This window comes from Aptenodytes patagonicus, chromosome 3 (assembly GCF_965638725.1).
Source record: "Aptenodytes patagonicus chromosome 3, bAptPat1.pri.cur, whole genome shotgun sequence".
In the NCBI taxonomy this organism is placed as follows: Eukaryota; Metazoa; Chordata; class Aves; order Sphenisciformes; family Spheniscidae; genus Aptenodytes; species Aptenodytes patagonicus.
In genome coordinates, this window is record NC_134951.1 from 76671585 (window position 1) to 76915377 (window position 243793).

A 243793-nucleotide genomic window follows, 5' to 3' on the forward strand; every position below is an offset into this window, starting at 1 on the left:
TAGACTGATTTCTTTCTCTGGTGAGATAATTAGTATTCACACAGGGAAATACATGGATGATCTAACATCAGAAAATTATTTAAATTGCTACCACATAGGAAGTTATTAATTAAACCGGAGAAGATAGGGAATACCTATGAGAATTGTAAGCTGCAAGAAACATGCTAAAGAGGATGGCTTGGAAGGGAGTATCAAGCTGGAAGGAAACAAGGCAGGCAGTTCCTCAGCAATTGGTCTTTTGGTCTCATCTTACGTAATGTTCTTGTTAGTATTTGGAGCATGCTGGTGAAGTTTGCCGACCCTGTGAAGTTGGGAGGCATTACAGAGATGTAATAGGGTTAGACAATTGCATCGGAAGAAATGGATGACCTTGCAGACTGGAGTAATAGAAATTGTACGAGTGAATGTCATTCCACATAGAAAGCTTATTCATTTCAGGACAGCAAAAACTTCTGCTTTAAGGGATGGATATCAACTAGAAATGATGGGAGGGGAGAAAGACCTGGTTGTTTCCAAGTGTGGGATAGTCACTGTCCTCTCTGACGATTAGGAAAAGCATTTCTGTAACACTGCCACAGTCAGCCATCTTTGCAGTAGGACAGAGTTTTTCCTGCCAGGCCTTTTCCATACACTCAGAGAAGCAGCACATCAGGAGGCTGGCATTTAAAACACTGTGACAGGGCACTGTGGCGAATGGAGCACTCGTACCTTTGCAAACCCATTCTCTCAGGTTCCTGAAAACGCAAGCAGACATAGCACCCCAGTGCCGCTACTACACTGACGACACTCAGCTTTTAGAGCTTTCTCAGTGACCATGTTAGAGACTATTTAAAAAGAAAGAAATCATATTCTTGGGAACAAGATGTCAGTGAGAAAGAAGTGCCAATAAGCCATTCTGTGTTAGATCAGCTGAATGTGAGCCTGCAAAGAAATAATATCCAAACATTTTATACATCTGGTCAGTATGCTCCCCTTGGAACTAATTCTTCTTGGGCTCCTAGTTTTTTCATTTGTCCTGCTTAAATTCAGCTTAAACACACAAAATGTCAAAGAAAGGCAAACTGCAAGACAAGACTTTATAAATTATTAAAGATAAGGGATGTCACAGCAGAAATTCTGGCTCTGTACTTCATAAGGCTGTCACATTAAACTTCATGAAGGGCCAGTCTGAAATTGGGGAACATATTTATTCTGAAACGGACTTCCAAAAAACAAAAAAAATGTGCTGCTTCCAAGCCAAATGGAAGGTACATCTCTTGAACTTGGTCTTCTGTAGCATAATCACATGGTAATGCAAGTTTTAGTTCAAATAAATCTAAAATACTCACCTAAAATGCAAGAGAACTTTTTTCTTCACTTCAAACCAGAGCAGGACCCATCCTTCCAAAATAAGAAGCTTCCTAAGCACATCTGTATCTCAAGGGAAAAGGTGAAAAAACAGACACTCAATAGGGATGATCACATTGCTTAATACATTATTAAAATGTATTTAAAATTTGACCACCATTATTAAAAGGGTGGTCAAAGTGAAAACTATAGAATAAAAAACCTTCAGAAGACCACCAGAGACCGTATTGCCACCTAGCAGAATATGTAAAAATGGATAAGATTGACTAAAATATCTTTTAAAGATTAGCGAAGAAAAGCTCTTGGTTTCCTAACAGAAGGAAAAACCTGAATTATTAGTGAAGCTGGGATACTGACTGCTGTTGAAATTGAAAGTAGGCCTGCAAACTCAGACATTTGGCCCTGAGCGTGGCTACACTCCAAGTTTGGGAGAAGACAAGAAGACAGAAGCTTTGGCAAACAGACAAATACACCTTTCATTGGAAATACTTCTACCACAGCAGAGGATTCCCCAGTTTTGTCTACCCCAGGGACACCCTACGATGAATGCCCCATGAATTACTGCATGTTTCAAAACACTCCACAGCTGCTAAGGGACAGAGTCTGGTGAACTGATCAATCAATGAAAAGATTAATCTCGTTTGTAACAAGCATTCTTGGGGGGGGGGGGGGGGGGGGGAGGGGGGAAGAGCTAGAGAATGACCACAGAGAATTACCAAACTGTTTATCTGTTAGACACTTTTCCCAAAACTTCTGTTCAAATTTTGCACTTTAGCAGATCTGAGCAGATAGCAGGCTGTTCAGGCATGGCTAGAGCTGAGCTCTGCTCCTTCATCTGCTGCAAGGTGGCTTTGTGGGCAGTGGGACATCACATCTCTGGGCATCAGAAGAGTGCAGATCTCCAGACAACAGACTGCTGGAGCGGCAAAGCAGCCTACCATTCACTGCCTGCTTTGTCATTGGGATAGCCCTGGGTGGCGAGACTAGTATCATCCCTACTGCCAAGGAAGGGCTCAGGGCTTGTGGGTCAGGCTGTTGCTGGGGTCTGTGGCAGCAGTAAACTCTCCCCTTCCCACATCCCTTCCTCATTAAGCCTTGGAAGGAACAGTAGGGCTAGATCTCCCAGCGCCTCCCACAGCCACCTTCCGTCTCAGCCCTGCTCCTCTCTGAGCCCCTGCCTCCCCATTCTCTTCCTACAGCAGCAGTGGCCTGGTCCCTGTCCCACATCCTTGTGGTAGCAAAATTCAATTTTGCCTCCTCTATCTAAAAGTCCAAATGAGTGCTGAACTCTGCAGGGCCTACAGGGTTTGGCATTAAGGACTAGTATGAGTATAGTTTAATGACCTTTTGCATTTCAAAGGGAAGGGCATGACTTTCTGAACATAGGCAACGATAGGGTGAGACTGAGTCTTAGTGAAAGACTACCGAGAACCTAAAGCATTCCTTAAAGGACTGAAAAGGTTGAGGGTAATTGGTAAGACTTCAGCTTTCAATGAGGAACTTCCTCCTCCTTGGGCTTGGTGGCAGTGCTTAGTTCCAGAAGCAGAAAGCCTCTAGAGCCCAAGACAGCACTGCTGAGGCTTTCAAGGGTACAGAAGCAGCATGGGGATTGGTACGAAGTTGCACTCATACAGGACTTAAGTTATTTAGTGGTGGTCCCATGACAGATTATGTATATCTAGGGTCTGAACCACTTCTGATCTGAGCATGACTGTATTACTATTTCGAATGCCTTGTGCCAATTTAAACAGAGAGAAAGAAAACATAGTCAAGCTCTAAGGTCACTTCACTGCTAAGGTGTGTCATCCTCCCCACACCCCACTTGTGGTACCACCTTCCACTTCTTGGTTATTCACTTACACGGTGCACCCCATAACTTGCAAGCTTAGGGAAAAAACAGCATCTAGAAAACTTAAGGTTTCTGCAAACCCAAAAAATTTTGCAAGGCATTTGCACTATTGCTGCGATTATGAGAGTTGCTGGTCATTACATGTGGTCATTAGGAGAAAAACAGTCAGTGAAAAACTGCAGTAAGGGAAAAACACAAGAATTGAACATCGACAAAATGAACAAGGAATAGTGTACAGTTTCTGTCTCTAACCCTCTGCAAGGTAAACATGTTGAATAGATACATTTGTCAGATACGCTTTACTAAGTTGTCATTAAACAGAGCAACTAATGTCAGGGTTGGGTCTCGGAACCAACAATTTCAGCTTCGCGGGCTGGCATACAGTTGTACAAGGTAGTACAAGTTGTACAACTACCAGTTGTACAAGGTAGTGCAGAATAAAACTGAACTGTGCCAGCTCACAGTCAAACTTCTGATCAGAATGAGGTTAAAAACTAGAACTAAAGACAAATTAAATTTGTGCTTAAATTTCATGGAGCATGTTGAAAACTAAAACATACTGAAACAGCTTCTTTTCACCTAGAAGTGAGAAAGTTGTATTCTTTTCATATACAGACACAAGTGATCATAAACACACATGCAGAACAAAACACCACAGTCAACATGAGTAAACGGTGATTTTTAGGAAGCTAGGCTTCTCAGATGCATCTGAAAATCACAATTAGCATCTACCTTCCTGTCTACACAGCATCATGACTTTGAAAAATCTGACCCCACGCCTCATTTGGGACTTAAGTACTTTGAAAGTTTTACCCCTCAGCAGCACATATCAAATTCAGACTTTCCTTCTAATCCTTTTGTTGCAAGTTTCACAGAAATCCTGGTATCACTGCATTTATGATCACATTTGGCTTGACCTGAGCTTTAGAGTTTCCCTGTAGCTTGGCAGCAGAGCTCAAGCAGCAGAACAAGGACTGCAAAGTTGATACACATGAACAGACATTTTTAGGAAAGGGATAAGAATACTTTACAATTCAATAGCACACTCACCTGGATCTGGGGTTTTGATTATACTGAGATGCCAAGTGATACGAAACACAGTTTGTTTCTGTTCTTTCCCCTCAGAGACCTGCAGTGTATGAGTGAGATTATAGCAAAAGGCTTGGCATGTGAATCATTTATTTGAAGGATATCATTAGCAACTTGCTGTGTTCTCAGTTGACTGCCTGTTCCTATCCACCTCAGTATTTGTTAAGGATTGTATATTGGTTTCATTTTAGAATATTCTCTTATGTGGTTGTCTGTAGGAAACGAATTTGCATGCATATTAGCCAGATTCTTCAGCATTAATATACATTAGTTCCAACTTCTTTTCCAAGGTGGAGTGTGACAACAGTCTTTTCTTCTCCTCCACACTCTTCCTGGGGGGCTAGACAATTCCTTAGTTTTACTGGATGTAATCGTGCTTTATGGTAGTTCTAATGCACAAGAAAGACCTTATACTATGCACAGCAGGTAAGAGGGCTTTTCTTGCAGGAGTCCTCAGCATTGTTATTGTTGTTGTAACATAGTAGTAATATCCAAACTTTTTGGGTGAGTTCAAACATAAACCAGTTATTTTTAAAAAGAGGTTTCCACCGCCGCCACCCCACCCCCCCCCCCCCGACTGCTGTTCTTGAACAGATGCAGAGTCCTAACACATTCGCATTTTGGTTGCTGATACATAGATAAGTCCCTTAGCACACAACTATATTTCATAGAAAATGGGTAGCAACTCTTTAAACAGATTGCAATTCTTCTGCCCTGCTTATCACCTTTTTTTCTTGTTTTAAACAGAAACCATAAAATCTAAGATAAAAGCAGTGTACAAGGGTAGCAAGACCTCGCATATTTGCACACGGTTTATTTCTGGGTGTCTCACTACAGTGAGAACTGCAACAAAAATATCACCGTAAACCCTAAAAAAAGTATATGCCTAGAGCACATTAGCACCCAGCTCTCTCAAGGCAATGTACTTTTCAGAATCAGAAAAAGATCATGAAGAAGGAAACTGTAAGTCCTGAATATACAGCTGCTCTAAAGTTACACCAGCCATTTAGGCTTGTATAACTGACACTGCTATCCAGCCCATACTTGGAGAGTTTACTACCAGCATACCTTAGTAGTAGTAAATGGCAGGTGAGGTGGCAACTGGGTTTAGCTAAGTGGGTTTGAAATTCTGCTGTGAATATCACCCCATCAGGAGGTGTAGTAGCACAAGCAGCACGTGCCTAGGAGTATTGCAAAAGTTTCTCTGCTGCTGGAGAAAGTCAAACTTGTATATAGGTACTTATATAGCCATTTGAATACTTGCAATATATCTACATAAAGCTCTAACTTTATTGCATACTAAGAGTTATCTGAATGTATGACCAATCGCTCAGTTGGCCTTGTACCAATACAGATGCATATAGTCTTAGAAAGAATATGGTTTCTGCACACAGATCACAAAGAACTTCATAAATAGTGAAGGAGTTTAGCAAGTGTGTGATAAATGTGGTATCATCATAGTGCTGTTCATCTAGTATTGCCTCTATCAGTTACAATGTACACATTTCCAAAACTGCACAGATATTGCATGATTATGTTTAACATCATATTATTTGAGCATATTTTTCTTCTATTTATAAAGAAAGGTGGGAGGAGAATAGGGTACTTTAGAGGAAGAGAAATACAAATTTTCTGGAAACGTTTACAAAATTTTTTGTATCTCGATATCTTCTCTGTAAAGTGGCGAGATGAACAAAGGACACTCTTCACATAACATCCTTCATGACTGCAAAAAGAGTTGTTTAGCTTTAAACAAGTCTCTCCAAAAACAATAAATGGATTTCAGTTTATCCAATTGTAACAACACTAGCTTTTAGGAACATGCTATTTTCCTGAATTATTATTGTATTGGACTGGACAAAGGGAAACCAGACAGATGTGTCATGCAGTAAAGAAGGAAATAACACTCTAGGGGCTGCAATTCAAGAGGCCTGGCTTTGTTTTCAGACTTCCGAAGAAAGAAGCAAGACATGCTTGTGCGGAAATGCACCGTTGCAGACACATTCTCCATCAGCTTGATTCCAGGAGGCACATTCCCTCTGGGAGAAGGGGGCATTCAGTATCAGCTCTATCCTACAAAAACGTTTCTGCTATCAGTAGACACTATGGAGGGCAATTAAACATCTGTTTCAGTTGCACAGAGGACTAGATAGAAGTTGAAGCTCTTCCAATGGCCTTTGCTTTTTGGACTGAAGGACCAAGCCTGAAAATTTCTGGCATATACAGGGAAACAGAAACATCGTATATTTAATACGGCTCTGCAAACAAGCTGTGGATCATTCATCACTGCTTCAGTTTAAAATGTCATATAGGACTACCAAAGCCATACATGTATTAATTCCATCTGTGATGGGCTTAAAAAAAAAATAAAGTGGAGATACTGCAAAATGAAGACCAGTGAGTCTATATGTACCAACTGAAGTGAAATTAGGGAGGAATTAGATTTGTTCTAAAAAACTGTTGGGGGGAACTCTTAAAGCAAAAAACCCAATCCTTCTTGACCCCCCTTCTCCCTAGATATGATTTGAGCCAGTTCAGTAGCACAGTTGTTAGTATTGACTGTTGGGCTGATTATATTGCTTATTACCAGTAGATAGTAAATCTCAAAACACTCATCTGTACCCTGTACCTTGCACAGAGAGCCCTTCCTTTGGGAAAATTTGGTGGAGGAAAATGTTGTCTCTCAATGTCAATAGCAAAACCACCATTATCTTCATCTGGGTCAAGATTTCACCAGCTGTCTACCTCTTGACCTTAACTAGCCAAGACAAGGTCAACTCACAACTTCAACTAGCTTTTGGAGAAATAAATTAATCATATAATATTTTGTATAAAATAACAGTTAAAGACACAATGCGTAAGAGAAGGGGGAACAGAAATCCAACTCAGACACCTTGCATGGAAGAGACACTCATCCTCTCTGCACTGGTGAATAGGGAGTCTGAAGTTGTGCTGAACCTTAGCTCCAAATGTGAAAGTTTTTTGACATTGTGTGGCAGTGTTGAAGGTATTTCCAACTTTGACAGCATCTTTCTCAACGAGTGTAAGTGCCAAAAGCCCCACCAGGCTGAAGCGTGACCACTTGGAACAAATCCTAGTAGGAACCTCTGGGAATCCTAAGTGGTCTTCCGACTTGGTGCAAAAGAAATGAACAGCAAGTTCAGCAGAAAACTGCACAAGGTGTCTGCCCATGTGCATGCGTACGCACACAGATGTAGTCTATTACTTTAGACTACAGTTCGCCTTATTCATGACATACCTGTTTAAAAGTGATTGCTACATTATTATCACATTTCTTGATGATAGGTTTAATTTATCAGATATGTAAACAATCTGCAAAACAAGTCAACCTGGGGACTCACGGTCTTAGTGCTAATCCCAGGAAGCTCCCAGATTGCTTTCAACTAGGAAAAATGTTGTTAGTATGGGAACACAGGATCTAGAAGGCTCAAATATGAGAGGAGATGAACACTGCCTCTCATTAATTGATTAGAAGCAAGTGCTTGCCAGCTGAAAGAAGTCTGACTCTGTACATACTGAGCCATCCAGGAAAAAAAAAAAAAAACAAAACCAACTTGAGCCATAAAAGCACCTTTGTAGAGTTCCACATTAAAATGTTAATTCCTCTCCATTTTTCACTTTTTTTTAATTGAGAACACATGGGTATATATTTCCATTTTTAATTAATTTGAAATAAATACTTGAAAAGAAGCTTTTTTAAAAATGAGAATATTAAATAATAATTTAATAAGCACAACAAATAACATAATAGGGTGCTTGCACTACCTATTGTCCAGAAGTGAAACTCAAGGAGATTGTTATTATTTTTATAAATATGGCACATATAACTAGGGTACTGTATATTGCACCAATAAAGGAAGTTAAACCAGGAACAATTATAGAATCATAGAATAGTTTGGGTTGGAAGGGACCTCTAAAGGTCATCTAGTCCAACCCCCCTGCAATAAGCAGAGACATCTTCAACTAGGTTAGGTTGCTCAAAGCCCCGGCCAACCTGACCTTGAAGGTTTCCAGGGATGGGGCATCCACCACCTCTCTGGGCAACCTGTGCCAGTGCTTCACCACCCTCAGCGTAAAAATTTTCTCCCTTATATCGAGTCTAAATCTACCCCCCTTTAGTTTAAAGCCATTCCCCCTTGTCCTGTCACAACAGGCCCTGCTAAAAAGTTTGCCCCCATCTTTTTTAGAAGCCCCCTTTAAGTACTGAGAGGCTGCGAGAAGGTCTCCCCAAAGCCTTCTCTTCTCCAGGCTGAACAACCCCAACTCTCTCAGCCTTTCTTCATAGGAGAGGTGTTCCAGCCCCCTGATCATTTTCGTGGCCCTCCTCTGGACTTGCTCCAACAGGTCCGTGTCTTTCTTATGCTGAGGGCTCCAGAGCTGGACGCAGCACTCCAGGTGGGGTCTCACCAGAGCAGAGTAGAGGGGCAGAATCACCTCCCTCGACCTGCTGGCCACGCTGCTTTGGATGCAGCCCAGGATACGATTGGCCTTCTGGGCTGCGAGCGCACATTGCTGGCTCACGTCCAGCTTTTCACCCACCAGCACCCCCAAGTCCTTCTCAGCAGGGCTGCTCTCAATCCCTTCATCCCCCAGCCTGTATTGATGCTGGGGGTTGCCCCGACCCAGGTGCAGGACCTTGCACTTGGCCTTGTTAAACCTCATGAGGTTCACACGGGCCCACTTCTCCAGCTTGTCCAGGTCCCTCTGGATGGCATCCCGTCCCCCTGGCATGTCGACCGCACCACTCAGCTTGATGTCATCTGCAAACTTGCTGAGGGTGCACTCGATCCCACTGTCTATGTCATTGATGAAGATATTAAACAGTACCGGTCCCAATATGGACCCCTGCGGGACCCCACTCGTCACCAGTCTCCATCTGGACATTGAGCCATTGACCACTACCCTCTGGATGCGACCATCCAACCAATTCCTCACCCACCGGACAGTCCACCCATCAAATCCATACCTCTCCAGTTTAGAGAGAAGGATGTTGGGGGGGACCATGTCAAAGGCCTTACAGAGGTCCAGAGAGGCGACATCCGTTACGCATTGTGTCTTTAACTGTTATTTTATACAAAATATTATATGATTAATTTATTTCTCCAAGAGCTAGTTGAAGTTGTGAGTTGACCTTGTCTTGGCTATCCTCAGCCTGTGTCCACTGATGTAGTTATGTAACAGTTGTTATTTAATAGGGACTCTAAGCTGGTCAAAGCATGAATGCAAGCGCTATGACTTACAACAAGGTGAAGTTTTCCAAGAATAATTTTCCTAATAAGCAAAGGGTCTGGGAGCAAACGGATGCTCTGTACAACTTAATTACATTGCCTGGAAGAGAATGGTTTTGGGGCTGTTTTTACAGGCCAGGCTGAAGCTGCACCGTGGCCTGTCTCATAGGCTACGCTGTGACGCCACATCAGTTTGCCAGGCAGTACTGCTGCGCTGCGATGGAGCACAACAGCAACGCACTGCTGGAGCAATCAGCCCCACTCTCAGTGCAGCAATGTTATATATTAACTCTGGGGCAAGCAATCTCCTCATGGAGGCAAACATGGGAAACAAACTCATGTGCTAGGCTGCTTCAATATGTAACTGCAGGCAGAAGGAGCAAAGATGTTGTTTTAGTTACCAATTTAAAAGACATCTGACAAAAAAAAGTACCTGGCTGATGGGGAAATGTTTCCTTTACACTTAGGCTGGAAGTGTTCCCATTAGACTTCACATCCAGAAGACTGGCTGTCTCTTGTTTCATTACAGTGATCAAGAAGGAGCCTGAAACTCTAAAAGCGTGTTTTTTCCCTCCCCCTTCATTACTCTCAGATTGCACATCTCCAGTATGCATATTAAATACAATGTGCTTTTAGATGCTGATGTAAAAGTTATTTTGTGGGTGGGTGTTCTGTGAACTTAATTAGTTGTATACTGTATTTAGACTCAGACCAGCCAAATCTTGTTCACCTTTCTCAAGTGAGACCCTCTGAATTTGACAGGAATTAACTTGTGAAAAGTGACTAAATAAGCCAGATTTTATTAATATCAAATATATCAAGCAGTGCGTGGAAAATTAAAGGTCTTTATTACAAACCTTTTTCTGTCTTCTCAACTGTCTTGCACTTGTGACACCAATTATTTAGTTAAAATTGAAATTTTGAAATATAACTTACAATTTTATTGTCAGTTCATAAAGTCTACTCTTTTTTCAGGTCTGACTCATTCTTCCCACTTAGTAATAATCTTGCAAGAGTGACTTGGAGTTGCAACCGAAATACAGTTTAATTTACATGTAAATTAAATTAAGTATAATTATGTTTCATAATTACCACTTGCAACTGAAAATGCTTCTTTCAGAAACTCAATAGAAATAATATCTCAGCAATTTCTTCTTTATAATTAAGAGACTTGGTTAAAAAATAATCCTACTAGCTAGACATGCCTTGCAGACAGTATTTGCTTATGAAATGATATCATCTGCTGCACAGTAGTTTAACTCACACAATTTTACACTTGCCTTTCTGCTTTTGAGGTTTCTCGCCAGTTAATTTGCCTCGATTTTGAGTTGGCTGTATACAGGAGACTACAGACACTGTGTCTTGGGGTTTGGGTTTTTTTCAACGCATTGGCAGTGCAGTCTGGCATACCAGCCCCTACCCAACAGAACTACTTGGAAACGATCATTTATTCCATAGCTCGGATTACTGAAACGAAGAAGAAAAAGCATTTTCTGCTAATGACTCCTCACTTCTATTACCACTTCAGGCCACAGCAAGTGATAATCCCCGGGGCTGGCAGGTGCTGGAGGCCATCAGATTTTCACCACTGGAGAAGGAAGACTTCCTTCATCTTTCAGGTGTTCACGGTCCTTCCTAAAAGATGTATTAGTGCCACATCAAAGGAGAAGCAGGAATCACTTTGAGCACTGCAGTCCCTGCTGGGAAGAGGCTGAAAACGTTTTCACCTTTCTGCATAACCAGGTGTAAGTGACAAGACAGTTTGATATATTCTGCCTCCTCCCTTTCCAACCTCCAAGCTTATTTGCTGCATTTTAACTTTAACGACACTCAAAGTGATGATTTTACCACTCAATAACTTGAGGACTATAGGGAGGGGAGACAAAAGTGTAATTGTAGAAGCAAACTATCAGGTGCTAACATTGCAGTGTCATTCAATAGGAAAATGTGTTTATATGGGAAGCTTATGTGGCAGAGAATCAAGGTGGCAGTATGACTCCCTCAGGTGGATTTTGTTTTTTCCTCCAGAGTGCCTCCAAGATGATATAAAATGTCTTTGACCTCTTTTCGCAAGAGGCAGCCTCTAGCCATATATTTAACTTTCCAGTCCACATTTTGAGAAGTTGTTTCTGTTTATACAAGGTTTGCGATGTCTCCCATGATTTTCCACCACAGCCTCTGAACACTTGCAGTCCCTTTGCTTTGTAAGGGAGAGAGGTTTTTCCTAGTAATCCTAGTAGATACATGCTCAAACCTTAAGCTACTATCTCAGAAAGGCCATTCACTTGGAGAGCAGAACCTTCTTCCAGAATCAGTTTAGCATTTTATGAAGAGAAAAGTGGTGCAGTCATACGTCAGGAAAGCTCAGACATGATGCGTTTAAAGAAGCCAGGCATATTAACATGGGTGGACATTTTATATTCAGCAGTTAATAACTCTTTGCGTGTTGATAAGGCTGACACAACAAGATGCAGCTTGTAAGGAAGTTTATTGTGGATTATACATTGGGAGCAGTGGACAACACTGGTTTTGCACAGATCAAGAGTAAAGATGGTATAGCATTACGCCACGCCTTAGCAAACAGCATGGCTTAGCTAGCAAATGAAAGAAGTAAAGGTCTCCTCACCTACCTGCATAGATTAATCTTACCAGAGGATTGCTGAAGTCCTAACCCTTCAACTACACCCCGATTTTATGCACCCAACTTAAAGCCATTTATGAGCTGGACATGTAGCCAATGAAAAAAGAAAGCCTGCTCCACAAGACAATCTGTCACATCCAAATGGAGGCAACCTCAGTGCATGGGAGGAATCAAGCACTGGAAGTACTTTCCTCCGTGCATCAACTACAGATGTCCAAAACAACTTGCCTAGACTAGTTTCAGAGAACAAAGTTCAGGCAAAATAAATCCTATTTCACCATATGTAGTGCATCTTATAAGTGAGCAGGCAAATTTAACTTCACTAAAAGTCATATTCAAGTGGCTGAAAATACCATCGCAGTTTCTCATTGGTCTCTCAACAGCTGCAAGCCGTTAAGGCATATAACAAAATTAAACAATCTCACTGAAAAATAAACTATTACTTCCAAGAGCATTTATGCTGGTATTAGAATTAAAGCCCAGAAGAAATGTTAAGCTATGATTCTACCACCACTGAAAGAGATCAGAAAGCCCTTGTAAATCAACATCCGATCAGGGAGAAGGAAATGAGAATAAGACAGCGATTGCAAAGTTTTCTATGAATGCCTACACACTGTATTATATAATACAGTGTATGTACATGGAAGTGCTGGTCATATTATGTCAAGACTTATTTACAGGGAACAATCATATTCCCTTTTCTCAGATGACAGCAGTAGCTGGAGGGGCTGAGGCATATTTGCTTTGGTTTGGCACTGCTCTCAGAAGGGTGCCCGCAGTGGGTGTCCTCTGCATGACACCCTGCCTGCTATTCTGGTCACGGCACAACAGGGCATTAAAAGCTGGTTCAAATACTCGATGTTAGCAATTCTATTTTAGTGTAAGAGGAGAGCTCGCTGGATCAAATTGAACTAAAATGCCTCAACCTTATCGCAACTAAATTGTTTTTTGACCTTCCCGAGATTAAGCATTTCAACAGAATCTGAACAAAAAAGTTGGTTTTGGCAAATGAACCTTTTTGGACTTGTTTTGTGATGCATTCTGACCACTTTTAGCACACAGACAGGGCACAAAGCTCGCTGCTAATGGGCCAGTAGGATCAAAGCATTAGATGTAAAACCTGTCATCGCTAGGAAGATAACAGCATGTCTTCCTTTACTCATCTTGTTACTAGGCATTTTTCTCATCTTTCACAGGAAGACAAGGATATATGTGTGGTACACAAGAATGTGCCCACAAGTCAGCTGGACTCATAGCATTAGGAAAGCAGATATACAATGAGGGGTTTTTAATTTCTTTTAATTACATTTAAAACTCGGATGCAACTCTTCTGGTGTTTTAATCAGCCTTAAAGATGTAACTGCACAGGACTGTTCTGGTTCAAATAGATGGCAATATTTTAGGATGCCCACATGCAGAGAGCTGCTACCAGCAGATAATATTGCCTGTGTTTCTTAGTAACTGATAAAATTGTTAATTTATAAGCAGGAAGCTTCACTGAGTAGCCTTAGCTTTATGTTAAGATCCCCTTAAAGATATGCTCCAAGACATGCCATATACAACCAGATGAAGCAAAGCTCAGGTTAGACCACTACTCTCCCTAATTGCCTGTTTTAGAACGACAAAATCAAATAACTTCAAAGCAAATGATGCAGTTAGGGATTAAAATAATTTCTTGTGTATTTTTAAATTCTCACACTTATCTTTTCCTTTTTACTGAAGGCCTGTTTGGTGCTTAGCAACTATGAGCTATCTGAACTGTTCATTGCAGTCACTGCCATCCAATGAGAGAGACTTATAGAAAAACATCAAAAGGTTATGGAACAAGCTCATGAGGAACTCATTTATTATATGAGGTCATAAAAATGATCCAGAATTAGCCAATTCATCCCATGTAGTGCTACTGATTCAGAACACAACATAAATTCCCTTTTATTCATGTGCAGGTATATTTTATATATACATAAGATATATGTGTATATATATATGGGGTTTCTTTTCAGTGTTCAGTGAGTGCACAAAGGACCTAAGTGAGTACATAACTATTGCTGATCTCTAGAATATGTTTCAAGGTAAAAAAGCAAGGAATCCCTGACCCGATCACTCAGAGCTGAAAAATTGAAACTGCTTCTTCCCCACAGCAGAAAAATTACTTGCAAAAAGTCAGTACTTTATGTAAAATTAAAGAAAAACTTGTTAAAAACAAGGTATAGCTAAAAGAATTGCATCCATACACTCAAAGCTGTGTAAAGCCACCATATTGAAAGCACGGGGCCAATAAATACCATCTACTGAGAAATCCTTGAGAAAGGGAGCAAAAGGAGTTCAACATTGCTACATGGTACATTAACAGAGGCAGCCCTCAGAAAGCTGAAGAGGTGTGTCCAAATGAGCTGAATAAAAAGGATCATGAACTGCAGATTAAAACCTACATACACAGTGAAGCAGACAAAAATACTTAGAGGCACAACTGATAAAAGGTATCAGTAATAAATCTACTTTTAAGTACACAAGGAGCAGAAAACTTGTCAAAGAATACAGAGTCAATTGATCATAATATAAGAGCAGAAACCTATGAAGAGAAGACATTCTTTCTTGCACTGCTGTTCGTTCTGGGAGAAGTTGGGAAGATTCCCATGTCAAAACAACAAAAAAAAAAAGGTGGGGGTCTTTTGGGGGATTTTTTTTTTTTTTTTTTTAAATGAGCGACTCAGAGGAGCTGTCTGAAATTGAGGTGACTGCAGAATAAGTTATGGAACAAACTGACAAAATGAACTTAAATTGCCAAGACCAGGAGGTATTCACTCAGGAGCTCTAAAGGAGCTCAAGAATGAAATAACTGAATTATCAAGGATAGCGTGCAGCCTCTCATTGCATCAGTACCTGAGGAACATGACAAATGTGACGCCAATTTTTAACAAATAGTTTCAAGGGAACCCCAGGCCTCTTGACCTGGTGTTTGTAGTGGGCAAGTAAGTGGCAGCTTCAACTAAAAAACCCCAGAATTAATAGACATCTGAATGATCAATTTCAGGAGTCAACATGGCTTTAAAGACAAGTTATGCCTCGCAAAACTATCTTTTGAAGGGAGCAAGAAACTCTATGGATAAGAGTGATAAAGCTGATAATATCTACTTAGATCTCCAAAAGGATATCTTATTAAAGTGGTAGAAACAAGCAACTACAGCATAAAAGAGGAATGTGTTAGCATAGACAAATAATCAGTTGAAAGGAGTAGAAACAGAGGTTGGAAGTAAATGGTCATTTCTTGCAGACTACTGGTTCTACCTAGACTCATGCTGGTTCTTATCCTGGTGAAGGACCTGAGAGAGGCTGAACAATGCAGTGAGAAAATTTTCTTATTTTGTAAATATTAAGTTATTAAGGATGAGGGCCAACAGAAAAACAGCAGGACCAGAGAGCTGAATGGACAATAAAGGAGCAGGAGAAATTCAGTGCAGGTGGTAATAAAGGATGCACAGAAGAAAAAGCACAATCCCAGCTTCACATATAAATGATGGCCCTTACCACTGAGCTGACCATTACCACTCAGAAGTTGTATCTTGAGACTATAACAGAAATAGGAACATAGTATATAACTATATAAATGTAATAGGAAGCTCCATGCAAACACCAGCTCAATACTCCGCAATGCTTAAAAACTTAAAGTTTAGGCACTATTAGGTGATAAACAGAGAACAAAATGAGACCATCGTTATGCCATGGTTCATTTGGATCATGAATATTATGTGCAGTCTCTGCATCTCTTGTGGGAGTCTGGAACAGATTCAGAGGTGGAAAGCAACAAAGAGTAAGGATACAGGATTGGACTGCTCAGTTGCAAAAAGAGATGACCAAAAGGCGATATGGTAGAGGTCTACAAAATCGTGAAGCTCATGAATAGGTTAAAAAGGGGTCACTTGTTTGCCCTCTTTGCCAGTAAAATAAATGAGGCATTAAAGAAAGCCATTAAAGAAAGCCACTTGGAGCCAGGTTCAGAGCAAAAAAAAAAAGGATAAGGTTCATCATACAACATTCCCTAAGACAATAATAGCTGTAGCTGGCAGAATATTTGAGGCTCCCCATGTTTGCACTGTTTTCACTTTTCCACATGCCTCCATTTGTGGCCACTATAGTATCTAGGATAGTAAGCCGGATGAATCCTTAGTCTGACCTGTAGTCTCTTTTCTATTGTCATATTAAGCTGAAGATGCATAGCACCTCATTTCTAGATTAATTCAGATACATCCGAACTACAGATCCAGAACAGCAGCTTATCTGGATTTCAGGATAAATATGGACACTGTTTACCACAACCGACAGCTTTTCAGGAAGGAGGTATCATGGATCTGAATACTATCTCTACAAAAGCAGGCATGTAACAGAAGAAGAGATTTTAAAAGGAGAGGGATCTCTTGAAATCAAAGAGATAATTGTTTCACTGTGCTTTCCTCTTGGCAATTAACTATCAGATTTTCAGTAGCTAAATATCAGTAGAGCTTCTGTCATTTCACTGCAGCTCCCCAGGAACACCCAGCAAAGAGTCTCAGAAAGGGAATACTGGTGCTGTCTGTCCTCATTAATTAAGTAATGCTTGAGATTGTTCCTGGGAATGGGGATGTGATGGTCTATATTGTTAAGTTGTTAGCATGGTCCTATCAAATAGCATCATACCAAAAACTCACAGGCATACTTCTAAACCTAAGATGTTCCAGGGACTCTTGCCAGGTCAGTTTGCATATGGACAACCTACTTTGAGGTCAAGGGAGAACATGAGACTTTTCCACCAAAAAAAAAAAAAAAAAAAAGAGTGGGGGGTGGGAGGAGGGGAAGGAAGACAGGAAGGAGAAGGTGAAGAACTTCTTTATTCTTTCATTGCCATAAATCTGTCCTCAAATTTCATGCTACTGTTGCATTTCCCATCCCACATGTTTTTCTCTAGCCTTCCTGCCTTAGTATCCTGGCAAGCCCTGTTGCTCAAACCCTTTGGTCTTTCCCCTCAACTGGTCTAAGGGCAGCAGCCCTTCACTCACGTATTGCTCTGCTTGAAACCCTGAAATCCCCCTCTTTTCCCCATTGCCACATCATCTGCAGCCTCCCCAGTGTAGGAAAAGCTATGGTATATGAAACAAGGCCAATTTTGTTTCATTGGTGTTCCCTGTACAAAGGCTAGAAAAGCTGGCAAATTTCAGGAATGTTCACGTCTACAAATACTGGAAGTACTAGGAAGCCATGTTTCTAGGATCAATATCTATTTCATGAACCATGTTTTCAATTTCCTACTGTCCCTTTCATTTGAGGTAGTATGTATAGCAGAACTCTACGGTGACCTATAGATGGTATGTAGCCTACTCACTTTTCCAGCTGAGTATATTCCTGGCTTGCCTTTTTCTGTCAACTTCCAAAGTGGCAAAAGACTTAACTGAGACTGTGTGCTGCATAACACGTGCTATGTCCCTGAAGCTTGTGTGGCCAGGGAAAGGCTGGGTGTACAGCTGTCACCCGCTCCAGGAGACAGTATGTGGCTGTGAATGGTATGTCACTGGTACGTAGTAAAGAGACAAAAGATCAGCAGTCTCAACAGTCTGAAGTGCATTTCCTTTTGTTACAGATGAGCATTACATGACCTATTGATATAAAGGAGCTGTCTAGTATCCCTAGCACCCCCCACAATCCTCTAGAAATACCATTCATGAAATGTATGATTCCTCCAAAGCCAGTGAGAAGCTGTGGATGAGGGAAGGTGTGTTTGTCTGATTTACACTCTCCAGTGGTTTTGGCGACAGCTTCGATCCTACTGAAATCCTGACTGTGATGGAGACCGAAGTCTTTATGCTATTAATATTTCTGTTGCTTACTTGGCAATGAAACAATAATATACGAACTTTCATAAATGGATCAAAGGGCAGCAAGATGGGTTCAGTCCAAGCTAATCAAGTAAACTTCAGGAATAACATCACACACCACCAACACCACATTAAATAGCTGAAGTAAAAAAATACATTTAGTCTCTAGATATAAACTGTGGCAAATATCATCCCAATAAAACTTAATTATTGCTCCTTAAAAAAAAGAAGCCAGCCTAGATTCTGTGTGAGGACCCTACAATTTTCTCTCATCTCATTAAAGGGCTCTAGAAATCTTTTCCTCATTTCAGCCATATTTATCTCAGTGCCTATTCAAGCCTCTTGGACATTTACTCAATAGTAGTCCAGTTGAGCCTTCTTTCCAGCTCTCCTGTTCTCTGCTCTTGGGAAACTCCACCCAATTACTATAGCTCAGTTTATGAGCGTATGAGGCCATTAAGAGTGTTGAGCTTTTTGTAGTTCTTATGCGATGTAGTCTGGCATTTACTCGCACATGATGAAAGGCCCTTTTACGCACCATTTGAATACAAATATTCTAGCCAACTCATGCAAAAATCCATACTTTTTGAGGTAGCTCAGAAATAGTACCAGTTACTGGTTCACTCCTAAATTGTAACACTATAGGCACTTGTAGAAGTTACACTAGCCTGAGTAAAAGTGATTTACCCCTTCCCACATATGTCAATATATAAAAATAATATAATCCCACATGTAGGCAAGACCTCACTCCAGTCGCTCCTTCCACTACCATGAGCAACCTGCTCTGAGCAAATCTGTTCCCTCCCTTATTCCCTGCAGCACAGAAGAGCACCTAGACTTGGAGGAGGCTGGGGGTCCATATCTAAAACAGCGTTCAGGGACTTATGGCAAGATAGGCCATGATCAAAGCCTCTTCCTAACCTTGTGGGCAGAGAATCCAAGGGAATTCTCTTGCTGCCAGAGGTACTGCTTTGCATATATACAAGTATACACCTTGGATTATGGTTGTTTTTTTTTTTTTTTCCCCCTGCTTGAGAGCTGAAGAATCTACTTCAGCCCAACCTCTTCCCACCCCAGAGACAGCCTGGCTAATCTCAGGGCAGTCTTCACACTCTATCCTGCATGTACTGCTCTTGAACAGAAAGGGGACCTCTTTGTAGATGCAGCTCTTAGTCTGTCAGTTTAAGGGAAAAAAAAAAAGAAAACCAAAAGATTATGCTTTACCTTCTCAACAATCAAATAAATAATATAACCCAACTGACAGAAAAATTAAGTAGAAATGCTGAAATGGAACCGACTCAAATAGAATTGACCACGTTACGTCAGATTTCAAAATCTGTTAGCTCTGCTGTAAGCGTAAGAACCTATATATTTACCTTCTGATGTTTTATTTTTTGCAAAGTAAACAACAGTTGGGCAATTTAATTTCAAGGGAAGTGACATTTGTTGTTAAGGTTTTTTTTACATAGATTCCTGCAACAAACTGAAATTTAAAGTCAACATTTTCTTCTTGGCAAAACAGCCCTGGATAAAGATTAATAAAATCTGAGATAAGAATAAAATTGAGATCTATATGGAAAAGATAATACCATTCCTTCTCAAAGAGCTTAAATATTCCCAAATCAGAAGTAGTCTGTACGTAAACAGAGATTTAGGTAGGAGGGCCAAGTATATACTCTGTTCTGGGAAAGGGTTGTAAATCTCTCTTAACCAGAGACTTGATGCCAGAAAAAGACATTGTCAGTGGTGGAACTGAGGAAGGATAGAAAAAATTGCTTTGAGTACAAGTGAAGACTAGGTCTTCTCTAAAAATACTCCCAAAGAAAAACAACTCACATCCACATCAGCTGGATGAGTCTTGAAATGATTGAGCATCCCTTTTATTTTGGGAGGAAAGTGTTTTGTTTTGTGGTTTTGATTTTTTTTTTTAAATAAAATATGTTGAGAGGTTCTGGCACGACGTCATTCTACCATATTAACTTTACTGTAAAGTTAATGTGAAGAGACTATAAAACCACAGAACTATGTGGAACATTAAGGCAGGTCAGGGAAACCATAATTTTGGAAAAAGCAGCCCCTTCAGTAAATATAATAGATTAAACATAATCAGGAAAAAAGCCATTGACTTGGCATCCTCTGTGATGAATGAGGTTCAGCTAGATCCAAACCCTTTTCTTCCATCTGTGGAGGAAGTGTCTTGGGGTAGCATGACTTAGCCCTCTAAATAATATCATAAATAAAGAGCTTCCTCATTAAACCATAATTTTTGCAGCAGTGCACCACTTTGCTTCTTGTACATGTCAAAATTTCTGTCCTTGTTACCTCTTCCCAGCACTTGCCAAGTGTTTAAAAACTAGAAACCTACTCCTGGCCTATCCGCTCCCCATGGCTCGCAGGAGTACAGCACCAATGGGGTAATTGCTGCACTACCCACCTGAATCACAAGGGTTTTCATGGGGAGCCTGAGGGTTTCCAGCTCATACTCATGGGCACAGAGAAAAGCCTGAGAAATGTTTGGGAGGAAGTTTAAGAATTAACCCCATTGCAGTGCCTTCTTAGAAAGGTGATAAAATGGGGTGTGATAATTATTCACCATTTCAGAGAAAACAACCTCCACCCCCTGTCCCAAAACTGCAATCATATCCAAGTTGCTTAGCTGTATTAGAAAGCCTGGGCTTTATCTTCCAAAAGCTTTCTGGGCACAGCAGCACACATTTAGGTGCCTTTTCATTAAAGCAGCAAAGGTCTATTCGCATATCTGCCCCACTGAGATTTTCTTTTTGCCAGAGAACAATTACGTCCCGTATCTCTGAACTGTCATCCAGCCTTACAAAAACAGTGTCCCACATGTGTCCCACGGAGTTTTCTAAGGGAATAACTCAGCGTGGGGAGGTCAAGCCATCACTTCAGTAGAGGATCAATTCACTAGAATAATTCTTTTCAGACAAAGCACAGAGCTCATATTCATGTCAGCAGAGATCATTGTCAGTATTACAACAGCTCCTCCTAGGATTTGCAGTCCCACTGTGCGGGATGAGGTACAGAACAAGCAACCCAGGAACATCACAGCATAAATAGGGTCCCTGTAAGGTGCAAGAAGCAGAGGACTGAAAATAAACAGTGCATTTTCATTTCTGCCATCTGGGAACTAACTCTAAGTTGCATGTATTAATGAAGTATGTGATTTTGAAATGTCATATTATTGGGGCTATACTCACTAAAACAGAAAGCAAGAAGATATTAATGAGAGAGGTCACCTGCCTACACAAACAGGAATTCTGCCTGGTTTGGCCCAGTGCTATTAATGAAATCAAGACAGGAAAGACTGGAATGGCATATGGCTGACAGATGCAAGCATGTAATTTGATGGTACAGTGGAAAGAATTACTCAGTACATCATTATCAATTTAGTATTTTCCAATTTCTTAGGAGAAAAAGACCTCACTTCTGGTTCAGCCATTTAGAAGTTAACCTTTCCATGAAGGCAATATGTGTGTGTTGCTTTTCAAATGTAAGCTTTATGCATAAGTTACAGCACTATACAACAAGATGGTTAGAAAGGACTTTATGAAGTCACATAGCGTGTGCCCAGGTCCAGCTTCAGTCTTGTCATCTCTGCTTGATGTTTGTCCAACCTGTTCTTAAAGACCTCCACAGCTTCCAAGTCTAAGACAATATCTCATTATCTTTACTTTTAGATTGTTGTTTTGTTTCGTCTTTTTTTTTTTTTCCCCTAGCACCTGATCTCTACCTCTGTTGTTGCAATTAAAGCTCACTGAGCAAAACGCTCAATGAATTCAGAGGTTTTTGCTCTATTTTTGAAGTGCTGAGATCAGATTATTCCTTCATGCTTTGTAAAAACAAAAAAACCCCATAACACCCTTTCATACGAAGAATCCAACTTGATATGTCCTTCTATTTTGAAGCTGAAACATCGATAGCCACATCCAGAGCACAGCTTATCTGGAGATAATTTTTCACCCAGCCCAGTTTCCTAAAAAGCCATGTTTCCCTACTTAATTCACAAGAATTTCATGTGAAATAATGTCAGAAGATGTCTTTCCTTTTAGGGCGTTATGCTGTCCAGCCAGAACTCCAAGTTCACAGATAAATACTTAATGCTCTAGCTAAGTTAACTGCAGGCCAATAGACCATTCAAACTGTTTTTCATTATTAAAAGTTGTAGGCAGTGACCCTGCAAGTCTTCTCTTTCTTGCTCCATCTTGTTTTACAGGATGCATCTCTTGGAGGAAAGCCCAGAAAGATTATGGGATGGTGGTATACAACTAAACAGGTCCACCTCACTTTTTGGCCAATGTATTTCAGTCCAATCCAGTCTCCTCTTTCACATCACTGAAGTTGGTACTTGACTTTCACTTGGCATTGCAAAGTGAGCAGCAGCTTGAATTTTGAGTCATCTGGCAGGGATACTCTCTCCAAAACAGTAAGTTCAAAGCTTCATCCTCTCCACCTTTCCTGCCTATTTTTCCATCCTTTTAAACACAGGTGGTTGTGGAAGAATGAAAAAGAAATTCTTCTGTTCAGAAGTGAATATACTGCAGACATTTTGTTTTCAGAAGAGCATGAACTGTACCCTACATTAACAGCTTAGATATCTATCTCAATAACAGGTATAGGTCTTCTTGCCTAGTAAATCACATACACCTTGGAATATTAAATTACAACAACCTGAAAGCATAGGGAAATGGGATTTGATACCTGGAGCTAAGGTCCAGTCTTAGTTTGCTTAAATTTAAATTACCTTAATCAATTATTTTCCAAAGACAGATTTATCACATTTAGCTGGTTTAGCTGCAAGTATTTGCTTCACTGGTAGTTAATATACGCATTTAACAATTAGAAGAGCACGCTACCAGATGTTAATTACTTGGTTTGTTCTCTGCTCCAAAATGTAGCTCAATCAGATACTTAACTGTGTTTAGACCAAGTAGTTGGTGCATCCATCCAGAAGCTTACCTATAAGCAGCTAAGAGGTGATTCTGCAAGATCTGTACTTTCTGTAATTGGAAATACCTAAAGGCAGAGCTGCAGCTCACATATGCTACACATCCTGCGGGAACTGTCTGAGTCCCTACACGTTTTTCTAGAGTGAAATGAAATTCAAACAAAAGCAAAGGGACACGTCTCCTAAGAATTCTCTTTATTCTTAGCTGAGCCTGTTCTCATGCAAGCAACCCCCACATAGGCGCACATGCACTAGCTCAGACATCCATACCTCTGAGGTAATTCGCCCATCCCATGCCTTTACTGCATCCCACACCTGCTTTTTAATCTGATTTCAGAAACATGGCTTCTGTACAGTGATCTCCCATGCAGGTGCACAATACCATATTACTGTATGCAAAGCCCAGTGATGAGAGATTGTTTCACTAGCAATGCACCCAGCCCTTTTCAACTAGGTTATACAACTGTGTGACCTGTAGTGAACTTTCCCTGTACGATTCACAGGCTTAATTTCCACCCACCCTCTCTCCCTCTCCCCATTAGCAAGCTGCCCCAGAGGGAAAAAAGTAGAGAGGGAGAAATGGCGACGTTTCTGCCTCACTGAATTCCGCACATGCCCCAGTTCAAAAGCATTAATGGAGAAGGAGAGAGTCTGGAAAGCGCTCTCACAAAGCTGCCTTTGTGCACTGGTTTAGATTGCAGAGGGATGGGTCAGGTATTGCTCTTGTTAGCTGTTACACGTCCCGTGCTGAAGCACAACGTTTCCTGATCGCTGCTCACATTTTGGCAGCTACAGAAAGAGGCTATGACTGGAGCTAATGTCTGAATCTGAGGAACAGCCTTGAAGGAATTTGCTTGTTTTGCCTTCCATACAGCAAATCAGATTAACTCTAGCTTAAGCCTGACGATTTACATTAACTTGTCATTTGTCTACATACCATGAAAAAAATGTTCCTCAAGTTAGAAAAGGGCCATGTTTGGGGTCACTAATTTCAAAGTCTGGAAATGAATCAGCAATTTTGAAACTACACAGACAGACCAACAAAGCACTGCAGCAAAACATGGCCCAGGACAGCTCTTCTGCTTGCCTCTCCTGTAAAAAACACCATAAGCCAAGGCTCTCGTCTAAAAACGATCCTTGGGTATTTCAGTAGGAAAGATGTGATTCAGGATCACATGCCCTTAGGCTGAGGTTTGTAAAAAATCTGATGATACAAGGCTGTGCCAAACAGAACAGCTGTGAACAAGCCTTCCCTGGGAAGGGAAGGGGCTGAATCACAAAACAACAGAAACGGGAGTGAAGCCCTGTGCCTTTATCCTAAATTTACAGAATACCTCTATGAGAGATCTGGGATATTATTCAGGAAAGCTCTTCATGAGCCATCTCCTTGGATGAGAAAGCCCTCTACTTTGCCTGGTTCCAAATAATGACATCTTTGAAATCCCAATCAGAGATGTTGACAGAAGGAGACAAATCCCATGCCAGGCCTGTAAAAGGGCTACCAGGGCTTAAACAAATGTCTCTGCCAGCACAGCTTTGATGAAAATAGTCTCTGGAGACCCACGAGGCTCGCTATGCCCCTGGCTTTTATATACCATAGACCTGGGCCTCCACACTTCACACAGGGAGCCACATCCTTCAGTTTTGTGGTGTCCCAGGGCCTCGCCAGAAAGGACTCCCTGGCTAGGAGACAACAGTCCTCCTAGCAGTATGTGACACTTCGATTCCAGCCAGCTATGGTGTGCTATCCAGGGACATTGGTGGAGAACAGCAAAATCAAGTTCAAAAGCACTGGCCCTGTTCAACCTCCTAATCAAGACTGCTCAGGCAGGCAGGTGTTGGTCAGTACAGAGACAACCCTTGCAGCTGAAGAACTGGATTCTCATTTGTATTCTCTTACATCCGAAAGCTTTGTCTTGAGCTCTTACATGATCATTTTTACACTTATTGTATCATACCCTCTTTAAATGTGGGGAGGGGGGAGAAGGCAGGATGATTTAAGGACTGCCTTTTAAATTGCAAGTTGGCTTTGGCCATGAACCATTCACATTAAACCAGAGATACCCGATACACATCCAAACAAAGCCTTGCCGATAACTTGTCCCAACTCTTTATTGCCCAGCAAATAACAGTCCAGAAATCAGTACTTTTTCATAGAAGTAATGCAGCCATTGTCCTGCATGCAGATATTCCCCCCGAGCTATAGCTCCATAAGCTGGCAGCTATGATGAAAGGCCGAATAACTAGTTGGGCTGGGTGCTACCAATGAAACTCTTATAAAGCTGAAAGAATCAAGTCCAAAACCCAAGCATAACAAGAAGAGTGGCATACACTCAGCTGTCTCCAAATTCATAACACTCCAGGTGATATCAAATGGTTGCTAGACAATAAGGTCATGCCTTTTTTTTTTAATCTGTTCCAAAACATAGACTGAAAGCTTTAAGCATTATTACCTTGCAATTCTCATCTAAACGAATACAGAAGAATCATTATCTATAATAGTACTTCACTGTAAAAATGTGTGTTTTCCGCCCACCCCTCCAGATTGTGGCCTCTTCATTTATGCACAGGAAGACTGTGTTTCTTTCAACAAAAATTATTGAACCTACCAAAATTAGGTAGAAAAACAAACCCAGAACTGGACATTGACTGAATAGGATTTTAAAAGGATTTTTTTGTAGCTCTTTGTTCATTGAAAGAGAAGAGAGAGATGCTGAGAATTTAAATATGTAATTGCCTAAAGGCATATGAAGGAAGCCATACAAGTGACATTTTTCCAAATGATTTTAGCAGGTCTTCAACCTTGCAGCTCTTATTGAGCATATGCTCAGCACGTTGTACAGCAGTGCTCCTCATATAATTTATTAATAGGGATCTCTCTAGCATTCAGTTCCTACTCCTTAATGCCTTGGACATAGTTTTCTTAATTCAGCTAGTAGTTAAACAAAACTTTACAGAGAAGCTAATGTAAGAAAATATTACTTTGGGTGCAGAAACCCATAAATAAAAATGGAAGTCTATTACACAGTTGTATTTTTCTTCCCTTTTGTGTATTGCAGCTCAGCCCATATTACTAGTTTCCCTTATTGTCCACCCCTGCTCTAATCAATGATGGAGCAAATATTGATTAGCGCAGGCAAACCTAGGACAGACAACAAGCAAGCAACAGATTTTTTTGCAAGCAGACTGAGAATATAGCCTGTGCTCCTCCTGCAGTTTTAAAGGTCTTTTTTTGTCCTTTTGATTTAATAAATTTCATAGCTGATGAACAATTTGGCTGCAGAATCTAAGAAAACCAAAAGCTTGAAGCATAACATTAATCAACTCAACCATTATAGCAGTCCTTATTTACTTTGGTCTTTTTTTTTTTTTAACACAAAAAACCTACAACATATCTTGCAAACTAGAGAAAACTGTGACCACTAAGATAGCAATACAATAGATTATAAACAGACTACAAATAGACTGTTATTTTTAGAGCTCTGTGTTTCTTAATTGCCTATAAACTTACCCAGTTGTGAGCACTTTGTGAAGACTCTGACAAAAGAATGCACTCTCCAAATTTCCACAGGGCATAGAGACTCTACATTACATCTTGTGGGTGGGATGCTGATATTAACTGGCAGAATCAGAAACAGACCAAGACAGATATTTTTAAATGAGAGAGGAGAGGAAAAAGGAGCCCTATTAGCTCTCCCCCAGCTCTGTTCTACCTGGCTCAGCTGTGGCTCACAGCTGTGAGGAGCTGAGGGTGCCCATCAGACCTCAACCCTGGCCGAATTTCTAATCACCTCTGGTGAGACCTGGATCTCTATGGATTTGTATGTACCAAAAAGCATTGAGGCCAGATGGGAATGTCCTAGCGAAAATTCCTAGAAACCAGCTTTTGCCCTCACCAGGCATAGACCCCACTGATGATTTATGCAGCATGCAGCCTCAGTCAAATCGTAAAACCCTTTTCACCTTAGGAACAGTTGTTCTGAGACAAAAAGTCTCTGTCTGTTTGCATCTGTGTGCCTACTCATCATTAACAGACAGATTGAAGTGACTGATGTCACAATTTTAATAACACAAGCCAGAAACACCAGCAAAGCATTGACAAGGGGAATTTGTTTGTAGAGGTTTTACAAGACCCTTAGGAGAAAAAAACAACCTTAACGAAGACAGATGCAATTATCGAGAAGATTACTGGGTGTTATGCGCTGTTTCTATCAGTCCATGGCACCAGTGAGGTAAATACTTCAGACTGGACCAGCAGTCTTCTGAGAGGAGCTGCTTCTTCCTGGGGAGCGAATAGCCAACACTGAGTGCCCTGTGGCCTTCCCTTGCTGGTCTCCTCTGGGCAAACTTCCCTGTCCCCCGCTGTACCTGTCACAGCCCTTGTCATTTCTCTCCAGTCTTGCTGCCCGCAACACTCCACACGTGTTTCTACCCCAGCTTCTCAAGTGCTTCTGCCATTTTCCTGCTGGTGAGTCTCCTCATGTTTCCCTGTTCTCTAAAGTTCCTCAGCTTTACCTCAACTACCCTCTTCACAATGTTTTTGTGACCTGAGGACCATGTATTTTAAAAAAGATTTTTCTTCTACTAGAACTGAAGTACCCCCTTGGTTTGCATGGCTCAGGTTGCTTTGCACACATTTGGTCTTGTAGTGCCCATCTAGCCTCTCCATCAGTGCTCATGGGCTCCGAGATGGAGTCCATACAGCCCATACAGCAGTATCCTTGAAAGCATCCACTTCCCAGCAGAGGAGAAGTCACTGACAAAAAGCATGGCTATTCGCTTTAAAGTATTCATTTATTTACTCCTTTTTTGCAACAGAGGTACTCGGACAGTGTGCAAACAACCAACTTTCTCAGGAATTTGAACAGTTCTCTAAGGCCAGATGTGTCTCAAATATTTTCTTTGGTTTGATAGGTGAGGCGGCGAGCCAATGCCTAGTTTTTGGCCAAGGACATTTCACTAGAAAATGAACAGCAATGCAGAATTTTTTCAAAGATGTAGCAAGCTTTGCACAGCTGTAAAAAGAAGTTTTATCACTATGAGTAACAGTGCCATCTGCTGACTCCCGCTATAACCATATTGGGAGGGTTCCATAATAGATAATTAAGCAATAAATTTTTCCAAAATCCAGTATCTTTTCACAGAAAACAGCTGCTGTTAGGGGTTTTTTAAGTCATCTTATAGGGTTCTGGGGTAAAAATAATTTTCACTATGACTTCTGAAGTCAAGAAATCCTCAGCTGTTTTCCTATGGACCTGAGAGACAGCGGAGTCTTTTATTAAATATTGCTCTGATGTCTGTAGGATATTTGAATTACTTTACATTATTACACAAAGCATCAGAAAGCTTTGCACAGCTCTCCCCAACTTGCCACCTCTCTAAGTGATTTTCTGGGCCTGGTGAACTGAGCGCCTACCTTTGCAGATGGAAGCAGGACCCTTGAGGTTTGCGAACAAACTCAAAGCAGCAGTGTCTGCGCTCAGCTATTTGGAAGAGAAGCTGTCGCTTTTCAGAAAATTAAAAAAAAAAATCCTAGTTGTTATGTACACTGAGCCTGCCAGTCTCAGGAGGCTAAAATGCAATTATTGGTCCCCAGGGATCCAACACAATGGGGACTGATGCTGATAAGATACATTTTAGGTGTCAGTCTCCAAAGTCCTGATCACAGCCTTCTTCACGTTCAGGCACATTAGCTGTTTTTATTATGATTTTTAAGCTAGTGATCAGTTATTTTTCAATCCAAATGTGCTTGATGGAGCATTCATTTCTAAATAAAGAAGATTACTTCCATACTTGTATCATCCTTGTTCTTGCCAGGGGAAAGGTTTTTGTCTACCGTTCCCTTTGCCACAACTAGTTTCATGCAAAAGATTTTAAAGATGAACCCCTAAGAAAAACAGAAGGTAAAAAAGAAAAAGATCCTGGTGTCGGGAAGGAGTATAGCTGCAAGACCTGCTGAGTCAACCCAAATCCTCATGCAAACAATGCTTTATCACATACTTCTTAGCAGTCCGGAAGAATTTGCCTTTCAGCCTGCTATTGCTAGGCTGATGTGGGCTGGCTGCAAACAGAAGAGGCGATTTGCTGCTTCTTCAGATGTTCCTTTCCTGCCACCCCAGATGGCTGAGTAGCATCTATAGCATACACACTATAAAGACTTTTGCTATGGGCCTGGCATCACTATATAATACTATCACCGATTCTAAAACATTATCATATCATCATTCCAAGTTTGCTAGACCCAAACTGGCAGAAAATGCAAGCAAGGCAGATTTACTTGTCTAATCTTTATTCTGTGTTAATATGACAAAGCTTGGATGGGCTAAGCATATGTAAATTAAACAACTGAGACAAAAAGTGCAGCAAATAAAGAGCAGAAACTGCATACAAAGTCTACCTTAAAGATTAGGGATAAGTTTTGGGCTTGTACAGTGTTGGCCTATGTGTGATACAGCCAAGTTCTGAGATAACGAGGACCATGGCGGTGGCTAGGGGTGAATGTGGGAAGGTAAACAGCAAGCAAATTTCTGAGAGCTGTGGCTGCCAAGGAGGGATTTCATTGAAGGCTTTGGCAAAGGTTTTTGGAGCCCTGACTGAGATGCTGTTAGGGAGTTTAATTGAAATAATTAAATAAGAGAAGACTGAAATTAATAATCCCATTGAAGAGAAGCCTTTGACTATGTAGCCATGCACACTAGCTTGCAAATACACTGGAAAAGGTTTATGCAGTAACCTTTTCTTCTCAGTCTGCTCCACTCGAGTCAATGAGCGTTCTGCAATTTCTTCCAGCAGGTGTAGGGCAAAACTGACACTGGGCCAGCGTTCTGTTGTTGCTTCCATCTGGTAATGTGAAAGGAGGCTGTCTGCTTTTCCTTCCAGACTGGAAAAGGGAACCTGGGGGGTAGACTGAACTGTCATAATCAGTTTGATGGTAAATGAGGCAATAACTCTATCTCTGGCTTCACTTTCTCCCTTTTCAGTACTATTTGCTGTGCACAGAATTCATATCTATTTATCAGTTTTTCTCCTCATCTGGCTTGCTCTTTTAAACAAGAAAGGAGGGAGGGTTTTGATGCTTAAAGAGGCCCAGTTGAATAGATCCTACTTGAACACCCACTGCCAATCCACCCAAGGGTTACTTCATGTGTCTTTCAGGCTGTGCTCCAGTAACTACACCCCAGCATGAAATGTGCTATTTTCTTTTCAGTGTGAAATTTCTGACTCCTGGTCAGCTTGTTACCCTCTGAAATCGCCAGCAGAATTCGTCCCTGGGCAGCTGCTACTCATGCAATTCATATGCGTTCCTGTATTTCTGCCTCAGCCCATCTTACTGTTCTGTATCTCAGGTCATTGTGAAGGGGGTCTTCAGTTCATCACATTTTTCAAATTAATTTGGATTTCTAATCCAAATGTGTTCTCCAGCACATTCACAGTCCTTCCCAGCCTGGTGCAACCTGCAAATTTAACAGACTTATGATGATGTCGCCTGTGACAAGCATGCTGCTCAAGATGTCTTCTGTGATGGCACTTCAAAGATCCAGGCTGGACTGCCAGCCCATGAAATCACTTAGAGGGTTGGGAAAAAACATAGCTATAATTCTGGAGTTTGTACCCAGGCTTACTGGGTAATGAGGTCTGTTCAGCAGGAAGTAGTGAGTAGGATCCAGTTCTGCCCACACAACCATATGATAGATACTGGTCATGCTGGGAACTGTGGCAGGGCGCCTCAGCTAGTCCATGAGATATCCAGGAGAATGGTTCTGGAGGTCCTCCCAGGAATGCAGAAAACACCACATACCCAGACTTTAATAAAATCCAGCCCAGACTTATTCACGAGACATATATACATCATTCTGCTCTGTATTATTCAGCAGTGACCCTGGGACCATGTAGGAGTGTGTGTGGGCCAGGTGTGTGGAACATGTAAGGTTCAGTGTGTGCCCCAGAGGTTGGCCAGGTACCCACAGAGGTGTCCAAGGACTGTGCATGGTGCACATGGTGCATGGAGGCACCTGTCTCCTGCCCTACCTTAAGGAGAAGGGATGGGGCATTGTCCCTGGCAGAGGAACTTGTAGTGTCTGTTCCACAGGGGTGCAGTGCTCCACAACCATGCCTCCAGATTCACAGAGTACAGGTGATTGTTTTGGATTCTCTCTAATGGATTTTCTGAGTCATTACAAAAATTAGGAGCTCCTCTTCTCCTCTCTCTTTTTACCTTCCTTCCTTTCTTGTCTCCCTCTTTTCCTCTCTCTTACCACTTCTCTCTTTATCTTGACAATTTTGGCTTTGATTTAGCTCCAGGTTAAGATACTTTGGTGTAGCTCCATGAACAGTCTAGAAAGATATTTCCACTCATCTTAAAATAGACAACTGCATTTGGTCAGCTGTGTAGTTCTTCAGACTCCATTGCCTGAATTTACCAACTTTCCATTGATTGTACTTGGAATTTAGAGACCCAGTTTACATGTAGACATCTACATTGAGGTATTTTAATCTGAAAATTAATCCTACCCCTTCTGTCATGACTCTCTGCTGTAGCTCTCTGCCAGGTCACTGTGCAAAGTGACAGCTTTGAAGTTCATCAATATCTTATCCAGGTAAAATAAATCCATCTTATCCGGATTAGTCTGTTGGTGTCCAGCTGTCCAGACAATCTTGCCCAGGTGTGGTCTTTAATTATACCTTTGTTTTTCTTTTCCCACCATCATCACAACTACCATCCAAACAATTCTTTCCAGGGGATACCGATACCAACAGGGACTCATGTTCCACAGTTTGTTTTTAATTGCCTTCCCAGCTTTATTCCAGTTTTTATCAGGAGAGTCTATCTCAACGTCTTCATTTCTGTGACGGAGCAATTGATGCCTCTCATTCATAATTATCATTTTTTATATGTTTTAATAGGATGAAAGACAGAGTTAAATGCTTGCTAATTGAACTGCCCTCTTTTAATTCCTCACAGAAAACTCCTTCCTGCTAGAGGACTTTTATACCAAGCAGCTTCAACGCTATCTTAAACATGACAGAGCCATCCTCAGAAACTCCTGAACCAAAAGCATTTGAATACTTTACTCTTCAAAACCTCCATTCTATGGTAACATTTATAGTGGTCCACCTACCTGCTCACTGGGGTAAGATGTGTTCATGTCTCTTTCCTTACCAATATTCACTTCTGTTAATCCACCCTGTTTAAGGTTGGCTTGCAGGACATCATTGCATACCAATTTACATTAACAAGAAACTGGTGAGCAGTCACAATGGTTTTAGGTACTGGTAATAATTTTTACTCATTGAAAGAGTTCCTTTTTCTTGAATGAATTATAGCTGGGATTTTATCATGATCATTATCACTTGAAAACTAATAATCCTTTTTTAACCAGAAATAGAACTCCCTGTGGACCTCCTGTTAATCTGATGACAGGACTGCTACCAGCTGCTTTGCATGAGTGAAATCAGTGTAGTCGTGGTACAATGAGTTCTACTACTGCAATACAAAACAGGCTCTTGTGCAGATACCTATCTGCAATATGAGTGGCAATATTCAGTACTGTCTGTACACAGTGGGAATTTTTCTGTGGAACCCGTATAGCAGAATAACTTCTCTGATTTCTATGCCAACCCGTTTCTCCATTTAGAGGCAAAAAAGTGCTCAGAGAACAGGTCAGTCCTAATATCTATTGCCTAACAAAATATTTATATGATGGCTTTTGATCTTCAAAGTAGACAAAGACTATTAAACATACAACACATCCTCAAACTGGAAAGTCACACCTGGACCCAGAGGCAGATGTTGGAATCTCCTTTCACAGCTGTGGTCACCCTACGTGCAGTATATAGAAAAGCTAAGGCCTGGGGGTCTGAAGAGGTTCAGATGTGGGGTTCCAGTCCCATCACACATTAATACTTTGATGCTGGATTATAGTTTTGCCCATCATGGAGATAAAGGAATTTGGAGCTAGATCTACAGTCTTTATTTATGATCTTTATTTTGATGACTGACTCTGCAATTTAGGTTTATCAGCCTGGGAGGACCACAGATTCTGTTAAGCCCCTGTACTATTAACTGGAGTTGTCTATTTTTTTAACAGAATATTGCAGTGGAGAGAATACCAAAGACAAGGCACCAGTCAGTATGCTGCAGAGGTGCTAATGTTCTGGCACAAGTTTTTGTTTTATTTCTGGCTGTTCACTGAATTCATCATTTTGCACTTCAGATTACACAACACAGAAAGAATCAGCAAACTGACATTCTTCTCCTTTAATACTTGTGTGTGATTTTAATCCCCAGATTTCTATTTATAAAACTGAACACAATTTAATCAAAAAGAAGAGATTGCATCTACAAAGATTAATAAGTTGTGAAAAGCTATTTCAGCTACTTTGACTAAGAAACTACTCAAGCTAGGAACTACTCAACACTTAAGTCTGAATCCAGTGTACTTACTGCATGCACAAAACCCATTCAAGACTATAAAAACTAACTGTTTATTCTGGAGATTTTTAAAAAAACATAAAGTGAGTCACAAATGTCTGCAACCCTCTGTTGGCTCATTACAACCCACGAGTTCAGGATTTTTTGTTTGTTGGTTCTTGTTTCTTCATGGCATCTTCTGTAGCAGAGCTTGGCTGCACTGCAGGCAGCACTCAGTGCTTTGCAACACCTCCCCCAGGTACAGGGGAACCATGTCCCCACATCCCTGGTGGCTCCATCCATTTACCATGGTAGCAACCATCCATGGAGCTGGTACTGCTCCCTTATAAGTCAAACCTCCCAACTGGGAACTGTGGGGCGAGGTAGGAGACCATGGCGGGAAGACATGGAGGCAATGCCCGTAGCCACCAGACTGTCCCTGTTCTTTCAGTGCTCTTCCTGCACTGAAAGTCAGCAGCATTGGCCATGTTGGGATGTTGTCCAGCAGCTTAGGTCCAGTGCTGTGTGCAGAAGGGCTCACCCTCAGAGCAGGGCCGCATCTGAAGTCGTCTGCAGTGAGGAGGTGGCGGGCACCGTGGTCTGCACCCGCCTGCTCCTTGCTGCAGATGACTTCAGATGCAGCCCCGCTCTGAGGCAGCTTGGGCCTCTATTTTTGTCCCTTTTCATTTGCTAGCGAAGTCATGAACACAAGATTATTTCTTCAGATGTCAGCAATACCCAGTGATTATTCCCCTGCTCACTTATAACTGTTTAGTAGCTGAATCACTTCCCAGCCAGCAATTGTGAGCTCAGAGATGGAGGCATCTGTTCACACAAACTGAGGTGTGGGAACAAATTAACTCTAGGTTTGGAAAGGGGTGAGGGGGAAGGAGGAGACTCATTTTAAATACAAGTATCTCAAGCCCTAAGGCAGGCAAGACAGTCCAGGAAAATGCCCTACACTGCCCTGCAGTGCTATTTCAAACGGACTTCTCAAAATCACACAGAAGCAGTTTTTGAACTTACTAATAAAAAAATCACGAACAGCACTAAAGCTGCAGGGTTGCACCTTATTATTGTCTGTTGCCAGTCCAGTTCAGATCTTCATTTTGTAGCTTGGCCTAAGTAGTTCACCAGATTCTGTCGCTATGCATGGCAATATGACTTGATATTTGTTCTGGTGCAGAAAAGCTCTCACCAGTGTGAGATGATTAAGGACTCATCAGCCTGGAATTGCTGCATTCTGCTGGCTGGGGTGCCCCTAAGCCTTTGAGCCACTAAACAGAGAGCCCTGTTGTTTTTTTCCGTTTCTTTTGCTCTCCTATATGGCTGTTCGCTGTATGCTGTATTTCCTAAATGCAACAGACTGCCTCTCAGCATCCGAGCTGGCTTCCCACCCCTCCTTCTCTGATGGAAGCCTATTCAAGAACAGTCCTCACAAGCTTTCCCCAAAGCTGTTATGTAGTCTGATAAAAGCTTCATGGACAAACACACAATCAGCCACTTAAAAGCATCTTTTCCAGGGGAATACTCTGCATTCCTGATGGCAATTTTCCCGAGGTTAATTAGAACATGTCCAATTTTCATTGTATTTCCATCATCACAGCTTCCCTGCAAGCTGCTATAAGACAGCACAGACCTTTACAGCTCTTACCTCTTACAGTGACAGCTTTAGACCTGGCAAAGGATGATCAGAGAGGAGAAAGGAGGAGGGAAGGGGAGAAAGGAGGAGGGAAGGGGAGAAAGCAGAACGGTCAAGCCCGAGGCAGAAGCAACAGTGAGAGTTTGTAACCTTGCAGAATTGACCCCGGAGCCTAACCCCTGCAGCCTTTCACACAAAATCCTTCCCCTGTAGACTAATGCACACTCCCCTGTGCACCCTGCAGCCAGTGTTAGATACCAAAAAAACCCAAACCCCCAAACAAACAAACCCCCTGAGGTCTGGCATAACTTCAGAATAAAAGAATGGGGCCTCAAAATCAGATTTTGTAACCTATTTCTTGCAACATGCCTGATCTGGACAGCTTCAGGCTCTTTTTTAAAGAATTGCCACATATATTTCTTCAGTGTGTAATTGCCCCCACCAGTGGATACGTGTCAGCATTCCACAATATCTGTGTGCATTAGCGTCAGGAGCTCTGAGGGACGCTTAATGATTTCTTGCCTCCAAATCCACAGGAACAATAAACACAGACATTCTGCAGTGTGGTTTGGGCTTAGGTTTGTACACGTGGTGCTTTGGGTCTGCGTTTGGTTAGGTTTGCTGGCCCCTGGACACCAAGAGTCAGAGCAAACTGCGGTGCTCTCCAGCACACGCACGCTGTGATGCAATTAACAGTTACCACCTTCTTCCTTCGAGGTTAAGAAGTAGAAGCAGCAAATTAAATGTTGCTCCACTGCCGCCATTTCTAAAACCACAGGAAGATTTGCACACACAGCTGACTCTGAACGAATTTTCAGAGCAGTTCCTGAAAAAGGGGAAGAGCCGAGGACTCTGCTTGTTTGTCCTGATAAGGGCTCGGGAAACAGAAGAGTTAAGCAAAGGCACAGGCCATACTGCTGCTCTTCGTGGGGAAGAGAATAGGGCCTGGGGCCACCTGGATCCAAAGGAAACACGTAACAGCGGTGCTGAGAACCTTCTAACAGAGAAACCGCTGCAGGGGCCTCGTTTTCAGCCCATGCTTCAAAGCAAGACAGCACAGCTGTAGGATTTAACTTTGGAGCGACAACCCTGTGAAGGACAGGCATTTGGCATCCATTAGGATTGGAGATGAAAAGTTACTGTGACTTACTATCTTCCTTCTTAATTAATTGGCTTATGAGTAAAATGAGTGAATGCAAAAGAAAACTAGGCCCGTCTTCCCTTGCCAGTAGGCTGTACCTTCAGTAGCAGTACAAACACCTCTCTCCCTGGCTGACAAATTTTGAAAGCATAGGGAAACTAATTTTTGTGAGCTCCTTGTTTCCAGCAAATTTGGCAGAAATTGGCCAGACAATGAGAATGGGCAGAATCACCGGCCAACCTGCAGGCATCCAGGCCTCATCTCCACAGAAAACTAGGCTAAAAAGCTCTTCTGCCCAATGCAGGTATTCGGGCAAGCTCCAAAACTGAGTCAGAGCATCTGCAAGATCACACCTGAGCGTCAGCCCTATCCTCCACCTTGGTTCAGTACTGCAGACAGACAATTTCAGACACCCAGATGTAGGGTGACTCAGGAGTTCTGTGAACTAGATGGGCTTGAAACGACATCCGACAGAAGAGGACTTTGCAAACAGGCAGCTCTGAATTCCCATCAGCTGTTGTGAGTCTGCTCAAAGGTGAGGCACCGGGGCAAAGTCAAGGGAGAAAGAGAGAACTCTTTTTTCTTTTCTTCAGGCTTTTCCTCACAGTCAAAAATGTAGGTATTTCATAGAGGATTGGTATTATTATAAGCAAAAATTATTATTTTACTGGCACCTAGATATTTAGGTGTTTATTCATCTTCCACTCTTGATAAAGTTAATTAACAGATCTCAGGATAAATGGTTTAGTTATTTACTGGAAAGCTGGCTATTTATGTGATAATCACCCTCACTATTCGTATTCAGTTGATTAAGCTCTAGAATAAGCTGAGGCCCTGCGTGAATTGATAACAGCAGTTTCTCATGCTGGGCGAGGTACTCGTCAGCCCAAAATGTCAGCTGCTCTCCAACATGCCAGCAATCACCAGATGAAAAAAAGTAAAAGGGTTCAGAGAATGAGAAAGTCAATGCCTTGGTAGACCTCAAAAATCTTTTTCATCAGGAAAAGAAAAACTATTGTCTCCTCTTGTTATCTTTGGAAAGGTTAGCAGTTAATGAAGGCGAGCGAATTTGCGCTGATAAGCCGAGCTGGAACAGTACAGCACTACCACAGTCAAAAGAGCAACAAAATCTTTATCGGTTCTCAGGAAGCCTGTTGTTTGTGAGATTGTTTAAAGAAAAAAAGATCAGAAAAGCGAATGGGAGAGTTTGGGAGTTAATGCCAAGACAGAATATAAGACAACTTCTCGGCGCTTGCCTGCTCTGCAAAAATGCTGCAGTTTCCTCTGTCCAGATATAGCACAACTGTTTCAGCTGCATGTAAACCACCACCACCACCAACGGCAAAAGGAACACAGAAGAAAGCCATTCTGAAATGTTCTGACATTTTGAGTGTGCAGTTGGAGTTGCAGGAGATGTTCACTGGGCATTTTTAACTGTTTCTGGAGGAGCCGTGTAAAGAGCATTCTTCATCCAGCATCTTAGCTGTGCAGAGTTGGGGTGCAAAGTTTAACACTGAGATATCCCATGATGAAGAAAAGTCTCAGATGATAAATTGGCGATTAAATTTGTATTGATGAAATTCATATTGGAACACATGTACATTACATATTGGTCTTCAGAGAACAATAAAGATTAAGGGATTGAAGTCAAATTTGTCAAAGTGGTTTATTTCTGCGTTTAACAACATTGTACATTTCAATACACTGAGCAAAAATATAAGCATATACCAGGAAGACTCCTCAGTTAAGAATTTATTTTAGTTGTTTCTCACTCTCTTCCCTTAGTCCTTTCAGGGAAACAAAGACCCTCTGGGCACTATACAACTAAAGAGAGCAGTCACCATGCCAGCGAACTTTGCAAGAACAAGTATTTCCATCGGTATGGAACTGGGAAAGCCTAGGTTCCCATAGATTGGTGTCATATAACTCCTGATTGCTCTGGCCATAATAATTCTCGCTTTCTGTATCTTCCTAGTATTCCCATCATGGACCGTAAATATTTCCCAGGGCCCTGTATATCTTCCCACTCCTTTCATGCTTGGAGGTAGTTGTTTGCATCTGCCCATAAGACATTCCTCTCTGCTAACTTGGCATCAGATATCACTAGCTCTCAAAACTGCCCAAGCAGCTAAGAGGAAACAATACTCTCCTATTCTCACTAAGTCCAAAACACAAGCTGGATAGTAGCTACCGCAAGTCCACCTTATCATGGAATCACCAGAGAGCACAAAGCATCTCTTAAATGAGTTTGAGATCACCTTTCATTGTTTGTAAACAAAGTAAATTATGCAAATTAGTCAAGTGTATTTTATCAAAGGAAATGGTTAAGCAGTTGAACAAAGAATTGCAAATAAAGAACATTTTAAATGTAGATACTTATCCTTCCTTGGTTTTGAGACTCAAATTTCTCCCCTCTTCTCCCTTGTTTCTCTTAAAATATATTTCCATTGCATTCCTCAGAAACAGTTTGTTATGTGAATTGTGAAACATCTCATTTGACTCATTGCTTTTAATTCACTCTGAGTTCTGCACAGAAAATAGACAAGATGAGTTAATATTATAGACAGACTTTTGTTCTCTGGATTCCCTCTTCTCCACATCACTAACTTTAGGGACCCTGCACTCACAGACACCCCCGGCAATATCCTCAGTCCTATCTGCAGTGCTTCCAGTTCCCCAGCTCCACTTCTACCTCTGCTGCAGATTTCTATCTCCTGCACCCAGCACCCCTGCAATCCCTCCGTGCCATTCCTGCGTCCGCCTCCATCCCGCTGCCATGCGTAGCCTGATCCCATCCCACTGCCTCACATGTGTTTGGCCTCTCAACTGGACAAAAACCAGAAAATAATTGGACAAAAAGCAGCAAATAACTGAAGCAACTGGGAGCGGTGTACATAGTGACTGGCCAGTGAGCAGCTGCCTCAAGGCTGCAAGGCAATGGCTAAAGCCTGCCTCTCCCTCAACGCAGGCTCTAGTAGGGTCTCTTTCTCTGCGTGATTTTGGCAAAAACTGTAGGAACTTAGTATCCCTGAGATATTTTCCCTCAATTCCTTGGACAAATTTGATGGAGGTGACACAGCTGATGGAAAAGAAGGGGAAGGGCAACGGGAAGGAAGGAGAAGATTTGACAAAAAGAGACAGGCAGACCTGTCACATCATCTTTGTTTTGTTAGGAAAATAGACTACCGCTCCCAGCCAACTCCGAAAACACTATGTCTTCAGATGCTGGGCTGTGTTTGGTTTGTCTTCTCCTTCCCAATGGTCTTACTGAAAGTGAATAACCAGAGGAGGGGCAATCAGCCACACTGAAGGATGGGAAGAGAAGCCTCTCTGAAGCAGAATGTACGTATGCTCCACCATTCACCCAACATCCATCCTTGCAATATTTGAACGAGATGCAACAACAACCGGACCTTAAAATATCGTTCACACATACAAATTATCACAGCCTGATTCCATTCACTACACAAGTGTTTTATAATTTGAAAACAAGCTCTTTGGTGGCATGACAAATACAAGATGTCAGATTCTGGTTGCACAGATATTCATTGTTCTGTTGTCATTAATACTCCTAATCTATGCCAGTGGAAACGATGCCCTTGCATTAACAACACATGAACCAGACAACTGAGAGGATTACTTCCAGCAAGGCATCCGCTCCCTGTCCCCCTCCAGACTGCCTGTTCTCGTGGAAAGAAGTGCTCACAGAAATGTCCTTAAAGTGTGCATGGAGGAGCTCTAACTCCGATGCAATCTGAGGCAGAGTAGAGAGAGTGCTTGGAAACATGAACTATCCCAGCATTTAACCACATTGCTCTGGTTTTATCATTATGGGGAGGGATAGGTAAAGATGAAGGGAGCCAGCTAAGTTCTTCATAGGCACGAGGGAAGGGAAGGCCCTCATTCCCCTGCCCAATTACTGCTCTGAGGGCAATGGGCACCGCGGTATGTGCAAAGCAGTTCTGTGCAGCTTTCCTCTCCTGTTAAGGCTGGTTTTCTGTGCTTGTCCTCCGAACTTCTTCCTGTCACCCCTGGTCTGGTTCTCGCTGAGATGAATCACACACTCTTTGCATACTGCACATCCCCAGGCGAAATATCTCACGGAAATGCAACCACAGTTTAGTCACAGTTTGAATTAGATCCACTCAGTCACACACTATAGGGGGGTTTTGTTGATTTGTTTGTTGCATATATACTGGCTGTTAATTTTTATTGCTTGTAAACTTTCTGTCTATAAAATCTGTGTGAAAGCTGGACTACCATGTTAAAGGAAAGTTACCAGATGGGGAAAATATGGTTGATTAAAGTGGCTGTTTCCATGTTTGCTCAGTGTTGTGACACATCTTCACATTGGGTAAGGTGATTGGCAGAGAAACAACAGCAGTGAGCACTGATGAGTGTATGCGTCATGTATAAATGCCTGGAGCTGAGTAGGGCTTGGGTTTTGCAAACTTCACAGAGCTCCTGAGTCTGATTTATTGTAGGTTTTGCCACAAAAATGAAGAAATTAAAAAAAAAATCAAAATAAGTGTCACACCTCCTGCTTTAGACTAGTGAATGCAAAATGAAGGAAAAGCAGGGAGACTGTCTCAGGCAGAGAATTAAGGTTATTTTAATACTACAAGTACTCTACAGTAGGTACAATCCTATTTATTCCTGTGTATTAGCTTCTCTTTTTCCATTCCAGAAAGGAGGGATTGTTTTCCTGTTAACCCTGGAGGTTTAGGCTGAGTTTCCAGATCAATCACAGATGTTGAGTATGATCTGAAACTCATGTCATCTCCTGTTCCTTCAGCACCCCATATATAAAATGCAGATAACACTTCTCCCACCTTAGCCTTGAAGCTTGCATGTTTTGAGTGCAGTTTATTCTCTGTGTGTGTGTGTGTAGATATATACTGACATATAGACAGAAATATACAGACTGGTCCCAGTCACCTCAGGGTCTGATTTTGCTGGCCTCCGGCTAGTATTATAAAGTGAGAATAAATGGCTTTTAGTAAGGAGCAAGCATGGTGGACAATTTGTTAACCCACCCACTGGTCTACAAATGGACACCAATTAAACCTGTAAGCACTGGTTCCCATGATGTCCTACACGTAGCAAACAGAGATGCAATGGACAGATTTCAAGAAAATTTGCACCTCAGGATATTTAAACATTTAAAAAGGGCTTGTTTCATTAGAGAGGGACAGCAGTGTTAGTCATCCCGAACTGCTGGGGTAAAAAGCCCAAACACATCCCTGCCTAAACTGTTCCCTGGGTGCAGAAGCCACTGTGCTGGTTATCCAGACATTGTTGGACATCTTGGCCCTGTGACACAGAAGGACGCTGGCAGCTGGTCCCATCCTCACTGCATTGCTTATGGCAGACATTGCTTCAGTCCTTGTGGATGCTGTACCAGACGCTGCTTGTCTCATCTCACACCCATCCTGAAAAAGCCTGTTTTTCAGGCTGTCAGCCTGTACCCAGTCATCTTCTCCCTTCATCAATAGCCTCTCACCGTTTAACTCTGCTCTCAATCCCTTTATTCACAGCAGCTAACCTAGAGCTGTCTTTTCTTCAGCCCAAAATATACCTTGATGCCAAGGCAGAAGTCTCTGAGGTCCTCTTTCTTTGTATTTGCTGCCGGCCTGAGGCAAGGTTTCTTTTTGTGTGGTCCCTTCACCAGGCATAGCTTGCTTTCTCCATTCAGCTTTCTTCCGCGAAGGCCCAACTTTCATGGAAGGCCCTAACTTGTCCAAGGATTCAGCTTTTTCTGCGCTAATTATAGAATCATTAAGGTTGGAAAAGACCTCTAACATCATCGAGTCCAACCATCAACCCAACACCACCATGCCCACTAAACCATGTCCCTAAGTGCCTCATCTACACGTCTTTTAAATACTTCCAGGGATGGGGACACCCACCTCGCTACAACCTCCTTTCAGGTAGTTGTAGAGAGCAATGAGGTCTCCCCTCAGCCTCCTTTTCTCCAGGCTAAACAACCCCAGTTCCCTCAGCCGCTCCTCAGAAGACTTGTTCTCCAGACCCCTCACCAGCCTCGTTGCCCTTCCCTGGACACGCTCCAGCACCTCAACGTCCTTCTTGTAGTGAGGGGCCCAAAACTGAACACAGTATTCGAGGTGCGGCCTCACCAGTGCTGAGTACAGGGGCACGATCACTTCCCTACTCCTGCTGGCCACACCATTTCTGATACAGATGTCATGACAGAAGTCCCAGGGATGTTTCCCCTTCCTGGCTGGCACATCGCTGCATGGGACAGAGCAGGGATGCAGCACTTGGGAAGCAGAGCTGATGGGTCAGAGCAGGGAATTAAGGAAGTGTTTAGACAAGAGTTTCTTCTGAGCCAAACGGACCCTAGGTTTGTATAGAGGAGGGGTAAGGTCACCATGAAGCCTCATCATTTTCATTTCATTTCACCATGAAATCCACTCCTGCAGCACTGAAGTCTGCTCCATCTGTGAGCTGCTGGTTACAGCTTCTCTAGGAGCACCTGCGCATTGCTGAATTCACTGAAGGGAATTAGTTAGGTCATTAATCATTTAGGTGGTTAATTTGTAAGGGGAATTAGGTGCCTGTATAACCCTGTGGGGTCTCACTGAAAACAAAGGGCCTTACTCCCAGGTCTCTGCATTTGCATCCAGTTATTGCAACTGCAGCTAGCAAAGCCCTATGGGGAAAAAATCTGCTGAAATGAAAGAAGAAGAAAAGTGTTTGTAGCTCTTTCAGGGAGCACCTGCAGAGCAAGAAGCTGCTCTCCAATTGCTTCAAAAGCCATGCCGGACGTGTATGCACTGTGCAAAAAAAGGTCTTCAGTTGGGCAGAATGGGGGAACAAGGTAAATCTAGGTGCTGATGAGATGCATTTCAGAAGACTTCCCAAAGGTGGTAATGAAGTGAAGCTTGGCTGAAAGGCTGCAGAGGGGCCAGACTGACTTTTGAATTTCCCAAACAAAAATCAAAGTCAAACAAGGACAAGCAACCCAGAGTCTATCATAATGTTAAGCTGACATGATTATTTGGAGACCTCACTGTATAATATGAGAGACTTCTGCTGTTCAGGGAAGATGGTTATCCTGGTGGCTGGGCAAAAGTCCCCTCCTCCCAGACCCCAGAGGTGGCAGAAACACTAAACAGCTGGAGGCCAAAAGCAGGCGCTGAGGCTGGTGCTAGTGCAAGGGATGCTTCTGATGAACACAACTTTCTTTCCATTTCTGTCACCAATGTTTTTGTTCCCCAAACCCTGCTTGATACCCAAAGAGATACACTGCCTGGTGAAAGGCTTTGCAGTGCATAATAATTTAGAGAACCAACCAACAAAGTGCAAACCTTGGTGATGAATTTTATTTTAAATATTCTTATAAATGGAAGAATAATCAGACTTGCTCTGGCCTGATAATTTATGAGCTAGCTGACAGATGATAGCTTATGATCTTCCCTTAGAGGGCATGAACTGCTTTCTGACAACATAATCAGTCCTTCAGACATTTTTTAACTTGTGTAAGCTAAGCTTTTTTTCTCAGGCTTATTAGCAAAGGATGCCTGTCTACTCCAGGCACGTTCTGAAAGGAAAACCATGGTATGGGATAATTTCTGTGCAAGAATATGAAATGCAATTTAACTTGGTGGCATGATGTCAGGCAAAATAATTCATTTCAAGGGAGCCTTTGCCATCACAGCAATTGAATATTCAAATGTAGCTGCTGGCCAAGAATTCAATCACCAAGGTGTCCCCTTTTTGGGCTTACCTTTTGGGGCCTGATATGCAGAGGACAGATACCTTTCCCTTGATAATTCTCCCTCAGTCACTCCGAAAATCTTAGCTAAAGCTTTTGTTTTCAGCATCACGCTAATGGTGCTTCTTCTGTTGGTGGCCAGTTAGCAAGAAGAAAAAGAAAAGAAGAGGGGTGAGGAAGCAATTTTTTTGACTGTTAAATAATCATTTACTGCTGAACTTTGAACTGCAGAAAATTTGGAGATATGGAAAATGTATGTCCAAAATGAAATGTATGTCCAAAAAAGCAAAACATGGGCATAAATTATTACAGTATTTGGTTCTAGATGTGCAGACATGACACAACAGTCATAAAAACAACACCAAAAAAATGCTCATTCTGCACTGTCATACTTGTTCCTTCCCTGGTACCCATGAAAGGCAGCTTTCTAAGCTGACGCTTCTGGTCTGTAGCTCTGTGGTCAGCCCAGCGCTGGCACTCTGGACATACGACTTTCCTGCAGGGGTCACTTTGTGGCATTTGGGAGTGCCAAGCTGCTACATGGTGCACACCACTGGACAATCCAGGCACTGCGACTCTGGATGCCACGTATCTGGAGGTCAGTGCAGCATTTGGAGATGGACAATCAGCCTGATTTTGCTCCCACATACAAATAGCATAACTGATGGGGATAAGTTATTTCACCTTTTTCCCCAAGCTCAGAGGACAATCTGGTCTGTTGCCAGGTCCATTTGGGCTACGCAGATAAAGATTTTGCAAAACATCCTTGACCTTGCCACAGTATTTTCCCAATCTTTACTGAATTTCAGTGAAAAGAGACACATTCTGCTGGGGCATGACCGGGAGAAAGAGAATAATGCTGCTCTGATGCTAGCAGTGGGTAAAACACTGAAGCAGATTTAAAATTTCAAATTAAATTTGAGTTTTACAGCACCACAGGAATTGATTAAATGTATGCTTTCTTTTGATACAGTACTCCGTTTGCTCACTCTGCTGATGACGGAGGTACCGGGGACTGGACTCCAGTCGGCTGCTGCACAGCGAATAATGCTCCTTGCATCTCCAGGACCTGCCCTGCCTTCAGTCAGACCGCCTGTGGCACGGCCTCTCCTCATTAGCACTGTCCTCATGGGGAAAGAGTGCTTCAAACCTCAGCCGAAAGGTGTTTGACTGAGCACCTGTGACAAGCAAAGCTTCCAGCTTTCACTCAGAAGAGGGAAAGCCTGCAGAGCACCCATGCAGACCCAACAGCATCTGCGAGCCCCCCCCTGCTTCTTGCCACATCTCATTTGTGGACAAGGGGACAACCTAGCCTCTCAGCCCACCCATTTAGCTTTCCTGCAGCACAGCTGAATGCCAATTGCCTTGTGGCAACTCGCTCACTGCAGCCTTGAGCCAACCCCCTGCTGAAATCCCAGGGAGACCTGCTGCTGATCCCATGGCTCCCCATGGCTGGGATTGAAACAGCCTTATCCTCCTAAAAATACACTCCCTTCTAGCCTGAGAATACCCTATTTGAGGTTTGTTTTTTTTCTGATCTCATTTATTTCCCATCACTGTGCCTGTGATTACTCTCCCTCAAACCCTCTCTCTCCCTCTTACAAGCATGCCTTGCCTAATTCCTCCCGAGATGTTACCAGCTGGGATGATGAGCAGCTGAGCTCCCTGTATTACTGCTGACGCAGGTGGGCTGACAAATGAAAGAGCGAGTGCGAGCCACGCCGGGTCAGCTTTTACAGGGAACAGGAGAGGGAGGCTGACGGGCTGGCAAACAGCAAGAGCCAGTGGCTCTTGATCGCCCTTCCCTTTGTGGCTCTGGGTGCGGAGCAATGCAGGGGAAAGACCCATATGCTTCACTGCCCTCAGCTTGCCAAAAGCCCCTGACTACCTGGCTGATCTGAGCCCTGCCCAGCGCACTGTTACACAGCCAGCTGGCAACTTTGCAAAGGGATTCAGTGCTTTTTATTAGGTTGTTTGTTGTTTGTTTTTTTTTTTTTCCCCTTGCATGCACCCCTAGGATAAAGAAATGTGCATGGCGTGACTGCCCAAGGCCTGCTCTAGCAGAAAACGCTGCGAGGCGGTGGGAGGTGAAGCACCATTTGAAGAACAATGAAGCATGCCCTTAGTTTCTCTCCCTAGAAGAGGGACTGGATCCCTTTTCACAACGTGGTCCCTGTGACCACAGGGGCTTTGGGGTCAGGAGCTAATCGGCGAGCAGCCAGGGGCATAGTTTGATTCTGCTCGTTCAAAAGCCTCACCGCAAACTGGTGTCTGTATTGCTGGCACAATATAGGATGCACCAGTGAATACAGCAAATCTAGGATTAGCGGTGTTCATCTTTGTGCAGCACACAGAGAGAGCGGCATAGTTCAGGAGGAGGAGGAGGAGGATCGGGGAGCCCAGGCTCTCAGGTTCATGCACCTTTTTCACTGCCATAGTAGCTCCTGGCAGCGGAGCTTTGTTACCAGCTCAGCCACCTTTCCCTGTGTGTTCCTCTGCTAGTGATGCTTCTAGTGAGAAGGTGTTTCTTCTTTTGTATTTGACCGATTAAAAGAGAATTACTCTGTTTATGCTCTGCTTCACTAATGAATCTGGATTTATGTGTGAAAGAAGGCAAAAGAGTTTGGGATAAAATCTACTCTAAAATGCAAAGATCTTGAATGACCATTCCTGCAATGGACACATTACACAATATAACAAGTAAATAAAGCCTTAAATGGCCCTTTGTCCTATAAAATTCTCACTTAACTCCTGGGGAGCAAGGCTGATGCTGCTGGTCATTTTACCCAGGCAGACAGACCCTTTCTGTATCTCATCGCAGGGACACAAAAACCTCAGGCAGAGAGCCATTAGTGTCTGCTGCTTGCTTAACTGTGGTTGGCTCATACTGTTTTCCATTCACCTGCATAAAATAAATCCCACAAGGACAAAAGTGAAAATAAGCGTTACTACATACATTCTGCGTTATGTTGTTAAAGTGCAACAGAAACAAAAATGTGTCACCCAATGCTCTGTATGGAAACCAGTGGGCAGGTGGTGGCCCTTGGGGTGTGATCGAGTGGGTTTGTTTCACCACTAGATGACACTCGTGTCTCTTGAAAAGGATCCTGCCGCCCCTGCCGCTGGCTGCAGGTAGCCAAAATGTTGAAATCTGAGATTAACCAGGCGTCTCCTCTCCAGGTGGGAGCTCCCTGAGCGCCTCTCAGACAGTCACTGCCTGCTTAATGCAAGTGGTTGCGCATTAGGAAGCTTCACTTTTTATGTTGCAAAAGTAAGGTGAGGAAAAAGGATGAGCTGACTTTTCAAACGTTGGTTTCCCTTCCAACAGAAGGAAGGTAATGTGTGCTCAGCAAGAGGGTTTCTCCTACTGACTTGTGCAACATGGCCATGGATTAATGAGCGAAGGCATTGATTTGGTTGTCAAAAGTACAGTGTGCCCAGGGCCCAGGTCCTGCAAGACACCAGACTCACTATGAAACCATGATCATGCTGTGCCTCCCACCTAACACCGCTTTCACAAGGCCACGATGCTTATGTGGTATTACTGCTAATACCCAAATTACCCTCTGCAAAACTAGGACAACTCCTTGCCACCCAGGGCTCTCAGGAGACGGAAACCGTTCCTGTATGCAAGTGCTCAAATACCGCAGGGTAACATGCTGTAGCCACCACTGCAATAGAAAACTTTTTGAGTGATACTCTCCGTTCTGTTTCAGTGTTTGACTATAAGTATTTGATACTGCAAATTTTGGAAAGAGGAGTCAGTAAAAAAAAAGCCTGAGATTAAAACGCTGGTGTGGCTTTAGGTTAACACAGCCATCATGTAGCAGAGCACTACAAAGGACACAGGCAAGTGTAGAACATGGTGTTTAAGGACAGTTGTAATTATATTTCTGAAAACTCTCCATGAAGAAATGTCCACATACTTCTAACTGTGGATCTACGTGCTTATTGATGCCCAGACAAATACTGAAGGGGTGAAGACCCCAATTCTCCCAGAAATAAGAGAATACAACAATATTCAAACATAGCCTGAGATGGCAGCCCTAACCCCGTCCTCCGATTGACTTGAACAGGCTGGTAGGGCCATGCAGAATCCCACGGGATTGGTTTTCCACAGATCTGCTTGCAAGATGAGAGATTTATGATTTTTACAGCTTAGCAAGTGATTATAGAGATAATGGGGGCAATCTGTCAGCAAGCTAACCTTTGCAGAAACTTCCTAATATGAAGATCTTCCTCTCACATTGTGCATCTTAACATGAATAATGATAGTCTCATGAATTTTGCTATTTCAGGTATTCCCCGGCTTATGGTCTTTGTTTCCCCTTTTTCTACAAAAATGGAAAGCTGCTTCCCAAACACGTTTCCTCGCTTGCAGTGCTGGCCAGGCAATTAACAACTTCACCCACAATCAATACGCGGAGTTTTCCTGAGTATATAATGCAGTAGGTAAGGAGATGAAGATAGATTTTTCCCGTGTAAGCCTTCCACAATAAACCCAAGTATTTACTTCTCTCGCAGTAAATCTACTCGCCTCCTTTTAATCATGATGTTGAAATAAATTCAAGATATTTTACTTGTCTGTCCAAAAACTAATGAGGAGAAGATTTGCAGGCAAGCAGGGTATTCTTGATAGTGAATTATTGGATGGAGACTCAAGAGACTCAAGCTAGCCCCTAAATCTACCAGCCTGAAAAGTCTAGTTAAGACTTTTGCAGTGCTGGACAAATCTGAAAATGAGACTCCAGGCCACCGGTCCCTTAAACCTTACCTTGTTCCTGTGGCAGTACAAAGTAAAAGCTGTATGTCTGATTAGAACTATTACCATACAAAGGGGAAACCAGTCCATATTAGGGAGCCAATTTGCAGACACAGCTTGTTTACTTTTGGACAAACAATACTGCCTGTGAGAGCCCCGTCTCAAGCACAGCTCCTGCTGACTTCAGTGGGAATCTGGTATGAGTCAAAAGTGGAGGCTCAGTAGTGCTCTACAGAGAAGCATAATCATAATTATAGCAAGGATTACAATTGGAGACTTTCAAAGTCAATCAGACTGCTTCTGTTAATATCAAGAGCTGTCTGGTGGCTAAATTGCCTAGACTAATTCTTTTTTAACACCTCAGCCATAAGACTCATCATTAGACAAATGCCATATCCTAATATATACTGCAGCTTAAACACAATGAGAGCTTCAATCTGTTTTTTAATCTGTGATATTCTCTTATTGCCCACATACTGGGGGGAAAAAAAAAGTTTTTTGTAGGCAGAAAACTGCACGGACTGTTCCCCATCAGAAGGTTCTCGCAGTCATCTTGTCCCTGAGAAGTGATGGGCTCCTGCAGACCTTTGGTGCATGCTGACATTTGAAAAATAAGTAATAAACAAAACTTAAAACAAATGTAAATGGTTTGCTGTAGCTCTCAATGCTGCAACTCAAAAATTTGCTGAAAGAAAACAGCATACTAATATGTATCAGATTCATAAATGGAAGGAAAAGGTCAATCAGCTGTTCAAAAACCTAAGCAGCCCCTGGTATGATTCAACTTTCTTGTACAGTTAGCTACTCAGTCCGTGCAAGAGTACTTGGAGGGGAGAAAACAGACGCTCATTTATCCCCATCCCCCGTTTTCCTCTTGTACAACACGCAGAGTGTGGATTTGGTGTTCCAGCTGAAGAACCTGCCCAGGGCCAAGCAGATGCACACCCAGTGGAGATGGCACCTTGTACTGTGTCTTCATTCAAGGCGATGGCCTTCAGGTCATGCTCCTCATTGGCGCAGGTAGGGTCAGTGCCTCTGAATAGTACCCTGAAGTTGCCTGGAATATTTTTATGCTTGTTCATTCCCTGGATCTGTTTTAAAAGGCAAGCCTTGTACTCGGAGATGGCAGCCCGTATTTTCAGAGCTAGACTCCACCAGCAGTTAATTCAAACCGGCCTGATTTTCAGTGCCCCGATTTGAAGCAAGTTCCTCAGCTCCTCACAAAATCAAGTCATTTTTAGTTAGAGACCTACCTTTTGGTAACTGATCGGGAATATTATCTACTGCCTTTAAACTGTAATGCGTTACAAAATTAGAGGGACAATTTATGGGACAGCAGATACTTCCCTCTGCAAGTTACTGACTGCCCAGTACGTTATATCCTTATAATGAGTCAATAAAACAAGTCACAGCTACAGCACAATGAATGTCAAGAGGCACAATGGACAGTAGGTATTTTTAATGATTTACTCTATCAGCCTCCTGAACAAGCACTTGCACTTTTTGGAAGTTCACTGCACTACACTGTGCAAGGTAAGTGACTATCGGTATTTCAGCTGCACCTCTTGTACTGCAGTGAGATCAATACTGTGCACCGTTGTCAACCTTGCCGGAGGAGAAAGGTCAGCTGATCAGTCATCTGGCCGAGCACCGGCAACAAGAAGTAGGAAAGTCTTCTAGGATCAAAGGCTTGAGGCAACTAAAGCTAGACACAGGCAGCGTCTGCATTCACGGGGGTTTGCAGCAGTGAGGATTCACCCGCTGGTTGGCTGAGCTGTGTTTGAGATTTATCGTGGCGCAGTTACACATGCGGTCTTTGAACGGGCAGAGGGATTGAAAGCCACACAAAATCCTTCCAGTTCACACAGATTCATTCTCCTTCGAAAGTAGAATAGGGCAAGACAGGGCACAGCTTTGAAGGGCCTAGCTGAAAGCACTACACTTTTGTTATTTTGCAGACCAGTGCCTTTCAGTTATTACTTCTAACTTTGTGTATTTATAGCGCTACTCAAAACCGAGTACATGTTTTGCTCTGGGGTAAATAAAAGACTAAGCAGATAGCTATCCTTGCCTGCCGTCTCTCAGAAATAAGCCCAGGTCAGCTAGAAATTCAGCATTTCTCTTTCGCAGCCGCGAATCGCTCAGAGAGCGGGGTTCGGTGGAGCCCGGCCAGGGCACGGCTCAGAGCGGAGCTCCCCTCGGCTCCCCCTGTCCGTCCGTAACACCACCCCCCCCCCCCCCCCCCCAGTTTGCAGCGCGGCGGCTGGGCAGGCGTGGAAGCGGCCTGTGGGTGAAGGAGGGGGGGCAGCACCGCAAGCGCCCCCCGCGCTGCCCGCGTTCCCGGGGGGCCCGCGGGGCCGGGGCCGGGGCCGGGGGGGCGGCTGCCCGCTCGGGCAGGCGGCAGGCATGGAAACACCTCCCTCTAGCGAGCAGATCCGGCAGGCCCCGCCGGGCCTTCCCGGGTGGTCGAGCCATTTGACGCTCAGCGCTTCCCCTCCGCTGCCCCGCTCGGCGTTTGGCCTGGCTTTAGGCGCGGCCGGGGCAGGGGCTGTGCCCGACGCCGCCTGCCCCTGCCAGAAGCCGGAGCGCCCGGCGCTCGGCCCGAGCCTCAGCGAGCCGAGCTCCGCAGGGAAAAGCAGCCCTTACGGGCGAGGGGTCTTAATAAACAACACGTTCGGGAGACGAGACTAGCGCATCTGGCCCGGGCTCTTGGGCAGCCTTAGGCTTGTGCTGGGGTCTAAGCTAGGGGTGGAAAGACACTTCGTTTGGCAACGGCTCTGAAAAAAAATAGATCTTCAGTTCGTCAAAGAAGCACCGAGAGTGCACGCAGGTGTTTGCCTGGTTTGTATTTTTATGAGACCAGAAACACCTGATAGGGGTAGAAGGTGTTAGACTCCTCAGAATGACTGTAAAGCTGTCGTATTTTGTTTTAATAAGTAACACATTTTAGATTTTTACATGAGAAAACAGCAGCATTAGGACTACACAAAAAATCACAAGCCATTTAGTAAGCTAAATACTCTCGTAATTACCTTATTCACGGTGTATATTACCTGTTGGCATTGACACAATTTACATCTAATTTTAGAAATTCCTCCAGGCAACAATCATCATTATGAATTTTTAAAAGTGGCTGAATGACTAAGCCTCCAGATTTAGCTGGCCAGAGTTACGCATTGCCCCTATACCACCTGTACTGTCTTTGATAAAAAAAAAAGTGTGGCACAACCTTTCTGTAGGTTTCTATTTAAAATCATTTCCGCTTTATCTGTATTACTTCCCCATCTAGCCACACTGCTACTAGGGTACAACATGAAAGCAGCAATGAAACCAGTGGAACCTGTAAAAAAGCATGGAACAAGGAAACTTCGGGCCCTGGAGTATCTGAAAGCAAAGTACTTAACTGGACTGTCAAGGGTGATACCTCACAAAGTCCTACCCTGTGCATTCTACTGGCAAAGTCCTGCCCTTTAGCAAAACTCCAGCTGAATTCCACTGAGCAGGGACTTCATCTTACAAAATGTCTCGCACCTGATTTGCAATTGTTCTGCACTGCAGGTCCACACTGTTGTACCAGTGCTGACTGTGTGTTAAATTATATAGATGATATACTCGGCACACATGTGCTGATAGACATGTGGGAGAAAATAATAGACCTCTAGCTCTTGCTAAGGTCAGTGAGAAGACTGGAAATAGAACGACACCTCATCTTGACTCGCTTTTCTGGGCATCCAGTTTGTAAATAGTATGACGGGGAAATGCATTCTTCTCATCTTAGCCATGTTTCCAGATTTTCAATTTTTTAGTTTTGTGGTGAATAAATCAGTCTTTAAGAGAAAGCAGATATGGATAGAGACGGACAAACACCCTAAACAGCACTTGAATATCTCAGTCTATGCATAAATGGTATTTCAGAGCATCAATTATCAAAACAGTTTCCATCTGCAACATCGCAGCTGGAATGTGTTAAGCCAGTAATATATATGGGAGAAAAAAAGAAAACACTCAAAAAACCTAAGGTGCCAATGAAGTCTTTGAAACTGTTAACACTGAATAGGTGGAAGCCACTTAAGCAAGTCTGAGAAATGTGCTTTCAGGAACTAAGCTTTTGCACTGGAACAATAGAAAAGCAGTCCCTTGCTTTTCCTAATGCTTTTGATGATGATGGGGAAGTGCTGTGAAACTCATTCTATCGAGAGTAAGGACAAGGTGAGAGGAAGCAGCTTCTGATTCCTTCATTAGCTGAACCTCACATCCCCTAATGCCCCATTTCTGTGGTGTAAGAGAGAAAAGTAGAAGCATTGCTTTAGGCACTTGTGACTCATTTCTGGTCTCTTACCTTTCTCTAGTTCCCAAGAATCATATTATTACAGGATATGTAAAACCCTGTGACATACAAGTTTTCATCCCCTTGTCTACCCAGGTGGCTGGGAGTGGAGCAGCTTTAGTCTTTCCTGCATTTCTAGATCTCTGGTTCTAGCCTCTGCCAACAGCTGTCTCCAGAGCCAACTCGACGTTTCTCTGTAGTGGGGGAAAAAAAAAAAAAAAGAATTTTGTGTCCTTAAAGCTGAAGGGACGGAGTTACATTGTGGTCTCTGGCATGGGCAGAGTAGAGAAGAGGAAGGATGGATTTTTCACTGCCCCTTTGTGTCCCTTTAGGCACTTTCTGCTTTCTCTATGTCTGAAGTAGTTCTGGTTGCTCCTAGCCGTGCCACAGCTGATTGCTTTGATTGCCTGTGTACCCTGTCTGTAGCTGATGTCTTCTGTTTTTTGCCACCTGTAAAATGGCCATCCATGGAATGGAAATTAAATCTAGGACACTCCAGGCAACAAAGCAGTGGTCTCTTTAGCAAGACGCTTCATTTATCTGATGTATTAGCAAGTTAAACCTGACCAACACCCCTGAACGTGCAGCTGCTGAATCCTGCCTTCTCACATATTCCAGCTTTGCAACAGGCTGGCTCAGACCTGCAGTCAGGCTCTCTCTTGCTGTGCTCTATACCTGGTCTTGTGAGCATTTCACGGTGGCCCCAACTCAAGGGTAGCTGGGAAAGATGTATGTGTTGTCCTGCTGAGCGGGGCACACACCCACGGATCCACTTCAGCTCTCTCAGGTTGAGGGTACAAAAGCCCAGCTATCGCTTTCCATGGATTGTGCTGCACCCACTGGACTACCACGTGCAAGGCAAACACCTCTCGTGTGTCCCCGAAAGAGTGAGCATTTTGGTGCTTGCCCTTAGGGAGAAGTCCAGGTGTTGGGCAGAGGAGCCCTGGTTTCAAAGAGGAGTGTGCATCCAGACCTGACCTGAAGTGACATGTCCTGGCTACGCTTGGGTCTGTACATTATCTCATACTCAGATTAGCCTGCCAGTCCCTGAACCGCTATCCCTGACCACATTCTTATTGCCACAGAAATCAAAGGTTCTGAGTCCTACCTGACAACCTGCCCATCTCTTTTTAGTATTTTAGCTAGTAACATCTTCAATGCACCTTTCTTTTGTGCTATTGTCTCACTTCGTACAATGCAGACTGTTTCCTCTCCTTCCCTGACTTTCTACTTCTTTCCTGTCTTTGTCCTCCTTTGAGGACAACAGCATCTTGTTTTTCTGCAAATAACGAGAATATTTAAATCATTGAAACATTACCTGGACTGTGAATCTATTAGGGCTGATTCAAGAAATGAATGAGAGGAAAAAAGGGCTCTGCAAGTGAGATTTCTTTCATTCTGCAAACTGCTGTGTGATTATGCAAAGCTGTTCTCTTATGTTTTCTGCCAGACAAAATATGTAGACACTTTTTTTGCCTTTTGGAGGGGAAATGCTGTGCATGTGCATAAATGCTGTGTCTCTTCCTTGAATTAAAATGAGACCTTACATAGCTGGTAAATTGCACATTGCCGGGGTGAGCAGACTGGCAGCTCAGAACTGAGCCTGATTTCACAGCACATTGCTTGTCTCAGCAGCGAGGCATCCTGGAACGGGTTTGGTCTGGTTTTTGGTCTGTAACTCATTGTGTAAATGCCAGCCAAATTAAAGCAAAGCAGATGGGACAAGTCATTTGAAGATTAATGAAGCTACTTGCGTTAAAAAGGAACTTTAGATACGTATTTTAATGAAAAAGATCCTTTCTAGTTCATAATAGCTGGTCAAAAGAAAAGGATCAAGCACTGAAAACTGCTAAAGCTTAGCAGAACACACCTGCAAAGAATTATTAGAAGTGATTAACTCTGTAAAGTTAAATTAACTTTACTCCCCATTAAACTGAATTATCAAGTCAAAGACTTAATTTCTTTCTCAGGTACCTGCATTGCTTTGTGAATACTACCTTTCTTCTTAAAATGTAGAAGTAAAGCAAGCAAAATCTATGGAATTCTTTAGGGATTATTCACAATGCAGTCTAACATGTTGAGAAGTTTTCATTCGCCTGTGGCATTTGCAGTTTCCATCAAAACTTTTCAAAACTTGTGCTGAACAGTGACATTTTCTTTTGTATAGCTGGCTATACTTCATATGAAAGAGAAATGAATATCAGGAATCAGTACAGTAAACAAATTCTTTCTGTTTTACCACTACAAAAATGCAGCTCAACCGTAAAGATGCTCTTAAAGATGTCCCCCTGCTCTAAAGAATGTCTAAATCTTTAATCAAAATTCCAGCCAATCACAAAGTGTAATTGTAAAATATTTCCAGTATTGCCCTAAGCTCATCAGGTCTCTCAAACTGCATAGCCGGTCCCCAGGAGGAAAGCCAGGCTTGTCTCTCACGTGCCACTGTGCTGATTCCTGAAACTGCTTCTTCTTATGCAAGTCCTCAGCAATGACCAGATACTACGAGACTGTCCTACTGCATTTTAAACACAGAGATTGGAATTAGCTCTGTATTTGGCTGATGAGTTGGAGGTACTTAAGGTATGGGAGAATCACACAAACACAAAAAGAAAATCTTACCAGAATATTGGAGACCGGCTCTGTCAGAAGCACACAATCTTCTGCCAGAGACAAATCAGGATTTCTGAGCTGTTGGAGTAACCCATCCTCTTCATCTAGTATAGAGATGGCTATTGCCCTACTCTTCTTCAGGAGTAAGACTTGGCATTTCAGGGGAGAAGTATGCAACTCTCTAAGTCACAAGACAACTAAACTGCAACATTTAGAGATCGACATAGTTATCTATCTGTGCTGTTCTTCATATACAAAGTCCTTCCATGAACAAAAATTAGAGGCTGTGTAAGTTACAAACTGTGCAAACTTTCTCAGGGATGATTTTCTATAAGAAATATTAGAAGGCAACTGTTCAACCCCTGCTCCCACTCCCTGAAATCCAAACCCTCTCTTCTGTGACTTGAAGCAACCAGATACCTGGTAAAGTACGCTTTGATGCAGCCATTCCTCTATTGCACCTCCAAAACGACTGTCATCTTAAAAGATCGAGCAATCATATCTTGATGCAGAAAAGCTCTCCCTATCTATTCTGTTCTGTAAAGGGCTTGACCCCGTGTTTCAGTCCTTTGCTGAAGTTCTTTACTGAATAAGAGAGCACAGAACTTAAAGCTTGTCCTTACGCTCCTACTGAATCTGGCCCTGAATGGCCAAGCTGACTATAAGCAGGAACGATGACTATCCAAATTCCAGAGCTTTTATTTCAGGAAACCTTAAGAAAATATGCATGCTTGATGCAATATGGCATATTTCTGAAACGTACAATCTGTAAAAACAGAATTTGAGCAATTTCTTGCACTGAATACAGGCAGTAAATTCCTTTGATATAAAGGCTGGTTAAATTTCATAAAATTATAGTGCTTAAAAGCTGTCTTACTCCTAAAGAGCAAAAGAATAAAAGTGCTTTATCCATGTGAACACACAATTTGACTGCTGGGCAACTTGGTCTACAAACTGGAGGCAACAATCCTATCAATTAAAACACAACGTATAGCTTTACTTGTTTGTTTTTCTTACAGTAAAGTGCTAAACATGATGGCTCCTTAAATTACTGCAAATGGCTGTTCTGAAATACAGTTACATTTTGTTTTAGTTTTTGTACATCTTTCCCCACTGACTTAGCCTGTAATATAGTGCAGCATGTAAAAAGCTGTTGTGTTGATGTAAAACTGATGCATATGAAATTTCATCAGTCGTCTGTTCCTGGGTCCAGTGTATGTAAATTCTTTGGCACAATCCAAACAAGGCCTTTTCTCTCCCAGGCTCCATTATGAAGTAAGTGGATATTTTGTTCTTCTGGAATATGCACAGGGATTTAATAAGACTGCTGCTGTGCTTCTCTTAAAACATTACGTACTCCAAAGTACATGCAATTAAACAGCGTGACAGTAATTCACTCCCTCATATCTGCGTTGTTGAAATGATAAATGAGCCAATAGAGACCTTCACAAACCACACAGCAGTTTTGACGATGCCACATTACTCTTTAAAATGAAGAAATTATGAAACTTAGAATTGTGTCTAACATCAGAACTAGATTTGATAATGTGGATCTGAGTGCACTGTGTCTGAGTTTAAGTCAGTTTATGGCTGATTACATGCGGGGATGGGTTGTGATCATGCAGGTTATTAGCTGAATTTTTGACATTTAGATGTCGATTATGCTGGCTTTTGGAATTGGATTGATTTTTACAACAGAATGTCATTATAACGCTTGCAATGACATCAAGAACAGAACTTCAGCTTGATCTTCCTCTACAGAAGCTCATTAGAGATTCACATAGAAGACAACCAACACGTGCTATTGCCATGGAAACAAGATGGAATATTATGAAGCAGTATAGCCCATATTCCAAAATAGAGAGGACAAAGTCAGAGCAATTATAGCACAAGACTGACAGGCTTTTTATTTGCAGCCTGTATGGGTCAAAGCAAAACTTAGCTCCTGCTCTTTGAAATGAAAATCACCAGTGCGGTTTTAGGACTCTGGTTTCAATTCCTCCTTTTCAAACAGGAAAACTCAAGCCAGTTAGTTTAGTTTACGTTGTATGGGAGGAAGGAGGCCGAATGGAGGCAGAGGCATCACAGCAGGTGTGTAGGTGTGATGATGTACAAAGAACAGACATCACAGAACTGATAGAGGAGTGAGTCGAGTTCAAGCCAGGCAGCGAGGTACTGATAAAACAGAGGTGAGCAAAACCAGCAGAAGCTGAACATCTGGTATGTCATTAAGATGCAGAAGAAAGGCTAGTTTCAAACTCCATGGCTAGCCAGTATCAGCGGCCAGAATGCAAAGGATAAAATTTGTTGTGATTTGCATGAAATAGATGAGTCCCATGGTTTCTCATGTTGCCTAGATAATGAAATGCTTTTGGACATCCTGGGCATATTGTATGTACACACTATGTAGGCAGTCCAACTTCCCAAGCTTCTGCTTGTGACTACATACGCAGGAAGTTCCTAAAGCCATTTAAAACAGCTCTGTCTGGCCTAGAGAGAGTTTTCACCATTGTAAGAGTTTTGACCGTTGTCTCTGACTACAGAGTGCTAGCTAGTGAGTGTGAATGCACGTATTTTTTTGTGTGTGATGACAATACCCAAAAATATAGGAATTCTATGCTAATGGAAGCCAGAGCTTAGAGGAAATATTTTACCCTTCATGTAGAAAGCCTGTGATTGCCACTTCATTCACACACTGGTTCTACCTTTAAGAAACATTTTTAAATTCCAGCCAAAGGTCTAGGAACCCAAGGGTCTATTGTAATCACTTTGAGCAAAGCCACTGTGGGCAAAACATGGCTTAGGAAAGATAAATAAATAGAGTAATAGGGTTTTAAGGAGTATTCAATGAGCCTTGGAAGGTTGTGCCATGAGTTTGCCACTACAGAGAGTTACTGTGAGATTCAAAAACACCTAAGAGAATGATGAAAGGGAAAAATACTACAGTACACAGAAAGCGTGTGAGTGCCTAGTGAACCAGGCTTTGGGAAGCCTTCCAATGCCTGCATACGAAATGTGCGGTGTGCCACTATTTAATTATTATAAACTCCACAAATTGTCATCCACTTAAGGAGCTCATGTTTCTGCCAAGTTAAATGACTTCAAAACTGATAGGTTACATTCAGTGTTTCAACTCTGGTTCGTTCTTGACTGGTTCTGTTTTGATTGAAAAAAGAGGACAAAAGACACCATGATTTGGGGAGAAGAATCTGAACGGAATATGAATTTTTGTTGCAAAATTTTATTCCAGTAAAACATACAAACTTTAATAGTAGTGAGTACCTTTGTGAGAAGCAAAATACCAAACACTTTGTTAAAAAGAAGAATACTAGATCAATTTTTTTCACTAGCACCAGGCAAAGAGATAAAATGTGATATAGTTGACAAAAATACTGGAAAATAATAAACATTCTTTCTCATCTTTGCATGTAAGCTTTCTTTCCCAAACTGTTAAATACAATTCATTAGTGCTAGCAATTACTTTTTTTTCCCTAAACCTTTTCCGTGCTTTTTTTTGTGTGCATTTGGGCTTTTCCTCTCTTGCTCTGCTTGCAGGACTGCTTCATGAGCTGCCAGCTCTTCTTGTTTTCTGCGCTCAGCCTCTAGCAGCTTACTTCTGTATGCTTCCCGAACGCTGTGAACTCTGCCTCGTGTTTCATCTAAGGATGCCTAGCCAAAAACAAACAGCAATACCCCCCCTCAACACATGAATCTTGATTTCATCACAAGCAACTGTATCCTTCCTGCTATGTTTCACTTTGTGACTCTGTAAGCACAGGGAGAGCATCTCTCCTTTTCTTTTTATGTGTATTTTTATTGATTTGTCACAGTGACACAGCTATATGTCAGTCTTTTCACCATGAAGAAGAAGAGAAAGTTCATGAAAATCCTCTTTAAATTGCTGGCATACTAAGCTAATTGTGTGAAAGGAGGATAGGGCAACAGACTAGTTACCCATCTGGGCCTAGTCCCTCTTCAGTTACTGGCTTGCTTTGTTGTCTTAAACAAGTCCCTCAAAACTTAGTTTTCAGAAATGCTGAAATGGCTTAGGAGCTCTAGTCTTTTAAGAGACTAAAGGAGCCTAAATCACATTGACCTTCATGAGACTTAGGGCAAGTGGGACTTGGACACTTCTGAAAACTTCTTCCTTTACATTTCCATCCTGGAAAATGGGGATACCTGGATACCTTTATATAGTTCTCTGTGGTCTACAGATGAAAAAACTGTAAAAGTGCTAATCAGCACAGTATGCATATTCACAAGTAACTCTCATTTAACCTAGTGGCCTTCTATGATGGAGTGACGACATCAGTGGACAAGGGAAGAGCTACAGATGTCGCCTATCTGGACCTCTGTAAGGCCTTTGACAAGGACCCCCACAACATCCTTCTCTCTAAACTGGAGAGGTATGGATTTGATGGGTGGACTGTCCGGTGGGTGAGGAATTGGTTGGATGGTCGCATCCAGAGGGTAGTGGTCAACGGCTCAATGTCCAGATGGAGACTGGTGACGAGTGGCGTCCCACAGGGGTCCGTATTGGGACCGGTACTGTTTAATATCTTCATCAATGACATAGTGGGATCGAGTGCACCCTCAGCAAGTTTGCAGATGACACCAAGCTGAGTGGTGCGGTCGACATGCCAGGGGGACGGGATGCCATCCAGAGGGACCTGGACAAGCTGGAGAAGTGGGCCCGTGTGAACCTCATGAGGTTTAACAAGGCCAAGTGCAAGGTCCTGCACCTGGGTCAGGGCAACCCCCAGCATCAATACAGGCTGGGGGATGAAGGGATGGAGAGCAGCCCTGCTGAGAAGGGCTTGGGGGTGCTGGTGGATGAAAAGCTGGACATGAGCCAGCAATGTGCGCTCGCAGCCCAGAAGGCCAATCGCATCCTGGGCTGCATCCAAAGCAGCGTGGCCAGCAGGTCGAGGGAGGTGATTCTGCCCCTCTACTCTGCTCTGGTGAGACCCCACCTGGAGTACTGCGTCCAGCTCTGGAGCCCTCAGCATAAGAAAGACACGGACCTGTTGGAGCAAGTCCAGAGGAGGGCCACGAAAATGATCAGGGGGATGGAACACCTCTCCTATGAAGAAAGGCTGAGAGAGTTGGGGTTGTTCAGCCTAGAGAAGAGAAGGCTTCGGGGAGACCTTATTGCAGCCTCTCAGTACTTAAAGGGGGCTTCTAAAAAAGATGGGGGCAAACTTTTTAGCAGGGCCTGTTGCAACAGGACAAGGGGGAATGGCTTTAAACTAAAGGGGGGTAGATTTAGACTAGATATAAGGGAGAAAATTTTTATGCTGAGGGTGGTGAAGCACTGGAAGAGGTTGCCCAGAGACGTGGTGGATGCCCCATCCCTGGAAACATTCAAGGTTAGGTTGGCCGGGGCTCTGAGCAACCTGATCTAGTTGAAGATGTCCCTGCCCACGGCAGGGGGGTTGGACTAGATGACCTTTAGAGGTCCCTTCAAACCCAAACTATTCTATGATTCTATGATTCTATGATTTTAAATTCATACTGTGAAACATCTTTAATGGACATAATTTCTAGAAAGAGCCAAGGAACTACTCTTAATAAAAATTTGCCCTTCTAATATATGATATATGATCCAAAATCATAGCAACATCTGAAAACCTGGACATGCATTCTTATTAGGCTCAGACAGTCACTGGTAGAGAACTATGGCCTTGCAGACTTGTAGTTAAGTAATATAAATCAGGCTGTCTGGGAACTTGTTAAGGAGATGTTTTCAATTGATTTCTGTAAATAGGTTGGTGTGATGTAAAATCAGCTGAATAGTCACCAGCTGATTGCTAGTGGTTATTGTATCACCACTGTGTAACAAAACATTTTGTTCCTATTGACACTCAAGGGTTAAGCCAATTTTGTTAAGATATTTGTACCAATTTCATATGCAATGAATTGGCTGAGTTAATCCTAACAACGGATCCTACACTAATGCTACCAAATTTATAATTTATAGACATAGTTTTTTAAGGATTAATAATTCCAATTTTTTGTTTGCTGGCATCATGCATATTCCAGGAAAACTGTTCTCTAACTTTGCTTAAAGAATGGTGCTTAGGAGCACCTCGTTCTCCTGTGTAAGTTATCTTGTTCTTTATTACTTTCCAAAAAGCCCTATACAATTGTATAACCAAAAAAACCCAGCCAAACCAGAGATGCTTTATCTAATATGCATCTGGTCATGTATGTCAAATCCTCAATTTATTCTCACTTACAACTATCCTTTTATCATGATATTCTTAAAATAGTGTTTTTGCAAAGAGCTCTATCAAGAAAGTACTAAGAATATCATATTAAGGATGTTGTGTAGTACTATTTTTTTTCCCTAGGACCTTCAGTTTTAGCCTTTGCCCAAGCGAAATTTCAAGCTTGTTCACTGTTTCTAATTATTGGTACTGAATACAAAAGTCTTGAGAATGGTTGATCAAGATGTTCATACTAGTGGTGGATATCACAGTAATAGTTACTGGAAAGTAATCTTGAAAACCTACCTGTAGATTCTCATACATTTCAAGTATATTTTGCTTCAATAAAGCTCTGGCATTTTTTTCTTTTTCTCTTTGTTCCAAAGCCAGCTCTCGAAGTTCCCTAAAATGGTTGATTTTTTCCACTTTACGTATCTCTTGTTGTTGAATGATAGACTTATTTCTTAGCGCAGGCTCAGGCATTGTTTTTCTGAAGGAAATACAAAGATACTTCTCTCATTTCAAATACAGTTTTTGGTGGTGTATATTTTTCTTAACATATATATGCGTATATTTGGCTTATATACTGCAATGTCACCATTGTATGGTTAGATATGGTTAAGGAGTCACTTTTCCTCTGCTTATATATAACACCGATGAGAAAGTACATTCCTGAGGCCAGGTCTTCTAATACTTGAGTGTCTATTTTAAAAATATTTGTAAAATCATGCTCATCTTTGAGCATATGAAAAACTCCTACATGTGACACTTATTTTTAATTTGCAAGAAATATCATATTTCCAGAAGTTTTTGATACTATAATTCAGCATTGAGACAAATGTAATTTTTTTTTTTGCCGTTGGCATAATGGCAGCTAAGTGGATAATATATTTTTATAATTTGACTTAAATGACTAGTGTAAAAGTCAAGGAGTTGAAGACAAATGAAATGCTTACAAGACTTGAGCCTGTGGAAGATATTTTGCCATATTTTCTACTGTTTTAATGTATTTGCTTCAATATAACACCAGTTTCCCTTTTAATTTAAAATTAAATTTGGGGATTTTTTCAGCATGTTCTAAGGTCTTTTGAAAATCAATGAGCTGCATAAATGCCACATTGCATACAAATGGACTTAAGCATTAACTGGGTTCTAGCTGCAGCACAGCAAACATGCAGGTGCATGTATATTAGCTAGATAGATTCATATCAACACATGTAATAAAGAATATAGTTCTTTTGAATAAAGAATATAATTAATATAACTATTTCAGCTATTAACTATTATTATTATTAACTGAACTGCATTTGTTAAATACATCATTTGAATCTAGCATCACATCCTGACAAACTTCATATGCGCTTCTTTCAAGATGACCACTGAAATAAACATATTTGCCTGCAGGTGCATTTTCTTCAAATTTGATGTCACGTTCTCATTACATGCAGTGCAGTGATTCAGCTCCTTTGACATGTATTATGTTAAGGAAAGGACATAAATTACGAATGGATGTAGGAAGGCACAGATTTTAAAACACATCCATGCCAGGAAAATCAAAACTGAAAACCGTATCTTGATGCCGTCTACACTTCTGCGTTCACTACTGAGTGATTTTGTGTACACAACATAAAGGACAGATAGAACATGGGCCAGGATTTTCACAGCAACTTTAACAAGTGTGTGACAGAATTGTAGCTTACTTCAATGACATGTGAAGGATAAAGTCTAAATTCACATCTATTATACTGCATCCAATTACAGATAGGATACAAGTGCATAAAAATGTATTGCATTTACTAATTTCTATATATAAAATCCTTAGCCAGCCTTTCATTTTGGTGTTTCACTGGGACTTAATTGTTCTTGCTGCAGTTTACCTCATGTAAGGACTAAGGTCTATAGGCTCCCATTTTTTTTGCTGCGTTTGTAAGCTTGAGTCAATAGCTGCTTGTGATGCTTTCTTTCCTGTGGTAAGAGAATCTACAACAGAACAGATTAAACTGGTTATTCGGTTATGCTAGGAGGCTCCATCTAAATTCTTACATAGTTTTTTCTTCTTTTGGCTCAGCAAAATACATTATTAAATGAGAATATGGGTTGGAGAGGATATAATGTTTCTGCCTTTTTATTTCCAACACTCATGATAGAATCAAAGATGCTGCAAAAAACCCACATATGCTGGAGTGAAATTAATATATGTACTTTAGCTAAATCCACAGTACTCAAGAAGGTTTGTAAATCTAAGCAAGAACATTCAATTTAAAGTGCCTAAAAAATATAAGAACAACTTCTAATCAGCAAGGAATCACACTATTTTATTTTAAAAACAAGTCAATAAAAATCTGTTCAGTCCTGGCTGTAGTTTAAGAAAATTGTATTCCCTTTTGGGCAGAGATTTAGTTTGGGAAATACCAGTCTAAAGAAGAAAAGTCCCATGACAACTTAAAATTGTAATTCTGAAGTCTTAGAATTTTTTTAAACCACATGGATAGTAACCATGTTATGCTTTAATGTAGCATTCTCGCAATACAATGACATATCTGATACTAAGCATGCCACTGCTGAGCTGCGTTGTGATTATGCCAACACTTCCTTCTTTCAGTTCATCTGGATGTGCTGAAAACGCCTGTGAAATTTGATGAGATTTAACGATGACTGCAGTAGGTTTTTTTCCGTAAAAACTCTCTTATTACCCTACATATAGTAGTAATCAATTGAAGCATTTAAAATATTAGTGGAATTTTCTCACCAAAAATACGAAAGAGGTTTCCGAGCATTAAAAAAAATTTACTGTCTATACATAGACAAATATACCAGCCTTCTCTGTTGGTCTAGAAGGGTGACATGGACTTTGGAAGTGCCTTAGGCACTGCCCATCAGAAAAGTCTTCTCCAGAACATAAAAATTCTCATTAAGATACTGAACATTACAGAAATGTTCAAGCACGTTATTGCTTATTACTGCACTCTATGGAACTGAACCACAACAACTTAAAGTCATTGGGGTGTCACCTCTTTACTTCATGAGATTTTGTATTAGACTGCAAATGCTTAGTTTAGAACAAAGCTCTTGGTAGACAACCATTAATTTTGAAGTCATTATCCAGTAACTTAGAAGAAATAATATTTTTTCAAGTTCCTTTGGAATGCAAGAAGTAACTAATGATGTGTTTGTCTAAGGCATAAAGTGAGGACTACTTCTGTTTTAAGTTCTGAAACATTCCCGGGAGGACTACTTACCTGACTGGCAAAATACTAATCTTATCAAGTTATGTACTGGTCACAGGTTCTCGTTCCATGCACATGAGCCATGACCAGATATTGCCACAATCAGACTGGGTATTACACTTTCCTTTTTGTGATGGCCTGATCTCAGCATTATTCTCAGAAGAAAAGAAACAACAAACAGCCTTGCAGCCTTGCACCCAGTTCAAATTTGCATCAGAGTCCAGTAATTGCCAGGGAATACAAATGAAGAATCCATTGAAGTTGTGACCGCTAAATAAAATTAGACAACACTTATGGAAGCTGCCAGGAAGCTGATGCTACTCAGTATGCACTTTTTGACACCTCACTTCCAGAGCACTGTCCATGAACAGTTTCCATGAACATTAACAAAAAGAAAATGCACGTTAGAAGTATTAGTGTCTTACTGACATGCTATTTGAGCTGCTAAACAATTTTTTAATATTTCTACACTAATGACCTCTGATGTCCAACTTGGAATTGAGGGAGCAGCTATTTTCCACTGAACTTCCAAAAGTTTCAGGTTAATTTAGAGTTGGAATTCTAGTACAGAAGGACTGCCTAAAGTTTGCTTAAGGGTAACCTGGCAGCCTCCAAGAGCTGTGAGGCTGTACCTGTGTCTGAAAATAGAGCAATGCAACAATTAAAACAAAGAGGGGATAGAGAAGATAGAGACTAAGCATGCCACTGTGCATTTGGACACCTTTATCGGGGCTGTTCTATCCATTTACTACCAGTATTTAATGCAGAAGTCTTTTCTAAGGAGCTGAACATGATGAACCGAAGACATGCTTGACAGAAAGTTATACCCTTACCTCTTTCTCCTGAACTGGGTGTTAAACTGGCAGTCTCAGTCCCAGCTATGGGCTCCTCTGAATCTCTCACAGCATACTTATTAATAAACCGCATGCGTTCCTGAAAAGCCTAGAGATCAAAGTTTTAATCCAGATAAGAAAACTTCTACTGCATACTTTAAATCCCAAAGCATTTTCAAAAGTACAAATCTATAAGTGGTCAATAGGACAGTAAGTCTTCAAATCCAGTGCATGTGAGATATGATGCTACTTCGTATTACTGGTGAGTATATTTCACTGGTTTGATCTATGAAAACATCACCTCTAACAACAGGAATACTGTTAGTGAGTCAGTGGGGAGAAAAAAAGATAAACATAAGAGCACCACATTTCATGTCAGTCATATTCAAGCCATCTCTCCAATAGGTTTTCTGAAATAATAACCTGTCAACATTAAACATCAAATTTTTCTAGTAATATTTTGGAACATTTATTTGTTTAGTTTTAATGTGTGTAGAGGAGAAATAAATTAGCATTAGTACTTAAAGTTCATCTTTAATTTCTATCAAGTATGTCTTGAGTATATGAATAAGATTCCCTAAGTAAACCTTTGTGAGATGGTAGTTCAGTAAAATGAAAAGTAGGCAGTACACTTTGAATGGTTTCACTCCACTCAATGCATCCTGGCTATATTTAGTACATATCCCAAATGAGAAAACGATGCTGTCAATAACAAACCTAACACCAGAGTGCAGTATGCAACTCTGCCTGGGGCTGGAATCAGAAAAGATAGTAGGGTTCCCATTGAATCAGTCCTGAGACATTGAATACTTACACTAAAGATCACCATGCAAAGAAATACTGGAAAATGACTGATCTCTGGGCAGTTTAAAATAATCTTTGGATTTAAAAAAAAAAAACCCAAAAACCCAAAAAAACCCTGAAAAGCAAGGTTCCCTCATAGCTGAATGTATGGTCAGAATACATTCAGCGACTGCACCTCCTTAGGGAAATAGCACTTCCTCCTAGGAGCTCCTATAGCCTGGTGATTTAGACTTCCTCCTGAGAAATGGGAGCTATGGGTGCAAACCCTTTCAGACTCGATTACCTTTGATGCCAAAACCAGGCATCACCACTTCTGCCTGTCTTTTCAGAAGGTGACTTTGGCTCACTGGGCTTTCTCTTAGGGACTCAGATTGCCAGAATGGACGGAGAAGCCAAAAGTCAGCCTGGAGTCAGGCACCTAATTCCCAGAGTCAGAGGGCATGTGATCCCTGGAACAGGCAGACCTTGGGGCAGGGTGATCAGGGAGAAAGGAGAAGGGAAGCTACTTAGTCTGGATAGCAGACCCCCAATTCAGACCTTCTTTTTTTTAGCGTATTACATGCAGTTGCTGCAATTTTCTTAACAAAAATTGTTTTAGAAAAATGTCACAGACCTAAGGGGTTTTTAAAATGAAACCCTTTACTTGTAATTCAGTTGATTTTCTGATCAGAAAAGGCAACGGCGATAGAACCAGCATTCTGAAGAGACCCTTTACACATCAAAGGGGATTCATTTCCAGCTAATCTTTAGGAGGCTGTACTTGCATTTTCAGTCTCAGCACAGCCAATCAAAGCTGCAGAGTAATGCATCTCTCCTTAGCTCAGAATTTAATAAAGTAGTGTCAGAAAAAATTTGAGCTTTGGGTACACTGAAGAGAACTGAGAAAATCTGAAAGTGTAACTGGGAAGACCCATGTCTGAGGTTCATTTCTGAAAGGTAGTATAAAAAAGCCAAAATTCTTCTGAGCTGGGGTTTCTGGCCAAGTATCCCTCAATGGTCAATGGTGGTGGTGGTGTATAGGGGGATGACTGTCAGGTAAGTTTAAAGACTGCATTTTGTTCTTTTATTTTCCTTTTTTTGGTAATGATGCTTCCAATTCTGAATCAGCAGTGCAACTTTTTGCTTTGCTAGAAAGAACTTGTATTATTTTTCCATCTTAACCATACGTCATGTCAAAAGAGCCCAGGTGCAGCTGACATCTGAATTAGTATTGCTTCTCCAAAACAGTGAATTCATACAGAGCAGCATGTACAGGCTCATGGGTAACCTGCAACCCAGAATGAATTTGGAAATCCTTGCTGCAGGGGGCAATTTGAGGGATGATATGGCCAGGTGCCAGTTCTTCAAGAGAAATCTTTTTGGCATGTTTATAACAGCGTATTTCTCACTTGAATCTGTTCATGCTAAACATTAAACTTGTTCCAAGTGGCAGCTTTGCAGTTGTGTAGAGGTAGAGGGCTTTCTAAGGAGAAACTTTTCTCTGTTTTGTAAAGTAGAATCTGAAAGTCTCAGTGATCTACAAAAGTCTGAAGTAGATAATCTGGATTCCTGCCCAGAATTCATGTACATAATCACTTGATTCTTTAAGCTGTGTAAAATTTCCTGTCTTCCACAGAGCGGTGAAGAGAACAGCCATATGAAGTCAGGTCTCTGTTGTGGCAACTGCTCTACCATGACAGCAGCTCCTGGAACTTGTGAAGAAACATTACTGCAAAGATTGCACTCTGATATTACCTTGATAGCTCTTCCTGGCTCTGCAGACTCCCATGCTTGTTTCATGGCTTTGATCTCATCTGCTCGCTGGGTGTCTTTCTTCACCTCCAGAATGTCTGCCTCTCTCTGTTCACTAACTAGACGTAAAATCCAGTACGGTTTGTTTGAAGCAGCTTGCTGGAAGTGAATTATCATAAACATGTATTCATTGGTATGCATCTACTACCACTATTTAGGATGAAGTTATGTTTCTATATCCTGGTAATTTTCCCGACTGATATACATTATACATTGATAGACTTTGACATGCATTACTACACAAACAGTGGCTGCCAAAGGAAAGGAAAATTACTTTGCAATGTCTAGAAGCTCTTTGAGGTACTTTGTTTACATGCTTCCCCCCACTCCCATACAGCATGCTCCACACTCCCAGTTCTTCTGAACAGTCTATCCGAACAAGGGTATTTTGCAGGGATTTTTCATGCAATTGTCTTACCTCCCTGCCAACCTTTTTTCCTTTCCTTTCCTTTCCTTTCCTTTCCTTTCCTTTCCTTTCCTTTCCTTTCCTTTCCTTTCCTTTCCTTTCCTTTCCTTTCCTTTCCTTTCCTTTCCTTTCCTTTCCTTTCCTTTCCTTCCCTTCCCTTCCCTTCCCTTCCCTTCCCTTCCCTTCCCTTCCCTTCCCTTCCCTTCCCTTCCCTTCCCTTCCCTTCCCTTCCCTTCCCTTCCCTTCCCTTCCCTTCCCTTCCCTTCCCTTCCCTTCCCTTCCCTTCCCTCCCTCCCTCCCTCCCTCCCTTCCTTCCTTCCTTCCTTCCTTCCTTCCTTCCTTCCTTCCTTCCTTCCACAAGCTTTTTTACTAGAAGTCTTATTATATTTAACTAGGCATTTTGTGTAGAAATACATCTTGCTGTGTCTTATGAGGCATCAGGTTCTTTCCAATCACTTCGCAAACTCTCTAAACCACCTTAATGCATGGCTTCTCCAGAACCGTAGGGTACAAGTAGTGCCTGAAATGTAGGAGACTGTTCTGCCATCTGACCGATGAATGAGGTATTGTGCTGCACATATTTCTGAAAACTGTACCATCTGCAGAAGCTGTAAGCCCAAGATTTAGAAGTAGAGATAGGAGTTCAGCTTGTATTTGAGACTAAAGGTGGGCATCTTCTTTATCTGCAAGCAGTCCCATCTCGAAACTTGCATCTGTTTTAGTGGCAGGCTGAAGAGCTCCCAAGAACCATCATCCCAGCACCCTTAGAGTACCCCATCATTGGAGCTGAAGGCAGAAATCTGACACAGCCTGAAGCTGTGTTGCATTTCTGTGGCCAACAATCTCAACTGCAGCCACTCAGACTGCTCAGAAAGAAGGGTTAAGGCACTATTCCGGAACTCTGTATAATTAGGTGTGGATATGAATCATAGGGAAGTTTGCTGTACAGCAGGTTTAGTCAACAAAACAATTCAGTAGAGATTTCTTCATGAAAAACTCTATGGCGATGCCCTCCCCTTGAACTACCTGCCATGAAGCAGCGAAATTCCCAGCAAAAGCAATACTATTAAACGAGGAGCTGTCAGTTTCTTCTTTGCCTTCCATTAATCTGTTTGCAATCCATAAAGTCAATTCCTTTTAAGGCATACAGGCTGGCAGTAGCCTTTCGGACAACCACAGAAAGCTCCGATTATCCCATCACAGATGAGAAGAATTTGCAAGTAGGCAAGTAGGTACCAATTTTTCTGCCATTGTATGTCCACACCTAATGACAATTGTGACATATGAGACAGGAACTGACTATAGAGAAAGACCTATTTCATCTCCCTGGGAACCCATGAAAACCACTACAATGAGGGACTAATGGGACATGAACATGGCAAATTAATGGAATTTAATAAAACTCCAGCAGAGACAGAACTAGACCAACAAAAGGAACAACCAGTAGTTGCTTTATACATAAACAAAGAAATGAGCACATTACATCTCTAAATGCAGGATGCATGTCTTTTACATGTGTAATTCAACCTCTCTCAGGTGTAAAGCTAAAAAAGTGGCAAAGCAGGGCATAAAGAAATGCAAGGGATACACTGGAAGTGTTAGTAATACTGATCTGAAAATATCTTTACACTCAGTACAATGATGACACATTCAACAAATCCAGTTTTTGGCTTTGTTCTCACCTGAGATTCAGGTCGAGATGCAAGAGATACAAGTGATCCTCTTTCTTTATTGGACTTCTCTTTTTCTGTCTTCTCAGGTGCTTTATCTTTTGATTTTCTGGTTGGTTTAGGAATACTTGCAGACTTTTGTCCTTCAGAATAATTGAGCACTAGGGGAAAGCTGTGCTCCTCGTGCTTTTCCCCATGTACTATTCAGATGTAGTTATGATGCATGATGAATTGGAGGATACCATTGTCATCCATAAATATATTTCCCCATGTAATATCCAGGGTGGAATAACAGCACAAAACAGCCATACAGAAAGACAAAGAAAAGTCAGTTAATTAGTTGACACTTTCAAGTACTACACGAACATTTATTGTTGGACCAAGAAAGAATGTGGGGACAAAACAACTTCTAAAAACATACTTAGAAGGTGGACATATTGTGACAGCCTAATCTGTCCTAAAGAGCACTTTACCCAGGGCTTAACTGTGAGTTTGCCATGGTCCCTGCACATCAGTCACTGCACTGTTGCCTTGTGTATGGGTCAGCCCAAAGATTTCAATGTACAGAATCACAGTCTGACTCTTACTTCCCTTATATAGTCTCATATAATCTCTGTCAGTGTTATGCACCAGGCAGGTGCAAAGCTCAAAGTAGGTAAAGTCAATGTTCTCACTATCATCTCATATCCTTGTAAGCCTGAAAGCGTGAAGAGCAGAAAGGAAGATATGCCCCACCAAAAATGCAAGGAAGTTAAGGCAAAGAAACGTATTTGAGATTTGATGCATATTTAAGAAATTCAAAATTATCATTCTCAGAACTATCTGAGAACATTTTGGATTAATTATTTTATCAGTACACGTGTATGCTATATGTATGCTATACGTTTGAATTAAAGATACTGAGAATTGACATTTGTAACACTTATTCTGCACTGTCTTAGCTGGTGGGAGCTGTTAGCAAGACTTTTTGCATGTCATATTCTTGTTAAAATACAGAACTAAATAAATAAAGTCTGTAATAGTATGTAGTATATAAGGAACATGCCAATTGAAACAACCTGGAATGGACCCAAAACACTATGAGAAAGATTAAAGATCTTAGTCTGAAATCTCCATTTCCTTCCACCTTCACACTGCTTGAAACATTAAACAAATGCTGAAAACCTGGATTTAGTCAGTTCAATAAAACAGGGGATTTCTCTTAGAAAAAAGAGGAAATGAGTGACTGTTTTACAATCTGACAATAATAACAAGGTACCTTTCACTTAATGCTATGCTTTTCTAATCTCTTTCCACTGAGGACAAGTCACTGTGCTGCATGATTTGATTCAAAGTCCACTGAATATATTCCACTGGCTTTAATGAGCTTTGGATCAGATCTGCAATGTCATGGCTGAGGTTATATGGATATATAAAATTGTAAATATTAAATATATAGAAACATATTTATAATACACATACAACTACACATACCAATATGTATTATATGATATATATGTGTATTACATCATACATTATACATGTGTTTATGTATAAATTGTATTATTCTTACCTCCTCATGCTACTTAAATAATGTACAATGGCACCGAAGTGCTAAGCTTAAATTGATTCAATGCTACCAAAGCATACGTTAAAGAATGAAAAAAATTAAAGCGGTCTCCACAGAGATACTAAAACAACTCCAGAGGAAATGCAAATATGAAATAAATAGTGATGACATTATTTGAAGCTATAATATCATTACATAAGTGGCTTTCCATTTAATTTCACATTATCATAACATATTAGCACCATAAATCAGGTTGGTGTACATGCATTATTCAGTGAGTTATTAATTTTTAAAGATAAATTATTTATTGCTTATACAAACACCCAAGAGACATTCAGTGTCATTAGATAAATGATATCAGACAAAGACTTTCTATGTCATGGGATACCACAAGCTTTGTCTGGCTTCTATAAATATTTTACAACTCTGAATTTTAACATTTTGATGCTTTGGACTTATTGCATATACTGAGAAGTTAGTAAATAACAAACAAGCATATGAAATGACAGGGCTAAAACGAGGCATCCTGCCTTAGCTCCAGATATGAAGGCTTAGGGCAGGATTCAGTTGAGCTCTCTTAGCTAACAGTACGCTGCACTGTCCAGGTTCCCCCAGCCCTCCTCCCTCCCTCAGCAGAGCAGGCAGTTTCCCCAGTTTTGGGATCATCCTCCAGATATTCCTGGAGGGGGCACTGGCTGCAGTTGGCACTATAGCATGCAGCCCACTCTGACTCTAAGGGAGACGTGAGTAGTTCCTCGGAGCTTTTCCAAGGCCAAAGCCAGGCAAATGCTTTGTATGGGATGTGATAAAAAGAAAGGCAGGGAGATGGTACAGAAAGTAAACGGCCATTCCAGCTCACAGCTTATGCATCAATCATCACAAACTCTTGGTGGTGGTTATTGTATATGTATGGCACCAAGAAGAGCTTGGGCATCACACCAATTGACAGTGATGACAAACAGCTGATAGCAACTCTTAAATTTAGCTTCTCTACCACTTTTCAATTATTTACTCAGAGATTCATTTAGTCTAACGCCAAAAGGGACCATAGTGATCATCCAGTCTGATGTCCTGTCTATGACAAGCTAAATAATGACACCAAATGATTCCAATCTGAAACTTATAACTTCAGATTGAGATACAACAATTCTCTTTTTTAGGCAAGATAGACAGCTACTCCTGATTTATGAAATTCAAATTACAGAGAATGTATCTTATTCATAGGTAAAATACAGAGGAGTCTTTTGAAGTTTTCTTCGAGAACATATCATGCTCCCACTACCTGAAATAGGCTCTGAGCATTTAGTGGGATTACCCAGTAGTTGGCAGAAATGACTGTTACTTGGCCCATGAGAGACTTTCCGATTTGGTTAGGAAATGACCAAGAAGTTCAGCTGTTGCTTTTCATGTCTGTGACTCGACCCTCAGAAGGATTCTCGACAGATAGCAACATCAAAAATCTTTCCAAAGTTGGGCTCATCCAGATACTGAAGTTGCAGTAAAAATACACCAGGATAGAAACAAACCACCAATATGGTTGCAGTTGTAGGGTGGGGTGAGAGCATGGCTTAGAGGTCTACAGGTCTTTAAACTCTAGTGCCATCATGTATCCTCAGTGACCTACTTTTTCACTGAACACCAGGCAAGTGATTAATCACTACAGACAGGCAAGGTGGGAAAGAGATAGAGAACTGAACATCCTGTTAAACATCTCATGAAATCCTGCCCTTGGCATGAGCCAGCAAGTTCTCCTGGGGGAAGATAAAACCTGTAGGAGAAACTTTCCCAGCTCTGGAGAAAAAAATGAATATTCCAAAGCATATTGCCTCTCCTGCCTTTTCAAACCTACCTTTACTACCTGGGTTGGGCGACCTATCTTCCCCTGCTCTCCCAGTTGGATAGACAGCCTTTTCTCATCACCAGCTAATACTTTTGAGTTAACTTAAGGCAATGTATAAAATACATGCTGAGGTCAGCATTCAGCACAGACTGATGATTCAACTCTGGATTGTGACAGTTGCACAGTAAAACTTCTGATCTTACTACAAGAAAAGTAAAACCAAGGAACCCAAAAAGGCAATAGCTGAAAATCATATATACAAAACAAATCTTAAAATATTTTTTTTCACACAGTCAAGCAACTTAAAATGGTATTAGCAGTTGCGAGATTGCCTGCTAATTTTTCCCCTTTTACACAAGAATTGTGATCCGGACCTTACTTTTTTTTACTATTTTTCCATTGAAGTCTTGCCCCATTAACAGTTCCCAATGGAAGGAAGAAAAGGAAAGGGGGCGGGGGGAAAAGAGAGAGAAAAGAATGAAGACTGCATAAATAGAATCTTAGAACCATAGAATCATTGAGGTTGGAAAAGACCTCTAAGATCATCCAGTCCAACCATCGACCCAACACCACCATGCCCACTAAACCATGTCCCTAAGCACCACATCTACACGCCTTTTAAATACCTCCAGGGATGGGGACTCAACCACTTCCCTGGGCAGCCTGTTCCAATGTTTCACCACTCTTTCAGTAAAGAAATTTTTCCTCATGGCCAATCTAAACCTCCCCTGGCGCAACTTGAGGCCATTTCCTCTTGTCCTATCGCTTGTTACTTGGGAGAAGAGACCGACACCCACCTCGCTACAACCTCCTTTCAGGTAGTTGTAGAGAGCGATGAGGTCTCCCCTCAGCCTCCTTTTCTCCAGGCTAAACAACCCCAGTTCCCTCAGCCGCTCCTCAGAAGACTTGTTCTCCAGACCCCTCACCAGCCTCGTTGCCCTTCTCTGGACACGCTCCAGCACCTCAACGTCCTTCTTGTAGTGAGGGGCCCAAAACTGAACACAGTATTGGAGGTGCGGCCTCACTAGTGCCGAGTACAGGGGCACGACCACTTCCCTACTCCTGCTGGCCACACTATTTCTGATACAGGCCAGGATGCCATTGGCCTTCTTGGCCGCCTGGGCACACTGCCGGCTCATGTTCAGCTGGCTGTCAACCAGCACCCCCAGGTCCTTTCCCGACAGGCTAATTTCCAATAATAAACTATCTGGCACTTCCTAATTTCTGTGTGCTTTTGTTTTACTGGTTAATGCCTTTTTGATGTTTTGTTTGTGCAATGTGCTTTTTAATAAAATAAGAGATTTCATATATATTCATATATAATAAATGTGACCAAATATTAGTCATGAAATAACTTTTGCTAACACAGTTCTTTTTACAAGTACTGCCAAGCTGCAGTATTAAGGATTTTGAAGAAAGAAAAGAATAACAAACATCAATAAATACAAAATACAAAATTATCATAGCATCTGTATGCCGCAGAACTTACTTTCTTAAAAAATGGTCTTAATAAATATTTATAATATCAGTGAATATTGATAGTATAATAGTATGGGTCTTCATTTAAAGGGAGATTATTTTAAAAGACTTTAGTAAATGCTAATACAAAGCTGAAATATGCTTTTGCCATGATAAATTAGCTTTAATATAAAACTAACTCCAGATGGCACTGTTGTCCTACATGAAAAAGTGATACCTGAAATGATGAAAATTTGTTGCAGGAATTTTCCACCTGGCTCACTGCAGCTTTCTTAAAAATCACATGGTGAGAGGATGCCTTTTTGATTACACACCAACATTACTATTATATGAATTGTGTGTTTGACAAATGGTGCTGGCAGCTTTAAATGGTAAAGCACAGTTTTCAAATTGCTTTAAGACTAGTTCACAATCAGAAGAAGATTCAAAGATTAAATGTTGTTTTTTCCAAAATACTTACCTATAGTAAGCACTCCAGATAAATATTGCTGTTAATAGGGGTACATAAAATAAATGCTAAGTAGTAAATACAGTAAGTGTTGGTGTTTAAACTTTATGATATACATTGTTTTTAAACTCTGTTGGTGGTCTGGGCAATCTGTTCGTATCCTTGTATAAACAGAAAGACCCAGTTAATATGAACTGTGAAATGGATTTGGGTTACTTTGAAAGGCAGCAATTATGAGAGGACACAGAAATCACAACATTTAAAAAGAATCCTATGAGAAAAGTGCTCGTTATCACTGACTGCGGCTTGAGTATGGTTGACTGCAAATGAGCCAAAGCATCAGTTAACATGGAGAAGGGAAGCTACCAACTGGAATACTGCTACCTTGAACTAAACATGAGAATAGTCATGACATTGACAAGCTTCAGTAATAACAGCTGAGAACTAGTGAAGAAACTTAGAGATTAAGTGACCTCCTTTGACCTGCAGTTTTACAGACCATGGTGACAGCTGTATGAAAGGATACACACCAGTAGCATGACTGGTGTGCTAAGTGCAAGCTGTTGGTATGTAGCTGACTCAGAAGGATAAGACAATGTAATAGGATGTCTATTGTAAGAAGCAGTCTATCATTAAAGGGAAAACGAGGAGAATAAATGGAGTCATCTAGGAAGAAAAGATGACTTTGTGAAGAACGCAACAAACGAAAAGCAGGTGAAATCACCACTAAAAAAGCTGTGTACAGGCCTGTAAGGCTACATGACATAGCTACTCAAATATTACTAAAACTGACTAGGGACTATAGTAAATCAACAAGATACATCTTTGTAAAGTTCTGTAACGCTAGCTGAAAAAAGACTGCAAAAATCTCAAATGTTGAACTCATTTTAAAAACAAGATATGAAATAATATATGTCAGCAATTACCGCTGATGAATCTAACTTCAGTCCAGGGTAATAGAAATTAAGAAAAAATACGACCAGACATTTAAAAAGAAATATGTAACCAGAGTAAGAAGCGAGAAATACCACTAATAAATAAAGATCAAATCTTCCTAAGAAAAGGGTATTAGCAAGTGTATATACATGAGGAAGGGTAATGCAAATAATTTCTCCTTATCTCATATTTTAAAAATTGAGTTACAGAACTTTAATATTAATGATACAGGAACTTTACTGAATGGTGGAAAGTAGTATTTTAGGTTCTGCAGGAATCTAGGGGTGAAAACACAGGGGAGTCAGCTGCATGTGTGCATGTGTGCGTGTGTGTGATGGTCTGGGGTAGGGCTGCAGCCTCAGGAGCTCATATGGGATCCAGGGGCCAGCTACCAGGCAGACTAGGTGTCTAAGTCCAGCTGCTGGAAGGATCCACTCTGTGTGTGTGTGTATTCTCTCTAGTGGACTTTCATTCTGTCCAGCCAGAGAGGGAAGCAGGATGATGCCATTGGTGCTGTCTGTGTTTGTGTGAGTGCTTTGAGTGTCTGTCTGTGATCTGTGTGGCTGGCAATGTATATATGTATATATGTAGCCTGTATGTGTGTTCTGTGTGCATGTGCCTGCTGGGACTACATCTTCAGCCTCGCTAATGGTTGGACCTGGGGACGTGGAGTGGCGGCAGCAGCCTCACCTCTCTTGGGCTGTTGGATCCAGCATGATAAGTTTTCCTCCAACATAATTAAGATCTAAATCATTCTGTGTCAGCCCCAGTGGTAAAAGGAGAATCAAACATGAGACATTTATCTAATTACTAGGATACTCACTAGTATTCTAACTGCTTTTAGTATGTGTTGGGTCCCTTATCAAGACATGCTAAGAGAATCTGGAAAAAAACAGAAAAGCTTCTGTAATTTCTCTGTCCCCTTCCTGGCTTGAATACACAGCCTGTCCTTGGGACCTTTCCTAATCTTGCCTCCTGCCTAAATTCTTCTCCTAGCAGTACAGAAGTAATACATATCCCAAAACAGGCCTTTTTTTTCCCTCTTGTCAGTGCATTTTCTTAAATTATCAGCAGGCATGTTTCTCTAGTTTCAGTAGAAACTTCTATGTTTGGATGTACTTTGTCAGGGCACTGTGCCTTTATATTACACTTCATCGGTCTCTCTGACTGTCGAAGCAGTCATACTTCTACAGCTGTTCCAGATCCCTATCTAAAGTTGAGCTGTGACGGTGTGCTTCCCTCCTGCCCCCCAACCTGACCTTTATCTCCCGTAACTCTGCTCAAGTGATCACTACCAGTGGCGATGTTAAGGGATGTGTCTGGTTGTGATGGTTGCATCCAGCTCAAAGTGGATTCATGCCGGGGAGACAGATAACAACACAATAGCCAAGTGCTAATTAGAGCAATGCACCTACCTAACCACAGTGCTGATCAATGTCTGACTCAAGCCAAATTTAGAAGAAACTAACATCTGTAGTCGGTACGCAAATATGACTATGAGTCAATCATCTTACCCCATAAATAGTGAGCAGCCCAAGAGCCCTTCAAGCTCTCCTGCGCAGCGGCGGGCTGCATGACAGGATCTCCCTTTGAGTAGGGACACCTCTCAAGGTTATGCCTGCCACAGAGATTCCTTACTCCTCAATACTGAGAGACTCCTTGCCGCAACAGATCCTCGGTAAGTGACTAATAGCTTGCTAAACTTTGTAAGCTTTGCTAACATTATATCTTAGATTGATAGTGCACATATAATCCTTTAGACATAAACCGTTGACCAGGTCTGGAACTAGGATTGGATCCAGCCGCACCTAGACGCCTCTGAGTGGGAGTTTAGAAAGCAAGGGGGTCCTCTCTCAACCTCGTGACTCAACGGGAAGGTCTCTCTGACACGTCTGACTTGCCCTGTCCTCTATGCAGTAAATAATCACATGTACACCTTGCCATCAAATCTTGCTAAACCACTGCCGCATTTACTATCAAACTTTGTTAAATTGCTGTTTCATATCAATAAACATATTGCTGCTGCTTTCTTACGAGTGAAGTGCATCACTCCATCCGCGACAAATTGGCGTAGTCGGCAGGATGGCAAGTAGTATCACCGATTATTTACAGAGGCATGGAGTGAACACAAGTCCCAGCTTCTCAGAAGAGTGGGCTCGTGACAATCGGCATAATTGGGAAGCCTTTGAAGAGCACCTAGAGGTAACTAGGGGCCGTACAAAAGATGGAAAAGGGAAAGGAGTTATCTGCAAGATGCTAGGTACCTGTTCAGAAGCTGCATATCAAGAAAGGGAGAACAGAAATAGAAATGAGCAGGACCTAGGGAAAGAAATAAAAGGTAGAAAGGCAACTGAGTTGTTAGTGTCTTTAAAAATTCAACAACTGCAGAAACAATTACAGGAGGAAAAGGAAAAAGGACAAAAGTTGGGAGAAAAGGTCGAGATTATGCTTATGCAGGCCCCCTGCCCCCCTGACGTCGTACAGATCAGTACAGGTCGTACAGATCAGGAAACTAATAGTATCCCCTGAAGATTGGGATGCAGGATCACATCTAGGGTGATCCTGATGATAGCGAGCCAGAAGAGATGACCTTTTGTTCCCCACAAATCCTCCTGAATATGAAGCCAGGCCTGTTGTTAAAACAGAAAGAACTGTGGCACCTCAGGGTGGTCATCCACGACATACTGCATGAACCATCCCCTGGGATCCATTGCAATTGACAAATTTGCAAGAGAGATATAGCAGAAAACCAGGTGAAACTGAAACTGAATACTTGTGGCAAATATGCCTAAGTGGTGGCGATGGAATAATGTTGAGTGAGGACAAAGCATATGGCTATTGGGGTCCAGTTTTCTGGAATTTAGGACCTGACCCGACAAATACAGCCCATTCTATCACCAGCCGAGTAGCTTATTGGGCTGGAGGAATAGACGCCATGGAGTGAGGTGAATCCTCCGTAATCCCCATTAAATCTCTAAGTGAGCTCTCTACAGCCGTCACAAAAGCCACTTGCGTACAAGCCATGCACAAACGAAGACCCCATGATGTCGCACTGTCTGCTACAGTAGATTTCGCAATACTAAAACCACTGATTAGAGGAGCCCCGACAATTCTTAAACCCTATCTAGTTGCAAAATGGGATAAGATTAAAAGAGATACTGAATATAATAAAAAACAGGGCAATAATGCTCCTAAACAACTCCCTAAATGGGCGGAATTAATGCATGGCATTGTTAACTACAGTCGTGAAATGGGCTGGGACGATGCACCAGCTGAAAAACAAAACCTAAAACTCCAGGGAGGAGAGCGTAAGGTGAGACCTGTAAACAGGGAACAGAAACTAAATCAAGGGGAAATAAATCTAAAAACCTGCAAACAGAATCTCAAGAACAGAGAACAGAGTTATGGAAGAAAGCATTAGCCCTAGGCATTCCCAGAGCCGCAATGCAAGGTCAGCCTACTAGCATTATCTTGAGTCTGATCGAAGCATTCCTGAAATGTGGTAATGGTGAAGGGGGGGGAGTGTATTTCGATTCCACCGGTGCCAGTCCCCAGAAAGGGAGATAGCCCTTCCTCCCCCTTAGGGAGGAATTGCAGGACATGAAGTCAAAAAATGAGTAATGCCTGGAAGGCAATTGGGCCTGCCTGTCCAGAAAGTGGAGGCTTATCAGTGGGTAAGTAATGACGGCCCATACATTTTGATTCCAGTTGGTCCTCAAGGACAATTGCTGAAGTTTTTAATAGATATGGGAGCACGAATTTCACTACTAACACAACAAGATGCCGAGAAGCTGAGTGTGTGATCTGGATGGCAAAGACCTAAAACTACCGGTGTGAACAGAGCGAGTGTTGTGTGTCAAACTGGCAAGGTCGATTTATGGCTCCTGGGCAAGAAGTGCATATCAACTACTCGCTTTGCAATTAAAGACCATCATAAAAATATTTTAGGTTTAGACGTTTCAAACGGATGAACCTGGTGCCTGCCAAATGGCAGTACATAGTCCTTCGGCTCAAACACCGATCCCAACCCCGGTAGAAATTGGGAGGCCACAGTGCATGCACTTCGCGCAGCCCCTGCACTCCCTGATTAAGCAACATCCGATTTCTGCTGCAGCACGAAATGGAATTTCTGAAGTCATAGCTGATTTGGAGAAACGACAAATTCTCTCCAGAACGCACTCCCCATATAACTCACCTGTCTGGCCAGTTCAGAAACTAGACAGGAGGTGTTTGACGATGGTGTTTGACGATGGATTATTGGCACCTGATACAGCCCCTGCTAACAGCTGCTGTACCAAATGTTGCACACTTAACAGCTACTTTGCAAGCAGCTGCACACCCATGGGTGGCGGCGCTAGATGTAAAAGTTATGTTCTTTATGGTTCCCTTGAAGGAGGAGGATAAAGAGAAGTTTGCTTTCACTTGGGAGGGAATACAATACACCTTTAACAGACTCCCGCAGGGGTATAAACATTCACCTACAACTGCTCATGCCGCACTCGCTGAACTTTTACAGACAGTGTCACTCCCTCAAGATGTGAAACTGTACCAATATATAGATGATATTCTGATTGGAGGAACTTCCCCTGAGAAGGTGGGGGCAGCAGTAGCGGCAGTACGGCAAGCACTAAATAAAGCAGAAATTGAGATTCCACCCAGAAAATGTCAGGAACCAAGTAAAGAAGTAAAATTTTTAGGTATTTGGTGCATAGCAGGCAGTGCAGTGATTCCTCCATGTACCTTAGGAAAAATCAAAGAGCTGCAAATGCCCCAATCAAGGAAGGAATTACAACAACTAATGGGAACTTTAGGATATTGGAGGAAGCATGTACCTGGATTTTATATAATTTCCCGTCCATTATACTCACTCTTACTGAAAGGCAAACCCTGGGAGTGGAAATTGGAACAGAAAGAGGCAGTCAAAACTCTAACTGAAGAATTAAAAAAGTATCAGTCGCTGGGACCAGTACACCCCTGTGACCCTATTATAGCTGAATGGGGTTTCGCCAAACACGCTGCTTACTGTAACCTGTTCCAAACTGGCCCTGACAGGCCAAAAAGACCTTGATGGTTTAGCTCAACTGCACTTAAAGAAACAGAACAATGATACTCTGAATGGGAAAAGGGACTTTTATCCTTAGTCTGAGCAGTTAAACAAGTTGAGAAAATACATCAGGGACAACCTGTGCAAACCAGAGGACCATTTAATTTACTAGAAGCAATCCTAAAGGGGATTGCTCCCCCAGAAGGAATTGCACAAAACCCCACTATCAGAGAATGGTATGCCTGCCTAACAGGAGTTGCAGAAAATATGCAGTTAACTGAAGGACCCACTAAGGTTTCCAAATTGCAGATGCCAATAAACACAGACCCTTTAGCGTTACAACAACCTTTTAAACCTTCACCAATTCTGAATGCACCGCCCCTCACTGAGGGTATACCAACAGAAAACATTTGGTTTACGGATGCTTCAGCAAAAAGGCCAACAGTAAATGCCAATATAAGGCTGTTGCATTAAATATTACCACCGGCAAACAAGCAATAGAGGAAGGTGAAGGCAGTGCACAAGTAGGAGAAATAACAGCAGTTGTTTCGGCAGCACAGAATGGAGCAAAAATCGTATATGTAGATTCTTATGCTGTGTAGACTGGTGCCGTGAAGTGGCTCTGTCAATGGGAAACCTTGAATTGGGAAGTAAATAGATTCCCAGTTTGGAGAAACAAAGATTGGCAATTATTACTAGACATAGCAAGGAAAATACCTTTCAAGATGGGATGATGGGTAAAAGCTCATGCTAAAGATAATCAACCAGCCACGAAGTGGAATCAAAAGGTAAATGAGTTAACTAAAATTAGAGAAATCACCTTAAATCCTGAGTGGTATCGGTTGGGAGAACGATTACATCAAAACCTAGGTCACATAGGTAAGGAAGCTACTTTGCTGCACAGAGTAAGGGCTGGCCCATAAACCAGAAAACTTGTGAGACTATTCTTACAGTATGTCCCCAGTGTAGATTAAAATTACAAGTAGATCATCCTGCTAAAACACTACCTCTACATATCAATGAAGGGAAAACTTTATGGTCTACACGGCAAATTGATTATATCAGGCCATTCAAATCCTCCGCAGGATATCGATACATAGTGACAGGAATGGAAGTTGTCTCCGGCTTGGTTATGGTGACCAAGTGTCGGAAAGCCAATGGGCCAAATACAGTGCAAGGGTTATCGTTTTGGTTCTCAAATCTACCTACTCCTGATGTTATCCAAAGTGATAATGGCTCACACTTCTCCTGTAAGGAAGTGCAAGATTGGGCAAAACAAGAAGGAATTAAATGGGCATTTCACACGCCATACTACCCTCAATCAAATGGGATGGTAGAAAGAGCTAATGGCTTATTGAAAAGGAATCTCAAACCACAGGAGGCTGAATGGGACACGCGACTTCCCAAAGTACTCCATCAATTAAATAATCGATATGGGCCTACTGGACACCCTGTAAACTCAGCATTCTTTGTAAAAACTGAGCTTAGCGCTCCATCTACTGGGAAAAGAGAATATCCGACAACATTACAGCCAGGACAGCCTGTGACGGTCAATTTACCATCCATAGGTACTGTGCCTATGACCTTAACTAAACCTCGTGGCCCACTTGCCTGGGAAGATACCTATAGCAGTGGTGCAAAACACAGAATTAGTGCATGATGGATTTTTCCTTCTTTTTAATGGGGTAACCTGTTCGGACTCTCCCCACTGAAACAAGTCTCTATTTTCTTTTACAGCACCCCACAGGATGGCAGATGGAAATGCTGTGTTCATGTTACTAGTCCAAACCCCGACAATGCTGCTCCTCCTAACCTATGGTCAAAGAACCCTAGAGTGGCCATGGTCCCAAGCCCATGTTACGCATACCAGAAGTATGGGACTAAATTCTAATAGAGACTTGGCCCTCTTAACTGTAGTAATGCACGGAACTGAGGTATATTTAGAAAATGAATGGAGCAGGGGTCCTAAGGGTTTTGAGCAACTCCCCGACTCCGGGGAGTGACAGGCCAGGAAATAAAGGTAGAATGCTGGGTGATCAATGGATCCACCTATGAGAAGGCACCCCAAATCGCTGTGTACAGTATCACACCAAATGGAACACCAAAGGATACGAAACTTTGTGCCACTGTAAGATTAGAGGTTGGTACAATTTTACCTTAGTACAACCTGTTTTTGTAGTTTGCCTCTGGGATCACCATAACATGAGATGACCCACCTTATCATTTACATTTAAAATAGGCATTACTAGGCTTAGTATGACAACATTCACTCCATCCGCAACAGAGCCCTAAGAAGCTCAGGTGAGTTTTGCAGAGTATTCTCTGATTTCTTTATAATTTGTGAATTGAAGGTATAGAATCATGCAGTCAAACTTCATTTCTATGAACCACAGAACAAAGAGCTTTGTTGCTTAATTATTTCACTCAAACAGTGAATAAAAGAAAAAATGTCATATGGTCTTGGCTTGTAGCAATATAACCTTTTTTTAAATCAGTAACATGATGCATTTGACTAAATACGTACTTAGATCGGCCTACCTTTGATTTCATTTTTCTCCAGTTCTTTCAGTTCCTGAACAAACAGAGACTGACTCTCAGTGAGCGGCCAACTATTATACAACACCAATGCTTGTATGATATACTTGTGAGACTGTGAAAGAAAATGCAGTATGTTAACATGCTGAAGACCTAACAATTATAGTAACCATTCAAAAGTCCTGTAAGTTAGCACACTGCCAGCTATTGAACTCAGCAAATAAAACACATAATTAATTTACAAGCTTGCACATGACAGTATTCACAAGAAGCTTAAAAAATTAGTGTTAATTCCACAGATTTTATTTTAATTTCTGTGAAATTAAACAATTACTCGTGTTTATCAAGTGAAACTAAACTGGGCTATACAATAAGGAGCTACATTCCTTTAAGATTTCCATGGAACTTTCTTTTGTATGCCATGTGATAAAACAAAGAGTTTTGTCTTTGATTTTAAGACCTACTACAGGGCTTTGAGCCCTAATGCTAGCACTCAATAATGTCTTAATATGAGGTAGAGGTGACAGGGTCCATGGGTTATTTTAAACATTGTCTACACTGAACAGGAAATGATTCTCCTTAAAAATTGTTTTCCAAATTCTAAAGCCAGTCCTGAGTCAAAGGAACAACCCTGGAATTTATTTCTCAATAATCTTTTTTTTTCTTGGAATATTTTGTTGCAGTTGAACACAATTATCAGGAAAAATCACAGTAGAGAAACACTTGGAGATAGAGAAACAAGAACTGTTTTAGAAAATAAATGTTATTTTTCTAAGATAGACAAATAATACCAGGCGAAGTAAAGAAAAATCCACGTTTTTGACATCCCTCTCTGAGAAACTCGGTCAAGTAGCAGCTATTGTGTGTGTGTTACTAAAGCTTTCAGCTGACTGGCAATAGGTGTTTCTCTATTAAGACTATTAAAGATGGCCTTCTCTTACATCATATTCCAAAGAAAACTCACATTGAAGCATCAGAAGTTTACCTTCACTACTGGTAGTTTTTGGCCCTTAGCTGAAAGTTATGCTACACTTGAATTGGATTTGGCAAATGAAAAAACACGTAAAGATCGAATATATCACCTTGATTTGAAAACAAAAATGACCCCTTGTTATTTGGTTATTCATATATGTACATTATCCTTTCTCCATAGCCTCATTCAGAAGCTAGCAACAATCTTAATTTTGGATTCCTTGTTCTTGCCTCAGGATATCAGATCTCCACAAGTACCAAAAGAATTACCAATACCCCTTCATCATTTGTTTGGGGTTTTTTCCAAATCTCAATGATTTGGAATCTCTTACTCGTGGTCTTCCATCATTATTTTGAAAGTTTTCCAAGAGGAAAGATTCATCTTCTAATATAGGTGGACCTTCTCGTACAAGTCCTGGCTTGAAAGAAGTTTTGGTGTCCTTTGAAGATGAAATATGACCTTTTTTTTTGGATGCTCCAGTTTCTGATTCCTTCTTTGTACTACTTTGAATAATCTGGGTTTTGCTTGCTGCAAGATGATAAAAAATGTCAGTGTTAATTTCCAGAAATTCTATGAATTACTGGTATGAGGTAAACAGATGCCCCCAGAAACTATAAGAAAGAAGAATTACCATAGTCAATTTTCTCATGCTGTATTACGCTCACAAGGTTCCCATTAAGATTATCCTTATTCCAAATACTATGCTGATTTCATTCTGCATGCAAATCACAAATCTCTTCAAAGTAAATAATGATAAATTTGAAAGACTGTATATATAACTGTTGCTACTGTTTATAAAGTGTATAATTTTTTCCCTCCAAACCCCACACTTCTTTCCTGCACTAATCACCACAGCACCATGCTATGTATTACATAATACAGATAGTCTTGTACGCTGTATGACGGGATCTCTGTGTAGCTAACCTAATTTAATAAATTGTGTGCACCTCTGGAAGGAGGGGAGAGGTGCACTGGCCACAGTTCTGGCAGCTCCTACCCTTACGGAAGTCTCTTAACGTCAGCATGACACAAAGACCATAGCTGACTAAAGTGTAAAAAAAAGCCAGTCTTGAAAAGAGCCATAGAACTAGTTGTGGCCTATCATTTATAAAGTTATATCATTGTCTCCTAAGGAAGGAATGAATGTGGAAAAACTGTGAAACCAGGAACATGCTAAAGAAGGGCTGTAACAGAAGTATTAATACAGAAAACGTCAACTTGTGTTCATTTCTAATGCCACTGATATCTATGATATTATCTTGCCTGAATGTCTACAGAGAAAGGAAAGAGAATTCTAAAAGGGAATATCTCATAGAAAATTGCTTCTGGGGAAGCAGCTTCACCTGTGTTACACTAACACTAGCTGGACCATCAACTGGGAAAGAGATATCTTTTTGACTTCACTGAGGACAGAAGGCTTTACTCTTCCCAAGGTTTATTGTAGAAGCAAAGGATGATACTGTATCAGTGCAACGCTTCAAAATAAAAATGCACAGAGTTTCATGTGTGTTGTTTCATGTGTGTTGACAAAACATCCAGGGAAGTTCACAGGAGTTGACAGGACTATTAGACCAGATTCAGCAAATTTTACAGGTGGTGTGTCAGTGTATAAATGCCAAATAAAAGGTTAAGTGTGCTACTAGAAACTCAAAGGGAGCCAGGAAATATTGTTTCTTATGGAAGTCAAATGCCACAGAACACTCGCTACCACATCTTTCCTCTGCATAAGGCAGTGCTTCCTTTTTCCGAAGAAAATCAGTAGAAGTCAGGAAATGAAAAGAAGACCTTGCAGAGATGCTTTCTTCTAGATGTCTCAAACTCCTCATCACAAGCTATGAGTTGCTCTTCTGCATGACATTCAGAATCTTTAGCACCTGAGCTCAAGATCACTATCCCTGTTGCTGTCCCTGTGGTAAGAAGGCCTGTGAGAGAGACTTGAAGGAAGACAATACTTTCTTCTAAACCATTTTTTTAGAGTGATGCAACTCTGAGTGTTGTTTTGTAAAAGATACGCCTAAGCAAGCCTGTATCTGTGGAATAGTTTCTCACTCAAATAGAGCCTGCTGAGCTTTCCAGGTATCAGTTAGCTTCCCATTCTGTGAAGGTGAGAGGAGACATAACTCATCATGGTTAGATTATCAAGTCTTTCATCAGAGGGAACCAAAATCATGAGGCTTTCACTCAACAGAAGTGCATTTGGCTGAAGAGAGAGAGATATTATCCAGAGACCAGAGTCTTGCATGTTCTTTTACATCTGCGTGAAAACCTGCTGCAAAGAAACAATTTGGATTCCAAATGGAAGAATAACTACATACAGGTATTTTCCAACTGGGTAACTTGCCTTTAGGGTACCATTTGCAATATTTGCATGAAAGTTTCTCATCAGGAAGGATCTTCAATGCCTGCCTGAGCACTGTTATCAAGGAGCAGTGCAAATAATCTACAAAAAGGTAGCTTTAAAGCAGTGAGGCCAACTAAATGTACTCCTTCGTGTAGTCAACAGAGAGGTGAGCTCCTCTCCAGGAGGTCTGATTTCTGGACTTTAGGAGCTGTGCAGTGCCCTCTGAAGGAGCCTACCTCTACCTGTCAAGGTAGGTGGGTTTCAAGGGAGGTTGTATTCTTTAGGCTACAATTAGCTTTCATGAATGCCTCATTATCCTCCTCTTCTCTCTCTCCTAAACTTGAAGAGCATAAGTATTGAAGAATTCTGTAATGGTTTGCCCAGAGGATGATCCTGCCATGAAGATAACTCAGCTCAGAATGGTGGAATCCTCCATAAGACTCATTCTGCCCTTGCTGGAAAGATGACTTGGAAGTTTCAAAAAAATCATACACAACCAAAATAATAGTTCTAGCAATGGTCACCAGGTGGTGGTGTGACACCAAATTTCTTTTCTTACTGCATACATAAATATTCACTCGTGGTTTTCCTAAGCAAAGATCTGCCTAGAAGGAACTAGTACCTACCGTGGTTCCAGATTCAAACAAGTATCTGAATGAGATTTTGATACTTTGAGACTGGATTGTATCAGGCTGCTACTATGGAAAATAAAAGGATTAGGAGCGTTCAGGTGTCCATCTGTGCTACAGGACTGCTGTGCTTGTATCAACAAAACAAGTTGTGCTTGCAACATGTCAGTATGTAACTCCTTTATGGCCAAGCGAGTGTTCAAGGTCCAAGTCATCTGCTACATCTCAGGAGAGGTAAATATATTCAAAATCAATTGATTGAATATAGTTTTTGAGCTATAAAAGACATTTATAAAACAGCTGTGGCTGGAGATGAATTAACAGATTGTGGGTGGGAAAGGGGGATAATGTTTTATTGGTGATGCTTGCACAATAATTTCACTTAAGAATACTTCTGTCAACACAGCGATCAATTCTATGAGAGGCAGAACATGCGTGATACTGAATAGGTCTCAAATGTGAGGACTGTGTCTTGCTTAACTAACAAGTTTGGTGCTGATGGTATAGCAGTGGTTTCTGATTATTTCTATTCTGTGAAAACACACTTTTTTAGAGAACAACTAGATACTGGCAGTATAAATCTTGTATTGAACGTCGATTTGTACGAATCCCCACCTGAACCTGGCATCAGTATTTATGGAGGTTCCTACATTTTATTGTACAGGCCATAATTTCCTAGAACTTTTGACAACAGCAAAGAAACATGCTTTTACAATGCCATAAATTGCACCTACAGACACTCAGCAGGTTGGGTAATATGATACTGTCATATTGGTTATACTGAGTACATTTCATAATCTTTTCATTTAGTTTGGATGCTCTGAAAGATCTGGAACACTTACACCAAATGTCGTCTTTGTGATATACAGGCTGCATATAGATAGGAAAAGAACTTCAACGTTAAGGCCACTTGGTCTAGTATTGTAAAAATGATAGTAATAGTAAAAATACAACAAACAGTGACAACTTCACAGTTGGTCCTTCCAAATGACAGCTCTCTATACACTCACACACACTTAAATGGCATCAGAATATTCACTTCACCTTCAAATACCGTCTAAAATCATAACACTTTTTTTACAGTCAGTTTGCCAGGTCTAGAAACTCTTTTAAATTCCCTTTGAAATAAAGTACCTTTCATCACCACTTTTTCCAGTTAGAATTCACTGGCTCCACTGCTGAATAGAAACCTGATATGACAACCTTCCTATTTTCAATCAGGTTAATACAACAGATATTTCATTGAATGATTCACAACAGATTAAAATAATTTTAAATTAGCAGAAATTATTTGTATCACAGCACATAAGAATAAGACATAAAAGCCTAATGTGTGTCTGATTTCTGAGGGTATTTTGAAAAGTTCTTCTCACCTATGTCCCCTGCTAATCTGGCAAAGACAAAATGTCCCTCTTAGTTATTCTGCCCCATCCTCTCTCTTCCAGCATCTGTTGGAACCCATTTCTCTTCTCTTTCACCTGATTGTGCCTTTTAACTTATTTCAGTCTTCAGACTATGATCTTTGCCAACAAGCCAGTTTCCTGAAAGAAAGTTTCTTCTTCACTTTACTGAGGGTAACGTGGCGATTTATTTCAAGTATTTGTGATGTTTACCCTAATCTGAGCTATCTTATAGCTTTCCTGCTTCTATTTCCACCAGTCTACCGTTAAATTTACTAATCCGTTCCCACATTCCAAAAACAGTAACCAAAAATAGCTACTGATTATCTTGGCGACTCAGTCACAGAATCATGACAGCTTCTCCATGACTTCCTTTAAAACCACAACATTGTCAACTGATGAATTACACTTTAAGAGCATGGTCTCCATAGTATTTAATTTTACATTTCTGATAATAACAACGTGCAGTTGAGACAGAAATCAAAATGTTTCATAAACATGATTAAATTAGTTATTTTTCCCACACAGCATTGGAAATTTAGATAAAACATTTTTCTAAAGGATCATGTTAGAAAATGACACAGTTCAAAGTAGTGGAGGTGAGCACATGAAATATGATGCTATTTTGGGCTTTAGTGATGCAATAATCCAGTATTTGAACAATTTGTCTTTGCCTCAGGTTCTGAATATGCTCAAACAGGCAGAAACTGATTGATTTACAGAAGATTTATTGTTTTAAAATCTTCATAAAAGGACTGAAGACTTTAATATCTTACAACATTGATGTATAGTGGTGTCCATGGAGGGTATAGTAGCTGACTTGTTTGCTTATAAACAGCTGCTTTATTTAAGCAAACTTGTAATGCTTATGAAGAATATACATTTTCAAAATGAAACCCATAGATACAATGAAAAAAAACCAAAATAGTATACGATCTTACAAATAAAATGGAAATAGCTTGATTAGGAAGTGAAGTGTATAGAAAACAGGGAAACAAATGGAGATCATGAAAGAAGTTAAGGCGGCGCAGCAGCAGCATCTAAAATCTATTACATATAAGTGTAGCAGAAGCAGGTAGAAGGTACTTCATTTTTGTTAAAAATGACCTGAGCACTACAGGGACAATTGTTGAAAATATGCCTAAGAATTATGTACCTCATTAAGCTGTATTTACTGATTCTGAACAGTAAAATTAAACACCACTTCAAATCAAATGCCAATCAACTGGCTGAGTGTACTTTCAGATGACAAAATTTTCATTCCAGTTGTGTTTTAGCTTCTTTAGTAGCCCAGCCCTAATGTTATCAAACAATAAAAATGCCAGTAACAAACAGATGGTGTTGTCTGACTGTAGCTCTTGAATACGGAGTTTGGCAGAACTCTGACTTCGAAAGCCTGGAAGTGAAGCACATAAGAGGATGTCCGGATAACCTAACTCTGCCCTCTAGAGTGTGCAGAAGGTTATCTCGCTACCTGAGAGGGGGATGACGGCAGAGCATTGCCACAATCTCAAGCTGAAGGCTCTCTTTATTAAGTCCGGTTGTAAATGAATACCTGTTTAGTTGGACAGCACATCCAAGGCAACTGGATTCTTTGTGTATCATTAAGAAAAAAAAACCCTGTAAGCCATAACTACTAGCTGATATGACAGGATCACAGGAGGCTGAGTGGTCCTGGCAGAGGCTGGAAGACACCTCTGGAGATCATTTAGTTCAACCCCATTGCTAAAAGCAGGGTCAGCTAGGGCAGGTTGCTCACGGCCATGTCCAGTTGGGTTTTGATTATCTCCAAGGATGAAAACTCCAAAACCTCTCTGGGCAACCTGTTCCAATGTTTGACATCCTGAGAGTAAAAACGAAACAAAACAAAACCCAAAACCAAACAACCCCCCCTCCAAATCACCTTTTCCAATGCTTAAATTGTATTTTCTACATTTCAGTTTGTGCCCATTGCTTCTTGTCTTGTCACTGGGTGCCACTGAAAAGAGTTTGGCTTCATTTTCTTTACCTCCCTGCCCCTTTATTTATATGCTGCCAGGCTTGGGCATGCAGTAGATTCAGAGAGTTAGTTTGCTGGATTACAGAGAGTCAGTTTTAACTGATGCCAGCTGACTTTTGTTTGGTACAATCACTAGTTTCAAAGTACTTTGAGAAAATACATGAATTTTAGCATACTTATGAAAGATGACCTTTGAACACACACTGGTTCTCACCTTTAACAAGAGCTGAGCTGACAAGACTGCAATGTAATGAATAGCAATAAAATTTTTAGAAAATTAAAAAAAAGAAAAATAATTTTGAGCAAATAAACTTCTTAAATTCAACTGTTCAGCCAAATATGAGTGAGGTGTTTGCTGTAACTTTCAAATAAATTGTGTTCTCAAAAGAAATTTTGTTTAAATTCAAGTATTCCTATAAGGGATAACTTTTTCTCAGTATTTCAGTTGCTATCATAAAGAACTGGCAATAGCATAATGGGCATTTGTGAGCTTTCCAAGTCTGGGGCAAGTAGCTCTTCCTTCAGTGTCTTCTATTTCCATGAACATAAGTGTGAACCTGTAGCAGAGGTAGAGTCAAAAATGGAGAGTTTTTCTTAGGGATAAATACTATATAATTATTCAAGAGTCTTTTGCCTTGTACTCTGGGGCTCATATGATGGATGAGAAGTCAATAAAACGTGTACTTCTGCTAAAAGGAGTGATCCTCAGGATGGTGCATTTAAACCATAAGGCTCAGTGTAATCTGTGAATTATCTACTATGTCCCATGGTCTGGGCATCAGTTTCCAAACAGCCAAAATTTTTTTAACTTTAAAATCAAACAAATAAAGGCAAGATCTTGAAAATAAAACATATTTCAATTCTCAAGGACAAGCATATGCATAAAATTTTCAGAACTGAGAAGCTAATTCAATTACCCACACAAGTCTTTACTCAGTTACTGTGGTGGGTTGACCTTGGCTGGACGGCAGGTGCTCATCAAGCCACTCCCCTCCTCAGCAGGACAGGGAGGGGAGAAAATAAGATGGAAAAAAACCTCGTGGGTCAAGATAAAGGCAGTTTAATAAAGCAAAAGCAAAGGCCGCGCATGGAAGCAAAGGAAAACAAAAGATTTATTCTCTACTTCCCATCAGCGGGAGAAGTCCAGCCACTTCCCGGGAAGTAGGGCTTCAGTACGCGTAGCGGTTGCTCCAGAAGACAAACGTAATAACGAATGCCCCTCCTCCTCCTCCTCCTTTCTCTTAGCTTTTATTGCTGAGCAGACGTCATATGGTATGGAATATCCCTTTGGTCAGTTTGGGTCAGCTGTCCTGGCTATGTCCCCTCCCAAGATCTTGCCCACCCCCAGCCTACTGGGTGAGGGGGGGAATGTTGGAGAGACAGCCTTGATGCTGTGCAAGCACTGCTCAGCAGTAGCCAAAACACTGGTGTGTTATCAACACCTTCCTAGCTACCAATACAAAGCACAGCACTATGAGGGCTGCTATGGGGAAAATTTACTCCATCTCAGCCAGACCCAATACAGTTACAAAACAAGACTAGAAGGCAGAGGAAGAAAATAAGGCTGGACACCTTATTTCAATCAATCCTTTTGGTACCTTTCCTCATTGCTGAGGACCAAGGACTCCTGTTCATTGCTCAAAAATGTAGCTGATTTCACTTAATCATAAAGCGATTATGGAAATCATGGTAAAATTAGGAAAAAATAGTATTTTCTGTGATTACATAAAGTTACTGTATATCCCTCAGTGAATAAAATTATCAAATACAGAATACAATACTTACTGTGGGAACTCAAAAGCGTTTCATTACTCAAGAAATTAAAAGCAGGGATGACTGCATGGCCCTTTCCAGTGACACTCACAATTTCTTCCTCATTATCTAGGACTTGTAGTTTAATGAACACATCCGATTTAGAGGTTTGTACCTGCACTGTAGCAATATGTGACGCTGTGACTTTTACTGAATACCTAAAGAGGAAGAAAAAAATTATAGCAATATAACCAACTATACCACATCATTCTTTTTCTGCAAGTACCTGAACATTGTGCTGATCTGGAAGCGAACACTTAAAATTGAGTTTGTAGTCAATTGTTTTCCTGCAATCTGATGGGCTAAGCTTCCTGTGGTGAAGTTTAGTGCAGTCAATCCATGATCAAAGTAAGTGCTGCTGCAAAAAAAAGGGTGGTCTTGCCATTTCTTTTTTTCACTGCCCTAGCAAATGTCCAGATATACATTTTCACTCCTGCTGTACTAGTATTTGTTGAAAAACATGGTTAGCCGGAGGAGGGAATTGTTTCAATTAAAAAGTAACCCAGCAAAAGAAGAAAAAGATGTGCTTTCAAAAGGGTAGAGCTATCTCATTTGATAGCAGCTGCTACTATGGTCAACTCAAAAGACTGTGGAATTAAAAGATTGTAGAATTAGAGTCTTAGGATGAAATTTAAATAATATTTTTGTTGTGACTCATAACTTTATATATTACTTGCTTTTTGTCCATAAATTAAAATTGTTAGACTAATCTCAGCAAGCAAGCAAATACACGCCACCACCCCACCCCCCCCCTGAATTCAGCACATTTGGAGTAAAAAATATACAAGTATTTTAAAATAAAATTTTTTAAAGATTGTCGACATCAGAGGGGAAAAAAGAAAAAAAAATCCTCATCAAGGAAGAGAGAGTCTACAGAATTTGATTGCAATTGTTACATTTCCATTACATGTTTTCTTCATTTATATTGAACCTGATTCCTCTTGTTGAATAGACCTCTATCCCAAGAATAATATATTGATTTGAAATAGTGATACAAATTGTCAGGAATCAAGGCAAAATGTTGTAGAATTATCCTTCAAAATATATACATGTAATCAGCTCTAAGCATGGGGCCTGTTTTAGTGCAGTGTGTAGTCCTTTGTGTAAAAACTTAAGCATAGTAATTTAGTCAGGGTCGGTTTTGAACTCAAACTCAGCTAGAATAAACTGATTTTAATAAACTTTAATAAATTAAAAAAGGATTAATAAAAATTAAATCATCGTGTTTTTATTAAATATGTTGTCCTAAAAGAATCTGCATGGTAAAATAAAATGTGCATACATTTTTTTGCCAACACTGCAAGATGAAAATTGGTCTGATATATCAGAAAAGAAATTGTTGTATTTCTGGATTTTATTTAAAACTTTACCTGAATAGCTGAAAAAATATACCAAACTTTATGTCTCCTCCTCACCTGCAAAATCTCAATTTTAATACATATTTAATCCCCAAAAATACTACAGAATTTCAGTAATTGACTTATGGATAAGATTTCAAGATTGAGCCTACAGAAATGCAAAATACTGTTATTAGGATTTTAAAGTTACAGTCTGTGTACTTCATACCTGTTCTTCATTAAGCAGTGGCAATATTTCAGAAAATAACACCTTCATAAATGAAATGTTAAATTGGGTATTGAACATTGACAGTCCATAAAATTCAGATATTTGCTTTAATACTTTCCTCTTCTAAGAAAGAGGAAAGAACATGCTGTTCTGTCAGGGATGGTCCATATAAAAAGCAGAATTTAATCATTCTTCTCTCAGTATTTACCTGAACATTACATGCCTGTCATTGGGTATGTAATAGTCTTTAATTTCTTTAGTAGAATACACATTATTTACAGTCTCACGAGAGAGGAATGGGAGTGGACTATGAGAACCGATGAGCCGGAGCCTCCATCTTCCAGCTGCCACAGGAAGGTCACCAGTACGTGCTTCGGCCATGAATGTGTATCCTTTCTGAAAGGAGAAAACAAGTCATTTTTACTTGGAAATAACACTACACAAAATGCACTCTATGACTACTCTATTCTGAAAAGTCTTCTTATAACATGACTAAAGTTCAGCAAAACACATTTATTCAATGTATTTTCTTGCTTTGTACATCATACTACTACACAAATATCTCCCAGTTAAAACACATCTATACATCTTTGGGTTCTGTAATATTACCATTTTTTTCTTGTAAAACCAATAGTATCAATCAAAGTCTTTTCATTTGGTACAAAATATTTTTTCTCTCTTGATATCTTACCAAAACTATATGTGGTGGTGGCGATAGTAGTAGTAGTAGAAATAACGAAGAAAGAGTTAGACTGCATAAGCCAAGAACCTTCACTCCAAGCTCTGAGACAACCACATTAAACCTATACTCTACTATTGCTGGGAAGCATCTGTCTTGTATGCCAGATGTAAGAAAGATATGTATTGCAAAGTGTTGATGTATTTGAAAACTGCGCAACAATTTTGAGATTATAGATACTTTGAACTCCAAAGGCGACCACAGCTGAAGATAAGGAAACTAATATTTTGGCAATTCACGCACAAGACATTTAGCAAAAGCTAGCAGTCCTCACACATATGAAAGCAAAATTAGATAAAGATAAAATGTAAACATGAAAATAACTGCATTCACTGATAAACCAGAGACTTAAAAATGTCCCTTCATGCTGTACGCAGTGTGAAAGTATGGGTGAATGCAATTTGCTGCATGAAAATTCAGAGATCAGATTCATTCTGTCTTCAGATCTGAGGTTAAACTAATATTGTCCCTACTTTTAATAACGTCATTTCAAGTATAGCATTAAATGTCAGGATATTAATCTAATTTTATGAAGATGTTGATTTAAGAAAAAAAATTTCTAGTATTAGAAAAATCAAATAAAAATTAATAAAAAATGCAACACAATTAATAAGCCTGATGCAGATTTATCTGCTCTTTATGAATCCTGAGAAGAGGAATATGGGAAACCAGAATATAATTTAAAAGGTTTCAAAATTTTATTTTATTTTGTATTTGAAAAAAGAAGGCAATATGAATGTGATTACTTGAAAGGCAGGGGCAGGAAAAAGGGATATAATGAGTGCAGTGGCCAATTGCAATGTTACAGGGGAACTCAGGATTAAGTCCCTTCTTCAAATTCTCCAAATTAGCCCTACCAGCTTGCTATTTCAAACATTAAAATTCCATGTTCCACCCAAGACATAGTGCAGATGAAAATTCTTTGAAATGTTTTCTCTCTTGTCAGTCTTCTGCTAAATTCCAGTTAAAAGAAATAAGTATTTACCAGCAAAAAAGCTTTGTTGAAAAATTCTTATAATAAATAGGGTTGTGATTTCAGGACCATCCAATAATGCAGGGTTGTGACTTCAGGACTACTGAATATTTAGAATGAAAGTAAAAGAAATGATTCATGATTCCAGTTTGTGCATTTGTAACTGTAAAGCACTTTACAACCTTTAATCACTACAAGGTAAAAGCAACCATTCAAAGCTATGATTCAGGAGAACTAATTTAAATATCTATTTAAGCATACAGTTAAAGTCCCCCCTGTTCTTAACAAATACACTTGGAAATTGAGAGGGATTTAGCTGGATATTCAAGTGCTTTCTGACAGCATGGTGCACATGAGAAAAACACTTTCTGCTGTATACCTGTTTATAAAGATAAGGTTCTACAATCTTAATCTTCACTATAAATATGCAGAAAATTTAGACTTAAGATTAAAAAATTGTTTGAGTGGGCACTTTCTGAATACTATAAGCAATTAGAAAGCACAATATCTGAATTTTACAGCTGGTAGGAAGACAGAGTAATCAGTCACTACTGAGAAATAAGTAAATAGATCTAGACAACCCCATCAGATTTACGTCTCTTTCTTAAAAACCTTTGAGAGGTTTCATTACCTACTTAGACATCTTGTTACAATTTGCTATCTCTAGAACCGGAAAGGGTTGTTTTCTAATATACCACCTAAACTAACTTTTTGGTAAAGTAAGATGATTTCCTTATGTCCTTCTATGACTAGTCAAGACAAATAACTGATCAGTGTCCTTGCTCAAATAGACTTCTATTTTCTAGACTAAATATGCTGTTAGTGATGATTTCTTAACCTCTTATCTTCATTGGTCAGCTGAAGCTTGAGGAATGCTTGTCTCTATCATTTTCTACAATCTGTTCAAAAGACTTGTGAATAATAGAGAGGAGAATTAAAAAAAAAAACAAAACAAACAAACCCCAACCCAAAACCAACTGTATCCACCAGTAGAAAAAAATTACCATGGAAAAAGAAAATTTACTGCAAAAATATCCAAATAATGCAAAGCAAGTAGCTAGTTTCTATCTAGATTGTAATGTCTGCAGAAAGGTGACAGACATTATTGCTAGTGTGCAGATTTTATCCTTATTGTCAATCATTCTGAAATGAACTTTAATGTGTTCCAGGAGTGTCTGTGCAGCAGAATAACAATATCGGTTAATAGGATTTCTTTTTAGCTCTATTGTAAGTTGCTGATTCATAGTTTTGAAGCAGAACAATTAACTGGTAGGTTTATTTTAAAAAAAAAAAAAAGGACTTTTTTCTGTAATAATATTGACATTTAGGAATTCAGGCATACTGTATAATTTCTTGCTTCATGTATTACATCACTGACTATTTTTCACAAAATACTGTTAAAAAGAAAGGTAACACTGAAATAATACCACTGTATTCTGTGTTTTATAATAATTGCATAATGTCTTGTCAAAACATCAGTAGAGCTTTCAATAGCTTTTGCAGGTCCACTGAAACATTAACAAACCATTTACAAAGAAAACAAGCTAAATTGTACAGTATAAGGTTATATTCTTACTGAGAAACTCAGTAGCAGTGATTAAGAAATGTAATAAGTAGAGAAATACAGCATACCTGCACAATACTCTTAAACCAAAATCACTCTTTACTGATATTAACCACATTTAATATTATAAAATGTAAGTCATGTTTAGAGAATAATAACAAAAATGTCTGCTTTAAGTGGGGACTTCTTCAATAAGGAAGGAGAGGAAAAAAATAAAAAGGGCCATTTTCATTAGTTAATGACAGAATCACTGAGGCTATCGTGCTGTACCCATGAAAAAAAATATTATTATGGAACGTACCAGGTGGGGTAGCGCATAGCAAAAAAAGCATTTCCAATATTAAAACCACTGTACTGCACAAAGTGTTGGTAAGATCTTAGTTGGAATATTGTCTACAATTTTGGACATCTTTATTCAAGAAAGATATGTTAACTGGGAGGAGATCTGAGAAAGAATTAGTAAAATCAGGGAAATGGAAAACCTGCCTTACAAGACAGAACTGGACAGTTGTATCCTGCTAAGCAGAACAAATGCTGAGATGAGATCTGAAATAAATCTGAAGTTGTGATTATTCCTTCCACAACCTGTCACTTTCCTGAAAAGCAGTAAGTAGTGTTCACCACTGAGATTTCTTTTTGCATCCTGCCATTCGCCGCTGTCAGATTCCAAACTGAATTTTCCTGTCTGGTGGAATCCATGCCCGATCTCTGAGGATCCCAAAGTAGTTCTGAGAGCTTGAAGAGCTTGTCTGCAACCCTTCTTTTTTAAGCATATTCTTCCAGCAGTAGCAGTCCTTATCTGTCATATTCAGCTAATATTCACTATAAATGCTAGATAAGGCAAGTTCACTCTAGTGAAAAAAAAAAAAGTATGATGAAATTGGAAGTCAAGTTACAAAAGAAAGACAAGAAGACTACTCCTAGTGTTAGAGTGTAACTGACATCAATTCCTTGTTATTGACAGATGAGGCTGAGAGGCTAAAACGTAAATCTGTCTTCACTAAAAGGTCAACTGTGAACACGTGGCTAGAATAGTTAATATTTGGGGTAATATTAAAGAGGTAAGAGGCAGGCCAGAATAGGAAAAGTAGTAGTAAATGATTATATAGATAAATTAAGGTTTTGGATTAGTTAGGTCTGATGAACTTCTGAACTGTCTGAAGGTTAAATAACAGGTTAAAACAATCACAAAACTTTTAAATTATGTTTGATAACTGATGGAAGACAGGTAAGGTACTGGAAGACTACAGAACTGGAATGCTATATTTTTTTTAGTTGGACAAAGGTGTCTAGAAAATTATCAGTCAGCATAACTCCAATGGCTGAAAACATCATGAAATAACTAATAATATTAACTCCTTGCAACCCCCTCAACATAGGAGAATGACTACAAAAACCAAGTCCTGTCAAACCAATCAAGCTTCCTTCTATAGGAAAGCACACTATGGGAATGAAGGAGACACCTGACACTGTCTCTCTGATCATTCTTCTAAGCCTAAGGAAATGCTGTCATAATGAAGAAACTAGGGTGGCTGTTGGACAATCACATCCAGAAAGCACATATTCGTGGCTCCTTTTGGAAGAGCAGGATGCAATCAGCGAGATTTCAAAGATCTAACCTGAACCTGATTCCCTTCAGTATTTTTATTAGTAATGCAGATGGTGGAATGGAGAACATATGTTTAATTAGCCGATACCACAAACTAAGAAGGATTGTAACTTCAGAGGAAGAGAAAATAAGAATTCAAGATTATTTTAAATTAGGGAAATGGCCTGAAAAAATACCATTAAAAGCAGCAGTGAAATACACTATATTTAGTCAAGAATAATAAACTACAGGATTCAGTTCTTCAGGAAAGCACTTAGGGTTACAGAAGTACATGAGTTAACAACGGTGTTGCAAAATAGGGCACGCATCACAGTTAGATATCTAAGCAGAAGTAAAGCCCACAAGACACGTAAACTAATCGTTCCTTACTCATCATTTGTGTGGCCACAAGTTAATCCTTGGTGCAAAGTTTACTGTGCTCAGTGTTGTGCATGATAAACAAGAAAAAAACAACAGCAATTGGAAAGAGGCCAGAGGAGAGAGTAATCAAGAGTGTAGAACATGTAACTTGCAAGGAAAAACTGAGCAAACTGTCTTCTTTAGCCTAAAGGTAAAAAGGCAGGAGGAGGGGAAGCTGTGATAATTATTTAACAATATAGGGTTTTTTTAGAAGCAATTTACACTAATGCTTTTGAGGTAACATACAGGCTTTGAGGGGGAGCATATCTAAAGCTGTATTTGGCATCAATGCTGCAATTATCATTAGCATCTGAAGATGCATGTTAATTTAATTATTGTAAGCATGACTTAAAAAAGGCTATTCAAACCTCATTCTTAGTTTGGCCCCCTGACTCTTGAAGGTTGTTCTGTCAGTTGGACAGCATCAGCAGCAACCATATTGCTACTGAGTAGCACGGCACAGGGAAGTTGGATGATATTCCTCCATTTCGCGATAGTAAAAAATATCAAAGAAAATTAAGGCTATTCCTTCACTGTAAAAGGTTTAGCACAGAAGCAGATCAGTGATAGTCTCTGTTCAAACTGGCTAATAAATAAGGGCGCACTTCTAAGTAAAACATTATGACACAGCTGAAAATATCCACAGAATTTGGGCAATTGTTATTATTTTAAAAATTATACTTTTCACAATGACTCTTTGCATTTACCTTATTTTTGGGATAAACACGAGGTGCCACTTTGAAAAAGACATGTGGCATTTCCTCCAGCGTGTCATTATCAACAACATGAAGTTTACAGGAAGGGATAGTGGTATGCACCTTTGGCACTATAAGCATGTCTTCTGGAACAAGAAATATTTCTCTAAAAAAAAAATTCAAATTATATTAAAATTATTTTCACAAATAAAATTATTTGTGTAACACAAAGTAAAAGTATACTTAGAATTTAAGGAAAGTAGATTTATGTAAAATTACGTTTTTAAAGCAGGTTAGTGAAAAAACAGTGTATCAATACTACTTCCCCATAAGAGTTATATAGGGCTGTATGAAACTCACCTGAAAACCACAAACCACACATTTGGTGGCTGATCAGCATACGTTACAGCATAGTCAGCGAAAGAGATCTTACACCATTCATCTTTGTAACAAGGAAACTTTTCAATTGACTTACAGTTTCTTTTAAACATTTCTCTGGAAAGCAGAAAACAAAATAAATATTTAAATCTAATCAGGAGGGCACATATATCTTGACTTTAACTTATGCTAATCATGAAGAACACCGCTTTGTGCATGAATGTAAAACAATGATATAAAATGTGTTACTCTAGTAGCTGTTCACTCTTAAAAAATAATAAATCAGGTAGGGATCAGCTCTTTTAGACCTAATGGCCTGTAATGGCCAATACTTACATACAAATATTTCCATCATTCAGTCTATCCATGAGCACAACTGCTTCCAATAGCCCAAAATGTTATGGCTTCTACAAAACATTACTACTTTTTTTTTTTTTTTTTAAGTAAGTATCAGTTAGCATAACTTCCATTTCTTTATATTAAGCTGTCATGTTAAAGCTGTGGCATCATTAGGAGATTAAAAACCCCCTTATTTCCTTTTAAAACTTTTTTGAACAAGAAATTAATAAAAGCAAAACCAAATAAATTTAAAATGGGATGAAAGACATTGCTTTCACACAGGAAGGAATCTAAGACTGTAAATTCAGCAGTTATTTGTTAGGCAAATAAGCTCGCAGGTGTTAAGAAGTTCTGCGAAATTAGAGCTAACCTCACTGGCACCCTACTGACACCATGAATTTTTATTTATCATATGCAGTATCAAAAATTAATGTTCCTCTGGACAAAGCAATGTGAAGATCAGCATACAAAATTCACTGTTATGTGAACAGGTTGTCGGGTGAAGGGCAGAAGAAAGATAACTGGTCTCACTCCATCTTTTGGCTCCTTCCAGTGATTTTCTCTGGGTATTATGAGTGCAAATATGCCTACATGGAGGTGAAGGAAAGGACATCCTTCTCCCTGCAACTCCCTCTGTCTTGCATTATTCTTTAGCTACCTGCTTTCTGCAGTAAGTAAACAATGTATCTTTTTTGCTATCTTTTAATTGCTGTAAAGGTTTGGTTTATATGGTTTACGTAAAGGGGATAGTCTAAAGAAACCTCACAACATCCATTTTCGGCGATAGCGGTCTTCTGTGTCAAATATGAATGTATTCAAGTTGTTCAACTGCAAAAGTTTCATCTACAAAATTTGGACAATGCTACTCTGATGTTCTGTTATTCCTATATAGTAATCAGAATTCAGAAACAAGCTCCACATTCGTGTTTTTAGCAATGATAATAGCTGCCCTTGACATTTAATTAAGGTGAGTCACAGAGTGGATGCAAATATTGCTGGAAGTAATTTAAAGCAGAACAGTTTGAAATCTTAGTCCACGAAGCTTTGCAAGGGTTCCTTGCACCACTGATAAACAGCACACACAGAGACAGAAAAAGCCCCTCAGAAACCTCGGATTTTTAATTCATTGAAAATTATGCTAGGGACAAACATAGATGAGCTTACATGGGATGTATAATGAGAAACAGGTGGCAACCCTAGCACAGACTGAGAGGTTTTAGGGCATTTTAAACTGGTGTTTGTGTTGTAAAATGGTACTGCTTCCGGCCTCCAGTAAATCTGGGGTTAGAGAATGGGAAAACTTTTACCCTAATACTGAACTTCCAAAATTCCTGCATGTTACTTTATTGGCCAAGGTGCTAGCTTGTTACATTAAATGCAAGTCTGCCAGCTGTTAAAAAAAATGAAACAAAATCACATTAGCATGATTTTAACACTCAAATGTATCCCCTGGGACAATGCCTAAGAATCAGTCCTGTAAGTTTTAAAAGTCTGAAGGTAGACTAAAAACTGCATCTGATCTTTGCTGATTTAGAGATGCTGCAAATATAAAACTGAGATCTAATATTTGGAACAAGGCTGTGGTTGCAAAGTCCTGATCCCATCAACATACAGAGGTTTTACAGGATTAGAAACTCTAAAAAGTGAAATAAAATTACACCCCATATGAGTGTTCCTCAAATTGCTGGTTATAAGGAGTGAGTATTTATACCCACAGCCAGTAATTATTGCCAGTTCTCACTCCTCACCCCTGGCAGAACTGATCTACTGCTAGATCAGTTGTGTGAACACTTGCAGAGAGATTTTTGAAGAACTTAATGAAAATATGTGATCCCCAAAGAGTGTCATGCTTGCAAATGACTTAAGGAACACCACTGAAATTAGAGTAGCTATCTTTGCAAAAGCTGTAATTAAATACCAGGGAAAGCATCTACCTAGAAATACATCTACTTTCCTTCAAGCAAGTGCTACAAACAAATCCTCTGATGATATAAACTGTGGTACAATTAAATAGTATAGCTATCTCCTTTCTAATGTCAACCAGGATTCCTTAACAGATAGCATGAATCAAAATGCTTCTTTAAATCAACTGGTTAGCTGTTTAACTAAGGAATCAGTATCAGATTTATACTTATGAAACAAATAAATACAGGAGAAAGGTAATATTGTAGCTCAAGCTGTAGGAAAAAACCTGTAACACACATACGTAAAAAATAGATTTTCTATAGTTTTACTCATGTAGGATACACAGAATAAAGCATAGCACATCTTCACTAAAATTATCTCATCCCTTCCAACAGAGTTTTGTAATTTTAAAACTAGTAACACTCTTACCATATTTATTTTGTGAACCAGCAACTTATGGCAATTCTATGGTACTGCCTGCAATAAAATAGTTTAATTATTACATGATTACCTTAACAGCATTACAGCACACTGTTCAAAATTTAACTCAATTGCAGTCCACAATTTTTGCAAGGTTTCTTTGACATTAGCGTTTTCTTTAGTACCTGGAAATAATAAAATAATTTAGAAAATATAACATCTAACTTTTGTATTGTTCTAAATATACACCTGCCAAATACTTGTGAAAAATGCAACTCCCACAAGTAAATTGTCTTATGAATCACTAGTTTTATTTGGAATTTTACAGAAGTCTCACTGAGCTGAAAACTAATTTCTCCTTTGACAGAGGAAATTCCCTTCATCATCACCTTTGTACTTTTCAGCACTCCTACAACTGCAAAAATGATGTGATCAATATTTTCTCTGATTTACAGTTCTTTCATTGTAACATGTAGTGATATGAGGTGATCTCTGTCCTTGGAGAATACGCTATTTAGCTCCTGGCAGCTTTTATTTGCAGATACCATGAAGGGGTAGGTATGTGCCTAGGCAACCTGTGTAGCTAAAAAGAAAAGAATTGGGCAGCTCCAGCAGGTAATTCATCCCACCCATGTTTGATACCTCTCAGATGACAGGATGTGTTGTCATTCAAGATGTCTACTTCTATCCACAGAATACAGATGAAGACTAGGCAACTAGTTTAGACCTGTTGTCTAACTTTCCAAGACTAAAGTTAGGTGAAAACCTTCTTTATTGCATAAGCAATTAGTGACAGAAATGGAGGGGGAGAACTAAAAAAAAAAGAAGGGGGGAGTAATAACACTTTACTGTAATGACAAGTAAGAGATAAAAAATTATAGCTAATGGGGGAAAGGAGGAGAAGAATAGTATGACTGAAAAAAAAACCCCACAGTAAAGCACTGTAAAGATAATATCAGCATTAAAGGTAACATAGTATTGATAAATCAGAAGAAGTTATGAAGAAGTTAAGTTTTCTTCCATTATAGACAATGGAAGAAAAGAGTTGGGATACTCACATAGTGCTCAAATGACAAAAACCTAAAATCTAAACTTAAAAGAACAGCTTCTGGGCTCTGGGATTTGTAGGGATTAATAATACTAGTGAAAGTTTATGGAAATTCCTAATTTACATGGCACTTCATAAACAAAAATAGAAGGGCACTAGACTACTAAGTAGGAAAGCTTAAGCAAGATTGGGCTACAGGTGATAGTTTGGGAGGGAGGCAGCACCAGATTTACTGATGAGGAGATGAAAGTACAAAAGATAGCTTGAAGACATCATCTGGTGCAGGTAGATATATAGTCGAAAGAACCCCAGCAATGATGGTAATTCAAGAAGGAGCTTCCAGCAGAATGGGGATGACTTACTAAAGAGGGAATATATATCTACAATGGAGCAGTTTTCTTTGTTACAATCCTCAGGCATTCATATACTGAGAGGCTAGAAGGAATTGTTGTGATCTAACTTTCTGTGTAACAGTCCTGTTAACAATTAATTGCTATTTTATCATATATAAATGACTAATCCTTTTTCAATTTGATGAGTATCTGTTTGATTTTAAAGTTTTCAGTAGTACAACACAAATCTTGGTTTATTCCAATAAATACCTTATCCTTTTAAAAATAAATGCCACTTTTTCTAGTTTGAATGTGTCTGGATTCAACTCACAATCTTTGAATCTCAGACTAAAGACCTTCTTGTTAACCCTTCAGATCTCAGACTAAAGACCTTGTTGCTATCAAATTCCTTTTCTCATATGGGTACTGACAGATTATAGTGAAGTCATTCTTAATCTTCTCTTTCTTAAATTACAAACAAACAGCCTGCAAGTACAAAGCCCTTCTTTAATCCTCATCTTCACAACTCTACCCAGAATTTCTCAGTTGTTACCTATCTTTCTTCTTGGACTGTGGACACTGCACTTGGACACAATATTCCAGCTGAGATAACAGAATTGCTGAATAAGAAATGTAACACAAGTCTTCAACTGCTATGTAAGATTCCTCTATTTATACACATAAGAATGAAGGATTAGTATCAGCACAGTATCTTTTGAGCACAGTATCAGCCCTCGATGCTGTGTTTTGCTGATTATCCATTATGATGCTTAGGTTCTCGTATGAACTTCCCTTACCTTTCCAGAAAAAAAAACCCACCATTTAGTCCAGCTCTGAGCTAAATCTACATTAATGTAAATTCTGGTTTAATATCTACGAAAATCTAGTGGGGGTGTCTTTCCTCTACTTTTTAGTACCTTATGTGCTAATTGAGTGGTTAGGTTGAGCGCTATTCTTAGGTTTATAAGAGATCAGAGATTCAAATATAACATTCTATTGCATTTCAGTTCATTTTAACTAGATATTAATTAGTAACAAAATCTTTAAGTAAATATTTGAATAAAGTGATGTATGAAACATTTTTAAAAGGCATTTTTAAAGGACACACCCGGTTTCCTGCTGTTCAGTACTTTCCTAACATAGGTCCCTCTCCAGATGGCTTGAAGTTTAAGAGCTGCTGCTTCCTCTTCAGAAGTGGGAGTTCGGTTCTGCCAACTACTAAGGGAATTCTTCTCACAACTCTCTGAAAGAAGGGGAGGAGAATGAGCAACATCAATAAAGCTGGAAGTCCTGTAGCTGCTTGCAGTGAAGTTAAAAAGAAAAAAAACAAACACAAAATGACGAGAGCGCTATATTCCAGAAACAGAGTGGTTTCTGCATAAAACTTCCATTTATGACAAAAATATCACTCTTAAAATTTTGCTCTTATCATAATAAAATTAGACAAAATATACTGTGTAATTACACAAAGTCAGAATGCAACTACTATGCTAATTCCAAATACCAAATAATTGAATTCTTGCTTCTCTTTACGGACAGCTATTGCAGTGCATTTTTTAAAATCAAGTCTCCTAATGTAATTTCAAAATATCCTTCCAAACATGAACAAACAGGATTTGATACATTAAAGCCTGACTCTGAATACAGCCTAAAAGAGCTTCACAAGATTTTAAGTGCTTCTGTCTCTCAATCTGGTCATTTTATTAAGCAATACTTTAAACACCAATGTTGTTCAAAACACTGTATTCAACCTTCGCTAAGGAGCCATGGAAAAAGGATAATATCTATGATAAAGCGAGAGTTCATATATCTGACCGTGACTTTCTGTTACACCAAGGAGTTTTGGAGTGGAACAGAAATTAGTAGGTTCTGACAGGTTAGTAATGAGCTCTTTGAAGGCATCCTTGCCTAGAATTAGCATCCTGGGAGCCATCAGCACCAAGGTTTAGGGGGAGGGTGTGGGGAGCAGCACTACAAGGAGCCAGTGCCAGGGGCCCAGTTTGGAACTGCACAGATACAGAACAAGGGCAGTGAGACAGCGTGAGAGGAAGGAAACAGTGCTCCAAAAGGAAGTACCACCAAACAAAAAGGAGGAAAAAAGAGAGAAATCTGCTTGAAAAATACAGACAACATTGCAGACAAACAAACAAGCTTAAGAAAAGATATTGCTGTCATCAGCCAGGAGATCATACATTTCACTCTCATCTCTTTTATTGAATATTGTTAAATGTGGCTGTGTTCCCAACCTTCATTCCTCATTATTGTCTCATTTCCAAACCCCAGAAAGCCTCTTTAATACTTAATGACTCTGAAAGGTTACACAAGCCCACTTCAACAGACAACAGATTAGAACTCAACAATATGAATAACACAACCACTTTTATAAAACAGAAGCATATAATCACAGAATAATATAGGCTGGAGGGGACCGTTGAAGGTCATCTGGGCCAATCCCGCATCCAAACCAGGATCAACTTAAAGCAGGTTGTTCATGGTCTTGACTAAATGTCCAGTCCATTTTTTTAGTATCTCCAAGGATGGAGACTCCACAACCTCGCTGGGCAATCTCTTCCAATTTTTGATTAGCCTTATGGTGAAAAATGTTTTCCTAATATCCAACTGGAATTTAACATGTTCTAAGATGTATCCTGTCACTGTGCATCTCTGAAAAGGGCCTGGCTCTTATCTCTCCCATTTATTCATCAAAGTAACACATATTTCAAAATGAATTTGTCCCATCTACAAGCTTCTCTATTTTATAATTAAATAACCCAGTGGCAAAATGCCTTTTGGCCCCACTAATCATTGTTTTCAAGGAAAGGAAATAGACTTCTATTGTCAGCAGGTGTTTTATCTCAGAAGAATGGCCTCTGCTGCAGAGCCTACATTCCCCATATAAGGCAAAAGAATATATTATAAAGTAAGTAAAAGTTGTATCCTTTTTATATGAACACAGAGTTACACAGACTGACCTAACAAGTAAGGAGACCCTAACACTGAACCTGAATCAATAATATATAAAAGTGTGACTACACCTAATGTTACTCCTGGTTCATCTAAGCATCTCTTGTTCTTGTTGCTTGTTAATCAGTAACCAAGTAATGGACAACTTCCCCAAGAAAGTGCCCAACTGGTGCAAGACAGTGCCACTGCACTTGGTTTCAGACAGGTAAGCAAGCAGTTTAGTAGTTTCAGGTTGTATGTCACTGCCAGCAGGCTCTCCTCTTAAGTCACATGAGAACCTTGTGATAGGTGCAGAAAAATGAATACTGTATAAAGAGATTACATAGTGGCATGGTGAGTCAGATTAGCTTGCTGAATGAAATTTTTTTAATTTTTTTTTCCCTTGGCTTAGCTTCCTGCAAAATCAGCAAGCTGATCTGATTCCCTAGCATCTGTGCAACTGCTCATGGTGGGAGTACGTGTCCCGGGATGGGAAGGGGAGAAGGACAGGACTTTAGTAGTAGCATTTAGTGAAGCTGCACCTTAAGATCTAAAAAGATCAGAACATGATCTGCATTTAATCAATGGCTTATATTGTATTTTAGTATTTGTATTGCCGGCAACAACATTCATAATATCCAGAGAACTGTGAATTGCCTATAAGCAGACTCTTAGGCTCCAGAAGTGACTAAAATTGACTTAGATATCATGATTCTGATTTTTTCTTATTATTGGCTTATATTTCTGCCAACTTAGCAGGCTAAATCAGTCCAGCACAAGGTTTGATCAGTGCTGGAGCTGCAGGAAGGTGTGGGGCTAGTACTGCAACAGCCTGCAGTTACACTGGTTTAAGCTGCTGTGGAACCTCAGCTTCAGCTTCACTTGGGAGGGAGAGTAAGTATTTATAGCTGTAGTCAGCAATTACAGCCGAGTCTTACTCTTCTACTGTAGAGGAGTTTATTCAAAGACAGAGGAACTGAAAGGGCTTGCATTTTCCAAAAACTGAAAATCATAGTGCCACAAGCACTTATAACAGCATTTATGTTTTTGTATACTGCTATTGATTACAGAACTGTTCACCCGTACCAGTTCAGATCTAGCCCAATAGATGTTTCCCATCTGCATGGCCTTTATATGTGACCAGGCTGAGGAGTTCAAATTCCCCTCACTACAAGAAGGATGTCGAGGTGCTGGAGCGTGTTCAGAGAAGGGCAACAAGGCTGGTGAGGGGTCTGGAGAACAAGTCTTCTGAGGAGTGGCTCAGGGAACTGGGGTTGTTTAGCCTGGAGAAAAGGAGGCTGAGGGGAGACCTCATCGCTCTCTACAACTACCTGAAAGGAGGTTGTAGCGAGGTGGGTGTCAGTCTCCTCTCCCAAGTAACAAGCGATAGGACGAGAGGAAATGGCCTCAAGTTGCGCCAGGGGAGGTTTAGATTGGACATGAGGAAAAATTTCTTTACTGAAAGAGTGGTTAAACATTGGAAGAGGCTGCCCAGGGAAGTGGTTGAGTCCCCATCCCTGGACGTATTTAAAAGACATGCAGATGTGGTGCTTAGGGACATGGTTTAGTGGGCATGGTGGTGTTGGGTTGACGGTTGGACTCGATGATCTTAGAGGTCTCTTCCAACCTTAATGATTCCATGAAATTCCAGCTCCCCTGTCACTGAACCAAGACCTCATTATCCCCATTACTCCCTCAGAACAGAGATGTGAAATGCTAATAGGGGAATACACACAGTGTTGGCTTGGTGTTGCCTATGAACAAACTGAAAAGTTTATCCATGGGGGATGTCAGGTGGATTCCATAACTAGAAATAAATACCTATGTCACTAGAAAGAATACCTTTCATTTGTGAGGCTAAAGAATATAGGGATATACAGTCACTTAGTTAAATGTTAAATTGTTTCTGAACATACAAATATAATAATTCATATGCAGTGTCACACACAGAAATGAATTCTATTCATAGAAACTGTCAGAAGTTACCCCAGGTCAGGCTGAAAACTGGAAATGGTGAATGTTTTGTGAAATTATATATTCCTAAAGATTTAATTTCTTTTTTGTTCTAACTTTTAAAATAAAATGTCATAAGAACAAAAATATTTTTCTTTGTAATATCCAAGTCAAAATAATGAAGTAAAAATTAAATATTCTGATCTTTAAAGGTTTTTTTGACTTAACGCTTCTTAATATTTTGTCTTATAAACAGAGAAGTATGTTACTGTGAAATGCTTTAAATCAACTAATATTAATTAGTGGATGCTTCAAATTTGACATTACGATTGAAAGCTGATTCATCAAAAATTTCTGATATGCTTTACTTGTTAATCAGAAGATACCCTGCTAATAATAAAACTGAAGTTCTTAAAGCAGCCTAGCAAGACTTTGTTCACCGTAAAATCAGCTGCAGTTTTCTCATAACAGTGTGGATGCATCTACTGTAGGCAATGTAACATAATGCTTTTTTGAAAAAGGTCTATTTTGCATGTACTGGAGGCACTTTACATATTCAACCAAATAATGGCAAACTTTCCCTCACCCCTTATTGGAACTCAAGTTCAAATCCAAAGTGCAAGAAGAAACAAATGTTCAGAATTCTCTCTCCAGTCACACAGCACAACTGTATGATCACTGCTCTTAACCTATGTTTCTGGAGGAAAGAGAAGCTTGTTCTGGAAAAGAAGAGGGCAGGAACAGGACTTCTCAAATATGGTTTACACAGATAAGATAAACTTATAGCTAGCAGCCTGACTTCTAGATAAGATAAAATTTCAGACCAGAAGGTTTTAACAGAACTGCACACAAAAGGCACTCTACTGCCAATATCAAAGTTGGAATTTATCCATGAGAAAGAAATGTACTCTTTGAATTGTGCCTAAATGACTGTCAAGTGTCTGAGACTCGGCTTGGAAATCAGCGCCACAGATCTCCAGTTAGTTCATGAACTGAGTTGGCTCAGTATTGGGCCAAATGAAACCAGGACAAGGTAAAGAGAGGAAATGTGCAACAGAGCGCAGGCAAGCAGTATTAAGCTGTCAAGACCATCTCCCCTCATCTTGTGTAAAATCATCCTGATATGCTTCCTTTTCCAGGAAGGATTACATACCTCTGTAAATTCAGCATCTCATGACTGCCCAAAGTTCTGCAGGGTCCCTTTATCTACTCTCTTCCCAGAAGACCATAGAAGCGCCATGCCATGGAGAAGCACTCAGCTTCAGAAAATTCCATCTTTTTGTCATATGTTCACACGGCATGGTCTTCCACCTGTTTCTTGTGGCTCCTCTGCTAGTTGCTCCATGGGGATGGATGGTATTTGGCAGACAAATAAAAGTCACTAGATCATTTTCAGGATGGCTTCTCAGAAACCTTACCAGGCATGACTGCTAACTGTAGTACATCATAATATCCTTGCCCTCAGTAAATCTTGAGATGAATTCAGCACACAGTGCAAAATGAATATGCTAATATAAAATGGAGGTGGCACTTAAAAAAAAAAAGCTCAGATTTGACCTGATCTACTCTCAGACACAGACAACAAAAAGATTTCATTCATCTGCTATGGTAGTTTACACTGATGACTGTTAGGTTCCAAAGGGTTATAACTCAAGACTTGACAAGATCTGAGCAACTAACCTGACAATGCAGCAGTGCTAATGTGGGCCAGGCAAATCAGGTGATGCCAGTCCTTCTAGGCCTTCCTACAATGCATTTCTCACCTGTTTTTTCATGCTATCTACCTGTTTTTTCCTGACGTTTCTCTTGATGTATGCTTTTTTGAATGCAGCTGTCTCCATTTCTAGGGTTCTGGGATGGAACCTGAACAAAAGCATGCATTTATTCCAATACAACCTTTATTAAGCAGGGCAAAATGTATGTCCAAGGTCAATAAAGCCAAAGGGAAACAATTCACTTTCCAGTCCGATGTGAATCTTTTGTAATTTAAGCCTGGAAAAGCAACTAAATTAAAAAGATATATTGGACATAGGAGGAAATCAAACTGAAACAGAAATTTCCTCCTTCATACATTTATTCCACTTCTTTGATTCTCCCCCCAAATCCTAAAAAGTATTCTGCCACAGTGGATCTCATAATTCAGTAATATGTATGAGGTCTTTGCTACAACCTGTCAACTGTGCTAATTATTCAAATCTAATTAAAAAATGTCTTCTCTTCTATTGCTGACAAGTATTTAAGATTTTTGGGGCATACAGAAATCAGTAGCACAGTCATCTTGAAAAATGTGACAGGTGTTGACTTCAAGTGGTATTTCAAATGTCAATATGCTGACCCTTATAACCTATACTCTTGCCATAGGATATAATTCTGTGAAAAATATAATGAGTTATTCAGTCATTCTGGCTGATCCTTCATCTCTGATGTCTCACAGAAGAATAACCTTCAGAAGAGAGGAGATTTGGAGGAAAGTCCCCATTAAAGAGTGAGAGACAAGTTATGTGCTTTCTTAAAGAACAAGAGTATTACATCATTTTGTCAGTAAAGATATTTGTGTAAATTTTAATGAAGTTCTTTTTATACTGATTTTTCAAAATAAACTGACTAATGAAAGGAAGTTAATATCATTTTGATTGACCAAGGAGAAATACTTTATACTCTAAGTTCATAATAGCAGAAGGAAAAGCTAAGTCACCCTGAAAGAATGGCTTTCAAATAGTGATGATGTATTTTCCTGCCAATTTTTCAGATAAATTATTTTTCTGTCTTAATATGAAACCATATACATAAAGCTTCTATTAATAAATTAAATATTTATATTAATAAACAGTTACATAGACTGCAACATAAGTCTCTTAAAATGGAAAAGAGCCATATATTTGGTTGGCAGGCAAACTTCATTCTAACTGCTTGTGCCTCCATCCTGCATACAAAATGAGGCAAAGAACCTGCAGGAAGAGAATTATCCCTGCTTGTAATATATCTGTTTGTCTTCCAATGGCTCCTCCCACAGTACCTTCAGGTATCCAGCATACCCTAATCACAGGCTGGGGAAGAGGTAGATGGTGCTGTAGCTAGTTCCCCGCTACATGTGTGTGACTATGACTTCCGGGTTAATGGGGGAGGTCCCGGACGACTGGAGGCTTGCCAGTGTGACACCCATCTACAAGAAGGGCCGGAAGGAGGATCCGGGGAACTACAGGCCTGTCAGCCTGACCTCGGTGCCGGGGAAGATGATGGAGCGGTTCATCTTGAGGGCGCTCACAAGGCATGTGCGGGACAACCAGGGGATCCGGCCCAGCCAGCACGGGTTCATGAGGGGCAGGTCCTGCTTGACCAACCTGATCTCCTTCTATGACCAGGTGACCCGCCTAGTGGATGAGGGAAAGGTTGTGGATGTGGTCTACCTGGACTTCAGCAAGGCCTTTGACACCGTCTCCCACAGCATTCTCCTAGGAAAGCTGGCGGCTCACGGCTTAGACAGGTGTACTCTGCGCTGGGTAAAAAACTGGCTGGACGGCCAGACCCAGAGAGTTGTGGTGACTGGAGTTACATCCAGTTGGCAGCCGGTCACGAGCGGAGTTCCCCAGGGCTCAGTTTTGGGGCCGGTCTTGTTCAATATCTTTATCAATGATCTGGATGAGGGGATCAAGTGCACCCTCAGTAAGTTTGCAGATGATGCCAAGTTGGGCGGGAGTGTTGATCTGCTCGAGGGTAGGAAGGCTCTGCAGAGGGACCTGGACAGGCTGGATCGATGGGCCCAGACCAATTGTATGAGGTTCAACAAGGCCAAGTGCCGGGTCCTGCACTTCGGCCACAACAACCCCATGCAGCGCTACAGGCTTGGGGAAGAGTGGCTGGAAAGCTGCCCAGCAGAGAAGGTCCTGGGGGTGCTGGTTGACAGCCGGCTGAACATGAGCCGGCAGCATGCCCAGGTGGCCAAAAAGGCCAATGGCATCCTGGCCTGTATCAGCAATAGTGTGGCCAGCAGGAGTAGGGAAGTGATTGTGCCCCTGTACTCGGCACTGGTGAGGCTGCACCTCAAATACTGTGTTCAGTTTTGGGCCCCTCACTACAAGAAGGACGTTGAGGTGCTGGAGCGTGTCCAGGGAAGGGCAACGAGGCTGGTGAAGGGTCTGGAGAACAAGTCTTCTGAGGAGCGGCTGAGGGAACTGGGGTTGTTTAGCCTGGAAAAGAGGAGGCTGAGGGGAGACCTCATCGCTCTCTACAACTACCTGAAAGGAGGTTGTAGCGAGGTGGGTGTTGGTCTCTTCTCCCAAGTAACAAGCGATAGGACAAGAGGAAATGGCCTCAAGTTGTGCCAGGGGAGGTTTAGATTGGACGTGAGGAAAAATTTCTTTACTGAAAGAGTGGTTAAACATTGGAAGAGGCTGCCCAGGGAAGTGGTTGAGTCCCCATCCCTGGACGTATTTAAAAGACATGCAGATGTGGCGCTTAGGGACATGGTTTAGTGGGCATGGTGGTGTTGGGTTGACGGTTGGACTCGATGATCTTCGAGGTCTTTTCCAACCTTAATGATTCTATGATTCTATGACTAGCCAGCCAATACGATAAATTTTCAAAATAAAAGGCTTAAAAAACAAGCAAGCAAGCTAGCAAACAAACAAAAACCAAAACACATCCCCAAACAAACAAAAAGAAAAACAACCCATCACCAAGAAATAGTTGAACTTTCAATGAAGGTACTAACTTGAGTCTTCCTTCACTCTTATTTCATGAACAATGCATGCATTTAAGGTCTTTTCAGCTGGTAATTTGAACGAGAGCCATGATCTGCAGTACATTAGGTAAAAAAGCATCTGTAGATGCTTGTTAATGCTTGTCGATATTGACAAATGCAAGTCAAGGAAGACAAAGGACAATTTTATAAATTTTATAAATTAACAACACATGAACAGACTTTCTGGAACAAAGAAAAGGATCATTTCTATTCTGAGATGAGTCTCAGACATGCTGTCAACAGTAGAAGGCTTACGCATCTCATAAGAAATGAACCATGCTTACTTAGGCAAGAAAACACAAGATTAGTGAAGAGTTGGCTTCCTTCAAAATAAGAATAGGCAGATATATTTGAAGCGATTAGCAATACCAGTACAGTACCTGAAGACACAGTGTCATCCTCAGTGTCTTTAAAATCCAAAGTGAAGGACCTGAAGGCAAATTTATAGCTGTAAGGTGCCTTCTTGCCTAATACATCTTTGATCAAATACCAAAATGCACTATTGAAAACCTAAAATCAAAAAGAGGAAAAGCATTCAAAGAATGATTCATTTTTAAAAGCTGATTTTTATTGATTCTCATTATTGTTTCAAAAACTGTTTAGCTCTTTTCTTTTTTCATGTAAAAATGAAGTCTTTAATTTCCTCTAACAAATACGGTATCTGAAAACTAGTCCCAACTGTAGGACTACAATGCTTAAAGCCAACAATCAAGAGAAAACCTGTTTCATGCCTGGCTTATTAAATACAAGACTGATTCTACAGCATAAGTTTTTATCACCCAAAAATATCTTAGTAGTTTACGTGAAGTGAGTTGAGGGTCTCATGCCAGAGGACAGAAGAACACTTTATAATCACCATCATGACATGACAACTGGCATTCTTATTAGAGGTTTTAGAACAGAGACCAATAACTGAACAGGCATGCTTACTGAACTAGGAGGTGGCTTACTGAACTAGGAGGTGGCACCACAAGGAAGAGTAGGAATATATTGATGGGCCAGAGGGGAAGATTTGGTGTCCTACTTATATGACTAAACTGATGGCTCTATTTTTATTCTCAACATATGGATGCTCTTTAAAAAGCAGAAATCCAGTCTCTTTTTCCTTCTTCCAATAGATGGAAATTTTAGAGTGTGTTTTTCAGAGCTTGTTTCATAATTTGAATTGAAGAACATAGTAATAACTTATTGGAAAAGACATAATTTTTCTTTTTCATTGTCCTTATTTTCAGATTTTTCTGCTTTCTGGAAACATTTTATCCTAAATTATGTATTTTAATAGTAATAAACACTTCCTTTATTTTGAAAGATTTAAGACTGGTGAAGAAAGAAGCTCCTTTACTACATTCTTATGTTCAGAATAATTTTTCACTGCATTAAAGATAGATAATTTCCATATTTTCATTCTTAAATCAGCGTTGGCTCAGTGCCTCTCATTTATCTCATTTCTGGTTTTTTATTCCTTTATAACTCTACACTGGTCTTCTTAGAGGGGGAGAGAGGAAGAGATATAGATATGTATGTTCATGCCTACTGAATTTTTCTTAAGGTCCCTAAGTTTTACACATATTTCATATGAGCATATACATTTAAAATGTGTATTTTCCATTCCAGCAAGGTCAAATGGATTTCTTCTGTTGGACTTGGCATGAACATTACCTCTTTCATGAGTGGTGCACCTGGAATCGTTCTTTCTTAATTCTGTTGTTTTGCTGAATTTGAGCCTGGTGTCAAGCCCACGTATAAAAGCACTGGCTTAGATGTTCTATTTTTTAATATCAGTGACTATAAAAATATTAATCCCTTTCTTCTATTCTGTCTTTTAAAATACACAGTCTAAACTGCATGAGCTTTCTAGTACTTTGAAGAAAGTAAGTGAATCTGGAATATATAAAGTACTGACTGCAGAAAAATAAAGTTATAGATAGCAGTATTATCAACATTTGCATATACATAAAAATTGGCATATCTTTTACACAACTTTTTTGCTGCAATCATTTTATAATATTGAAAAGCTACAGTATAGAGATCTACAGAAAAGTGTAACATTTTCATCACGTATCTAAAGACCCTTTAATTTATCACACACACAGAGCAGAAAAGTTGAACAAGAATGTTGCAGTTTCAAAAAACAAAGAAAAACAACTCAGAAATACTGTGAGTGAAAAAAACTCATTACTGTCTTCGGTAATATAAGCTGTAATAATGTTTTCTTGTACCATCAACATTAGGCACAGAAAGAAATCAGTCTGGCTTTTCTGCATTTCAGGTAGTGTCTTTTAAATCCAAAATTAAGTCATAAAGAAAAATAAGCTGATGCTTTTTGCCTCAAAGTGTGCTAAACTAAACTGACAAAATTAGAGACTCAAATTTAGAATGTACTACTCTGTGCATATTAAAATTTCTTCATATTAAAAGAAGATAATTACAGTACACAGTTACAAGTTATGTCATTTGGGCTTACACTTAATAACGAATGCCACATTTGGAGCACTCAGGAGGTCCTTTTTAAAAGCATAGTCACTGGTTTGAAGAGGGTAACAACAATGTTAAGTTGTTATCCAGCTTTTGTAGCCTTTAGATACGTGTTTATTAAAATTGTTTATTCACCTTGAAGTGTTCTTCAGCCATTCCAGTACCGTGGAGGCCAGGAGGACAGAGAGTTAGTTCCAACTCCTTCAAGGCTTTAGAAAGTTCAGGCTCACCGCTGAAATTATTTATCACATTTCCAACAGCTTTCAGGATAGCTGTAGCCTGTTCAATAAACCGGTAGCTCTCCTGGAGAGAGAGAAGAAAAACAACCATTGTTAGAAAGATTGCTCTAAGATTTTCTTTTGTTTTCTTTCTAGGCTGTGACAGCATACAAACATTTTTTTCTGTGCTGAAGTACAAAACTTTTCCTAAGTCAAGTAACTGTTATTAATTTTATAAACTCTAAAATCAATTAGGTCTATGGTATTCAAAAGCATACAACATTTTCACTGATTTTAGCTATTGAAATAAAAACGTTACAACACTATAACAGGCAGCATAACATATATTTGGTAAGGATTTTATTTTTCCTGTATCATTAGTTCTAGAATATTTAATCAAAAATAAGATTCACATAGAGACTTTCTACTGCAGTGATAATAAGGCTCTTGTTAGCTGAAATGCACAGCATCTCTTCTATTATAGAAGGACAGATGAGTATTTGTATCCCACTGAAAACAACGTCCAAATACGTGCTGCCTAAAGCATCATTAATCTTCATCAGGATTTCTGTGCAAGAATGTGGATGCTTTCCTGCAAATGACACTCTGCAGAGAAATTGCTGTCTTCAAAAAAAGTGCAGAGAAGACCCCAGGATATAATTCTGCTTTATCATCTTCATGAGGAATAGCTTTTCATCCACAATCTGAAGTCAAGGGGATAGTACAGCTACAAGACATTTTTAATGGCCCAACTTTTTATATTTAAACTTCTTTGCCACAATAAATATAATAAATTTGCATAAGCTGCTTTAACGTCCTATTATTAGGACCCTGAATCTACGCTGCTATATAAATTTACTTTTACACTCGCCTTTCAAAATATTTTGGCACAACTGTGCTCTAGAAGCTATACTCCCTCCCCCCAGCACCCATGACAAATATTTGGGCCTATTACTTGCCAAAGAAATCTTGAAAATATGGATGGCAGTGATATCTGTCTGGATTGTAGGCAACAAAGAACAAAAGCTGCAGTAATTACTCCCCTGGGCCTCTTATCTCAGCTGTGAAAAGTTGTTTGAATCAATTGTTCGTTTTAGGTATAAAAGCTTCTCTGGGACCCAGTGAGTAATATGTGATCTCATGGGACAAAACAAACTTCACTGATGTGACAGTTTATTTTACTAGGCAGGTATTTTTGAATATTAATTAATATCTGTACATGTATTTTATCACTTCTATCACACGCCTCAGAAAGAGAGCTTATATACTACCTCTGACATATATATTTCAACAGGAGTATTTTTAACATTCCATTTTACGCTGCTGTTCTATGTAAACCGCAATACTACCCAATGCTTACTTACATATTTATATAAGACAATTATTGCAATACCCATCTCAGTGCCTACTGTTTTGTAAAACACATTTCTTTTATGTACTTATCAGTTTCATATTGAAAATAATATTATACCATTAAATATAATAACTGTAAATGAAGATCCAACAATACTTCACTTTAAAACTAAGTAATAGTCAGAAACATCTTTATCACAATGCTTGACTAGTTCTGGTTATGCGTACCTTTTCAAGACCTGGCATCACAGTATCCTCTTCTCCAAAGACACATGGCACCATGCTACACAGATGAATATGGTGCCCTATGGGAGAACTTACTGTGAAGAGCAATATGTGTCGCCTGCATTCAAGAAAAAAAAAAATCCCAAAAACACTTTTTCTTTTTTTAAATCACAGCAATTCTTAAGCTTTTCCTTTCATACATTTGGCAAAAATGAAATCCATTCCTAGATGTACTGGCTCTTCAAATCTGGCATTTCTATCTCCTTCCTTCTCAAGAACCTCCAAACATAGGTAGTAGGTGAAATGAGAGAAGTCACTATTATTTTATTTTTATTTTATTTGTTTAGGTTTTATTTTGGTTTTCTTTAGCAAAATAGGTAGTTTCACTATTTCAGATGGATACAAACCCAAAGTGTTTTAGTCAGGATTATAGTTAGCTACACTTAAAGACATGTTTGCTCTAGAAAGCCTAGAGAAGAAGTCAAGTGTTCTGGTCATACATTACTTAGATCATAATTTCCATGTATGCATTGACAAAACCAGAAAAAATTAACACACAATCATGTCAGGCTAGATGAACACTACAGAGTGACCATTTTATGGAGCAACTGTGGGCCAAACCACTCAACCGTAACCTCCTAAGGTGGCAAACAACAGAAATTCATTATGTCTTATGGGATACACTCATCTCAGCTCATTCTTGTTTGCCTGATCGTATCCTATTACAGATTCCAATCATAAAAGAAACCATTCCTAACTATAATTACACACACAGGGGATTCATGCTTTTCTCCCCAGTTAACAATGTCCTGTAGTCCCACTGAAATACTTGAGGAGCTTGCTGATATCAAATGGTGAAGCTTCACGGTCTTATATCATTGTCAGACTAGCATTTAGCTGGAGAAGTTAATCCAGGCCACAGCTTCAAAGTGTTAACCAGAGATCCGGCAGTGAGAGTAAGAAAGGAGAGTTACCCCCGCCACATACACTCACACTTTTTTAATTGCATCTTCTTGTGAGTGAAATTTGAAATGCGCCCTGGCCACCAACAGACAGAGGGAAAAAAGTGCCTTCCTGGCTTAGCAAGTCATTTCTCATTTGGAATGAAATGGAGGAGCAGTCAATAAGCCCATTTGTCTCCCACACCTGCTGTAAATTAAAGCTTCCTGAAAGCCTGCTGGCTCTGCCTGAAGTAGAGAGAATCAAAGGTGAGAAGCTTATCAATTTGAGCTGCCTATATCTCTGGTAGTTTTGAAATTTGCAGATGCAAAAAGATGTATGTTTTTGGCTTCCCTACAGGACAGAGATATGCAACTTTTGGAAACTACACTAAGAATGTGTTGGCAGAGCTAACCTATAAACACAACAAGAACTTTTCCATTTTTAGTCTGAATCAAAACCAATAGAGGGCACTATTAAAGATCTTTGATTTGATATCAATGTGCTAATATTGTGGTATTTTCTTTCTATGCCTATTTATTTTAAACCTTACTTGATTTTTTTAAAATACATTTTGTCTCAACTCTTTGAGATTAAACTGGTGATTCTCTGTTTTTGGAAAAGTAGAAGGCCTCAATGAATTAGTCAGCAACTTTATGCTTATGGCAACATATGAAGATGTCACCTTCCTTGTTTCACTGGAAGTTTTTTCAGAAACTGACAAATATCAAAGGCTCCTGCATTTTATCTATCTATTTATTGAAACAATCAATAAATTGCTCTACACTGAATATCTAGAGCTACATGCAAAGAGAAATAAATCATATTAAGCACTATGTAAATGTGAAGTAAGATATGGATAACCTCAGAATTTCTCCTGTCATGTTTCATAAATCCTGTTTCAAGAAAAGCTATGAAACATCCTATGGTCTCATCATTCTTTTACAATTCCACTAAAAGTCCTAATTCTTTAATTTTTGTTGGTACTCCAGTAAACATCTCAAAATCATTCTAGTTAGAAACACTTTTAAGTAGGAATTTGTATTCTAGTTTATTTTTTAGAAAGTCAGTGTGATTTTTCTTACTAAATGCTCTTAAATAAGAGTAAAGAATTCAAAGTCTTTATAAAGGCTTTGGTAATTATTTTAAATTCATAGCAATTTTGCAGTCTTGCCAAATCCTGGCTATTAACCAGTTTGATATTCCAAAACCTTATGTTTTAGGAAATAAACTCTTAGTTACTGTGTAAAGTAAAAGATCATCTCAAGCCTTAAGACTAACGTGTTAGGACAGAAATGAAGCCTCGTACATACCCAACAGGAAGATTTAACACACTAGCTTTGGTTGCAGATGTATGCATCTTTAACACAAGTTCTCCAGGAGTCACACATTTCCAAGAGAAGTGTTCAACCACCAGCACACCCTTTGAAATACTAGAACATTCTCGTTTAGTACCTAGAAGAAGAAAGAAAAAAACCCCCACAATTTGGGGGGGGAATAACAGTAAAATGAAGACAAATACACTTGTACAGAATCGGTATCTACTTCACAGTCATTGAAGTCTTCATTTAGGCTTTGATAATTCAGAGAAAAGAGCCAGTCATTTAAAATGCATAGGTGGTACAGAATATGGCTTATTTGTACTATTTACAAGAAAATAATCGTTAAAAGAATGTTTTAGGAGGATGTGTAAATCAGACATCTTCCAAGTCGCTTAAGGCTGCTCTAAAACTCCATAAAAATCCATTCTGTCCACATGAAAAGGAAGCAAACAGCCATATAAAGCTTATATTTATATTATAGTTTAATTATTTTAATGGGATGGTCAGTTTGGGTTTTTTAAGCTTTCATTTGGTTCTATCTACTCTAATCTAGATTCACTAAAATTATGTCCATATCCAATGTTTAAATGTCTGATTAACTTAAGCTGATTGTCATAACATGCATTAGCTTTTCTGAATGCCATTCTATGACTTCCATAAAATACAAGTGATTTTTATTTAAACCATCCAAGCTTTTGGATCTTGAAATAAGCCAGCTGTAAATATACTTAAGAGCTTACAGTGCACGAGTTTAAAAATCACTTCAAAAATAAACTTTGGTCATATTGCTGATTTTACTGCATTTTGATCAGCTAAGGCATAAAGTAGCTTGCAAGAATGGAACTTGTAGGAAAAAAAACCCTAAGAAACACAAGGAAATCCATACCAGAAATACACTGATGAAAAGCTTGCAGCAAATCATAATAAAGAGTAAAGGGAGGGATCCTTTCAAGAAAATATTGATCATCACTATTAAATAGCAAGAAAGTATTACTTGAATATTAGTGTATTTCCTAGAATCAAATTGGCTATTTAATGCTAAACTCTCAAACTGTGCCAAAATACACCACAGCCAAACACAACAGCACAGACATATTCAAGTATGGGAAAATACAACATTAACATGCACTTTTCTGTGTTGGCCTTACCTCCAGTATCATCCCAGCATACTAATGCAGAAAAGCTAACCAGGATTTCAATTGGCATCAGACTGTCCACAAGTAAATAATAGAAGACTTGGTCATCAGTAGACTGCACAGAAAAACAGACATTTGTTCATCTTTCATTTTCATTGAATGCTGTCTGCCTGGGCTTATACAAAGTATGACTAAGATTTCGGATATTGTGACCCTAGATATGGTATGGGAAGTAAGTAATTAACTGTCACTACTTCTTCCAAATTTCAGGCGTGTCATTTAAGGCCAGAGCCTCATGCTGCATGTATAAACCATAATGTTAAGAGATAAAAGGAAACAGAAAATTTCTTGGATGAGAATGTATCTACTTTTATATGATATTCTTCATATGTACCTCAATTTAGTAGTTCTACTTGCTAAACAACATTCAATGGAAGACCAAAAATTTTGTTTTGTGCTGCAACTTTCTGATTCTAATTAATTACAGTTAGCTTGAAAGAAATAAACACTCAATCTGTAACACATGACTGATTCTGCCTCATTATGTTTTTTTCTACAAAAATATATGGAGGCAGCATTTTTCACTCTCAATTCTAATACATAATTCCTATGCCACCATTACAAACTATAGAATGATTCTACTGTTCCTAGAAATTCTTCAAAATCTGAAGGTGAATGAGCTTCTTTGCTTCAGATCTGTTTTAATACATCTTCCTACATTCTCCAGAGTCATATCAATACATTTTTTGTATTTGATCCTGGAATACCACTACTATTATCTTCATGCCATAATATAAAAGTGTTCTTTTATAAGTCTGATACAGAATTTACCTAATAGTGTAAACACCTCATCTGTATCAATGTAAAAAAAATAGAATGGTTTTACAGCAAAGGGTTAGTTTTTCGGCACAATAGCACACAGGCTTACATAGTCTTGATACTGATTGTGGCTCATGAAAGTATATCGTGCAGTGATTGGGAAAATTTCTTGTGATGTGATTACAAATATGGAGAGGTATGAAATTGCAGGTATACTACAATTATGAAGCATAATCCATATAGTTAACCTTCTCAGTACAGGATTTTACATAAAGTTTGCGCCTGAAGTTTACATTTCAGTACTCTACAATTACACTTCAGTTACAGTATATAACTAGAGCTGGAACAGGATGTTCAAGCATGTTGAACAACCTTCTGTTAATATGAACTAATGGCAGGTTTAAAGAAATACTGTCATTTCAGTGCAACTAAGGGGTATTTCTAATCACTGCAACAGAAGCTTGTAAATTGCTAAAGGACTTAGCATGTAAATAGAAAATGGAGGGCTACACTATACAGACTCCTGATTTGGGTTTTAGGTGACAGGTGCAGATGAAGGAAAATTGAAAGGCAGATTCTGCAGCTGAATTGTCATTAAATTTAATTTAGTCTCTAAATTGTTATAAGGTAGATTTAAATCAAGATAAAGAGAGAATGGAGATCTGATTCACTGTAATATATACTCTCACTACCAACTTTCATGATTTACATACTCAGTTTTTTTATTATTGTGCAACAGCATTCCATAACACTTTTTTCTTGTCTTAAACACAGTGAAATACTTCTGGATATTTGCTAGCAAACATTATCTTTGTATTGACTATAGTAATCTTAAGGCATTATTATTTTTTCAGTAATAGCAGTTCTATGTAATCTACCAATGTCATTTAGGATATATGGATTATCTAATTATGTAAGACTTTGACAAAAATTTTAAAAAGCACATAAAAACTCAATGTGTTTTGACTTTGTCAAAAAACAAAGTCATATACCTTAAAATCAGTCTTCTGATAGTTATAAGCATATGTATGTGGCTTGTGGAAAACATACAGGTTCCTAGGGAGAAAATAAAATAAAAATACATGTAGGAAAATAATCTTAGTATAAATTACATATTTCAGGTAAATGTCTATTTCATAGCATAAGATACTAATTTTACTTTCATAAATCAGAGTCCCAGCTATTTCTCAAAAATGGTTCAACATTTTTAGTTTCATAAAAGGTGAATACAATTCACCTCCAGAGAAAGCAGCTGACATTAATTTCTACCTTTGCTGCACTTCGACAGTTTTCCATTGGAGGTCAGGCCACTAATTTGTCTAATTTGAATCTATAAATGGTAATAAGCTAATATTACTCTAAAACTTCCATGCCTACCTGAATATTACTGTAATAAGGTTACCTATAAAGTCTCACTGTAAGGAAGAACTATTTTGTATAGTTTATTAATGTGCTCTTTCAATTCTGTGGTGTTTGCACACCTTCAGAAAGCTACTTAGTTCCTGGTAACAATTTTTTCTGACCTTCATTTAACCAAGGGCAACATAAATGACTTCAACTTTAATTGAGGATGGAATCAGATGCGAAGTCCAATGTTTTATGTAAAAGAAATGTTTTGATTACTCAGAAACTTCACAGGGATCCTGATCCATTGCTGACATATCAATTCCTACAATGACTAAAATTTTCCTCATTTCTCAAAGCTGATATGAACTCTGAACATTCATCTTATTTTCACTGTATCTGGGATATAGGCATGTCAGGCAAGGAAATGCTTTCAATGGAAGTGACTGGTAAAATGAAAATCTTAGGTGCCTAATTTCTTTTGAGTGATAATTTCTTCAAAGGTCAATCAAGATCATCAATCATCAATGACATAGACAGTGGGATCGAGTGCACCCTCAGCAACTTTGCAGATGCCACCAAGCTGAGTGGTGCGGTTGACACGCCAGAGGGACGGGATGCCATCCAGAGGGACCTGGACAAGCTGGAGAAGTGGGCCCGTGTGAAACTCATGAGGTTCAACGAGGCCAAGTGCAAGGTCCTGCACTTGGGTTGGGGCAACCCCTGGTATCAATACAGGCTGGGGGATTGAGGGCAGCCTGCCAAGAAGGACTTGGGGGTGCTGGTGGATGAAAAGCTGGACATGAGCCGACAATATGTGCTCGCAGCCCAGAAGGCCAATCGTATCCTGGGCTGCATCCAAAGAAACATGGCCAGCAGGTTGAGGGAGGTGATTCTGCCCCTCTAGTCCGCTCTGGTGATACCCTGCCTAGAGTCCTGCGTCCAGCTCTGGAGCCCTCAGCATAAGAAAGACACGGACCTGTTGGAGCGGGTCCAGAGGAGGGCCACGAAAATGATCAGGGGGATGGAACACCTCTGCTATGAAGAAAGGCTGAGAGAGTTGGCGTTGTTCAGCCTGGAGAGAAGGCTTTGGGGAGGCCTTATTGCAGCCTTTCAATACTTAAAGGGGACTTCTAAGAAAGATGGGGACAAACTTTTTAGCAGGGCCTGTTGCAATAGGACAAGGGGCCATGGATTTAAACTAAAGGGGGGTAGATTTATACTAGAGATAAGGAAGAATTTTTTTACGCTGAGGGTGGTGAAACACTGGCACAGGTTTCCCAGAGAGGTGGTAGATGTCCCATCCCTGGAAACATTCAAGGTCAGGTTGGCCGGGGCTCTGAGCAAGCTGATCTAGTTGAAGATGTCCCTGCTTATTGCAGAGGGGTTGGACTAGATGACCGTTAAAGGTCCCTTCCAATAGATACTATTCTATGATTCTAAGATGCTTTGTTAACAGCTATTTTATCAGTTCACTGTGAAAATAAGTAAACTCCCACCCATTTAGGGACAGGAATAAGAAACTGACAAATGCTCTATACATTGATTAATATTACAGTGGTCTACAAAAGGTCAACAGTACTTTACATTTTGCTAACAAGTTAAAAACTTCATATTTTACATTCTCTGTGTATGACACTGTGAGCAAGACTTTGAAAGGAAAGGAAATTACTTTGCTTGTGATGCTTTTTTCTGAAGACTGTATCTTCCCAGACCTGGGGCTCCCTAAAATTAGACAGGCAAACCGTAACAAGGTCTAAAGTGATCTATGATCTTTTGTTCCTGAAGTTCCTGTAGTGCTGCTGGTATAAAAGTTACACATTCTCCCTCAGAGAGGGAACAGAGTTTACTATCTGCTCAAGAAAACATTCATTTATGAAAAGAAAAGCTTCACAAAGAAATCTCCGTTACAAATTCATATGAAGAAAACCTGGGTGAATTTTCTCTGATAATTCTGACAATTCCCTCTCTGATAACTCCCCTCGGCAATGCCAGATTCTCTAAAGTGTACCAGGCTTCTTAAATCTGAAAGACAGAAGCTAAGATATGCTACAATTACATTAGCTTTTTTATGTTTGCAGAGGTATAAATGCCTTGGAATTATATTCAAAAGGGAGGGAAAAAAAGCACCTAGTTGACCAAGCTGAGCTATGCTGATGGCAACAGAAGATTTCAACAACTTTTTTTGCCTTGGAATTGTGTTGTTCAGATGCAGACTGTGTCTGCCCAGTGGCTGATGGGTTGGGTATGTGAGCACCCTAATGGCTGCACACTCCATGACCTACCATCTTCCACCCACATTTCAGTCTGACATATGCTTTATGAATCTGGTGGTTGTGTTCTCCGCTGTACTCTGGAGGACATACTCAAGACACAGCGTGAGGCTGCACCTACAGACTCGCTGTCAACAGGGACAGTAAGTCTGGTCGGAAGAGTAGCCTTGGGACTACCCTGAAAGCCAGGGTAGTTATACAAAGAAGATCTGTTGAGAAGATACAGTTTTTAGATAGTCACGTTTTGCATTTTACCATTGTTATACTGTATATTTTATGGAATAAAACCCAAAACCTCTGTTCCTTACTGGAAACAAACACAGAAGTCTTCAAAGCTAATCCAGGTTTCCCTGGAAACAGAAGTCCTTTCTGACTCGATTTCTTCCTTTGATTTATCCCCTGTCTGGCTGTTCATACCAGTATCAGCTGTTTCTGACATTCGCTTTGCATCAAAACTAATGTTCTCTTGTAATTCTTCTGCAGAGATAAGAAGACACACAGAGTCAATACACTGACAATGTGCACATTAAAGTAGTATCATTCTTATATTGAATACTTATCCTAAAATTACCAGGATATTTTCCATACACCTCAGAGTTTAAAAATAAAAACTAAGCTTAAAAGGTGACTGAAACAACTCTGTATAGATATTCATTGCTTACATCTGCACCTGCTTAAGTATTCTGCCTCAATATACTATCACATATTGAACTGTGCACTAGAACCTTTAATATGAGCATGTTAGGTGAACATATATACAAATTCTGCAAACCTAAAGTCGTCTACATAAAGAAAAATGCAACCCCTTGTCCAAAGCTCCTATTCAGTGAAAAGCTGATGGGGCAGTATCATAAATTTTTTATAACCCACAGAAAAGAAAAAATACACAGAATTGTGGAGGACACAAAGACTTATCCTTGCCTCTACTTAGATAGTACCCCCTGTGATGAAAATAGATTTGAACTACATTACATGAATTTTCTTGTAGGAAAATCAGAACTACTGTCAGATTCATACCAAAATATAAACACAGAAATGTCACGTAGACACATTTTGCAATCATCTAATAACTTTTAAAGTTGTGTTGTAATGTCACTTTCTCTGCCTTTACTCTGTGAGATTCATATGAATAGTTATTGAAGGTGTTAATCTGTCCCAAAAAGAAGTTTTGAGAATAGCTCAGAACAGCTGAGAACAGTAGAACAGAACAGCTCAAACATGAACAGCATGAATGTTTGCTAAGGAAAAAGATGAGGTAATATCCAAAAAGGTAAGGTATAACAAATGAGAAAGCTAATTAGAAAAATACAGTATTTATATTTAAATGTGCTTTGTAATACTTCATGATCAGCGAGGCACATAGTGATGTGCTGGATAATGAATGAGTTCATAAAGTGTAGGTGGCTCTAAATTAGTTTGCAACTAATTTTCAAGAATTGAAAAAAATATAATGTAAGGAAATGCAGCAAAGACCTTTTTCTTTTCCTTACACTATGGAAAAACTACCTAAAAGCTAGTCTAATCTAACTACCTAAAAGTACCAGAAAAATACCTAAAACTACTAGAAAGCTAGTCAAACTACCTGATCTAGGCTTTTTCATAGATTAAAGTTAAAGTTTAGGCCTCCAGTGAAATAACTACAGTGTTTGGCTTACGAATGTGCATATCACAGAGAGTATGATGAAGGGGCCACCAGAGCAGAACTATGTCCAATACCATCTTCCTTTGGCCCTCCTTTGTTCATTCTGAACACAAGTACTACAGTACTATCAATAGACCTTCTTCAGGATCAACAGGGTCAGTAGATCTCTGCAGCCTTCATATAGAAGATATGCTCCACCCTATTTAAAAGTCAATACATAAACCTTTCTGTCGACTACATATGCAGACTGGGGTCAGAAGGAAGATAGCTCTTCCAGTGCAGCTAAAGGAAAGCAAAAACGATGTCAACAAAATGGCTGAAGTTTCCTCACTTCTCTTTGAAGAAGTAATGAGAATCTTGTGAGAATGTCATCAAAAAGCATATTTTATCCTTTTTGATCTATGCATTCCAAAGACAGTGCTGTTCAGAGCTCCCTGGCATCATACGGAAATACAATTATAAGAAAAAAGTAAACCAAACTGCTAACTATCATTTACCTTGTATGCAAGAAGTGCTGTTTCCAGGTATGAGAAACTGCAAACACTAGGTGATATAATGAAGATATAATTTATGGAATAAAACTATAATTAAATTGAAGCAAATCTTAAGAGATGTTCAGTATAAAATATTATTTTAAAACTGACATATGGGAGATAATTTCAGCAAATAATTGTCCGTAATTATAATGTAATTTATTCCTTGAACAAACGCAAATACTCAAATACACAGGGATATAATATGAGCTTATTAAAGTTAAACACTGCAGAGAGCTTCAGAAAAGGGAAGAGTATATTTGAATTCAAGAATTTTATGCTACTTAGAACTCAAGCAACAAAGATTAATGCTACAATCAAGCTTAAGAGAAAAAAAGTAACTTGATGAATAAGGAAAAACATTCAAGTACAGAAGTAATAACAAAACATGCATTGTAACAAAAAATAGAACACAAATAAAAACAGATCAATAAATAAGAGCAGAGCAGCATACAAACTAGAATAATTAATCCAAAAAGGGAAAAAAGAAAGAGTAGCAAATGAACACGGAGTAGCAGAGTTTATCACAAAAGTCCCTATTTTTATGGTAAGAAAATACTGTACTGCATGAAACCCCCAAAATTATTAGAAAGAGTAATGTTCTTAAGAAAGTGAGAAGACACATTTTAAGACAGTTTAGCATCAAATGCTGCCATTGCTTTTGGTAAGTGCTCATCTTTTTTTAAGCACTGGCTTTTTACTGAGATGCTTAAATGGAAATCAAGCCCCTCTTATCAAACTGACTACAGTTTTGGGTGCCAACATTTATTCAGTATCTGGACGCTTTGTATCTGGCTCTTTATAGTCATGAGCTAGCTCTTTAGGAGAAAACAATAATAAGCAAATGAAAATGTTTGCTAGTCAAGTAAATGAAAAAGCACAAGAAAATACTACCTTGTAAAGAAAATGTTCAAAATCGTTCAAAATTGAAATCAGTCCCCTGCCTCAGTTTTCAGTAAGAAGGGATAGAGAGGCTGGCTTACTGGAATAAAGGTACAAAAATGGAAATTTCCTATTTACAGAAGAAATTGCAAGAACTTAACACAGTGAATATGAAGGTTGTAGCCAATTTCCATAACAGAGCACAGAGATAATGGCACAGGAAATCTCCAATCCACAAAATGGTACTTAAGACATCTTTAAATGTAGGTTTTCTGCCATGAGTTTGAAGATCAGTAAATGTTTTAAAGACAATACGAAAAGTGATCTAACCAACTACAGATTATTTAGTCCAATGCCAATAAACCAAATTTCAAACGCAGGCAAATGGGTAGATGAATTGAAAGGCAAGATTACTTTATCCAGGTAGAACACGTCAGACTAGCTTAGGGTTTGGGGCTTTTTTCTTGGGCGGGGCGGGGGGGCGTGCGGGGTGTTGATGAAAAAATCACACAAAGAATCAGAAGTATCATACATGCTCTGCCTTGCATTTTCATTATGAAAAAAGTGTTACATAATGCTGCAAAGCTGAAGGTAACCGACCTATCAACTTCAGGTCCACTTTAACCGAATGTCAAATTCTAGCTACTTTTATGGAAAATATAAAGGTTGTCCACACAATCAAAGAAATTTTCCACCTTACTGTGTACTACTTCAATATAACCTGTATACACTGTACAATAAGGTCATACTTAATTCCAGCATGCTCATTTGAAATGTCACTTTCTGGTTTTGTCATTTTCAGCCTGTATTTTAGTTTCATTATGTCTCTGGACAAATATCGGAACAGCAAGATTCCTGTGAGATAACAGATAATCATGGAAATAATGTGATACTACAAACAATTTCCATCAGATCCAGTATCTGCACCAAAAAGCAATTGGAAATCATAGAAAAGCACTTCATCTTGAGAATATAACTGCTTTATTCTAAGAACACCACAGACAAAATAAGTGTAAATGTATGAATTTTCATTTGACAATAAAGCACAATTAAGTGTAATTATATGTTTTAGGACAAATTTTTTGTTCTGGTAGATTTGCAAAGCTATGATTTCCTACTCTGAAGACATTCTAGAGAAAGACAGTGATGCACTATACTTTTACAAAAAAATTTTCATTGCATTTGGCGAACCTCAATAGCACAAAATGTCAATGGACTTTAGCAGCCTAAGTAGTGTAATGAGAATATTTTAAACTTTTTTTTTAAACAAACATAAAAGGACAGAGATTCCTAAACCAAAATGTATTGAAATACTGAAAAGCAATTATTTAACCATGAAAGGATTTGTGTATATGTATGAGTTTACTTGTAAAATACCATTGTTCTCAATAGGAATGTGTTTCAAATCCACTTCAAGTGAACAGAAAGAACTTTCCTGACATTAGACTATTCATATATTTAACTGTCTAATGACCTGTAACCAAACTCTGAAAAGATAAAGTTATTGAATTCTCATTCACATACGTTGCAAAATTTGAGCAATTTTTAGCCATGTTAAAAAGTGTATTAAACCCCCCATACTCATAAATAAAACATTTTTTAAAAGATTTCTCTGTTTCTCTCAGTTTTGGTTCATGATTCATGCTCTCAGATATTCTGTGGAATTGAAGGACTCATAATGAATCGTTTTGAAATAATAGCAATATGAAGTAACTTTCATAACCTACAATGCATGGCACAATGCAAAGCATTAGAGCAAGATATATTACTAAGCCTCCTTTCCCAATGATTTTTTTTCTTTTAAAAATAATTTCATGAAGATGAGTTTAGTTAATAATTAAGACATTAAAAGGAATGGTATTATTTAAATAAAAGCAATCATACCTGTACCACCTAATAGGGGCATAGAGCTCCAGTCTTTGAAGCCTGTAATATTTTCTATGTAAAGTTAGAATAAATGGATTTTGCATAGAGAAATGACAACATATGGGTTGAGATGGCCTGGAGAATGTGAAAAGAACCTGAGCACAAAGGATTTTGTTACAGTAGTAATGCGAATTATTAGTATTATAGGCCAGAGGATGGAAACGTCCACTTTGTCCTTTTCCTTGGTTGTGCTATGGGAGCTTTTCTTCAATGGGCATTTCTTGAGTAGGCTTTTGAGTAGACGACAATATGGCTATTGAGATAGACTAACTTCAGAATCAATTAATAGTGGCAGCTACAAAAATACTCCAAGTTCCCAACATATTCATGGCAGGCTTAGAGTCATCTACTGCAAACTACTATATTTCTATTAGGTATTGGCATTGAGCTGTGAGAGAATAACTGAAGGATATATTTCCAGCTCATTAACTTGTAGCATTTCAATACAGTGAGATTCTTCTGGTTTTGTTCTTTTTTTTTACTGGGATGATATTAATAAAAATAAAAATTCATAAGAAAAGACATTCAAGCACTATAGTACTTGAAATCATTATCAGTTCTTAAAAGTATAACCTCAAAATTATATCCTTTGCCTGTACTGAACATATGTTTACCAAATTTGTTTAAAAACTATTTATTAGTATAGGTTTTGGAGAAGTATGATTTACATTTGCTTCAAGATATTTAAAAATCATAAATGTATTCTCACTCTTCATTACACTTTTAGTATAAGCCAGGTTTTTGGTTGGTGTGTGTCCCCCCCCCCCTTTATAACCTTGTATTACCCTAATTGGGGGTTACTAGAGATGGTTGATAGGTTTCACATTTTTCCAGAATTAAGATAATGTTAAAAACTGTGAAAATATCTATACATCTTGGGTAACTTTACTGGGTTTAATTACTGTAGAAGTTAGGAAGTTGTGCACATGCTTTAACTAGGAGGAAATTTATTGTATTTCTCAATTATTGGAAGAGGGGATAATAGATATTTTACAGAGAACAAAATAAAAATTAAAAAAATGTTTTTAAAAATGGCATTCTATGCCTTTTCCCCCCATGAGAATCAACCTTCAGAAATGCTTAAAAAGCAAAGGTGCATTGCACAGGCTTCTACATGGGCTGAAGAGTTGAAAACCAAAACCAAGATGCGTATCACATGTATGAATCACGGTGTAATAAAGCCTAAATCCTATTCACATGTTTCACATGTTCTTCTGCTCTGAGATTCATTTTCTGAACTCTGGTAAAAGGAAAGGTGTTTCCAAGCAGTCAGTTTTAGAAGAGGTTCATTGTGCACCAAGCAAATCTGGTCACTTCTTTAAAAAAGAAGGCTCTTGCTACCTTCACCTGACCAAATCCTTAAAACATTCACTTAAACAAAGAAGTACTCATTTTGAAAAAATGACTCAGTCTGAATACTCTTCAAATACTAATCTCAAACACATTAAAAAAGTAACATTTATTAAAATGGAAGTTGCCCTTTTTTCTTGCATTTTATTTCAGGAAAAAAAAAAAGTATAAATCATAGTGATTAGAAAAAGAGCTCTGTGTACAAAACCCAGTATATTTTACTGGAGAGTAACTTATGAGAAGTGTTATTTTTTCAAAATATTCTTGTAAATTAGGGATTTTTTAATACCAATCTGAAGATTCTACTCTATGTAATTATACATGCTCTTACCAGTTCTTTGAAATCTTTTCCCATAACACCAACACCTATAAATAAGACTGTTGATATCTGTACATGAGGATTAACATTCAGGCCAAACAATATGGGAATGGCAGAAGTCTGAATATAAACTTCAAACACACTTACCTTTACTGAGTCTCTCTGCATTTTGCTGCCAAAAGAGGGTAGTATCCTATACGGTGCAAAAAAACAAAAAAAAAATAATGGTGATTATAATCTTGTAATATTTTGTTAAAGAAAATACTTGCTTTTGGGGCAGTCCTTCCTGAGATGGAGAAACAAACTAGTAAGTTATCATTGTAGTATTTTTTTTTTAAAAAGAAAAATAGAAATAATAAAATTCACCATAATACCTTCATATACATCACCAACAGACAGACTGATGTTTTTCTAGAGAAGTACACGTGATCTGGAGTCTGGGATAAAAGCTGTTCCACATGCCTACTCCTCTGCTATTAAAAAAATGTTCTTTGATATTACCATTCCTTGACAATAAAATAAGATCTATTCTAAGAACTAGTTAGTCCTATTCTAGAACCAATTCTGTTCTTTTCTATTCTAAGTTTCCATTCTTGGAAGGTATATGGAGGGCTCCTTTTCCAACAAGCATTTCTTGCTGTGCAAGTGTACACAAATGTCATTGGCAACAGCATGCCTGATTGCTACAGCATCTTTTGTTTTCTATTAGCTGCATAAATAAAAAGTAGCTTGCTCTTTTTTAATGTTTTTGGCAAACAGCTTTATCCTGGTCAATCCCATTTCCAAGCTAGACCTGCTGAACTAATATGAATGCAATATCCACTTACGTTTAAAGTTGAAATCAAGTTAGCCAGCCTTTCAGAAAGTCCACTCATTAAATTTGCAAAGACAGGATCCTTGTCTTAGAGAGATTAAAATCTTTGATAGTGTTAAAAATGCGTGCCTAGTCATCCTTCCTTCTGACTGCCTTCTTACCTGCAATATGACATACTCTGCACAAGACTCACTTGCACTTTTTTTTTTTTTTAAGGGAGGGAGAGCAGGAGAAAGAGATTCCACAGTTCCCAGCTTATTTCCTATTTGAATGTGGTACTATTAATGGGTTAACTGGACTAGCTTTGCCTTTGCAAAGATAACTATTAAAGCCTAGAAAGGCTATTGCAAACAAATTTGCAAGCTTCTTTTCCTCCCAGGTCTCCCTTTAACAAGAGTTGTCATCCTTCCCCCCATCCAAACTCCTCATATATACCCATCTTTACATGTGTCAATGGCGCTAACGCTGAAACTGATAGGCGTTGTGGGAGCTATACTGACTTGGAGCTGCTTTAATGCTTTCTCAAGACAATCTAGAAACATTTTTTGAGGGGCAGACTGACATAATTTAAAGACTCTGAGTAAGTTACACTGGATGGCAGGTCACAAAAGTACCTAAAGCTTGTACAAGGTCATTGTGCTATAACTCCAGGTCTACCACAACCCTCCTATTACAGACTACCCTGCATACACAGTATGAAGGGATCTGTGAATGCTTCCTTAGAGGAAAGCCTTATGGCTTTCTACTTTAATTCCTAGCTGCAGTAGAAGTCTTCCTGCAGCATTTTACAGCACCTCCACAGGCCCAGAATAGGCTTAGGAATCTCACCTCTGTCAAAATTTTAGGTGTTTGATCTTCTCTGAACTAAGTAAAGGAAAGAGTTGAGAGAATAAACTACAGATTTAAGAGTCTCTGTCCCAAAATAGGAAGTACTAAACAATTTAATACTTGTAATTTAACTGCAGTATTGTTTATTGAGAGAATGTAAAAGTCCCATTTTTGCACAGCACAAATCCTAAATTCTATTCCAAATCTGTTGTGGGTTTTTTAAAGAATGTCCATGAGTCAAAGCTGGAGACAGATCTAATATAAACAGCAATTAAGAGAAAAATACATACATTGTTGAAATTGTTAACAGTTGGTTGAACAATTTGGTAGCTGAAATATATTATGTCTGACAAGTCACTTTTTAGATTAATTTCTTGCTTTTCTAGAGCAAATGAGCTGAAAAGGACACAACAGGATTTTGCAATTGCCCTTGTACTTCAGCTCCTGTTTCCAGACTTCTGAACATTCAACTGTGCAAAACAAAGGGCAAGCTGTGATCACTTGTCACGTGACATTGACATTCACGACTCAATATTTGGGTCTGAAAAATCTCTAGTAATACCTGGACTATCTCCCTCCTTTAAACTGTGCCTTCAGAAGTACGCATGCATAGAGCTGTCATATTTCTGCATGGGAGTCTACAACTTGCAAGATTCCAATATTGCCAAATTTCTTGTAGGAGTCACAGGATTTACCAAACAGGTACACGTCAACTGTACAATTTATCAAGTTTCTTCTCAGAAATCCTAGGCATGTCCAAAGCATAACAAGTAGCAGGTCTACTGTACAAGCCTTGGAGACTGTAATGTTTGCACCACGAGTCTAGCACTTTCTGCCAGACTTACTGTTCACGGACAGTACACACGATCCATACTTCTAGTATGGGTATGTGGCAGCTTATTATAGAGCTACTTTGTTGGTATTAACAGCTGGCAGCAGGAAGGCCCGGAGAGATACAGAAAATCCTCAAAAACTGCTTTAATAGAATTTCCAGTAAAGAAGAACGTACCCTGGAAAATCTGGATGCTTAGTAATGTTACTAAAGCCAATTTGAGCTGTGAAAGCAATCTAACCACAGCAGTGTAGAGTCTCCTGCAGGCTCATTTACTCCATTTTTGGAGCGCAAACATAACATAGTCAAAAGCTGTCTGCTTCTCTAATGGTACGGGATGTCTCCATCTACCTAAACCTCACTGATTCTGAGACAACTGGGAATTGCAAGGAAGTTCTCATTCTGTTACGCTATTGCCTCAGCTACAGTGACTAAGACACTGGCACAGAAAGAGAAACTAAACACATTTTTCCTCCTTAATGAACACGCATTGTCTGAAAGGTCAGCTCTGCTGCCACAGTATCTGATAAAGAAAGAAATAAAGACTTGGATCCAGCTGCGAAACATAAAAGGATGCACACAGTTAGATTCAGGGAGAATTTAGTTACTTACTGTTCTTCCTGCAATCAGCGGGAAATCTGAACGCAAAATGTGAGGAAAATTTGCTGGTTAACTTAAAAATCTAACTCATCATCTATTATGTTTTATAATCGTTAACACATAATTGTAAAAATAATGGTAGTTCATAAATTTATAGCTATCTTGTTACTTTCAAGGATTCATTTGTATTGTTCAGCCTCCTAACATTAGCTATGTTGTTATTTTATTCAAATCCACCAAATAATACGTTTTAAAACCTATCGTATTTTTATAAAACCAGTATCCTTTTCTATTGTAGAATCAATGCATGGCAAAACTTTTCACACCGGTTTTTCTGTAGAAAACACCAGTCTTCTTCCAAAAATAAGCTCTCTGGAATTTTCATTTTGTGCAGATTGAAGTAATTTTCAAAACTATAAAATTTGTAAAGAAAACAGAATGTTGTATTTTCTACCTAGCCCTCCTGTTGACTCAATACCAATGCACTGGGCTTATGAAATATGTCATAAGGAGGATTAGAATCAGGAGAAGAAAAAGCTCGTTATGACACAACAGTCTGGAATGTTTATGGGGAACATGAAAAAAGCACACAACAGAGCATGCAAACTAAATAGACTGACATCAGTTGTAAAGCAGAAGGTAAGACTGAGCTTGCATATATAAAAGGATGGCACTGAAGTAAGAAAAATAAGGTAAACATGAACATTAAAGAACAATTGTATTGTGTTTATGTCACTGGGATAGAGTGGCAATTTTAACCCTTCTGCTCTAGAAAGTAGCATTGCCAGGGAGCTCGACACTGAAGAAGCCACAAAGAGAAATCAGTGTTCTGCTTAAGATTTCTGAATATAGCAATCAGGTCAGTCTATCAAAATATCTAGTAGCCATTGCAACTTCTGTTGGTAAACATATTTGGATTAGATTTTTCTTGCTTTGTTACTGTTCAACATTTCCTCAAATAGAAGGCAAAGCGCTTTCTTCTCAACGGAATTGGAGATAACTTGTATTAAAGAATTCATCATGATGAACAACATTCAAGTAGGCTTTTGAATAGCAGAGCTACAAGGAAATGCTATTCCAGGATAATCTTTTTCTCAAAAGAGTTTGCCAAAATTACTGTTCTAGAAAACTGCAAGACACTGTGCGATTTACATATGATGACCTTTTTGCTTTTTTCCTTACCACAGAAGTGGATAAGGAATAAAAATGAAAGGAAAAATCAAATTCTGAAAACCTTCTAGTTCAGGAAGCCATTATTCCATAAATAATTTCTTCCAACCAAATGGAACAAGCCAAAAATCTACTTTCACATACATTTCAATGCGTCTTAACACATGTAAATTACTTACATTCCTATTGAAGAAGAATAAAAGCGAGCCTTTTCGTTAACTAACTGGGCCTTATGTTACAGAGTTTTTAAACAAAAAATTCACAAAATGTATTTTCTTAATAAGTGTGGTTCAAGGTCAATTTAACTACCGAAAATAGATATTTTAAAAGATTTTTTTCCTAATGCAAATCCACAAAACTTTCAGAACTGTAAAATCAGAGGGAATGGGAAATTCAGGGAAAAAAGTTTAAAAAATCTATAATAAAGCATTTCTATTCTTTGGCATGAGTACTTTGGGGACATGAGGGATAATGCCATCTTTCAACTTGATATTCTTCAAAGAAGGTACATCCAGCTCCTAAAATTTTGTCTTTCGTTTATCACTAGTCTGTTTCTGTGACAACAGACCTTAGGAACAGTGAATCAGATTTTCATTGATGTAACTTCATACAGTTTACACTGGAGTGAATTGAAATATGCCAATTTAAACTTGCTGAGGATCTGGCACAGCAGCTGACTGAATTTTAGTCAGCTTAAAGCATAAAACTGCTGCATCCCAAAGATTTACCAAATCTATATCAAAGGTTTTAAAGCAGACGTCTCCTGAATAGTAATTGCACAGGTTAAAATGGAGACAAAGTTATTCACACTAAGTATACTAAAATATAAAATTCTACAAATTAGCCATAACCTAGCAAGTTGGGGATATCAAAGTTTCTCTTTCACTGTTTGCTTTTTTAATCACTATTTGACTTTAAAAAAAAAGTATAGATATATATTGTTATTTCAAGTTTTAAAACTATGGAAAGAAAGCTCTTCCATAGTGAATCTCCCAGAGTTATCCACATAATTTTACTGATTAAAAGATTTAATATGTGAAATAAAGAAGATTGTTCTGCAAGTTAAAAACATTATTTTCTTTTGCAATCCGTACAAATGCAGTCCTACTTACATACTGCAGCTATTAATAGGCATAGCATTTTTTAGCTCAGATGTAAATTGAGGCAAAAGTAATGTTCAAGTATAAGTCAATTAGCTGCTCATGACTTCTTACATTTCATGTCTGAATCAGATTGCTCTCAGACTAAGTCACACTCATGTCTTCTTCCAACCATTCTGGTTTTATCAATCTCTCTCTCTCTTGTATTTTCACACTTGCCCTTGCCTCTCCTTGACTGCACGTCCTACTGTGACAGACCACCTTTCTACAATCACATGGTTCTTACACTCTTGGACTAGGGGAGAAAATCAAAGTGATGTTCCAAACTACTTTTATGCTTCCAGCACATAAACGTCTATTAATTTGTAATTAACTAAATCTATATTTGTACAGCTAAAGAGATTGAAGTCATGCAGCAATAATTATTATATATTGTAAGATGCTACTTACAGCTCCTTTTTACCCTGCTGCTTTTGTAATGATTTCCTTAAGTTGCAGTTATTAAAAAGACTTCAAAAAGGTCATGAAGTACTAATTAAACTATTGTTTATAAAATGTACACAAAATACAGAATAGCTAAATATATATTCTATTGCAAAGAATTCTCCTTCACTACAGAATTACCTTATTTTTAACTAATAAACACCCAACAACTATATCAACACATGTACATTTTCTATACACACAATAGATATAGAACAGTTTAAAAGCAACTTAGTTGCAGATCTGAAACACAAAAATGGCATTAAGTACACTGTCCTGGTTTCAGCTGGGATAGAGTTAATTTTCTTCCTAGTAGCTGGTACAGTGCTGTGGTTTGAATTTAGCATGAGAATAATGTTGATAACACACCGATGTTTTAGTTGTTGCTCAGCAGTGCTTACACTAGCCAAGGGCTTTTCAGCTTCCCATGCTCTACCGACTGAGAAGGCTGGAGGTGCCCAAGAAGCTGGGAGGGGGCACAGCCGGGACAGCTGACCCAAACTGGCCCAAGGGACATTCCATAGCATGTGACGTCATGCTCAGTGTATAAACTGGGGGAAAGCTGGCCAGAGGGGCTGCTGCTCGGGGATGGCTGGGCATCGGCTGGTGGGTGGTGAGCAATTGCATTGTGCATCACTTGCTTTGTATATTCTTTTATCATCATCATCATCATCATCATCATTATATTTAAATTATTAAACTGTTCTTATCTCAACCCATAAGTGTTCTCGCTTTTATTCTTCCGATTCTCTCCCCCATCCCACCGGCGGTGGATGGGAGAGTGAGCAAGTGGCTGTGTGGTGCTCAGTTGCTGGCTGAGGTTAAACCATGACATATACTCTGAAGAGGAAACATATAAATAGACCCTCCAAAAATTACACAGAAAATTATTTCCCTTTTATTTCAAAATTTACCAAACTAAATTATGTTTTCTTTGTTCATGAAGATATCCAATACTATCCTTAACAGTATGTCTTTGGTCTTCAGACACATTTTGTAACCCTACAGGCAATCACTATACATCAACCAAATACCACAAATGTTATCCTCAAGTATATTTATCAGTTTGTTCCAGAAAAGAACAGTAGAAATTTTAAAATAATTGGGTCATCCTTACTACAGGATTGTGAGGATAAGGACTTTGTTGCTGTTTTTCCTTTATGCAGCACTATGGATGAATACATTTTATAGGTTCTTTTGAATTATTTTCTATATTGTAATCATAATGAATGTAACAGATACAGAAGAAGTACTCATTCTTGGAACAGAAAATAAATGTAGGGGGGAGAACTGTAGTAAACATTTACAAGTTGAGACTACATCTTCCCCAAAGTATAATTGGTTTATTGAGCTGGATCCAGATTTTGAGTATAACTTCATTGAAAGCATTTGTATATTGCCTAGACTGCTTTTTCCCTCAATTTTCTTAAAGTTAAAAAGAGAAATGCTATCAGATGCTCTTATGAGCAGTGTTTGCTGCAATAAGGATGAAATTGAAGACATATTGGCACTGCCAAAGTAGATTCTTTTGTAGGTGTTGAGCAAATGAAATAACTTCAGTGGAGCTCTGCTTGTTTATTTGAATATTTAAGTCTCTGTTTCTCTATGTTGTGAATTATTTCTCTATACAAAATATTTCACTCAGGAAGCTTGAGCATCCAATTCATGGCTGAGGATTCCCTTAGAAGGCAAAGCTTCTGAAATTTAAGAGCCAGCAAACTCAACATTGAAGTCTTAACTCTTTTTCTAGATCTAGCCTGAAGTCTTTCAATTAAGAACCAAATGAGGATGACATTTTTAAGGCATAAGTTTATAAAGTTTACATTTTTCAAGTAGCCACATGCCTAGGTACATCCTTCACTGTACATCAAATACACTAATCGTAACATGAAGTAAACATTTATTTATAAAGACCCCTGACTATCTTCTTAAGACTCTCCCATCAAATGATTTTAAAGAGCAAAACCAAAATATTTTGTAGTGTTAGCAATAGGACTTTCAGAATCTGAGGAATAAATAATAAAAAAATAAGGTTAAAACGAAATGCATTAGGAAAGATTTCCCACCCAGTACACATCAATATAACTATAAAGTTATATTTATAACTTTATATTTATATATTTATAATTTCCCTCCAAAGAGCAGGGAAATTATTTAATTACCAGGGAAAAGCTTACTGAAAGGTCTTTAAAAACCTGTATTTAAGTATTAAGTATTTTCTATTTTGCCTTTCACTATCCTTCAGAATATAAAACTAGGTCAAGTTAAAAAAAATTAGGAAAATTATTACCTGAGAATAATCTTCTGCATTTGAGTGTCTCCCACTTTGATTCATATCCACATTACTGTCACTTACATTTTCATCACTTTCAGTAACAGAAGGGAGACAGGATACAGAATGAAATCCTTTTTTGATGGTAGGCTGTGGAAAGTGGCTAAATAATAAAAGAAAACTCAAACACTTTAATCCATATATTTACTTTCAAATGACAGTCTTCATAACTACTATTCTTAACAGAATTTTGTCAAAATAATTTGTGCCTCCCTTATTTTGACAGCTTAATAGGGCAGCACAAAATCTATAGATACATATATTCATACATGTATATACATATATGGCTAGGCACTACCCACATATCTACAGTCAAAAGATGTGAACTGTTGCCTTCTTAACTAACCCTCAAAAAACCAAAACCCAAGTCAGCTGAGGAAAACTAGATGATAACGCCAGAAGTGAATAAATTTCTATGGCCTCTAGACAAGAAAAACATTTCTAATGTGCACTACTTAAATAAAGGCAGGGCAAAAAAAAATGTTTTGTGTCAGAATAGTTTTTTGTCTTTTCCCTCAAAATGGGTCTCCATAGCTACCAGACAGCTAAAACACAGAATAACCAAGGAAACCTGTGCAAGGCATATTCTGGCTATTGTAAAAGAAAGCTCTGTCGCTACTTCAGTGGAGGCAGAAGTAAAAACTGATGGAAATATAAGTAACTCGGCTTGTTCAGCAAACTAGGAGAACAAGATGAAAACAATGTTGCACACATGCCAATTAGACATAAATACCTAATTGTGTTATTGCAGCAATAAAGAACAGAGAAAAATGTAAGCATGTGTTACCTAGCCCCCTTCTTAAGGATTAAGATAATGAAATATCAAGATCTTTAGCAGTAACACAGTCACAATTATCTTCCCTTTGAATGTTGCAAAAGGTTTTATTAGAATGAAAGCAAGAGATTAAAAACAGTTTCAGTCCAAATTGTGTATCTATGTCTATTATCTTATTTCAGCAGCTATATTACTTTAATGAAATGCTAATACTTTCTATATATTTTTGGTTACTACCTGTTAATTAAATCACAAGAGATTAAATTAGCTGATTGTCATGGAAATTTAGCACATTAAATAAACTGTCCTTGACAAAATGGGGTAAGTTGACCATGAAGCAATCTATTACATATGAAAAAACAATATAAAACATGTTAACATGCAAGTACTGCAACATCTTACTTATTATTCTCTCATTCTTTTAATAACCTACTAATCGATATTTCTTAGAGCATTTTTATGTATTTCTACTCCTACTATTTGAAAACAAACAATAAGTAATTTAATGTATTTTTTAAGCAGTAAAATGCAACTGTATCAGCAAAACAATGATATTGCCAGAATATTCCAAGGTCATTTCTTCCATGGACAAACGCTGCTGTTCAAAAAAACAAAAAAAATCTAACTAGTTTATTATCAACCCATCCAATCATGATGATCAAAATGCAGAACCTGTCAAGTATGTAATTTATTCAGTTTACTTAGAGATGTACTTAACAAAAGGTGTACACACCTTAAAAAAATACACACACCTCCAACAATTTACAAATTGTTGTTGGACTCGGGCTCGAGAAAAGAAATATCCTCCAAAATAACATAAACCTTTTGGTGCTCACTTGGTACGTGATACATTAAATGCTTCCTCTGTCAGGAGTTCAGTCAGAATAAAAGAGAGGAGATAATAACTCTAGCAGTTGTCTACCGAATGTTCGTATGATAAGCTGAAGCCTGACAGTAATGTACTATGCAGTGGGTGATAGGAAAAAAAATAAGGCCCTGATACACTTAATGGTAATCCTTCTTTTCTTGTCAGTGAGCAAGTACTATGCTGAATATTGAATATTGACTAGAAGTGGTGCATACATCAATTTCTGAAACTTCTTCTCTAAGACACCCTGCCCTGTTTAAAGACCCTGGTTTTCAAGGGTTTATAGGAATTCCAAACAGTCTTTAACACAAGGCATTTATACGAAGTTGTTTTGAGCATGAGCTGCTTCACCTGCACTCTCAGGCTTCTTGTAACAACTATAATGAACAGAGAACAGCCTGTTTTATTCATAAGCATTAACATTAATTGTTCCATGCCAGATATGTGACGCCCATGAAAGTACTGACCGGCCTGTCAATGACATCCTTGTTATGTGCAAGAATTGAAAAAGACCAGTAGTTTGAAGAAAAATTTGAAAGATATCAAAGAATATTCTATTTCTGGTGGAAGTGATCTACTGAATATTCTACGTCTTTGGGCCCACTGAGTAAAGAAACTGGCAAAGTGTTTTTGCCTGACAGAGCTCCCTGCCCTTCAATGTCAGATGCCCTGGGAAGTGTGCATCCACCTAGGGGACTGTCCACACAGGGTGTGACAAGTAGGGACCCACCCCTCAGGTGTGTGCATGCCCACCTCCTGGTGGGCTTTCTCACCAGTGTGTAGATTAGCAGATTGTAGGGAGCAGCACATAAAGCTTAGAGCATCCCAACTTGCATCTCCAGTAGCAGGTGTGTGCAAGTAGAAGAACCTGCACTCCCAAAAGAGAAGGTGTGCTTGTAACCCAGAATGCCGGGAGGATGCATATAATTGCATGTGTACGTCTCTGTGTGCGTGATTACAAGTTCTTGGGATTAGTTACAGAAAGGCGTTCAGAAGTCTGTAGGTGTTTATTAACATTTTGTAAGCGCCTAGTATAGTGGTTTATCTGTTATATTGCTGACATTGATCCTAAATGTACAATTCACTGATTGCCAATTAATTATGTGACATCAATAAAACAATAGAATGCTCTGATCCTGGTATGCTTTAAACTACATGAACTGAGCAGTTTTTCCCTGTGACACAAGTAAACATAAGCCATTGTGTTTTCACAGTGAAATGGACTAACAATACGATGTCAAGGCTGAAACTACATTGACTACTTACACGTCTGTGGGTATTGTGATAAGATTCAATTTGTAATTCAAAAATAGGCTAGCAATCTCAACATGTTCTTCAGGTATCTTTACCACAGGCTCTGGAAAAAAGCAACCTGTTAAATATATATTCATAAGAAATATTTAATACTATAATTTTGACAAATAATTTCCATAGGGGATTCATCACCCTTAAATAATTCTATTTTCCAAGTATCATCGCATACACTTGAATGGAAGAGAACAACCACAGGTGGCTTTAGGTGACATACCATGAAGAAATAAGTGCTTAACACTCTGATCCTCAGGTATTAAAAGTGTGCTTGACCTATATGTAAGGTTATCCAAGGTAGCTCAGAACAACTATGGCAGCACATTCTGCCTTTGCTAATTTCCTCTGTTTCTGATCCCAGTATATTTTGCTAGCATGCCTGTAACGCTTTCATATTCAAGCTATCTCATATCATGCATTTAACTCCATTATGCAGCACAGACAAACCCTAGAGAAGTTTACCCCTAAAACTATGGGTTGTTGCAGCAGGACTAGTCACATATGTTAAAGGCTTAAAAGGTGTTCAGAAGCTTTCATGGCTCTGCATCAGAGAGCTTCTGCATTGCGTTGATAACACTCTCTCTTCATTTTCTCCGGTAGAGTAGAGTGCCTTTTTAGAGATAAATTAAGACACTTCTCAAAGCATTTAAGAAATAATAGGGCTAAGGGGAAGTAATGCAAAATTGGCAAAAAAAAAAAAAAGAAAGAGTAATCCCTAGGGAAGGTCTATTGAAATTAAGCTAAGAAATGATAAGTATGGCTCTGAAAATGTTTATAATAATTAAAATGTAATTACAAATTTATTTTGGTGTTTCAAGTAGACAAACCTTGAGGTTCAGATGTCACAACAGTTTCCTTTTTCTGACGGAAAAGTTTCCAACGAGGAACTGGTGGTGGTTGTGGTAGTGCTACCAGAGGACAGGACCTAGTTCTGGTAATCAGGACAGGATGGCTATATAAGTGGGAAAGCCCATATTGCCTCAGCTTCTCCGAAGAATCAGCCTATGAAACATGGAAAGATAATCTGACTGGGGTCTGCTGTCACCACTCTCAAAAAAGAACAGTATGCACACAAAAGCATCTAATGGCTTGGATAACAAATGAAACAAAAATCATTCACCTGACAAAGCTATCCAAAAACATTATCAAATTAGGATTTGATATTCAGCAGAAAAAGTATAATTGAATAGTTAGAAGTGTTTACATATATTTTACTTTTCATAATAGATTCATCACTTCTTTCAACTTATTTATATAACCATATTCTTTTAGGTGCTACAGAAAACATATAAGTGAAGCAGAATGAAGATGTAAGAAAACAACACTGACAACATTTTGTTCTAAATAAGCATATTTAAAAATACTTTTTCTGAGGAAAAAGTCCTTACTTCATGCCGAATTTATAAAGTGGCAGAATTCTAGAAGCGACTGGTCTTTTAGATAACTTGTGAAATCTCCATAATGTAACATCACTTTGAACCAATACATCATTAAAGCTAAGCTTTTTATCTGCTGGCTAATTTAGAAAACACATTAAAGGCACTACAGTTGACCCATATACCACAGCCCTTAGCAATAGACTTAAGAGCAATTTTAGATGTGGACCTTGAATGGTGCTCTTCCCATTAAAATAATAATGGTCCAGTACTTAACATTTTTCGCTACTGAAAGTTCTGTTACAAGATTTGTTCATCCTTTTTATTTTAAAAATACACCTTCTTTTGCTTGCTAAATAAATCACCTATAACTTATTTCTTTAACATGTTCATCAGCAAGTCTCTGATTGCTCCTGCTCATTGTCAAATGTTCCTGAGGTTCTGTAATTACAAACTACAGAGAAGAATGTAGTTGTGGTTATTTAAAGGGAGAGGATCAAGTTAAACACATTAAGGTACACAAGCAATATATCAGCCTCATATGACCTCTGAATTTATAAAGATATATTACAGGAGTGGTGACTGGGTACACACATATTCAAACAACTTAAAAATGCAAGTTAAAACCTCCGAGATTATAAAGGATTTCAAAGAAGACCAGTTAGGTCCATAAAGGAGAACTTGTCAGCTGCTGAGTAGGAAACACACTTGAATGACTCAACTATTGATTGTTTTCATTTTATTTGAGCAAACTTAAGACAAATAAATTCAAGCCACATCAATCCAAGGACATACACACTAGAAAGCACAGCTAAAAGGGATACTGCAAAAATTCTGGAGGGAAATTCTAGCACAACTGCAGTCAATGACAAAATTTCCTCCGAATTTAGGGAGCAACTCTTATCCCAAACAATGAATCCACTCTTCCAAACTTTAACTATTTCTATCGGTGTAGTACTTCTCAGCCCCCAAAGGAGGTTGTAGCGAGGTGGGTGTTGGTCTCTTCTCCCAAGTAACAAGCGATAGGACAAGAGGAAACGGCCTCAAGTTGCGCCAGGGGAGGTTTAGATTGGACGTGAGGATAAATTTCTTTACTGAAAGAGTGGTTAAACATTGGAAGAGGCTGCCCAGGGAAGTGGTTGAGTCCCCATCCCTGGAAGTATTTAAAAGATGTGTAGATGCAGCGCTTAGGGACATGGTTTAGTGGGCATGGTGGTGTTGGGTTGATGGTTGGACTTGATGATCTTAGAGGTCTTTTCCAACCTTAATGATTCTATGGTTCTATGATTCTATTCTATGATTCAAAGAAAGCTTGCAAATGGGCTTTTTTAACTGAGGCCCACAAGAAATCCACTACACTTCTATATTTAATTTCTGCCAACTTCCATTTTTCTACCAGTCTTTACTAAAATACTGTTTTAGACTTACAGATTAATCTGCCTCATCCTATTTGGCCTGCCATGCCTCTTTTTCAGTAATCTCTGTACCCTAACAGACTGAAGCCAAGTTTGAGACTAAGGCCTTAGGTGGCAGGAAAGATATAACCCCATGTCACCGTTTCCAGTTTGCTTTTTGATGACTAGTATTACTTATTATTAGCAAAGAGACGGTATTGTCTGAAACCTTAAATTAATACAAATTAAAATAAAATCACAGAGAACAAGCTAGTCTTCAAAACAGCATAAAATACACAGCACAATTTTAAAAAAGAAAACAGTGCAAAAATTAAGAGCAGTAAAGCATAACACCTGCAAACCATTTTTGGAAATTATTTTTATGAAGCCTATCAGTTTTATGAGAAGGTAGCTTAAATTTTAATGTTCTAATTATGATAAATATGATTTAAATGTACAAAAAATTAAATCTAATTAATAATCAACTCAAGAAAGCCTGCTCTGGCATTATAAATAGCTTTCTGTAGAGTGTGAATGACTAAGTGGAAATTTAAGCATTGTTTTTACCCCAGCTGCATGAAGTGCTACACTCTCTCCAGCTGCTTTCACCTGTTATAACACTAATGATAGAAAAGGATATAAACGTGCTATTTCTTATAGAACAACATATTGGAAAATGTATATCAGCGAAGTCACTAATTGCAGTGTGAAAAAAAAATTGAAATTCATGTTTTTCAAGTAGCCCTTAAAATAATTAGTCTTTCCATTCAGAAGTATCTCATCATGATGCATTTTCTAGTCCACATCTAGCCTCTCCCAGGAGACTTCAGCTCCTAGGATCCAGAGGAAAGTGGAGTAAAACTGAAAAAATGAGCAGGGCTGTGGCAGGAAAATGCATGATCAGAATACAGAAGTACCGAGATATAAATTTAACTGGTAGTCATTACCTGGTGACTGTTTCCCCATACTAATTTTATTATTTTTGTTACAACGTAGTCGCTACAAAATGAAACACCCTGATAATAATATATGTAATACTTTCTTGTCCTGAGAGCATAGAATCTTACCATCTGCCCTAACGAAAAAATATCCTCTTCAAACAAATGTAGTGGTATACAGCCAGCATACACGGCCATTTCTGGCTGGGTTGGCACAGAAGATTCTACAGAGAAAACATTAGTGTGCTTTAGAACAGGGTAAACAGTAAATAAATGTTGTTGTACCTCACCCTAAATTATTCTGCTTTCTCTGCCTTATTTTTAGTATTCTTTTCTTTGTCTGACTCTGTTATTTCAGTCAAAACAAGGGCTTATTGTAAAATACTCAGAAGAGAAGCCACGGATGGAAAAAACACATTGTTTTAATCCTGGTCTATTTAGACCATCAACACCTTCTCCATATTTTACTTCTTTTACACAAACGAATAACAGAAATTACAACTTAGAAATGCAACAGTTCTTGCCATTGTTCTTTATTTTTCTTGAAACTTTAAAACCACTAGATACTAGCATGAAGAACACAATACACATCATCTGGGTAGATGAAGTAGAAACATACTGATTGGTCAGTACTAGCTAAAGGCTTCTCACTAGTGAAAGCAAAATTTGATCTTGCCAGCAAAAGGATCAAAAGCCAGAGCTCTGGCCATTCCTGCCAATGGATATGAAGATTGAGATAAGTAGTTTGAGAAACAGAGTGCTTGTAACTGCTCTTACTCCTGTCAAGGAGATGGAAAAGTGGAGGTAATGATGGCTGCTTCAGAAAGGGTGAGGGGACGACCCCATAGCTCTTATCCCACATGCCTTACAGAAGCTTGTTTTCCTGTAGTTCTGCCATAAGGCATAAAAGCAGGGGCACATTCACTTTGTTACCCCTAGAAATCTGTTGCACTAGGCAACCGCGTAATCGTCTCATACCTGCATCTGTGAAAGAAGCCACTGTTAGTTCCTGAATGATGAAGAGAAGCCAAGGCTGTCTGGCTGACAGCCAGTCCACTCATGCTGAAGGGAAATTAAGAGTCTAAAAAATATAACACTAGAAATATAGGTCTGTGGTTTGACTTAAAAGTCAGCTCAAAAAGAAGGATATCTATTTCTCTCTGTTTTTCCTTAGTCATCTAAGAAAGCATGTGAAGACAGGATTTCAGAACACAGGTTGTGACACCTGTTTTTCATCAGAATGTTTTGTCTTTGTTCCCTTCAGTTCCACCTCAAATATAGGATAATTGCTTTCTATGTTTAGTAAGTTTTCAACTGGAAGTTGCTCTAAGAATCAGTATTTTCTCTGAAATGGAATAAAACAATGCTGTCTGCATACAAAGAAAAAAGGGAAAGGAAAAGAAAAAGGAAAAGGAAGGAAAAGGAAAGATAGGCAAGTGGCTGGAAAATACAATTTATCCGATTTAAAATCCATTTATTTAGAAGGTATGCAATGTTTTTTTTCTTAAAGCAGTAAGATATCTCTGCATCTTAAATATTCTTCCAGAAATTCAATTACCCAATTAAATGTAAGCTGATAGTAAGTCAGTTACTTTCCAGTGGATTCTTAGTATTTCTCACTACATGCTTGTGATTGCTGTGTTAATCACAGCTCTTGTGTTAGCTGTGGGTTTCAACTTATTCAAAAGCAAGGCTATAATCTGCGTTTGATCTCAGTCCCTACTGACATATCTGATCTGTTACAAATACAGCAGTAGTAGCTACGATGTACTACACGTTACAGAAGAGTACATGCCACAAGGCACACCGATCTCACTGCATGTGAGAAGTATTTCTCAAATAAAAGTATTTAATCAAATACCAGGTGGAATGTAAAGCTGTCATACACAGTGCAGATGGGTTGTGAGATAAAATGTCTGCAGGGCAGACAATAAACAGTAATGAACAAATTATTAGAGCACGCAAACGATTAACCAGGCACACCATATTCACTTTAATAATACTATTACAATAGCAGAAAGATTTTGTACATTATGCCAGTACCTTTTAAAAATAATAATAAATTATTTTATCATTTTTCACTGTACAAAAAATGAGAAGGATGTATGTAAATTATTTGCCACCAAGTGTGCTGTTGATTAGCGTGAATTCAGCATCTAGGGAAACGCATTAAAACCGATAGCCTTGATAAAATTGTTTTATTAGATGAAAAATGTTATAACATATGGTACAACAAAACAGTTAGATTCAGCAAAGCCTACTATTTATATCCACCAGTGTGGATTTAAGAATTCTGCGGTGCTTTGTTAAAGACTTCTGAATCCTTGTAGCGCCTTATGTTTCACATTTGTGGCTTTGCAAATCCATCTACAGAGAGTGAGTACTATACAATCTGAATAAATGTTTCCGTCCCTGGGAAAAGGGAAAGTATCATTTGAATTGATCCATGTAATATTTAGACATCTCTCCAGCCACTTAAAAAGAAAGGCTAAGAATGAGAATTGTTGTTTTTAATATTCTTAATCATTTTTATTTTTTAAAAAATCATAGGTTTGAAAGACTTGCAAAAATTTTTCTCACTATACCTGAAGGTTTCTCTTAAATACTTATTTGTTAACCAAGAGCTGATGCTGAGTTTTAACTTTCCAAAACACTTCAGTTGGCTTTCAATATCCTTCTTAACAGGTGTGCAGCTCATATTTTAACCTCTGTTGTTGTGTTAGGCATGAATTAGCTTTGCCTACTGGAGGGTATTTTTTTAGTCTTCAGAAAAATGACCTATGTGCTTTTCAGAATTGACATAAATACTGCAGAATGATAATATGCATTTGAAAAAACAGAACAAAATATTAGGCTCTAGTCCCTACTTATAAATGAAAACTCTTTTGAACAGGCAAAAGGCAAGTGAAAAGAACTTTACGGTTATGTGTTACCTATCTCATTGACTCTGATGGTTAACATTACAGATCTACTTGTATGACTTCAGAAATTTTTAAACATAATAGTAATCTCCCAACACTTCTGTGACATAGAAAGTGACATAGAAAATATTATTAATTATCTCTAATTACAAAACTGGTATCAAGGCACAATGAGACTTAGCAAAAATAAATGGCTGGTTTATAGAACAAACTCCTAAATTCCTGGCTCGTGCCCTCTCCATTGGAATAGCATTCCCTTTCCAGCAGTTCAGAAATTATTAGGAAAATCATTAGTGTAGAAACATAAATGGAAATTGGAGCGGTGGCTCTTTTTAGGAACAAGGGGCCTAAGTAGATCATATCATATCATCATAAAAACTCTTTATGGAATGAATGGACTTCCTAGGTATGAAAGGAGAAATAGTTCCTAGAAGAAAAGGCTGATGAGTGGAAAAGTGCAGATTATGTGCTAAAGTGGGCCGGTAGGAACATATGAATTGTCTACAAAAGCTTCCCAAGGACTGGCTGGTTGATAAGCCACAGGACCAAAGAGCTGGTTGCTCTCGGGAAGAGCCCTGGCTGATCATGTAAAGGGCTTGTTATTCTGCTGGATCCACGCAATAGGATGAATAGAGAAACAGGTTCAATGCTTCAAGGATCCTGCAACTCATACTGTATTTGGGGGATGCAGCAGGCATTGGTCTGAGCGCGCAAGTGATTCAGAACTGTATTTATACACTTGCAATGGGTCTGGCTGGGACGGAGCTAATTTTCTTCAGAGCAGTTCATATGGTGCTGTGTTTTAGATATGTGACCAAAACAGTGTTGATAACACACCAATGTGTCAGCTATTGCTGAGCAGAGCTCGCATAGCATCAAATCCTTCTGTTTCCCACTCTGCTGCCCCAGCGAGTAGGTTGGGGGTGAGCAAGAGGTTCAGTCCTTCTGATTCTCTCCCCCATCCCGCTGGTGGGGAGTGGGCGAGCGACTGGGTGGGGGGACTTAGCTGCCAGACAGCATCAACCCACCACAACATTATAACCCACACAACATCAAAAGCCTGTAAGAGAAGTTTCCGAATACTTAGAAGTAACTGGTATGTCAATGTGTATGAAACCAAACAAGGTAATGAACATACAAGGTAATGAATACAAAAGGTTTTGCCATTTTAGAAGTAAAATATAAATGATATCAAGAGTAGTTAAATACCTCTTTAGAAATAATTCATATTTATCACAGAAAGAAGAACAACTCCCTTAAAGTCTTCACACTCAATAGGTAGAGTGACAACTTGCGGTACGGAAATAAGCACTTTTATGGTGCTGGAAGTGAAATACTTTTCAAGCAACTTACATTAAAAAAAAAAAAAAAAGCTGTTGTATTAAGTAAAGTCACTGTTACAAAATTCCCAAGAACAATTCAGAAACTTTTTACAACTACTACCTCTGGAGTCTGACTTTGAACCTAGCCCTAGTTTCAAATGTTACTTTATGCACAAAAATAGTTCTACTGTCCCGGGTCACACTCTGCAGACCATGTCTCATAAAGCCTGCAAGCTTTTTCTGTTGTGGCTACAATCTCACAACAAAAATGCATTTTAATTCAGTATTATTTCAAATTGCAGTTCTCTCTTTTTTTTGTTTCTTTGCAGTCTAATAATCTTACATTTGCTCCATATCTTACAGCATCTGACTTTACAATCTCCACATTTACTTCTATTCAAATTCTTACCAAGTTTATTAGTGAGATATCTACCCCTTACTCTTTTTCAAAACTCTATTCTGGTTCAGACTTAGGATAAAAGAGTTCTCTGACCATCGTATTTGAGCCCTGAACTAATAATCTTTCTAAATAACGTCTTCACAGGCCACTAACTATCTTTCAGAAAACAGCATAAACTGTGCTTTAAATAGCAGAACCAAGATCAAAATGTCATCTGGTTCTTCATACAGAAACACTGCCTGATGATTTTTAATGCCCTTTCACTCCTTTTGCACAATTTCTAGATTTCACCACTTGGATCCTTCTGCTTCTCCTTTGCTTTCTTTTCCCCACAACGTGCTTGAGTACTGGGTACATTCTTATATCCATGTGAAATGCCTCATTTCCTATTCCACAACTACCACTAACGCAAACTATGTTCCTGCAATACATTTGAAAATTCACTGCTGTTTAACTCCCTTAGTAGTATCTAAGGTAGGAACTCAAATGAATATATTTGTTGATGACAAACAGCAATATTGGTTTGATATAAATTAAAATTATTTAAACCAATTTTAATCAGGATTTAAATCAAGAAGCAGAAATCCAATTTACATAGTGAGTTTCATTCTTGTTATACACTTTTACTTTGTAGTTATTTTCCCAAAGAAAGATGTTCTACCTATTCTTACCTGTTGATTTGCAACTAGATAATATTCCAGTTAATAAATATGTTTCCTTCTGCTAGCCATATGGAAATGCTACATGTATGCAAATATAAGCAACGACAAAAGCAAATCAGCTTAATGTACATTTATGAAGACTTTCTATACTTTATGATAGTAAGCATGACATTTCTTATTGACTGATTAGTTGAACAATTAGTATTTACTTGTGGTTTGTTTAAATTGTATTTTGTTTTTTAAAAAAATAATTAAATTTAAATGCAGAAAGTAAGAATTTAATTAAATTTTAAGCTATCATGAATGTATCAGTACAAAAAATAAATTCATCAAAATATATTTCCAGGATAAAGGAAACAAATTTATTAAACAATTAAATCATGGAATGAATTCTAATGAATATTTCTGGCCCTTCAACAAAGAAGCATTCCAGCTTTTTCCAATCGCAATTTACTGAATAAAGTAGATATTGAACAAATAATTATTAGAGAGGAAGCCTTTTTTTTTTTTTTAAATACAGAAAGAGAGTTTTCCACTAGAACAAATCTTGGCCCTACATGACTGGCCAGCAACTTCCAAATATTATGCATAGCATTACTTTACATTTTGACATCAAACACAAATTACTGCAATACTGTTCTTAATATAAGTTATAGGATTTTAATAGGTTGTAATGACTTCAGTCTGTAATGCAGGCTGTAAAGAATTGCAATCTTTTAACAAATTAGTCTTCCCCAATTAAGTTCAAAAACAAATAAAAGCAAAGCCCTTTGCTTTACATTTCTCTCCTGTTTGTATTTTTAGCTTCAATAGAATAGGACTTACTTTCAGTTAAGGCCTGAAGAGAACATTGGGCTTCTGCCAACATTTGTGAAGACTGAACTACTAACTTTTTTTCTTTTTCCCCTTCTCTGCTTTTCTTCTTTCCGATTTCTCTCTGCTCTTTTTCTATTAAGCAAAATAAAGATTAAATATTTTACTTTTTCAGACACAAACTTGCAGTCATAAAGTCTCATATTGTGTAAATGTTTTAATGACATTTTAGATAAATTAAAAAAAAAAAAATCAACCACAAAATATTCCAGTCAGAAGAGCTGAAATACAATAAAGAACTAATGTCATTCCGTTTAAAAAAATAAAAAATGAAAAATAATTCTTAAGATGTAAACACAGATTTACTGAGAAGGGACCAGGAAGGCTTCGGTCCCACCTTCCAGTTAGTGCACAATTCTCATGTCCCTACTATAACGTTTGGAATTCCTGAATTCCTGGCACCATGTCAAATATTTTCTTCATGCCCCTGCTCCCATGCATCAGTAATTTCCAAAATAATCTAACATAGATGAGGCATAGGTTCCCAATGGACATGGCAGAAGAAAGCCCCACAGTCAGAACCTCCTCTCAAGCCTTAGAACTTAGACTATAGGAAAATACATTTCTAATTGAAAAAATAGCAAACATTAATAGAGCATCAGAACACAGCTTGTAGCCTCAGAGTTGGAGATTACAGAGCTGTATCGTAACATAATGCTTCCCTGATTCTAAGCTGTTTCAGTTACTAATAGAATTTCTAAGTCTTAGGCAGGATTAAATTTACAAAGTTTTCTGGGAATAAACTACAGCACCCTGTTGGATCAATGACAGTGCTGTTCCCAGTGGCTGCATCTCTGTGCATGTCCATTCCAAACTCTGAAATATCTACTATGCTGGTGGGTGGGTCATAAAATGATAGCAAGAATTCCTAAGAAAAGAGAATACCCCCTCAGCCAGGTTTCTTCTAATATTTTTACAACGTTTTTGACATTAGGACTAAGTATTTGGCATTCAACGTGGGGAAGGCAGGGATTTTTTTGAAAATCTAGGGAGAAATAGAAATTTTAGTATATGATTTGTACCTTCCAAAGACATTAGAAGTGTTGCAAAATTGCATCCATGCCTTCAAGTTAAGAACAGCAACTAAGAAAACTCAGTCTCAAATATAAACATTGAAGAATAATATACTGGAACAAGTAAGTTTCTAAATCTAAATTTTTTCATTTAGAAGTAAAGAGGACTAGCAGCTCTTGAAGAAAATTAATACCTATGCCTAGTAGCATAAACAGAAAAGTTTCTGTAAATAAAAATGCAGGCAGACATTAGAACGTACTTCTCAGAACCCTCTGTAGGTAATCACGCTTTGTAACATCCATTATGAAATGTATGATTTATTGATGGTCAGAGCAGTGTTGCCTTTGGGGAAACTGTAACCTCTGTTATCCCTCTGCAAGGAAACAGTCTTTAAAGAAATGGCTGTGACACTGAGCTGAACAAATTTCTGCCATAAAATGAAGCTATTTTCATAAAATAAGAGACTAGTACTGCTTCTAATGAGATCTATAGTTAAAACAAAACTTTTTTGAATTTACACCACTGCAACATGTTCAGTGAAACAACAACAAACCCACAGAGTTTCATGTGGCATAATAAAGACATATAAATTAGAAGCCAGACTTTATGTTAACTTTATTTACGCTTGGCCTACAAAGATAACACTACCTAAAATTACAGACCTTTGCCAATTTTATCAGCTTTCTCTGCTTTCTCAGGTTTATCTGACTGCTTATTCACAGATGAAACTTCATTTTTTAACTCTGAGACTTTGGTCTCTTTAGGTTTTGTATCTGGCTGAGGAATATCAAGTTCTGAAGTTTTCTTATTTGGCAACTTGAATTCTGGCACAATCTCTTTCAAAAAGCCCCAGACTTTGTCCAAGTATCCAGGCCTTTAAAAACAAACACATGTATATGTCAATGATAATGATATTTACAGTAAGAAAAGAAAGTGTGATTTTTGTTTAGACAACACTATACTACAACTGACAGTCCAACTTTTCTAAAAGTTACTGGCTTATTTTAGTAAATAAAACACACTTGCCTGATTTTGTGTATCAGCCAATTTGTTAAGAGGCAGATTATGGACATATCCATAAAGAGAGAGATCGTGGTTAGAGAAGCATGTAAATAAATCATCCTTTCTAAAGCTTTTTAGTAGATAAAAGTTGCAGCAGGGAAATTTGCAGACCACTTTACAACTACAGCGTATAATAACTTGATTCTGGCTCTGTACATTAAAAAAACTTCTCAAAGGTACTTCCAAACTAGGTTTCCCTAACTGTTTCAGCACAGGTAGTTCCATGCCTCCTCCACTGATTCCACCAGCTACAACAGCTTTTTGATATGACATGACAGTTGCAGCCATACTGGTTCTCCACGGAAACTCAGTGATTCCAAAAATAATCTAAAACTGAATGAATAGTTCAGGGCCATGAATAAGTTTCATGGGAGCTAACTGCATACAGCCTTTTTTTAAAAAAAAAAAAAAAAAATTTGATTGTATAATGAGCTAAAGCCATCTTATACTACTACTGCAAAGACGCTCTGGTATTCACATTTTCTTTTTCCAGAATATAATATATTTGCAATAAGTGCAGATTTGTGAATACTACTTTTTGCTGTTGCAAATGTAAAACTATTACATAAAGAAACAAAATTTAGGTTACTTAGATTTCTAAGTCCATGGGCTACATATACACTACTGTAAGACACAAATATATCAAAAACCTAATTGCAAGCATAGCTTGGGACATAAAAATCGCTGAAATAAGGGCTAAAATAGCCCTTGACTGAACTTATTTAATACTGAAACACTGTTATAAACAAACAATTATACCTAAATAAATTATATATAAACCAAAACTATTTGTTATCTACGTATTCATTAGAATGTGTACATCAAAAGGCAAAAAAGTGTAATTTAAAATAAATGTCTAGATATTTAAAGCCTGTATCCTGGTCACTCATTCAGTAAAAAGAATGTCAAGCTGGAAAAACAGAATGTCTGTTCTTTAAAATGATAAATGAAGTTAAACACAGAGGAAACAAGAAAAAAATGTTATTAGAGGTTGGAAATACTATTTTTGGTTGGAAATAAAAGTATATCAACTGTTCCAATTTAAAAGGTGAAAACACCATACTAGCTGAAGTTGATTACTTCCAAATTCATGATGCATACTTTCTATAGTACATTCAGATATGTCCTGGTTTCAGCAGGGATAGAGTTAATTTCCTTCCTAGTAGCTGGTACAGTGCTGTGTTTTGGATTTAGGGTGAGAACAAAGTTGATAACACACCGATGTTTTAGTTGTTGCTAAGCAGTGCTTACACTAGTCAAGGGCTTTTCAGCTTCCCATGCTCTACCGACTGAGAAGGCTGGAGGTGCACAAGAAGCTGGGAGGGGGCACAGCCGGGACAGCTGACCCAAACTGGCCAAAGGGATATTCCATACCATGTGACGTCATGCTCAGCATATAAAGCTGGGGGAAGAAGAAGGAAGGGGGGGGACGTTTGGAGTGATGGCGTTTGTCTTCCCAAGTAACCGTTACGCGTGATGGAGCCCTGCTTTCCTGGAGATGGCTGAACACCTGCCTGCCGGTGGGAAGCAGTGAATGAATTCCTTGTTTTGCTTTGCTTGCATGCGTGGCTTTTGCTTTACCTATTAAACTGTCTTTATCTCAACCCACAAGTTTTCTCACTTGTGCTCTTCCAATTCTCTCCCCCATCCCACCGGGTGGGGGGGAGTGAGCGAGCGGCTGCGTGGTGCTTAGTTGCCAACTGAGATTAAACCACGACAAGATATAAAGTTATTATTATTACTTGCAGACATTTTGTATCTGTATACTAGATGAAACAGATTTCTCTAACCCTGTTTTCACCATAGTGCTTAATATTAATTAAAAATAAATTAACTTTATAAAGAATGGCATCAACTTAGCACGATAAATAGTTTTACAAGCAACTGTGTGACCTACAAAGAAAAACACAATAAAATTGCATTCCTTGAAGGCACATTTCTCAAGTGTCGGAAGTAAAAAAATGTACACTTCCCAAAATTGATGCTGAAAGACTTTTAGGGCTCAGCTTTATTTTTCATAATGCCTTATAGAATTAGATATTAAATAACTAATATGTAAATTGTTTAATAGAATAAGTTACTGGAGAGGAATAACTTCTGGTATCCATCCAGTCAGTGTATGTAGAACTGTAAATTCCTCCAGCTCTCTTTTTCCAGTTTCATGTATACTGTAAGACAAAAACAGACATTATACAGAATTATAATATAACCAACTCACAGTAAACTCTGTAGTCTACATTGCTTTCTGTAGGAGCAAGACCATACACAAACAGAATAGTTTGCTGAAAAACACAGTTACTTGCAATTTTAGGCGTTTCCCTATCCACTGCTGACTACTAGCTTACAAAGTCAAATTTGCTTTTATGCCTTTGCATCAGGCCCATTATTTTAATGTTCCCTCCAGTACAATGGCATAGTTTCAACATTGTTACCAGGCATACTACGTATACTTGCATGCAGTAAAGCCTCTTTTTGCAGGATTGGAGATGTGGGTTTGAAATCCCTCACGTAGAAGAGGGATTTCCTGAGCAGTTGCTCTAACTCCCAGGTTATTATGCATGAGTTGGCTGTATTTCCAGTGTACCATGCTCCACTCTTTCAAGTTGATACAGCCTCCTACTCTCTGGAGAGATTTCCGCCTGTAGATCCGGAGAGGACCGAGGCTAAAGATGCCAGCACTTGGCCATGACAAACCCTTGTGCTCTGGAGAAACACAGTATTTCAAACACATTCCTGCAAACAGAGTTTCCCAATGGGCAGCTCTAGGCAACTCCCTGGCCTGTGCAGAAGTACTTTAGATCACTCTTCCGACAAACATAACTTGATACGACCAGAACAGGGAAGCTTGACTACCCAGATCAGTGTTTTGAATTATTTTCTGAAGCTTAGTCATTTTAACACTTGGTGTTCATTGCTTGTCTTATAGGAAACTGCATCCATAATTGTCAATTATTTGCACCACGGGCCACCTTCTACTTTCCAGGTCAGTTTTAGGGAAGTGGATCACCATACAGCCCACAACAGCAGAACTGTAGCAAAAGCATCAAAAGCAACTTAAAATACTCTATTTTTAATACTGTTTAAGTCAATACTGGTTAAGGCTGACAATTAAAACTTCATTAAAACTTCTTGGACATTTCCATTTGGCAGAAAACCACATGTGAAGCTTTTTAGGAATAATGGCAAACAGATAAAGTAAACAGGGAGAGTACTCCAGTTTCTTTGCAAAGTTTTTTTGTGCATAAATACACACACACATCTAAAAAGGAAACACTGCACCTTCTGTAGCTGCAGGGGACTTTGATTTACTGATTTACTGTGTCACCTTTCAGAAAAGTGTGTATTTGTCATTACAAAATTTTTAGCAAAATATATTTCCCATTATACTAAAACAATTTTTTGCAAATTCCATGTGACTTCACAAAACAAACCAGGCTGATTAAACATACCTAGTGTTTGCCAGCTTAATGATAGCTTTGCACAGCAACATTGGCCAAAGTTCAATTTGACAGGTTGTAGCCGGCAGTAACAAATTATCCTCTTCATTGAAAGGCATAGTGTCATCCACAATGATCTTTCTCCAGCACCCCTATGATAGAGGGAGGGGGAGGAAAGAAGAAAGAAAACACTGAGTTTGTGGGCTGGAAACAGAACGTGTATGTAAGAGAACTTTTAACACTTTCCCAAGAACCCAGTTTTACTGTAATTTGATTTACACTACAGATGGCTTTAAAAGAAGTCCTCATATAATATCTGAGAAGCATGGAAACAGTATTCATAGCATTTTATTACTGCTCTGACTTATTTATTTCAGAGACTAATCTTATTGCAGCTATTTCCAAATATATTTCCTCTCGTATGCGTAGTCCATCATGTGCGTGCATCCATTGCTGGTTTTTCAGCTGCCATGACAGATGCCTAAGAAACAGTAATGATTAAAAAAGGGCTTAACTAAGATATCAGTTTTGCAGATGCCTCTTTAAGCACTTAGTCTGGAAAATACTTGTGATATAAGCAGTCCCCCTTGCTTCCCAAGAACTACCTGGGGACGTTGGCTGCAGTGGTTAGTGTCCTGGAAAGCATTAAGACTGTATCTTACAAAACACTACAGGAAACAACACAAAATGACCGAATGTAACAAATAGCCATATTTCCAGGATAAGAAACAAACAGGTAAGACAAGATACTGATGCCTCCAATACCAGATATTTCATTAGTAAATTGAGCTAGTACCCCACAAAATAAACTTGCCTACCATTCTCCAAGAAAGTCTCTGTCCTAGTGATCAAGACATAATAGAGAGGCAAAGGAATTAGTGGGGCAACAGCAAGTACTTCTGTTAACTCGCCCACAAAATGATGAATGACCAAGTCACTAAAATGTTCACCATACGTTATCAGAGAGGGCAAAATTACTGCTCTCTGAACTGTGGCTTCAAACTGAAATGCCTGTCGATTAACTCTATATGAGTTCTGTAGGTTTCAGAAGAAAATAAATTTAGGCCATATGGCAAAGATACCCAAAAAGAATAAAACAGGCTAATACTTTTTAGGAGAAAAACTATTTGCTGACAGCCAAAACTAAATTTTTAAGATTTCCTAAGTTTGAAAAGGACCTAGTAAGTGAAATGATCTCCTTTTTCAGTCATTGCTGAAGTTTAATAGAGAGAGCAGTACAACTTGGAAGGTAAAGGAAAAGATTGAGGAGATATTTGGTTTTCTATAGCTCAATTTTTTAATTCAGAGTAGTAATTCTGTGCATGTAATTCTTAAAAGGCAATAGTATTTTTTGCATATGTAGCACCATTAAAAATTTTTTTCTCCTCCTCGCCAATTGCTTGCCTTTTATACTTTATAAATAATAGAATCCATATCGCAATTATTTTGCATCAGTGATAACCTTTCTATAGCATTTCACTATTAACTCTAAAAACAATTATGCTAGTTTAAGGAGATAAGAGACCAAGAGAAAGAAAAAAAATATATGTGGGGCAGAAGGTTTATGGATAGAAAAAGAAATCTATAGGTGAGAAAAAGTGGAAATAAAGAAACAAATTCAATGAACCTCAGGAATGCAAAGTGAAAGCAGGATGTGGGATAGAACTGAAAGAATATTGCGCCAATGTGAAAAATGATTACCCACAGGTTTGATCTGGTGGACGACAATCCCCTCAGGACTCAATACAGCATTTTACTGAAACCAGTTCATTATTCTTCCACCGTGCTTTCTCTCCACTTTCATTTAATTTTCTACTTTCTCCTGTGAAATCTGTTTCTTCCCTATCTCTACCCATATTTGTCTTTTCTCATTTGCACATTTTCTTCCACCATTTGACCCTCTTTTTTTTACCTGTTTTTCTTTCTGTGAAATACAGCTCTACAACCAGAGGAAAAGAAATGAAATAAACCCAAAGGCCCAAAACAAAACCGAAAGTGACAAAGAAACTAAAACACCCTGATAACTCTCATATAAGATGCTTTAAAATGTAGTCTTTTATCACATGAATACACAACCTCTGCAGCATTAAATTCACACACAGAATAATGTCCTCTGCTGGGGAACCTGGGCGACATCATTTCTGCCTTCTCAAACTCATGCAACTCTTATTCCCTATATGAATATAAGTTATTCCATATGTGGAGGCAGTAGTAAGGGATGAGGAAAGCACAGGCATGTAAATCAGCTAAGTGCTCCCCCTTACAGGAAAGTTAAGAGACTCTTCCAGTTTTAACTGCTTTCCTATTTCTTCCTCAGTGCTGGCTAGCTGACATGTATCAAGAGCAAACTGCATGAAACTTCCTTTTAGAATATCATATTTGATCTATACTGTATTAGAACTGTAAGTTTTTCTTAATACAAATACATGGTGTAGGATTATTTAAAAATAAAATTAATATGCTCAGGGTTTTATTCCCTCTCAAGAGACATGTATCAAACTGCAACATGCGTAAGTGCAGCCATTCAAAAGCTCTCCCCAGCTTTGTTTGCATTTATGTTCATTCCAAAAGATGGACGGATTTATCAACAATTTAACAGGGTGATGGAGAAGTAAAATAAATCCCTCCTTACTTTTATTCACAGGAAGTTTTTATACGATAACCATTAGAGTAATGGTTTCCAGCGTAGAAACAGAATATGAGCAATTTTCCAAGGGTCATGGAAGTGTTTGAGTAATTATTTTGTATTTGTAACTGTAGAGATTTCTGAAAGAACTCTGCACTGAGGTGTTTCTAAGTGACGTGCTGCATACAACTGCAAGGCTCTCTCCACACCTCCAACACAAAACTTGGCCAGCTTATCCATCTGAGGCACTGACCTGCTGCTGTCCCTCTCCAGGAGCATCATCTGCTGCAGATGTGACGCAAGTTCCTTTACTTTGAAGTTCTAAAAACATTGTGAGATGGGAAGTTTGTGTCCTCTCCTTTTGTAGAGCAATACTAATTATCTCAAATAATGGTAAACTGGAGACTTGCCATGAGGACCATTAGGAAAACAAAATCTCTTCACTCTTCACCAAATTATATATATATTCTCTTCCTCTCCTCTGGTATATTTTTGTCTCCTATTGTTATGCATTTAAAAGTGCTGTCTTTGAGTATTCTGACCTGCATGCATACATTCCATCTTCCAAATCATTCCATTAACCACATCGGCCCTTTTCACAAACACAGCCCTCACAAAACCTCTTTCTCCCCAAATTTAAGAGTTTCATTCTTATACTTATTGTTGCTCTTTCTTTTGACTGCCTCCTATTGGCTGAGAACATCTTCTCGAGACCTCTATTTTTTTTATTATTTTTTTTTTACCATGGGTTAAAAACCCTCCAGGTTGTTCTTTCCTGATTCTCCTCTTGTCCTCTTGCATTTCCTTCAGTCTTTGGTGGTTCCTTTTTACTGTATGAGTTTTTTTCCCATGCATGTATATTAATAACATATTCTTCCAGAAAGCAAAATGAGCAATTTCTTTTTTTTAATTACTTCATCACATTTTAAGGATATGAAGTAATGCTGAATATACCATTTCCCTCAAAATTACTTTTAATATTTAATTGTCTTTTCTTCTAATTAATTATGCCATATTTCGGATTGAATTTATCTAAAGTCAAATTCCAGCTATTGGACCTTTTTGTATTTCAGTAAGAAGTTCTCCACTAGGATTATCTGCTTTTCCATTTGTAACTACCTATATGCAATGCCTTTGTAACCTCTGTTAAGCTGGAAGAGACCCAAGTTAAACACGACAGTCTAAAGTTCAAATGATGCTGAAACTTTGGAAAAGAATCCAGGTGTCACCCTTTGGGTTTTGGTCCTACGACGTACATTTCTGCAGAGCAGTCAAAGCTGTAATCATGCAACTTTCCTTGCAGAAACTGGGAGTTTTGGTCCTTAGCAGCTGAGAAAGGAAGAATATTCAGTTCTTCCACTCCTTCATGAGTGCTCTAACCATCACATTTCGTGCAAAAGGAGAGGTGGCAGCCATCTGATAAAAGATATGAGCTCTCTTTAACTTTTTGTGCACTCTCACAGAGTAGTCTAGTGCTTGGTATCTGCATAGACAGATATACCTAATACAAAGCCCTAAGTCAGCCGCTTAACCTCCAGGAAAACTCTCAGAAACTCTGAATGTTTGTTTGACTAATTCTGATAGCTCCTCACTCAGTATGTGAGACAACTTAATCACCCTTGGAAAAAACCCACACCTATCCCCATTGACAATAACAGACCACTTCACCACCCAAATTAATCTACTTAAATTCTGCTGCTGGAGACAGTTGGTGTGGTGATGCCTAAAGCAGGTATCTCAAGCAGGCACTCTGAATGTGTCCATAGCTTACCTGGATCTACTGATATGAAAATGTTTAATTTGAGCAGCTGAAGCCTCTACACCTGCTTTGTTAGAGATGGTTATGTTTGTTCCATTCACAGTGTGCCAAGGAACAGATGTATCTCTTTCAGCCTTCCAATGCACAGAAGAAATATTCATTGAATAACTGCTTGTTGGTGGTTTTTTCCTTAACATTGGCGTTCATGTTTTTATTATCAGTAACTTGCGATAGCCTGGTTTTAAATACTGTATATCAATACTATTAGCAACTTAAATTTAATTAGTAACTTCAGCCTGCTTAATCAGCTCTTTGCATTGTCTTAGCTGTTCACTTGTATTCATGAGCATTGATTTTCTTTTCTTTTTTCAAAAAAGCTTTTACACATTCTTTTTTAGGTTTTGTTTCCTTTTTTAAGTATAACTTTTTCTGTTTCCATGAATTCTACCTTTTTAGAAGTCCAATGGGATGCCTTTGAGTTTTCCTTAACACTTCCAACTTCATGTTTCCAACTGACTGTGTAAAAAATATTTTCAAGTTTGGGCAACTGGAAGTTAATAGGGTCAATTATATGTCTTAGTGTTTTGTGACATATTCTGTTTGCAAAAGACAAATGTAACCAGAATAACCCTAACAACATAGACAACTTCTAACTTTTAGGTCAGTGATTATTTCTTTGTTTATTAGTATGATGTTCAATATTAAATTGTGTTCCCTGTTGACTGTAAAATGCATGAAGTTATTGTCTGTTATCTTTAGAAACTAAATGGGATGTTTTGGTTTTACCAGTACATCTTCAGTAAATGGTCCTCTCACTGGAAGTCTTTAATGACCTTTAAATATAATTGGATACAAATAGCTCTGTAAAGTCAGCCGAGTTACTTGAACAATAAAAAACATTCTTAACCCTAATACACCAGAGCTGAGGGCCACTTGTCTGACTCCACTAAACATTTGCACCAAACCTTCCTATTCTGTCAGTCACTACACAGGAACAGAAATATTTTGCATATTATCTCAAAACAATTAATGCATGCACAAAAAAAATCAGCAGATGAAATTAAGACTGAAACAAAATGGGGTAAACTTAGTGAGAATTTAAATCATACAGTTTATAGTGCAGTGCAAACCTCACAATCAGTCTTCATATTTTTCTCTCTAGCAAAAATGAAATTATTTAGTAAAAACCAACCAACACTGAGAATTCAAGAGGTAAAAAGGAATTTCCATTCAGGTAGCACACACATATGATGCTTAGTTTCGTCATAACATTTTGAGACAGAGTAAAAAAACCCCAAAATATCAACAAGAAGTACTTTCATAAAACAAAAAGGTGTTAGAAAGAAACAAAAGAAAGTAAGTTTCTGTAAATGTGCCAAATTAAAACTAGTTTACACTGGACTATAAGAGGACACGTGATTTAGAAATCAAACCCTGTAAAAACAGGATGTCAAGTATCACACGCAGCTCAAAGAAACTACAAATGGTGAAAATTAATCACTTCTTAAAACAGCATTATTTTAACCACTCACTATATGATACAGAATGAACCAATTATTTTCTGTTAAATTTATTGAAATTGTACTTTGGGCTAAGGAATAACATTGAAAACTGCTGTTTGACACAAAAAAAAGATCACAAGTATCAGAAGATAAAAGTTATTTCAATAGATAATTTGAACATATGCAACATTAGCAACTGCCATTATTGGATCCTCTTTCTACAATGTAATAAACAAATGAACTCAAATGTAGTACCTTGTTGCAGTGCCCAGAGGGAAAAAATCTCCTAACAATCAGCAAAATTCTACATAATCTACAAAAAAAGAATATTGCCTTTTCAAGTAATAACTCTGATTTATCAAGTCCTAAGTTGTACAAAAATCACATGAACTGTAAAAGGCATTTTTATTAACATGCATCAACAATTTGTCAACACTTCTACTCCTACAAATCCATGTCTTTTCAATAATAATAAATACTTACCCTAACCATTAAAATTTGCCATGCTAGCTGCATAATATTTATATACTGTTAGAGGGAGGTACTCACCATCCAATAAAGTTTCACTACATATTTTCCATAGCTATTGTACAGTGGCATGTGTCCCCTGGTAGCTTTACATAAGGCATAAATGTGTTCCCATGGTTTCCAAAAAAGTGTGGATGTTCCATTAGTTAAGGCCTTTTCATTATATATCCTCCAGACTGCGTAAATTTCACTTATAATCCATCTCATCAGCTGAAAACAGAGAAAAATAGAAAAAAAAAATTTTCGACTTACATCTTTTAGAAAAATAAAATCGAGTTATAATGATCAAAGAATAAAAAGCTCCTCTTTTAAATGAAGAAGTGACGTAAAAGTATAGCTATGGTTTCATGCAAAAATTAATTTCACTTCTACAACTTTTCTTAAAATCATCATAATATCTATCTACAATAGCAAAAACTTCATGAAACTAGGTAAAGGCACAATATAAATTATGCTGTTCATCATTTACCAAAGAAAAATGAAGACATATGATTTCAGCATAAATTATGTTACAGGACTTGTGAACTGTCACTTGTTTAATTGCTTATTACTAGATATAGCTGCTAAACATCAATATTGGCTTTAATACTTGTTATTTGTACCCAGTAAAAAACAATCCTAAATCATTAAAAGTATTTAATAATTTTAAAAATTTAAAATAAAAGCTTTAACTAATCATGCTTTAGTGCATGTGTTTTTCTAACATGCAGATTTCTGATGTATGCTATAGTTTCACAAGTATTACCAGACTTGTTTATTTATATAAACAAGAATGAGAATAAATATTTATTACAAGAAACTTGCCCTAAAATTAATTAGTGGTTCTGTGGACAGCAAAATATACATCGTCTGTTTCCTGGTGGCTTCTTCCCATACAATTTCTCTGGTGCTGAATTTTGAATTTGCATTGAAGCATTGAATGAAATAGAAATTATGAAGTAATATTATATTCAGTAAGGCACTCAGGTGCTTTCGTTCTACCTGCTTTATAGTTTCCCCTCATCTGTAGAAATGCAGTAAACATTTATTCAACTCTGGAGAGAAGGAAAAGACTGGCTGGGTGACAGAGATTTGCACATACATGCAGGCACACTAAGAACATGACTTCAGGAAAGCTTGAATGAAAAATATAAACCCTTTCTAATACAGTTTTTATTTGCTCTTGTCTTTAAAGAATATTATCCAGTAACAATCTTTGTAGTTCATAGACTGTATATTTTAAAAAAACCCAAAACCGTTTGGAAAATCTCTTACCATCATTGATTTAATTTTTCAAATTCCGAAAAAGGTAAACACTAATTATACAAATCTAGATAATTTCTTGCCATTTTATTCCCATCATTCTTTTTCACTTAAAAAATGTGTCACAACTTACTTCTTCATGGCAGAAATCTGGAGTGAAATCCAAAAAGTTAAAAAAAGTTAAGAAGAATGAAAGAAAATATTTTCAAAAAGGGACATTAATGTATTTCTACCTACCTCACTACAAAATATATGCTCATTTGCTGAAAAAAGGTCAAATGAGGTTTCATTTTTGACAACCACAGGAATCTAGGAGAAAGGAAATTAGTTAAGTCCATAGCTAAATTATCCGGAAAAAATTAAATGAACACTAACGTTTAACAGTAGTGACATACAAATGTTAGACAATTGGCAAACATTCATTAGACATCTGCAAACTAAAGGCTGTCAGTTTGCAAATCTTGTAGCTGCTTTGATATTTCTTAATAAAAATGTGTTAAAATGTAGCTGTTCGGAATTTTTAAAAAATCATTATTTTTACCAGGAGATTTAAAGAGTATCAAATGAAATAATTACATAATTAAATTGAGATTCCCTCAATTCATTCACAATATTTGCAGTTCTGCATTTAAATCATGATCATAACAGTGTCTCATACTTTGAGATTTCCTTGGCCCCCCACCAAGATTCAAAGGGATTTGTTTTCTCATGGTCAGTTAGATAGTGATATTGTCAGTATGAACGCTGACTTTATCAAACCTTTAACTGTATTACATAGTTTTGATGACTATTACTTGTTTATACAGTCCATTTTCTTTTTGTAAGCAGTTTAGAAATAACATACTAGGATTGTAGTTTATTGAACTAAATATATCTGCCTCTCATCACTTACTGGTGATCATTGCTTGCTTCTTTGCTTACCGCACTAAATCGGCTTGTTTACACTTTCTTTTACAGTTACTGATAGATTAGGTAGCAACATATACCATCTTAATAGCCTTTCATCACTTGACACATTAATTTTTAACAACTTACAAAATCTCTAGTAATCATAGCTTCTTGATCCAAAATACATTGGACCAAAACAAGCACCAAAGTTTTAGTCAGGTCTTAAAGAAAACAAATGCTTTCTTCGTAGTGCTCTAAAGATAGATTTTAAATAATTTTAAGACAGATATATGTTTCCATGGCTTTCTGGGCTGCCAGCTCTCTTGCCCCCATCTTTCAGATACCTCTACTGAGTTTATGCATTTTGGCAGCATTTCTCATCCAATCTTTTGATCTTGTCAATTACTCCCCTGACCTCCCCCTCTCCTTTCTCCATTAAAAATTAAAATTGGACCTGTTTGGTATCTAGTTAATAAAAAATGGAACTGACAAGCTGACAAAAGGAAAACTGACAAGCCTGAAAAAGTTGGAAGGGTGGTCAAAGTGTTTTAAAACTTCAGCATTTCATCTGAAGCAAAAACGCTTTAAAACTTAGATTAGCAACAGCATTGGAGAACACTAACCTTTGAAATGGTAGGCTGTTTATTTTCTTTGCAATTATTTTTAAATATAAACTGAGTAAGAGCTTTGCATAATTTTAAAATGTTATGGTTACCTTCCAGACAAGTACTGTCAAAGACATGGACATGTTCTGTATGCAGACTGGAGAAATACAATAGTTGAAGCGAGAAAAAGTACTATATTTCTGGTAAAGCTAATTTATGGTTTCAGGATAGATATTTACTTGAGATACTTGCTCAAGGGAAGCCTTAGTTGGAACAGACAGAACTTGTTTTGCCATGACACTGATTTTTAAGTGAGAAAACAAGAACACAAAGAAAAACAGGAAGGCATCTCTCTGTCCAGGTGTCTTCTAAATGAATGTGGAGTTAAAACACAGAGCAGACTTGTGAGGATACACTACCATGGTGTTTTGCACCAGGAGGTGCTGGTCCATGGTGATTCTGGTAAGAAAGGCACTCAGACTCCGTATAGTATCATTTAAAATGCTATTATTAGAGCTAACTATAAAGAAAGGGATTAGTATAATATAATTATTATATAATATTATATAATAATTAGAATAATTAGATAATCTTATGTCCTTTTAGACACTGGGAACCCCAAGTTGTACAGAATCAAACAGGCTTCTGATCCCTGTGCAGCATTCTGTGCAGACCCCATCCATTGAAAGGGTTACCCCATTTTGCTATTATTGAGCTATGATGTGATTTGAGCTATTACAGGACTTTCTTACAAGAAAACAACTGTTTTCATAATTTCTACTGTAAAACAGAAAGGATGTTCACATAAGAACTTCCTGCTGCACTTGGATAAAGGCAAGGAGATGCAGGTGGTGTAATTGCCAGTAACAAGAGGGAGCTGCCTGCAGGCTCCTCCCTTACAATACGCTGGCTGAGTTTATCCAGCGGCCAGGGATCACGCCCGGCACCAAGCAGGCCTGAAGGACAAGCTGTGTGTGCAGCACAGGTTAACTGCTACATGGATCACTGGCTCCTCGGCGTACAACGGTCTCCTGGACAGCATGACTATGCATGGTCAAGAGGGTTTTATTTGTTGAACTAATTTCCTCTACAGATTTTCCTCTACTTGTGACATAGCTAGGCGAGTAGCATTTTTTCATTACGACCTTGCTCGTTTCTTACCTTATTTGTTAAAAACTCATGTGGACGTTTCCATGAATGCACTTTTAAGGATCCTGGCAAGTCTATTTTCCCTTCAGGATCCTCAAAGACACACTACATAAAACATGCATGAACAAAAACGGAACATTTTTTATTAATTACAGTATTGTGTCTTCTGTAAGATTTAAAATAATATATTGTTCACACGATAATTCACTTAAGGGGAAAAATAGCATAAAAAGGAACTAATAGTATCTATCACTGAACTAAAAGAGCTCAAAGCCCAAACTGAAGATTCAGCACAAAAACTGCTTGTATTGTTCTGAGAAGTCTATGTGGCCTGCACTGTCTAAATAGGTCTATATAAAATGTTTCCCTTTTTTCCCCACCTTTCAGAGAAACCTCCCAAAAAACGGTTGAAGCTTTTAATTCAGGCATTCTTCTACCAAGTTGTTTCTAAGTACTTTTTCTAAATCACTTATTTCTAAAGCTTTTTAAATTGAAGACTGAAAATAAATATCTAAAGCAATAGACAGAAAAAAAGCAGGTTCCACACATTTTAAACTGCTACAGAAACCATTAGAGACAGTCTCATATAATTTTCAAACTTCCATTTCCAAAGCGATACTTATTCTCCATGTGAACAGAAGGTGTCAGGATATATATCTGTTTACTTAATAGTACTATGTAGGATGAGGAGATGCCTCTGATAGAATCATAGAATAGAATCATAGAATCATTGAGGTTGGAAAAGACCTCTAAGATCATCGAGTCCAACCGTCGACCCAACACCACCACCCACTAAACCATGTCCCTAAGTGCCTCATCTACTCGTCTTTTAAATACCTCCAGGGATGGGGACTCAACCACTTCCCTGATACTGCTGGTGCTGACTGAGAAACTAACAGGTTACGTGGTTAGTGCCTTTTATTTGTGCCTGAAATTTTAAATAGCTTTTTAGGCATGTTATACATTTTGGTGTGTTTCACAGGCCACTATGCATTCTATTTATCTTCTACAGACCAATCAAGAGAAAGAGTTTCTGGGAAGGAAAAACTATGATGCTTTGAGTGCTTACTGATTAAAGGAAGGCAAAAGAAAATATATTACAAAAGCATAAAAACCAAACCCAAACCAAAGACTCCAAAATAGTATTTTTGCTGCATTTTTTTATTTGTTTCATTGTGTAAGTTCCTTCAACATACCAATCCGCAACAATTTAAAGTACCTGAAGGAAGCAAGATACTTTGGGGGGGGGGGGGGGGAGGGGAAGAACCTTTTAGGAATAATTATTTTTCTGAAAGCTTAAAGGAAGCCTTGTAAACTGGACCATACAGAACTGTATTAACAGAGTTTATACTCTGCTTTCAGAGACATCCAACCCTGACTACACAGTGTAATAGGAAAGTGTAGCACTTAAACACTAGATAAACCAGAAAAAGGAGGCAGGTGAGAATGACATAACACTACGCAAAGAAACACTAGAAAAACCAGAGATACACCTTTCTTTAGCTTACAAGTGCAAAAATACTTTGAAGAAGAATATTGTAGGTTCAGCTAAACTTGGCTGACAAAATCAGGTTTAACTTATCTTCTATTTAAGGTGGCTATAAGAGACAACTGCCAGGTCTCAGGAGTTCGTGCTCTAAGGACAGGAGCCTCAACCACAAGTTCTACAGGAAGGACAGGTAAGAAACAGGCACAAGAGAAACAGCCAAGGTCAGGTGCACAATCTCAGCAGCACACTGCGCTGCTCTAAGAGTGGCTATTGTGTAGGTGTGCTTGATAAAAGAGCTTTAGTGTAAGAAGGAAAGAGATCACTTCTGATTGATTCCTCTTCCCACAGAACAAAATAGGATTGTTTATATTCTTGTTCTAAGCATACTCAAAGGTACTGGATGCCATCGCTAATTCTGTTTCTAACTGAAATACCATATACGATGTTGAATTCTGGCTAGCTGCTTGGATCAAAAGAGGCCACATTGGAAAATTATTTAGATCTGTAAATTCGTCTGCTGTGACCAACATATTTCACAACTCCTTTAAACAGGTAAAAAGAGCAATGTTTCATATAGCGTGTGGCTGAAGAACTGAATGATCCAGTAAACACCTCAGAATGCCTCTTATGCTAAAAAAGAAGAAAGATTTTCAGTTACAATTATTTTAAAATTTTATCTATTATAATAATGTCTGGCAGACCTAACAGATTAGTGCTAGATAAATGTTTAGAGTACAGCCCAAAGACACCAAATGTGGTAACGGAACAGAAGAAAGACACAAAGGAAAATTATTTACCTGTCAAGTTAATGGCAGCATTCAGTACAGAACCTATAACTTCTCTCAAAAGAGTACTTTGGCCCCATAGGGCTACAATGTATTTAAGCTTGGGATAAGGAAAAAAAAAATCTACAAACACATAGGCTAACATACACATAGCACACAAGAATATATACAGAACAAACATATGAACAATGCAGAATTTGCATATAAAATAATGATTAAGCACGGTATTAAATGGATTTTAAATATCACTTGAAAATGCTACGTTTAAGAAACTCTTTAAGAAATAATTTTACTACTACTCTGCATAAAACGCACATAACATCCTCTAATGATAACCAGTTTGAAGGAGTAAAAATCCAGATGAGATTTAAAAGTCATTCCAAAGTTGGAAAGACTGAGGAATTTTTCTGCATCTGGTAGGTGCTTACTTTCTACAAAATAACTATATCCCCTCATACCATTCTCTGCACACTAGAACTGCAGACAGTGTTTCACATGTCCAGAAACTGAGGCGTGCAAAAGAAAAGACTTCAAAATCCATTTTTCCCATAATAAAAATGAGTGCATTTAACCTTTTGAGTCCACAGAAACTGCAGTGCCCAGAGAAGGGATTGCTCTGACATACTACAACAGTTCAGCTGCTCCCACATCCCCCGTTTCAATTATGTTATGGAATAGATTTTGGGGTTTCATTTTTTTTAACAATTAATGTGCACACATTAATGCACACACATATGTTAACAGCTCTTTTAAGAAGCAACAAATAAACAATGCACAATACTTTCAGTTTATTATTTTAGTTCAGCAGGGAACTATTTAAACTTAGTGAAAAGATATGATTGAAAATTAATATATTCATCAGTAACAAATTACTTTGAAGTTGTGACAAATACTCTATTAAATACAGGTACAAAATACGAAGTGGAAATAATATATATATGTCACACAACTTACTGAAATGGGACTTTTTCCAGTTTTTTCTTTCTCTTTTCCAGCTTTTCCAGTATCCCATTTTTCTGCATTGATATCTGCTTCATTCCATTCTGGCCAAATAGGAAATCTCCATTTCTCATTGGAAGCACCTACATGGGAAGGCATGGTTGCCCTGGGAAACAAACAGAGGCATGCATAAAAATGAACAGTATATTAGGCAAGGGTAGTAGGGAGATTCCTATCTCATAAAACATTCTTTTTTTCATGTACTGTAATAAAAATTTTAGTGTTAGTAACTACAATAACTTTTTGTCACTAAGATAAGCAAGCCTATAGAAGTGCTAGATGGCATTATTAGGTACAAACCAACAAAATATTTAAATGCATTTATATGAGGAATCCTGATGAAGTAAATGGGACAGCTGAAGCACAAAAGCAGAATCCAAGGGCACAGTTTCCTCCCTCTTCCTTTTCCCCTGATTCAAGCCACGCGGTTCTGCTTCCTCTCCTGTGCCAGTCCTAGCATTCACAACCCAATTCAACTCACTCATCCAATCGAAGGCTTTCCTTTTATTTTTTTTTTCAATTTTTTTTTTCTGACTTACTTACTTTAACCAACCAAAAGGAGCTTGCCATGGATAAAAGACATATTGGGGAATAGGACTCCCACTTCTAGGCACCTGTGAGCTGCTAGACCAGCCAGTTCTGTCTCCAGTTAGTTTCATTCTCAGAGCCTCTTGTGCTAGCAGTACTCTCACTACCTTCTTGGGATTCACAGCTCCAGTAAAAAGTTTGCTGAGACTGCAGGTATTTTCACAAGGTTAATACACAACATGTTCATAGCTACCAACTAGCACTAGTAGTACCTGTGCACATTATTTTTCCAGTGCATACAAAGGGCTGAAAAACTGAATTAGGTAGAATGAGAATACAGCAGCTCCTTCCCCCTTAACTACCAAACCTGGAAGCAGACGAAGTATGTGCAGGTCACATGTTAATTATATTCTCCCGGACCCACTGGCAATAAACTGGAGACGTAGTCCACTCTAAAGAACAAAAGGAAGAAGCTGCAGGGACCAGAGAAGCAACCTGGCACCAAAAACTGAGCAAAAAGGTTTAAATAAACCTTATTGCAGAAAAAACATATGGACTTCAACTAGTTGGGCAAAAGGACTAAGGTCAGAATTTCCTCTTTGATATTCAGCAGTGTTCTACAGCAGAAATGCAATAATAGACAGATACTTTTTTACTACTGGAGCTTTAACAATATACTTAGATGATATTTCTATTTCATTATGTACATCAGCTATAAAAAGCTAAAGATATTGTAATTTTCTCTTTCCTTTCCTTATACCACACACTTTTTTTTTTTTTTTTAAAAATGAGAAACAGCAGAATTCCTACAAATATGTCCAGGAAATCAGGAAGATAACATTGTTTTGGGCTACAGCTGGAGGGCTATTTTTACAAACTGGTGCCAAGAAATATTTATTTTAAAAATAAAAACTTAATTTTTTTAGAAACTGACATCTTCAGGAGATTTGAAAGTGAAAGCTTCCATTTTTTTTATTTGAGAACAGGTTTTTTTAACTCCTGGCCATATATTGCATATCATATCATGTGGATATTTATACTGATATACAAATCATCAGTGATATCATATAAAACCATACTCACATTTTAAATTTCAGAATTATAGCTTCCTCTTGAGATTTTGGTGACTCCACAGAAAAAAAAATGAACGCTGATTATGACTTACGGTATCACTCAGATTGCACAAAGCATTTCAGATAAAATGGTCACAGTGTCAAAATTCACATATGCTCTTTTTTAGCTGTTGTACACAATATTCAGTCATTGTTCCTATATAGGTGCAACATTAATTATAACTACATTCTAAAGAGAAATACAGACTATATAAATTAGTAGTCCGGCTAGGAGAAAAGGGCGTGTAGCAAGTGACACCTCAAAATACTATTAAGCCCCATGTCCCAGAAGGTGGAAGCAGGGGCAAGTCACTTGGGGAACAGAGACATTGCTCAAGTGTAGAGCAATGAAATTACAAAATCAAAAGCTCAGCTGGAGTCAAAATAAACAAAGGACATTAAGGGCAAGGAAAAAAGCTTCTGTAAGTACACTGGCAGCAAAAGGAAGACTAAGTAAGGAAAGTGCATGTCCGCTGCTTAATGGGGTAGGGAACTTAGTGACAAAGGACATAGGAAAAGCCAAGATACTTAATGCCTTTTAGTGTCTTGGATTTTGTTGGCAAATTTGGCTCTCAGGACTCCCGGTCCATGAGTCCACTAACAGAGTCTGTGGGAGTGAAGCATTATCAACAGTAGAAGAAAGCAGCTAGGAGGCACTTAAGCCAACTGGACACACACAGGTCCACGAGACTAGTTGGGATGTGAGCAAAGGTACTGAGGGAGCTGACCGGCGTCACTCTAAGGCTCCTGTGGATCATATTCAAAAGACCGTAGCAATCGGGGAAAGTTTCTGATAACTGGAAAAAGGCAAACATCACACCCATCTTCAAAAATGCTAAGAAGGAGGATCTGGGGAACTACGGTGCTTGAAGATACTTTAAACTCAAATGGACAAGGACCTAAGCAACCTGATCTAAGCCGGCCCTGCTTTAAGCAGGGGGTTGGACTAGATGGCTTCCAGAGGCCCCTTTCAATCAACATTTTTCTGTGATTCCATAATACTTTGTTGTTAGCAATAATAAGGACAAAGACATAGGTAAAAATAAAGATTTCTCACTGTCTAGGCAATAACTACATTCATCCACACTACCAGTCACTCTTACTGGAAGTCAGCTGTGAAAATTCAATACCATCTGTGCCTTCTGCTGTGCAAATAAAAATATAGCTTCTACCACTCTAACTGGAAGGAAGATGTATTCTCTGGAGCGACACCTGGCTTTGCTTTTCCATCTTTGCCATCTCAGTCGTCTGTAAATAGCCTCCAGACTCTCTCTATTATGTTTGATCTTTCATTAATGGTATTATTTTTTCCCCAGCATTTTCTTGTAGACTCAAATGATGCTTCATTCTATATTCAATAATACTTAACAAGCCATTGAAAAACCTGAAGTGTTTATCAGTTTCCTTGGATTACTAGGAATGTCTATATCCGTTCCAGTTGTTTCAAAGAATCTGCTGTATCTGCATTAACTGCATGCATGAAGAATGATGAAAAACAGAATGCTAACTGTACCAACAGCTTCAACATTTGTGATATTTTGAAACTTTGCCCCTTTCAACATTGATTTAAACACAACTCCTGGCAGCTTCTTATATATACTTATAAGTAAAAAATGACAAGTTAAAATTCTTACTTCTACTTTTTTCTTATTTCAGATGAAATATCAATGACACGTGCAGTGATTTTAACTATTCAAGGACTACTTCTAATTTTTGTATCTTTTTTCTCCATCTAAGTCTGCATTTTCTCTTTTAAATATTTATAGAGAAGCATGGAAGTTTCACTCAATAATAATAATAATAATAATAATAATAATAATAATAATAATAATAATAATGAAGTTCTGAAACCATTCCCAAAGACAATTAAATAATAATTGCAATAATTGCTGTAAGATTTCTGACTGCTTTGGGACAATAATGGAACAATAAAAAAGCATGTTTTTATAAAACAACGAGAGATAGAAAGACTTGCCTAGCTTACTATCCCACTAAGACAGAAAATTACTTTACAATACACTTTGACGTAAGAGAATACCCTCAACACTAACAATGTGGAAGATGTGGAAACAGTGCTATCTATGACTGAGATGTCTAAACTAAGTTGGGGAAGCCCAACGCTCCTGCTTCTCAAAAAGGATGATGCAGTAAGATTTTGGAAAAATTCATAAAAGAACTCCAATTTAATTGGACTCCAAATATAAATGAATATGTGAAAAAAGACAGCTAATTTATTAAAATACTGTATTTGAATAAGGCTATTAAGAAGTTCTTTTATTACAAGAATTGAATAATGTGATTCATTGAGAATTCTTTGAAACAAACTAACAGACACAAGGACAATGCAAAGCATTACTGGTATTTTATGCTCAAGCTGGATGGCTTCATTGTGCAACAGTATTTTAAACACCAATTTACTGGCAAACTTCTTTTTAATCCTGTGCTAAACCCTAAAGGAGAAAAAGGAATAATAAATTGCCAAATAAGGGAAACACTATGAAGTTGGCACTAACTCACCTCTGACCCTCTAAGCAGCTTCTCCAAGAATACTGGTACAATTGATATAGTGCCAACAGGGGAAATAGGGAATGGCAGGATAGACAAAGACAACAGGAAAAAAAAAGGCAGACAGATTATGAACTAAGTTTCTCAGAGACTCCAGGTTTAATAGAGAGACAGGCCCACAAGGTACTGGAAGTGTGCTCTCTCAAGTTAAACATAGTCATTTAGCCTGTAGACATATACACTTCAGCTGCTCACCCACTCTGTAAGCAAGATCTTGTCAATATGGTCAATGGAGTCTAGGGAGCAAATATTTTCTTCTTAAAGTAGATAAATCTACCTGTAAACTATCTGTGACCATTCCTCACAGAGAGAACCCAGCAACATTGAAGGGAGTCTTCTCAAGAGAATTACAGAAGTATTGGTATTTAGTTTCAGAACAGCGTGGCTACTCCACCTTCCTCTCCCAGTACTCATGTTATTCTGGATCACCAGACAACCATAATTTTGTGACACATGAAAATAACTGATGCATTATGCAGGTTTTTTAGAACGGAGGAAGACACCATTCTTTCTATTTCATTATTTCCTGCAGATAAAGATTGAATACTCTCTTTCCTAACCCCTCCTTGCAAAAGTTAGATGCACCTTTAATCTTGCTTAGCATTTTGATGCAGGCACTTTCCTTAACAGTAAAACAAAACAAAACCCCCAAAAAAGGAAGGAAAAAAGAATTAGTTTTTCACTTTTGCTTAGATGAGCAGATCTGAAGATGGAAATGAGACATCTTCTCACAGTAATTTTGATTGGGAGTATTGAAACAGATAAAATTGTTTAATAGTTCAATAATACCAGCATTGCTTCCACAATGACTCTCGGACTTTATGCAGAAATCTGGTTGGAGCCTTGAAAGATAAAAGTGCTTCAGTTTCTTCTGTCTCCATGGCTGTACTTTGGAAGTTAGGAAAAAAACACCCAGGGATTCCACCATATTGATGACTTCTTCAGGGTTTCTGGTTAGTTATTTGCAAATGGATATATCCAATCTTTTTTATTCTTTCTGTGATCCTTGTCATTCCTTATGACACAGGTTGCAAAGATGATATTTTTTGCAGCTAAATACTTTTCAGTTTCTATTTTCATTAAGGTTTTATTTGTTTATTTCTATTAAAACTACTTACGTTTCAAAGTTTAAGATCTGCTTTATATTATCATTCTAAGAAATCAATACAGAGGTTTTCATGGTCTTAGGACATAGCACTGGGATCTCTGCCTGAGGATTGAGATGCAAAATTGAAAGCTAAGTTTTGATTAACTTAATGAATTGCTACTCAGCAGCTGAGCTACAGTTACTGTCTATATATCTGTTCTTGGCTAACTTCAACTATGGAGTACAATATGTGTTTGCTTAAAGCATATTTTGGAGAATCAAAAGACTGAGCATTGGTATCTGTAACAGCAACTGTTTAAACAAACCAGCCATTTTATTTGCAGTATGATACATTTAGGTGGTACAGTATGATTAGGTATCTATATGCTAGCCTTTCTGTAGATGCAATGATTGTGAGTTTAGTCTTCATTTGATTCACTCTATTAAGAATTTGTTTATCTCCACAGCAGGGCATTTGTTGCTAAGTAACTGCCAACAAGCCATCACTTCATCCCATCTTAGTGCTCCCTGTAGGTGTTTTAAATGGTCACCAACATTACCCATAGCATGTTTTAAAGATTAAAAAATAAAACGTGAATTTGATCATAACAATACCCCAACAGAAGACAAAATCTATTTGATGCTCATAATTTTCACATTGTTCCCTGGACAGTGTTGCCAATCTTTTATCTTTCATTAAATACTATCTATTCTTTCCATGAAATGTCTGCAACCACTACACTGTACAGCTTAGTTTCATTCAAACCCCAGAAAATACACTATTAACATATATCTGATGTCACTCTTACCACGGTTCTTGGGATGGCCAATAATTACCGGAAATGATTCGGTAACAGGACATGATATTTAGGTAACTAATACCTGGCAGGACAGTGAAGGAGGCTCAGAGCTGAAACTTTTATCCTTCTTTCCTCCTTCCACTCCTCTAGATACTCTGAACTCCTCTATATGTACAGAAGTAAGAGCAATCTGAAGTGACGGATCTCACATCTCATATTCCCCATTGGATACCAATGTTGGGACACAGGGAAAGGAGAATTTTGGGCTTTTTCCACTTACCGGGAAGCAACAAAGAAAAATGCGTCCCTTCCCTTGGATTGTTTGAGCAGTCAGAAGAAACAATTTCTGGCCCCAGTAAAGGCTTTTATATTGGGAAAAAGAGGGCAGAGAACAAACAGATGGCTCCACTTCTCCTCCAAACGTGTCCTGGGGGGTAAGCTACTTAAGTTTTTCTCTAATCTCTTCAGAACTCAAAGACAAAAGGCCCCTTTGAAGACTTTATTTATGGCAGAAAGTTCTTTTAAACTCCAATCATTGAAATAGTATTTCAAAAGTAGCATCTGAATATCTTAGAAACCCACGGCAAAAACCATGGCAACACTCAGGTTCATAAGAATCTGGAAAGGATATGAGAACATTGGACCAAGTATCAGTGACTCTGCTGCAAAATGATTTGCTCTTTTTCTTCATACCTACTGCCATTCTTCAGAAGAGGAAGGAACAGAATGAGTCATGATCAGACGATCTAATACGCAGATAAGGCAATACAGTCTTCTCTTTATTATTAATATAGTCAGCAGCAATTCAAAAATAAAACCAAAATATGTATGTGATGTTTACAGTAACTTACCATTATTCTTATCTCAGACACTGGAGCCAAAACCTAAAGAACCCTGTGTGGAAACAACATACGCTAGTCTAAATGCTCAGAGCTCTCATGGTCGGGGAGAGACTCAAGCCATGGATGCAGTTCAGGCACAATGAGCAGAACAAATCATTGTCAAGCATCTAAGTTGCAATGACAGCTGCTTGCAAAGCCTATGACAACAGGTTTTGTTGTCGTTTCACTTTTGTGTATTGGGGTAGGATTTCTTCCTAAAAAGCGCAGAGTGCTTTCTGTGTGAAGCAAGATCAAACTGTGGAAAATTAAAGTGATGACAGAAAGAAAAGATGAATACAACGATTATTCTTTATAGGCATATTATTTTTAAAGGAGTCTGTATTTTGGATCACTACTTTCAAGTGTAATATTCTCATTTCTAAACATAGCTGACATCCTTGTAGGTGTTAAACTACTAACAGACTTCAGTAACTTGCCAAGAATGAGCCTATTTCAAATGCTTACGCACATTTGGAAAGAGAGAATGGTAACCTAGCCTCACATTTAGCCTTGCCAGCTAGAAGTCCATGTGTTTTCTTTTTTTTTTTTTTAACCTGCATATTAATGGGAGGCGAGATGTTCATTCCTGGTTTTCCTTCCAGGTTATAGAAGGGGAAAAAAAAAAAGCTACATGCCAAATCCCTTGCCCAAGTTGTACACAGTGGTGTCTCCTGGACATTATTTCAAAGAAAAATTGATGGAAAGTAGTGGCCTAGAAGCATTGTGGGGTTTAAAACCTTTTTTTTTTTTTTTTTAGTTTGTTCTCCTTATTTTCAGCCTGATTCCATTTCTTGTCCTAGAAATATGGTCTGAATTTTGGTCTTTATCATTTTAAAATTCCAGCTAAATTTGAGTATCTTTCTTAAAAGTTTGGATCAGTTGTCATCAACATAATTCAGACTTGCTGTTTTGATCCATTTATACCAACTATACCTTTTTGCTATATAAAAATCTGAACTGACAAAAAAGTCAGAAATTGAATATAAAAAGCAGAATAGAGTACTAGACTGGTGCCACATGTTAGAGAAAAAAGATGAAGATGCATTCAAAAAACTGATGACAAATACAGTGATAAGACAACTCAATATTTCATACAGATCACAATAGATTTATCTTGTGTGACTAAATCTTAGCAAAGCTAAAACAAAAATACATTTTTTCGTGGAAGAAAATTCCATGATTTTTTGGAAGAATTAATGTAAAATCCAACCTTCATGCTCATAGTAAGCTCATATACAGTGTTAGAATTTTGGACTCTCTTAACCTTCTATTTTTGCATTCCAGGAAGAAGAATAGTTTGTATTGCATAAACTCTCATTAGTAAGTGGCTCAAAGACAGAAGCAAAATCAGGTGAAGTTACAGACTTCAGAAAAAATAGTGTGGACGCTGCTGCTTTCAATGGCAGCACAAGTCAAACTCTGTAGCCTGTGAGAGCAATGCTAAAAAAGCTCAGCTTGTCATTTTCAGTGGCAAGAGCCAGCTGTAGTAAAAGTTCTCTGCTCCTGATTCTATGGAGCCAAAGGACTGCTCTCAAAAAGCTTTTAATATGGAATGGAAAAAAATACTATTTTACATATTTGAAAAACACTCTTGATAATGGAAGGTATTGGATAGCCTGGAAGCATTCATTTGCCAGCCTTTCATATTCTACCACACTGGAGGTCACTTAGACTTTTAAAAGACATCCCTCAAAAATATTTTTTTTTTAATTTACAATCCCAAGAGTGGAACAGTGAAGATTAATCGCAAGAGATGCTTGCCAAAGCAGAAACCTTGTCATATCTAGCTCTTAAATGAGCACTTTATCTATAGAAACAAAAGTAGTTTATAGAGGAGGGCTTTATATCCAGTTTTACAGGTAGAAATATGATATACCAAGACCTAGCCAGAGTCATAGCAAAGGCCTGGAAAGAAGAGTGCCTATTCTGGTGATTTTCAGCTGCCAATATCAGCCAAGAGAAGTGACCTCTGACTGATTCTTCCAAGGTGGTTGACTCTGGGTTGTGCTCCAGGTGGGACTGTCGTCAGCTGGCCTAAATCCTTTATGGTTGCCTGGTTTCAAAAGGTGGAGGTGACAGGCCAAGTGAACGGAGTACAGACTGACATAGGCACCAAGGGGTCCCAGCTGCATCTTGCAGTCTTTCAACAAGTCACAGGTCTGAGTGCAAGTAACATCTACATCCAATTTGCAGGCCAAATTTCTGTTTGATCAATGCACTGTCCTTCCAACTAGCAGAAAATGACTACAGGTTATATAGTTCTCAGTTAATGATAACACTTCAACATCAGATGCTGTCTGTCTTCATGATAGATCAATTAAGATCTCTGTTCAAGTACAGTCAAGGAAAGCAAATAAAACACTAGGACACATTAGAAGCAGGATGTCCAATACATGAAATTAGTACAATGCCACTCAGTATAATCAATTTGATGTCCTTTGCACAAAATACTATGTTTGGTTCCAGTTGCCCTAGCAACATAACAATAACTTTGGAAATTCAGTGACAGGCAACAGTTTAGAGCATGGAGGAATAACAAAGTGTAAAAGTACAAAATACTGAGCAGTACAGGTAAGAGTGTATTATTTATCTGTTCTCATAACACAAGAAAAATAATGCACCTATTAAAACACAGCAAATTTAATACCGATAAAAGGAAACATCTGACCACTCAGCACATAATTAGCCAGCAAAACTCCTTTACATCAGATGCCACTCAGGTGAGAATAATGATCTCTAGCTACTGGAACAGCTTGTCTCTAGCAGCACATACCTCTGCCAAACTCAGGACAAAAGAAGAAAAGGAATGTGCCGCTCAGGGGTTCTTAGTTCCATTCCACTGAGCTCTGTGTGAGAAACCACTAACAGCACAGTCACAGAGCATCCACTTGTTCTGGTTGTCCTCCAAGGCAGGAAGCCGAGGATCCCTTCCCAAATCCTTCTTTCCTGTACTTGATTCAAAGAGGGAATCTGAAGTCATGTTTCCCCATATAATTGTACAGAAGTTATGGAACCAGTAACTTTTCTGAGTTTGTTTCTCCTGGTGTTTCCTGCTAAAAAGATTGAGCTGGCCTTAGATTCAGCTATAAGAATGTTGGGAAGATTGAAGCACCTCTTTCCACACTGGAGTTTAGTACTTTAAGTATCTTCTAAGAACACAGCTTGTGCCTTGCTCTTTTCTTTGGCATTTCTTCCTTGTTGGCTTCTGCAAAATCCTTTTGTGCCTTCTGTGTGGCACCTGGGTAATTAAGAACTAAAAACCTCTGCATGGCAGAGCACCTCAGTACTGTGGGTTTAGGTCAACTCGCTTACAAAGCACTTAGCATGCATTGATAAGAAAACCAGGAAATCCCATTTCTTCAGTGGTGGTTACACAGAGCTCTCGGAAGAAGCTAAAGACCCTTCTGCCTAAGTAGGTGTATAATCCATGGCAAACAGAGACTCTAACATGATATTTTAGGAATGCTTTCCAGTTTCAAAGCACAATTATTATTATTTTTCTTTTGTCAGCGCTTTTTCTGTGATATACTTCTGCTGAAAGCTGCTTTTCTCTATTACACTGTTCATTGTAATAGAAGTCTAGACTTCTATTGCACAGTGTGGTTGCACAGTCTCCAACCAACGGCTCATGGACAGTGTTTGCCTGCAAGATCCCCTGACATTGCTTTGAATTACAGGGAAAGAAAAACCTAAAACTAAGACCAGTAGGGAGCACAGCATTTAGTGTGATATTGCCACTGGTATATTACTTAATGTTTTCACGCCCATGAGTCCATGAAATTTGAAATCTACAGATCAGGGTAGGCTGAGGTCTCAGGGGTTCATTGTTTTAATTAGCATTAACTAGGAAAACTAATTTGAATACATAATTTCCTAATTAAAATGTAATCAAGTTAATAATAAAAAATTCAACTTACTGATTGGCTTATATGCTATTTTAATATGTTTCTCATATTTACTTGGGGAAGAACCCATTGCCTCACCAGAAAGCATGAAACTAAAAAGACGTTAAAGGCAGAAGAAAAGGAAAACAAAAAGTACTAACAAATTGACTATATAGATTAAAGTTGTACTGCATTTACACACTGAAACATTTCAATGAATGAAGCACAGGTGCTGAAAGCAAGATCTTCATCCTTCTGGCCAGAAAATGCTAACACTAAGAACTCTAAGTGTACTTAACTTTATTTCTGAGACTAGCAAAAATACTGGCCTTGGAAATATTGGTTATGTACAAAACAAATAGACAATAAAAGACAATAAATGAAAAGCGTCTATTTTACGCTCAGGCAGGACAATGCCTCCAGGAATGTATCTGGTTTTTGTTAGATTACAATCTAGGTATTAGTACAATAGTACAGTAAAAGAGTTTGCAGATGCACATTGATGCAATAACTAACTTCCGAAGAACAATTACGAACCAAACAATTTCACCCAAATTGAACCTAAGATCGTAATACATTTATCCACTAGCATTACTATGTCTGGGGAAAGCATGCACGTGCATGATGGTACCCTTTGCTCAGCGTTTCAGATGTTTAAATTTTAAGCTACATAGACACTTCTCCATTCAATTCTGCCACTGGACATCCTGAAATCCTGGGCCTTTACAGATTTATGTTGCTTCCGAATTATTTGAGAGAACAGGAAATGCCTTGTCATGTTGGTAATACAAACAGCCAATAAACCCTTCCAAAAGGCTCTGGACAGCCATTCAAAACAAAAGAATTCTGTTCATCTTAGGAGTCATTGCAATTAATAGCCTGCTAAATGAGACCATGATCTCAAAATACCTGTTCCTCAGGATTATCAGGACAGTAGCTGCAAATTGGAAATGAACAACTGCTGCAGCTCGAGATGCACCGCAGCTCACTCCCAGACTCTTCTGAAGCCTTAACTGGCTTTGGTGATGCGTATGGTTAGGAAGGATCTGAACTGAGGTATTTGAGATAGAAGAGCCTCCTGAGTAATCCAAAGGACTAAAATCAGCTTTGTAGTAAGGGTATAATATCTTGTAATACATGACCAGTTACAATTGTAAAGAGGTTATGAATGCAGTGGAGGTTTAAAATTCTTCATATAAATCTTCTTTCCCTTGCAAAGTTCAGTAACTAGCTATACTGGTTTTGGCTGGGATTGAGTTAATTTTCTTCATAGTAGCTAGTATGGGGCTGTGTTTTGGATTTGTGCTGAACACAGTGTTGATAACACAGGGATGTTTCAGTTACTGCTGAGCAGTGCTTACACAGTCAAGGCCTCTTCTGCTTCTCACCCCACCTCACCAGCGAGGAGGCTGGGGGTGCACAAGAAGGGACTAGAGGGGACACAGCCGGGACAGCTGACCCCAACTGACCAAAGGGATACCCCATACCATATGACGTCATGCTCAGCATATAACGCTGGGGGAAGAAGAAGGAAAGGGAGGGACCTTCGGAGTGATGGCGTTTGTCTTCCCAAGTAACCATTGTGCGTGATGGAGCCCTGCTTTCCTGGAGATGGCTGAACACCTGCCTGCCGGTGGGAAGCAGTGAATTAATTCCTTGTTTTGCTTTGCTTGTGTGCGCAGCTTTTGCTTTACCTATTAAACTGTCTTTATCTCAACCCACGAGTTTTCTCACTTTTACCCAGATTCTCTCCTCCCATCCCACTGTGGAGGGAGTGAGCGAGCAGCTGTGTGGGGCTGAGCTGCCTACGGGGGTTAAACCATGACACTAGCATGCTTTGAACTTAAGCACTGTGTTTCTTATAACCATAAACTCGAAACTAACTGTATTTTTAAAGACAGTATAGTTTCCAATAGATGGGGCATAATTAACCAAAAAATGGATATGCCTAATCCAAATACTGCAAATTTAGGCCATCAGCAATAATTGGGACTAGTATCCTCAATGCCTTTTGTCCAAAATTTTAACTCTGTTTCAAGCCTCTAGCAGAACTTAGTCGGAACCACCAAGCCATACTCACCTCTGACAGAAGCTCATGCAGGGACAAAAACATGCATAAGCATCTACGTACGAATCTAACTAGCTTTTACAATAATATAGCAACCTGTTCTCTCAATAACACATATGTTGCAATGCATGTGGCAAGACAAAGATACACCATTGAGCTACCCTCTTGGACCACAAACATAAGAACGGGAGAACTGAATCAAAGCAAGGGTGAACTATATAACCCAACATCACCTCAAACAATACTCACAATTGAAAGCCTATGAAGAGCATAAAGGCATATATAGTATATTTCTCTAATACTTGGATAGTCTCCAATCATTTTTAGCTCAAGCACTTCCTGAGCTACATGTGGTTGCTATTTATTTATACAATCTTCAATGGTTTTCTTTTCCACAGACTTGTTCCATGTCCCCATGTAAATTTTTAGTGCCCATTGAAACTTAAACTAACCAACACGAGCGCTCCAGCACAAGACTAAAAGCAGCTCCAAGTTCAAACACCATGCCATTATCCACAAGACATTAGTTCTCGCCATTCCCAAACTTCAGTCAATCTAGCAAGCCCCACCCAAAACATCAAAAAATTAATCTGTTCAGTCTATCTTCTCTAAGCCACTGCTGTAGCCTAAACCTTAAGAATACTTACCTGAGGAACACATCCTGGCAGTGGATAAAACCTCAATCATAAGCCTTGGCTTACTCCTTATCCTAAGCATATGGGAATTCAAATATGAATTAGCAATGCAGCTATTTTTTCTGGTCTTACTGTCCCAGCCTTTAATCTTAATAACAAACATTAGGTAATCCTAGGCTTTGGTGCAGCAACACACTGTACAACAGCAGTGCAGCAACCTGCTACTCATTGTAATCAATCCGGAGCACAGCTAAACTTACATCATTTCTTCCAGCCAGTCCAGGCTTCAGCCTGTCTCTGCAGGTCCTTAAGGATCCATCAGCAGTAAATATTGTTCTTAGTTACTGCTCTCCCTAATAAGAACTCCAACACCACTCTGACCTTCCCCTATACATCCGTGACCTCTGTCTGTGCCACAATTATCCCTAAATCACTTGCCTCTCTTGGCATTGACCATTAACTCCTCACTTTTGTCCCTAATAACCCAAACCCTAATTCAGATTTTTCTTTGCGCAGGCAGATGCTGATGACTCAAGTTTAATTCAGAAGATTGGGCTTGATGGCATAGAGTTTCATCAAATTCATTTAAAAAGCATTTTAATTCATTATCCATTCTTATACTAGCCAGAATCTCTTTCAGTGCCGACAAAGACATCAATTCCTATTCACTGTAGCTGTTGAAACCTGGGAGTGATCAGATTCTCAGTAGCTTCTAATGGTGCAATTAAGGAAAGCTCTAAGGAGAGCAGTTCTTTTGAGCTCTTCAGCCTGTCATCTCTAGCAACTGCCTAGCTCCTGAAGGGAATTGCTACCTAATTAGAAAGCAGTAATGAAGAGAGACCCACTGGAGCATCCTGCAGAGACCCATGCGACGTCTGGCTTAGCGAGTCCAAAGGAATTTTCCTGCCTTCTCCGTATGCTTCTGAGGTCCCACTCCAGCACCGCAATATATCCACTGATAACCCCGTTGATTTTCCACAGTACAGATGTACTGTGCTGACTATTGTAAGCATTTATGGGGGAAAAAGAAGCCTGACCTCGCTAGAAATCAAGCAAAGTAATTTTAAGGTCATCAAAATATATTTTCCAGCTCTTTGTACACATTACTCTCAGAGGGCTTCTGCACTAATGTTATCCACAAGATTTGAAATTATAACACCATAATTCTTTGTAGTAAGCATTGACAGCTCTCAGGATTTTTTTTTTTTTAATATTTCTAAAAACTATTAGACTTTTTTCTTTTTTATACTACTGATATTTCTATTCAGTATTTCAATCATTGCAGACATAAAAACAAGTAGCATTTACTATCAGGAAGACATTATTAGACAAAATACAAAATATTTTGGACATTTTTATCCCTGCAACTGCAAGTTGTGCTCAAAAATAAAACAGAGATCCTCAGGGAAAACCTACCTTGCAATTACCACAGAATACTAAACTGATGGGACAACATTTTCTCAGGCAGCCTGCAAACATCCATTCCTCTTTCTGATACAGGGATAATGACACTACTTAAGTTGTCATAGACTTACACAAAATTTGTACACTACAAGTTGTCTCTGTCTCACAAATGCACTGAACAAGCTGGGTAACAGAATGAGTGTAAATAGGAAATATCTAATAAGTAATTGTTATATCTCCAATGAACACAGCTCCAATCTTAGAATGTGTGCGTGTAAGATTTACTTCTAATCTCCATCCACATCCCACTAAAAAGAGACTTGATAAACTGCCTTTGATAAACCATTTACGATCATTACTAACACTTGCCCACTATTAGGAGAAAATCATTATCTGAGGAAAGAGAGAGCAATCTCTCCAACACAGGGATTGCTGGCCAAAATGAGGGCTAAGTCATACGGTTACACAGTACAGTTGTTTCATCACCACATTCAGCAATTTTTCTCAACAATTACAAATACTAAGAGCAGCAGTATTAATCATTTTGTCCCAGAGTAGACTCCTGCAGAATCAACTAGGTACTCTTCAGATTTTTCTTGACAACAATGATACCGAGCTAGCCTTAAATCAGAAAATTGAACATTCTCTGCCTTTGGGGCTAGAATTGTACTTTCTAGTAAATGAATGAGATTTGCATCTTCTTCTCATGGACCTGCAAACACAGAATATCTTTACTGTAATATAGCTGTTCCTTACTATACAGCATCTTTCCATTTCTAAATAAAGAAATAACATGTCGATCTGTCTGCCATCAATTACATTCCCATCATTCTGACATCACAAATCCTATGACAAAGGGGAAAGCACTCTAGAAGCAATGTTGAAAATTGAAAAATGAAACATAGCCTCCATTTTGCATAAATCACATAAATCCGTAGTTCTTAGTTTTGACCATAAGCCCGATCCAAATAAAAAGCTCCCTGTAGACTTCAGCAGACTGTAGTTCAAAACTTGAAACTGCCTAGCTGCTTGTTCTCTCCATAGAGATTCTGTAGCTTATAGCAGTGGTCTCCAGAGTGGGGTGTGCACACAAGGAAGAAAAATATTAGAACTTCAGTAGTGCACGTATATAATTTATAAATAAATCAATACACATATATTGGGGAGGGGTGCTCAAAAATTTTTTACTGATAGGGTTGCATGATCAAAAAAGTTTGGAGACCACTGGCATATAGCATGACTAAAGAAAAGAAATATGTTTCAATGTTTCAGTCCTTTCAGAGGGACTAAGAATGCTAAAATATCTTTTTGATACTGGGTTTGGGCTATAAATTCCAGTCCATCTGGGAAACAAGGGCAAGCAAGAAGAAAGGATATTCAAGGTGTCAAAAGTGTTCTCAAGGGTAAACTTTTAGCCCCACTGTGTTCAGTTCCCAACTATCAACAATTTTCACTGATTTCAGCAAAACCAGATTTTCACCCAGATCTTTGACTAGAGAGTACTAAGATGTGTGTGGGTTTTCAGCAGGATGAAGATCTTACTGAGACTAAACACTGTAGTAGAACAGAGCCTTTAATCAACTCAGAAAGAACTTCCAACGTACAGAGCAAAACAATATGACTGAAAGTGTAGCAAGTGCCGAATTCAGATTTTCAAATATTTTATAGCACCATTCTCTACTGTTTCACGAGAAAGTGGGGCTACTTTTTCTGTAAAATTTTTGTTTCAAGACAAAAATTTGTAACGCAAAAGTTTAGAATAAGCTGTCGCTAGCTTTCCTTGATTTAAATTCATTATCTACAGCTCAACAGATGCTAAAGTAAAATCCTTCCTGACAGCTTAAACAAGAAGGTTTATCAGTTCAGTTGCTGAACTTGGCAAGACATGCATCGTGGTCTCATTTAATAAAGCCTAAAGTAACAATGTACTAAAGAAAAAGACAAATACCGGTCTAGATGGTCTGATACAAATAACTAATTTCATAAGAATGATTATTTTACAAGTTATTATGTATAAGACAGAATTAACAATTTTACTATATAAAAAGTACCATTATTTTTAGACTCTCCAAAAAAAGATGTATCTTAATTTAATGGAACAGCTAAAAAATTCTCACACTGTAAGAACGCCTATTAGGGGACAAAACCTGAAATACTGGACAAAATCTTTTGGATGACAGCCCATTCAGTTTCACATACACTGGAAAGTAAGAAATACTTCTTTTCCTCTAACAGTGCTAAAAAATAAAAGTGTCCCTGACAGCTTAGATATCGTCAGAAAAAATTTGATAAACTGCTTGAAGCAGTAAATATGAAGGGCTGCATGGCTGTGGCCAAAACAAAAAGAGAGTTACTAAGCAAATTGATGCCCTGAGAAGGGAGGAATTAGAGACACCGGCTGACTGCAACAACAGAAAAGGGGAATCAGGATGCAAAATACGAAACAGAAGTATAAAGATACGAAACAAGAAAATACCCTGTAGCAAAGGCTGGGTAACTGGATATGAAATAAGAACAAAGAGGCATTTGAAGACTGATTTCAAGAGAGAGAGAAGTGATACAACTGAAACCTTTATTTACGGTAGGAAAAAGAAGAAAAGGGCATGAGCACATGCATCAGATACCTTTTTCATCTGAATCCTGTCAGTGCCATGCATGCAGGCTTACATACTTTAGGATGAGAAAGCTGCTCAAAACATAGAAATAGAACTTGCAGGTCAAAATAGCAACAGTGAAAGAAAGTAAATGTTTTCTATTTATTTAGTTGTCTTTGCAGGAAGAAATATACATTTTCACAGAAATATATGAATTCACACTAAATACCTAGCAAATAGTGAATCATTTTAAAGTATCTCAAGAGATGTTACTTACACAGAAATATTTAAGAGATTAACACGAAGAATTATTTCTTTTTTTTATACTTAATTTCCTCAGATTTGTTCTAACATAAAGCAAACATTCAAGGCATTGGGAGTTGTGTTTCCCTTCTGCAAATGAAATTGATGTGCTGTAAGAGCCATTAACCGTTTTGCCCCGAAATCTTCAGCTAGCTTAGTTCCTCTACCTGATGAAAATGGAGGGTGTGTATTCCCAAAATTATTGTCCTGATTCACAGCTTTGAGGTTCTTTTAAACCCAAACAACATTTCAGTGAACACTTAGCTTCGGTCTGCTCCTGACCGTAAGTTGAATGCTTCGTACTGTGAGCTGTGGCCAACACGCTGCCCCTCGCATACAGAAACAGCCACATCGCAAAGCCACCCCCCCGCGTACCACACGTGCCGTGATCTTCCCGTTCCTACTGCTCTCCTCGAGGTCCCAGGCAGCCTGTCTGCTACACCAGCTACGGTACAAGATACACACAACATCGCTTTGGCAGGGTCACGCTACCAGACAGGTACGTAAGAAATGCCATAGGAGGAAGAAAGTACAACTTTCACACCAAGCTGGGCCTCCAGTTTAAACAAACAAAACAAAACAACAACCAAACCCCGCCTTGTCTCTGGAAGCCACTTTTAATTAAGTATCCACTTGAGCAAGTAAACTTTCTTAGCATAAGTTATTTGCACTATATATAGTGCAAATATATATGCACTATATATAGTGCAGGACTATAGGCAAGGACCTCTTCCACGTACGTCCAGCCTGCGTCAGTGGCGACAAGGCCGCGATACAGAAGCGGGGACGGCAGGCGGCGGCACCGTGCCGCAGCGGGCCGCCCAGCCCCGCCGGCCGCGGGCCTTAACGGCCGCCCGGGCCCGAGGAAGGAAGGGCGGGCGGCCGGGAAGCCCCGGGCGAAGTTTCCAGACGGCCGCGGGGGCGGCCGAGACCCTTCCCCGGGTGCGGCCGCAGCAGCCCCGGCCGGGCACTCCGGTGCGTCTCCCGGCGCGCCCGCCTCGCACCCCGTGGCCGGCCGGCCGGCGGGAGGCAACCCTTCTCCCGCGCCCTCTCTCCTTCCCTCCCGGGGCTCTTACTCTTTGGCGGAGGCGCCCGGCAGCCCGGAGCTGTTACGGCTGCCGAGCTCCTTCTTCTTGCTCCCCTTAGAGGCCATGGCCGCGGGCCCCGCCGCGTCCGCCGCGTTGCCGGGCGACCCAGCCCGCCGGAGGTAGCGGCTCCAGCGCCGCCCCGCGGCCCAGGAGCCCCGCGGCCAGCTCACCCCCGGCATTATCCCCGTCCGCCGCGGGAGGAAGGGCCGGCAGGAGTCGCCGCGGCAGGTGCCAGCCGCCGCGCGGGAGGGCAGGCGGCGGCAGGAGGGGCCGCCGCCGCCGCCTCAGGGCAGCGGGCGTCGGCTGAGGGGTGACGGCCTGCGCCCGTCCCGCCCGCGCAGCGTCCCCAGCCCGGGGCGGCGGGGGGAGCACGGACGCGCTCCTCGCCGCCGTCTTCGTCTTCGAGGAACCAAAAACCTGGTATAAAGTGCCTTTGCGGAAAAAGGCTTGGCTTTGAAGGTGATGAAGTACTGCTTTCCCAGCTCATGCAGCAGCTTCCAGGATCTTTCCCAAGACAATCGTTTGAAAAAAACTAAAGACAATTAAAAAGTGCATTTTAGTTACAAATATTCTAATCGCACGACTAAATTTCTGTTGAACAAGTAAAGAGCAAGAGTAAGAAGTACCAATTTGAAATGGTAGCAGTCCTTTGCCCCTTTTTACACCAGTACATGTAAACCACATGAGAAGGAAGAAAAAAAGAATTAGTCCTGGAGTCTGGAGAGATTTTAGAGCTTGAAAGTACTTGTTTTTTTCATTTCAAAATGATGCAACTAATTAATTCCTGATACGAAGCCTATGACTACCGAAGTGAACAGAGTTCCACCAAGGTCAGATAAACCTAACATTAATCAGCTACTTTTGAATTCAGTGGATAGTTGACTTCAACTAAACTAAGCGGATTTTTTCAGATACATTCCAGGGATTACATTATTGCCAACAACTCCTATTTCTAACTCTTAACCTATTTTCTATTTCTCAAGCTATCTGCAGTGCATGATGAAAATCCATGATAAAACAGAACCTACTTGTTCACTTATTCAAGCTAAGTCTTTCTGAAATATAAAAATAAATGAAAATTTGTCAAGTTGCAGAGGGCATGAGTAGATAAAAGATACAAGGAAAAACATGCAGATGTTGCTACATCTAGAGGCTTATTTTAGGCAAATGTCAGATCTTGATTTATATCAAGATGACAGAAGGCCAGATATATAAACTTTTAAATTTCACAGTGGAAAATTCCTCTGCATCTTTGCATTTCCTTCAGCATTATGTCCAACAGCATCCATTTTAAATAAGGTACCTTGGGACACTTCTCACTTGAGAAGTAAGTAAACATTTCATGTTTATTTATTTCTTTTCAAACTGAGCAGTTGGTCTCTCTTCAGACAATTACGCTATCAAATATTGATCAGGGCATGCAGATGAATAATTGCAGAGACAGAGGTGAGTTCAAACAGCTGGCTACCGCTTCAGTACCGGTGCAGGGCTGTTAACCTCCACACCTTGCTGGATGCTGATGCAAACTTGCAGGCTGAGGCTGGAACTTACAGGACTGAGTTTGTGACCCAGAACACAGATAAAACCACCTCAGATAATCTGTAATTTCTGTCTGTTCCTCTGAATCCCCTTTCCTATGCTTGCTGGGCAGAGAAACTACTATGGAAAAGTGTCTATAAAACATAGGTGTAAGAGGTACCCGTGAAAGTTTTCCTAGTAGGAAAATTTCCTTCCTGATCCCATTGCAGATGACCAGTGAAGTCTGCAACATCCTAGCAAATATATTTTTTGTAATACAATTATGTGAAAGACAACAGAAAAATAGTGGAAATTTGAGTGCATCTGTCTGTAAACATTTTTGGGTGGTGAAGGAGGAAGGACAGAAATCAGAAGAGAATGTACATAAGCTTCAGAGCCATTCATTCTTTGCTCTGTTAAATGATATCTGCTACATATTAAGTTCAAAATGCACCTTTTACCATCAAATTCTACAATACATTTTTTTGCAGAGTGATGGCATTAAAAGCACGTATCTAGGTGCTTTGTGAAGAAAAAAAAATTATCTCAAGTCCTGCATCCATCAAGTTACATCTTTTGATTTATCCAAGAACTTAATTTAGAATTCCATAACCTAATAGCAATAACAAGGACAGCTTGTTTGGAAAGAGAAGTTAATCTGAATTTTAAAAAAGCTAGTTTTCTAACTGGCTGTTAGAATCTATACGGTCAAATCAGCTGTTTCATTGGCCTAGTGTTTCAAGCCATGAAGTATATCTGACAGCTGCTCCCTGAAGGGAAACATTGTTAGGGTAGAGGCAGCCTTACAGTTGGAAATGTGAAAAAAATATACAATACAATAAAAGAAGAATAGTGCAGTTGTATCTTAGGAACCCACTGGGATGTAGCTAAACAGATGTTAAGATAACAGGTACTGGTTAGCGATGGATGGGTTGCATTCTGGTCACCATTCTTCTAAGATACCATTCAAAATACTGGCTTTTTTTTTTTTTTTCTCCTTAAACCATCACATCATCAACCGCTATAGCACACACAAGTCACTTAGAGGAAAACAGCCTTTTAGTCCTAAATATTTTGCACTTTTTTGTAGCTATAAATACTAGTTGGAGAGAGCAGAAAAAGAGTAACTATGAACAGGAACACTACGAAAGCTCCTCTCAGGGGTCTTGGAGCTCAGACTGCTCAGACTTAACTCCCCTCTGATTTTACACAAGGCACAAGGATTCCAGAACAAAACAGGAAAAAAATTTCACGTTAAGAAGAGAAGGCCTGGGAGTGTGGTTGGGAGCGAACCTTAATGTGTAGAAATACCTGATGGGGAAACTAAAGACACTCAGATTCTTCTCACAGATGCCCAGTGACAGGATTAGAGACAATGTGAAAATTTAAATACAGGAAATCCCACTTAAAAATATTTTTTTATATCTTTTTTTTTTAATTACAGCAAGGGTGGTCAAACGCTGGAACAGGTTTTCCAACAAGACTGTGGAGTCTCCATCAAACTGCACATGGCCATGAGCAACTTGCTCAAGCTGACTCTGCTCTGAGCTGGGGTGTTGGACTCTATGATCTCCCAAGGCCCCTTCCAACCTCAGCCATTCTGTGGTTCTGGGAAGTTTTCCACGAAAAAAGGGTTGAAGTTAGACCCAAAGCTTGTGTAAGAACAGATGCTGTATCTTCAAGCATGAGGTTGCTACAAAGTTAGATAGGAGATGAAAGGGAGGTAGAATAGATTTTTATTTTCTTTTGTTTGGGTCTTGGAGATTTTTTTTTTTCTTTTCTTCATTTCTTTTATCAAAGGATAGAAAAATTTAGGTTCTGAAATTAATTCATTTAGCAGAGTGAGAGGAGATCAGCAACACCTGAGAAAAAGGAAACTACAGCGTGTGATAGGGCTTGGGAGAAGCAACTCATGCACAGAGTTAGGAACAGTCGGCTGCTGAGACGACATAGGACAGGGAACTGAACTTGAGCAAACCCATCCTTGAACAGATGGACTGAAACTATTCACAAGCAGCTGTATTCTGTTAACTCTTAAGTCAGCCTGAGGTTAGGGAGCAAAGTGGGGAAATGGATTATATGAATATTTTGGGTAAACTGATGGAGTAAGACAAGGGGAAGAAAATTGCAACCAGCTGCATAACAGAAAACAGTCTTCTAAGCACAGGACCTTCTGCCCACTGCCATTTCAAAAATATCTTATGGTACTGTGTCTCATCTGATCTTGCCAGGGACATGCCTTTTCTAGTGCTCTAGCCTCCCTTGAATCTGACACAGCACTAGAAAGGATTCTGATGAACCCCAGCTGTGCTACTATTCCCCCTTATCTTTTTGTTGAGCTCGCTCTTTGCTAGAGCACCTTTTGATGACGTTGTCATGATTACTGTCTCATTTTGGAGAAAGACAGCCCCAAAATATTCAGTAAAATATTCAGCAGTACCATTGAGTCTCATGGGCACATATTTAACTTTAAGCCAAAGTGTTTTTGTGAACCGGGTCCCACCGCAACTTTGATCCTCTCTCCACTTAAATACTGAGGGAACAGAGTGTAGGCAGCCAGAGCAGGCAGCAGAAGAAAATTAAAGTAGCTCAGAGAACCGGGCAGTGCCATTGCTTTTCTTTAGTAAATTTATGTTTGATGATTCATAACAGGACTATCTTTCTATGTCAAAATGAAAAACTTCCTGGTTTTGATACTGTGTGAAAACCCCTATCTGAAGCTTGGAGTTGAGGGCAACTGTGGTACTCTAGCTATTGGAATTGTTAAGAAATGGGGATACTGACAGAGGAAGTAGTATTAGCTCCTTAAAAAATTCTAAATCTTTGGCTAAAAGATATGATGAATTTTGATTGTAGCCCAAGGGATGGAAGGATATTTTTGTTTTTAAAATGAGAATACACAATCTTAATGCAGAGTTAACTACTGAGCTGTAGAGACTAATAATTCTCTTAGTACACCATTTTACTTTAGTATTTTGTTATTTACAGTTAAGGATGTAACTTTTTTGCAGGAGACTTAAAAAGTTAAGTCTTGTTGTTCGAAGTCAAGGCATGCTGCAGATCATAGCAAATCCTTTTTAATAGTGATTAACTTCAGTGCAGTTTTAAGTGTGGTTCCAGTTGTGTATACAAGCTAAAAGCAAGAAGTTATACTCTTAAAAATGCAAAATGCAAGATTGCTAGATAAATAGTTTGTAATATAAATGTGATTAGCATTCTTCAAGAAAAGTCAGGAACAAGACCATAAATAGGTATACCTGAAGATGTCTTCAACCTTGTTTTTCTAATCTACCAAGTAAAAACAAATCATCTTCTATAAAAAAAGAAAATACTGCAATGCAGTTTACATTCTCTAACTTCTGAAACACGTAAAAATGACAGAAGTCATTATGACACTTGTGCCATTATACATATGACACAAGTGCCGTCATAACCACTTGAGCTATAGTAAGCCTCATCTAATTGTGCTTAAAACAATAGTCCAGTGAAAACAAATGACATCCCGATGGACAATCTGACTCAAAGCCCTTGCTCTAGAATACTAGAAGGCAGTGATTTTGGGTACCTTGAGGCAAAGCACAGTTGGGAACAGCAATTCTTTAAGTTTCAAGCAAGGTAGTTTGCCTGTACATATGTCCATAGAAGCATTAGCACTTCAACCAGCCAGATGCTGTCCAGAGAAAAGAAACTAGAAGTAATCTTTGTGCGCAATACAACTATTTCAATGTTATACTATACTGAATAAATATTGACTGAGTATAGAATCATGTTTGAGGCGTAGTAATTTAAAGTTAAGACTGAATGTATCTTGGTGGGGCAGATATTTTGCTACATCATTGCTGGGATAGCACTGTCAATTAAAATTCAGTCATTATAACCAAAGATGCTTTGACATAATATGAACAATGGAAATGGATAATGCAGCCCAAGTGCTATACTACAGAGTAACCTTCAATACCACAGTCTACAGGACACTTTTGAAATACAAAAGTTAAAAACCAAACCCATCTGAATGTGAGGGGTTGAAAGTCCATTATTCTGGATAGATACTACATAAGATTTTGATACATACCAGGAAGGGCAGAGGAGCTTAGAAACAGAGTTAGCAGAATGCCCATGCTATCTTTAACTTTTAGGGAGCCAAGAGCTTTCCAACAGGACCGATAATTATTAGCATAGCTTAAGCTTTCAGAAGGGTCATGATAATAAACAGGTTAAAAGTTCCTAAGTTCCAAAAAAAATGATAAGGCAAAACAGAAGCAGCCTGTATGTTTTATCAAAAAACTGAACACTGTTTTGCTTCCTAGAACCTGTAAAAGATAGACAGAATCCCTTAATATTAAAATGCCACGTGACATGTAGCAGATAACTTGTAACTGGGAGTAAAAAGTAAGGGCAATAAGGCCAGGAATCCTGCGTATTTTAATTTCATTTAGAGTTCAGGCCAAATGATTGTTTACCCAGTGATTAAAAGATGCAAGATCACTATATTAATCTCTTATTATCTTTGCAAAAGGATGAAGGAACCAATATTGAGATGCTGGCCCACTACTTGTACACCTCCAAGCCAAAGCTATCCAAAACACCATCCCTACTTAAAAAAGGAAGTTTTTCTTAAGGTACTTGGGGCGGGAAGCATTTTGTATGTACACAGACTGAAATGGTAAAATAGCCATCTAGTAGAATTTATTCATATAAATATGTAAGCCACATAGGATGTCTAAGCTAGACACTTTCCCTAAATGAACCTTATTTTAGGTAGTGATAAAAGAGTCCATAATCATGTGTTTAAAAAGACAAAGTACTTTTTTTTCTTTTCCTGTTTAGACACAAATTGAAACAAAGAAGTGAGCTTACAAACAGAGCTTTATAATGGTCATATACAATACAGGCATAATTTCTTTCAAATAATCTTCACTACATAGATCTGAATCTAGTATGTTCCTTATTTTCAATATTATTCTGCTGCAGGACGAAGAACTCTGAAGTGACCTTTTGTGTACTGCCAAGTAAACAATGTGTTTCAATTCAAAATCATTCTCTCACTGGCATTTTGTTAATATATTTTTTACTCCTGAAAGTATATCGCTACCCCCATTTACTTAAATTCTTTAGTAATTCATTATATGAAGGACAAAGGCATACATACACTTAAAGAACTGTGTTCCTGTACCAAATAAGGTGTTCTGTAAAGGGAGAAAGAGGTAGCCAGTTCTGTTTTGGAACCAAGGTCACTAGCAAGATGTTAAGACTAGAAAGATAAGGGAGCAACAGTTTTTAAGAGCAAAATGTTTCACCATTCAATACCATAGTTTTACTACATGTATTTCTTTTATAACTATTTCCTCTTATCACCATATATCAAATGGTTACTCAGGCACTGAGTCTGTAAGAATGACTCGAACTATTCCCCAGCGATTATCACTACAGATAAACAAGGATTTGTTCAATCTAAGGAGACTGAATGCTATTACAACTCAATAGGTCTGACACCAAGTTTAAACAAACTGTTCCGGAGCTTAGAATAGCTCATATTTTTCTACTACTGCAGTTAAGATACACCTAGGAAATCCCATACTGAAAGATCACTAATCACTCTAACTCCTTTCTAGTTTTGTCAGCAATTGTAATGCCTCATTAAGCTTTCTAAATGAATAGAGGCTGACTTTGCATTAGCTGCAAAGACATACTGCACAATTACAAACCAGGAAGACTATATGCCATCTCCAGCCTTTATGAAATTAGTTGATGGAAACATGCCAGGAAAGATGTTTTACTGAAGCACTGATTCAGATTTTTATTCAAGTTTTTCATCTCAAAACTGTCCCTTAAATATAGGGACTAGGAAGTCAGGTACTTGCTCACTTATTAGCCTGAAGTTAAATTGGGTCTGTCTAAACTTCCACATATCTTTCCAAATCAAAGTTCTTGGATTAATTAGGACAGGGCTTCATGACTAGTTTAATTGACCTAAACATTTCTCCATAAACTAGTCTCATTCTCCTCTACCAGGGAGATGCCAGCCTTTTCTTATAGTTTTCACCTTCTGGCTGGATCAGATTTCCTGATCCACCCCACCAGTCTCAGAGTAACACTCCCTCCAAGGAACAAGAGTGAAAATGCAGTTTGTAGCATGAAAGAAGACTAGCCAGCTGTTAAAGCTTATTTCCCTCCCACCCCCAGAAAGGTAAAAGAAAAAAAAAAAAAAGACTCCATCATGCCGGTAGAAGTCAAATTGGTTTTTATACTACTAGACTTAGGAAATATCAGAGTCTGCTCTGTAATAAAATCTGCACCATCACTTTAAACCTTTAGGTTTTTATTTTTGTAGATGGTAGTTCCTGAACCTCACCCTGCCTCAGCTTCTCCAGTCAGTGACAACCTGTATCAAAACTGGTATACTCTACCACAGTTTGAGAGTCATGGCCATTCTACATTCATGTAGAGCTTTAGAAGAACACAAGCTACATACAGAATAAGAAGAGTGCTTAAACATAGCAGCAATAGCTCATCAAGCAGGAATTTAGACATTCTTGAAACTAATCTGCATAGGATTTCATTGTCACCAGGATGAGTGGACCCAGATGAGATTCATGCATTCAGGTAGAGTCCCAAAGCATCAGAGTTTGGCTTTCATTCTGCTGTTGAATCTGAAGACTAAAACCAAGAAAAAGCACAATAGGTATTGGGGGGAAAAAAGTCTACCTCCACTGGCAGTTTCCCCAGTAAAGTAGGTATTTAAGGAACTATCGTTTGAATGTAGACCAACCTTCTATGCCATACTAGACAGATTCAAGAACTTGCCTTTTTTTGCCCATTAGTGACAAACTTCATGCTACATCGCATAGACTCAGTAAACTTACAGTTGAAGCCAAGTGAACATGAAATTACACCTTGTTTGACTGGTCATCAAGACTTATGTTTTGATCTACTCAAGAAGCATCAAATAAACAGACTATGCACATGTTCTACTGGCTAGTTACTAGATTTGTGCAGCTATAATTAAAGTTTAGAAAAAGACAGTATGCTGGAGATTAAACAGCTTATTAAAAGTGAGTTTACAGTCTAAATGGAATTGTTCTGCAAGTGACTGAATGGGAACATTATGGTAGTTCCAGGTTAGCTAGAAAGGTTAATAACTCAAACAAGCCAGCAAGCAAGGAACATGGATGGGGTGCAGCTTCCTTTCTGAAGTGCTACAGGCTGTCAAAAAAAAAAATTAAAGTAGCAATCAAGCTTTAAGTATCCAATAAATCTGCACAAGCCTAATGGACACATTCTTTAGAGTGGTACATGGTTGGAGGATGAGAAACCATGGACATAAATTGACATTTGAGAGGTTCAGACTAGATAAACTCTCATGAGGACAGTCAGGCATTGAAACAACTTTCCCAGGGCCATACAGTCTCCATGAAAGCCTGAGCACCCTAGTATGACCTTGCTCGGAGAAGGATGTTGGCTTAGAAGACTTCGTAAGAACCCTTTCATCTGAATTATCTTATGAATCTAAGGTAGTTAAACCCAGTTTTAGCTAATGCCAAACCTTACTGTGGTAATTTAAAATAAGCCTTTAACATAGCAGCTACTAGAAGATAAACTTGTTTTCAAATGTCAATGAAAGCATTTGTGTATAGGGTAGGACACATGATGTGAAGATTCGTGTTCTCAAAAGCATACACCAACAACACAGATAAGATGCCCAAACATATTTATTTGTCTCTTAAAAAGTATGTTACTCTTTAGAAAAAAGACAGCCTAGGAAATCTAAATACAGATTAAAGTATATCCAATCTGGCACATACTTCATGCTGATGTTTAAGTAAACATCAGCACCATCAGACCAAGCAAGATAAGGCTTCTAAAGTCAGTAGTAATGAGGTACCAGAACAGAAGAAATCCTTAAAATAAAGAGGAGCTTCAAAGCCTTTCAGCCAAGCAGAGACGGAGTTCCAAAATGTATTAGAGAACCATGAAATCCCTCTAATCCTTTTGTTCTTCATTTGCTGCCAGAAATACATGAGTTATAACAAGGAAACATAAGCATCTCAGTATACAGAGTTACAGACTGGTAAGCCAGTTCACCAGCTCCAAGTAGTCAGAAGAGTGCAGCACTGTTCTAAAATTGAAAAAGTTAGAGCTTGGGGAGTTTTTTTTTTGATAGGCTAACAATAACCAGTCAAGCTATTTCCTTCAAGACCTCTCACCTCCCTCATGGTATTCAGAACTATCTCAAGATGGAAGGAAAAAGAAGCAAGTTCATTATCACAGGACAGTAAGATATTTACAAACTCTTGGTAAAGTTTTCAGTGTTAGTGCCTGAAAAAGTTACTGAATGTTTATTTCTGGATGTGCATATGGGTGAGGTTACTGTAACTATGTGCCAGCAGTACAACTATATTCATTAATGTGTTTCATATGTAAAGTATTAGCTGAAAATATTCTGCCTTCAATGGTTGGAGATGCATTTTTGTTAGCATCTCTATAACCATGCCTTTCCCCTGTTAAGTACAATCATTTACCCATCTTGTTCTTATTCGGTGGTAAGAGCCATCTACTTCACTCAGTCCTAGCGAACACACTAAGTAAGATACCTCCCCATCTGTCATTGGCCCCTTCAAGATTTCTGGGATATCTCGATCCAGGAGAACTAGAAATGAGACAGATCCTCATGGTGGGGGATAATAAATAGGGACAAGTGTGTGGGTGAGAAGTCAGGCTAAAGTGGGACATTACTGGTGACAAAGGAAAAGTTTACTGTAAAGGTGCAAGTGTCTATTCAGCTAAAACCGTAAGTGAGTCCTATTTGGAATGTAGCATATGTCCTAGAAGCAAACTAGACACTGAATGTTGTCTTTGTTCCTTTTTAGGAGTGTAAACACTACCTTATGTTCTCAAGTAAGACGACACTAATCAGACTTAGACGCAGCCACTCAAGCAAGTGGAATGATAACGCACAAGATATTCTTGTTTAGCATGAAACCAAGTATGCAAACACCCACAAGAATCACCTATTCAGATAATACCAGACACCCCATATGGATTGTCACAACGCAAGCACCATAGCAGCAGTTTAAGAACAGTCTTGCTGCTCATCCCATCACATTTACTGATGAGTGGTAGCATTAGCAGCACTGTGATTTACTCTCTGCTTTCAATGGGTCTAGGTCCAGTTTTGGTTTCCCCACATCATTCTCTTCATTAGGAAAGGTTTTGTAGTTGGCAAGGATGTTTTCCACCAAGAATCGAGCAGCTTCATCTATGTTGATGTTGTCCTAAAAACATTGAAAGCAAAAAAGTCAGTGATTTTTTTTAAGTAGTCACACATTCCTATTAGAAGCTGGCCAAACGCAAAAAACTCTTCTACAATCTCATCAGCATGACACAAACAGCTTAGATGCATTAGGTCATCGCTCATACACTTGCTTGTTGAAAAAAGTTACCAGAAAGGTTTGAGACAAAGTTATTCACCCATATTACAAATAGGATACTTCGACTCCAATCTAGTATGCAGTCGGGGGATAAATGTCACCTGCATTTGGAAGACTCACAAATGCTAAAGTGCATTTCTGCATCAGGAAAGATAATAGGCAATTACACTGTTCATAGTAGTGTTCTACCTTTTGGGGCCTTTTTCTGCTTCTGCTGCAGTTTGGATGCACTTACTTATGTAAAAGGACCTTTTCTATCAGTGTCAAAACCTCAGCTAAATCAGGGTACCTCATCTAGCCACTCTACATTTTCTTGTGCATGCTTTGAAAAGTACCTTAACATACACTCTAAAAGGTGTGTATGCAGGATAACCTGATGAAATACAGCTCTAGGTATCTTAGTTACTGAGGGGCCAAGCTGGCCAATGCCAAGGGGCCTTTGGCCACAGCTTTGAGCTGGCTGGGCCACCTGTTAGCTCACCACAGGGCTGCCACATTTGGAATCACTGGTCTTTGGTTCCAAAGGAAATACCACCCCAGTGCACTCTTCTGTCTCCGTAACTGCAGATCTAAACTCTACATGAGCAAGGTTAGATCATGACAGTTGACCCATCACTACTGCACTTCACAAGCTTGTGGGTGTCAGCCACAGACCGCTTCTGGCAGCTTGCAGGTAGGCACTTTTCCCTGCCCAAAGTGGAGGAGGATTCTCCTCATTTTAGTGTAAGGATGTTCATAAGGTATTTCTATGAATATTTATACTCTCTGCAGTTCTTTTGCCTTTAATATTCTCCCTAATCCACAGGGAGTGGGACCTATATTACTGATGACTAGACTGAAGATTCAAGTATCAGTTCCAGCAGAAAGGCAAAAGCAGATTATCAGGATATTTAAGTGGGCAGGACTTAAAATCATAAACTGATTTGGTATGCTTAGAAAACAAGAAAGCTGCCCTGAATTTTTGCTAAGCTATTTTTAGGACTCTGAAGAGGTAGTTAACAGGTCAATTCGTAACTGAACTAGGACCAATATTGTCTGGACTTTTCTCTGCACCAAGAACCTTGTTTTACATTGTCGTGTCTTAAACACCACCCAAAACGCAAGCTGTCACTACACTTCCACATTAGGTTTTGCTCCAATGTTACTTGCATTTATTTTTAACCAATGTTGAAGTTTATGTATAGCAGTGTTATGGACAGGTGAAGCTTCAGGGAAGACATAACCCAAACCAGAATCTTGGTATTCTTTGAGTACGAAGAGCCTTAAAATATCAGTTTTTAGTAACATATAGGTGGGTTTGGGAATTATTTGTTCAAATGCAAACAAATTACTAGCTAATTTAACCAATTCCTGTCACTGTGTACCCTTCTTCCTTAAAGTGATCAGGAGAAGGCTTGTTACCTTATTTCTTATCATATTCATCCTACAGACTTTTATTTCCTTTAAGAGTTGTCTACACATCACTTTGTGCCAGTTCATCAGCAACAGTTAAAGGAGGTTGGCAAGCCAAGGGAAAAGAGGGACTTTGAGGTTTAGCTTACCATATAAAGGAGTTATTAATCAGACCAGTAATTTGGTCTGTCAGCCACATTGTCTTCATCTAGAAGAATCTTCCATTTTAAGGATAAATTGGGTTTTAAGGAACTGTTGGATTCCACTTTCAACTAAGTTACTGCAAGTTTATCTGTGTATTGACCAAGTCTGTAGACTAAAACTGTACAGTATATGAAGTTCCTCAAAGTTATCTGTTTTAATAAAGTAGCTATCTCTCTTAGCTTAAGTTAATACACAGAGCAATTTGTTTTTCTCCAGTTCAGTCTTGACACTGCCTGATAAAATAGGAAAGTGCTTTAGTGACATTAGCATCTGGGTGGGTAGTAACAAGTCAGCAAACAGCTTATTCATTTCTGGAGTCTTACTACTTCCTACATGCAACAGCGAAGACAGAAGCTGCAATTTAAAAACCTGCACCTAAAGATTACTTTTATCTTTTGGATAGTTTGATCAGTGTTTAGTAGTAATAACATCTGAAGAATGACACTGATCCTGACACGTGCAAGGAAAAAAAAAGCTTAAACTCAGTTAATCCAGTTTTCCAGTTAGTTTTAAGGTTCTCTGAATTTCAAATGCAGTTCTAATCTAAATTAAATATGCTGCAAGTCTTCCAACTTTTGCTGAACATTGGAGACTTGACTGTCGCTTCCTATACTTGATGATTTTCTTTCCCACATGACTATATTCATCCGTTCTTATGCCAATACTTAGAAAAGTTAAAATATGTTTCCTCTTTATGCTCACCTTGGCAGAGGTTTCAAACCATCCAACAAAGCCACCTTCTCTGCAGAACTGGTCCATTTGAGAAGGATTCTGGCTGCCATCTTTCTTCTGGTCACACTTGTTGGCAAGAAGAACAGCAGGGATAGGGCTGCCATTAGGAAGTAGTACTTTACTGTCCAAATCATGCTTCCATTTTGAAACAGCCTCAAAAGTGGAGCCTCTTGTGACATCGAAGACCACAAAAGCACCAACTGCCTCTTTGTAGTATACTCTGGTCATATTTCCAAAGCGTTCCTGGCCTGAAAGAGAAGACAGTGAGAGAGTATATTTATATTTAAGCATGAACTGTAGTCAGTGTAAGTGGGCTTCTGTACCAGGTTAGTACAGAGGAATTTGGCATTTAGGTCTAGTCATATAGTTCATACAATGGATAGAAGAAGCAATATTGTAACAGCCATTATATGTATCATACAAGTCAGATCCTAAAAGCAGTTTGCAATCCCAAATACCACATTGATTTTTTTTTTTAAACTTATTTGTTGAGTAGCGTTCTTTGAGAAGTAATGCCTAACAACACTACCAGCACAGCTATACATAAATTCTTTCCTCAGAAAAGCTTCTGAAAGATTTAGATATAAACCTAATCACTTCAGCTAGAGACTTAAGCACACCCAGAGACTTTCTGAAGGGTGAGCAACAAGGGTTTCTACAAGCTCCGAGGCTAACAGCCTTAAAAGCATCTTCTGAAGAAGTCACCTATATTAGATTTTTTTTCTTAGGGACAAGCTCAAAAGGAGCTAGTTTAACAGTTCTAGCTAAACTTGTTATCTTTGACTTCATCTTTTAAGTCTGAGACCTTCTCTGGAATAATTTCCAACTGTAGGAGTTCTACAGCAATCCCAGGATTTGATACAAGATGACTAGAATAGTTAAAGTACAATTATTCACAAAAAAAAAATCAAGAAAACCAATGGTCAGTGAGTATAGTCAACTAAAGCTTTTTCTTATTAAGTACAACTATTGCAGTCAGTCTACATTTCAAGTATAGAGTGCCAGTTCAGTTATTCTTCTGTTTGGAAGGTCAGACCATCATGCTGTGTTTGTACTGGAGTAGACATAGCAGTGTCAAGTGCAAGCATGTTGCTTGGGAAGTTCAGGCAACTAAAATAGCTTTCTGCTTTGTTCAGAAATCTTCACTGGGAGAAGTAATCCCTGTACTTTATAATTCAGTTTTACAGTGTATCATCACTTCAACTTTTAGCATTTAGTGCATATGCAGTTTTAGAACAGATAGAGAAAGTAAGAATTTTAATTGGAACATAGTTATCCTCTTTTTATAAACATTCAAATCTGCCTTTGATTAGCAAGGACAAACAGTTAGAAGAACTGGGTATTATCATCTTCTCAGAAAGAGCTGGAAATTCACTAGGTGAAGGAACTTGACAAGGGATCCTGTTCAGCAGCATGTTCTTCTAGCTCAGTGGCCTCATTTTAATGTCAGTACTTCAGTGTACTGATTAGCTCATTCCCGATAGACATTTTCAGAAGAGGTTGACTAAGCAGCTGATAGAATTGCCGAAAAGCAGCAGCAGCTACAGTGAAGTTCCAGAGAACTATAAAGGTCTATGAAGAGGACTTTACTTCTGGCTGTTCAACTTTAAAGTATGATGCTGCATAAAACAGCATCACTAGCCAGCATATTCTGAGGAGTGGAAATTACACGATTTCTTCACTACCAGCTCATTATCCCCTGTTTGAGACCAGGGAGCATGGAAGAGGAAAGCTCTTTCCTCCATATTCAAAGCTCAAGTTTTAAAGCAGCATTTATGCTGTGGACTCTAAGGCCAGCAAGCTGGGCACCAACCTGCATCTCTGACTATGTCACTGGAAAAGGCACATTGCTGACAAGTCTAACAATGCACACATAACTTGTATACAAGTAACTCATTGTCTCCCTAGGCCTTTCCAGGCTGGATTCTTATGCCTAAAAGGTGATTTTGGTATAGCCTTACCACAAATTGTTGTGCCATGTGCCCACTGTTTTCATTAATCAAATACCAGTAGGAAAGAGTTTGGCCAGAAGGCTTTACTACTTCTGCAGAGCAAGTGTGCCACATCTAAAGAAGCTTTACCTTTAGATTGTGGGGATTTTGTTTCTTTTAAATGGAGCTGCACAGGGTCCAATTTAGTTATATTAAGCCAGTCACCGCATATGGCGCCACACGAGCTATGAGGAGCTCCTTCTCAGCTTCCCCATTTGTTTAGCTGTCAGTCTCACCATTGATTCCTGTTATACGGGAACACTTCCAACTGTGCTAAAGCCCTGAGTCTTGTGTCCAATTCAGGCAGTATATCCCTTCACACCATAGGACAGGCCCACAAAACAAACAGTGTAATCTCAAGGTCTACAGTGCTCTGTACCAACCTCAGTCTTCTACAGAAAGATTTCTTCAGGTTTGGCCCCGAAATAGTCTAGAAATGGACACCACTTGCTGTTATTTACATGAGACTGCACATGAATCTGAAGCAGTGAGGGAACAGTCCCATTAGTCCTTCCTATTCAGTTGGAGATCTGTGGGGATTTCAGTCTTTTTTTAATTAAGGCTATAAGTTTTTCCAAAAACTTGATGGACGTTTACATAAGAAAGTTAAGTTGTATTTATTAGTTGCAGAAAGGGGTGCTAGACTGTTACCAGCAAGGAATAGAGACAGCATAATCACTACATATGAAAACTAAGTTATTTGGAAAATGTGGAAAAAGGTTATCGGGCAGTTATTTCTCAGATAGCTGTGCATGCTGTAGGTAAACATGGTTGTAATCAGTTACCACAGTAAAAGACATTACCATTGACTGAATCGCTTCCTGTCTACTGCTCTCCCATCCAAAAAAGCTCTAAAGATAAACAGTTAAGCAAGAAGGCCATACTAGCCTCCTGTGGCCATAACTCTTGCTGAAGCCTGCACAACACAGTGGGTCTAATGTGTAGGAGAGAGATTGAAGCAGTACAGGGTCACATATAGCTTCCAAAGAAAAGAAACAAAGTTACAAAGTATATATCATAACCAAACTTTAAGAGTCCTAAACACCACCAAACGTTTCTTCTTAAAGAAATAACAGGGGGCCTAGCCTGGGCCAGAGAGTCTGGTCATCACTCACATAAGTTTGTCAATTCCATTTCCAAGAGAATTCCCCATCATCTTGCCATGGTCAGTCTTCCCCACACATCTGGCCCAATGCCTTTATACACAATGAGCTGGAGAGCTGCACTGACTGGTAATCAACCAAGACTCCCTGCCAGTTGCTTCCTTGACATCAGTGACTTCTCATGCCCCAGTATCCCCCAGACTACATGAAGCTTTATCATGGCAGCCCCTTCCCCTGTTGGTAAAAGCCAGATATGCTATACCAGAAAGGCAATGACAGTCTTGTGGCAGAGCAGCAGACTAGCTGAATCCCCTCATGGGGTCCTGATCAGGAGAGAGGCCACTGCAAGTAGGGTTGTGCTAACTGGCAGATTCAGGAGCTCTGGAATAATGCAGAAGCCAAGGTTAGCTTTGTACAGTAGCTTTTCTCATTGTGTGAGAAGACAGCAGTTCTGGTAGGAACGTAAGCCTGTGCTTAACTGTGCTTTGCACTCTATAGCAGTCACTTAGAAAGCATGGGCTTCAGCTGTCCAGAACAATCATTTAAGTATTATTTCTAGCTGGCTTTATCAATAGAAGTCAAAATTTTTGCTCTTATAGTATGAGTTTTAGATTTGGAATTACATATTCTTCTGTAATTTAAAATTGGGTGAAAGTAGACAATTGTTGTGCATATCAGCATAAAAGCCTCTATCTTTACTTATTAGATTTAAGCTTTACATTAGGAGGATTTGATACCCCTTACCCCTAAAATACACACACAAGCTCAACACCACTGTAGTACTACAGATGAATGCCTTTTAATAGGTCAAATACACTCCAGTATGAGTGCTGCCCTTTTCTGAAGTAGCCCAAATTCCAAAACAGGTTTGTTTTTGGTTTTTTTTGTTTTTTTGGTTTTTTTACAGAGCTGCTTTCACCTCTAGAATTCACATCCACTAACAATAGATCTGACCTGCATACTAGCTTATGACTGCTCTTCCATCCTGTCTGGAGGTCTAATGAGGATGGATGTATTCTTTTTATTCCATAGAAAGACGACAGAAGCAATAATACATGGCCGGCTTAAGAGGTAAGAGTTTTGTTGTGGTAAAAGGTACATGGCATGAGGCAGGAAGAGAATTCAGTATAAACTGAGTAGACTTTCTTTACAATCCTGTTATTACTGACAATGCACATGCTTTAGGCTGAGCTTCTTGTAGGGGATGCAGAGCATTCTAGACAGCCTTTTGAAAATTTAACAGGACTTTCAGGCAAAGCTTTTGTAAGTGCTTTTCTGCTTACAAAAACACTCATACAGAAAAAGCAAACTGTAGAACACACCACTCCTCCAAAGTTTGGAGTGTGAACATCATTCTCTATTTTGGTTATTAAATCTAAATTGACTCAATTTTTGCCATGCTCAGTTCAGCCAGGGATTTGTCATTCCCTTTCCTATGTGCAGCAGAATTTTTGCTGTAGTCATTTCACCATGTATGAGAATAGTGTTGAGCCATACCAAGAGTGGATCATACCTCCAGAGGGGAAGAAGGCTAAAATTGATCAGATGAAACTAGACTTAAAATCTCCAGCGTGTATAATCATGGAAGGAAGACGACAGGAAAATTACTTGCTTACTACAGCAGTACAGAAAGGACAGAGGATTAATCATTCTGGTAGTTCTAGTGCCTTGACCTGATGGTACCACAAAGTTATCCTTCCTCTGTGCCTTAGGGGTTCAGGTATAGATGAGGAGCTAAGCTACAGGGCAGTCATGGGGATCAGAGTTTTTGTTTGGGGGTATAGAAGTGGCTGCATGCAATGCAAAGTTCTGCATTCTCCAACCACAAAGTTTTCACATCTAAATGACTCAGCACGTATTGTCACCATATTTTCCAGTAATTGCAACAACATTAAGTGAAATACTTGCATAGTGTCATGCATCAGGAACTAATACAGTTCCCTACAGCAGCACCACAGGAATTAAGTTTAGTTTAAAACTGTATCAGAGCTTGGAAGCTATTATTGCTTTCCAGTTTACAATGCAACAGGAGTAAACCATAAGTTAAAATCAACATGAAAAAGTTATAGCCAGGTCTGACATTAGAAGCTTTACCTTTGTCCTTTACTTCACTGCAAAAGATAAGTTATCATCATAAGATTCAGACACTGCCAACCTCGCCTTGAAGTACATTTTAAAGAGTTTCTACAGCAATCTTTTCCAGTGTAAGGAATAAACAAGAGAGTCCTGTTTATCACATCAGTGTGACTTATTGTGGCAGTTCTTGCTTTTATTTAGCAGGAGTTACTCTACACTCCTACCATTATTTTTGCTCTTAACTCCTCCTGTGTGATGGGAATTGAGGCTAGAAAAAGCAAGTTAAATGTACAAATGACTGCTGGATATGCACGATATAGAGTTTGTCAGGGTTCTCCCAGACTACTTACCATACCTAGAAGTCTTAATATGTAGTTTATGGGAACTAACAGAAACCTACTTGAGGAGAATAAAATTAAGCTTCCCCAGCTATACTTTTTTGCTGTGAAGGTAAATTCTGGTTTATCTCTGTCAATACCAATAGTATAGCACAAGTTCCCCTACCTTGTAAAAATCTACGCTTATTCTATACTGAAGCCACACAACTCAGAAGCCAGAGTTTGTTAGTTGCATTTAAACCCTTAACGTCTCATCAGGAATACTGATGGACAACTGGACAAAGTCTAAATTCTTTCAGATGAGACTAGCAGTTCTGACATCCTCCAAAAATTGTGCCATTAATGAGGAAGAGAAAGATGACCAAGAGTTATAAAAGCCTGACAGCTAGAAGAATGATAGAACAAATAGTTTCTTTTGTTGAAGTAATGTTAGTTTAAGTTATCTTTGACAGGCTAATCAGCTTAATGGGTGTCCAGAGCTCAAAATTTGATTTTAACACATTTGGTAGTTCCACATCAAATCTTAAACTAGAGATGCATAGTTTAGACTAAAGTCATGCAAAAGCAAATGCACAACAGCAGAAGAGTTTTGTTTCAAGGTCGTTTGCTGCTAACTAGAAGACCACTGCAACGAAGTTTTGCAGTTTTTCCCTGGACCCAATAATCCAGAGTTGTCAAGTCAGATAAATAGCAAAAAGTTCTCAGTTTATTAATAAAGCCAAGCAGCTCTTGCTAACATTGTCCTTCAGAATGCTGAAACTCGGTGTTCAGTTAGTTTAAAAGGCAGTTTAAGTTCAACAGAAAGAAGGAATATACCACACAGGATAAGTCTAATCTAGAAAACCAAGCCAAAAAAACTATCCAGCAATACTCCAGTAGTGAAGAAAATGATCAAGAGACCTAGTGATCAAATTAAGAGAGTTCAAAAAATGCATAGAAGTAGCATCCTGCTAGTGTTTCAGTTATTCTGCTTTTCTATCAACAGGTACTGTACACTGTGAACTCGGGCATCACAGGATGCTTATTAAACTATAGTGAATGGTTGTAATAATCAGTTTTAGTCTGGGAATACTTGAACATTCTCCTTCCATCGTGAGGAGGGTTCTCAGATCAACTATTTACCATGACCACTAATAGTCAATGTTAGTCATACCAAAATTCAAGGAGAGTCATTAGAGACAGCCAGACTAACTCTAATTTGACTGCCAACATCATGGCTCTTAGGTCCTTGCTATCAACTACTCTGACCTTATTAGCCACACAGTGTGCAAGCACAGTGCCACTATTTAGACTTCAGTGCCAAACTCTACAAATTAGTTGTTTCAGACAATTTCCTGGACCATGAGACATTGTGCTTTTATTCATGTAGACAGGAAAAATCCCAATTCAACAGTAAGTGAAATCCCCTCTTTCCAGTCTTCTTTCTGCCAAGGGAAGGCCTAACCTAATGAGCACTCTTCCCTGCTCCAGTTGTGCTGCTTTACAAAAGATTTTTCTCCAACTCTCTGGATTTCTAGGATCAGGCTTTCACATACTAATATCAGGGAATATCTGAGCTCCTTATTTACAATTCCATCTCTCAGCAAATTTCATGTCATTCAGTGTGGTAGATTTAAGCTAAAGCACCATCCAAAATGGCTGGGCATGCAGCCCAATCCTCTCACTGAGTTAGAATCACTGTCCCTTTCAAAACTCACCTAAGTCCTTTAGGAGCCACAGGCAAGAACAGACTACACTTTGGATGCCTGTTGGTCCTACAGCTGGATGTTTGGCTCAATACAGTAAATATCAGAATTGCCCTGAGGATGCATCTCCCAGTTCTCCAGACATCTAATGTATATCTTAGCCCTAGCTGGGTCAGGTGTGAGCTGACTGAGGCTCCTTTTTAGCCAGGTATATCAATATGCTACTGGCAAGCTACCACTGCTGACAGCATTCCCCCCTCTCCCCAAACCAGCACAGCTTGTCCCAGAACTGTCTTACCCAATTAGATTGAATCCGTTATTCAGCAAGAAGTAGGTTAACCAAACCACTATCAATATTACAGGACATGCTCAAGTATGTCTACCTGCTTTTTCACATGGGTAGCAGCCGTAGATTGAGAGTAGACAGACTCTGAGACAGTCAGTACTAGATGTCTCTCCACTCCTCATTCTTACCCATTTAAGCTAATAGTGTGAAGTTGCCAAGTGTTTAAACCACAGAGGTGTTGAACTATACTAGCAGCTCTAGCAGATATTAGAAACCTGTAAGAGTTAAAAAAGGCATGTCTAGCTTGACTTTTACTTTCCACCATTGTGGAAATAATATTTGGTATTTGTGGTTCTGGTGACAAACACCAAGAGGTTAAAAAGCAAGAACTACAGGAATATTGTATCTTCCTGTATTAGACAGTACTAGAAATAGTTTCACTGACTGCAGCTCTTACAGTTTAACAGATAAAAGCAGCCTCAGATGATTTTAAGTGAATTGCTGGTGTCCTTTCTTATTAAGGATAGTGTGGGAAAGTTGACTGACCACTGGATGGACCTCTTCCTAACAGTAACTGTCCCAAACCCTTCAGAAGAACAGTCTTCGGGGGAAAGGTAACCAGCCAGTTAATCCCTGTTTAACTGACTCCCACTTTACCTTAAGAGATGACCTTTGGCACTCTGGTTATGTCTATAGACATATTAGACAGTGGCAGGGTGCAGCTGAAGCAGTTCTGCTGAGTGAGACTGACGGAGACCTGACATCCACAGCATACTATATACAGTATGTACAAGAGACTTACTCTGTAGTCATTGAAAAGTCACTGAAGAGTATCAGTTCAGGTGCAGCAGTATTTTGATTGTTTAGATCATAACACAAAGTGTCTTCACATGTTCTTAGAAGTCACTATTTCATTCTGAAATGGTAGGAAGTAGGTTGCTCTAAAGTTTCATTGCACAACAAAGCCAATTTCTAAACTAATAATTTGTTAGCTACCTGAATTTTCAACATCAGTGAGTAGTCTTTCCATTCACTGTTTGCTATCATCATACTTTATTCTAAAGCAGGACAGTCCTGTTCACTACCAGTGAAACCGCAAGAGCACTGACGTGCAAGTGCTCAGAAGTTAGACACCCGATTTCCACCAGGAACGCTGACCACATCTATCATCTAATAGATGGGAAGAGTACACCATTCTCTTTCACAAAGGTAGAAAGCCTTCCTCAAACAATTGCACAGCTCTCACAGGGAATTTTACAGCAAGACTGATAAACTCTTCATTGCTGCCTGTAGCCTTGGGCTAATTAACGATTTAAGATTGTCCAAACTGACTTTAACAGCTTACTATCTTGCAATACCCTGCCCTTACAGTTCAACTAGCTTTGCCCAGCTTCAAATGTATTATATGTAGAAGGTATGACAGTCATGTTTGTATAAGAAATTTTCACCTGTTTTGCTTGCATCTTTGATAGACAGCAAATTAACAAGAGAGGAAGTCCCTGACTAAGCACTAGATTTCCATCCCCAGAAAAGTAGAGTTCAACCAAGCTAAGTGATTTCTAATTAGCTGTCAAATGGAGCATGTATGGAAAAACTCTCCTTGCATTAGTATTCAGAAAAAGTTGACATAGTCCAATTAGTGCCAGCAACAGCATGAATTGGTATTTCCTACCTTGCTTTAACTAGACTTAAACAAGTCATCTGCCAGAGTTAAGCCATGTTCATGCCTGACACCCTTTAATCCATCTCCTTTGGCACACTGTCATGCAGCCAGAGCTGTACTGTTTACTTAACAGTGATGCTGCATGACACTACAGCAGTTCACAGCACACAGGAGAACAATTCTAAAGTCTCAAGAACAACTTTATCACAAGACTGAAAAAATGTTAATCTCTAAAATGGTCAATGTGTCATGGCACATTGTGTGTGATTGGAATTTTGTATCAAATAGCTGCCACTTCGCTCTACCCAGCACTCTAGCCTGGGAGCATTTAAAGAACAAGTTCCCGTAAGCTGTTTGCAGTGACACTCAGAGGCTGCTTTTTAATCTATTATTTGAAAAGCTGCTAAAATCCATACAATAAGGAATACTGGTTTTCATTTGCTGCTAATCTAGAAGCCACTGCTACTGAAAGTTTGCTACACTTTCTCTAGACAGAGTTAAGATATTTATTTCTAAATAAGCTCTATAAACCCCTGAAATCCCATCATTTTTCAAAGCATTATCTTACCACCCCATCTACCTTTGTTCTGTGTCTCCATAGCCAGAGGAGAACTTCAAACATCTAACGTTCTACCACAGGTAGCTTGAGAAGCATGCTGTGCTTTGTAGTCACTGCTTGCTGCTGGTCATGCTAGCTTTAACACTTGCAAAAATTTCACAAGAGTTATTCCTATGCTTTCATATGAAGATATAAATAGAAATTCCCTTACTGCAAATCACTTCCTTCTGACATGGCATATTACACTTCAGAACTTCTGAAGTGAGTATTTGGAGGGAACAGTTTACAAAAGACTGCAAAGGCAAGGCAAGGCAATGGTTATCACTGGAGTTCAAGGAATGTATTTCCAACAGCTGTGAGACCAAATCCCAGTGGCCTTGCTCACTACTGAAAGGAAGAAACTTATTCTGTACAGCATGTTGGAGCCTTTTTTGAAACCAGGCAGCTAAGTTTTTCCTGCATTTCAGAAGACAGGTATCAGTTTAGAACAACCCCTTTACGGCACTTGCTAACTCAAATTGTGCTTGTGTACATGCACTTTGGTGACACCCTGTCCTGGTGTGCATATAAAGAAAACCAAACTAGTAAGAAGCAAAGTGGAGATGTAAATAAGGTGAAGACACCAAGACTCTGAAGCTGGAATACTGATGCAAGGAGAGTTGACAAACGTTGATTTACGTTCATGTAAACTCCATACATTAAAGTGAAAAGATATATATTTAATATTGTCTACACCAGTTTGTCTCTGAAGGGTAATGCACTTGACTTGTCCAACCAGCTTAATTTCCGATTACTTGAGTCAGTATTACGTGAAGGGCAAGAATTTAGCCAATACTTGCCACAAAAAAGCTTGTGATCAATGTAAGTTAATGATTTCTGCAAAGATTTCTAGTTTGTTTCATAAGTTGACCCAAAAGTTAGTTATGTTGTGTGATACATACGATTTTTCCTCCTGTCTGCTGTATTGCACATAAGAACTTAGGTATCGTTTCCCTTGAAGGTAGCTTCCCCCCTGCCTATTTGCTGGATACCCATCCATCCTTTATTCTCTGTATCAGAGTGCTAGGGAATTATTCTTATTGTGATCTTGTAGAAAGCATAAAGCTTCTGAGCAACTGCTATATATGATATGAACCTTATCTACTTGAAAATAAGGCTGAAGCTCCATCTATTCCATAGTGAGTAGAAGCTCAAGCACTAAGTGCATTTCCATTGTTGACAGAAGTTAGGAGTACCTGCAAGATCAATACAGCAAACTTTCTTTTAAGCATGTACGGGATCAGGTGGTCTTCCAAGATCACATCTTTAACCCCATTTTTTGTAGGACACCTAGAAAAGCCTATGGAGAAATTCTAAGCTTTTTTCCAAGACACTCAAAGAACATCTGTCTCAATTCTACCATTTAACTGAAAATTAACTGAACAGTCCTGTCTTGCATAATCAAAATTACCATACTAAACTGCCTTACAACACCAACTTCAAGACAGTAACATTTCCCATATGCTTATGGAATTCCATCAGCACACAGGCTTTAAGAAGTTTAGTTCAAGATAACATATACAGTACTTTGAGTTGGTATATAATATAGTACTGAGCAAAAGAACCTTCACCAATATGAATGATTCAGTACCCCACTGGTAAGAGAAGGAAACTGCTTCATCAGCAAGACCAATAACCATACCTTGCTTGATAGCATTTCATAAAAAATGACTTAAATAGAAGAATTCAAAAAAAAAAAAAAAAGAAAGCATGCTGACATCCAGAGTCCGTATTCAGAGATGTCTGAAGGCTGGAGATGCACCAAAAAAAAGTTTAACATGTTCAGCACTTATTTGGATACTTAGCTGTAGAGCTCCAAGATTCAGCTGAGAATGACTTGCTGTAAGCTCATAACTAACTCAGCTGTTCTAGAAGAGTCACAAGAAAGGACACCCACACAAGATTTCCCACAGAAGGGTGGTTTGTAGAAGGAAACCTATAATACACCTTCAGTTCTGTTTCTTGCCTCTGCTGCTTCTAAGGCAGTGGTTCAAAACCCTTCAACATGAGCAGGCCTTCTACTTTCCCCTCCTCAAACTTTATCTGCTAGCCTTGCATGTTTCCAGCCAGCATCATCCTTAAATAATTTTTCTCATATGAGATTTATACTTAAATGTGTGCAAGCAGGAAGCATTCCTAAACCACTCAGAGGTCTTTCAAATCTTTTTCATCAGTCTGGACTTAATCACATAAAAGATTCTCCAACCCTGACTGGGGGTTTTCTGACCTGCCTCAGCTGTTACCAGAATGATAGCACTCCCATCTCCACATGAAGGCAGCTGCTGCTGGAACCTCCATCACCATATAAACTAGGAAATAACCTCAGATCACTTACCAGTTTTTGAAAAAGCTCTGAGCTCCAAGTTCCACATCCATTTCTGATGCAGTTATTTATGCACACATTTTTCACTCTTCCTTCCTCATCATACTCATTAGGTATCTTTATAACAGTGAGGAAAAAAAACACAGTTGGGGGCAGGTTATGCCTAGATTCTCTTGCCTCCACTCTATGCTCACTTGTGTAGAGCATGTTTAGAATACCGAAGTACAATCATTCCTCTTCTGTTTGGCCAATTTCATAGCCATGCTCTTCCAGTTACAGCAGTACTTCAGTTTTAATAAACACTTTTACAAAGAAATTCTAATAAAGTCCTGAAAGAAGGGTGCTATTACACCAAAGTTAATGCAGAATTGCTCAAAGCTTTAAAAACAAATTTGTCTACCAGTTGTCATTAGTGACATTCTTCAGGAAAAGCCAAGCTCAAGTGGTCATCTGTGACTTTTACCACCCCTGCCCTCCAGAGGTTTGCATGTTCGTACAGGCTAGTATGACTGACAGTGATAGCCAACATGATCATAAAGCAGCAGCTAACACTACTCAGTTGCTGGTCTTTTTAGATCAGATCAAAAGTTTTTACGATACAGAAAGTCTTCAAGTGTTCTTTCAATGACAGTTGTCCAGTTTCATCAATATGCTATATTCACCTCCCATACTATGTTGTGGTCAGTGCAGTATACTCACTGAAACAGCATGCTTGTTAAGTAGGAATCTCTAGTATATTGAAATAGACTTTAAAGCACTTCCCTATCATTAAGACTCCTTTGTTTTGTATCTCTTTACCACAATGACTCATTCCTATCTCCTATTTATTTTGCCAATTATATATGTCCTTTGATCAAGGGGGTTAACCTGGTTCTAACACTTTCAGAATTTATCCAGGAAGAGAGTTTTGTCATAACTCTGTATGTCAAGATAAAAAAAAACAAGAGTAATGCCTACGGACAGCTAAGGTTTAGAAGTTCTGCTCCTATATGAACATGCATGTAATCTGTTCAGCTTCTTCCAGAATACTTCATGCTGCAACCAAAATAATTTGACAGTGACTGATCAGTCTTACTCCCAAGCTTTTTCATCTCCGTTATTCAAGAAACTACAACTTGTGTCTAAAAACTAAAATGACCGAGTATTTCTGGAATATACAAGTCCTGGCACAACAGTACCCTTCTTCCCCCTTCACTATTTCACACCCCCTCCCCTTTGATCCTGCCCCAGGAACTTGCATTACTTTGTACCTTCCAACAGGAAGGCTATTTTCACCAGGAAAATAGCATAGGCCATGTAACACTGTCATGCTCTATCCGATAGTTATCTAATCACTAAAAAACTCAGCTAGCACAAGAAATTGAAGTCACTCAGGAACCTGCTGCGTGGCAAAATACAGCACAACATTCATCAGTTTCACTACAGTCACACCAGAAACCAGCACAGTATCTGCATTATAATCTTAGCTGATGACTGAACTACATGGTTAGTTCTTATCACTTATTTAGGTACGGAACCTTAGATTGCACCACCCAGCTGTTTGAGGAAAGCTTTTTATGATGAACTGTTAAGTACAAGTTTTGATCTAGTGAAAAAATAACATGCCTTACTATGCTTAAGGGTTAGACTTTAATTCAGAAGCTTTCTTAAACACATCAAAAACAATGCAGAATGCCAGCACCATACTGCTTGCAGGGAAGTCACATGTAACATTACTTACCGTAAGATTTAGATCTCTTGAAGAGATCTAAAGCTGTTTTGTCTGCACACACCAGCAGACAAAATTATCTACATGAGCTGTTGAAAGCCAGAAGACAGTTGGGCTGATGAGTTAAAAGGGAATGACTATCACATGCTCAGATGCTTTATTAAAGTGTGTAACAAAGTACTTTAGGGAATATGCGCTATGACTATAGGGAAGCCATCTTCAACCTGGTTCTCCGGCTAATTTCTATATAAACCTTTTAACATCCTCAGGCATTTAGAAATATTCATGAGTATAGATGTAGAAAGCTGTAGAACACATTCCCGGGTCAAGGACTTCAGCAGTTTTAAGACCATGAAACAACCCTTATGGATACTAAAATCCCTTTTATTTTTAATGATTAACACTTAACTGAGATGTCAAGTTCTACAGGAGTCTGAACTGTTACTCTCACACTGGCTAAGCACAGCCCAATCAAATATCACTAAGACTAAGATTACTTCTCTTCTTGGTCTTGTTTTTCAATGGGGGAAGGACCCCCAGCCCCTTGGAAACAAAAAATAGCCTGAACTACCAGATTAGACGTGAGTTTGGAGTGCAAATTGCAAAACAGTTGTCTTTTCCTTTCTCATTTTTGCTAGGGAAAGACTAGTCAGGAGTTTCATACAAAACTATGTACCACATTGTAATATAGGAAGATTTTTGCCCGTTTAGTTTAGGGGGGCATCATTTGCAATAGGTCTGGAAGTGTTATGAATAGTATATAGACATTTCAGTGACAAGAAAAATTTTATTCTTCAATCTATCAGCAATATTAGCACAAGGCTCCAGGGATTTATCAGCAGCTCTTAACTCAGTCTTCACCTGGCAGCGTCCAAGATACACTAAGGGCAATAATCAAGAGTGAAAAATACTGTCTTCTAGATCTTGAAATTAATGCATGGGTGTATTGACAGGACTCCCCATAACGTAAATAGGCTCTATCCAAACTTTGTTACAAGTTACAGCTAAGTTTCTGCCTAGCCTGTTGAAACAGATTGCTTTGGCAAAGCACAGAGCCTACCCCAGTCTCAGAAACCAAGGGCTGAGGAGAAGTTAAACACAAGCATGGCAGCCTGCCAAACCCCAGGATCCTGATAGTCTCCATCTTTAACCTTTGGAACCCCAGACTTGCTAAAATACATCCAGAGTGCTGTACCAGCTTGCACCAATACTGCCAATTGATTTAAAGAAAGTTAAAACTGATCTGTAAAAGGAACACATCAGAAAAGAAAGCTTGCCAACATTTTACTTGCTCTCCAGAACAGCAATTAGAAAATATTTTAGTTTGTCCCACAGGCCAGCAGCAGAAAGATCTATGGCATGTTTCAGCATATGGCAGTAAGAAGCAGGCTTTTTAGTTTGAGGAATCATATTTGAAGTGTTTTAAGATAACCTTTAGAGCAGAAAGGCCAGAAGCTGACGTACAGCTGGTCAGTCACAGGGTTACAGCAGCCACATGTTACGCTTCCTCTTTTCTGAGCTTCCACTTGATAAAGCGTGGAGTTCACGGAAACAGTAACTGCTAGTTGTTATCCTAGTATCTTCCAGTAGTGTAAGTTTAAACACAAGCATTTAAAATAAAGTCTACTTTTCCATATCCAAAGAGATATTCTGAATGTGGTGGAGGGGGATGAAGAGAGCTGCAGGTTAATGCTGGGGCTGCACACAAAACTAGAAATGTAATACCAACTTGAAATGATTAAGGAGTTGAGGGGACAGACTTCTTACAAGATCACAGCAAAACAGTTTGCTCTGTAGCATCTAACACCGCAGTATAAGCAAAGCTAACCATGATAGGTATACAGTTGGAGACTAAGACAGAGGTGTTAAAGAACAGTTTTGAACTATATATAGGAAAGGAATGATGTATACTTCGGACAAGTAAACAGCGCTTTTCTGCTTCCATGTGCTCAATGTACCTTTTTGATACACAAACCCATGATTTGAATGTAGAACTAAGCATAACACAAGTCTCATTCCCTCACTCCACTTTGCAGGGACACAAGTTATTTTTAAATTAAGTAGGTGACTCCAAACATGCAAAGTTTGAGCATACTTCCTTTGAGAACAATTTTAGCTATTTGAGATACCTTTAACCCATAAAGTGTGCTTACTAAACATAACCTACTTGGAAGAGATATTTATTTCCTCTAGAAGTGTTACGGAGCCCTAACCATGAATGAATTTAAGCAGCAGTCATAACCTAGGCCACAAGTGCCTGGGCAAGCGGGTCAGGAGAAGCAGTACGAGCAGGAACCCTCTGGGAGCCCTGGAGCCAGCAAGCAGAGCAAAGCAGCTTTCTGAGGACTGCTGTAAAACCCTGGGCCAAGCCAAGAGCCCCACAACATCAGCTAACAGGAGCACACACAGCCTATAAAAAGTCAAAAACTTCACTCCCACATGGAGACCTCCCTCTACTTATGACTCAAACGCAGACAAGAGGAGTTGCAGGTAATAGGGGGAAAGAGAAAAACAAGACAGACTTCACCGTCAAAATACACTTTCCTCCGCAGAGGCCGGGCTCCGGGACCCCAGGCAGCCGGGTTCACAGGCCTCTGTCCCCTCGGGGCTCACCCTGCAGAGACGCCCGCCCCCGGCCCTTACCTGCTATATCCCAGAGCTGCAGCCGCACCAGGGTCTTGCTGTCCCAGTTGATGACTTTGAGCGCGAAATCCACCCCGATGGTGGCCCGGTAGTGCTGGGAGAAGAGCTGGTGCACGTATCGCTTGATAATGCTGGTTTTACCCACGCCTAGCTCCCCGATCACCAGCACCTTGAAGAGATGCTCCCGGCACTCCGGCACGCCGGAGCCCGCTCCTTCCCCGCCGGCCATCCTCGTCTCTCCCGCGGAGCGGAGCGCAGCGCTGCGGGACGCCGCGGGGAGGCCGGGCTGCCGGAGCCGCGGCTCTCCCGCCTCTAAACTTTCTCAGCCGGCAACTATTCTTCTAACTTTCCCCGGCCGGCTCCCGGCTGGGCCGGCCCACGCCGGGCGGGGAGGCGAGCGGAGGAAGACGGAGCGGGATGGAGGGAGGGAGCGGGAGAGGGAGGGAGGGAAACCCCGCAACCACCTGACTGCAGTCACAGGACGCGGAAACTCCGCGGCCTTATAAAAGCCCGAGGGAGGGCGGCGGGGAGGGGCAGGGGGAGGGACCCGACCCCTCCCCGCCGCTCCGGGATACCGGGGGCGTGGGGGGGGGGGCGGTGTGGCGGGATGGGGTCCCTGCGTTCCCCCCCTAGCTGCCTCGGCTCTTCGCCCGGCCGGCGTGGGCTGTCCGTGGGGCAGCCGGCGGCGGCGGGAGGCCGGCGCTCCGCCCCGCTCGCCCCGGGCGCTCCCCGGGGCACGGCCGTGCCCCGGGGAGCGCCCGGGGCGAGCGGGGCGGAGCGCCGGCCGTAGCGGGAGCTGAGCGTCAAAAGGGGGCTCACGCCGGGGAAGTTTCAGCTCCCTGCCGGTGGCTTCCTCTCGCCGGCCCCCTTTTACCGGTGGCGGCAGCAAAGTCTTCTCCCCGTAAAATCTCGGGAGTGCCCCTTTTCTAAAAACTCTCAGGTTTTCTCCCCTCTGTTCGGCAAAGCGTGTTGTGGCAAAGAGGTTCGTGGGACAAAGAGGGCTTTATCAGGGTGTCTGCTAACAGGAGTACTCCAGTAACCCACGCTCGCACCCACAGTCGTCCCTCCATTGCTGGGCTTGCTGGCTTCCCCACCAGGAGCCAGCTTGGGGCCCTGTGAGCGCAGGGTGTTTGCACCCAAACCGCCTCCCTGCACTTGCACACCCTGCAATGAGGCCTGGAACCTGCACGCCAGGGAAGGGTGGTGCTGAGCTCACCCTGTGCAAACAGGCTGAGGGCGGAGGCAAGAGCAGTGACGTAGCGTAGGCCCTCATGCGTAAAAGGCTCAGGTAACAGAGGATGAAATTACCTCCTCATCTGCAGGATTCCTGTCAAACACCTGCAAGTAAATTTGGTTCCCTTCTGTTCCTAAATTAATCCAGCAAAATATTTTTTACCACTCTGTGGTTGTTTTAAAAAATACATCAGACAAAGCAGTAAATGAACAGACACATTGTCAGAACCCAACATAAAATAAGTTTCTTGACCCTAGGACCATGTAGTACCATGTGTGCAGATGGTAAGCGTTGAGAAAAAACCCATCTTTGCTAACGTGCTCTCCAAATGAAACACCCAACCCCAGGCACCAGTCCTTGCAAGGAGAGGATGGAATTGTGCGGCTGAGTGGTACTCTCTTACTGCTGTGACGTTTAGCTATCATGTAAATTCCTTAGCAGAGCTATTTTGTGCTGGAGAGCAACGAGGACCGGTCCGAAAGGAAAATGTTACATGACTGTCTAGGCAGCGTGCGTGCACGCAAGTTAGGAGCCCAAGTGAAGATCTGATTAGGAGTGAAGGAATGCTGCCAATGGGGAACAAAGTAGCAGTTAAAACATCTGGTAACCGATCTGGCAAACAATCATCAGTTGCTCCTCATTTTATAATAGTTTATTGTATATACTAATTCCTTTGTTATGCTTTTAATTGGTGGCTTGAGCAAAATAATTCAGACTTTCTCAGTTGGCTTGAAGCATGCTTACTTCCATGTCACACAAATTGATGTGTGCAATGTAGATGGGAGTGGGTGAAGAGAATAGCTGTTTGGCAAAATGAGGCAAAAAAGCTAGACTTCTGTGGAGAAAAATCGTATTTAGCCATTTTGGGTTAAATTTATTAATTTAAGCTGTCATGCTATATTAACTTCAATACAATTGTTCTAATTAGTATTTACTTTCCAGCAGAAGTAATAACATCAGAATATAAACTAAGGGAAGACTGTTACTCAAAAATTAGATTTTTTTTTTTTTTTTTTGTGGGAGGGTGGCACAGGGTAGCACAGGTTCTCTGGCAAGAGATGAGATAAACAAGAAACATTGTCATTAGTTGGGAGGTTGAAGAGGGATATGAGACACCTTATTTCAGGTACATGTACTTTAACCACTGTGGGTTCTGGTCAACCTCTTTAGCTATATCTGGACTGATAGTCTATCTGCACGCACAGCTATGGTCCATTCCGTTTGGGGATTGGGCTGGCATGCACTGAAGATCTCTCCCCACACAGGTGCCCAAGTTTCTCTCCTTCTTCCACTTGGGATGGAAGTGAATTGTCACATGCTCACATAAAGGTGTGGCTGAGGTCTAATATGGATGCAGAAGCCTCAGGCTTAGAAGTAGTCTTTGTGTCTTCATTCCTTACCTGTCAGATGATGATTATAATACTTTCCTACCTTACAGGAGAGTTATGTTAATTGATTACTAGGCACATTTTGCCATTATATGGCAGGGGGTGGAACACTTGCTTGTTCTAATTGCAGGCTTCTCATAGTGTTAGATAAATTGTTTTTCCTTGCATAGATGGGGTGGAAATTTTAGGCATTTCCTACCATTTGTTAGGCCTGCCTACTACCCTCTTTGTCTTACATGCCATAGAAATTCATGACACCTATTACTTTCTTCATTCCTCCTCCTTATTTTGTAGGGGAACATAGATCATATCAGACAACTAAGTGAGCAACTATACTATTGTTAGTAAACCGAATACGAGTACTTCAGTATACTTGAAATTTGGTAGCCACAGTTCAAAAGAAGCCTGTAGGTTAATTTTTTCCTCACGTACTGATTTTGAGCAATTAGAACTAACATCGAAAACTAAGAAATCTATAAAAGCAATGATCTGTTCACAGAAGAGTCACTAACAGAAACAAGAGCAAAATGTGACTGATAATTTTCCACAAAGAATAGTTTGATCAGTTCTAATTACACTACAGCATGCCAAACATATAGCAGTGGATCTTGCTTGAACTAATAATTTGCCTTAATTTCATTATTCTCCATTTTTTTCAAGTTGGCTGATATCTGTGTGGAACAGCTTGGCAAAATTCAGTCATTTGCAGTCGTGTTATTACTGTTCTGACTCTCTGTGGTGCAGTATAATCAACCATGCACGAGGTTATAGAATAAAGTATAATCACCAGCCACCTAGTGCAGCGTAGATAATCTTTATACTGTGAGCTACATTTTGGTGTCACTTGGTCTTTTGCATGTAATTCTACTTTTTAACTGACTCCCCTTTACCAGTTGAATGTCAGCAAAAATCCTCTATTGAACAAGGGTTGTTGGCATCCTGGTACAGTAATTGGGATTACATTATTATATTTTACCTTCATTTGCTTACACTGGGAGACTGGGAAAGGGTTATTATTGTGCCATTTTAACTAGCTTGTCTGGCTGGTTGCCTTTAAATAAGATGCCTGCTTCATATTTCAAATAGCAATTGTAAAAGCTATTTGTCTTTTTCTTTCCCTGCACTGGAGATATCAGGAATGAGGAAGAGAAAATGTAAATCTTACAAAACAGGCTTTTGGTATCCTCTCAACCTGAAGACTGGAGGCTGGTCTGAATAAAAACTAGCTATTTTTTTTACAGTTGCTGTTTGCTGGTATTAGCCTGCCCATCCACTGGGGTCCTTCGCTAAATTATTGGTTTATCCACGTATCAGAACACTGGCTTCCAACAGCAGCTGGGTTCGAGGAACTGGCTGCTCACTGGAAATGTTTCAGAACTTTTAATAGCCTAATGATCATTACACGATGAATACCAAAGGACTGGTGAAATAGCTTTGCCTGTAAGATGACATTGTAGCTTCCTTTTTTTCTGACCCTTAATGTCTTTTCATATCTCTCTTCCTTCAAGCCTGCTTCTTCTAATCTTTCCCATGTTAGTCTCTCCTCCACTTCCTCTACAACACCATTTTGCCTTCTCTCCCTTCTATTTTCATCATACCGGCTGTAATTCTTTAATATCTTCCCTTTCTGTCTTTTTTGTTTGTTTTCTGTTTTTATTTCCTTTTCCCTTGAATGTTCTTCACCTGATTTCAGTTTAGGCCTTTCATTTTTAAATTTTTTTTTCATTATTTCTCCCTTTCATACTCACCTTCCCATTCTTATGAGCTTTTTCTTCTCTGAAGCAAATGAGGAATTCTTCATGTTTCTTCTTGTCAGCCTGCGGTGAGGAAGGGACAGTAGCAGGTTCAGCCAGTTAGTCAGGCCAGGAAAGCTGAAGCAGAGGGATGTGTTTCGTTTACTCTCCCCTGTAGTTGCATTAGAAGTGACATTCATAGCTGAAGGGGTGGTGTGAGTAGCTGGAAAAGTGGAAGAAGTATGGCCCATGGAAGATTTCTCTGTATCCAGGTGAGGAAGCACAGGTACTTGGACGCTATGACTGAGCAGATTTGCACACCATATTATCTGTCTCCATGTGCTTCTCTGATCAGGTGGAAGATTGACAGAACATTTCCTCTGCTCCGCAGAGCATTTCCCAATAGTCAAGGGGAAAAAAAAAATCTGTGTTGTGAAACAGTGTTGTTATAACAGACAGATTGTACTGCCTGGAGCAGTATAGGTGACTGAATGCTTTCTTTTAACAGTGGTTTTCTAGGGAAATGTCCCAAAGTACTGCTTTTAGTCATAGTAACATAGAAACAGTAGAGATCAAGGTAAGCACACAAGGCTGGGGGTCTGTTGGAAAAATACTGCTGTAGCCAAGTAAAACAGTGGGCAACAAAGCCCATACACAAGAGGATTGAATTAAAGTTACCTGAAACTTACATATGAGTTTACGGTCTACAAACGCGTGCTTAGTTTTTACCCACTGAAAATACTCTCCTTCAGTTGTGTGAGAGCACCCATGAACAGAAAGCTAATTAGTATTAGCCTGTCTGGGACTTTACTTCCTACAAGGCAATAGGATATACTGTTGTCTCCTGACCACAAATTTAACTGTATTATGTGGACTTAAACTTGCAATATATGCACAGCCTACGTATAGGACAATTCTACTTATACTTGAAAGATGTTGTTGCAGAAATACAGATACTGTCTCTGTATCAGTTGTAAAATGTATCGTGGATGCCTGCAGGCAAAACTGTTCTTAAACAAGCCTAAATATATAGTAGAAAATCTAGAAAAATAAATATTAAGGTTTTATTAAAACCCATAAAATAATCATCTATACAATGGCATAATACGTGAATGCTTTTGTCTGGAAGAGGAAGAGAAACCAGCCATGAGGAAGTCACATCAAACAGTGACGTTTGCCAGTCCTTGACAAACGTGGAGAGAGCCCTGATGATCACAGAGGCCTCTCTCACGAGGCCTGGTGGTCTTGCACAGAGGATAGGATATTATCCCTCAGACTAACTCATCTATAATCTATGCAAATAAACAGTGCTGAGCTTGGACTGCCATCTTTACATGGCAATTGAGCTTACCTGTTCCCCATTTACAGGCTTCCTGTTAACCGAATTCTGGGCTATGTTTGTTTTACTGTTAATTCTGTTCTTTTGAAAAGTCTTTTGTGCCTTCGCGGTAATCAGGAGGTGAATGGATACAATACTGCTGGGGCTAGAAGAGGGACTGAGAGACTGTCTCATCCTCTGGCTGTGACTGCAACACACGATGTGGGGGCAGGCAGTAGTGAAAGTGCTAAAGATCCGCTGAACAGTTCTTGCCTTCTTTTGGTAAATCTACATCTAGGCAGACAACAGACCGAGAGAAACAGCTTTTCAATTCTCTCCACCGCAAATATTTTTTTTTTCCTCTTTGCATATGAGAATGGTAAATCCTTTGCCTTCATTATCAGCACTCTGAAGAAGATAATAGTTCAATACTCTAGTATAGAGTGCAATGGTCCACAGAAGTGTAGTTGGCAGGCAGATTTGTGGTAAAATAGGAGTACTTGTAGAGCATCATTGCAGGTCTGAAGACTGAGGGCCAGGAGGGAGGACAGCGGTTGACTGGGGTTCAGGGAAGCAAGACAATAGTTTGTGAAATACTGGGGGAAGTATTATCGTAAGCTTTTTCTTCCCTTACTAGCTGTTCACTCCAGTTTGTTAGGGGGACCTTATTTCCCCAAATTCCCCAACACCTTTTCCAACATTCACTAGTCGTTCCCCCATTGTCCTCAGTACTCTCAAGCCGTGTGCTAGGAAGGGAACAGAAGTTCTTCTATGCAAGGCTCTTACTTTCCACCCACAGTGCCTCCACCTGATCTCTTCCAAAAAGTCAGGGTCATTTTGATATCTCGTCAACATAGAAGACTAGGCAATGGCCTACCTGATGGTGATTAACTAATGGCACCTACAGCCAAATATCAAGGCTGTTAGCAGCTGAAGGTAGGGGTGAGGTGAGAGGATTTACTCTAGCAGCAACCGGTAGTGTCTCCAGCTGGGCAAGGGCGGACTCTGCAGTAGGCACCAACCAGACATGAGCTGCCCTAGGCAGACACTTTTCATGTGTTTTAAACCAGTTCTGAAACTGAAGTACTGGAAAGCACTAGAAACTCCCAATTATGTTTATGTTGATGAGTCAACATAATGTTTTGTGTCATTTTCACCTAAAATCCTTATCATTTTTAGCTGATCTTGGTTGACAAGTGTACTTTTCCTGTACCACTCTGAGCAATATCTGCAGCTACAGAAGTATGACTAAAGTAAGATGTGACTTTGAAACATAGATACCAAATTACATAGATACGTAGAGTGACAAGAGTGAAAGCTGGACACTACTGTAAAGAAATCCATGTTGGTCCACATAATTTTTTTCCCTCTAATTTATTATTGAGAAATGGCTGAACAGGTCTTGCTGACAAGTTTTAGAGGTTTTCAGCCTGAGCCAGACACCTGGCATGGATAAGGTTTGCTTAAGTTTCAAGCAGGCTAAAGAACTATAATGGAGATTCCTAGCCTTCATTACTGGGAAAGCTAGTAGCTCCCGCTGCAATACTGTATCACCTTATCCCCACTGCTCCTCAGTTCTGTAGGTATTTGGATAATGGTTTTATAGGTGTCGCACCACTCTCAACCATAAAAAACAACAACAACAACAAAAGAAAATAATGTCCTATCTGTTTCCATATTGGCATATTCTCTCCATCTGAATGTTCTATCTGGTATTCTTTCTTCTTTGAAGACCTTCAGGCTCGATGTATCTACATAAGCAAAATGTATTTTGCTAATCATATCAGCGTTTTTTTCAATCAGCATTCTTTAAGGGAAAGTGTGGAAATAACATATTTGGAATACAAATATAGTGTGTGACTACTGTGACCGTGTGAGAATTAAGCTGGGTTTAATTCCCCAATCGCTTTACCTGTATTTGCAGACAAAACAGTTTTCAGGTTCATCATTCACTAAGAAAAGCACTTCTTTTCCTTTTTTTTTCCTTTTGTTTTGGTGTGTGTGCAGGATTAGAGTGCCCTTGAAGCCATTTTCTTTCTTGAGTGTGTACTCTATCATGGTGCTCCAGTTCTTGACCTGCCCCCGGCTGTATGTGTCTTGTTTGCCAGATCCTTCCTGAGGAGCAGCACCACTCAGTCCATGGAGAGCTGGCAGCCGGGGAACGGGGGCTAAGCACTTTTGCCAGCTGGCTGATCAGCTGAGGGACAAAGACAATAGCTTATCTATCCTTGCTCTGGTCAGCTCCCAAGACATTCTTGTCCTTCAGACTGGCATGACTCTTGGGTCAGTGCCAATTTTCATCACTGTACTGCTGAGCTATGTACATTTTGCTCCTTTTTGCTATAGATATTTATCATTTTTCCATAATTTTACTTTTATTTTTGGGTCATCTAAAACACCGCTGCCTATTTTCTGCATTGTTAACAACAGGCAGTTAAACATAAGCTACTGTCAGCTCTGTCTACCTAAGCTGTAGCATTATTCCCTCAACCTCTATTTATTCTATAGAGACCTCATCGCCTACACATCTTTAAACTGTCTGAACATAAAAGAAAATAAAGAGCTCACTCTAGGCAGAAGTCCTGGCAACTGAATATCTGTGTTTAATGCTTATGATATACTCTTTTAAAAGGTAGCTGCAGGATTTTTTTGAAAAAATAATTGCACGCTTATCCACACCTAATGTTTCAAAAGCCCAGGTTCATTGTTTTTTGCTTGTTTGTTTTTTTATTTTGTTAAGCTCCACAGCTAGTGAGAGAGGTGAACTAATTAAACAAATTAATGAGCCCTAACCCATATCAGATCAGGATCTTTAGAAATTTTTTGCAAGCTGAATAACAATCAAACTGAACATCAGGATGTAAATGTTGCTAATTCCATGAGCAGCAATGAGCAAGGAAAAGGGCATCTGGCTTATTGTCTGCTATCAAGTTATACTAGGGATTATTAATGACTGATTATTATTTGCTAGGTTTCAAACTACTGCCAAAAAAGTACATAAAACTGCTACTGGATTACATATTTACGTTTTAGGATTGTTCTTCCAACTGGACAACTTGGAATGCAATTAAAATCTTTATCTCACTTTCCATCTCACCACGGTAAAATGAGTTACGTAGCAAATCTCTCTACTTCCAAATACTTTTTTTTGTGAGAACAGTCTGTTTATATCAAAGGTAATATTCTCAGGCTTTACACTTTACATAATTCACAAGCAATTAATTTAGCACAGACATCTCACAGTCCAGTCATGATGGCTCCCTAGCAGCCTATGAACAAGCTTTGATTTGCTATATGATTTCCAGCAGGCATTTGTCTCTAAGCTTACTAGAGGTGACAAATCACTCTTGATTAGGGGACAGCAATTGCCTTCTAGTCTAGGGCTCTGGAAGATGGCAAGTGTTTTCCTAGGGTTCTTTGGATGAGGGGAGAAGCTTTCATCCCAGAGTACTTCAGCTCAGCATAATTGATTTTCCTGGGGCAGCTTAGAGATGCCAGTGAAATTTGAAAAGATGGCAAGCATGGTGAATTCCTAAAATTGGACCAAGCAATGCTGCAAGGAAATCTGGAAGAAATGGGATATACTCAATTACTGTCAATTTTCAAGAAATTAAAGAGAATACAGATGAAAGAGGGAGAAAGAGAGAGAAGGCAATGTGCATATTTGTGCCTAATCTCAGAACTTTCAGTTTCAGAAAGTCATCATAACATGAAGAGAGCCCCAAAACACACAAATCAAACTAGGCAAAACCACAAGAGAGACACAGGCAATTGTACCAGGTTCACAATGGAAGTAGGAGGCAACAAGAATTTTCTGTCACTCAGTGGAATTCATCACAGATTCCTCAAAAAAAAGTTATTACAATGTTTGCCTGGCCTCAGTCCTAAGTCATCTCTCATTTCCAGGAAAGCACCATGGTGTGAAATGTCAAACCAACATCCCAGCATCTTGTTTTGTATTTTATTTCCAGCTGCTGCTGACATGCTGCATAATGCTAGAAAAGTCATTTGCTCTTCCTGGTCAAGGTTCCCCATCTACAAAATACAAATAATTATACTAAGTTTGGAAAACTTGAGATGAAAACCTATCAATTAAGAATACTTTTGTTGTAATTATTAGTCCGATGCGTGGCTGATGACCTAGAGTCCTTGGGTTCATCCCTAATTTTGGTAAAAGGCAAGAAAAGTGTTGTAGTCTAAAATGAAGTATTTTTACTGATTTTCTATCAGTACCTATTTATCTCTCTTCAATTCCTTTTTTTATTCTTTTCTCTTATTTTCTCCTAGTAAGATATTCTACTAAAGAAGTTTAACTTCCCTAAATATCTTTTTAAGATAGTCTGTTAAGTTTACAAATCAGGCCCTATGAGTTAGTCTGTCATTTAATTTATAGAAACAAAAAGTTCCTGGCTACTTCAGAAACGCTGCAGTCTGCGGTTTGTTCCCTTGTTTGTTTAATCTAATACTCTAACTACTAGTATCAATCTTAACAATTTTAAAGGTGTCTAACCACTTTTGTCATAGAGATAGTTCTTAAATGTTAACCTGGTCTCAAACATCCACACAGCAAATTCAGGGGGATAAATATTGCAGACCACAAAGCACAAACCCACTCCTTTCCATGCTGTTGCAGCTCTGTCTCTGTAATTTGTCTCTGTGATGGAGATACTAAATTCTTCATGCATAGCTTCCAGATGATGGACATTTTCTTTCTAACAACAAGCTGGCTGGTTGTAGAGCTCAGGTATCAGGTCTTCTGAGCTACTTTTGCAGTTTCTTGCTGTAATAGATGCAAAACACCAAAGAATCCAGTTCTTGGCAGAAGGAAACTCACTTAAAGAACACAGAGAGTTACAGATTGCATGTATTGAAGTTCCATTTAGAACTGAAGGTGTTTATTTAAAATGTCCCAAAGCTACAGTCGACATTACTTGCTTTTGCTGGACCTAGCAAATGCTTTCTTTCTTACATGTGCTTGTATGCGTGCAATCAATCAGAGATCAAAGCTCAGAGAGCTTTTTTCCAAAATTGGTTGTCAGATGTGTATGAAGTTTTAACAACCATAAACACTCTTTTCAAATAGCAGCTTGTCACATGACATGTCATAGACACCAACCAAGGTTTTTTTTTCTTTTTCTTCTTTTTCTCCTAAATGAAAACATTTCTTCTGGCAGCCTCTTATAAACTACTTCAAAGAAGTCTTCTCAAGTCCTTTTTTTTCCAGTTGACCTACTATTTTGCTTCTTCCCTCCAGAAAATTACCCAAGATATTTGAAATTTGAGTTTGACCTAACAGCAATTTTGATTTTTGAAAATAATAATGTATTTCAAGACTCCTGATTTTAGTTTCAATGATTCTTTAGTTTGTATCTCTCAACTACAGTGAAGATCTATTTATAAAGGGGTGAGGGCTGGAGCAAATTAAGTGGTTTTTGAAACCTACAAGACTGACAAAAAACCAGTCTCAATCCAACACAGTACTTAGGATATGCTTAGTGTCAAACATACGAGTTGGTGTAGGAAAGCTGAGGTGATACTTGAGACTCATGCCTCAATGCTAACGTGTTTAAGTGCTTTATTAAATGACTGTTGAGAGAGAGCAAAGACTACAGGTTACCTATGCAGGTTGGCCACATGCAGCAATGGGAGTTTCTCCCATGCCACTCATCTGCTGGATTGAACAACCCGTCATCCAGTGATCTCTTAACCTCTTTGTTTCATATGCCACCAACTGCTGCCCATTCTACATAGCGTGAATTCTAACCACGTGGTGTCACTTCAGTGGGTATTTTTCAGTGGACTTTTTTTACACAGTACAGGTGACTGAAACTACATTTTTACTTAATTAAGAAATAATGTTCCACTTGAAAAGCCAAGCATTCAAAGTTATGAAATGTCAGAAATGAGGCTGTCCGCCCAACTTTAATTTGGCACCATATATGTGCCAGTCCTTAATAACACAACCATATTCTTCCCCTGTTCCCAGCTTCATTCAGTGTAGTGGGGTGTGCTTAGAGAATCCAACATCTGTTCGCTATTTTCATCCTCGATACTTAACTAGTGGTTACACCATGGAATGAATGCAGGATTATTCCTTTCCTCGTGATCCTTTCTAGAGCATTCCTCACAACAGTGCCAAAATGAATCATAAACTTTAATTATTATATCGTTGCTATGAGATTAAATGCATCTTGTTATCTCCATTTACTGTCCATGGAAGTGCAACAAAATCCCTCTCTGGAGGCCATGTGGGGAATTGATGGTAGAACTGGAACTGGAATTTGGGGCCCAATCCAGTGCTCATTCTCCTGGATCAAACCACCTTCCTCTGGGAACTGCCGAGCAGCCTCGGCTCTCATCGACTTTGCAGTTTTGAGCATTCATAATGCCTGTTCACACTCACAGCACTGGTAATCTCAAAAAGCTCAACCAGAAAACAAAATCCCAAACAGGCATAAAAGTTCTGCCCCTGAAGCAACAAAAACAAATACCTAAATTAAACAAGCTTTTCAAAGAAATGGTGAAACCGAATGAAGTTGCATATTTTCGTTGTCCTAATGCTTCTCCCTTCTCACTTCAAAAAACTAATTTCTTCCTTGTGACTCCTACGGTGTACCCACTGGGGAAGACACCACACACGCTAGGGATGGCATGGAGCTATGCTCGGGCCGACAGTCAGGCCAGAACTGGTGTGACCACTGAAGGACTGGCACACTGCTGAATGTAGGATGGACAAATTTCATCTGCTTTCCTGTGGTGGGATTTGGGGACATATCATAAATCCAGTTCGTGACTTTTTTGAAACTTACCAGGACTTACTTAAGGCTGTAAGCCTCTTACATATGACTGAAATGAACCATCTTGTTCAACACCTACTATTGGAGGGACTGATGGGCAGATGAACATGCAGACCATGTAAACACATAGGCCATCTTTCCTTGGCAAACCAGGACCAATATTGTCCTGGTTTCAGCTGGGATAGAGTTAATTTCCTTCTTAGTAGCTGGTACCGTGCTGTGGTTTGGATTTAGGATGAGAATAACGCTGATAACACACCGATGTTTTAGTTGTTGCTCAGCAGTGCTTACACTAACCAAGGACTTTTCAGCTTCCCATGCTCTACCGACTGAGAAGGCTGGAGGTGCCCAAGAAGCTGGGAGGGGGCACAGCCGGGACAGCTGACCCAAACTGGCCCAGGGGACATTCCATACCATGTGACGTCATGCTCAGTGTATAAACTGGGCAAAAGCTGGCCGGAGGGGGCTGCTTCTCGGGGTCTGGCTGGGCATCGGTTGGCGGGTGGTGAGCAACTGCATCGTGCATCACTTGCTTTGTATATTCTTTTAGTATTATTATTATTATATCATAGAATCATAGAATCATTGAGGTTGGAAAAGACCTCTAAGATCATCGAGTCCAACCATCGACCCAACACCACCATGCCCACTAAACCATGTCCCTAAGTGCCGCATCTACTCGTCTTTTAAATACCTCCAGAGATGGGGACTCAACCACTTTCCCGGGCAGCCTCTTCCAATGTTTCACCACTCTTTCAGTAAAGAAATTTTTCCTCACGTCCAATCTAAACCTCCCCTGCCGCAACTTGAGGCCATTTCCTCTCATCCTATCGCTAGTTACTTGGGAGAAGAGACCGACACCCACCTCGCTACAACCTCCTTTCAGGTAGTTGTAGAGAGCGATGAGGTCTCCCCTCAGCCTCCTTTTCTCCAGGCTAAACAACCCCAGTTCCCTCAGCCGCTCCTCAGAAGACTTGTTCTCCAGACCCTTCACCAGCCTCGTTGCCCTTCTCTGGACACGCTCCAGCACCTCAACGTCCTTCTTGTAGTGAGGGGCCCAAAACTGAACACAGTATTCGAGGTGCGGCCTCACTAGTGCCGAGTACAGGGGCACGACCACTTCCCTACTCCCGCTGGCCACACTATTTCTGATACAGGCCAGGATGCCATTGGCCTTCTTGGCCGCCTGGGCACACTGCCGGCTCATGTTCAGCCGGCTGTTGACCAGCACCCCCAGGTCCTTTTCCGACAGGCAGCTTTCCAGCCACTCTTCCCCAAGCCTGTAGCGCTGCATGGGGTTGGTATTATTATTATTATTATTATTATTATTATTATTATTATTATTATTATTATTACTATTTTATTTTATTTCAATTATTAAACTGTTCTTATCTCAACCCATGAGTTTTCTCACTTTTACTCTTCCGATTCTCTCTCCCGTTCCACCGGTTGGGGGGAGAGTAAGCGAGCAGCTGTGTGGTGCTCAGTTGCTGGCTGAGGTTAAACCATGATGAATATCCATTTCCTACAAAAAATACTCAACAAGAGAAGGGTTTCTAGCTCTGAGAAGGCAAAAATACCTGCAGTTACAAGAAGAGGTTTTGCTCTTTCAGCCACCTTTAGATGAAGGCTGCTCAGATACTTGCAGGGATAATGACAGTATAAAATCTTTGGGTAGGTAAATAGAAGTAGAGTTTTCTTTCAGTTCTCATGTTGTTAAACTAGACAATAGAGTGCTAATGTTTTTCTGACACAAAAAAGTACATAAATTGGTTTTAAAAAAAAAAATCTAAGAACTAAAAGCTCTACACTTTAGTACCAGTGCCTGGTGTCATGTAGTTTCTTTAGATTTTCTGATAAAATATGCCTGTTGGTTAATATAATTTAGTTCAGTTAAACTTTTTAAAGAATAAAAGTAAAATCTCCTATGATAATCTCTGTATGATAAATGCATGGTGATCGTTCATATTTTGCTAAAATGCCTTCCTCATTATGTCTGGAGTGCATATTTTTCAAAGGAATTTCAGAAAATGGACCCATTTCCTGGGCTTGCCTAGAACGTACATGTTCATGGCATAATAGCTCAGACAGAAAATTAGCCAACCCTTCATCTTTTTGGAAGCAGATAATTGGGTTTGATGGGGTACATGTCGCAGAGATTTTTCAGATGAGACTTTAAAATTTAAAACTAGATCATATGCGCTTTGATTTGCAGGCATTTTGGGTAGCTATAATGGTTGCATACAAGGAAACTCTGGCCTTTAGTGGAGATTGGCAACACACTAGAAGTCTGTGTGAAAGACATAACAAGCAGTTAAGTCATCAGGCCCTTCTCCTGTTCATCATTGACTAGCAGGTCCGTTTGCTGTCTATTTCATGCTATGTTCACTGTTCTTCCAAATAGTTCATGATGATCAAAACATGCCACTGAATTATTGTAGAATTGGGTTCTGAATTTAACTGCTTCTTGTGCCATTGCTCAAAGTTTGGATGAGAACTCACTCTGCCTGCCTTAAGCTATCACTGTATTACACCTGAGTTTTCCATTGTGCATCCTCACTCCATGAGAACTCTGACCAGCTGTGAGAACGGTCATTTGGGGGCTTCTGGTAGCTGCTACAGTATATTAAGTAGCCCCAAAATGAAATACTTAAATCGTTGGGGTTTAAGTTCATGCAGCCCATGTATAAAGACTGGAACTAGAGACTGTAGCATATGTGTGGTATATAATTAAACCTCTTTAATGACACCCACAGAGCTCTCAGTGGAGAAGCACCTCACAGCGGTGGAAATATTTGCAGTTACGAGGAGAAATTGCTGCCATTGTAACTGCTGAGAACTTGCAGCCTACTTGCACATAGAGAAGACACCAAGGCAGGCACTTCTGCGCTATGAACTTCACAATCTACACAAGGCCAATGGACAAGCTGAGCAGAATTAGACAATGATTCTAACACAAAGCACATTGTCTATTAATCTATTTTGCTTTGTTTTGTATTTCACAAACGAATAAAGCCCCTCACTCCCTTAAGTGAATTGGGCTCATGGATATAATATTAGAAAGGGAGTTCTAAAGAGGAAATGTTCCCAAAGAATATAGGGAGCATATTATTTGGAGAGACATCGTACAATAGGCATGGAAGCATTTAAAAACATTTCCACACAGAATGACATGCTGCTAGGTCATTATTCCGTGACAGCTCTCCCTATCTGCAGTGAAACAAATCCATTCTACAGCTAATGAACAAGACGTGGTTGCCCTTTCTTTTTGTCTCACCTTTCTGCTAGGAAGGACTAGCAGGATTAGGAATGACTTCTCTTGTTGAATTACAGACCTTGCTTGACTTATTCTTACTTGCTTGACAATGTGTTTCTTGAATGGTAGGGTTGCTGTGAAATGTAATGAGCAAACTCTGCAGATATGAAACTTCCTGCCAAAGGATCTAATTTCTTTATGTCATCATTCATTTCTACTCTGCAAGCTTTTGCTTGTACACCATGTTTCTCAGCTTTGTCGCCCTTAAATTAAAAACAAGCCTGCAGGGAGCTGTTTCTATTTAATAATAATCTGAGTAAAACAAGTCTCATAAGGTATAAGAGGTCTATAGAGAGTGTAAATCTTTCTCACATTCCAGTTCTTCTCTGTAAACTAATCACATTTCTTTATTTTACTTGTTAGAAGATGTAGTTATTTGAATGAATCAATTACTCCCTCAATTCTAAAGAGTGATAATCCTTGTTCTTAATTTAAAACTGCTTACACTACGATTTCCACCAAACGGCGTGGAACAGTAAGGATATCATGTCTAATTGCAGAGGCACAAATCATTACTTATATGGCTCAAGGCCCCAGTTCTCACAAGCTTTTTTTCACCCTTTTTGAAGTTCACTGCAAGACAGGGTTATGATAATTTTTCATTCACGGTATCTCAGTTTTTTCCAGTAATCTGACATCTTCTCGCTATGACCTGACATAGAGAAGACTGAAGTGCCAATGACATATCTAATTATCATGTTATTGTAGCACATTGTAATTTCATTACCAGTGTTCAAAGTTTACGTGCACACATCCAACTGTTGAGTTGTAGTCAAGAGCCAGGCAAGGAGAGCCATAATATTGTTAATTATTTTCCATATTAGAACTGTCAGTCAGTGATAATTTTTCAAATATCTAAAATAGGTCAAAGCAAACTTGTGCCTAAGCATTATGAAATTTAGGAAATTAGAATGTTTTTTCATTCTAACAACATTTATATACCCGTTTCTGTGATTTTTTTTTCCCCAAAACAAAACAATGTTCATGCAAAAAGCAATTGTAACAGCAATGACACACCAGTTTTCTCCCATCTTTCCCATCTTTTCTCCTGAAAGTATTATGACAGCTTTTATCTTTTTTAGACTATTTTGAGATACTTTTGAGTCCAAAGTTCAGATTCTTTTTCCTACTTATTGACAATGTACACAAAGGGGTATCCCCACGCACATAAAAAGAAAAACCCACAAGATCTCCAGATAGGAGGAAGGTTCCGCTTTTATGATCAACTGTAGCAAAACCAACACATTAGTAAAACCAACACATTTATAACTTCCTATTATACATGTCGGACAAAAAGTGCTCTTTGTCCTTTGTTTTTTCACCATCACTTTTATGACTTTATTTGAGCAGCAGTATTGGTTTTGGAGAAAGGGAGGGTGCCAACATTTCTGTTTGATTAATGAAGATCTTTTCTAAACTATTATTCTGCCTCCCTGACCTCACTACATTCTTTGATATTGGCTAAAATAGGATGAGGATGTTCTGCTGATGTGAGGTCAGTCATTGCTGTGCTAAACAGCTCTCGATGTAGAAGTATTTGAACAGAGCATTCGAACAAAGCATTTGACTTCTCAATGGGATAAGTTCTAGTTTCACAGCAGTCATGTCAAACACTTGACAATTATTCTGAGAATGACTAATCAATTATGGTTGCTGTTTTAACAGGCTGACTTAACTCTTTTACTGTGAACTACCAAGGTTAAAGACAGATCTGAATCCTGTGGTTGTGTCCAGACTGAATGCTGCTCCTTTGGAGGGTAGGTCTAGCATGAGTTGCACAGGGTAGCAGTGTCAGCTGGTGCTGCGAAGACTTGTGTCACCTTACTGGATAACACTATGCAACCAGGCCCCCTTGGCAGATGGAGCTGTACAGAAGGAAGACAACTTTTGTCAGCTCCACTTATGTTGTCTGTATAGCTGATGTAACCAGATCAGCAGGGAAGTTATTCATATATACTATGTTTCCACTCGGGGGCTTTCCAGAAAAAGCCTTGTTCACAATTCAAAATTTTTGGTATTGCTTCTCCCTGTGTGTGAAACAATATGGACTGTCATGTCTAATCATATATTCACAAAGTATTGTTTGTATACATCAAGCCATCTGTTCTGATAAGCTTTTTCCACCTATATGTCAATTCAGAGCAAGACGAGGTTATGATTATCGTTATTTATAATATTACCCCAGTTCTCCCTAGCATGCTGACATCCACTTGTTGTGGTATGTCTTCCCACAATGCAAATCAGTTACAGCAGTAGAATCTCTGTAGTGCAAGCATGAGATCCTTGCCATACCACTCCCAAGTGATAAGGGGTGTGCAAGATCAGCTCATCTGCCTCTGCACTGCACATCTGGAGGGGAGCTCTGAGGAGCCGAGGCAGCAGCCCCTAGGTAGCCTGTGGGAATGAGACAGGAGCTGGACTCAGTGTGGTGAGGAACTCTGAGGCTCAGGAAGGCTTTTCTCAAGTGGGGCTGAGCCACACAAAGATGAGAATCAGTGATCTAGATCAGGTCATTGCCTTTGTTCTTGGCTCTATTATTACTTAAACTTTGTGAATGAAACTGCATACCGCTTACTATGAGAATAAATATTTGAACTTTTTTATTTTTAAATTTCTCCTGGACTCAGAGAATACAACAAAAGTATTTTGTGAAGAGAACAAGGAGACAACGTGCCACAGGCACTTCAAAGCAAAAGGGGGAGCTAAGACACGAAAAGAAACAAGTACCAGATAAATGAAGCTGAGATTGTCTGAAAGAGGGAAGTGGTTGAAAGGGTTCAACTGAGATACAGAGTATAATCTAAAACCTATGCAGTCAGTCTTTGCACCGAGCACTGAGCTAAATAAGCTTTGGATCATACCCAAAGAGACAAATTGTGTACCAAGTCACCCTCATCAAAAGTTTTTACACAGGCATTTTGATCCACTTAGTGAATAAGGTCACCCAGCCACGTCCTTTCCATTTCTGGAGTTTATTTTGCAACATACGGTGCATATCTTACTGAGAATTCACAAAATCCATTTTAGTCTACAGATGCTCAGGAAATTGCAATGGACATCTTGAAGAACTGGATCCGAGATACAGTCAATACAGCACTTCACAACCAAGATGTTATCAGTCTTATCCTTTCACTTATGAATAGATTAGTGTTCAAAAAACTATGGTGACGTAGCAAAGATTGCAGAGCAGGTCCAAAGAAAATTTAGGAGCAGGACACAGCCCTGTGTTGTAACCAGATGATCACAAGAGTATTCAAGGCCAGGCAGCACTCATGTATCTTTAGGTGAGTATCATGTATATGCCTTCTGGTGCTTTTTAACGTTGCTGCCCTTATTTTTGTAAGATGTTTACTGCTAAAGCTTGTAGTCAAGAATGACACTAAGAAACTGGATTTCTTATCACTGGAAAGAATCTTAAAATCATTAAATAATAAAATATTGCTCTGAGCACAAAGAATTCAGTTTAACAAGGAAATATTCACATGCCATTGTGATTCCTGTATCTCTTAAGCTAAGGGAATCACAGTTTAATAAAGTGAAGACTCCATGCAGTTTAATGAAAACCAAGATGACAAAATCTTAACTGCATTATGAAAATAAGGTCAATATAAAGTAGTTTTAATCTGGAGTGGCTGCCTCACAAGAGTAAAATGAAAGCTTTAGTCAGTTTTAAACATACTGAGAACCTCTCTGAAAATACTTGATCTGGAGATCAAGTTTTAGGTTCTCATCATTCATGTAATTATTATACAAGAGAAAGGCTGTTTGGTTCCACTTCAGCGATACTAATTATTATATTAAGTCCAACAGCACTTGGAGGATGGGCATTCCACTGTGCCAAGTGTGATCTCTGAGCACGGTGAGGGGGAGTCTCTCCACCAAAGAGACAAAGAGAGAAAAAGGGTTACAAAGGATTGTTGTTCTCATTTGATAGAAGATAAACTGGACACCAGATGATGTTACTTGCAGAAAGTCAGCTATCAACAGAACAAACAGTGGTAAAGTGGATTTTCAATTCACTTGCAGGTTGGACGAATTGAAAAATGTTTTCCAGAAAAGTAACAATGTAAGGAAGATTAAAAAACCCAGACATTTTGAGTATTCTGAACATTTAGAAAATTAAGTAGACAGAAATTTAGGTAAAAGGCCTTTACAGCAGAAAGTCAAACCATGTAACTATCAGACTGTTAAGAAAAATACTAACACTTACAGAATTAAGAGTTTCTTGAAAAAGATTATATAAAATGCTTTGGGTTTAGGTTTGGGCTTTTTTCTAATTATTTCTACTTGCTTTTTTTTCTTGGAACAAATAGCAAAATAGTTAAACCTATATGTGTTTATAACATGCATATGTACCCAAATCAAATATTTTTGAAGAAAAGGCATGTTTATTTGTGAACAGGAGGTAAACTTCAGAGTTAGGAGCTGAATGCAGCACCAATGCCATACTGACCCTGGAATCCAAGGCTGTGTTGCAACCCTGGTCTTTCAGCAAATTCTAAGGCTTATATATGTATTACCTGGTACTTGACAATATTAATTTTTAGATAGCACTGACTGAGAAGGTTTTTAAGAAAGGAGTTTTGCTTGGAAATTAATTAGTTGAAACTGTAAGAAATCAATGAAGTATGTCAGTTTTGATGAAACTTTCATGAGAAAATAGTTAAGTCTACCGTAGTTTTTCTGTTCAAAATCAGGATAATATCACTGATGTATAATTGCCAGGGAGTAAGTATAGGCAATATAATAGAATGGAGAACCTCTTGATTCAGAACAGGGCCTTAAATGAAGGTTTCCTGCATTGCTTCTTATCACAAGGTGAGTCATAGCCAAGGACTCATCTGGAAATTGATACATTTTGTATAAAAAAAAAAAAAATCAGTCGCTAAATGACTAGAGATAGGAAAGACAGGTTTCTCTACCCATTTGTATTGGTCTTACATGTCTTGAAGTTGTCCTATACCGAGTCATATAGCCCATTGCATGATATGGCTCAGAAGGAAGGAGATGGCATACATTAAGCAATGAATTTCAGCATGATACTCCTGTATGCTGAGTTTCTCATCCAAATATCTTGTGGCGTTCATTTAACATGAGAAACATCTCTGGAGATGCTTTCTATGAGCAGCTTCTAACACCCACTCAAGGTGAGAGCCTTGAACACACTGCAGCATCCATGTGCCTTTAGCCTTTACCTCTTGGAAAAACGGGAGAAGCTAGAGTTACGCTATAGAAACTAAAAATACCACTGGTACTGGTCCTTCTAGCTGAAAATTTCCACCTACTTATGCAGAAGGGTATAAAAGTCTCCATGTCTTCCCTCTGGCCTCACCCGCTTGGGTGCTCATGTGAACAGGACAGGGTGCGGATGGCTGTGCTCCCCAGG

At 39.2% G+C, this 243793-nt stretch overlaps 2 protein-coding genes across 2 annotated transcripts; both read right to left on the minus strand.

The window, feature by feature from the left end:
• Positions 1–58984: 58984 nt before the first annotated feature.
• On the minus strand, positions 58985–193112 carry ADGB (androglobin). Its single transcript, XM_076335522.1, has 35 exons — positions 192922–193112; positions 173940–174090; positions 170724–170816; positions 168307–168378; positions 166849–167037; positions 160425–160564; positions 159057–159143; positions 156576–156787; positions 154852–154974; positions 148851–148945; positions 145841–146015; positions 144972–145062; positions 142021–142165; positions 134051–134096; positions 127560–127728; positions 124627–124690; positions 122828–122930; positions 121671–121812; positions 119422–119536; positions 117758–117925; positions 115528–115657; positions 106619–106753; positions 104222–104315; positions 101449–101583; positions 101101–101254; positions 95318–95505; positions 93517–93701; positions 85694–85890; positions 84393–84504; positions 70571–70758; positions 68426–68581; positions 65882–65996; positions 63705–63807; positions 62134–62317; positions 58985–59287 (listed from the first exon to the last, which is right to left on the minus strand). The coding sequence occupies exons 1-35, from the start codon at positions 193110–193112 to the stop codon at positions 59096–59098; spliced, it is 4839 nt and encodes a 1612-aa protein (XP_076191637.1). The 3' UTR covers positions 58985–59095.
• A 9030-nt stretch (positions 193113–202142) lies between these two features.
• On the minus strand, positions 202143–223068 carry RAB32 (RAB32, member RAS oncogene family). The gene is made up of 3 exons (XM_076333898.1): positions 222622–223068; positions 206178–206455; positions 202143–203723 (listed from the first exon to the last, which is right to left on the minus strand). Exons 1-3 carry the CDS (start codon positions 222848–222850, stop codon positions 203574–203576), a joined length of 657 nt encoding a protein of 218 aa, XP_076190013.1. The 5' UTR covers positions 222851–223068; the 3' UTR covers positions 202143–203573.
• Positions 223069–243793: the final 20725 nt, after the last annotated feature.

What these genes read in the sequence shown, in the direction of transcription:
- ADGB (XM_076335522.1), bottom strand. Translation starts at nt 193,112, where the DNA reads ATGCCGGGGGTGAGCTGGCCGCGGGGCTCCTGGGCCGCGGGGCGGCGC. An exon ending in ATGAGTTTTTAACAAATAAG is followed by an intron (nt 168,379 to 170,723) that starts GTAAGAAACGAG and finishes CCTTTCTCCTAG; the next exon opens with ATTCCTGTGGTTGTCAAAAA. An exon ending in GTGTGGTTTGTGGTTTTCAG is followed by an intron (nt 101,255 to 101,448) that starts GTGAGTTTCATA and finishes TTTTTTTTTTAG; the next exon opens with AGAAATATTTCTTGTTCCAG.
- RAB32 (XM_076333898.1), bottom strand. Translation starts at nt 222,850, where the DNA reads ATGGCCGGCGGGGAAGGAGCGGGCTCCGGCGTGCCGGAGTGCCGGGAG. An exon ending in GCAGCTCTGGGATATAGCAG is followed by an intron (nt 206,456 to 222,621) that starts GTAAGGGCCGGG and finishes CTTCTCTTTCAG; the next exon opens with GCCAGGAACGCTTTGGAAAT. An exon ending in GGTTTGAAACCTCTGCCAAG is followed by an intron (nt 203,724 to 206,177) that starts GTGAGCATAAAG and finishes CAATGTTTTTAG; the next exon opens with GACAACATCAACATAGATGA.